This window comes from Pinus tabuliformis, chromosome 7 (assembly GCF_031772625.1).
Source record: "Pinus tabuliformis cultivar Carrire ecotype Pingquan chromosome 7, CPIR1, whole genome shotgun sequence".
NCBI lineage: Eukaryota > Viridiplantae > Streptophyta > Pinopsida > Pinales > Pinaceae > Pinus > Pinus tabuliformis.
The window spans coordinates 1,727,724,084-1,728,012,441 of record NC_142293.1 but is presented as its reverse complement, the minus strand read 5'-3'; the positions used below and the strand labels follow the sequence as shown (position 1 = coordinate 1,728,012,441).

Below are 288,358 nucleotides of genomic sequence, written 5' to 3'. Positions count from 1 at the left end.
CATTCTTCACATCTTCCCACCAGATGTTTGCTTTACCTTTAAGACTGAAAGTAGCCACTCTAGCTTTCATGTTCTCTGAATAATCATGCAACCTGAATAATTTCCTCATGCCAAGCAACCATGCCTCTACATCATGTGATCTCTTTATCTCTCCATCAAAATTAGGTGGCTTTGCCTTCTTAAATTCCTCCGGAAAATAGCCCCTATCACTCCTCCTGTAAGGTCATGTAAGGATGATACTGATGATGATCATAGTGCCTATCTGAATCATAACTAGAATCATACCTATGTCTATCCCTTCTCCTCTCCAGAGTTTCCAACAATATGCCATCCCAGACTGCGTCCTCTCTATCTGATCGGTGATCGCCATGTGATTTGCTGCCATATGCCCCATTAGTTTTATCTTCCTTCTCATGATTGATCCGTAGTGGTCCTTGTCACTGCAAATCCAACAAGCTCTGAAGTATTACTGCATTCACCTCTGCTAACTTTTCCTGTGACTGTATGATTCTATCATTATCTGCCTTACAACTCCTTATCTCCTCCTTTAAACTTCTCAATGTAACTGCCAAGTCAGAGGGGTTCCCAACACCATACTGTTCTTTAGATTTGTAGGGAGAGTCTCTATAGTCAACCATCTTGCTAGCCATTTGATATTTCTTCCTACAAGGCATAATATGTCAGATAAACCAAATCACAATAAACCAACGTACCTTAGTATAGCTCGGGGAGGATACTTGTCTGCAAGATTACCAAATCAGTGTGATACATGTATAACATAATCATAACAACATATCGACATATGCAAGTAAATGTATCAACTCATAAACATCACTCTAACTAGGGTCTAGTCACCAATGCAAGGCCATATCAACAATGCATGCTATGACCTCATGCATGACAACACCATTGCTCCATCGTACACATTTCCACATGCAACCAACAATATGCATAAGCAATGCCAAACCAACTATCAATACACATAAATACATGTAGTCGAACATAATCGATCAGTTCTTGTAATCAACCTACAAGACTGATGCATGTAATTGTGAAAATTCTATCACTGCAGCAGCTGATTTATTTTTCCTACTTATTTCATCATAAGTTAATCATGAAATTACTTCAACAAACATTAAAATAAATATTGCTGCAGATATCACACCGTAATACAGAAACAAACATATGCACACATTGACACAGTTATTTTGGACTAATGTCCCCGGAAAAAACCCAATGTGGGAAAACCGGTGCAGCAAGGGAGGATTTTATTATTCGACAATTTTGTTGTACAATAGGGTGCCAAACTGGCTTACCCACAGATAGACAAACTTCCAACACTTTTCTAAACCTAGTGTAGGCCCTACTGACCTATGCTATAGCCTGAAACCCTCTACGTCAACTTGAAACCCTCTGCTTCAGCCTACTGAGGCTCTATGCAGCCTCTCTGGGCTTCTGCATCACTCTTATAGCCTCTGCGTGGATGACGCAGACCCTTCTAGATCTGCGCAGCCTCTGTTGCCTCTGCGTGGCTTCCTCTGGCTCTACGTTTGCCTCTTCTGCGCTGATCTCCAGTTTCTCTGTTTCGTACTTGCTGCCTCTTGACTACTCTCCAGACCACTGGTTCAATTTATTAGCAAACCCCACTCCAAAAATTGAACTGACTGGTCTCCCTCAGTGTGTTCTCCAAGTGCCTCTCAAGCCTCCTCCTATACTTTTTCTGTTGACATCTCAACGACTGATATTAAGTCCCTAATCAACGACTAAGATTAGATCTGGCTTGATCCATGTCTTTTGGATCATTCTAACACATATTCATATTAATACACATTAATATTTTATTTTCCCTAAGTTTAGACTTAGGGACTCCACTAAAAATATTGATTATTTTAATATCTCCTGATCTGTTTAGAATCTGCCTAAACCCTTTCTGGGTATTGGAGATCTTATGTTCCCCAACCTCTCCACCAAATTTAGTGGCTAGAGCACATCTGATGCTACCCCAAATCAACACTCCCTCTTAGCGAGGACTATGCTCTAGCAATACTCCTTACTGAGTGTTACTCTAATCATTCGGCATCGATACCTATGCTGATGCTAGGCCTTCCTGCCCAACATCCTCTGCACTGCTGCCTCCTGTACTGTTGCCCATGACTCTGCTACTGCCACTGCTACATCTATACGACAACTCCCTCTGCATCTGTGCTGTTGCTAGTCCTTTCTCCCAACACTGCATCCGTGCTACTGCTGGTCCTTTCTCCCAACACTGCATCTGCACTGCAACTCCCTCTTCATTCGTGTTGCTAACACACTACTTCTAAAAGGGGTTCTTTACCATCCCCATCTTTTCCCTGAAGTAGTCAAATTTTGACTTTCCAAGGGCCTTGGTGAGGATATCTGCCAGTTGTTCCCTTGTAGGAGTGTAGCTCAACTGTACAACTCCTCATTGGATACAATCTCTGACAAAGTGACACCGGATATCAATATGATTTGACCAATCATGAAATACTGGATTCTCAGAGAGTTTGATGCAACTCTAATTATCACACATGATCCTGGTTGCCTCCATATTTCTTTTGAATAGGTTTACCAACAGTTTTCTAATCCATATGGCCTCACACGAAGCTGTGCTTGCTGCCATATATTCTGCCTCAGATGAGCTCAGAGCCACAAACTTTTGTTTCCTACTGCACCAGGAGGTTATTCCCGATCCAATGTTGAAACAGTACCCAGAGGTACTTTTTTGATCCACTGAACTTCTTGTCCAATCTGCATTAGTAAATCCACTCAACCTGATATCCTTCCCCTTGTTGTACAAGAGCCCATAACCAATTGTTCCCTGTAAATACCTGAAAATGTGCTTCGCTGCTGCCCAGTGAGCCCTCTTTGGTTCCACCATGAATTGACTGAGGGTGTTGACAGTGTAGCAAATATCTGGCCTAATATTGACTAGATACATCAGGGACCCTATGAGTTGTCGGTATAGGGTGGGATCAACATCCTTGTCTTCTGATGCATCAATCTTCTTTCAATTGGTGATCATTGGCGTAGCCATAGGTCTACAGTCTCCCATCCCGAACCTTTTCAAGATTTCTGTAGCATACCTTCCTTGCCTAAGGAAGATTTCTCCTTTCTGCTGGCAAACTTCCAACCCTAGGAAATAGTGCATTTGTCCCAGATCCTTCATATCAAACTCTGTGGCTAGATTTTTCTTGCAGTCTTCAATGAGTCTGGATGATCCTGTCAGGAAGAGATCATCCACATATAATACTAAGATAAGTGGCTCGCTCTCTACGACCAGATAGTAGAGATTCAGATTTGCGTCACTCTTGACAAACCCCATCTTCTGCAAGTAGCCATCTATTCGACCATACCACACTCTTGGTGCCTGATTCAACCCATACAAGGCTTTCTTCAGTCTGCATACATGAGACTTATTCTCATGAGTTTCAAATCCCTCTGGTTGTTCAATGTATACTTCTTCTTCTATTACCCCATTCAGAAATGTCGTCTTGACATCCATCTGATGGATCTCCCATTCCATCTGGGCTACAAGAGATATCACGGTCCTAATAGATGTATACCTGGCTACCAGGGCGAAGGTTTCCTCATAGTCAATCTCTTCCTTTGAGCATACCCCTTAGCCACAAACCTGGCCTTGTATTTTTCAATACTGCCATCGGCAGCATATTTGATCTTGCAGATCCATTTGAACCTACCATAGATCTGTCTTGAGGCCTTGACACCACCTCCCAGACATCGTTTACCATTATGGAGTTATACTCCTCCACCATCGCATCTAGCCAGACCTGATGCTGAGCTGCCTCCTTGAAGCTGGCATGCTCTCCATCCTGAGCTACTAACGCCTGATACCTGTCTGGTTGTTTTCGCTCCCTTTTGCTGTTCCTTGGCTTTCTGATGAAGTTTTCTACATCACTCAGAATCTGACGAAGTTCCCTGCTGGTTCTTCCTCTGCCAACAGGTGCTTCTGTTCACTCCTCTTCCTCATCCTGAGAATCTTCCTGATTTGAGGAAGGATTCTTCACTTCCGTTGGTTGAAGAGGCATGACCAACGGATCCTCTTTCGACTGCTCCTTGGAAGGCATTTCGCGAGATCTTCTGAAAGCTCTATCGTCCATGAACTTTACATCTCGTCATACTACTACCTTCCTTCTCTCTGGAAGATAGATCCTATATGCTTTAGAGTTCTTGCTATATCCTGCCAGATACCCCTTTTCTGCAGTCTGATCCAACTTCTTCCTCTTTTCTTCGGGTATGCGACAATATGCCAAACTCCCAAATATCTTGAAATGACTGACTTCAGGTGTCTTCCCAGTGAAGACTTTCTTTGGAGTAATCTTTCCCAATGCCTGATGAGGAGTCCTGTTCTGAACGTAGACAACTGTGTTGCATGCTTCTGCCCACAGAAATTTTGGCATACCCTGATCATACAACATGGCCCTAGTTGCTTCTACAATAGTCCTGTTTTTCCTTTCTGTCACCCCATTCTGCTTCGGATTGTAGGGAGCTGTCCACTCTCTTTTGATGCCCTCCTTAGCGCAATAATCAGTGAAGTCCTTATCGACATATTCTCCATCATTATATGAGTGCAAGACTTTTATTTTCTTACCTGTCAGATTCTCCACTAGAGCCTTGAATTCCTTGAATCAACAGAAAACCTCATCCTTGGTTTTCAGAAAATAGATCCAAGTTTTCCTCAAGTGGTCATCAATGGAGGTAAGAAATACTCGACACTGCTGAGTGCTTTGATAGACATAGGTCCGCATATATCTGAGTGTATCAATCCTAGTACACTCTTGGCCCTGTGGTTGCTCCTAGGAAATGCTACCTTGGCATACTTTCCTAGAGTGCATCCCCTGCATACATCATCTTGTTCCGTACTCAAATTCAGAACTCTTGTTACAATGCTCCCAAGAATTATCAGAGCTCCATGGTGCAAGTGACCCATCCTTCTGTGCCATAGTTCGTTCAAGTCTTTGTCCCCATGACTGCTTATTAGTGTCATTGGAGATTCTAGTTGTAATCTGTACAACTGATTACTTTTGATCCCGATCTACACTTTCTTTTTCCAGCTCGGGTGTTTGACGTATACCCTTTCCTTGATGAAGTAGACATCATAGCCCTTGCCTTGTAGTTGTGACACATAAAGTAAGTTCATCCCTAATCTTGGCACATGCAACACATTTGTGGCACGAAACCGCTCTCACGATTCTGTCTGGAAAGCTATGGTACCCTTTCCTACTGGAGTACACTTTGCCTTGTTCCCCATGGTGATCTGAAAGTTCATCTTCTCTTCTTGATATTCTAATAAACACTCCCTGATTCTCGTCATATGCCACGAGGCTCCACTGTCTATATACCATACTTTTGATGATGCAGCACTAGTCATGCATGCCACTTCTTCTTCCAAACTGGAAGCCAACATAGAGAAATCGAAATCTCTCTCTCTTGTGAAATCTTTTGAAATCTGCGTGAGTCCCTTGAGGTGGATGCCTCTGCATGGTGGTCTCGACCCATAACTGGTTTTCCCTTTCTGTCTCTGATTACTTGCTCTGATACCATGTGAAAGTTCTATCACTACAACACCTGATTTATTTTTCCTACTTATTTCATCATAAGTTATTCATGAAATTACTTCAACAAACATTAAAATAAATACTGCTGCAGATATCACACTGTAATACAAAAACAAACATATGCACACATTGACACAGTTATTTTGGACTAATGTCCTCGTAAAAATCCAATGTGGGAAAACCAGTGCAACAAGGGAGGATTTTTTTTATTCAACAATTTTCTTGTACAACAGGGTGTCAAATTTGCTTATCCACAGATAGACAAACTTCCAACACTTTTCTAAACCTACCGTAGGCCCTACTGACCTCTGCTACAGCCTGAAACCCTCTGCGTCAACCTAAAACCCACTGCGTCAGCCTACTGAGGATTTGCGTAGCCTATCTGGGCTTCTGCGTCACTCCTGTAGCCTTTATGTGGATGACGCAGGCCCTTCTGGATCTGCGCAGTCTTTGCTGCCTCTGCGTGGCTTCCTCTGGCTCTGCGTCTGCCTCTTCTGCACTGATCTCCCGTCTCTCTGTTCTGTACTTGCTGCCTCCTGACTGCTCTCTAGACCACTGGTTCAATTTCTCAGCAAACCTCGCTCCAGAAATTGAACTGACTGGTCTCCCTCAGTGTGTTCTCCAAGTGCCCCTCAAGCCTCCTCTTATAATTTTTCTGTTGACATCTCAACGACCGAGATTAAGTCCCTAATCAATGGCTAAGATTAGATTTGGCTTGATCCATGTCTTTTGGACCATTCTAACACAGATTCATATTAATACACATTAATATTTTATTTTACTTAAGTTTAGACTTAGGGACTCCATTAAAAATATTAATTATTTTAATATCTCCTGATCTGTTTAGAATCTGCCCAAACCCTTTCTAGGTATTGGAGATCTTATGTGCCCCAACCTCTCCACCAAATTTCATGGCTAGAGCACATCCGATTCTACCCCAAATCAACAGTAATCAAAATATTAAAAAAATGTAACCTAACATACAAGGATGTAAGTAGGTATCATGAAATCAACATGTAAAATACATATAATCCATACATAGTCAGTCACATACTCACTTCAATTATACTTCATGAAATCAATATCCAATTCTCCATGATAACCATACTACAACCCTAATACATCATCAAGAAAATGCAACAAGTATATAAGTGTAAGAGACACGTGCAACTGACATGCATGCATGACCAACACACATTCAACCCATTCAATTTTAGAGTTGAACCATGCTTTGATACCACTCTGTAACACCCACCTCCCACATCTACCCAAGCAACCGGCCAATCGAGGTAAACATGTGCCGAGAAACCACTATGATAAGATTCAACATCTTTGGTGACTTTAAGGAGATGGAATCGACGGAACATCACACACAATCATCCAACATCATCCACATAACCTTCAGGAGACAAGTCAACCACTTAGACTGCCTGTCCCTAGGTCGTACAAATGTTTGAGAAACTTAGGGTAGGGCAATGCTCCCTAGACATTACCCAGGCGAGTTAGTCTCAAGACTAATGCTCCCTAGACATTGGAAAGGCACGTTATAACGCTTCCCAGACATTGCCCAGGCGAGCTAGTCTCTAAACTAACACTTTGTTTTGCTAGCATTCCGGGATTTGAGCCACCTTTTTTGGCCCAGAGCCCAGGACACTGCCCAGAATGGAATGATCACTTAGAATTGGAAATGATGCAAGGACACAAGTATGCAAAAGCAATAAGATTTACAAGATCATAACCAGACCCCTACTAGCCATGACAGACATTTCGTCAAACATATCATCAACATGTAACCTACAGGTGTAAATAACAGAATTAATTGTAGGGATCTCATACTTTTCCGAGAATCACTATGAACCACTGTTCCCTCGTGCCATTTGCTGCATTATCCTCCATTAAGTCATAAACACATTATCCATTCATATACAAGTAGAAAACATGCTAAGAGCCATACATAGCTGCTGTCATAAAATGTGCATATAACCAACATAATAGGAACATAAATACAATAAACATATTAGCCATAAAATCCATAAATAAATCAGTACCTTTACACATGAAAATCAAGGGAATTGATTTATCATTAATGAATGCAATGAACCAACCGGAGATGGGACTACCACATTCCACCCGACCGTAGAATGGCTGAGCCAAATATCTCTTCAGCCATTCACCCCCGTGCCATATTCCAAGCATGAATGTGGGATCTCATAGAACACATCAATCAAAACTCATCCAGGGTTTCCAGAGGCCATCCAACTCAACCCATCAAACAATGATTCCACCTCACGGTTGGACATCACCAAAAACCATCATCAGATTGGTCTCCATCCAAGCCTTCTAGGGCTTCCAGAGCATTTGTCCAACCACTTCCAAAACTAGTAACTCAAGCCACAACTTATACAGGGCTTCCAGAGCGTTTGTCTAACCAAGGCTTCCAGGACTAGTAACTCAACTCACCAAGGGCTTCCAGAGCATTTGTCCAACCAGGGCTTCCAGGACTAGTAACTCAACCAAAATTGTTACAGGGCTTCCAGAGTGTTTGTTCAACCAGGGCTTCCAGGACTAATAACTCAACCCAAGCTAAGGAAACATGAGAACCAACAAAAAAAAGCAATGAAAGTAAAACCACAATCACCATAGCTATCCAGGAAACGGCAAGGCTAGGCAATCCATTGTCAATCCTCGCCATCCTCCATGCCAATGACAGATCATAATCAAGAAATCACATGCATGTGCCATGCATGCCAAAACTAGTGAAGAAATCATACATTCAACTCAGTACTTGCAAGAAAATCTGATGTAGTTGTTGATGTCGATGCCCTCTTGCGCTTTCCTGCTCTTCCTTTGCCTTCTTGCTCCAAGAATCCAAGTATATCACACCCTCCAAGAGTGCTCCCAGAAAGCTCTAAGTAACAAAGAGTATGAAAGAGAGAGAGAGGATAATGAGAGAGCTCCAAAACTGAACTGACAAAAGGTTACCAACTGATCCTTAGAATCATTTTTATAAATGAGACCTATATTTTCTTCATTTTCCATTATTTCTTTTCATTTTCCTCACATGCAACCTGTGACCTTTCACCTCATTTTTCTTCTAATTTCCATTATTTTCATAAACAAATGTGCCAAAATTCCATTTTAATGCCTTAGTCATTGCCTTTGCCAATTTCCTTAGCCATAAACAATCAATTGAACACCCCCTAAGATGTCTTGCCCAACATTCAACTTGGAATAAGTGTCCCAGTCATCTGTTGTTATTTTTTTTAAATGTTTACTACATGGAATTTCACTAGGGCTGTTACACAAACCAACATGACAACTATAATGAAATGACACCCATACTGCTTATTGGAACTTTATAACATAGCTCATGGTGGTATTTACATCCATATACACATGTAAATATATCAAAACATCACCCAAACATATGCTAAAACATATACCAAACATCATACCAAAACTACTTTGCCTCAACTAATGAACAATGAAGGATACATAGCCTGCATCTGATCTGCCATCTCCCATGTAGCTTCATCGGGCCCAAATTGCTTCCACTACACTTTAACTTGCTCGATTGCTCAGTTCTGAAGCATGAGCACCTTTCTCTGCAATATACACTGAGGCTCCGATTGGAATTCTCCATCTGGCTCCACTTGCAATACAGACCAATCAATCACATGATCAACATCTTTAACATACTTCTTAAGCAATGACACATGGAAACATCATTGAAATTTATTGTCATAGGCAGTGCAAGTCAATAGGCTACTGGTCCAGTACTCTAAATAATCCTGAAAGGTCCACAAAACCGTGGTGCCAGCTTGGAACATGATCCAATCCATAAGGAGCTCTTCTTCGATTTGATGCACAAGTACACTTATTCCCAAACCTAGAACTCCTTAAGAAACCTATTCTGATCTGCATACCTCTTCTTCTTAACTATGCTACTTTCAAATTCTTCTTTATTACCTACATTTCCCACTCCATGTCTTCCAACATGTCTGATCCAATCAACACCTTATTCATCAGATCACTCCAACTAATGGGAGTATTGCAATTCTACCCATACAATGCCTCAAACAAACTCATCCTCACGGATTCCTGATACCCATTGTTATAAGTGAACTCTACAAGTGGAAGATACTCTTCCCACTTTTGCTGCTGATGCATCATGTACATTCTCAACATGCCCTCCAATATTCGGTTGTCCTTCTCAGTTTGTCCATCTATCTGTGGATGATAAGTTGTACTAACGGCCAACTCTATGCCCAAACCTTCAAACAACTTCTTCCAAAACTTGGAAGTGAACTTCGCATCCCTATCTGACACAATTTTTTTTGGAACACTGTGCAATCTAACCACATCTGTAATGAATACCTGTGCTACATCACTAGCTAAGAATGTAGACTTCACTGGAATGAAGTGTGCAACCTTTGTCAACCTGTCCACCACAACCATGATGGAATCATGCTGTCTCACTAACCTCGACAAACCTGTGATAAAGTCCATGGAGATGACCTCCCATTTCCACTCTGGAATCGGAAACGCCTGTAGCATTCCACCTGGATGCCTACACTATGATATTACCTGTTAACAATCCAAACATCTAGCCACAAACCCCGCTGCATCCTTCTTTAGATTCGGCCAATAATAGAACTTCTTCACTGCGGTCAATGTCTTCTGATAGCCTAGGTGACCTAAATATGGTTTCACATGAAACTCCCTCAAGATCACCTTCTTGAGCTCATTGTTGTCTGGCACATATATCATGTCTCTAAACTTGACCACTCCATCTGCTATAAGATAATAGTCCACATCCTGTGCACCTATCCCTGTATTTGTACCTATACTCGTACTCTACTGCAACCTGTGCACAATCTCCATATACCTGACATCCCGATGACCTGTTTTTAAGATCCTATCTTGTATATTTGTCCCATAGGAACTCATAGTTGCTATATGATTTACTTATATCTTCTTGTTAAGAGCACCTGCAACCTTATTCTCCTTTCCTTTGATGTATCTGATCTCAAAATCAAACTCACTAATCATGGCCAACCATCTAGCTTGCTTGGAGTTTAGATTCGATTGGTCAAACAAGTATCTCAACCCATTATTATCACTCATCAATACAAACCTCTTACCAAAAAGATAGTGCCTCCACATCTTCAATGCATGTATGATCGCTGTTAACTCAAGATCATGCGTCAGGTAGTTCTGCTCGTACTCCTTCAGTTTCTGTGACTCATAACATCCTACACGTCCTTCCTGCATAAGGACCCCACCAAGTCCTCTCTTGCAAGCATTTGTACATACTACAAATTATTTGTCTAGATCTACGATCTTTAACACTGGTGCATGTGTCAACAACTGCTTGAGCTGCTCCAAACTAGCCCCACACTCTTTTGTCCATTTAAACTTCTTACCTTTCCTCTGCAACGATGTAATAGGATACGTAATCTGTGAGAAGTTCCTGATGAACCTCCTGTAATAACGTGTCAATCCCATGAAAGATCTCACCTCATCTACATTCCTAGGAGCTGCCCACTCCATGATATCTCTTATCTTCTATGGATCCACTGCTATTCCCTCCTTGGAGACAACATGTCCCAAGTAATGTACCTCAGTGTAAAAGAAACTACACTTGTTGATCTTAGCATACAACTATTGCTCTCTCAACAACCTCAATACTACTGCCAATGCTTGACATGCTCTTCCTCATTTTTAGAATATACCAATATGTCATCAATGAACACAATAACAAACTTGTCCAAATAAGGACACAACACACCATTCATCAAACACATAAAGGTAGATGGATCATTAGTTAAACTGAATTGAACTACAACAAACTCATAATGCCCATACTTGGTCCAAAAAGTTGTCTTGTAAATGTCTTCTTCCTTGATGCGTACTTGATGGTATCCTAGTCTCAAGTCGATCTTTGAGAACATTGTTGCTCCCTTCAATCAATCAAACAAGTCATTTGTAACAACCCTTGTTAAAAATACACGTAAAAATATATAAGACCATGGTTTATGGGACACTTATTCCAAGCTGAATGTCGGGAAAGACATCTTAGTGTGGGTGTTCATTGGTTTATTATGGTTAAGGAAATTGGCAAAGGCAATGGCTAAGGCCTTGGAAAGGAAAAATGGAATTTTGTGCACATTTATTCATGAAAATAATGGAAATTAGGAGAAAAGGAAGGTGAAAGGTCACAGGTTGCATGTGAGGAGGAAAATGAAGGAAAATAATGGAAAATGAAGAAAATAGAGGCCTCATTAATAAAAAGGCTTCTAAGGATCAGTTGGTAGCCTTTTTGTCAGTTCAGTTTTGGAGGTCTCTCATTATTCTCTCTCTTTCTCTCTCAGTCTTGGACACTTAGAGAGTTTTCATGGAGCATTTTGGCATTGGATCAAGAAAGGAAAAGAAGGCAATAGAAAGAAAATATCAAATAGGAAAATGTAGGATCAAGCAACTACAACATGATTCTTTCTAGGTATCGATTTGCATGTGTTTTTTCCTTGCCAGATTTGGCATGCATGGTATTGCATGTGGTTCTTTTGCTATTATGGCCTGGGTTTTGCCAGGTGTAACAATGTTTTCAGCCTAGCCTTTCCATTTCCAGATAGCCATGGTGTGATGGGGTTCTCATGTTTTAGTTGAGCTGGATTGCTGGATGGATTCGAAGCTGAGTGAGGTGAATCTCCAAATGATAGAGCATATGGCCTAGTGGTACCTGAATTAGACTATGGATCATAGTAAAGCCACTGGTCTAGTGACCCTTGAGCTAGAATGTGGGTTGCGGTAAAGCCAAGATTGTGTAGTCTTCGTAGGCCTAAGAATCCTTGCCTTTGAATGAAAGGATATACTGTAAAGCCAAGAGGTGGTTTGCTCTCTGTTGGGCCTAGTAATCATGGGTTGGGATATGCATTAAAGCCTGGAGAGTGGGTCTCGGTTTAGGGCCTAGTGATTTAGGTTTGGATTACGGTAAAACTTGAGAGACTAGAAGAGAGGAAAACTCCTCATGGTGTAGGTGGAGAAATCTGGTGGCATCCATGCTTGTTTGGCCTAGTAATCGGGTAGAGATCATGGTAAAGCCTATTATGACATGTTTATTGTGTTGGCCTAGTGATCCAGGATGGATCACGGTAAAGCCTGGTTTCTATTGATGAGGGTGAGGTGGTTTAGCCTCAGGATGCCCTGGTTGGTTCTTTGGTTTGAGTCCCACATTCATGTTTGTAATATGGCACGCGGGTGAATGGCTAAAGAGATATTTGACTCAACCATTCTATGGTTGGGTGGAATGTGGTAGTCCCATCCTGGGTTTGGATTTTGCATCATCAATATGAGGTTATTTCTCCTTGTATTTCTATGAGTATTATACTGGTTTATATGTGGATCATATGGCTGTGATTTCATTGGTATTTCTACTGCTATTATGTTGGTTATATATGTGTTTTATGACAGTGGCTATGTATGGCTCTCATCATGTTTTTACTTGTAAATGAATGGAAAATGTATCTATGACCTAATAGATGATAATGCAACAAATGATATGAGGGAACAATGGTTCTTAGCGATTCTTAGATAAATATGAGATCCCTATGCTTAAATATGTCGTTTACACCTAGAGATTACATATTTGTGATATGTTTGAATAAATTCTTGTCATGGCTAGTAGGGGTTTGGTTAAGGGCTTGTTCAAGTATTTGCTTTAGCATTACAGTTTCCTTGTTATTTTACTGTTCTGAATATGTCATTCAATTCTGGGCAGTGACCTCGGCTCTGGGCCTGAAAAAGGGGCTTAAATCTCGGGGACGCTGGCACAGAACTGGACAAAATAGTCTCTGGACGTTGACATGCCTACAACATGAGAGTGTCAAGAGCCTCCTAGACGCTGGCAAGCCTATATCATGAGAGTGTCCAGAGGTCAAGTGGTCAAATACTTCAGTGGGACCCAGGGGCAAGTTGCTTGAAGTGTTGGGATGGTTCTCAGGGGTCCTATAGCTGATGTGGAAGGTCTATATGTTATGTTTACATCGATTCCACTTCCTTAAGGTCACATAAGTGTTTGAATCCAAACATAGTAGCATCTTGTCACATATTTACCCTGGTTGACCGGATACTTAGGTAGATGTGGGACGAGGGTGTTACATCATCAATCCTCGGCAATGGATACTTGTTCTTGATGGTCACTTTGTTCAACTGCCTGTAGTCAATGCATAATCTGAGAGTACCATCCTTCTTCTTCACAAATAATACCGATGCACCCCATGGGATAAACTTGGCCTGATGTATCCCTTTTTAGGCATCTCCTTTAACTACAACTTCAACTCTACCAACTATGGAGTGCTCATATTGTATGGTGCTTTTGATGCTGGTGCTGCCCCTATTACCAACTCAATAAAAAATTCTACTTCCCTGTGAGGTGGCAACTCTGAAATATTTGTGGGAAACACATTGTGAAACTGTTGTAGCACTGGTTACTTTCTCAAAACATCGGCATCCTTAACTTCCTTACCTTTGTCACTAGAAATATGCATTGTAAATAACACACCCTTTTCTGTGATTGCGCTTTGCCTGCATGGTTGTCACCATCCTAACTGATGTGGCTTTCTTCTTTCCCTGTAAGATTCTTGGTTCCCCATTATCATCCAAGCACCCAATGGCTTTGTCATAACAATCCACCTTGGTCCTGTGAAGGTATATCCAGTCCATTCCTAAAAGCATACTATATGACCCTAACGATAATACATTCAAAAGTGCTATTGTAGGCATACCATTTAGTTCAAATGCACAAGCTCTGACCCAATGATAAACTATTTTCTTTGTACTTGTAGCCAACTGCACTAACAAAAATTCTGCGTGAACTTATTTATTCAAACCACACTTATCCACCAAGATAGGACTAACATAACTATAATTAGATCCAGAGTCAATCAAAATAGAAACAACTTTCTCACAAAGCTTACCGTCCATCTCAATGATACATGCCTGATGGTCTGCCTATTTGTTGTCCAGTGTTGCATAGATACGAGGAACACTCTAACCAACATCCCCAAGAATCTGCGCCTCCTGTGCACTATAGATATGAGGCCTACCACCTTGATTATGTGGAAAATCTCTCTTAAGGTGTTCCTTACCGCATGTCCAACACTCCAACCGTCCAGTACCATCACCTCTATGCTGCTGCTGTGATCCATGTCCCTGTCTAGCTACATTGAACTTCTTTTGTGGTGCCACATTTTCTTTATCTTTTGCATTCTGAGGCCTTGTTCTTTTCAGCTGCCATTTACCCTTACCTTTATCCTTATCCTTCCCTTTCCATCTTTGTCGAGATTCATTATTACAATTTCACTGTTCATAACAATGCTTTAGTTTCCCAATAACTTCCTCAAGTGACCGAGGCTCATCATACTCAATTCGATCTCCAAACGCTAATGGAAAACCACTGACAAATTGATGAAATTTAGCCTTCTCATCTTTAAGATACAGTACATACCTCAATAGCTCCAGGAACTTAGTCGTGTATTTTTCATTTGTCATTGATCCCATCTTTAGCTCATAGAATTCTTTGGCCTGACTATCGTAGTACCTTTCTGACAAATACTTCTTCCTGGAAATCCTCTTGAACTCATGCCAACTCAAATCCTTTGTCCTGATGTCTTTGACCCGCTTCACATTTTCCCACCAGATACCTTCTTCACCTTTCAGGCTGAAGATAACAATTTTGGCCTTCATGTTTTCTGTGTACTCATGCAACTCAAAGAACTTGTTCATCCCAAGTATCCAAGCCCTTGCATCTTCTGGTTTCTTCAAGTCTCCATAAGAAGTAGGTGGTTTTTATTTCTTAAACTCATCTGACAAGTATCCCCTATCACTCCTCTTATAAGAGTGATAACGATGACGATCATGATGCCTGTAAAAACCAGAACTATAATAATACCTGTATCCATCACCTCTCCTATTCGGAGTATCCATCAATCTGCCATCTCTAACTGTGTCATCTCTATCTGACCTGTGACCAGCGTGATACCTATATGCCCCATTAGTTTTGACCTCCTACCCATGGTTGATCTAAATTGGCCATTGTCGCTGCAATTTTGACAAACTTAGAAGGAGTATTGCATTAACCTCTGCTTGTTTCTCTTGTGCCTGCATGATTTTGTAATTGTCCGCCTTACAACTCCTTATTTCTGCCTTCAAGCTTCTCAATGTGTCTACTAAATCAGAAGAGTGCTCAACACCACACTGTTCATTTCATTCATAGGGAGAATCTTTGTAGTCTACCATCTTTCTAGTCATTTTGATCTCTTTCCTTCAAGGCATACTATGTTAGCTAAACCAAATCACAATAAAGCAAGACACCTTAGTGAAATTCAAGGAGGATATCTTATCTGCAAGATCAACCAATCAACATAGTACATGTATAACATAATCATGACAACATATATACATTTAATACATAAGCATATAACCATGTAACCATCATTCTAGCTAGATTCAAGTCATCAATGCATGACCATATCAACTACACATACCATGACCTCATGCATGACAACAACAACCATACCAATGTATGTTGACAATACGCAAACATAAAAGAAATGTAACCACTTTCACATGGTCGAATGATTATTTTTATTAGAAAGAGTTATTAATATATACGTTATAGAGAGAGTGTTAAAATTGGAAACTAGGGCCAAATTCCACTTTTGAAAACTGTTAGGTCCCTATAATATTAGCGTATTCCCTTATTATTATTGTCATTGTAGCCCCTTATTTTTATTGTTGTGCCCCATAGAAGCCCACTATTGTTATTGTTGTGCCCTTACATTATTATTGTTATGTTAGTTTTGACTATATTGTGATCCCTTAGACTCCTATATATAGAAATGAGGTCTTGTCATTTGTATTATCCAAGAATTGTTCATTTGTGTAATGTAAAGGAGGTTTCCCCCTCGAAGAGGCTGATTTTGAAGTCGTTTCTCTATTTTTTTTTTTCTATTTTGTGAGTTGGTTGCATAACAATTGGTATCAGAGTTTTGGATTCTAGGGTTTTGCTGCTTCAAACAAGCCATCGTGGAATTTTCACTATAACTTTTTTTATACGACGTTTCCGGAGCTAAAATTAAAACCCATTTGAGCCGAAATCTTGATGAACCTCGGGTCTAAATTTCAGATCTTGTATCACTATATTTTCGGAGATATGATCCAAGGAAGTTAGGGTTTTGCAAGCTCCCCAATTATATCTCGAATAGGTGACCTGCCGAAAATCATCATAACTTTCTCTGTCAGCATCAGATTGAAATTTCGTAAAAGGTTACAGAAAGAGGACAAACTATAGTTTTCTATGTATCAGTTTCAGGTCTGAAGGTGGAAAAAGTGACACGTGGAACTTCATACAATTTCTCTCTACTGAACTAGTCTATAATCAGGTCATCGTGGGAGATTTGGAATAACTCTTTCTTGGAGAACTCAATCGTGACCAGATTTGTGGGGTTGGAACGAGGAATTAGAGCGCTACCACAGGATACAATTTTAGACCTTGGAGATCTGAAACTACAGAGATACAATAGATTCAATATCAAGATCCTACAAAGCCAAAACAGGTGTGTAGTTTTTTAAAAATTTTGCATGAGTTTGGTTTGAAAAATTAGTTTGAAGGAATTCAAAGGACATAGTGAAGCATAATTATCATTAATTGATGTTCAAAAGAAAGAAAATGGAAACACCTAGTAAGCAACCTGGAATTTCTAGCATAACTCATGAAGAAGCGGAAGAAATGCAACATGATATATCAAAATTACGAGACCAAGTGCAACAAATTTCACTCTCACAAAAAGTAACATAAGCTAAGATGGATGGTTTAAAGCATGGCGTGGAATCTAAGATGGATGGTATGGAAGCTAAGATGGATGGTTTAGAAGTAAACATTGAATATTTTAAGAAAGACATGGAAGGTTTAAAAAGAGGTTTGGCAAAGTTGCTACAATAAATGCTTCCTAATGGCGAAAAGGTAGTAGAGGAAACTCATGATGAGAACAAAAGAAATGTTAGCCATGATTTCATAGACTCTAAAGTTGGATTGAATAACCACCATGTTCCAAAGATCGATATGAGGAAGTTTGATGGCAAGGATCTCGTAACATGGATACTACAAATGGAGCAATATTTCGATCTCCATAATGTGAAAAACACACAAAAAGTGCACATTGAGACTTTATATTTGGAACCCAATCAGTTTGTATGGTATTGATGACTTTGCTCTCGTAAACAAGTTGTCACTTGGGCAATATTTACAGAAGAAATGATAACACATTATGAGGATACAAAAAGCAACACCTTTTTTAGCCAATTGATAAATCTCAAACAAAAAGGTTCAATGGTGGAGCACATTGAGGATTTCCAAATATTGAATAAAAGGGTAAAATATATTCCAGAGGAGCATAGGATTGATGTGTTCATAGGGACATTAAAGGATAACATCCAACATGAGGTTTGCCTTTGGGAACCTGATTCATTGGAGAAGGAATTCAGGTTGGCAAGAAAAAATGAAAGCAAAATTAGGGCAACAAGGAAACCTACCAATAACAACTATAAAGATGTACGTGTTGTTGCTCCTAGCCTTCCACAACTACAAGGTTGAAACCACAACAATTGGAAGAAAAAAGAGCAAAAGGGCTTTGTTACAGTTGTGATAGAAAATACACTAAAGGTCATAAGTGTGTTGAGAAGAAATTATTTTACATAGATTGTGCAGATGAAGAAGAAAAGGAACAAGAAACATCAAAAGAAGATGATACACACAAGGAAAAAAGCCTAAAGAAAGAAGAAATGAATCTGACCATTTATTGTAATGCATTGGCTGGAATAACCACTCCTCAAACTATCAAGATAGAAGGAGATATCAAGAAGAAAAAGGTAATAGTGTTGATTGATTCGGGCAGTACCCATTATTTTATTCATTGTAAGATAATGAAGGAATTGAATTGCTTCCTATATCTAGCACTAGAGTGTCAAGTGATGGTTGCAAATGGAAGAACCATAAATTTCTCTTGAAATTGCCATAATATCAAGCTATCCATGGGAGAATATGTGTTGAATAATCCAATGCTTTCCATTCCAATGAGTGGTGTTGATTTTGCACTAGGAGTCCAATGGCTACAATTTTTGGGTACGATAGATTTTAATTTTCAATAAATTTTCTTGAATTATTTATTTATTTATTTATTTCAGAAGGAAAGGAAGTTGAATTAAGGGGTATCATAGGGAAACCGGGAAAGATAATTAGATCTAATGGCATGACAAAACTTCTAAAGAAAGAACAACGTGGCGTAATTTCACAATTATGTTCACTAGAGGTTCCCACATCGAAATCATCTATTTCTCCAAATCTCCAAAAAGTCTTGGACAATCATTCCAAGGTATTTGAGACTCCCAAAGGCCTCCCAACTATTCGTGATCATGATCATGATATTCATTTGATTCCAGGAAGTGTTCCTCCAAACATCAGACCTTATAGATATTTCTATGCCGAAAAGAGTGAAATTGAACGTATGATTACAAAAATGCTAGAGGCTAGTATAATTCAACCTAGTCAAAGTTCTTTCTTTGCTCCAGTAGTATTGGTGCACAAGAATGATGGATGATGGTGCATGTGTCTGGATTATGGAGAGCCCAACACGCTTACTATTAAAGATAATTTCCCATTCCTGTCATTGATGAATTATTGGATGAATTACATGGAGAAATTTACTTCACCAAGTTGGACCTTCGTTCAAGATATCATCAAATCAGAATGAAGACTGAAGACATTTTGAAAACAACATTTAGAAATCATGAGGGTCATTATGAATTTTTGGTGATGCCTTTTTGCCTTACCAATGCACCTTCTACATTTCAAGGTTTGATGAATTCCATTTTCAAACCCTTCCTTAGAAAATTTGTGCTAGTATTTTTTGATGATATACTAATCTACAACAAGCCTTGGAAGGATCATGTTCAACATGTTGATAGAGTGCTCAAACTATTGGAGGAGAAACAATTATATGAAAAAACCTCCAAATGTTTCTTTGGAGTACAAGAAGTGGAATATTTGGGTCATATTGTATCTCATGAAGGTGTTAAGGTAGACCCTAGCAAAAGTAAAGCCATTAAGGTATGGAAAATCCCCACATCCATAAAGCATCTGCGAGGATTTCTCGGGTTGACAAGGTATTATCGCAAGTTTGTTAAGAATTATGGGAGAATAGAAGCACCTCTAACAAATTTACTAAAGAAAGATGCATTTTCTTGGACTCCAGAAGCAACGAAAGCCTTTGAACATCTTAAAGAGGCAACGTGCCAAGCACCGGTCTTAGCTACGCCGGACTTTAGAAAAACTTTTATTGTGGAATGAGATGCCTAAGGAAATGGAATTGGTGTTGTTTTAATGCAAGAAGAAAGACCCATTGCTTTCGAAAGTCGCCCAATCAAAGGAAAGTATTTACACAAATCTATTTATGAGAAGGAAATGTTGGCAATACTACATGCGCTTAAGAAATGGCGACCAAACCTAATGGGAAGACACTTCAAGGTAAAAAAAGATCATGATAGTTTTAAATAATTTTTAGAACAAAGATTATCTTCAGAAGAGCAACAAAAATGGGTCACAAATATGTTGGGTTATGATAGGTTATGACTTCGAAATCATCTACAAAAAAGGGAAGCAAAATGTTGTTGCAGATGCACTCTCAAGAAAGGATGAGGATGTGGAAGCATTGCTTAGTGCCATTTCTATTATCCAACCAGATTGGATAAACGAAGCAAGGGATGAATGGAAGAATGACGAAGAAGTGTGGGCACTCATTCAAAAGTTACAACAAGACCCCAATACATCTGATACATTTAGCTGGAAAAATGATTCGTTATGGTACAAAGATCGCTTATACCTCTGTAAGAATTCCCAACTCAAACAAAATATTCTTATGGAATTGCACACCTCTCCCTTAGGAAGGCAGTCAGGATTTTTAAAAACTTACCACAAGGTTAAGAAAGGAATTTTTTTGGGATGGCCTTAAATCTGATATTCAAAAGTTTGTGGTAAAATGTTTGGTTTGCCAACAAAATAAAGTTGAAACAATTAAGACCACAGGTCTATTACAACCTTTATCCATTCCAAGTCAACGTTGGGAGGAGGTTTCAATGGATTTTATCACAGGTTTACCCAAGTCTGAAGGAAAGAGTGTCATCATGGTGGTAGTTGATAGACTTACCAAGTATGCACACTTTTGTGCATTATCTCATCCCTTTAAAGCTAGTACAGTTGCTACTGCATTTATGGAAACAATTCAAAAACTACATGGAAACCCAAAGATTATTGTAAGCGACAGAGATCCCATTTTCACTGGAAATTTTTGGACATAATTATTTTCTTGTTTGGGTACTCAGTTAGCTCATAACTCATCTTATCATCCTCAATCTGATGGGAAAATTGAGATAGTGAAAAAATGTTTGGAAGGATATCTTCGTTGCTTTGTATCTGATAAACAGACACAATGAGTTAAATGGTTGCCTTTGGCTGAATGGTGGTATAACACTTCCTTCCATATTGCAGCAAAAATGACCCCATTTATGGCACTTTATGGATATCATCCAAAATCCATCACATCATATTTAAGAGAAAATTCTAAGGCAAGCAGTGGAAGATCACATCTAGCATCAAAAACAAGTTCACCAACTATTAAAGGATAACCTCACTTTGGCACATAATAGATTGAAACAACAAGCAGATCAACATCACAGTGAAATAAGTTTTGATGTAGGTCACTGTGTATTTCTATGGCTACAACCGTACAAACAAATGTCCCTCAAGCAAGGTAAGAAGGATAATAAATTATCACCAAAGTATTATGGTCCATACAAGGTGTTGCAAAAGATTGGTACTATGGCATACAAATTGGAGCTTCCTGTAGCTTCTCGAGTGCACCAAGTTTTCCATGTTTCATGCCTAAAGAAGGTTATAGGTGAGAAGCTCCCAGTTCAAAAAATATTTCCAGTACTTGAGGAGGAAGGAAAAATCATATTGGAACCTGAAGCAATCACAGAAACAAGAACTCGATAACTACGAAATCGATTAATTTCAAAGTATCTCATCAAGTGGAAGAACTTACCCTCTGAATATTCCACATGGGAGGATGAGAATTTTATACAGAAGCATCCAAAACTACTTGAGCGTTGAGGACAACACTTTTCTGAAGGACAGGGGCATGTTAGGTCCCTGTAATACTAGTGTGTTCCCTTATTGTTATTGTCATTGTAGCCCCTTATTGTTATTGTTGTGCCCATGTTGCCCCCATATTGTTATTATTGTGCCCCATAGAAGCCCACTATTGTTATTGTTGCGCCCTTACATTATTATTATTATGTCAGCTTTGACTATATTGTGACTCCTTAGACTCCTATATATAGAAAGGAGGTCTTGTTATTTGTATCATCCAAGAATTGTTCATTTGTGTAATGTAAAGGAGGTTTCCCCCTCGAAGAGGCTAATTTTGAAGTCATTTCTCTATCTTTTCTTCTATTTTGTGAGCTGGTTGCATAACAAAAACTCATTTGATGGAGATAATTATTGCACTGAATCCCTCTTTTCGAGAGGACCAAAATCGACCTAAAGATCACTTAATTTGGACAACGCGAAATGTTTTTTTTGAAGTGAATCCCACACATGTGCAAATTGTCAAGGTCGGCTACACCATCATGTAGGATCATGAAGCCCAAGAGACATATCTTTTCACCCACATGGATTCATATAAATAAGAGTGACCTCCAATCTCATTTGGAACCTCATCAATTAAATTCATTCTTCTCTCTCCTTATATGATTGGTTCGTACATCTTATTGGGCAACTCTTCTTCTCACACATGTGGTTGAAAGAGGACGAATTTTAGGAGGTTGAATTTCAGATCTGATGTAGGGTTTGACCAATTTTGACCAAGAGCTATTTGATTGATTTTGACTGCAATTTTTGTGGGAAACTTTCTGTTTGGGCAGGTTGCTTTCATTGGCACAAATACCTATATTTTTTGGGATTTTTGACATGCGTTGATCGTAGGGTTTACTTTTATTTCACTGGGTTTGAACACTCCAAAGTTAATTATTTTGGGTTGACTTTGACTGGCTAAGGAGGCCGAGTTGGATGCACTTTGATCGAGATGCTAAAGGGTTTTTTTGACCCTTGATTGTTGACTGGTATGTGTCAGACGTAATTAAAAACCTAACATTTAGTTGTCAATTCAAGACTTCGTAAACTTTGTGGTGCAACACTAGAGATGCCAGAGAGAGCCCCTAACAACTTACAAATTGAATTCTAGTCTAACTTGCACATTAATTTCTTTATAGATTCCTTCAAATGATAATTAATTTTAATCCTCCACTCAAAGGTAACTTTAGAAAACATAAACACCAATCATGAGAGCGGAAAGCAAACCTTAATCTAACATTTGGAAAGAAAAAGACAAACCTGCATTACTAGCAATTGCAAAAGAAACCCTAACAATTGGCAAACAGAAGGCACAACCTTAATTAATCAACAAACAAATTATGGAAAGAGAGCGACCCTAATTATAGGAAAAAAGAGGGGTAAACCTTAGCTATTGTTTAACTCGAAACCAAGCAATGCCTAACAATTCAAACTGAGCAGCATAAAAAAAAGGCAAGCTTTCTTACTGAGTAAATGTTTTAAGGAATTAAAATTTAGGACCAATTCAAACCATTCTTCATGCAAAGCAAATTAATAAAGAGGAAAAAAAACTCTCATAACAAATCTGCACTACTTCTACCTAACCTGTCACTGAAAATCTTAGAACTAGATTGGTCGAAAGTTGCATCAAGCTTCATCAAATGTATTTACTATGCACACAAGAGTGGGACCAATATGAATTACATATTCTATCTCTCTCACACTGCTGTCTTGAATGAATATATATAACTATCTTTTGAAATGAATAACATTTGGAAGAAATTGATAGTTATGGAACTGAATACAAAGAGAAAGCAAAACATCACACAAGCTTCCATTCATTGACAGATGCTCATGTTATTTTAGGCATCATAATCATAATCGACCATTAAAAAGAGTATGTGAGTGTATATAGAAAAACATAAATATGCAGCAACTTCACAGGTGGTTCAATACGCTCTGGAATCGATGCAAGCATTAAGAATTTGAACAACTTTGATAGATTGAAATCACACCTAAATCTATATACCTTGAATTTGCATAGCTTGTGCACCATAATGCGATTATTAAAAGGAAATGGATCGATCAAAGGGTATTTAGCGTGAATGCATAGGGTTCATAACATGAGGGTGCAAGATTAAGACCAAGTGATTGAAACAGAGTCTTAAGAAAACAAAATGTCGACTAGCATAATTGACACAATCCGTGAGGGATAAATACCCTATCTATCTATGCTAGTCTTGAAAGAAATGACATGTAACCAATATAACACACATTGTAATAATTTATTCCTTTCATAATAGAAATCTTCCCAGCGCCACATTTAAAGCAGTCAAAAGAACATGACATCCAAAAAAGATTGATAAGAAAATGTTTTCGAGAGAAGGCATTCTCATCTAATCATACGCACACCATTCACACCGTGATGGGAAGATTCAACGGATTCTCTCAAAAAATCACAATTTACCCTAATCTTAAACAACTTAGAGTGGTGTCGAGCTGGTCTGGTGGCCAACCCAGCCACCTTGCACCCTTTGTCAACGATCTGGATCACAACAAAATTATAAACATAATATGTATGACAAAAATAGACAAAACCTGGCATGAAGTGCTTCGATTAATCTTGAAAGATCAGTCTTACACGGTACAGGGAAGATCATACTCCAACAAACAAGGAGGGGTGATCCCCAAATCAACTATACTAGAATGGTGTTACATTGGAACCAACCTCCTCATGCACAGGGCCATTGTTCCATTTATATAAGTTTGATTACAACACTATGTTATAACAACTTGAACAAACATCGAAAATTTCAGTATGGATCACAATAGTTCGATTTGGTAAAATTACAAATAATTTCCTGGAGATCTAGTACAAGGGAATTTTAGAGAACAATTCCTTCTTTTGCAACTATAAGTTGATTGTAAAATATCGGTTTGAATAGAGCAATCAGATCTCCTTTGACTTGTCAGTTGGACACCTTAATCACAATCCTATGAATAAAATTTCCAGCTAGGTAAAGTCCTTTTGACATAACCAACAATCTTTTGATTAGTGCAAGCAGTCTACAACTTATAATGAAGTGGTGCAGGAACATGTCATTAATTGATGCACTTTGGAAATAAATTATTAAATAATGTATATCTTGACCAAGTTTTAGACCTCCAATAGCAACAATCTTGACCAGTGCAGGTAGCCTATAACTTATAATGAATTGGTGTAGGAATGCCATAGCGTGCAAGAACTTTATGTGTGGTGCAAGAACCTAATGCATAGTATAGGGAGGTGTGTGCAGGATCAAGTTCTGTTGAGATATACATAAGAAGACAATTGACCATGTTTTTGAACATGCAAACACACAAACTATCATTATTGATAATTTTAATGTTAAATCTTGTTAAAACAAGGGAAGCATGCCAAATAATAAATATTTACATTATAATACCCAAAATTCACAAAACAACGATAGTAACAAAAAAAATCATGAGGGGTTTCAGGGTAAGAAATGGTAAAAATCCATGTAAGTGAATGAATTGTTGTATTGTTGCTCCCTTGCAAAAAAACAAGATTAGAACATCTATGAATGACCTTTCACTTGTAATAATGTACCTGCAACTTTGTTAAACAAAGATTCCTCTACTAGATATGGTTTTTTAGAAATGGCGATGCATGTTGGTTCACTTTTGCACTGGATTATTTATTTACTAAGATTGATTTCAAGAAATTCTAATACCAGGGCTGCCATAAAAGTGCTACAATGTTGTCACTGGAGAAATAGTGTTACCATGAAATAACTAACCATCAAAATTTCCATAAGCATCTCAAGAGTAGTCCAAATCAGAAGGTCTTCACTTTCAATAGCCTCATTAGTATAAATAGAAGTGACATGATTTGAAAGCGATGGTGTTAAGAAAAGTTGATAGAATAATACCTTCCCACAGTGACCATCTTACCATTATCCAAGCATATAGCTAAATCTTCTCTTGTTCGAGAAAAGTGAATCACCTGCACTAAGGGTACCACATCCATAAAACCTTCATATTCCTGAAAGATACAACTCTAAAACACATTAGTGAAAGGATATTAAAGCCATTCTCAAAGAGATACGATAATGAGTTTAGGGAAAGACAAAAACAACCAAGTAAATCATAGTGTAGAATTAACTCTGATACCACATGCATGGCCCTACTGCCAGCATGCGTTTATAGCCTCAATAGGGATGCCTTTTAACCCCACGAAATACCTATGTCCCATCTACTAAATATAGATTCAGAGTAATTTAAAAGTATTTACTTTGGTTTAGGATTTAGTTGAAGGTCGTTGTCCTGGCTTGGTAACTAGCTAACAACAACGCCATTCACTAGAGCTAACAAGAATGAACAAGCCGACTCGTGATGATACCTCTTATCTTCCAACTTTTCAACTGAAATCCATTACCATGGCTTGGTGACCAGTAGTGGTAATGTCATTCTCGTTAGGGCCCATGATCATGGTAGGTCAACTCGTAATGAGATCTCCTATCCCTCAATTAATCATTTTTAGAATAAAATATGATTATGCTTAACCTCAGATAGGTTACTTAATAGGCGGGGAGGAAAACTTTCTCTTTAAGAGCATGGGATTGCATGGATAGTTTTTAATGACTAATATTTACTGGTTGTCTTTCTACCTTAAAGACTCATTTTAAAGAAGGGGGTTAGGGCACCCCTCCAAGATAGCAGCCCTTAAGGAATTAATCAAAAGTGAAAAGCCTGAAATTATCCTCATTCAGGAGACAAAGCAAGATCAATCCGCATCCAACAACATTATCAATCAGCAAAAGCAATACAATGGCTGTGCCAGTGAAGCAAGAGGAGCTTCGGGCGGCATCCTAACAATGTGGGACAATAGCAAATGGAGTTGCAACTTTGTCAAAACACATCAGAACTGGATCAGTGTCAAACTAGAAAGCAAGGAAAATGGAACAACTGTTAAAATATACAATATCTATTCACCAAATCAATACAGGGAAAAAGAAGTGTGCTGGACCACCTTGGAAACAAATATAGCAGAAGACCAAGACAACAACCTCATTCTCGCAGGGGATCTAAATCTGGTTTTGCATGCAAATGAGAAGAGAGGGGGCATCTTCAGCCCAGACCCATTCAGAAACAGACTTGAGCACATTATGCAGGAGCAAGACTTGGTTGATATAAAACCCAAGAATCGCAGGTACACATGGAGCAATAGGCGACTAGGAGCAGGTAATATCATGGAGAGGCTTGACCGGTTCCTCATCAATATCGCATTCCTGTCCTCCTTCTCCACCGGCCAGTCAAACATCCTCAACACTTCCGCCTCGGATCATTATCCAATCACGCTCACCTTGCACAGTCATTGCCAGCTCGGACCCCTTCCTTTCAAATATAGCCCCTTATGGAATCGATCTCCTGCAGCTAGAGACGTGGTGGGGCAGGCTTGGTCCCAGCATGTGGAAGGTTCCCCGATTTTCATCTGGGAATCAAAATTAAAGCAAACTAGACAGGCACTCAAAGCCTGGGCAAAGAATAGTTACCGGGAGCCCGAGCTGATTAAAAAGGATATCAAGAAAAATCTTGAGGAAGTGCAGCAACATATCGAAGTTGTTGGTCTCTCCCAACAAGCCAAAGAAAACGAGATACGACTGTACTCCCAGCTGAGCCAAACAATAAGGGACGAAGAGATCAAATGGAGACTAAAGTCAAGACAGTTATGGCTGCGCGAGGGAGATAAAAATACATCTTATTTCCATAAGCAGGCAACAATTAGAAAAACCAGGAACACTGTGAGCACAATTAGAGATAGTGAAGGCAACAACTACGACACCCAGGACTCCATAAAAGAAGCAGCCACCAATCATTTCAAAAATCTCCTTACAGAGGACAAAAGTGAGGAGGACTACTCCAGTATACTTCAATACATGACTGCTGAAGTCACTCAAGAAACGAACAGCAAGCTCACTCAAGATATAGAAGAGGAAGAAGTTCAAAAAGCAATCTGGAGTCTTCACCCAGACAAAGCCCCAGGACCAGATGGGTTTCCAATTAGCTTTTACAGAGAGTACTGGCAGCTGATCAAAAAAGACCTCCTAAAGATGATACGCTGGGCTCTTCGGAAAGGCAAACTGGGGGGATACACCAACTCAACCCATCTAGCATTAATTCCTAAAGAAAACAGGCCCTCCACCTTCTCAAGGTTTCGACCCATATCCTTATGCAATTCAGCATACAAAATAATCACCAAAATTCTGTCAGCAAGACTCAAGCCCCTTCTCTCCTCTTTGATCTCAGAAAATCAAGGAGGCTTTCTGCCTAATAGACACATCTCTGATTCCATCCTTCTTGTGCAAGAGGCCATTCATTCAAGCATTAGCCGAAAAGAGAAGGGATTTGTCCTAAAACTAGATCTTGCCAACGCCTTTGATAGGGTTAGACACTCCTTCCTGTTTGCAGTGCTTCATAAAATGGGATTCAATTCCTCCTTCATTAATATGATCAAAGCCTGCATTTCGAATCCTTGGATCTCCCCTCTGATCAATGGTCGCCCTTGTGTTGCCTTTCAATCCTCTCGTGGCCTAAGACAAGGCTGTCCCTTGTCCCCCTACTTATTCATTCTGATGGCTGAGTCTCTTAGCAAAGCCTTGGATTACAACCGAAGAATTGGCCTAATCACTGGCATCCAGTTTGAGCAAGGTACAAAGAACATCAATCACTCCCAATTTGCAGATGATACCCTCTTGATGGGAGGAGCGTCAATAATCATAGCAAAGCGCTTCAAAAAGATTCTAGATCAATTCATGAACTATTCAGGAGGGAAAGTTAATCAGGTAAAGAGTTGCATTTATGGATGGAACGCAACTGCTCAAACCATCCACAACATTGCAAACACTCTAGGAGTCTCATACAAGCTAAATTGGAGCCATTTCACTTACCTAGGAATGCCGGTAAGTATGGGACCTATGAAAGCTGATGTATGGAATGAAATCCTTGACAAAATAAAGAGAAAGATCCAACAATGGGGATCTATCTGGCTGAATCCAGCAGGTCGCCTTGTTCTTCTAAAATCTGGTTTGTCCTCTCTGCCCATCTATCGTTTTTCTCTGTACCAAGCTCCAATGGCTTTCCACCAAAAAATGGAAAGAGCCCTTAGACACTTTCTCTGGCAAGGAGGGAAAACGGAAAGGAAAAAGTTCAATTTGGTTAGCTGGAAGAATGTCATTCAGCCTCATGAGAGAGGAGGGCTTGGAATAAGATCCCCAAAACTGTTGAACCTAGCTCTTGGAGCTAAAATAATTTGGAGACTGATCTCAGGGGCCTCAGCTTGGTGGAAAACGGTCCTAGAGGCCAAGTATCTGAACAGCACAAGGCATCAACTCTTGGACACCAATATCCCCAATAGAGACAGCACAAAAATCTGGAAGCTCTGCAAGAAAGTCATACCATTTATGTCCCAAAACATATCAAAGGTCCCAGGAGGGGGGAGCAGCATTAATTTTTCTACTGATAGAATATTAGGACAGCAATCCATGGGATCCAACATAGAAGCAACCCCTGCCATTAGTTGGCTTAATGACAGAGGTATATGGAGCTTAGCTCAAATAACGCAATGGGGAAACCATTCTCAAACTTGGGCTGGTTGGAATCTCCCGGATTATCCTAGAGAGTTAGAAACAAGCGTTGTAGCTTTTAAGAACCTTCTGCAAAGTAAAGCTCCGGTCCAAAGAGGAAAGCAAGATGGCTACCGCTGGGACCCCACGGGAACTCAATACACAGCCAAGGCAGGGTACCAACATCTTTGCAACAGCGCCTTCCCACAGGCCATATGGAATCAATGGAAACTGGTATGGAGAGCTGAAGCCCCCCCTAAAGTCAAATTCTTTTTTTGGCTCCTCCTGAAAGGGAAGATTCTAACAGCAGAAAATTTAAATAAAAGGGGCATTCTGGGTCCGTCCAGGTGCCCAAACTGCTGTCAAGCTGAAGAAACAATGCAACACCTGTTCATAGACTGCCAAGTAGCTGATGATTGCTGGAGACAGATGGCCTCAATCGGGGAAGTCACATGGGAACCAAAGGCAACCATTGCAGAATCTGTCTACACCTGGAGGAGAAATTGTCCTTGGAAAGGAAAAAAGAGCAGATTAACGCAAAGGATATGGCATACTATACCCTTAACCCTTGTTTGGCGCATCTGGCTGGCAAGAAACAGGAAGGTTTTTCAAGACAAAGGATGCAATACTAGAGTTATGTGTCAAAAAGCTAAGAATTTAGCGGTGGAAACAATTATAGTCCACACTCATGAAAAGATTGAGACCACCAATTATAGTGTTGAAGAGAGAAATTTGATTAACTGTGTACAAGGAAACAACAACAGCTTCCAGGCACCAAGGCAAGGAAATCCACGATTGACGGAGGCAAGCAGCGTTTGGAAATTGAGGCTCAAGGAAGAGGAATTTGCACTCTGGCTGAGCAATTGCAATAGGTTCTATATGTTCTTTGACGGCGCCTCAAAATCAAATCCCGGCCTAGCAGGTGCTGGGGGTCTTATATGCAACGCCAATGGTGAGACTATTCTTCAGTTTGAATGGGGGTTGGGTGAGCTATCCAATAACAGGGCTGAGGGACTGGCTCTGTTCCAAGGGCTCACCCAACTGCTCAAAATAGGAATTAAGAAAGTAATTATCTTCGGGGATTCAGCAATTATCATCAGGCTCATGGTGCAAAAGCGGAGCACGCCAAACACCCTTCTGCAGCAAATCAACTGTAGGAACCAAATCCTTCATGAATTGTTGGAGGAGGTCCGATATTATCATATACTACGTGGACTAAATAAAGATGCTGACAAGAATGCCAACAAGGCCTGTGATCGCTCCAAAGGCATCCTCAGCTGTAATAACGTCACATCCCTCCAACCGTTACCATGAGGAATCCGCAGCCAGTCAAAGCTAGGAGAATCGTAGTCAAAAGAATCCACTACTACAGGCAAATCCACAGTGCAGGGGATAGTGTAGATAAGGCAGAAAGGACTCGCATCAGAAACCAGATAAGGAAATCAATTCGAAGCATGGGAATTAGACATCCTGCAGACGGAAATCGTCCTAAACATCAGGTCCTTGATATTGGTCAGGATATGCGTTGGAAGGTGCGGTGGACCATTGGGAAGGCTTTATATACCCCTGGAGAAGTTCTCATTCACAGTTTCAAGAGCGGAATCGCCGCTGCTCCTCTCCAAGCAATCTGTGTTAATCTCTTCAAGATTGAGGCTCTATCCTCAAGAGGCTGCTACTCTTACCAGAGAGGTGCCGCCACCGAGCGAAAGGAGACTTACCCCAGCTGTAAGGAAAGTCATCAGAGGCACTGTGAGAAGAATCCGATCAGCACCTACAACCTTTTTCCAGACCCAATGGAGCGCCCAGAACAGTGTTTTCATTGCAGGGACTTACAAGCTGAGTTCGATGAGGATCAGGTTCGCAGTTTGGAAACAAGGCTTGAAGACCAATGCAGAATTCTCCATGACAAATACAGGGCTGAGATGAACCTCTTCCTGCATAGAGTTCACACCCTGCATGAACAATTCAGTGATTTGAGTAACAGATGCGTCCATGCTGAAGAAAAGATATCCATCCTCAAGTATATGATGGATAAAAAATTCAAAGATACTTCATCCTCTTCTAGTGCAAAGCCAAACGAGCCAGACATGGACCCAGAAGGATCTACCGCAAGGAAGATAAGTCGTATAGATATAGATTAGTCATGGGTTGCAGATGTAAATTTTGGGGCTCACAGTTTGTAAGAATCTACAGCAGTATAAGTAGTCTTAGGGGCAGTAAAACAAAAGTTAGAATCAAGGAAAGTAAATTTTTTGTAATTCCTTGGATTCAGAATGCTCAGGAAGCATCTTATGTATGGCAATCTGCCTTCTTTTTTTTCAGTTTAATACAATAGCAACCGACCCTTGTCTAAAAAAAAAAGACTCATTTTAAAGAAAGCATCTCAGATAATGACCAAAATATTCCTCGAGTCAATCATCATATGGTTCTCATGAAAGCTCATTAGGGTTTTATAGAAGTGGCCCACCATAGAAGGATTTTCATCAATACCTTCAAAGAAAAACTTGAAAAGGTTTCTTGGATGACAGTTTGTTAGAATGAATAGGCCAGAAGTAGTTTTTTAAGCTTATGAATGGAAAGTGTTAAACATAACTATAACAATACCCCTAACTTACCCAATGAATAATATCGGTCGATAATCAAAGTCACTTTATCAAATATGAGGGATTAAGAATGAATTACTTCCGACAAGTCTTACCACAAGAGTGCATAATGACAAAAATTTCAATATTCGTGCCTTGGGAATTGTAGTTAAGAGTGCTTCTATACAATTTTATTTTAGATGGCATTTGTATTTATTGCTCTTATACTACCCTACCCTAATTTAAAGAGAGGAAGATCTCATTCAAGTGTAAGAGTACTTCGAATGTAGCCATGTGCGTAATAGAATGCTAAATATACTCACACTCAGTTTTAAAGAAAAAACTTCAACACATATCAGAGTATGAGAAACCAATTGCTTTATTAGATATGGTACCAAGAGTTTCTGAATGATGACGAAATGAGGTGTGTTGTTGATTGTTTGAAACCAATATTCAATGGGATCCACATACTTATGATTCTCCAAATCATACAAATATTCCATGGCTTGATAATCACTCTCTTGTAGGCATAAGGGATCTGGTGAAAGACAAAATAAAAATCCCTCAAGTTCGGGCTCTAATACCTTCATTTCAGATTGACAAGAATGATTAAAGGAAATTCTAGGGTTTTTCTCTTGATGAGCTTCAACAACAATTTCAGAACAGGTTCCAATAAAAAATTTCTCCTCCAATGGTCTTTGAATTAGATCTTCCCGGGGTGAATGTTTTGGAGTGATAGGATATGTTTCCAAACTCACCCCTTCCCCCAAGCTCAAAGACATAACAATTCATTTGTAGGAGAACCAACGGGAAGAACATGAGTTTTAGATTGTTGTGCAACCTATTTGTTTGGATTAGGGTTTGGGATATGGTTTAGACTAGGATTTGGTCTAGGGTTTGAATTAGGGTATGGAATAAGGTTAGGTTTGGATAAGTGATAGGTTTAGGGTTTGGGTAAGAGCTAGGTTTAGGGTTTGTATTAGGGTGAGGGTATGGATTAGGATACGGGTTAGGGTATGGATTAGGGCTAGGGATTGGATTAGGGTTAGAGTTAAAGTAAGGTTGCATAAGTAACTAGGACCATGAAGGATGATAACTTGATGGTGCATTAAGTGGAAATTGTGGTTGATGTTGTTGATTTTGCATGAAAGACTTCCCTAGGGAAGAGGATCCAAACCATTCTTGAGGCCACAGGGATGTCTAAATCGAAAAAAAGGTCCAAGGAGAGGGCCATTTTGGCCATGAAGTAGGATATTCAATTGGAGGAGGATTAAAATTTTTCCATGGAACTCCAGGATTATAAACATGCTGAGGAACCCACTGAGGAGAATAAGCATTAATCCATGTATTGAAGGATGATAAGTTTCGAGTTATACCTTCCTTATTTGATTTCCTGAGTATTAATCCATGTATTGAACAAGGGAAGCATGCCAAATAATGAATATTTACATTATAATACCCAAAATTCACAAAACACTGATAGTAACCAAACAAAATCATGAGGTATTTCAAGGTAAGAAATGGTAAAAATCCAGACAAAACGGAGGCCTGAAATTTAGGACACACACTATTGTTGACTTGGGACAAAATTGCAGATTTTACTGGGCTATTTCTAGTAGTGATTTGACAAGTCATTTTTACTTTGACTTTGTATAAATGTACTCTCTCTCTCTCTCTCTCTCTCTCTGTTGAACATTTGATATAATAATAAGAAGAATTGATCAAACGGTTTTCCCCATCTTGGGGTTTTTCCCTGGAATTCGCCAAATACTGGTGTTCTCTTGGCGTGGCATGTCTTATGCTACAATTGCTATCAATTTGGTTAATGGTTAATGTGATTTTTATTGGAAATTAAATTGGAAATTGTCATTGAGTTAACTAAAGGATATCAAAGTAATTGTTGCAAGCATAGAATAGAATAGAAATCATTAAGAGATATGTTGGACAAAATTATTGGATACCATTGTTATCTAAAATTATTCAATACCATTGTTATCTAAAATTAACATGGTATTAGAGCCTAGGTGAAGACAAAGCCCAAGCAAGAGAGAAAATAAATCATTAAGAGATATGTTGGACAAAATTATTGGATAAGTCTCAATGGCTTCTACATACTACTTCAAGACCGAGGAAAAGTGCAATGACAAATATGACTATCATGCATGGAAGATGACTTTGGAACTGACTTTGGAGGAGCATGAAGTATTGGACTATGTGCAGGGAAAAGTGGTGGAGCCTCCTTCAAATGCACTGGTTGTTGTTAAGAAAAAGTATAGAAAAGGTAAGGTTAAAGCAAAGAAAATTTTTATTGACTCTATTCAAAAGCATCTGTTTGCCTATAATTCAGATTTTGGAACTTCTAAGGAAATATATGATAAATTGTTGGGATGTTCAAAGTGAACAATGCAAGTCAAATCCTCTTTCTCAAGAAAAAGTTGAAGGATATCAAGACAGATAAAATAACTAAAATAAAAAAATGACTTTTTATCTATTGGAGAAGTTATTGCTAACATGGAGCTCACTCTCATTTCACTTGGAGGTCTTTCAAGACCATGGGATGTATTTACCACCACCATTCTCAACAACGAAAGGATACTTGGCTTTGATGAATTATTGGCTAGATGCACTTGAGAGGAGACACATATGATGGAGAGATATAAGTCCTCCAATGGGAATGAACCTATTGCCTTCTCCACTCATGCAAAAATGAAGAATAATGTTGGTCCAAGGAGACAGGGTTAAGGATCCAAGAAGGGATTCAAAGAAGGAAGAAAAGGAAGGTGCTATAATTGCAACAGATTCAGTGACTATGCTTGAGAGTGTCCTCACAATAAGAATCCTCCAAGGGATGAAGACAACAACAACGAAAATTTCAAAGGAAATGGTAATCAAAGGAACAACAGGTTCAACAACAAAGGAAAGAGGAATGCTCTTGCTACTTGAAATGCTCTCAAAAGGACAAGAAATGCCAGCTATCATGAAAGTAATGTTGTAGAAATATAAGATGAGTTTTATCTTATTTCTGATCTATCTACTACCTTTCCTCCGTATACATTGCATAATTGGTTGATTAAGAGTGGAGCCTCAAGGCACCTCACTGGATACAAAGAGGCCCTCTCAAATTTGGTTGAGAAGAAGACTAATTTAGAAATCACTATGAAAGGGATAAGTATTGTCACTCTTCACTTGAAGCAAGGTCAAACCATTCATCTACAAGATTTGTTGTATGTGCTTGATTTGAAGAAGAACTGGGTATCTATTTTTGCAATGGAAGACAAAGGCTTCAAGGTAGCATTCATTGATGGAAAGGTATGTATTTGAAAAAGAAACCCTAAAGATGCATTTACACTTGGATTTAGGATTGATGGTCTTTATCAAGTTGGTGGAAGTCCTTTGGGAGCTTTGGAAAGTAATACTTCTCTTCAATTTGAGCTATGGCACCAGAGATTTTCCCACTTACATTACAAAGCATTACCTAGGGTAAGGAAGATGGTCACTAGGATGACCAAATTTAATATGAACCATGAAAGAGTTAGTCAGGGTTTTGCACCTGGGAAACATACAAAGGGAATGCTCCCTTCTAGTGGAAGCAAGACAACTGATATTATTCAATTGGTCCATTATGACCTATCTAGTGCCCTACCTGTAACCTCATTGGGAGGATACATATACTATGCAATATTTTTGGATGACCTCTCATGCAAAATATGGATCTATTTATCGAAAAGGAAGGATGAAGTTTTCAAATGGTTATGTTCTTTCAATTTGTTGGTGGAAAATCAAATAGGGAATAAGATCAAGACGTCAAGGACCGATAAAGGAACCGAATAGGAATCAAATGAATTCAATGACTTTTGCAGAGAGGTTTCCATTAAGACAAAGACAATTGTTCCATACGCTCCTGAGAAGAATGGTGTTGCTGAAAGGAAGAATTGAACGATTATGGAAGCCACTCGTGACATGATCTATGATCAATGCCTACCGAATTTCTTATGGGGAGAAGCTACCAACACTACCATATATGTTCAAAATAGGAGCCCACATCAAGTTTTGGATTTCAGGGCACCTGAGAAAGTCTTCACTGGTAAGAAGCCCAATGTTTTTCATTTTATAATATTTGGTTGTCTGGCATACTTTCATGTGCCTAAAGAGAAAAGGAATAAATCAAAAACTTTTGGGAAGAAAGGTATATTCGTTGGATAAAGTGAAAATTCAAAAGAATATAGAATCTATGTATCTGGTCAAAGAGATGTAGAATTAAGTCATGATGTCACCTTTGATGAAGATATTGCCCTTGGGAAAGCCAAAGATCTCCCCATCTCAAGAAAGGATCATAATGATGTTGTGGAAAATCAAGATGAACCTTTGACAGATGAGCCTATGCCTGATGTTGATGGCTAGATGGATCATATTGATCCACCACCTAGTGATCCCTCTACCTCAAGGAAATGACCATTATGGCTCAAATATACTCTCGAAGAGTCCAAGAGGGACATTTCGTGAAGGTAAGAATCCAAACATGTATCAAGGGTACTTGGCTTCCATGAGTATTATTGTTCAAGCTTAACCTTGCACATTTGAAGAAGTCGTAGAGCATCAAGTATGGAAAGATACGTGTTGGGTGTGGAGCATGATTATCTTTTGTATTCAAAGGTATCGCCGCATTGGACCCTAACTGTAGGGGGGGTCCAGGGGGGGCGACTGTGACCTTTGGGAGCCCCCCCTAGCGAGGGGATCAGGGGCAGCGCCCCCGAAGCTAAAAATAGATGTAAAATTGCCTTGTAAAATGTTGTAATTTCGTAGTCAATTTGGGCCGTTCATTAGGCGGAGATCTGACGGTAGAAGTTATGTTTAATTTAGGGTTTTTTGCCCTAGAAGGCAACCCCTCGCTATATATGAGGGAATTGTATTGCGTCTATGTAGATCTGTATTCTGAGTGAGGAAGAGAGAGGAGATTGAGAGCGAAGAGGGAATTACAGTGGATCTGCTGTAGGTTGTATCTCTTCAGTTTGCTGGATAATATAAAAGGAAGGATTGATTGTTTCTCCGTGGATGTAGCCCAAACCAGGTGAACCACGTATATCTATGTCTCTCGTGTTTTATGCGTTTTCTGTGTTTATATTTCTGCAATATTTTATGTATTCCATTGCTCTGTAATATATAATTTTCTAACAATATGATGAATAAGGAATATGAAACGATCATGAAGAATGATGTCTGGGACGTGGTGCCTAGACCTAGGGACAAGTTTGTGGTCACCTCTAAATGGTTTTACAAAATTAAACATGGATATGATGGGAGTGCTAAAAAATATAAGGCCAGGTTCGTTGTTCGTGACTTCTCCCAAAAGGAAGGAGTGGACTATGACGAAATATTTGCACTGGTTGCTTGATATACCACTATCTGATCTAGTATTGCTCTTGTTGTCAATCAATGATGGAGGCTACATCAAATGGACGTCAAAACTACTTTCTTGCATGGCTTGCTTAAGGAGGAAGTCTACTTGGAACAACCTCAAGGGTTTGAAGTTCAAGATAGAAGGACACATGTTTATCAGCTGAAGAAAGCCCTCTATGGTTGAAGCAAGCCCCTGGGGCTTGGTAAGAAATAATTGACAATTATCTTATGAAGTTGGGATTTACAAGGAGCCATGATGATCCTAACCTATACTTCAAGGCTAAAAAGGACATGCCTCTTATTTTGGTCCTTTATGTTGATGATCTCTTTCTAACAATTGAAAACCCTCTCATTTACTAATGCAAGAGGGAGTTGATTTCCGAGTTCGATATGAAGGGTCTAAGTCTCATGCATTACTTCCTAGACTTGGAGGTTTGGAAAAAGCCAAGTTATATTTTCCTTTCTAAAGGAAAATACATTGTGAAGCTGCTATAAAGATGTGGGATGGTGGAATGCAAGTTTGTTTCTACTCTGATGGAAGTCAACTTCAAGAAGATATGTGGAAGTGTTGTTGGGCCTGAATTGGCAAACCCTTTCGAGTATAGACAACGTGTGGGGGGCTTGATGTTCTTGGTAAACTCTCGTCCAGACATATGCTTCACTGTAAATAATTTATGGTTGAGCCTCATCACATACATTGGATTACTACTAAGAATCTCTTGAGATATCTCCATGGCACAATCAACTATGGGTTGAGGTACAATATCAGGAATTTGAGGCTACATGGATATTCTGATGCTGACTGAGTTGGAAGTGTGGTGGATAGAAAGAGAACATCAAGATGTTGCTTATCATTGGGGTCTGCTTCAATTTCATGGATGAGAAGGAAGATAAAATTGGTTTCTCTAAGCATTGCTCAGGCTAAATACATTGCAACTATTATGGCCTATTGTGAAGTCGTTTGGTTGAGGAAGCTCTTCAGTGAGCTATTTGAGCACATATTGGATGCCATCATGATCTATTGTGACAACCAGAGTGGAATTCTCCTTTTAGAGAATCCCATGTTCCATGATCACTCCAAGCATATTGATATGAAGTACCTCTTTATCTGAGATACGGTATAATGGGGAGAAATAAGGCTCCAACACATTAGGATTGATGAGAAGGTTAATGACATCCTCATGAAGTGCTTAAAGTTCAAATTCTTAACCTTCCAAGAGAGGCTTGGAGTCGTGGAAGGACCCACCCATGAGGGTCCCACTTGAGTTAGACATTGAACTTTGGGAGCTCCTGGGGGCTTGGGGTACTTCTTGGAGCTATGAGTGACCATAGGGTGAGTGGTTCAGCTTCCCCTATAGGTACATTGTGTACAGGGTGAGTGGTTCACCTTCCCTTATATTACCCCATGATGATATATGAGAGCATAGGGTGAGTGGTTCACCCTCCCCTACAGTTGATGATATATCCATAGGATGAGTGGTTCAGCTTGTCCTGTGGATGCCCCAACATACATCCTAGTCATGTAGTCTGGGAATCATGGGAAGTACCTCTCATAGACTGACCAATGAGTTGGGAAAAGTGGATAGAGACCATAGCACTATAGATGGACGCATCGTGTACTTTAGTAATCTCTACGTCTAGGATACATGGTGTTCAACAACCTCATTTGGGATCAAGTTTGATTGGGGTTCTACCTCTGGTTATGTGGACTGAATTTTATTAGTGGAGGGTGGCAAGGTCTTGTGACTCACTCTCGATCGATTCTTCTTCATTATCTATATCAATATTCAGCAGAGTTGATATGAAATGCAGAGATGGTACATGATGACAAGATGGCATGATGATCGATGGTCAGACTAATCCAGGTGGCTTTAGAAATAGAAGTGGCGTTGAAAAAGCTCAAAAATAAAAGTCATCAGATGGAAGTGAAACCAGGACCAAATCATAGTTCTCGTTGCCTTGATTCGAACGATGCAAATAGAACTCAAATTCGAGTTCGTATGCTCAAGATATAGCCGGTCAAATTTTTGGTCAAACTAGGCCAAGTGGCAATGACTAACGAGGCAAAAATTTGGCGAAAGGATGGTGCATGGAAAACGACGGTCGAAAACGGTGAATTTTTCGCCTCCTTAATTCATCTAGTAACTCTTAAAATCCACCCCCCAACGGACCCAATGAAATTCATTGAAAAAAATATGGTGGGCGGCCCGACGAACCCACTCCACTTGCTAATAACACGATGCCATGTATGGAGGAGCCGGCAGGGTTTGAACCTACCCGTCCTAGGTGGGTCAACCAACCAATAGGCAGCTCCACATTTAAACCATTTCAAAAATCGTCACACTATTTAAAAAAAGCAATGGACCATTATACAACGACCACACGCCATATATATATATATATATATAATGTTGCACCAAAAATGGCTCTGTGGGGTTCGACCCTGGAACCTCCTACCAACGTGCACCTTAACATAGTACCACCAACCAACAGGCCGCTGGCCCCATGTTGGTACATTCGCCACACGAAACAATACTTAAACCTCAAGCAAATGCTTGTTCGATTGGTGGTGAGCTGAGTAGGGTCCAGGGTAGAACCACGAGCGGTCCAGCGGGTAGAACCCTGAACAGGGTATCTTTGTTGATGTTGAGAAGATTCCTTTGGGGTCCAGAAGTGCTAGTGTCAGAACATGACAAATTTATAGTAATTTTTATACGATTCTGCACCACGAATCCAATGGGGATGTCTGTTTTTGCATCTAAACTCTGCATTTTTCATCCATGACTGAGATTGGAGGTATAAGGGTCATTTATGTAAAGTTTATTGTAATTAATTTCTTTGCTACGATTTAATGAAAGAAGGCCTCCCCACTTTGAGCAGGGCCCAGAGACATAGCCCACATTGGGTGAACTCCGTAATCAAATCGTTTGTGTGCCTTTTATCTCATGGTTGCTTTATTTCTTCTGATTCTTTTCATGTGTTTAAGTTACTTGGTTACATGATCTTTTATATGCAATTTTGTATGCATCCTTGAAGTTAAAATATCTGGATCAAGTTTGGTATCAAAGAAGGTATTCTTGATGCGAGTTGCATGAGTGAATGCTAACCAGGAACAAACTCCAAAGAGGAGAAGGAAAACTCAAATCCTTTGATCCCGAAGCAGGGTGTGCACCACGAAGACAGAACATGGCATATGAGGAAGCTTGAATGGAGGAAGAGCGAAATTATCGCAAGATCTTCTTCACCATGGTAGAGAAAGTTGACAAGTTGTTTGCAGAGTATGAGAAGACAATCAATCTCGACAAGAAAGAACCAGAGGACCATGCATTAGTAAATCATGAAGGTGGAAGAGGAGAGCCTCCAGAACCACCCTATCGATCCTCTAGTGACAATTCTTCTTCTTCTTCTTCTCGTCACTCTAACAGGCATCATAATAATACCTTTAAGAAGCCATTTTTAAAGCTAGATGTAAAGTTTGATTTGCCCACATATAATGGAGAATGTAATGCAGAGAAACTAAATAATTGGATTAGAAAAATCGAGGTTTATTGTCGGATTCAACAGATCGAGGAAGATGAGGCCAAGATCCAATTAGCATCTCTTCAGCTGAGTGGCACCGTTGTTGTTTGGTGGGAGAGAAAATTACAGGAAGGCAACAAAAACTTGGATAATCTCCTTTTTTCTTGGTCCAAATTTTTTATGCATTAAAAGATCAGTTTTATCGTTTGGATTATTGACAAAATGCTTTAATGGAATGACAATATTTTAGACAAGGAAAGGGTCAAAATGTACAAAGCTTCACATAAGAGTTTAGAAAACAAGCATTGAATTTGGTATTTCACGTGATTTACCTAAAACTGTAACAAAGTATATTGGTGCTTTACATAGTTACATCAACCATTCTTTGTTGTTATTTGAGCCTACTACTATTGATGCTTCCAGTGTGAAGGCCATTCACCTTCAAAGCAGGGGCAAGAATGATAAAAAAGAGCAACCAAATAAATCATCTTTCAAACCTCATAATGGAAAGTTCAAGGGAAAAGGAAAGGGAAAGGAAAAGAAGGTAGCTACAACCAAGGAGGAAGGAGCAAGGCCATCTTGCACATATTGTAAGAAGGAAGGCCATGATGATGAACACTGTTGGAAGTTGCATCCAGAGTTGAAACCAAAGATATTTGGTGGGAAGAACAAGAAAACGACGATGGCAACTACACAACAGGACCTTGGATATGATTTCGGTGATGAGACACTGATCATAGCAGTGGGCACACAAGGTACTCTTTCTCTTTGTGCTATTGAAAATTATGAATTGCATGCAAGTACACGTTCTTTAGATGAGTCTCTTGTTAATGAACAAAAGAGGACTAAATTGTTCCACATTAGAGTCATAATGAAACATACTAAAGTGGAAACCTTGTTTGATCCGGGCTCACAAGCAAATTTGATTTCAGAATCCTTGGTTAAGAAGTTAGGATTAGAGACCAAGCCTCATCTGAAACCCTACCCTCTTGGTTGGGTGTGTGATAAAGCAAAATTACATGTAACCAAGCAATGTAGAGCTAGATTTGTGATTGCATCCAAACTAGTAGATGAGGTTGATCTTGATGTTGTACCCTTGGATATTTGTGGTATTGTATTGGGGAGTCCATATTTGTATGACAAGAAAGAAGTTTTCTTTCACCATGAAAACAAGTATCATCTCACGAAAAATGAGGTGGAATACATTGTTAGAGCTCGCTGCGCAAAAATCAATCCCAGTCTTGTAAGTGCAAGTCAGACGAGGAGATTGATCAATTCCAGCAAAGGATGCATGCTCATGGTTGTGAAAGAAAAAGATGTCGAGACATATGAATCTTTCCAAAGTTATGATCCCACTCATAAAAAAGAATTGTATGAAATTGTTTCTAACTATGATGGGATTTTTCAGGAACCAAGTGAGTTGCCTCCAAAGTGTGAGATCCAACATGAGATTCACTTGTAGAAGGATGCTCCTTTACCCAATATTGGTATGTACAAGTTGCCAGCCATTGAGATGGAGGAGATAAAGAAGCAGACACAGGAATTGTCGAACCAAGGGGTCATAAGGCAAAGTTCTTCTCCATGTGGCTCACCCATTATGTTGGTGGCAAAGAAGGATGGCACGTGGAGGATGTGCATGGACTACAGACCACTCAATAAAATAACGATGAATAATTGGTACCCTCTCCCTCGCATTGATGATTTATTATATCAATTGAAAAATGTTTTCTATTTCACAACACTGGACTTGCATAATGGCTATCATCAGGTCAGGATTGCAGAACAGGATGTATGGAACCCTGAATTCAAGATGAAACAAGGGTTGTTTGAATGGCTAGTGATGTCATTCAGACTACGCAATGCTCCGGCCACATTCATGAGGGTGATGAATGATACTTTCAGACCTTTTCTTGATGATTTTGTACTTGTGTATCTTGATGACATTCTTGTTTTCAGTAGGACATGGGATGATCATGTGAGTCATGTTAAAAAGGTGCTTGATGTTCTGCAAAAAGAAAAATTGTATGTCAAAATGTCTAAGTGTGAATTTGGTAAGACATCTTTGGTTTAGTTTGGTCACATTATCAGAGGTGGATAGTTAAAAATAGATCCTTCTAAAATTGATGTGATTGTAAAGTGGCTTAAACCCACAAATACTGAAGAAGGTTCATTGCCAACTTGTCTATCATTGCAACCCATTTACATGCATTGACGAGTGTGAAGCAAACCTTTCAGTGGCAAGGAAAGTAGCAGAGAGCCTTTGATACTCTAAAATCGAAGATCAGTACCACACCAATTTTGGCCTTACCTGACCTCCAAAAACCTTTTGAGATTGACACAGATGTCAGTGGATACCCCATGGGAGCAGTATTGATGCGGCAGAGGAAAACTGTATGTTACCATTCAGAGACATTCTCCCAAGTTGTTTTGAATTATCCCATATATGACAAGGAGTTGTATGCCTCAGTTCAAAATGTGAAGAAGTGGAAGCATTATTTGATCGATAACGAGACCATGATTCAAACAGATCACTAGGCCTTGTAGTAACTCTAGTCACAAACCAAGCTTCAACAAGCATGCCATTTAAGGTGGATGGGATTCCTCCAGCAGTTTCATCTAGTAATAAAATACAAGAAGGGCACCGACAACAAAGTGGTAGATATGCTTTCTCACCCTCCTATTTTTGCATCTAGAGTTTTGCAAAATGCTTCTTTATCTTTTGAAATTTATGTTGAACAATGTGTTGATGATGACGATTTTAAGGAGATTTATGCAAAGTTGACTCATGGATCAAAGATGGATAATTACCATTTGCAAAGAAATTTTTTGTACCACCTTGGCAAACTTCATATCCCCACTAATGAAAGAATAGATGTAATCAGAGAGGCACATATCTCTCTTGTGTCAGCTCATTTTGGTGTAGGGGAAACTTTTTGTCATTTGCAGAGGTTGTGTTATTGGCCTCACATGAAAAATGTTGTGACTCGATATGTAAAGGGATGTGTGTTTTGTTTAGTTAGAAAGCCCACTAATAGAAAATTGGGGCTCTACACACCACTCCCTGTCTCAATTCGTCCATGGAAAACTGCGTCAATGGATTTTGTAGGCGATTTTCCTTTGTCTAGGAGAGGTCATGACTATTTGTATGTCATTGTGGATCGATTTAGAAAAATGTGTGTCATAATGCCTTGTAAAAATCAGGTCACTACAGAGCAAACTGCTCATCTCTTATTCCAATTTGTATTTGTTCACTTTGGGCTACCCACATCCATTGTGTATGACCGAGACTCTTGCTTTCTTGGAGAGATTTGGAAAAGTTTGTGGAGAATGATGGACACGAAGATGATGAGGAGCATGACATTTCATCCGCAGACCGACAAACAAATAGAGGTTTTCAACTGCACAATGATACACTGAGTCTATTGTGGAAATCATCTCAAGGTCTGGGATAAGCATTTTCCCTATGTACAACATGCATACAATCGGGCAATGCATTCATCCACTCAAAGCTTCCTGTTCGAGACATGATTTGGATATTTTCCAAAGGATCCCTTCGACATGGTCTTTGGGAGAGATGACTATTCCAGTGGGAAAGATGATAGGGACAAAGTGTGGAAGTTCATTAAGCGAATTCAGATGATTCACCAAGCAGTGCAGGCATAGTTGGAGAAAAGTCAAGTTCAATACAAAGCTCGGCATGACAAGCACTGAGCCAATCACCAATTCCAGGTTGGAGAAAAAGTGTGGCTCCACATCAACAAATACAGAATGAAAGGGGAATGAAAGAAGTTGAGACCAATCTGATATGGCCCATTCACTATATTACATAAGATTGGAGACAATGTTTTTCGTCTTGATTTTCCAGCATACATGCAAATATACTCAGTGGTGAACATTGAAAACTTGAAGTTGTATGAGCCTTCGTTGATCATGGAAATCGAAGAGGTTGGAAAGGTTCCTACAGTGCATGATTTTGCACCCGAATACTTGGACAAGCTACCCAAGGATGTCATTCTTGATAGGAAGATCAGGACTTCACGATGGAGAGACGTGGAGTACCTTCATATTGGTTTGAAGGGAATGCATCCAAGTAAGGTCTGATGGATTGAAAAGGAAAAAGTGAGGGACCAATTCCTTCACTTTCATATAGAGTAATAAATATTTTGGCAGTCCAAAACCTCATTAGTGGGGAGGAATGACCTAGGTGGCTCCAAAAATAGAAGTGGCCTTGAAAAAACTCAAAATCCAAAGTCATCAGATGGAAGTGAAACTAAGACCAAATCCTAGTGCTTGTCGCCCTCATTCCAACAGTGTGAACAACGCTCAAATCTAAGTTCGTATGTTCAAGATATAGTCGGTCAAAGTTCTAGTCAAACTAAGCCAAGTGGCAGTCATTAACAAGGCAACAATTTGGCGAAGGGATGGCGCACCGAAAACGGTGGTCGAAAAGGGTGAATTTTTCGCCTCCTTAATTCATCCAGTAACCCTTAATATATGGCATAATTTTTTTAACCATTGTTATATATATATATATATATATATATATCGGGGTGTCGGGCTACCACCCCGCCACCCCCAATGGTCCCAACGACATTCATTGAATAAAATACGGTGGGCAGGCCACCTACTGGTGGACCCGCTCCACCCGTTAATAACACGGTGCCACATATAGAGGAGTCGACGGTGTTCGAACTTGCCCAACCCAAGTGGGCGAGCTCGCCAACATGCGGCTCCACATTTAAACCATTTCAAAAACCGTCGCACTATTTAAAAAAACAATGGTTGTGCCATATATATATAACGTTGCACAACAAATGGTTCTATGGGGTTCGACCCCATAACCTCCTACTAAAGTGCGCCTTAACATAGTACCGCCAACATATAAGTTGTTAGCCCCACATTTGTACATCTACCACATGAAACACTACTTAAACCTCAAGAAAATGCTCATTCGACCGACAGAGAGCGGAGCGAGGTCTGTGGCAGAACCATGAGTGATCCGGGGGCAGAACCTTGAACATGATATCTTTGTTGATGTTTAAAAGATTCCTTTGGGGTCCAGAAGTGCCAGTGTCAGAACATGACAAATATTATAGTCATTTTATATGATTTCGTGCCATGAATCAAATGGTGATGTCCATTTTTGCATCTAACCTCTGCATTTTTTGTCCATGGCCGATATTGGAGGTATAAGGGTCATTTATGTAAAGTTGATTATAATTCATTTCTTTGTTGTCATTTAATGAAAGAATGCCTCCCCACTTTGAGTAGGGCCCAGAGACGTCGCCCACATTGTGTGAACTCCATAATCAAATCGTTTGTGTGCCTTTAATCTCATGATTTCTTTATGATTTCGGCTTGTTTTAATGTGTTTAAGTTAATTGGTTACATGCTCTTTTATATGCAATTATGTATGCATCCTTGAAGTTTAAAGATTTGGATCACAGACTTTGGCAGGTGGAATTTTCCCTAGTTGAGAGGGAGTGTTAAAATTTGCAACTAGGGACAAATTCCACTTTGGACAACTCATTTGATGGAGATAATTATTGCATTGAATCCCTATTTTCGAGAGGACCAAAATCGACCTAAATATCACTTAATTTGTACAAGGAGAAATGTGTTTTTGAAGTGAAGCCCACACATGTGAAAATTTTCAAGGTTTGATACACCACCTTGTAGGCTCATGAAGCCCAAGAGACATGTCTTTTCACCCACATGGATTCATATAAATAAGAGTGACCTCCAATCTCATTCAGCACATCATCAACTCAACTCATTCTTCTCTCTTCTTATCTGATTGGTTCGTATAGATTATTGGGTAGCTCTTCTTCTCACACATGTGGCTGAAAGGGGACGAATATCAGGAGGCCAAATTTTAGATCTGATGCAGGGTTTGACCAACATTGACCAAGGGTTGTTTAACTAATTTTGACTATGATTTTTGTGTGAAACTTTTTGTTTGGGAAGATTGCATTCATTGGCACAAATACCGAGATTTTCTAAGTTGTTTGACCTGCGTTGACCGCAAGAATGTTTGACCACAGGGTTGAGTTTTATTTGAATAGGTTTGACTGCTCCATATTTCATTGTTTTAGGATGAATTTGACCATCTAAGGAAGCCGAGTTGGATGCACTTTGACCGAGATGCTAAAGGGGGGGTTTTGACCCTTGACTGGTTAGGGCACACATTGTTGTTGACCAGGGACATAATTACAGATTTGATTGGGATATTTTTAGACAATGATTTGGCAAGTCATTTTGACTTTGTATTATTGTACTCTCTCTCTCTTTGCTGAACATTTGATATAATACTATGAAGAATTGATCAAGGGGTTTTCCCCATCTTGGCGTTTTTCCTTGGAATTCACCAAATACCGGTGTTCTTTTGGATTGGCTTGTCTCTGAATTTATTGTTTATGTTCTATCTACAGTGACTATCAATGTGGTTAACGGTTAATGTGATTACTATTGGAAATTATCATTGGGTTAACTAAAGGACATTGAAGTAATTGTTGCAAGCATAGAACACACCATTGTTATCTAAAATTAATAGGGAGACTCTTGGAATCCATATTCCAATGTCTCTCTACCACATTTTGATTTTTACAATGTTTACAATGTTTTCCTAATCCATAAGGATTAGGTGTCAACATTTCCCCCCTTAATCTGCAGGGGTGGTGGTCAGTCCAAGCATCATTATGAATCTTTCAAACGTTTCTCTTCCAAGAACTTTGGTGAAGATGTTTGCAATCTGCTCATTTGTGGAATAATGGCGTAGGTGAATAGTATCAGCCTCAACATGATGTTGAATCAAATGATACTTTATATTTATATGCTTGGTTTGATCATGGAACTTTAGGTTATTGGCCAATTTTATTGTAGAAGTATTGTTAATCAAAAGAGTAGAATGCACGTGTTTCTCCTGTAAATTTGTTGGGTGTGTGTTATATTCTTTCCATGACTAGTCGCACATGCAGGGGGGGGGGGGGATCCCCACCCCCCTGTTGGGGGGTTTAAAAGGGGGTGATATCCCCCCTGCACAGGGTCTGGGGCAGCACCCGAGGAAAAAAAAGGACCCTATAATAGGTGGGCGAACCTACCTATGGTTTTGTGCATGGGTTTTGCACATGGTTTTGGGCATGTTGGTTTCTGCCCATGGTATTTTGTAGATTTGGTCAAGGGAACTACGATTATGTTCTAACTCAGGGTTAATGGATTGGGGTTTATGAATGTTTCGACATGTATATATATGTATTATAACATTGAAAGGAATATAATGAAAAATCAATCTGACAGTCCCGGTTTTGGGATCCAGGGGAAAATATCTATGTATTTTTTTATGTTCTCGCCCTTGTTATGTTTTAAGAATTCGTTTGCAAGTAATTGTTGTACAGGGTTAAAACTAACAAAATCTTCAAGAATTTTCTTGAGCCACACAATTTCCTTCGTTGTTTTTTCATTTGCCACATATTATGCTTCTATTGTGGAATCTACTGGAACTTATTGTTTGTGTGACCTCTAGGAGAGAACTCCTACTCCAAGACTCATAACATAACTTGAAGTAGATACTCCATGTTCTTTATCTCCATCAAAGTTTGAATCAGAGTATCCATTCAAGCTAAAGTCATCCACCTGTGTATACTTGAGTCCAAAGTATTGAGTTCCCTCGAAGTGCCTTACAACTCTTTTTGCAACAGACCAATGACCCTCACAAAGCTTTTGCATAAACTTGGAGAGGATTCCAACCAATGAAATGTCTGGAATGGTAGTAGTTAGGTAGTTGAGACTTCTTACGAGTTGTTTGTACTTTTTTGCATCCTCAAATTCATTTCCTTCTTTGGATGTGCACTTTAAATTTTGTTCCATTAGAGTGGTCAAAGGATTGCACTCATCCACGCCAAATTTATTCAACAAATCTCCAATGTAATTCTTTTGAGAGAGGAATATAAACTTCTGATTTTGGTTTACTTCAATAGCTAGATAGTAGTGAACATATCCCAAATATGTCATCTCAAAACCTTTCGTCAATTCTTTCTTTATGGATGCAATATAATTTTCGTTGTTCCCTATCATCGGTAGATCATCTACATACACCACAAGATATACAAAAATTTTGCCAACTTTCTTGACAGATAAAGTTGCATCATCAAGATCATAGTGTTTAAAATTTAGTTTCAAAAGATGCTCAGTCAATTTCTCATACCAAGCTCGCAGTGCTTGTCCGAGGCCATACAAGGACTTGATAAGCTTACATACTTTGTGCTCTTGTCCCGTCATAGCAAATCCTTCTGGTCGAGACATAAAAACATACTCTTTCAAATCTCCATTCAAGAAAACATTTTTTACATCCATTTGATAGACTTTCTATCCATTCTGAGTTTCCAAGGCAAAGAGAGTCTGGATGGTATCCCATTTCATTGAGGAGGAAATTTCTCCTCATAATCGACCCCTTCTTTCTGTGAAAAACCTTTTTCCACAGCCTTTTTTTATTCTTGTCAAGTGAGTTCCCTGCTTTATTCTTGTTCTTGAAGACCCACTTGCATCCAATTGGTTTGGTTCCCAATGGACGGTCCACCAACTTCCACGTTCCATTATTTATTAGAGCATCATACTCTTTCTGCATGTACTTATTTCCATTCGTCATGAGAAGCAACTTATTTAAAGGAAGCTGGTTTGGAATTTGTAGACAAATTTAATACACGATCATGAGAAACATCCATATCAACAACGCTTGAATCAAAATCGTCTACATCACCTCCATTATGTCTAGTAGAACTTATCCTTCTTGTCTTTCCAACCTCATCAAGGTGAACACTTTCAAGTGTCTTAGTGAGCCAATATGGAGGACCGTTCTGAGATGGCCCAGGTTGTTCAGTTGACTGAGATGGCACTGAATCAAAATTTAGCCTTCCAATTATCTCAATCACATCACTCAAAGTGTCTTCTTGATCAATGGCTAGAGCTTCATGAGGGGGAGAAAGTGCTTCAGAAGGAGATTCCACAGATTGATATAGGATAGGGATCCCCCCTTCAATATGTGGAATATCATTCTAATATTCCTGAAAAATTTTGCATGCCCGAACCTATCCAAGTGGTCAAGTTGGCACTCGACAACATTATCAGTCTTGGAAAATTTAAGAAAAATCACATCTCTAGACAATATAAACTTCTTATTTTCTTCATCATAAAGACGATATGCTTTGGAGGTATTCGAGTACCCCAAGAAGATACATTTTTGATTCCTTAAACCAAGTTTGTTTCTCTACTCCTTAGGTATCAATGCATAACAAAAGGAACCAAAAACCTTGAGATGCCTCACTGAACGAATATGACCATACCACATTTCATAGGGAGTCTTGTTTCTGAGAGCATGAGATGGACATTTGTTCTTAATATACTGTACACATAGAACTGCATCATCCTAGAACATCAACTTTACATTTTTATTAAACATCATTGAACGTACCATATTTAAGATGGTCTTGTTCATTCTTGCAACTACACCATTCTATTGGGGATTATAAGGCATTGTTGTTTGATGTTGAATTCCATGTTGGCAAAGATAGTTTTCAAATTCATTTGAAGTATATTATTTTCCGTTATCAGTACGAATAGAGCCAATGTGAGATTGTGTATTGTTTTCAATCCATGCATGAAAGTTTTTTAAAGTTTCAAAATATTCATATTTGTTCTTCAATAGATATAACCAACACATTATGGTGTAGTCAACAATAAAAGTCATCATGTATTTATTTCAGAAGGAACAGTCATAGGGCCACACTAATCAAAATGAATTAGCTCAGTTTTCTATGTGCTCTAGAATGATAATCATGAAATGATTGCCTGTTGTATTTTCCTAAGATATAAGCATAACATTGCTTAAGTTTCCTAGGAATGGTGGGAAAACCAGTAACACCATTTCTCTTTAATAAATGAAGATTGTCATAGTTCACATGTCCAAATCTAGAATGCTTTAAGAGATCAGATGGTAGTGTACTTTCATCATATTGAAAACTGTATGCAAAGTTTTGTGCACAAGCAGAGGTTCCTTGCAACTTCAAGAGTCTTTCTTCTTTTATCCTAGTCATGACAAATGAGTTGTCTAATGCTTTTCTCACCTCAAACTTGCCATAAAAAATGTGAATGGAGTGTCCTTGGTGGCAGATGTGAACCAAGGAAAACAAGTTTCTTCACAACTCTGAGAGGTAGAGAACATCATGTAGAAGAAAGTTAGGGACACCAAGTTGTTTGAGCCTGATGGTGCCAAGTCTGAATGGTTTGACTTTTGATTTTTCTACAAAGTAGACTGCTCCATTTACATTGTCACTTAATTCTTCAAAGAAGTCCTTTCGAAATTTCATGTGGTTAGTTTCTCCTCAATCAACCAACCATGCATCTTTCCACGAAGAAAGTGAAGCATTAAATAAGTCTTTAGTTACTCCAATATTACAATGTGCTACAATATAATGAGCGAATTCAAGTGCTTTACCTTTCCCTAGATCTAGTGATTTTCGTTTCTCTTCATTTCTTTCTTGTTTGATTTTGTCCGAAGAGATTTTTCATTTGGAAGCATCATGTCCATTTCTGTTGGAACGTATATAATGAAGATCAAGTCTTCCTCCTTGGTAATGTTTGTCCCCCTACCTCAGTTATTCTTCTTTCCATGTCCTCTTCTGCCACCTCTTCCTCTAAAAGAATCCTATGCTTGATTCTTCTCTTTTTGTGCAAGGAATACTTCTTCTTCAGAAGACTGAGAAATTTTCTTCCTCTTCCTAAAATTTTTCTCTCCTTCTGCAAACTTTTCCACAAGAGAGTCAAAGGTAATCTCATTAAGTTTTCCACTAGTTTGTAATGATTCAATATAATGTGAATATGTGAGATATAATGCCTTAACGAAAGTTGTGAGAGGAACATCCATCTTAACATCAATGGCTTCTACATTAACATCAATGGCTTCTACATCATGCATAATAGCTATGATTTCAAAGGCTAGGGCAAGGGGATCATCATATTTCAATTCTAGATTAAGAGTTTGATCATTAATTGAACTACTTCAAGCTCTGAGTGTGAGTCATATAAGTCTTTCAGCTTCTTTCAAGAACTTCAAGCATTTGTAAATGGTGCAATGTGACGACTCACCTTTCATTCATAGATGCATCAATCAAGGTATATGCCTTATTGTTTTTATTCTCCCAAATGGAAAGCTCTTGCCAATGTGGGATTTTCAAATGGATTGCCATTGTCTCCTAGATAAACAAATTTCCAAAGTTCATTGAAAATGAGGGTATGTTTTATCTTTATGGACCATTCATGGTAGTTTTCTTTGCTAGAGAAAACTACTCCAACTATGGAGAAGAGTGAATGCATTCTGAAATTCTAAATTATGCTTTGATTAGTAAAAAATTTAATATATGTCTATTGCAAGCAAATAGCATACTGACATACAACTTTGTCTTAAAAAAAACATCAAACAATGATGCAAACAACGATGAAGGCTCTCAACACATATATACCAACACATGGCTTGAGTGTGAACCAATCCCATACCATTATACATGCACCATCCAACGTATACCATCATAGACCAACATACATAAACCATCCAATGTATATGACATCAAAAAGCATAACATCAACCAGCCAACGCATATGGAGATTCTGAACCAGCGTAAAACAAATGTATGTCTCAACATATATAATATATACCATCATATATAACCCAACATATAAATGAAATTCGTTGTTCAACGCAAACAAGAGTTTCGATCAACACACATACCAAAATAAAATGAATCAACACATTTAAGAGAATAATTATGGAGTTGTATGCATAAAAACTAGTCGGCGCACGAACCAAACATTCACTCTTTGAACGAATGCTTCACCGCACAAAAAAAAATCTCTTTGAAACTCAATGTTGGCTTTGGCATGATATCTCAAACTAATACACATACCAATGCCTCTGACAGATTTATTATATAAATAACGCAACAACACATACCATCATACTAGCATATAGTAACCAACGCATACCACGACCATCAAAACTCAACGCACAGAGATGCATCGACACACCTACCACAAGTAGTGAAGAGCTCGAACCAACGTTCAATCAACCCACAAAGAACCGACCTTCAATGAATTGGAAAAACACCAGGAGTTACGCACAGACTCGAGGCTTAACACACAAAGGTGCTTGACATTCAATATAGTGCACACAAGGATCAATGGAGAGAGCAATACATTGGACACTCCAACAACACAACACAGAGAATAGAGAATAAAGTGATCACGTTGCATTCAAGAGCTTAAAGGAATCAAGACATAATGCAGATTTTTTATCAAGGGAGAGCGGAGGAGTCACTGAGTAGGAAAAGGCTAAATTGGGACTTTGTGAACCTGCGCATTGATACCATGTCAGGCCATACATTGACTCCACTAATGATTATTTCTATTAGGAAGAGTTATTAATATATACATTGGAGAGGGAGACACTTAGAATTCATATTCCAATGTTTCTTCACCTTCTCACTTTCATATTTACAATATTTACAATGTTTTCCTAACCCCTAAGAATTAAGTGTCAAAAATGGCCTTGGTAAGATGTTACAAAGGATTGAAACTATTAATTACAAATTGGAGTTGTCTCCATCTTTACGTGTACAACAAAATTTCCATGTTTCTTGCTTAAAGAAGATAATCTCTAACAAGATCCCAATCCAAATTATTTTACTAGAGATTAATGAAGGGTATATCGTACTAGAACTAGAAACAATACTCCAAACAAGGATTGAACCAATGTTAAATCGAGCATATCATCGAATGGAAGAACCTACCAATGAAAGAAGTGACATGGGAAAATGAGTGATTCATTTAGAAACAACATTTAGTGAAAAGTTGAGGATAATATTTGTTTGAAGGGGAAGTGCATGCTAAATAAAAAAAACTTCTTACTAAGCTCTAGATATTGAGTTATTACATTTATAGGACTATATTAGTAGCTCAATTATAGTCAATTAGGGTTACCTCTGGTGGTTGGGTGTAATGACTATTAGCTTCCCCACCCAGGTTCAAATCTCTACTAGTGATATGATGAACTATAATGCCTTGATAAATATTGTTGTATTTGCTTCAAGCCTTGTGAACTCTTAAGTGAGTATACTTGAGGGCTGCTCTGGTACCAACAAACTCACTATAGCCCTTGGGTTGAGAGGGAGGTTGATTTCTTTCCTCGAACTAAAATAAATAAACAAATAAAATAAAATAAAATCAGTAAGTCAACTATAAACTTTTATTATATTTGTACCTTTTGTCTCACACACAAACACACATGCACCAAGGAGACTTAGTCTTAGAAGGATTTCATCTTGTCTTATGTATTGAATTCATTGTAAAAGGACATTCCCCCTCAAAGTGGATTGTATTCATAACTTATACTTTTAAGGTACATGCATCATAACCCTTTAGTTAGAGGGGTGAGAGAGGATGGTCTTTATAGGTTACTTATTGATCTAGTAACTATGTACATTACAATGAAAGGTTGGATGAGTTTCCTAGTCTTCAAGATGCTATGGAGCATGTAGGAGTGCCCAAATATTCGATGAGGGTGAGTACACCTCTAAGGAGATATGATTGTAATGTTGCATTGATTTATTCCAATTATTGGCCTTTTAGTTGTTTGTTAGAGGAGAGTAGAGATACTTTGATGGAGGATGATGCTAAAAGTAGTCCAAGCTTACAATTGATGGGGTTATTGTAGAGTACATAAACATGGTTGCTCATAGATTCTCTCATATAAAAGGGCTTCCCATGACCGTACTCTTGTTTTAGGATTCTCTCAAGATGAGGGACTTGATATCATTCAAGTTGTTTAAGGTGCTAGAGGATTTGAGGCATTGGAAGGATGCTCATGTTGACAAGTTGTTAGTGGCCTTTCTTAAGGTGTTACCTATACTACAAGCTTGGTATTCTAGGATCCATGAGTTGAATTGTGCATATTTCTATATTTGTCCACTTGTATTGACCTTGTGTGGAGATATGATTATATTTATAAGATGTTATGGGAAACTCATGATGTATTAATCACTAATGCTGACTAGTGATGTTGATTTTGAGGATTTGGAGTTTGGCAAGGTATTTTTGTTCCAAGATTATGTTCCTTCATATTCACAAGTTTCTTTAGAAAATTGAGATGTTGTGATAGCATGGGTGACAATGCCTTTACAATAGATGGTGGATGTGTCTACTACTTTAAAAAGTACATATTTTTAGATAGCATGTTTAGTGGAGTTGTAAAGGGAGTTGACAAGTGTCAGCGCATACACTTTCCTTGTAAAGAAAGAGTGTTAAATTTAAGGGTTATTTCAAAAGTGTGTACATTTTTTGGTACAAGGTATATGTTCAACCCCTACATGGTTTGAAATAGGTTAACACATGGGAGATGGTTCATGATAGATTTGGTCAATGGAGATAGTTTGTTGAATGATTGCTTGACCTTAGTTGAATACTAGCTTGGAATTATTCCCTAGGGTGTTGGAGTCTCTTGATAGATTGGTGGGCATTCTTCATGATGGTCACATGGAGAGGTTCACGTACATTGAGAATACCTACTTGGAAGGAGGAGCATTGTGCATCTTGAATGAGGGCATCAAGCCCTCAACAACATAGGGTTGCTTGGATTCTTCGATGGAGGCTTCGAGTTGGTTCAAGAATTGCTAGGCTATGATAATGTTCTAACGAGAGAAATTGACCTAGAGGGGTACATGGTTTGGGAAGAGTTCAAGTGGTCTTGCGATGGAGATTTGTGGATACACCTTGAGTTGTTACACCATGTTGGAACTAGTATTGTGTATGCCATCCCCTTGGATTATGGCAAGTATACTTTTGGAGTGGAGCCCTTCACTCTTATTGGCCTACATGTGTTTATTGTAGGTTACTCGTAAGAGAATTGGCCCACATTGTATTGTTAGCACATTTTCCCTCCCATTTATATGAAGGAAGAAGAATCCTTTCATTATCATTATCATCGTATTCTTCTCATTACACATCTTCTTGGAATGATGTCTTATTGAAGATTTCTCTTGTGACTAAGGTTTGCTCCTTGCGAAACAAAGGCATTGGAGACGATCATATCACTTGTGTTGGTCATTCTTATTCACTTATGTAGAAATGTGACCTAAAAATGAGTTCACTAGTCTTTTATCTTTATTGATCTTCATTTGTACTTTACTTCTTTCTCTCTCTCCCAGACACTCTCTCCCTTGTCACTAGGGTTTATTTATCTTCTTGGAGTATCTTGGCACATCTTAAAAGTCTAAAGTTAGGGTTTGTCCCTTCGAGGCTAGAGATTATGGTTTTGTGATGAAAACCCTATCATATACCTTGTGAAGAAGAAAAAGGTCATCTTGTCTTGGAAAACTTGTTGGAGTGATTTTTGCATGTTGGGGCTCGTTGGTTGACTTAGGAATTTCATTATTTCTCTAGCTAGGGCTTTGGAGAGTAGTTGGTTTGTATTAGGATTGAGAGCATGCTATCATATGCACATGAATTTCATTTTGAGAATATTAATGAAGTTTTCCATTATCTAAAACTTGTGCAATTCTAGATTAATTTCCAACCATCTACATTCCCCATGCACTATTATTTACAACTATATATGTCTCGATGATTTGACATAAGTAGAAGGGAATTTTTATTGAATAATTTGACATCATCATTAAAGAACTTATGGAAAGTTTTCTTGCTTCCATATCTGTTGTTTAACTATTGTTATAAATATTGTAAAAGTAGATTTTCAAGTATGGTTGTGTGATAAGTTGACCTAAAGAGTTGGAATCTTATCTAGATAACTTGGTATATTTTCTCCTTGGATTGCCTCTAAGATTGGCCTATTTAAAAATGAAATATTGTTCTCTTTCTATTATTGCTTTATTCTCTATTTCATACTAGTAATAAAATTGAAATTCAGAAGGCAAAAATTTCGAAAACCTCTAGGTTTGGAGGTGAAATTTTTTGTTTTACATTAAATCCCTAACTCAAAAAAGATTTAAATATATTATATAAATTTCCCCGCCGCCTCCATTTAGCTTTCCAAAAAACCATACCGCATCCCTTGACCTAGGTTAAAGTTTGAGACAAGTATTTAGCCTACTAAATAATGTTACAATAACGGCCTTTGGAGTATACATTTTAATGTTCTTTGAAATAGAAGTTAACACTGCCGACATGCACCATGCAAGCCAACATATGTACACAATGTTTTGCAAACAGATTTGTTAAAAATAAATTCTATCCACGCTTAAATTTGTTTTACCACGAAATACATATCCCAACAAAATCTACCAAGCACTAATCGTACTTGAGATGAACCAAATTCTTCAGAGCTCAAAACCACCATGATGATATAGTCATCAAGAGCTCAACATGTCACTTGAACCGATCCCAAATAGAAAAGATAACATCTTCTCTACCTTCCAAATTAGATCAAGATTAACATTATATCCAGTCTTTAATTATAACACTTAAAGCTATATTCTGATTCGGTACATAACCAGAAGTGATAATTCAAACATGTAAAACTTTGATCAATCAATTATATTAAATAAATCCATAATGAGAAATTTCAATCTGCCATATTCACTGATTAAATTTCTAATTACATGGAAATCGAACACCGGAGAAAGCATATTCCTACAAAATAGCTCAAATTATCTTATATGTCATATTGTTTTATAAGTATGTAAATAAAAAGATTCAGCTTCATGACAGGGATTGAACAAGTAATTCAAAGTCAAACAGACAAGCCTTTAATTTAAGGATCTATGTAATTTATTAAAATGCAATTTATTCGTCTTCAAAAATTTATAGTGACAAATCTATGTAAGAGTCAATTTGAATGTCTCCATCCAATATTGATTAATCAAGCTTTATATCCATGTGGGGGAGAAGCTAACTATGTTTTTGAGAGCCAATTCGACAATTATAGTTGTTTAAGTAAATTGCCTATCATATAATAACAAACTTAAATGACCATAATCTAATCATTATATGTTTTGGTCTTTTCTGTCCAATTCTAAAGATATAATTGTTGACAAGTGTTATGAATAAATTATATATCCAAGTAGTAAAAATAATATAAATAATAGTAAGACATAAATAATGATTAATTAACTAATAATTAGTAGGAAGAGGCACAACTCTTCGTGAAAGGGTATTTCTAATTAACTAATTATTAGTAAGTCTTCTGAAATATTTAACGTGAAAAAAGAACTTTGTTCGCTTCATTTGGTATCAGAGCAATTCGATCCTTTGGTCGCTTCACCGTTGCATAGAGCTCATTCTCCAATTCAAGTCTTTGGCCATCAAAATTCGTCAATTTCGTTGTCATTGAAGCATTTCGCTACAAGATTTTGGAGGGTCTCCAATTCGTCAGTTGGCCTTTAGCTGTTAAAAAAAACATTATATTAAAAAATATAACAAATACACAGTTTAAAAAATATATATAGTGAAAAAATAACATACATAAAAAAAGAAAGTATATATCTATCTATATATATATTTGAAAAAAATATATTTAAAAAAACAATATTTAATAAATAAAAAACAAATAAAACTTACCTACAGCTAATCCAAAGTACAACTAACTGACGACCTTGCCTCATTAAACAAGCCCATCGAGGTATCCACTATCTGCAGTAGTCACCACCCCGCTGGAGCAATTGTCACGACAAGAGCCATCACCACTGCTGCAATTTGTTATGGCGAATCACACAGTTGCCACCTTTGCAGCCGACGGGCATGGGAGAAACCATTCATCTAACCCTCTATCCTCCTTAGTTCTATCGTTACTGAGTCAACCACCACCAATCCTAACCCCGCTGGAGCAGCCGCCACGACAAGAGCCATCACCACCGTTGCAATTTGTTCTGACGAATCACACAATTGCCACCTTTGCAACCGACGGGTCTGGGAGAAACCATTCGTCTGAACCTCTATCCTCAGTTTTATCATCACTGCTTCAACTACCACCAATAATCCAAAGCTATTCTAGCAGGAACTGCAACCAGAGAAGAAGCAAATTGAAAATAATATTACAGCCAATCAATGGTTTGATTATGCAAGGCAACTCTATGAGAAAGAATCTGAGGCGAAGTCCCCCCCCTAGGATCAACACAAATTCAAAGCTCTTCACATTACAGGAGGTGGAAAATGGAATTAAGAAGCTGAAAACAAGAAAGGCAAAGGACTTGGTTGAACTTCAAGTAGAGTATCTAAAATGGGGAATGAACGCTCTTGCACCGCACATCATGAAAATATTCAACAACATCATTCAGCAAGGATTCCCAAGAGACTGGACAACTAGCCTAGCATTACCCCTTTTTAAAAGTGGAGACATTAATAATCCATCCAACTACAGAACAATTATGATAAATCCTTTGTTTGGCGGCATCATGGTAGAAGACATAATTAGCAAGTGGGCTGAAGTAAAAGAAAAGAGGGCAAGAGGACAAGCGGATTTTAGGCCGAAACATTCTACAGTGGATCATGGTATCACGTTGAGACACATTGTTGAAAAGGTTTGGGAGGACAAAGAAGTATTTTGCTGCTTTGTTGACTTCAAAAAAGCATTTGACATAGTCCCTAGGGATAAGTTGTGGCGTAGAATGGAAGAACTTGAAATTCCTGTGCATTATAGAGCTGTTGTCCATAGACTTTATGAAGAAGTGAAAGTCAAAATTAGAACCTCAACAGGTATTTCAAAAAGCTTTAGAAGTGACATTGGAGTCAAGCAAGGTTGCCCTTTATCCCCCACTCTTTTTGGTCTATATATTGATAACTTGGAAGAGTGGCTAAATCTACAAGGTGGAGATGGTGTTCGGTTGGGGGAGTTTGTGATAAAGCTTCTTTTATATGCTGACGATATTGTATTGATTTCTAAATCGACCCATGGATTGCAAATGCACTTATATGCCCTTGAGCATTTTTGTAGAGCAGTGGGGATGCAAGTCAATACTAGCAAGACCAAAATAATGATTTTTTCTAATAAAAGGAAGCATAGCCAGCGTACTTTCTTCTTTGAAGACAACATTCTTGAAGAAGTAAAGGAGTACAAGTACCTTGGGATTGATTTCAACAACAAACTCAATTGGGAGGACTGCAGAAAGAAGAGAATTTTAGGAGGGTGAAAAGCATTATATGCTCTTCAAAACAGAGGTAGAGAGGCATAATTATGGGATTGGAAAATGATTAAAGTGCTTTTTGGACTCCCAGTTTGTCCAGTGATGCTATATGGATGTGAATTGTGGGCTAGCAGCACTCCCGTCTCAAAATGGAAACAAATTGAGAAAATCCAAACACGCTTGATCATGAGCAAGTTCAAAATAAAAAGTTCGGTACCTTATGAGATAATGTTGAGTGAAACAGGAGCAACTTCCATTGCATCAATCGCTATGGTGCGACTCATAAGATACCTAAAACGAATTGAACAAATGAGAGTAGTGTGATGGATCACAAGAGCACTTTAGGTGTTGTTTCTCTTTGGGTTCTGCTTCGATATCCTGGATAAGTAGGAAGCAGAAGTTGGTTGCTCTGAGCACCGCTGAAGCCAAGTACATAGTTGCGAGTATGGCCTCTTGAGAAGCTATCTGGTTGAGGAAGCTCTTTGGTGAGTTGTTTGCACATGTGCTGGATACCACCATGATCCTTTGCAACAACCAGAGTGGGATCCGATTATCAGAGAATCATGTATTTCATGATCGCTCCAAGCACAGTCATCAAGTACCACTTTATCCGGGATATGGTACAACAAGGAGCAATAGGGCTCCAACACATTGGGACTGATGAGCAAGTCGTCGATATTCTAACGAAGGCCCTGGGAAAGGTCAAATTCTTGATTTTCCAAGAACGACAAGAGTCGTGGAGAGACCCTCTCCTAAGGGTCCTGTATGATATGGATATTGAGCTCTGGGAGCTCCCAGGAGCTTGGGGTACTTCTTGGAGCAATGAGCAACCGTAGGGTGAGTGGTTCAGCGTTCCCCTAGTGGTTTGCTATGTAGACATGATGAATGGTTCATCCTTCTCCTGGTGATACATCTTACCCATGTAGCGTGGGACTCATGGGAAATACCTCTCATCTAGCTAATGAGTAGGGAAATGAGGATAGTGTCCATAGTACTACTAATGGACGCATCGTGTACTACCGTACTCCCTATGTTAGAATGATATTGACCTGGGATCAATTCGAATTAACTTCGGGTCAGTAAGAGTAATATGGCACAATCTCTTTATTAGCATTGACTTTGGGTCACTAAGAGTGGTATGACACACTCTCTTTATTGGAACTGACTTCGGGTCAGTAAGAGTGGTATGAGACACTCGCTTTTATCTGGGACTGACTTCAGGTCAGTAGAGAATGGTATGATACATTCTCAATCATTTCTTCTTCTTCATAGTTTAGCAAATCAGAGCAGAGCCGAGCAGTGCATTGATGGCAGAGATAGTACCGACTGACAGATGGATTAGTAGATGGAGTTCTCCCTAGTTGAGAGGGAGTGTTAAAATTGGCAACTAGGGCCAAACTCCATGTGGATCACCTTATTTATGGTAGCTGATATTTTTTTTTGTATTCCTCTCTTCGAGAGGTGTAGGATTGATCTAAAGATCATCCGATTCCAACATTTATTTATGGAGATATGAATTTATTTATATTATTTGACAATTTGTCAAGGTCAGCCAGCAACCAAATTACCCCTAGCTCAATCTCAACGTTGCATTTAAATAGAGGAGAACACAAGTCATTTGAGGAGCACATCACTCTTGATTTCTCTCTACACTCGTTTGGGATTGTCCTCTCACAAAGAGGACATGGTGGAAAGAAAGGTCAAGAGGGAGACCTAGTTGTAGTCTTAAAGGAGACAGCGCTGTAGTCATAAAGGTGCCCTAGCCACAGTCAAGGAAGAGGCCTAATCAACGGTGAAGCGCAAGCCCTATACGCAATCAAAAAGGAAACCTAAACGCAGTCAAAAGGGAGAGCCCTAACCGTAGTCAAAAGGAGGCTTAACCACAGCAAAGAGAGGCCCTTATCCGCAATTAAGAAGAAGCCCTTAATTCGCAGACAAGCAAGGCTCTTATCCATAGTCAATACGCAGCAAAAGAAGGCCTCAATCCGCAGTCAAAGGAGAGACCCTAGCCACAACAAAGGGAGCCCTAACGCAACAAGAAGAAGAAGCTTGTTGACAGCATGGAAGAAGCATGAGAATTTCAGGTGTGTTGTAGGTGACAATGAAGTCATTTAAGGGTTGTTTCAGGGGTCCGTTTACAGGACAAAACCGCTGATTCGAGGGCAGAGTCCTTTTTCTTGGAGGTCGAGGCTAGGAGGTATGCTTGAGGACTTGCTGGAGGGTGGACTGTCCTAAAAAGTTGTCGCAAACCTAGTCAAGGTCCTGTTTAGTGCTGCAACTGAGTTAGGGAGACTAGTCCTTGCGTTGGGCTTGAAACTGCCCTAAAGGAGCAGCATGGAGGGCAACATTCCATTGGAGGATAACTGCAATCAATAGGAGTTATTCTGGGCCAGTTTGATGGGTTGTTAGGGATTGTGGTTAGTGCCCTAACCAGTCCTAGATTTGCGATATTGCAACAAGTTCATGAGCAATGTTTGGGCTGATACATCTTGTTGTTGGAGGCTGAGTTGACTAAGATTTGACTAAGCTTGATTGGAGGTCAAATCTGACCTGTTTGACTCGTGTTGTCCCTGCTGGTTAGGGTTTGTTGTTGCTGTCATAAAATATCAGTTTTGTATATTTGTACTATCTCTCTCTATTGAACTATTGAAAAATATAAGAAGAATTTATCAAGGGTTTCCCCACATTGGGGTTTGTCCCTGTCTGGTGCTACATCTTGTATCCTCTTGTCTTGGCTTGTCTTCTACTGTTTATGTTTATGTTCTATCTGCGTTTTACTATCATGCTAATGTGATTGCTAAACTAGATATTGATATTGGGCTAATAAGAAAATTGAAATAAATTGCTCTTAAGAATATAGAACATACCTAACTTTAACAAAAATCAAATCACTAGAATTCTTTATCGACATTTGAATCATGAGAGTAGACAACTCAACCAAGCTACGTATTTAGAACAGAAACAACAAACAGATGTTCCAAAGAATACCAATGTTAGTGCAATCCGCTAATGTGATAACAATTCATCACAAGTTTCTAGTCACCGCAAGATTCCACAGAAGATTAATCTAGGATGGTCTGATCCCTTCTCAGTGTGACAATTTTGTTTGTCACTTAGAGGATCATATCAACTTGTATCGACAAAGATGACTGCCCGAGATGAGACGACATTCGTCGCAGAATAAGAGATCAAGCCTTTTCATCAACAAGCTTTGAGGACAGCTTTTTGAGGAGGAAGGCAATGTTATGAATAAATTATATATATAAATAAAAATAATATATATAATAGGAAGACATAAACAGCAATTAATTAACTAATAATTAGTAGGAAGAGGCACGTCTCTATAGACATGACTCTTCGTGAAAGGGTACTTCTTGACTATATATATAAGACCCTCTCTCCCAATTGTATCATCATTCTCATTCATACATTTAATTTATATTCTTGTATCTCAATGGAGATCTACATATTCCAAGTCTTCTGGAATATTTAATGTGAAAAACAAACTTTGTTCGCTTCAACAAGTTTAATTTTCTATTGTTTAAATTACATTTTTGAATGCATAAATGGATTCAGCGTCTTGAAAAGCCTTTAGGACACTCAGATTGTGTAAACTACACAGCTCAAACATGCAATTCCAACAATCCCTACTAAATTTTGGGCAAAATTGACTGGAAAAAATCAAAATATAGAATAGTTAAACTCTAGTGTTTCAATCTGATACTCTAGTGACTTCTAACACCACCTTCATACTATACAAAACGAGAAAAATTCCGGCAGGAAATTTATTTAAGAATCAGTTTGCCTCCATAATCCGCTATTGATTAGGCACAAATGGTTTTGTATCCATGTGTTGAGAAGCTCACTACGTTTCCTGAGAACCGATTGGACAGTCACAGATATCTATGTAAATTGCCTACGACTTGATTAAAGATCGAGACTCTGATGACCCCCGACATGTAACGCCTGCATACTACAGGGACTCTTTACTTTTGTTGGATGATTAAGACTTTATTTGTTTAAAAGTCTATATATTATTGGTTGATTGATATTTGTCAAACATTTTATAATTGATTAAATTCTTCATGTTTGGAACAATATAATGATTTTGAATGAAAAACACTAGGACTGATTTTCGTGCCAGCATAAGATTTATATGCTATATTTACATTGCACATATTCTAGCATTTCCTTGATTAAATTCTTCATGTTTGGAACAATATAATGATTTTGAATGAAAAACACTGGGACTGATTTTCGTGCAAGCATAAGATTTATATGCTATATTTACATTGCACATATTCTAGCATTTCCTCCGCTCCAATCGTCCTGTCCTCCACCTGAGGTTGAGCTCTCCCTCTCTCTCGTTAATTCTCTTTCATCCACCTCAAGTTACTCCGCGTGTTGAATTTTGACTTTTGTAACTATGGTTGGCCTTCATAATTATTTTTGTACTTTTGTATTTGCAAAAACATGTTCTTCATGCTTCGGTCAAAAGAAAAATTATATAGCATGTTCATGCTCAAAAGAAAAATTTTGAATTTTAAAAAAATAGAATTTTGGCTCCAAAGGGAGCCAAGCCGGCCTCCTAGTCAAGTCAGCACCTCCTTCAAGTGTTCAAGTCAACCCATAGTCAGGTCAGCACCTCCTTCGAGTGTTCAAGTCAGCCCAACTTATAGAGACACCTATTCAGCCTCCCAAGACACTATATATTGACACAATTTCGCCCTTCTCCAGGCACAGAAACTCGCAGCATCTGAGGCAGAGAAGTCTGAGACACACGAATGACTGAGGCAGCAAAGGAAGACCTGAGGTTAAGAATGAACACAAATCTGTGGCAGTTCGTTCGACAAGTCTGTGGCAACTTGTTGAACTAATCTGAAATTGAGAGAGACTATTATTTTGGGCCTAACTGAATTAGATATAAGGAAGGATATAATCTCTGTGACAAGATCAAATCTTCTGAGGCAGCAACAGACCTTATCAGATCATGTTCAGTGGGCAGAATAACATGGGCAGAATTATGACTTGACTAGGAGGATGAACCAGGTTTGACCTAGTGTTTGACTTGAATGATCTCTGTTGAAGTAAATAATTTCTCTAAGGAAAAGGTTGCTGGGTTTTTCCCAAATTAAACTCTTGTATTCTTGTGTGGCTGTCTCTTTATGATCCTTCTGGCATATTGTTTTTATTGTTGAAGTTCTCCGTGTAATTGTTTTATGATGGGCAATAAATGTAAGTAAAGTTCAATCTCAGAAAGAATCATAAAAAACAATTATCAGATTAGAGGACTTATCTAGGCCATCATGCATGATCGCTCTTCTCGGGCATAATCTTCTAGTATACTGTTCTTCATCAAACAGTTGGTAAATACAGCTAGATTTCAAAGATTCCTCCCAAATATTGCAAGTATTGCAAACATGATCTAGAGCAAACATTCTTCCATGTGAAATTGCAGATGAAGAAAGGAGCAAACATGTTTTTGTAAATCAATATTACGCACAAACTAATGTTAAGACTATAAGTTGAAAGATAATATTTGGTCACCCAAAAGAACCAAACAGTTTGAGCAACACCATCTTGACAAAGGTAAATGACGTAGACCACTCAAAAGGATACGGATGACGATAATATCAAATCTGGATGGAGGATAATTACCCGTTTGTATAAAGAAATAACATCGTGTTTTTCAACAGAATCACAGTATGTTTCTCTGTTCAATATAATATTCTAAAAGCAAAGTGTAAATATTATTGCCATTTAAGTATGCAGTTCTGATGTTGGTGGAACCTTGATGGACATGCTTAAATATGCATGGTACATATTTAACTGCCCTGCATAAAAAATCTATGCTCTTATTCGACCACCTTAATATCCAGAGAAATACACTGCCTACAAATCAAATTACAGGATCATTTATCTGTAAATAATAATGTCCCAAACAAACTGTTTATGCATGAGTGAAATAGGCATCCAATTTTATGGGGGAGAGGCAATTGCGTTAGACCTTCACAAAGAAATGGTACGTAAATTTCAGAACGATATGAAATTAAACATAAGGCTTGATCTCTTGTTTGGATTATTTATTTGCACGCTGATATTGTCACATTAGAATATACAATCTACAAAGAATTAAAGAATGAAAGAATGCAATTCAAGTGTAATTGCCCCATTGCCTCCTACCATCTTCTTGAATCCCACTATGATATTTTAACACGAGAGAAGTCTAGATTACATTGCCTAGAGTGATGTGCAATCAATCTGAATCATAGAAGTCACTGGGACAAGGAGTCATAATTTCAGATTCAAGAACTTGCACCACCCTGTGCATTGTAGGTCGATGTTCAGGATTTGCAGAAACACACTGAATTGCAACATTAAGTAGTGCCTCAAAGCTCTCCATTTGTACTCCCTCGCATTGGGGATCAATAATATCCCTTGGTCTGTTCTCCTTGACCAATAGGTTTAACTGTTTCACACGCAGTGGTAACAAACAAATATAAATGTGGCAACAAACAAATATAAGCATCTGTGTTTCTATACCGAATGCTTTTAAGTACAACGTAAAATATATTATCAGGCACTAAGTGACAGAGTACTCAGTGAGCAAGGGGCCAACAAACATTTACTGAAGAATCAGCCAGGAAACAAAAATATCTACCTCACTGTGAAATAAACAAGGAAAGAAAATATACTAAAAATAAAAAACAATCAATAGGGCTAGAAGTTATGACGTGCAATATAGCAAAGGGGTGCACACAGAATGTCCAATAACTGAAATCAGGAGGAGGATTAAATAAATGACGCAAATCAAAGTAAATCTAGAATAATGAAAAAGAAATGGACAAATGAGAGACCTGTCCTTTGTCATCAACCACTAGTAATTTCATTAAAAAGATTATGTTGGGTTCCCTTGTGATGTTTCAAGTTACAAGCTTTTCCCAAAAAGAAAATGCATTGAAGGAAGACCACGAACATATAGATTGCTTTAGACCGAGAGTTGGTCAGTAAAGGGCAACAAAATCACCAACAAGTTGCATTATATTGCCGGCAAACTCTCAGATTTGGATGAATACTACATCATCAATATTGATGAACCACGTAGACACAAAGGAGCAAGACTTATCAAAGCCAGTGTTTTAAAAACCGGCCAGGTTGAACTGGTAACTAATCAAACATACTGGTTCACTAGCTCTCTGGGTCAAACCAGCAGAACAGCCCGGTTTGACCCCTCATTTTGCCAAAAAAAGGAAAAATCTAATTTTAACCGGCCGGTTAGCTGCCAAGGCCCCGGAGGACCCACGCAACGTGGTTTTCCAAGGTTGTAGGGTGTTTTGGAGGAAAAATAAGGGTTCTTTCCCTTTCATTTGTATCACACATCTCATTTGGAGTATTTGTGAGTTTGATTGGGATCTTGGAGAGTGTTGAGTTTTTGCTGGAGTACTCATCTTAGAGGCTTGGAGTTGGAGTTGGAGTTGGAGCTATTTTGGAGATAGTTTGGAGCTGTTAGTGGAATTGGCATTTTCAAGAGGAGGCTAAGGAAACTAGTTTGCATTTCCAGGTAAGGTTTTTCACTTGAAAATTCCTCATTTGATTGTTGTCCATGTATTAAATTTTTTTGTGTTCTAAGTTTCTAACTTCTATCATCTATGCTATCAAATCTTTAGTTCTATGCTATCAAATTTTGTAGGCTACACATGCATTTCTTTAAATAGCAGATTTCTTTGCAAATTTTAATTATTTCAAAACAACATGGCTCCAAAAGCCAAGGACAGTGCATGGAATCATTGTGATTTGATTGATGGAAAAATGATATGCAAATTATGCCATAAACCTATTGGAGGTGGGGGTATTCTCAGATTGAAACAACACTTGGCTGGGGTAAGAGGCCAAGTAAAGCCATGTGAAGCACCAAACTGCCTTTCCAAGCTTGAAAAGTTTCATGAGGATAAGGCTAGGGAGAAGGCCATCCAAGATGACATTGCAAGGAAGAGGGAATTATTAGAAGCCATGAAAAAGAGCGGGAATGATGATTATGAGATTCAAGACTCCTCTTCTATCCCTTCCACCAATGACCCCTTTCACTATGTTCATCCTTCTTTTGCCCAAATATCAAAAGGAACAAAGAAAACAAACATCCAGAGTTATTTCTCATCTTCTACCAACATTGTCTCTTCTAATCCCACTTCCTCCCATCCAAGTCGTCAATCCAATTTGGAACAACATTGGAAAAAACAATGCAAAGAAACTTCTTATCAATACATTGCTAGATGGTGGTATGATGCAGATATCCCATTTAATGTTGCTTGCTGCTCACCTTATTACCAAGCCATGTGGGACTCTGTTATAGCTGTAGGAAAGGGCTTCAAAGGGCCCAGTATGCATGACTTAACAGGAGCTCTTTTGCAAAAAGAGATTTCTTTCATCGATGAGTATTTCACTGAGTATAAAGATTCATGGCTCAAAACAGGTTGTTCCATCATGTCAGATGGATGGATTGATGGAAAGAACCACACTATCATTAATTTCCTTATTTCTTGCCCTCAAGGAACCATGTTTTTGAGATCAGTTGATGCATCTGATAAGGTGAAGGATGAAACCCTTCTATTTGAGCTTTTGGATGACATTATTTAGGAAGTAGGGGAGCAGAATGTTGTGCAGGTCATCACCAATAATGCCTCAAACTATGTTCTTGCTGGAAAGATGCTTGAGTCCAAATATAGGACCATATTTTGGACTCCCTGTGCTGCACATTGCATAGACCTCATGCTTGAGGACATAGGCAAAGTGGAGTGGGTAAAAAACATTGTAGAGTATGCCGAGTGCATTACAAAATATATTTATAACCACTCATGGGTATTGAGACTAATGAGGAAAAACTTTGGGGGCAGAGAGCTTGTTAGGCCTGCAATTACAAGATTTGCAACTCACTTCCTCACGTTGCAATGTCTCAATGCTCAACATAAAAACTTGCAGAAAAATGATTTCTTCTAATGATTAGAGTGAATCTCGGTGGGCTTGTAAGTGCATTACAAAATACATTTACAACCACTCATGGGTATTGAGCCTAATGAGGAAAAACAATGGGGGCAGAGAGCTTGTTAGGCCTGCAATTATGAGATTTGCAACTCACTTCCTCACGTTGCAATGTCTCAATGCTCAACATAAAAACCTGCAGAAAATGTTTTCTTTTGATGATTGGACTGAATCTCGTTGGGCTCGTAGACAAGATGACAAAGACACCAAAAAGAAAGTGTTTGACCATTATTTTTGGAAAATGTTTGCAGAGCTTGTAAAAATTACTGAGCCTCTTATTAAGGTGCTAAGGATGGGAAAAATTGGCCATGGGCTACATTTATGAGGCTATGGATCAGGCAAAGGAGCAGATACAAGATAAAGGTTAGCTAAATATGGCCATATATGGGAGATCATTGATAACAAATGGAACAATCAACTCCATCGTCCTATACATGCAGCTTGGTATTTTTGAACCCGAAGTACCATTATAATGCTCGGTTAGGAGATCTGCAGGATGGGGAGGTCAGAGCTAGATTGATTGATTGCATGGGCACATGGTCCCTAACCAAGCAGACCAGTTGGAAATACATATAAAACTTATTATTTTCAGTATGGCAGTTGGTACCTTTGGCAAAAACTTCGCAAAGATGGCAAGGGATGTGGATCAACCAGGTAAGCAATTCCAATTTCCAATTTGTTTTTCTTTTCAAGTTAAATTGTTTACAAATTTAGAATTCAAATTATCTATAAATACTTGTAATTTGTAAATAAGTAATGAAATGCATTGAGTTACTAATTAATGTCTTTTTCTTTGCAACATATTGGTGGGAGTCATTTGGCAGCTAGTGCCCTCAATTGCAAAAGTTTGCAATTAGAGCCCTCAGCTAAACTTGTAGTGCTTCAGGTTGTGAGCGCAATTGGTCTGTTTTTGAGCACATACACACGAAGAAGAGAAACCGTTTGGAACAAAAACGGTTAAATGATCTTATCTTCGTGCAATACAACCTTCGACTATGGCGGAACCAAATGATGAACAATACCCTTGATCTAGATCCTATTGTGTTGGACGATATTGATCCAACATCAGAATGGGTGGAGGAGACTGAAGATACCATGTTTGATGTTGATTTTGATATTGACATGGCATTAGCGAGGGATGAAGCAGATTCAGTGGCGCCATCAGAACCAAGATCAATAGTCGCATCGAGGAAAGGTAAACAACCAATGGATGGCACTAGTCGTGCAACTCGACCAATTCGTGCTTCCATTAGGTCCACTTCTATTATTATTGGTGGCAGTGCTACTGAGGTTGCAGATGAGGCTGAGGCATCCTCAGACTCTGATCCAGATGATGTCTATGTAGCTCTTGCTAATGATGATGATCATGTGTCTAGTAGCGGTGACGAATTTGATGATTGATCATATGTAGACTCTAGAGTCTAGAGTCTAGACTTGTAGTCTTGTAGTAGGCCAATGGCCTCATAGCTTGTATCATTTTCTTTGGAACTTATAGACCATTTAGAGCCTCATTGCTTATGTATTTTGTCGATGATATGTTTGGAACTTGGTGCCATTTTGATATATTCACCTTTACATGGTATATAAATGAGAAAACTTTGCATATTTTGTCTCTATTGAATTGGAATCATGGTTTTAAATCTTAAAAATAGTTTTTTTCATTAAAAACTAATTATTTAATGTAATTTTTTAAAATCGGTTCGTTTAGACCTGACTAGTCCCAGTTCGACTGGTTCTGGTTCGAAACTCAATTCATTAGGTGGACCGATCCAGTCACCAGTTCCGGTTTTTAAAACTATGATCAAGGCCAACAATAGGGTCATCTTCACGTATCTTAGGGCTCAGCGTGGGGCTAATTATCTGACATATGAGTAAACGTAGTTAACTACATGGATTTATTTGACCTTTTCGAGCATTTCTCTTAAAAAATGATCTAGAGAGGTCAGTTAACAAAATTTTACTCTCATTTTCATGTCCATCACATAATCTTTGTAAAGGGAATCAAAGAGGTTATAGACCCAGTTGGGACACTATCTAATAATGTTCTGCAAGTTTGAAGTTTTGTCAACAACTATGCACTTATGGTTTTAAGATGTTACATTCTCAAATGATATGGCACTCAATTATCTCCAGAGAGTGAGTGATCCTCCAACAGAAAAATGGGGTTTCATGTAAGTTTTTTTAGGTTTAGGGTTTTATTTCTTAATATTTCTATTTGTCAAGTAAAGTTGGGCCTTTTTCAGGCCCATGTTTGGTTAATGACTATTCACTGAAATTGACTTTTTTTCAGGCATGTTTTAGCACAGAAGATGGGCCTAAGGTTGTGCAGGAATTTCTGGAAGTCGTTGAGCATCTGGAAGCTTCATGGCACTTTGGTAATGTCTAGGCATCCCATTTTGGAGGGTCCAAATGATCCTCAACATGCTAGAATGTCTAAGGGACATTCCTAAAAAGGGCACAAATATGGACAGGAACAATGGGAATGTTCCTAATATTGTTGATGGCATTCCCACCAAATTTGAAACGTTTTGATCATCCCTGGAACAAGGAAACCCCGGATAGAGGTTCCACAGGGGCCAGGAGTAGTTCCCATGCTATATTGTTTACAACAAAGAAGTTCAAATATTTACAAGAATATGCTTATATGCGTCATCATGCATAACATGTTCAAAATGTTGTTGATGACGAAGATCCCAATATAGGAAAATATTTTGATGATTTTTTTATCCCAATATTGTAGCATGATTTTTTTTTATGCTAGAGGCCATCTAGGGCCTGTCTGTTGATGTATTTTTGTTTCAGAGATGGATTGCACTCGGTGTTATTTTGGTTATGTGCACCATTTCATGCTATATAAATGAGAACTTTTGCTTTTTGGTTTGGAATTTGGATTCATATGGATGCACATGAATATATATGTTTTTCTTTAAAAATTGAATATTTCGTGTTTTTTGTTGACTGGTTTTTTTGTTTGGTTTGTTTACCGATTCCGATCTAGTTCTGCCCAGTTCCTGATCTAGGTTATGGAACTAGCACTTATTTTATGTACCTTGATGTTAGTGGAATTTATTGTTGAATTCCTATATTATGATCCTACTAAAAATGTACCCATGACTCAAAAAAAGGCCTTGAATTCACATTCTAAGCATTTTCTATCTTATTTTAATGCTTAATGGGTGATATTGATGACAAAGATCCAATATAGGCAAAGATTTCGATGATGTGTAGGTATTTGTTATAGCATGATTTGTTTAGAATGCTAGGGGGCATCTAAGGCTTGTTTGTTGATGTATTTTCAATTCAGAGATGGATTGCACTCAATGTTATTTTGGTTATGAACTTTTGCTTTCTAGTTTGGATTCATATGGATGCACATTAATATATATGTTTTTCTTTAAAGGCACATACCCAATCCCGATGCTCATCGAGTATGCCTTTGTAGGACTATTCTTGTTTTGGATTTCCAATCATAAATCCTCAAAGAATAGTGATCCTCTTCGATTACTCTTATCTTGGATGCCCTACCTCGTCCTCAAAAAGTATCGGTCAACAACTTTTTCCTAGATTCTCTAATCCGTAGGTTCCAATCTTTAGATGCTTATCTAATCTAGTGCTTGACCCATAAAGACAAGAACTATTCAAAATCACTCAAGAGATATCCACCAAACCAAGCTTACCTCTCAAGTACTCAAGCTTTTTGTTTGATAATGTTTTAGTCAAAAAATCTGATACCTGTTCATTTGTAGGTAGATAGTGCAGCTCCACGACCCCATCTCATACCAAGGTTCTGCCGTAGTGGTACTGGTTGTTTATATGCTTCATCCTAGCATGGAACACAAAGTCTTCTGTCAATATTATACAACTTTCATAGTCACAGGGTATATGCGTAGGGTTAACTGGTCCTTCAAACAAATCTGATAATAATAAATTCCTGAAAGACTTCACTTACAACAACATACTTTGCTTCAACAATACTCAAAGCAACTATATCCTGCTTTCTGCTCATCCATGAGACCATGGAAGACCCTAGGCTGAAGCATCCATTGCTGTGCTTCTTCCATCTGTATCATTGCCACCCCAATCTAAATATGTATATCCCATGAGTTGGATTTTATTGCCAGTATACTGGAGGCATTGATGTATGGTTCCATGCAAATATCTTAGGATATGCCTGGTTGCAATCCAATGATTAGGTTTTGGCTCCATCTAAAACTGACTAAGGGCATTCACTGCAACACAAATGTTTGGTCTTGTATTTACAAGATACATCAAGGACCCACTCAACTGTTTGTAGCAAGTAGGATCCACAAGACTAGACTTTGAACTCCTCAACTTCTTTAGATTGGTAATCATAGGAGTTATCATAGGCTTGCAATCCATCATGTCAAACTTCAAAAGTATCTCGATCACATATTTTCCTTGACCAAGATACATCTCACTGGGCTTCTGCCATACTTCTAGTCCCAAGTAATAATGCGTAATCCCAAGATCCTTCATATCAAACTCGACTGCTAACTGTTGAAAAATGTATAACTATGCTCGGTCTTCATAAATATGAAATGTACCTTTGATTCTTGTATTTTGTAAAATGAAAGAAAAAGTATTATTGTTATTTTTGGAGCATGGGTTTAATGCTCAAAGTCTTTTATTTTAGAGGTCAAACACCCATTGAGTGCTTCTAGGGTTTATCCTACGTCAAGAAGTCAAAAGAGTCATTGTCATAAGTCGAAGACCCCATCGGGCACATTGTAACTTGTAAAGAAAATTATTTTCGTCTTTAAAAGTGTCAAAATGCCCTTCAAGACCAAGACGGCCTGGAATCTAAGAAGTCAGCCTAATTTGAGGAGACACGTCCACCTTGAGAAGCCTATATAAAGGAGGCAACTCAAACTTCTTTGGATACATTCATTTCTCATCTCATCTAAGCGAAAGAAAAGCACAAGAAGGCTAGCGAAGAAGGAGGACGAAGAAAAGAAGTTTATGGGCTAACTCCCTCTCATACGTGCAAAGAAGGAAAGCTAGGGTTTGATGCTTCAATGTCGAAATTCTCTATCTGCTAGAAGAGGATCAAAATTGTTGGAAGAAGGACCTAAAAGGTCACCTAATAGCCTTGGACAAGGAAGCAAGTCAAGCGAAGTTGTTGGGACTCTTGGGAGGCCTTGGAAGGCTAATTTTGTTCACATGCGTAGGATGCAGTAGCAGTTGCAGGGGGGGCAAAAATTTCAAACATGTAGTAGAGGCCGAAACTCTTAAGCTGGGGGTTGAAGTTGTCAATCATCAAGAATGGAAAGATGCCATGAATGAAGAATATCAATCAATAATGAAGAATGGGGTTTGGGAGATTGTACCTAGGCCTAAGGACAAGTTTGTGGTGACTTCCAAATGGCTTTACAAGATTAAACATGTGGCAAATGGAAGTATTGTAGAGTATAAGGCAAATTTTGTGGCTATGGACTTCTCTCAGCAAGAAGGCATCGATTAGGAAGAGACATTTGGTCCAATATGCTCATTAGTCTTTTTGGCAGCATTGATGGGATGGAATATTCATCAAATGGATGTCAAGACTGCATTCCTGAATGGCACAATCGATGAAGAAATCTATATAGAGAAATCGTTGGGATTTGAAGTCAAAGATAGAGAGGCTTATGTTCGCAGGTTGAAGAAGGCATTATATGGCCTCAAGAAAGCACCAAGGGCATGGTATGCAAGGATGGATGCATACCTACAAAGATTGGGCTTCACTAAGAGTTTTGTTGATTTGAATCTCTATATGAAGGCTAAGGAGTTATGAATCGAGCCCAGTGGATCCGACCAGGTATAAACAATTGATAGTGTACTTGGTGAAGACTCGACCATGTTGAAGAATCTAGGGCAATTAGAGTTAATGAGATTCTTCTAGTCATGATAACTATTTGTGAGATGTTTTTAACTTTTCTTCTTATTCCAATCTTCACTTGTTATTATTAGAGTGTATCTTCTTTTAGTTCATCAAATAGCTACCAAAACAAAGGGACAAGAACACAAGATGTTGGCTTTCTGCCAGGGCCAAGACCTCTCACTCCTTGAGAGGAAAGCCCACACAAAATTCTTCTTATAGACATTCCAATTGATGAATACCAAGACCATGACCCTTGACCTATTAGGCCACTCCAAGATCAAGACACCAATCCTCTTATTTGCCACTGTTGAGGTTATCTTCATCATTGTTGCTTCACCGTGGTGATCATTGTTGTATTACAGTTGTACCATTGCTGCACCTTCACCTAGATGATTGTTGCACTCTTCCTGAGATCATCACTCTATCAATGGGGTCTCTATATGTATGAGAGTTGCATCAAGAACTACCTTGTCACTATGTCCTCATCATGATTATCATTATGACGAGATCATGAGAGCGTTGAGAATGGATGCCTAGACAGAGCGTGTTACTATTGGATCATCACAACTATGTCAAGACTGTGTTTTTCTTCCTGCACTGAGGTCTACTTCATCATAGGTATGCCAAGACTATTATTGTATTTTCTCCATCATTGATTATGTCGAGAGTGTACTACTTGAGAGAGTTGTACATATGCCAAGACTAGGACTACTTTATTAAGACTGTGAGACATCACCGAAAACATAGAGATCCTTCTTCCTTCGTAACACTTAACTATTGCACTCATTCGATATTTCTGAGCCACTGTACTTCCTGTAACTCATCCGAAATTTCAAAGACACTGTACTACCTGTAACTCATCCGAAATTTTTGCACCCTGTGACAGACCTCCGAAAATCTCAGACAAATCTGAGTTTTGCACTTTTGTTTTACGGATACCCTAGCTGGGTATTTACAATAGTTAGTCTCCCATATTTAGCCGACGTGTCGTTGTGAATTGTTGTCTATTTCTTTGAGCCTACATGACTGTTCTTAATTCATTTTTGTTGGCCAACATAAGATGAGGATTCCATCAGAGAACCTTGAGGATCTTGCATATCCCCATCTCGCAAATGTTTCCTTCCTGATGTATGATGAGCCTTGTCTTGGATGACTTCTTCCTCTCCTATAATGTCCAATGAGGTTCCCAAGAGCTATATCCTTCAAGTTTGATTGCAATGGATTTTGCCCTTCATGATTCCCATGGTGATGTCACAAGCTCTTGTTCCTAATGCTTCCATGATGCGGCGATGCATCTTATTATCAAGGTCATATCTATAACACAAGATTTAGGAGCTTAAGATAGGACCCTTTTTTGAGGGATACTATCTCAAGCATTGTACTCACTCTTTCCTTGGCCCTTTTTTTCAGCTTCCTCCATATTTCTGGTGATATGAGTTTCTTTTCATCATCTTTCCGTAGCATTGAATCTTAGCTATTCAATATTGTCTTGTTTAAGGACCAACATTCCCTTCAATGCTTTTGCCATCAACTTATCTTTCTCTATCTAGCATAAAGACCACAAATTGTCGAATGAGGTAACCTTCCTTGTCTATGGGCATTTGTTACCTCGCTTATGATGATCATCTTCTTATCATCTCTCCCAGGTCTCCCAATTGAGATCTTATGAAAATATTCCTACATCGTTTGATACCTTCAATCAGGTCTAAGTGATATGATCTTCTTAACTTCATTTCAGAGAGTATGTCTTCTAGCATTTCATATATCTCTTTTATGTCTCCTTTCTTGCTACATAGGGATGACAGGTCTTTAATAGTTCCCTCCCAAGAATTCAAAGGAGACTTGTTCACTGATTTCTCTCATCTATAAGGATTGTGACATCCTCCTTATTCCATGCAAGGACCTTTGATGATCCATTCAACCCATAGATCTCCTTGCAGCCATGAAGTCATTTAACCAAACTTGATTATAAAAATGAAATATACTTATTTGACAAGTGAAGATGAACTCTTCTACTTGATCACTTTGATGTTGGTTGGAGAAGATGTATTGGAGTTTCCTCATGGATGATCTTCTCTTCGATGGAAAGCATTTCTTCAAGGGAAAAGGTTGCTCCCGTTTTATGAGGATGATCTGTTGCTTCCTTTGGATGATCTTCTTCTAGGGCCAGGAGATGATCCTTTGAAGATGTCCATGCCTTATTGCCTTCAATTGTAGTTTAGATCAAGACTGCTTCTAGGACTTCGAGATGATGTAGTCTTCGATTTTGAGGTCCTTTGAGCTTTTGTAGACATCTTGATGCGAGTCTTGGTGGCCTTTTGATGATGACTGTGGAGACAAAAGATCTTGTTGTTGTAGATTGTCTCCTTGATTGCATAGACAAAAACCCTTGTTATTGTATACTGTTGTTGTAGACTGATCTTTCAATTCCTTCAACTAACTTTGATGTCCTTTTTGAAGCTTGATCATTGAATGTCTCTTTGTTGCCCTTCCTTTGACTTCAACACCTATGCTCTGATTTTATGTTGAAGAATCTAGGGCAATTAGAGTTAATGAGATTCTTCTAGTCATGATAACTATTTGTGAGGTGTTTTCAACTTTTCTTCTTATTCCAATCTTCACTTGTTATTATTAGAGCGTGTCTTCTTTTAGTTCATCAAATAGCTACCAAAACAAAGAGACAAGAACACAAGATGTTGGCTTTCTACCAGGGCCAAAACCTCTAACTCCTTGAGAGGAAACCCACACAAAATTCTTCTTATAGAGGTTCTAATTGGCGAATACCAAGACCATGACCCTTAACCTATTAGGCCACTCCAAGACCAAGAAACCAATCCTCTTCTCTATCACTGTTGAGATTATCATCATCACTGTTGCTTCACCGTGGTCATCATTATTGTATTACAATCGTACCATTGTTGCACCTTCACCTAGATGATTGTTGCACTCTTCCTGAGATCATCACTCTATCAACGAGGTCTCTATATGTATGAGAGTTGCACTGAGAACTACCCTGTCACTATGTCCTCATCATGATTATCATTGTGCAAGACCATGAGAGTGTTTAGAATGGATGCCTAGACAGAGCGTGTTACTATGGGATCATCACAACTATGTCAAGACTATGTTTTTCTTCCTGCACCGAGGTCTTCTTCATCATAGGTATGTTGAGACTGTTATTGTATTTTCTCCATCATTGATTATGCCGAGAGTGTACTACTTGAGAGAGTTGTACATATGCCGAGACTGGGATTGCTTTATTAAGACTTTGAGACATCACCGAAAACACAGAGATCCTTCTTCCTTCGTAACACTTAACTACTACACTCATCTGATATTTCTGAGCCACTGTACTTCCTGTAACTCATCCAAAATTTTAGAGACACTGTACTTCCTGTAACTCATCCAAAATTTTTGCACCCTATGACAGACCTCCGAAAATCTCAGACAAATCTGAGTTCTGCACTTCTGTTTTGCAGATACCCTAGCTGGGTATTTATAGTAGTTAGTCTCCCATATTTAGCCGACATGTCATTGTGAACTATTGTGTCTATTTCTTTGAGCCAACATGACTGTTCTTAATTCATTTTTGTTGGTTGAAATAAGAAGAGGATTGTGCTTGTCATTTGGAGAGCTACTTGACATTATTTATGACACAAGTATATTTTTTTCGTGCTCAAGAAGAGTTGCTTCATACATGACTTGACTCTTTGACATTATGACAAATCCTAAAGGCACTTCTTACTCATGAAACCCAGGCAACAAGGCATACAAAAAAAATAATTTTATTCTCTTTTATTACATCATTTACATTAGTCATAATTACATGTCATTATGAAGACCGAACCTAGTTACATTTTCTTCAATAGACTAGACATATGTTTGAAAGTGAATGTTCTCAGTCAGTTCCAAGTTGAGCTGAAGCATGATCATTGGATAGTAGCCAAGCACATTCTGAGATATCTGCAAGGAACAATCCACTAATGCCTGAAATATGATAGGAGGAATGATGTCCACTTGATTGGATATACAAATTTTGACTGGGGAGGCAGTAAGCAGGATGGAAGGAGCACTACAAGAGGATGTTTTAGTTTGGGATCCTCCATGGTCTCATGGATGAGCAGAAAGCAAGAATCGGTTGCTTTGAGTAGTGTTGAGGTTGAATATATTGCAATCTGTGAAGTAAGAAAAGAAGTTGTCTGGTTGAGGAAGTTGTTGTCTAACTTGTTTGAAGGACCAATGGACCCTATAGTGATACATTGTGATAACACCAATTCTATAAGATTGTACGAAGACCCAGTGTTTCATGGAAAGCCAAAGCATATAAACAACAAGTATCACTACATTTACAAGCTAGTACAGGATAGTGTGTTGCAGCTATGGTTTATCTCCACCGATGAGTAGGTAGCTGAAATATTGACAAAATCTCTTATTAATAAGAGGCTTGTGTATTTGAGAGACAGCTTGGTCTGGTTGATATATCCTCCCTAGTTGAGAGGGAGAGATAGCCACATCATTCTTGTCTTCATTTGGGAAGAAAGAACGGAGGATTGGGTAGACATCTAGCATCCGATACTCTTTGAGGATGAGTTAGGGCGTCCTATATTCTTTGAGCACTAGCTATCCAAGATAGGAATAGTCCAAGAAGGACATACTCGGTGAACACTCGAGTGGGGTATGTACCTTGAGAGACAATGATGATGGTGTCTATAAATCATTAGTCTCGCCAACATTGTGCTCTGATTTTATAGAGAGATAAGAGCTGTTAGTCAAGGCCTTGCTATGTGACAATGTTAGTTGTTATGATGCTAATCAGATGGGCTACCAATCTGACTCTTCTTATGAGATCTCTTCAAATTGCGAATGTCCATGTACCATTTATGAATACCTCCCTAGTTAATAGGCAATGTTGAAAATGTGTAAATAGGATCGGCCTTCATAAATATAAAATGTATCTTTGATTCTTGTATTTTGTAAAATGAAGGAAAAAGTATTATTGTTATTTTTGGAGCATGGTTTTCATGCTAAAAGTCTTTTATTTTAGAGGTCAAGCACCCATTGAGTGCTTCTAGGGTTTGTCCTCGGTCAAGAAGTCAAAAGAGTCATTGTCATAAGTTCAAGACCCCATCAGTCACATTGTAACTTGTAAAGAAAAATATTTTTGTATTTAAAAGTGTCAAAATCCCCTTCAAGACCAAGTCGACCTGGCAGCTAAAAAGTCGACCTATTTTGAGGAGCCACATCCACGTTGAGAAGCCTATATAAAGGAGGGAACTTGACCTCCTTTGGATACATTCAATCCTCATCTCATCTACAAGAAAGAGAAGCGCAAGAAGGCCAACAAAGAAGGAGGACGAAGAAAATAAGCTTTTGGGCTAACTCCCTCTCACAAGTGCGAAGAAGGAAAGCTATGGTCTGTTGCTTCAAGGTAGAACTTCTCTATCTGCTAGAAGAGGATCAAAATTGTTGGAATGATGGCGTAATAGGTCACCTAATAGCCCTAGACAAGGAAGCAGGTCAAGCGAAGTTGTTGGGAGCATAGTTTTCAAAACCGGCCCTGCTAACCGGTTAGCAAGCCCACCGGTCGAAACCGGCCAAAAAGCCCGGTCAGAGGGGTCACTTTGCCTTTTTTTTGCAACTAACCGGTCCTAACCGGCCGGTTTCATCCTAAACCAGTCGGTTAGGAGGCATGCCCACCGTGAGCTCAAAAAGCAACTTTCTGACTGTGTTTTAGGGGGTTTGGGGGGAAACTAAGGGTGCTTTCCCTCAAAAAATACCCTCTCCAAGCCTTTAAGAGGCCCCTCTCACTCTAATTTGTCTCACACATCTGATTTGGAGTGTTTGTGAGTTTGTTTGTGAGCTTGGAGAGTGTTGAGTTTTTGCTGAAGTAGTCATCTTGGAGTTGGAGTTGGAGTTATTTTGGAGATAGTGTGTAACTGTCAGTGGAGTTGCCATCTTCAAGAGGAGGCTAAGGAAGCTAGTTTGCATTTCCAGGTGTGAGTTGGTTGGAACTTGGCAGTCAATGTCCTCAATTGCAAAAGTTTGCATTTAGAGTTCATTGAATCCAGTTTGATCTGGTTCTGGTTTGATCAATGGTCGGTTCAAAGCCCGGTTCCAATTTTTAAAAGTATGGTACAGAATAATATGCCAGTATTGACAAACAGAAATGAAACTAGATATATTACATGTTTTGAAATAATGTTAAGAACTTAAGATATATGTCAATCAGATTCCACTAGCATTTCAAACAAAATGAATCTCTTTGAAATCATGCACCACTAGCCAAACAGCATAGTGACAAAAAACTTGCAGTGGAAAGTCAACAAAGAGAGAGAAAGGGATATTTACCCATCCAACAACATTCAGTCCTTTCTCGATGAATGCTGAATCAGTTGGCCGCTTTCCACTCAAAAGTTCAAGCAGAAGAACTCCAAAACTATATACATCAGCCTTTTCTGTTGCTCTGCCACTGTGCATGTATTCTGTCACAAAGGCCATACAGTCAAGCATAAGGAGGATCAGGATTTGACCACTTCCATTAAATTTTTGTGAATGCAGAAAATGTCCAGGACTATGCCTGAAAAGTGACATGAATCAGTATACGAACAAAATTGTTACAGCTATCCATTTTGTTCCACTTCTTAAACAATATGAGGCACGATTTTACTGTAGATTCTCTGCAACCTTTAAGAGATTTTTGCAGAGTATGTCCTATGTATAGCAAGGACAATCAGAGAGGATAGAAACTTTGAATGGTAAGTTGTGCTTAGGAAGCCCATGAGCCCATAAGAAGTTCCCCCCAGGGCACCTTGTGTCCATAGAAAGTTTCTTAAGAACACATTCAGTTTTAACGGTAAGTGCATAAAGGATTTTACAATCATTAAGGATTTGGTGATATTATGATAGATATTACAAGGCAGAAAAGTTTATCTAGGTTTAACAGGCCAAGAAAATTTTGATTACACTGCTACTTAGTCAAGCCACAGTAATGTGAAATCTTTCCATACTACTTCAATGAAATACAGAAATAAATAAATAAGATTTTCTTGTGCAACTGCACACATATTCCTCACTAAAAATGATAAATCTAATTAAAAAATTCAAATTGTTTATGCCACAAATTAATTAAAAGAGAAGTAATTGTCAACTCCACCTAGGAGTATTCCAAGCAAATGCCTGCCATGATTTAGGTACAAACAAAATTAGCCGATGTTCACAGGGTGCATGTGTGAGTCACCTTAAAATGGTTGAGCTAGAATAACGTTAGAGCATGAGTGACTTCGTAGACAATATAAGCACAAAAGTAGTTATACTCTACAAATTTTAAAACACTTCACTAGCTCGAACTGACACATCACATACTCTATCAAGTAGCAACAAAGAGAAATCTCAAAAAAATAGGGGTATGGAAAAAAAAAGTTGCCACAAAAGAAACATGCAATTTATCAACCCTCAACAATCAGATGAAAATTCCAATGAAGAACCAAAAATCCAAGAACTGTCATGTGGTGTAAATCTCAGTCAAGCATCAGACAGATCAAACAAGTACCTAATTGAGGAAGAAAATAAAAAATTAGCAGTAAAATGCCACAAGGTGTAACTTCTAGGGACCACTTAAAGTAACAGCTTCAATTCCCAATCTTAATTAGAACACAAACTAGAAACCAAGTTTTAGTACAGGAAAGCTGCAATACTTAATTGGAGGCAGCTTGGAAGCAAGCTATCATTACTCAATGTTTTTACTACAGATGTTTATTCAATAAATCGAGAGATGAACTTTTTCCTAAGTTGAGAGACCTATGGAAGATCCATAACAAATCTGCAAGAATGTCCTGGGCTTATGAGTATAATGAAAGACCAAACTGCAGTCAGCATAGAAAGAACATATTCAATTGCACTCAAATAAGTGCACACCCTCCATAAACCAGCATGTTTTTTTATATGATATTATTCTGTTCCATTTGAAATGTCATGCACTGAGTTTTTAGAGTAACAAGCTAATTTCCAAAATAGGCTTGGCCAATCAATCCAACTCAACCTCAGCAAATGAGAACACATAGAACATACCTGGAGCCAGATAGCCAAATGTTCCAGCAACAATGGTTGTGATGTGTGACTCTTGGTCCTCCAACAGCTTGGCAAGCCCAAAATCAGCTACATGGGATTCCAAGTTCCTGTCAAGCAATATGTTGCTGGATTTGATATCACGATGTATGATACGAGGGGAGCAGTCATGGTGCAAGTATGCCAGACCCTTTGCTGCTCCAATGGCAATTTTGACCCGAGCGTCCCAATCAAGAGGTCGATCATGAGTTCCTGTCATATTATCGAAGTAATGACACATTAGCACTAAATAAATAAATACAATGAATGTAATACAGGTGAGAATGTATGTGAACCTAACCAGAACACATGCATGTTGCCTGCATGTGTATGCTTGCAACCCTTATGTGCCGGTGCATGTTTTGTGGGGAGAAAAAATTAAGTGGTAGGTGCACAAGCAATTTCATGTATGCCATCACACAATTGCACTGGTAGGATAGGATGAGCTATAGTTTATAGTTGTAAGCAATGTTGTAAGACTCAGTCTCTGCAAAGATTCAGCCAGCTTGGAGCTCGGCAAAACATCTATCCGGTAAAACTCAACTACTCGGTGGCCTAAGTCACCTGACACGGGGATTCAGGACACGTAGGATTCGAGATTCATGGTGTCGGATTCGGACACGCTGACCCCTGGAACAGGACACGTTAGGACACGTTATATATTATTTTATTAAATATATATATATATATATATATAAAATACACATATATACTAAAAATTAGATATTATCATATTTGTTACACAAATTTTAATTAATGATACAAATTTATTGATTTCAAACATAGATCTTCATCTATAGCTATTAGCATGCATAGTACATACAAAATTCAAATAAATGTCAGTGGTACTGGTCACATAAATGATAAATCTATTAAAAATTTAAATCATGATTCATAATTCATAACTGAAAGACAACTTACAACTACAAGATAGTAAGATAAACACACTGACAACTGTAGTTTTCTCATTAAGTCATCAAATCAAAATGTGTTACATACGTAGTGTTGGTGCAATGCCAATGGCAAATAGAAATAGAAAATATAAAACAACTACAGGTATACAAGCCTCAAGGCATCAATCAGCATCAGAATCAACATCATTGTCCCCATCATCATGGTCCCCACTGCTCTCCTAGGCATCAATTTCATGTATGCCATCACACAATTGCACTGGTAGGATAGGATGAGCTATAGCTTATAGTTGTAAGCAATGTTGTAAGACTCAGTCTCTGCAAAGATTCAGCCAGCTTGGAGCTCGGCAAAACATCTATCCGGTAAAACTCAACTACTCGGTGGCCTAAGTCACCTGACACGGGGATTCAGGACACGTAGGATTCGAGATTCATTGTGTCGGATTCCGACACGCTGACCCCTGGAACAGGACACGTTAGGACACGTTATATATTATTTTATTAAAATATATATATATATATATATATACATATATAAAATATACATATATACTAAAAATTAGATATTATCATATTTGTTACACAAATTTTAATTAATGATACAAATTTATTGATTTCAAACATAGATCTTCATCTATAGCTATTAGCATGCATAGTACATACAAAATTCAAATAAATGTCAGTGGTACTGGTCACATAAATGATAAATCTATTAAAAATTTAAATCATGATTCATAATTCATAACTGAAAGACAACTTACAACTACAAGATAGTAAGATAAACACACTGACAACTGTAGTTTTCTCATTAAGTCATCAAATCAAAATGTGTTACATACGTAGTGTTGGTGCAATGCCAATGGCAAATAGAAATAGAAAATATAAAACAACTACAGATATACAAGCCTCAAGGCATCAATCAGCATCAGAATCAACATCATTGTCCCCATCATCATGGTCCCCACTGCTCTCCTCTACATCCTCCTACTCCGCTGTATCCATAGTCGCCTCTGCATCTGCTGGTATGGAGGTTGACCCCTCTAAGTCATCAAATCTAACAGGCTCTAGCACTGGATCATTGAGATCCATGTTGGCCAATGCCAACTCAACAGTGGTGTCCAGACCCATATCATCAGGAACAGTGTTACTTGGGAGCGGGAGCGACATATTCAGAAGCTCTTGGTTTGGTGCTCTTGATTAAATACGAGTTCCATACCCTAATACATGACAAAATTCAATGGAAACATTGCAATCCCCCAATCCTAAAATCCTGAAAAACTGATAAGTCTGCTGGATTTTGAATGAAATCTAAAATTCTACTTTCTCCATATGAAATCCAATGAGGCCGGAACCACTCTCAAACATCCCGAGTCATTTCATGGTAATGTTAAAAATTTAAGTAAAAGGATGAAAATGAAGATTAAGGAGAATGTCACTTTTACTTTAAGAATTTAACATTACCATGAATAGCATATCAATACTAGGGCCTAGACTTGATCATGAAGCTGCCAAAATGCTTTACTCCTTGCTCCAATTGCACAAATCACTTGCCAACATCACAAATCACTTGCCAAATGACAATTTTAATGAGCAAACACGCCCTTTTCATTCCCGCGCTGAGCTTAGCGAGTCCTGGAAACCGGACACATGTCTTAAAATCGCGACACGCCCTCGGACACAACGTGTCCTATGATTTGGACACGAATCCGAACCGAATCATGTCGGATTCGCCGGATTCGGGATTCGCAGGGGGTTTAGGACGAATCCGGTGACTTAGTCGGTGGCAAATAGTAAATAGAAGAAAAAAGTAAACTCAAGATAAAGGATATTTTCTCCAGAAAAAATAATGAAGGTTCCGATCCATAAAATCAATAAAACAACAATTTATACACCAATCCATCTCACTGAATGTGACAATATACAATTTGACTTAATATTTTTATCAAAAACAAAAGCACAAGTTAAATAGATTGCAGTCCATCAAATAGCAACAGGGTCGATGTTGCAACTACACAAATCATGACTTGAACATAAGTTCAAAAATAATGAATGTCTCCAATCTTGACTCTCAAGTCTCACCTACCAAGACACCTTGTATATGCCCTCAAAGAGCTAGGCACTATAGAACCATTCATTCCTAGTCCTACTATTTCATGCCGACATTGTGATGTTGGTGTGTCAGGTGCTGCAAATACCAATGTATTAGGGAGATCATCAACCTCCGTATCAAGCCAGCTCAAATCTTCTAGAGATTCATCGTGTGCAATTTAATCAGATTCTCGATCAATCTTATGATTCTTACACATTAAAATGAAACCATACCTTTTGGTCTCAATAATTTTGTGAGCAGGGAAAGGTTGTAGTAAATGTAGACCAGATTGTCCAGCAACTCATGTTCCAACCTGTTGTGCTTTTTGGTATGGATGTACTTAAATACTTAACAACTATGCTCCCAACACAGAGCATTACAATGCTAACTCAAAATCTAAAGGAAAATTCTTGTATCTCCAATATTGCAAAGCCACAATCTACGCACTAATGAGTTGTTATGAAAAAAGAAATGTTACAATTTCTGCAATGCAACACTTGAAAAAAAAAAATAGAAAATTATAATTAGCAATTTGCAAATTGAATCTTACCTGGCAATTTCTTGTCCCTGAACTAAATCCAAAGATACCCAATGATTCCAATGTATTAGGGAGATCATCAACCTCCGTATCAAGCCAGCTCAAATCTTCTAGAGATTCATCGTGTGCAATTTAATCAGATTCTCGATCAATCTTATGATTCTTACACATTAAAATGAAACCATACCTTTTGGTCTCAATAATTTTGTGAGCAGGGAAAGGTTGTAGTAAATGTAGACCAGATTGTCCAGCAACTCATGTTCCAACCTGTTGTGCTTTTTGGTATGGATGTACTTAAATACTTAACAACTATGCTCCCAACACAGAGCATTACAATGCTAACTCAAAATCTAAAGGAAAATTCTTGTATCTCCAATATTGCAAAGCCACAATCTACGCACTAATGAGTTGTTATGAAAAAAGAAATGTTACAATTTCTGCAATGCAACACTTGAAAAAAAAAAATAGAAAATTATAATTAGCAATTTGCAAATTGAATCTTACCTGGCAATTTCTTGTCCCTGAACTAAATCCAAAGATACCCAATGATTCTTTGCACAAATCCCATTGCATATTGATCTTGTCTTCAATTGTGTCTTCCCAAAACATCTTCTCAATGAAAGCCATCAAACTTTTGATCACCTCACGATCTTTTAAAAAAATTTACCCCCATTATATAATATATTGGCAATGAGATATGCTCCTAGTACATGCAATACTGCACGTAGTTTCTATCCCACCTAGAATCCACATGGAGATATATTTGGCTCCGTACAGTGGTAAAATATCTCATTGGGCCTTTTTGTCCATCCATGACCTTCAACACCTCCACGAGAGGTTCAATGATGCTAACAACCTCATGTACTTAAATTTACATTACATAATAAAGCTAATATCAATCATTACAACTCAAGGCTGACCATCAGCATGCCCCCGGTCAATATTTAAATAAACCTCACATGCCCACTGTATCAAATCATCAGTCATTCCTATTATAATTAATATTTTATCGCTGTCATATTTATTTTCGATTTTGAATACTTCCAATTCATGAAGCAGCTCGTTCATAACATTGGTGTCAGAACGTCTCTAATCTCAATCTTTGGCCACACATATTTCAGAGTTCACCTCATGTCACTATGATCTCATTGTTTGGCCACTTACATTTTAGTGCCAATTCAAACATGGCTTTTGGCCATACACTTCTACTCCTTGATTCCCCACACATTCCACTACCAAGCACACTCCATTGCACCCTTTTTCATCTCATTTGCTCCATTCAACTTAACTATCCTTGGAGCCATCGATCTGTCCTGACATTTGGGTGTCAACAAATCGTGGTGTGAAACTATAGTAAATAAATTGTTTGTGTATAATCATTGAAGAAAGATACAGGCAAAAGTTATCCTAGCTAAAGTAGGACCTTGGGTAGATAAGCTATGTTGAAGAAAGTGTAACTAGGTTCAGTCTTCATAATGACATGATCTTTGTAAATGATGTAATGAATTATTATTGTAAATCTTGCCTCATGGGTTTCATGAGCAAGAAGTGTAAATTAGGTCAAAGACTTCTTCTTGATGTCTTTAGGTTTTTATGTAATTGTCAAAGAGTCATGTCATGTATTGAAGAGCTCTTTAAGAGCCTACGTACAATGTATTCTAGCCTACAAGTTGTGTAGCAGCCCTCCAAAGACCAAGCGAAATCCTCCAAGAAGTATGCAAGCGAAAACAAGGAAGAATTCCTCATGTCGGCTCCAAATAAATGAATTAAATAAATACATGTCATGTCGGCTTGAAGCAATGGTCATGTCGGTTCATAAGGTAACGTCGGCTCAATTATAGTGCACAAACCACTATAAATACCCACGAAGGGTCAGCAAAGAGAAGACAAGAAATCTCGCAATCTGTCTCTGAAATTTCGGGTGATGAAGGAGCAGAAGATCTGCATTACAGTGGGCTAGGGTATCCGCAAACAACAGGCAAGTATCTCGCATTCTTTTGTGTGGGTATAGGAGCAGATCCGCACTACAGGAAGGAGGGTACAGACCTCAGATAGGTGCAGGATCTAGCTGCTATCATATTGTTTGGATGCAGGCAGACCAGATCTCGTATGGCATAGTAAAGCCCACGCATCTCTGTAGTCTCGACATAATGGGAAGGAACACTAAACGTAGTCACCTGTTGATCACTTGATGAATGAGGACGCAGCATATAGATGCAAGGATCTCGGATAGAGGTATATTCTCGGCATACCTGTAGGTGCTAGATCTTAGTTGATATAGCAGAGAAGATCTTGGATGAGGTGGCATGAAGTCTGGACAATCTCGGCATAACAAGGAGCAGTCTTGGCATCAAGATCTCGATGGCACTCCTGTAGCAGACTAGTCATTGGACAACAGTGATAGATCTACTCTCTCAACTCAATGAAGATAATGTCAAATGATGTCTCTTCTATATATATTACAGTCTTGCCATGACCTGATGATGAAACAAGGGTTCGGTGAAGAGATCCTCGGCATACATATAGAAGGAGACTATGTCATCACAGTATTCAGATCTAGTATGAGGCAGTCTCAACATACTTCGATGAATAGTAATAAGGATCATAGTCTTGATCCTGACTTAATTGTTATGTTACCGGATCCGGCAAAGGCAGGAGGAGTATTGCTGGATCCATGGATCTGAACCGGATTCGAATTCGGATCCGCCAAAAACACCTCTAAAATACGTATTTTTTACCTTTTGGCTTTTTAGAAATTGCCAACTTTCCGAGGAAACGAATCCCGATGGTGATTGCCAGAAACACCGAAATGGTTGCCAAAAAAGTCAGAAAAGCGGATTTTTTTTTTAGGTTTCCATTTTATATATAATGTGGTCCATGCTCCCCTTTGTCGGCTCTCAACAATTAACATCAAACACTTGCTTCCTTTGTCCGCATTCACCCCAGGCTCAACATCGACCCCCCTGCACACAGCCATTTGTTCAGGGCTCACCGTCGGCCCCCCTGCACATAGCACACAACACACAGCCGCTCTCTCTATTCACGCCGACACACAATGACTCTCACAGTCACACAGCGCACAGTCACACTCACAGTCACGCAGCACACAACAACGCACAGAACAAGGAAACTTAGAAAGCAATGCAACATTGAGGTTTACTGTTTACGGTGTATTTGGTTGTCTGCCGCCTTGAAGACTTCAACCACCGGAGGAATCGGGCTCCAGCAAGGTAATTAATATTCACTTCTTATGTAGTGTAGTGTTATAAGTAAATTATAATATTAATTCTATGCATCTTTGCAAATACAAATTCTATAATGAATATTCTATACAAATACAAATTTAATTCATTATAATATTTACAATATTTAGTAATTTACTGTAGTGTCACTGTTTAGGTAATAATATTACGGTATTGTTTAAATTTTTAATATTTTTTACTGTAGTGTTTAATATTAATAATATATGATATTAGCTTAATACTAGTGGTAATAGTAAATACTAATTTAAAATTTTTAATTTTTTAGTGGTAATTTTAAATTACTAATTTAACTTAGGGAGTGATATGGTGTTAATACTTGGGCTTTTGTGGACAATGTTTGAGCTCTATTTAAATTTTAATGTATTTAATTTTATGTATTTACTATTTAATTTTGTATTTTAATTTTTAATTATTTATTGATAATATATTATGGAACCATCACAGCATGAGCATAGCGAAGGGGAAATCATAAAAAACAAACCCAAAATCTCCTCCATGACAGTATGTGGAGATTATTGGAAAAAATCTCGAAGGTGATTTCATTTAAATGGAAGTGCAATGAATGCGAAGATATAAAAAATGGCTCATATACTAGAGTGAAGGCCCATCTCACTGGTCAAACTAACACAGGAAGCAAGTATGCACCGGGCCAAAAGATGCAAATGGCAAACCTGGCAAACCTGGGAAAAATGAAATTCTATGCATCTTTGCAATACGCTGCTGATAGGAAGCTTGCTAAGGGAAAACACCCTGTGCAAAGCTCTACAACTAGGCCTCCATTGCCATCTAAGCCTGCTCCCACATCTAATAAAAGACCCACTCTAGGCCCTCTTGAAGTGTGTTTCAATAATCAAGGAAGAGACATAGCTGATGAACATGTAGCTCGTTGCATCTATGCAAATAGGCTAGCGCATTCAATTTGGTGTGTTCCCCTTATTAGCAACAAATGATTAAAGCAGTTAATGAAGCGCCAAAATGGTACAAAAGCCCTGGATATGAAAAGGTTTGCACTACTTTGTTGGCATTAGAGAGACAATCCGTGGATAGACAGCGACAGGCAATCCGGGAGACATGGGCAGAAACAGGGTTGTCCATCATTTCTGATGCATGAAGAGACCAAAGAAACTGCCCATTAATTAATGTTGTTACAGTATGCCCCCAAGGGGTAATGTTTTTGAAAGCTGTTGATTGCAGTGGAATAGAGAAAAATGCATCTTTCATATCCACAATTCTTATTGATGCAATAGAAAGTGTGGGGCCACATAATGTTGTCCAAGTCATTACGGAAAACGCACAGGTTTGTAACGCTGCAGGTTTGATTATGGAGGGTCGATATGATCACATCTTTTGGACTCCATGTGCAGTACATTCATTGAAACTTATGCTTGCCAAGATTGGTGAGATTGAATGGATCAATGAAATATATGTAGCATCACAAGAAATCCAAATGTTCATAACAAATCATTCAATGTCCCAAGCCAATTATTGAGGTTTTGCAAATTTGGAACTACTAAAGGTACTTTTTTAAATCAATATTATTTGTATTGGAAATTCTTATTTTTAATTACAAATTTATATATGGTTTCTCATTTGAAGTTTGACTTTTTGAAACTTGTAGGTTGCTGAAACTCGTTTTGCCTCCCACACTCTTGTCATAAAGAGACTTGTGGAGATGAGGCAAGCATTACAAGCAATGGTCATTGACCCTTTTTGGGAATCACAGAGAACTTCCACTTCTGATAGAGAGAAAAAAAAATCAAGTCCATCATTCTTGATGATGCATGGTGGGACAAGGTCCAATACCTTCTATGGTTCACTGAACCAATCTTGACCTTGATTAGGGCATTTGATACAGATACACCTTGCTTGGGGAAAGTTTATGAAAACATTGATAGTATGTTGGAGAGGATAAGGGAAATTATTAGGGCAAATGAAAATGGCCCTTATGAAACATTCTATTATTTAGTGAAGGACATAGTTACAGAAAGGTGGAACAAAATGACCACACCATTACACCTTTTGGCATATGCATTGCACCCTAAATACTATCATTCTAAAATTTTGTCTTTACTTGGTAGAACAACACCAAACAAAGATTCTAAAGTGGTACAAGGATACAAGACAACTTTGAGGAAAATATGGGAGTTGCAATGGAAGTCCGCCAAGAATTTGGAGGGTTTGTACAATCTACTGGTAGTTTTTCAGATCCAGTAGCTATGGATGATCGAGGGCATCTTGATCCTACTGCTTGGTGGGGCTTCCATGGTGGAGATAGCATTCATCTCTCTACTCTAGCCACCAAGTTGTTATCACAGGTTGCTAGTTCCTCATCAGCTGAGAGGAATTGGAGTACATATGGCTTCATCCATTCAGTGAAGCGAAATAGGCTAGGAGCGGCAAAGGCTGAGGATCTTGTTTATGTTCATTCCAACCTCCATCTTCTATCACATGTTCAACCAGAGAATAAAAAAGGCTTGAGCAGGAAGTGGGATGTGGAGCCTAAGATCTCTGACGTGAACATGACACTGAATGCCATGACTCACCTCAACCTACTTGAGGATATTGTTCCACCACCAATCTAGCCTACTGATGCAACTTCCTACATTCGAGGACCCCCATCGTCTATTCATGATGTAGAGTTGCAATATGCAGAAGATATAGATCCATTTGAGGATATGTAAATGTATTTACTATTATCATTTATGATATTATGATCCTTTTTGTTACTTTGTATGAGGGAGGATGCATCATTTCAGTGTTTCAATCTTCATATTTATCATTCAGTGTTCTAAAAATGTTTGATGGTTTCATGGAGTATTTGATTTTTTAGCTCTAAAGTGTTTTTTTAAATTTTAAAAATATTATATATATATATATATATATATATATATATATATATATATATATATATATATTACGTGACGTATCCTTGCAGTATCGGGATATTGTATTTTCAAAAAACTAGCGGATCCAGATCTGGATCCGTATCCATATCCGTATCCGAATCCTGGTTACATAGCTTAATTGTAATCACAGTAATTATAAATCATGATCATACATATATGTGATCTCATTGTCTCAGAGGAACTCAGTGCAGCAAGTGATCCTGGTGATACTACTATAAAGGCCTCTATGTTGCAGCAGTGATGAAGATCATGGTGTTGCCGCAGTGATGAAGATCATGGTATTGCAGCAACGATAAAGAACACGATGGTGATCTTAGCATTGACATGAAGAGGATTGATGGCTTGGTCTTGGAGAGGCAGATTGTGTCAAGGGTCATGGTCTTGGTATTCATCAATGGAATCTCTATAAGAAGAATTTACGCATGGGTTTTCCTCTCCAAGAGGGAGAGGTTTTGGCCCTGGCAGAAAGCCAATCACTTGTGTTCTTGTCTCTTGTTTTTTATAGCAATTTTGATGAAGTTAACAAACACATGCTAATAATGAAGTAATGATAAATTGTTTCAATACTTCACAAATTGTTATCATCTAACGAAGAATAACCTTGATATGCATGCCCTAAGATTCTTCAACAAACTACACTCGTTGTGGTATATAAACCAATGTTATTAGAACCGAACCAGTCATTAAACCAGTGAACCCCCCGAACCAGGATCCAATCCAGAACTGGACCGGAACCAAAAGAAACCAAACCAAAAAACCAGTCAAGCAAAAAATACATAAATTTAAAAATTAAAAAAACATATATATTCATGTGCATCCATGTGAATCCGAACCACCTATACACAAATATACAAAAGTTTTCATCTATATAGCAAGAGTGCATATAACCAAAGTAACACTTAGTTTAATACATCTTTGAACCAAAAATGTGTCAACAAAGAGGCTCTAGATGGCTTTTGGCGTCACAAAAAAAGAAATCATGCTATAACAAATACCTACATATTACCAAAATCACTGTCTATAATGGGATCCTCATCATCAATATCATCCTCTAAGCATTAAAATAAGATAGTAAAGGCTTAACAAGTCAAATTGAGATTTTGCTTGAGTGATGGGTACATTTTTACTAGGGTTGTGATAGAGAAGTTTGACAATCAATGCCACTAACATCAAGGTACACAAAGAGTCCGGTGCTCTTGATTAAATGCTAGTTTCATACCCAATCCAATGGAAATGTTGCAATCCACCCAATCATGACATCCTACAAAATGTTAAGTCTACCAGAGTTTGAGTGGGATCTAAAATTCTACTTTCTCCATTTGAAGGATGAAGATCCTTTATCTTTCATTTTCATCCTTTTGCTTTAAGAATTTAGCATTACCATTAAGTAAATAGTATTAGTAGGGCCCTGAGGTTATATATTAAGTTGGGCCATTCATAAATTATTGTTCTTTTTAATTTGTGTTTGGGGGGTTCTTGGTTGCATTGTACAAAACCGATCGATTTGGTGAAAAAGGGACGGGTCAATATTAAACTAACTTTTTCCAGTTTTGTGCCATTGGTAGAACTAGTTTAGGCATCCTAATGGTCGGACCGACAAATTCCACCAATTTTGATCAGGTTCCAATAACACTAATATAAACTATAACATCAAAATGACTAGCACAAGTTCATAAATAAAAGGTGGAATGAGATGAGGAAAACATAATTACATTAAAATAAATTATTGCATGAGTTTCCATATTTCAGTGGGGTAAAAACTTTGTTGGATATGTGAAAAATTTTTGAATCTCATTGCATCAATGTAGAGTTGCCACATGATGTCTCAAATTACTATGAATAGATATTTCCAAGTTGCCGCAACCATAGCAAGAAAATTAAAATCATTGCAACTTACTATAAAGGATTCATTTGTTTTGGCAAATGCATTTTGGTTGTTCACCAAAGGAGGCATCACTAGGAGACAACTCATTACAAACATGACAATCTAATTTATTAATCCACCAACATTTGGCAAAAAATAAGGCATCCAAGGAAAATATCATAAGAGTCATGGATTCAAGCGTTTAAAAAACAAGATATTTGTTGTACATGGTTTCGAATTGAAGTATTAAATGAATGGAAATATTAAAGCATTATATTAAGCTATATATAATATGTAATAAACATAAATGTTCTCTAGTAGGGCTAATGTTGGCTAGATTAATCTTTAGTTATTGTTGTAAGCTTAGTGCACACATAGATCGATTGTAAAGTGCCCCATGATTTGTATTAATAGCATGTATTGATTGTACACTTCTTAGCTTAGTCCACAAGATTGAATCTGGCACATGATCAAGGAGTTTCCACAACCATACTGCCTTACAGCTAACCATACTAGCTGCAAAATACTCTGCAGCAACTGTACAAAACTATGCTTCTTGCTCATCTAGGAAATCATGGTTGTCTCCAAGCTAAAGCAGCATCCCAATCACATAATCATCAACAACCGGCTCAACAGCAAAAAAGTACACATGGTGGACTTCAACACTTTATCAAGCATTCTAGCAAACAACAATATCCAGCTATTCATTCAGCTTCAGTTGGAGTTTCTCACAAAAGCAAACAATCCAACAAATAACAAGTGGCTTCTCACAGAAGCAACCATAGTTGAATCCAGCAAACAATAAAGGCTTCTTAGAGAAGCAAACATCAACAACCAACTTCACAAGTCAGATACTTTTCCAGCTTCAATCGTGCTACATGCAGCTGGACCATCCATGTCATTTAGACCAATACAACACCCAAAATACATCTAATTCAAATAGAGTCAATAATGTCAATCAGAGGGATACATCAGCAATAGAGTTTCGCAACTTCTTCAAATTTTCATCAAGCAAGTGTCCATGGACTAACAGTCCATTAGGCCTCAGCCTTAGAAATTTCACCAGGCGTGTGCCATACTTTCAATTTTTCAATTCTACCATCAACTCCCTCTTACACTAGACGATGAGGACCTCGGTCCTTGTTAGAAAAAGTCACGGACTCTTCTTCTGTTGGATACGGTTGTTATTGATGTCAATATGTTTTCAAACCGTAGCATTATTGAAGCAAGCCCTAGAAGTATACGTTGATGGTGATGAAACCCTAGGTGCGTGAAAGAGCCCTAGAAATTAGTGGCATGATCATAATAAGGTTGCCATGGTGAAAATGGCAAAGGTATCTATGCTATGATCAAAGATGAAGCTTTTGGGCTAATCAACCTGTATGTTGAGCCAGATTTGTTTCATCACACCAAATACAACAAAGAAAATTTGGTATACCTTCAAAACACACCTTGGACTTGTGGTTTGACACACATCCCATGCATTTATAGTTCATTAGATCCTCTATAAAGGGTGTTTCATTATTGCAAAGAAAGGGAAAACTGAGGGAAATTAGAGGATACAAATTGGAAATGACTTTATAATCTGAAGATGAAACCAAGTCAGGTGAACATGACATTGTGATGATTATTTTCAAGTTAAAATGCCTTTGTTGTCTATGAAGATGTGACTAGCTTTATTACCCATTGGTTGTTGAGTGATGTCAATTTCACTGGTATCACCATTGTTGTTGTCAGGCCAGGAGTAACTCCGAATGAAATTGTTGTATTTGCATTAAGATAGAACATGGATATATACAAGAAGAGGGATACTATTGGGTTTCATCTCCCAATGTCTCTCCGTCTTCTAACTTTCTTTATTATTGTTATTTACAATATTTACATAAGTTTTCCTAATCCCAAAGATTAGGTGTCAACATTCCCTCCCCCCTCCTTTAATCTGAAGGGATGTTGGTGAGTCCAAGCATCATTTTGCATCTTTCAAACTTTTGCTTTCCATGCGCTTTGGTGAAGATGTTTGCAATCTGCTCATTTGTGGAACAATGTCGTAGGTGGATTGTTTTGGCCTCAACATGATGTCAAATTAGATGGTATTTTGTATTGATGTGCTTCGTTCGATCATGGAACTCTGGGACTTTGGCCAAATTTATTTTATTAGTGTTGTCAATCAAAAGAGGAGTTGAATGAACTTGTTTCTCCAACAAATCTTCCAGAATTTTCCTCAGCGACACAATTTCCTTTGTTGCTTCAACTGCTACCACATATTCTGCCTCAGTTGTGGAATCTACCGGAACTAATTGTTTGCGTGACCTCCAGAAGACAGCTCTTGATCCAAGATTCATAACATCATAACCTGAAGTCGATGCTCTAGTTTCTTTATCTCCATCGAAATCTGAATTAGAGTATCCAATAAAACTGAAGTCACCCACTTGTGAATACTTGAGTCCAAAGTCTTGAGTTCCCTTCAAGTATTTTAGAACTCTTTTTGCAACAGACCAATTACCCTCACAAGGATTTTGCATAAACTCAGAGAGGATTCCAACATCAAATGAAATGCGCAGTCTAGTAGTTGTCTGCACTTTGTTGCATCCTCAAATTCTTTTCCTTTAATGGATGTGAGTTTTAAGTTATGTTCCATTGGAGTAGTCAAAGGATTGCACTCATCCATGCCAAACTTGTTCAACAAATCTCCAATGTACTTCTTCTGAGAGAGGAATATAAACATCGGATGTTCCATTATTTCAATACCAAGATAGTAGTGAACATAGCCCAAATCAGTGATTTCAAAACCTTTCCTCGATTCTTTCTTATGGATGCAATGTAATTCTCATTTTTCCCCATCATCAAAAGATCATCTACATACACCACAAGATATACCACTGTTTTGCCAAATTTCTTGACAAACAAAGTTGCATCATCAAGATCATAATGTTTGAAATTGAGTTTCAGAAGATGCTCAGTCAATTTCTCATACCAAGCTTACGGTGCTTGCTTGAGGCCATACAAGGATTTTACAAGCTTGCATACTTTGTGTTCCTGGCCCTTCACAACAAATCCTTCTGGTTGGGACATAAAAACATTCTCTTTCATATCTCCATTCAAGAAAGCAGTTTTTACATCCATTTGATGGACTTTCCAACCGTTTTGAATTGCTAAGGAAAAGAGTGTCTGAATGGTGGCCCATTTTACTATGCGGGCAAAAGTCTCCCCATAATCGACCCCTTCCTTCTGTGCAAAACCTTTTGCCACAAGCCTGGCTTTGTGCTTGTCAAGTGAGCCATCTGCTTTATATTTGTTTTTGAAGACCCACGTACATCCAATTGGTTTGGTTCCCAATGGAGGATCAACTAACTTACATGTGGAAGCATCATGTCCAGTGCTATTACATCGTATGTAATGAAGATCAAACCTTTCTCCTTGGAAATGGCTACCCCTCCTACCTCTAAAATTCTTCCTTCCTCTTCCTCTTCAGCCACTTCTTCCTGTGGAAGAATTGTGCACGATTCTTCTCTTTTTGTGCAAGGCGCACAGCTTGTTCAGAAGAATGAGGAGTTATCTTTTTCCAAAAAGCCTTCTCTCTTTCAACAAACTTATTTTCAAAGGAGTCAAAGGAAATCTCCTTAAGTTTGCCACTTGCTTGCAATGACTTGAGATAATGTGAATAAGTGGGATATATTGCCTTGATATAGCTTGCGAGAGGAACATCTATTTCAACTCCAATGAGTTTTATGTCATGCATATTGGATCTTATTTTTGATGCTAAGGCAAGAGAGTCACCATTTTCAACTCAAGATTAAACAATTTGATCATCAGTTGAACCACTTCAAGCTCAGAGTGTGAGTCATATAATTCCTTCAACTTCATTAAGGCTTCAAAGGCATTTGAAAATGGTGAAATATGACGACTCACCTCTTCATTTACTGATGTTGCAATCAAATCATAGGCCTTGTTGTTCTTATTTTCCCAAATGGCAAGTTCCTTGTCTGAAGTGGATTTTTCAAGTGCATTGTCTCCTCCTCTTTCACAAATTCCTTTCCAAAATTCAATGAAAATGAGGGAGTGTTTTCCCAAAGAGAACTACTCCCACAATGGAGATGAGTTAATGCATCATAAAATCTGAATTGGACACAAAATACTTGCAATAAAAATATATGTCTTTGCGATAAAACTAATTGGTTGTCTTCAAAAAAATCTTCAACTAAAAATATAAGCTCTCAAATATACCTGCAAACAATTTCATTAATATATAAAAGGGATTGAAAGGCACATCCCATACTAGAAGCACTTCATAAACATTATGAGTCCAACATATAAAAAATTATGATTAATATAAATTCATCATAATTAACTCAACATACTCACTTTCCATATATCCCATCACAACATACGCACTTCATATTATACCATGTGCACTTTACACCATATCACTTTATACCATATGTACTTTATATGATCCAATGTTATAAAAACTTCTATGGAGGTATTCAAAAGGCATTCAACGGATACCATATATAGTCAATAAATAACTCGACCACCTAATCATCGCACTTCAAATTACACGGTGTTCAGAAAATACTCAGGGCAGCAAGGAATCACGGTCATTGCAGCATAAAAGGCCAATGCACATGTATATACCTCAGCCAGGTCAGAAGTTCCTTACAGCACAGGATAAAACTCAGTCATGACAGACCCACCGCACATGGAATTCAACACACCATTCAACCAGGTTTTGTCCAACACCCAAAGCAAACATTCATGCACATCATTCAGTCAATACAGCGGAGCATACATACATGTTCAACGCTCACGCAATGTTCAGGCATGAAACATGTCAATGTCGGGCAGCGTTCAGGCACGAACCCACGACCATATACAGTCAGGATGCATTCAGTCCAGCGTTCACGTCACTGTATCGGGTTCACCGCAAATGCAACCCAATGTACAGTGCATGCAATCTCATTGAGTTTATCGAGGGTCGAAATAGGATTCGCATCCTCTTTTGGCCGCCCAAAAAAGTTTGTTGAACATCATGCAAATTTCTTATTCCTGGTGGGAGATTCACACCGCACCACAAATAGTAAAAAAAACTGGATACACAAGTCGACACTTCAAATTCGGCACAGGGACAGAGAATAATGGCAGGGAAAAAAATGAGGACAATGGCAGGAGTTACAGCAGAACAGCTAATTTTGGGAGCTGGCTCTGATACCACGTCAGGCCTCCGAATGAAATTGCTGTATTTGCATTAAGATCGAACATGGATATATACAAGGAGAGGGAGACTATTAGGTTTCATCTCCCAATGTCTTGTTGTCTTGTAACTTCCTTTATTTTTGCTATTTAGAATATTTACATAAGTTTTCCTAATCCCAAAGATTAGGTGTCAACAGTGGCCGTCTTGAGCAATGTTGTTTGAAGAATAAGAAAGGGAATTCAACGACAAGTCTTCATATGACTCAAATGATGAAGGACTATTCCATGTACCCTATTTCATCAAGTAGGTGGTTTAAAATAATATTTTGAAGCAAAACCTGATCCTGAGCCACCAATGGGGTGAAAAAGTCGAGAACAAGGAAATTTTACAGAGACAACTCATCTGAGGCAATTTTAAGCAAACTCACCAATCTAATTCAATATCAGAGGAAATCGTGTATTGCTACAAACAAGCCAGGTTACAATTACTTTGACAAGTTGAGATCCCGTTTCAAGATTTCTTCAGGGCAAAGACTCGTCTGGAGACCTTTCATAAATTGACCAAAGATTGCAAGCATGATCTGTTGTCTTTTTAATTATTAAAAAAATTAATAAACCTGTTAAGGTCGGCTCAAATGGTCATATCAACCCCTTAACCCAAACAACATGTCTTTTCATAATAATAAAACAAGTATAAATATAAAATCAGATTCCTCCAATCATTCATCAACTCGATCAAACACATAAAAATTCGAATCTGAGGTGCTAAAGGAGTCAAGGGAGACGAAGATTGTTTGGAATTTTTCTGTAGGAAAAATCTGGTTTTGTTTCTTGGCATTTTCAGTGGATTGGATCTTGGTTGTACCCCTGTTCTGTAAAGAATTACTTGGCCTCATTTCCAGACCTATTTTACTCCATAAGACTCAGATTTAGTGCTCTCCTAGCAGCCCAGAACTGTGGAAAAATCTTTGGACCTGAGATAGTATCTCGGACATGTGGTTTAGTTCAGATTTGTTGCAGCGATATTGCGAACTTGTCACCAGTTACTGTGTTCGGACCTGTGGACAGAAACTCTTGGACGTGTGTGCTCGGATCTATGGACAGAAATTCTCAGACCTGTGACATCAGTTGGAAAACCTCGAACCTGTGGACAAAGAAATCTTGGGCTTGTGGTATAATTCCTCTAGTCTTGTGAAAAGGTAGAAGTTTCGAACCAGTGACATATCTTGGCTAAACTGTGGATTATTCTTGGACATAATTGAAGACTTGTGTTTAGAACTTTTCAAGGCTTAGTAGAATACGTGTTGAGTCATTGTTTGATGAACCACTTGAAACAGCACTATTGAAGTGACTAAGGAAACCTTGCAATCTTTGTACAGATTTGATGATAACCGTTGAAGCAGCTGTGTTGAAGCTTGGAGCAGCCCTTGAGAAGTACTTAAAAACTTCTTTGGAAAAGACATACTATGCACCTTTTGAAAGATCAGTTGTTGAAGCTTGGAGGAGCACTTGAAAAGTACTTGAAGGCTTGTTTGGAAAAGCCATTGTGCAAGTTTGAAGCAGTTGTGTTGAAGCACCATCAAAGAAAAACCTGAAGAACTCCTCTATGAAGAATGAGCATTGTTGAACCCCTGATGAATTAGCTTTAAAGAAGACTGTTTGTGGAGATATGAGGAGCCTTGGAGGCACATACTAGGCTTGTTGAAGATGGGCTTGGTGAACTAGCCCCTGAAGTGTTTTGTAAACAATTTGAGGCATTTGTTGAAGCTAATCTTGGAGTTCTTTTCAGGAATTGTTGAAGAAGATATTCGAAGTCCTGAAGCAGCACTAAAACCATCTTGAAGCAGGGGGTTGGAACCCTAGAGGATTGGAATCCTCACACAAGGTCGGAGCCTTGTGGAATACCAGTTCGGAGTTGTTAGTGTTACCACTCAAACCAGCACGGGGCCTAAAAGGGGTTCCTAAGAGGGAAACTGCTAGGTTAAGGGAAACGGTGGAGGCTTAGTCCATTGTCACCATAGCTAAGTCTCCTTGCTCTTTATGGGCTTTCACCGATGGGAGGAGTCCCGATAGTGTGGGGATCACTTGTAAAGTATATGTCAATGGACAAGTGAGAAGTGACCCTGGAAAACCGTTCCCAAGGATGGAATGAAGAATGGAACTTGCTTGCTCTTTAAGCAAGGGACTTGGTCCACAGGGGCTAAGGGTGAGGATTGGAGGGTTGGCAGAGAAGGAATATGCTTACAAGCGAGGTTCTCGATCCCTATAATCCTTGGGGAAACTTGGATTCCCAAATGATCCTTGACAAATAATCTTTGTTGAGAAGTGGGACCACACAAGGCCAAGTAGTCCTAGTACACGTTTGGGGATGGAATGTAGCAACCAATGATGTTCTTATCCTGGACAAGGTGAAAGGAAAGGACCAAACAACACTATTTACTTCAAAAGGTTGAAATGATCATGTTGAGGTCTAGCCTTGGGGATGCCTAGGCAAAATTCGATCCTACAGCTAGGGCTTGGGAACCCTAGATATTCCACGGTTAGAATTGCCTCAAATTTGGAGGAGAGGGAGGGGACCCACCAACACAGTAACCTATAGGAGATCGAAGTTTTTCCTTGGGTCAATTCCCAGGAAATTGATGCCCTAGGTGACCTAATGGGGCTAGACCTAGGGAAAAGGGGGAAAATGGTAAAAATAGGGTTAAAATGATCACCCCTTTTAAGGGACCAGTGCCTAATTCACTTGGGGATATGGAGTCAAGGACGGTGATGAGTAAGAACTTGGTTTCTTGATCAAGGAGGCCAAGAAAGTCAGCTTCATTCAATGTTGAGACAAAGAAAAGAAAAGTGACCTGCGAGCATTTATACTTCAAAGCAAACGATGCAAGCTTATCGAAACAGATAATCTCTAGGACATTTCATTCATATAACATTGGCCCATACAGTATATTAGCTAAAACATGCTCAATTCCACATTTCGATTATGCAACAACTAACCCTAATTTTAGCAGTATGCAGCAACAAGAATAATAACATCAAAATTTACTTACAACGTTATAGAGTATATCCAACCAGCATTTGTTCACAAGACAAACTCCAAGACAAGATAAATAGCCCAAATCCATCTGTCAAAATGCATCCATCTCCAAAAAATATCCTCCAAGGAAAAAATGTGAAGTTCTCTATGATTGGAGAGATCCCCAGCCAAGAGATGATCCAAATGAATGTATCTAACATCAATATATAGCCTCCTAAGTGTTGAAGAAAGTGTAACTAGGTTCGGTCTTCATAAATACGAAATGTACTTTTGCTTCTTGTATTTTGTAAAAGAAAAAAAAATGATTATTATTATTATTATTAAGCTTTAGTTTCTTGCCCAAAAAAATTGTTTTATAGGTCAAGCACTAATTGAAAGTACTTCTAGGGTTGTCCTAGGTCAAGAAGTCAAATAGGGGCATTGTCATAATATGAAGACCCCATCGAGCATCTTCTAAGTTGTAAAAAGAGTTATTTTTGTATTTTACTAAACCTTCCAAGACCAAGTCGGCCTACCAATCTATCAAGTCGGCCTAGAAGCTGGAACTCGTACCCCTAGGAGGCCTATATATAGGAGGCAATTCGACCTCATTAGGAGAAATCATTCCTCTCTCTAAAGCGAAGGAAGAAGCGGAAAAGGATAGCGAAGAAGGCAGAAGAAGAAGAAGAAGTGCTTTTGGGTCTCTCTCTCTCTCTCCTCCTCTCCACACGTGCGAAGAAGAAGGCTGAAATCCTACAACTTTTCGCTAGTGTTCCTGCAGTCTGGCTAGTGTTTCCTTGTGAGGGTTTGATTTGATGAAAAAGGGCTAAAAGATGGGCCAACAAAGTCCCCTTCTAGATCCAAAAGTCAAATTAGGTCAAGAGAGGCAGAAGCAGTTCTTGTGCACACGTGCGAAGTAGCAGTTGTCGTCGGGGGGCCGAAGTTGCAGATCTACATTTAGGGCCGAAAATTTGTGGCTGGAGGTTGAAGAATTGTTGCCAGAAGAGATCTTGTTGGATTTGGAAAGCAGTAAAGCAAGCACATTATTGAGAAGTTGATCTTGGTCTTGGAAGGGCTTCAGTGTTGGTCAAAGGTTTTGGTATTCATCAATAAAGAATCTATAAGTAGAGATTGAAGGGTTTTCCTTTCAATAGGAGAGGTTTTTCCCTAGCTTGGAGCCTACATCTTGTGTACTTGTATCTTGTTGATCTTCTTGTTTTGGTAGTTGTTTGATGATTGAAGAACACACTATAATAATAAGAAGAAGAAATTAATCCTAATAAGTAAAAAGACATCACAAGCAGTTATCATATTTAGAAGAATCATTAATGTTATCTTGCCCTAGATTCTTCAACATGGTATCAAAGTTATGGTTCGCACAGGGCATGAAGAAGGTTAGCCCTATTAAGAAGAGGCTTGAATAGAAGTGTTCATCATTAGCAAGTCTCATCAAGAAAAGTTTCAAGGCAGTATAGAATAGTCTCTTCTCTTCCAAAGATCTCAAATCTTCAAAGAGTGAAGGATTGTTCTCAGCCCTCACCGAAACATTTCAAGATGAAAGTATATGAGTGATAGATAGTGGAGCTTCAAGGCATGTGATTGGATATCACAAGCAACTCAAAACCGTATCCAAAGGGAAGTCCTCATACTCTATGGAGCTTGGTGACAACAAGAGCTATCCGGTAAAAGGCATTGGATCTACATCAATTGAGCTGGAAGGAGGAGGTAACATTCATCTCAACAACATTCTATATGTTCCAGGTTTGTGCAAAAAGCAAAAAGGAGATAGAGTTGCTTTTATAGATGGTAAAGTAGTGGTTTGAGCTAAAGATTCAAGCATTGAAAAAGCTAGAACCAATGGAGTTCAAGAAGGAAGACTCTACAGACTCTCATCTCCTCTGAGTCAAGCACTTGTCCACATTGAGAAAAGTCCGTGTGAACTTTGGCATAGAAGATTGCGCCATCATCATTACAAGATCTTACCAACTCTAAACTCCATTGTAAATGGGATACCAAATCTCAAAGAAGACTATGAAGGAGTCAGCAAAGGTTGTGCCCTGGGAAAGAATGCAAAGAAACCATTTCCACATAGTACATCTAGAGCTCAAGAGATTCTAGATCTCATCCACTCTAATGTATGTGGTCCCATGTCTAAATCACTTGGAGGCCATCTATATTATGTTACTTTCATTAACGATCATTCAAGGAAAACTTGGGTTTATCTACTTAGATACAAGGACAAAGTGTTCATTAAATTTCAAGAATTCAAGGCAGAGGCAGAAAATCTTACAGAAAGAAAGATAAAGATTCTAAGGTCAGATAATGGAGGCGAGTATACTTCAAAAGAACTCATTTCTTTCTGTAAGCACGCTGGGATAGAGAGGGAGCTTATAGTTCCATACAATCCCGAGCAGAATGGAATAGTTGAACGAAAGAATAGAGCTATAGAAGAAAGTGTCAAGGCTATGCTCCATGATCAAGATCTACCGAAACTTTTATGGGGAGAAGCAACGAAGACTGCAGTATACATCCAAAATAGAAGTCCTCACAGGTCACTTGGCAATATAACTCCAAAAGAGGTCTTCACTAGGAAGAAACAAAATATTGATCATCTCTGGATATTTGGGTGTCTTGTATATACTATATATTCACATTCCCAAGGACAAAAGACAGAAGCTAGATCCCGCAAGCAAGAAAGGAATATTCATTGGATATAGCAACTCTTCCAAGGCTTACAGGATCTACATAAAGGAAGGACATCAAATTGAAGTAAGCAGAGATGTAATTTTTGATGAGAGCATTGCCTTCAAGAAATCCAAAGATCTCCAGTCTGATTCTAGTGAGGAGGATCTTCCTATGTTTGAGGAAGAAGTTGCTAACGAAGAAGAAGTCTCTCATCATGAAGAAGAAGGTCCCAGTGAACCAATCTCTCTCCCCGAAAGAAGAAAGAGGCCTAACTAGTTAACTTCTACACTTCAAGAAGCAGAAGGTCACACCGCAAGAGGAAGATTCAGGGAGAGCGAGAAACTGAAAAGACACTTGGGATATGCAGCATACATGTCAAAGCTCATTGAAGATGAACCTTCCACTTTCAAAGAAGCAGCGAAACACCAAGAACGGAAGAATGCAATGAATGAGGAATACCAATCTATTACAAAGAATGGAGTTTGGGAAATTGTCCCAAGACAGGAAAAAAAAACAGTGGTAACCTCCAAGTGGTTGTATAAGATCAAGCATGTTGCAGATGGAAGCGTAGATAAATTCAAGGCTAGAGTCGTGGCTCGAGGCTTCTCTCAAGAAGAAGGCATTGACTATGAAGAGACCTTTCCTCCCACAGCAAGGTATACCACAATCCAGTCTCTAATATCTCTGGCAGCATCAATGGGATGGAAGGTACATCAAATGGATGTCAAAACAACATTCTTGAATGGTACCATAAATGAAGAAGTCTACATAGAACAACCATTGGGATTCGAAGTAAAGGATAGAGAAACTCATGTTTGCAGATTGAAGAAGGCATTTTATGGCCTCACGCAAACTCCTAGGGCATGGTATGCTAGATGGGATGCATACTTGCAAAGGTTAGGTTTCAGGAAAAGTACAACATATCCCAATCTCTACATCAAAGTAGAGAATGATGAACCTGTCATCATTCTTCTATATGTAGATGATCTTCTAATAATTGGTGATGAAGAAAGAATTCAAGAATGTAAGAAATTGTTGGCAGGTGAACTCGATATGAAGGATCTAGCACTGATGCATTATTATCTGGGAAAGGAAGTCTGCCAGGAACCAAATGAAATCTACCTGGGACAAGGAAAGTATGTGATCGAACTATTGAAAAAGTTTGATATGATGGAATGCAAACCCATGACAATTCCAATGATCACAAACTTGAAAATGTTAAGGAATTATGAATCCAATCCAGTGGATCCAACTAAGTAGAGACAACCATTGTTTTAAAAAACAGCTGAGTCGACTCCAACTCGACCAAGTCAGACCGAGCCAATGCCTGGACGAGTCGGCTCGGTGGCCAAAACGGAACAGTTGGCCGAGTTGTTACCGAGCCAGTCATTGACTCGGTCGACTCAATAACAACTCGGCCGACTTGGTAATGACTCGTCGGCTCAGTAACAACTCGATCGGCTGGGCTCTTTGACAAAAATCCTGAAGCACATTTGTCAAAAGTTGTTCTGCCTCCTACATATCAATGGTTGGGTTGTTGTTTATTGCATATTTATAGCCCTAAAGTAATCTATCACGGTGAGAAAGTTTTGAAAATTACAAGGCCGAAGTATGGTTATCCTAGTGGCATGAATTAGAAAAATGAAACAATGCAATGAGCCGTACAATGTTTTTAAAACGGCAAACGTTCTGGAGCTTGACCAAAATTAAATCAAGGGTTTTGAGACTTCATTAGGGGCAGAGAATTGGTATTATTATTGTTTTAGTCTAGTGATTGTCCTTAGGCTAAGGCAAAAAAGAATCCTAGCATTGGTGGCTAAGTATGAACCTTGTATTGGACAGTGCACTGGGTGTCGTTTTGATATAATGGATATATTCATGAGCCTACTTGATCATATGTTGTCTTCTCTCTATATTCTAAAGCTTTGTGTTTGGAAACATGAATGAAAATCTTTAAAATTATGTTTTTTATAAAAAATATATATATTTAATGTATTTTTTACAACAACCGAGTCATCGAAATCAAACCAGCCGAGTCGGAGTCGGAGTTGGAAGTCGACCCTTGGCCGTTTCCGAGTCGGAGTAGGAGTTGGAAGTCGACCCTCGGCCTTTTCCGAGTCGGAGTCGAAGTTTTAAAACATTGCAAACCACTAATTGGCTCCTTGATGTATCTGGTGAATACTAGGCCAGACATATGTTTTGCAGTGAATGTTCTCAGTCAATTTCAAATGGAGCCTAGACATGATCATTGGATAGCTGCCAAGCAGATACTGAGATATTTGCAGGGAACCGTCCACTATTGCCTGAAGTATGAAAAAGGAAAAGATGTTCATCTAAAAGGTTTTACTATTTCTGATTGGGCAGGCAACGAGAAGGATGGAAGAAGCACTACAAGAGGATGTTTTAGCCTGGGATCCTCCATGGTCTCTTGGATGAGCAGAAAGCGAGAGACAATGGCTTTGAGTAGTGTTGAGGCCGAGTGCATTGCAGCCTATGAAGTAAGCAAAGAAACAGTTTGGTTAAGGAAGATGTTATCTAAACTATTTGCAAGACCATTGGACACTACCATAATACATTGTGATAATACCAATTGTATAAGACTATCCTGGTATTTCATGGAAAAACGAAGCACATAAACAACAAGTACCACTACAATCAAAAGCTGGTATAAGATGGTGTGCTGAAACTGGAGTATATCCCCACCAATGATCAAACTGTTGATATTTTGACAAAATCTCTTCCCAATAAGAAGCTTGTGTATTTTAGAAACAAGCTTGGATTGGTTGACATATCTTCCCTAGTTGAGAGGGAGAGATAGACACATCATTCCTGTCTTCATTTTGGAAGAGAGAAAGGAGGATTGAGTAATCATCTGGCATTCTATACTCTTCAAGGATGTGGTAGCGCATCCAAGATAAGAGTAGGCAAGAGGATCGATATTCTTTGAGAGTATGGGACCTAAGATAAGAATAGTCCTAGAAGGTCATACTTGGTGAACACCCGAGTGGGTATGTACCTTGAGAGACAATGATGAAGGTGTCTATAATCATTGGTATCACCAACATTATGCTGTGATCTATTAAAAGATAGAGTTGTTAATCAAGGCCTTGCTATGTGACAATGTTGGTTATAATGATGCTATACAAATGGATTACTAGTCCGACACTCCTTATGAGATCTCCTCAGTATTGAGAATAGCCATGTACCATTTATGAATACCTCCTTAGTTAAGAGGGATTGTTGAAGAAGTGTAACTAGGTTTGGTCTTCATAAATATGAAATGTACTTTCAATTCTTGTATTTTGTAAAAGAAAGAAAAATGATTATTATTATCAATAAGCTTGGGTGTCTTGCCGAAGAAGTTTGTTTTATAGGTCAAGTACTAATTGAAAGTGCTTCTAGGGTTGTCCTAGGGAAAGAAGTCAAGTAGGGACATTGTCATAATATGAAGACCGCATCGGGCATCTTGTAAATTGTAAAAAGAATTATTTTTGTATTTTATTGAGCCTTCCAAGACCAAGATGGCCTGCTAGCCTGTCAAGTTGGGCTAGAAGCTGGAACTCGTACCTCTGAGAGGCCTATATATAGGAGACAATTCAACCTCATTTGGAGACAATCATTCTTCTCTCTCTAAAGTGTAGGAAGAAGCAGAAAAGGATAGCGAAGAAGGCAGAAGAAGAAGAAGAAGAAGTGTTTTTGGGTCTCTCTATCTCCTCTCCACACGTGCAAAGAAGAAGGTTGAAATCCTGCAGCGTTTCGCTAAGGCTCCTGCAGTTTGGCTAGTGTTTCCTTGAGAGGGTTTGATCTAATGAAAAAGGGCTGAAAGAAGGGCCAACAAAGTCCCCTTCTAGATCCTCAAATTAGGTCAAGCGAGGTAGTTGGAGGCAAAGAAGAAGCAGTTCTTGTCCACATGTGTGAAGTAGCAACTGTTGCCGAGGGCCGAAGATGCAGATCTACAGTTAGGGCTGAAAATCTGTGGCTGGAGGTCAAAGAAGTGTTGTCGAAAGAGATTCTGTTGGGTTTGGAAAGCAATAAAGCAAGCACATTACTGAGAAGTTGATGTTGGTCTTGGAAGGGCTTCAATGTTGGTCAAAGGTCTTCGTATTTGTCAATAAAGAATCTATGACAAGAGATTGAAGGGATTTCCTCTCAAGAGCAGAGGTTTTGCCCTACTTGTAGCCTACATCTTGTGTACTTGTATCGTGTTGATCTTCTTGTCTTGATAGTCATTTGATGATTGAAGAACACACTATAATAATAAGAAGAAGTTAATCCTATTAAGTAAAAAGACATCACAAGCAGTAAACATAGTTAGAGGAATCATTAATGTTATCTTGCGCTAGATTCTTCAACACTAAGGTGTTCGAATTAGCTTATGGGCCTACATTAGCCCCTAATGATAAAATAATGTGCAAATAAAACCCCTATCTATGACAAGCCAACCAAACTAGCTCACAAGTGTAAAAATAAGCCTCACAAGGGGCTAAAAAATAATATGTACATGTCGTAGATCCCTCCAAAAGCATAATAATATCCAAAAGCGCCATATTGAGGAATAAATTCCTCGGAATATGATGGACAAGGGGGTGGGCCCCTTGTTCTCCAAGAGGTAGACCTGTGGTGCTCCCAATGGGTCTGAGGGCACATAAATGACCCCATGGGTCTCCATATGAATCGACGATGCTTGTAGATCCTCTGTCAGGGTCCAAGTGGTGGAATGAATGTTGCCATGACATCGTACAAGTCCTGGGACACCTGCCAAGAGTGTAGGGTTCTTGTGGGGGCCTACTGGTCATAATGTACCAAGCATATCACCATCATCCCAAAAGTGGATTGCTAGAAATCTCTGAGCATCCATGAAGATCTGTGGAGTGTCGTATGTTGTTGTGGAGGCCAATGGCTCTCTATGCACACCCTACATGTGCCAATGTAGATCTCTGGGGTTAGGATCCTATATAGGGAGACCAAACCCAAATGGAAACCACTTGTAATCCTGCATAATATCCAATTCATCCCCTAGGTTTCCAGTACAACCAGTCATTAAAATAATCGAGTAAAAGAGCTTACAAATCATGGATAACAACGTGCGCACTTCATAATGGAATGCCCTTTCGTAGTGGGCTTTGGCATGTGCTAGTGTCTCCAAGCTCCAAAGGGGGTTAGCCAAGTACCTTATTAGGTGGTTTCAGCCCTTCAAGGGGATAGTATGTCCATGGTACAACCCTCTAATGGGGGTGGCGAGTCACAAATAAGTGGAATGGAATAGGGAATGAGAGGGCGCAATCCTGGGCCACATAGTGGGGCCTATGGGTAGAGCTAGATAAGGGGGAGCCCACACCTGGGTATATAATATGTAGAAGGGAGCAATCGTGGTACATGAGGTGCCTCGACCTTGGTTTTCCACCCTTCTTTATATGCCTCTTGCCTTTTATTGCCCCGACCTTGATTTTTCCACCCTTCTTTATATGCTTTTTGCCTTTTATTGCCCCGACCTTGATTTTTCCACCCTTTTTTATATGTCTTTTGGCTTTTATGAATTTCTTTAATTAATTGCTCGGGACTCAAAGGACAAGAGCATGATATATGTAAGATATAACAATGATTACCCCCTTTTAGGTAGGGGCGGTTCATTGCCCTCCAAGGGTTGGGATAGTCATGGGTTCCAAAATGACAAAGGAGGCTCATCATGGGCCTATGGAACCAGGGTGATGGTTATGGATTGGGGTAGAGCTCATGCATTGGCTTTTTGCCCACGTGCTGATTATTTAGTCTCGACCATCTTTTTCATTTTGTGGCACAATTTCCTGTTAAATGTGGCCAATTATGCTTTTTCTTTTTCTTTTAATTGCTTCAACCTTCAGGGCATCATCTAGGCCTGACCCAAGGTGGGGGGCAAGGGCATAGCGAGGCTAGCCCTATGTGGACCCAGAATGGGAATGTGGACCCAAGTGGGAGAAATGATGAATGGGGTATAGTGAGTGGAAAAGGAGTAACATGTGCGGGTAAAGGAATGAGACCATGCACCCGAAGTCGAGGTTTCCCAAGTAGTACCACCCTAGAATCAAATGGTCAATAAAGGAGATCCCACAGCACTAAGATCAAAGAGTAATAATCAAAAGAGATCAAGGGGACAAGAGCACAAACTAAGCCCACTCTTTCCGCCAAATCCCCCCATCAATTCATAACTAGAAGTATCCATGATAAGTAGACCCAAACTCAATTACCAAATGACAAAACATACCTTTAGATTCGGGAGGCCCACCTTCAAGCATACAATCAATACAGGTGGGTGAGGGAACACATGGTTGGCTCAGGTGGCAGAGAAATGGCACAAGGAGCTAGAAGGAAGCATCAAGGGGTTGTTGGCTGTTGGTTGAGGCTCATCATGGAGAAAATATTCTCCTAGGATATCACCCACAAAGTGGTGGGTAACATTTGGCTCCAACTAGGACGTGATATCTCGAAAAAGTGGTTGAGGCTGCTCGAACGGGAGGTCACGAGAACTCCAGCAATCTCTTGGTCACCGTAGACCTGTTATCTGCACATGTCAAAGATCAAAGCCACGGGGCAGCATGTTTTTCACAGTGTCTGATGACCACCCATGCTTAATGTTAGATCATAAACCAATATAATATGAAAAAAAAAATTATTTTATTTTTTGCAATCTATTCTATCATGAGAAACGGCATATGCAGTTAGTTCTAATGCAAAAAATCATCATGCAATGCATCCCACCCCAACATGCATATAGTACAACATCAAGTATCAAGGAAAGGAGTGATGTGACTTATTTTGACCGTTTAAGGCCAAAGTTCGTCGTTGAGTTTGGCCATATAGAAATAGTTATCCCCAACTTTCCCATCAATCCTTATGGTTACTAACTCTATCCACCAAGACCAATTCCCCTATTTTGTATTCTTTCTTTGGTTCCCACCTCTTGCCTAGCTTGTGATTTGGTCTTTTAAGGATATGAACCTCTTTTGAAGGGAGAATGGGGGAAGGCTTCTCAGTGTTATGTGCTTCATAATAGGGACCAAGCTCAATTACATGAGATAGGTAGGTAGGTTCTCTGTGAAGGATGAAGGGGGTCCCATCGGATTGAGGGATGGTAGCATATGATAGATCCATTTGAACGTGACCCCCAACAGTGGCTCCCCATTTCCTAGATAACAACATCCCCCATACATCAGGAATATCGATGACAAAAATGTCCATGAGGAGAGATATGTCGGGGTTCCTAGCCAGAGAAACCTTAAGATCTTTAATGAGACCCTCCACTTCCACAGGTTTGGAGTTAAATCCACACACCTTCTTGTATGGTCGGGTGATGTTGAGACCCAATTGCTTCATAACAGTTAAAGGCATGATGTTTGCAGAAGCCCCTAAGTCGAGCATACAATTATGGAGGTAAAGGTCATTGACAACCAAAGTGAGCAAAAAAAAGGTTCGTGTCCAGGGTTATGATCGGGAATGTGAATGTTTTGCAAGTCTTCAGGTAATTCTTCCTCTTCAAAACCCAAGGACTTCTTAATTTGTTGTTCTTGCTAAGGAAGTTTAGCAATTTCCTTTAGAGGAATAGATACAGTCATCTTTCCAATACCAGCATCCATGTCAATGTTACGCCTAGCATGTTTTCCCTATTCTTTCCTTTCAGTGTTTTCTCCCTTTTGAGGGCCCTTTTTTAGTTCAACTTTTGTTTGGGAATCCTTCTTCGAAGGATTCTTTGAAAGGGTTTTCTCTTTCGGAGGCTCTTTAGAGATTGTGGGGTCTTTGTTATTGCCTTTTCAGGAATATTGGACCCCTTTGAATCTTCCACTACATTCATCACTATTTACAATAGCCTCCTCTTGATCATCTTTGGTTGTGACTTCGCCGATGGGAGGATGAGTGTATGAACCTCCAAATAAAATGTTGAATACATTGGATTCTACAAGGTTAGTTTGCTCGTTTGTTTCATCATCGTCACTCTCATCACTCTCACTAGGCTCATCTTCAGAGGATGAATCTTGGTCTACTATATTGGTTGGAGCCAAGGTATTAGGGACTTGAGATGAACTAGACTTATCTTCCTCAACTTGCTTTCTTGGAAAAAGATTTCCCCTCGGAAAAAAAATTGAATTGGTCTTTCTCCAAAGCGATGATCTTGTTCATAACAATTTGATCTCATGAATGGACTTCCCTCAGTAAGTTTGTCCATTTTCTTGAGGATAGCCCTAAGGGTTTCTTCATGTTGATCCTTTGACTTCTCCTTCTTAGTCTCAATTCTGGCTTTAGGGAGGTCATCAACATTCATTTTTGAGATACGAAGGTTTTCTTGAACCTGTATTGCCATTTCTTTAGACTTATCAAGGATATGTTTGCATCATAAGGCTTTAGGTGATCAGGGATATCCTGTACAAACCTATCAAACTTTTGAATCAATTCTCGAAGGTCTTCCCTTCCCTTCGATATCTGATAAAAATTCTCGATGTTGAAGGTTCCCTAAGCATTGCAAGACCACCTTTTCATGAATAAGTCTTCAAATTCATCGGAGTCAACAATGCATCCAAGAGGAAGACTAAGGTACCATTCTCTAGCCTGTCTCTGGCTGATTCTTTCTTCATCGAAGGTCAACCTAGGGGACAATTGCCAACAAAAGTCTTCAACAAAGTCATGGGCACTCATGGTGGCATCTCCCTTAAACCTCGATAACCATCGGTTGTATTTTTTAGGTAATGACTTGGAATCATTAGTGAGCTTCATGGAGAAAATACACAAACCAAATGTCTCTGACTTTTGGTCATCTTGTTGTTGCTAGTGCCACAAGTATTTGTCATTTTTGGAGTGGAGTCACTAAATTTTTCAAATTCAGGAAGGAGAGTTGTGCCACAAGGTGACGGTTTACAGTTCCTTCTTGCAGCAACCCTAGTTAAAGGAGGAATGTCGTCTCCTTAGGGGTTTTGACAATGAGTGGAGTCGCCAAATGAATAATGAGAATGTCGTTAATGAATCAATTCCTCAATGATTCACTAGGGAGGTAGACATGATTCCTCCCCAGCAACAGCACCAAAAATGTTACCACTCAAACTAGCAAGGGGCCTACAAGGGGTTCCTAAGAGGGCAACTGCTAGGTTAAGGGCAACAACGGAAGCTTAGCCCACTGTCACCACAGCTAAGTCTCCCTGCTCTTTACGAACTTTCACCGATGGGAGGAGTCCCAGACTCCAGTAGTGTGGGGATCACTTGTAAACTACATGTCAATGGATAGGTGAGAAGTGACCCTGTAAACCCTTTCCCAAGTATGGAATGAAGAATGGAACTTTCTTGTGCTTTAGGCAAGGGACTTGGTCCACCAGGGGTAAGGGTGAGGATTGGAGGGTTGAGGGAGAAGGAATAGGCTCATAGGCAGGGTTCTCGATCCTTATAATCATTGGGCAAACTTGGATTCCCAAATGATCCTTGACATATAATCTTTATTGAGAAGTGGGACAACACAGGGCCAAGTGGACCCAGTCTATGTTCGGGGATGGAGTGTAGCAACTAATGATGTTCCTATCTTGAACAAGGTGAAAGGAAAGGACCAAACAAGAATATTTACTTCGAAAGGTTGAAAATTATACTGTTGAGGTCTAGCCTTGGGCATGCCTAGGCAAAATTCGATCCTATAGCTAAGGTTTGGGATTCCTGGAGATTCCATCGTTAGAAATGACTCAAATTTGGAGGAGAGGGAGGGGACCCACCAACACAATAACCTGTAGGAGATCGAAGTTTTTCCTTGGGTCAATTCCCGAGAAATCGATGCCTTAGGTGACCTAATGGAGCTAAACCTGGGAAAATGGTAAGAAGAGGGTTAAAATGATCACCCCCTTTAAGGGACCAGTACCTAATTCACTTGGGGATATGGAGTCAAGGACGGTGATGGGTAAGAACTTGGTTTCTTGATCAAGGAGGCCCGGAAAGTCGGCTTCATCCAATGTTGAGACAAAGAAAAGAAAAGTGACCTTCAAGCATTTATACTTCAAAGCAAATGATGCAAGCTTATCAAGACAGATAATCTCTAGAACATTTTATTCATATAACATTGGCCCATACATTAAATTAGCTAAAACATGCTCAATTCCACATTTCGATTATGCAGCAACTAGCCCTAATTTTAGCAGTATGCAGCAACAAGAAAAATAACATCAAAATTTACTCACAAGGTTACAAAGTATATCCAACCAGCATTTCCAAATCCATACGTCAAAATTCAACCATCTCCAAAAAATATCCTCCAAAGATAAAATGTGAAGTTCTTTATGATTAGAGAGATCCCCAGTCAAGTGATGATCCAAATGAATGTATCTAACATCAATATATTCCCTCCTAAGGAGTTTGAATTAGCCTATGGGCCTACATTAGCCACTAATGATAAAATAATATCCAAATAAAACCCTTATTGGTGACAAGCCCACCAAACTACCTCACAAGTAATAAGCCTCACAAGGGGCCAAATAATAATATGTACATGTCATAGGGCCCTCCTAAGGCATAATAATATCCAGAAGTGCCATATTGAGGAATAAATTTCTTAGAATATGATGGACAAGGGGGTGGCCCCTTGTTCTCCAAGTAGTAGACCTGTGGTGCTCCCAATGGGTCTGAAGGCACATAAATGACCCCATGGGTCTCCATGTCAATCGGAGATGCATGTATATCCTCTGCCAAGGTCCAAGTGGTGGAATGAATGTTGCCATGACATCGTACAAGTCCTAGGACACATGTCAAGAGTGTGTGGCTCCTATGGTGGCCTGTTGGGTATAATGTAACAAGCATATCACCATCATCCCAAAAGTTGATCGCTAGTAATCTCTGAGCATCCATGAAGATCTGTGGAGTGTTGTCTGCTGTTGTGGAGGCCAATGGCTCTCTATGCACACCCTACATGTGCCAATGTACACCTTTGGTGGTTAAGATCCCATATAGGGAGACCAAACCCAAATGGAAACCACCTGTAATCCTGCATAAGATCCAATGCGTCCCCTAGGTTTCCAGTACAACCAGTCATTAAAATAATCGAGTAAAAGAGCTTACAAATCATGGATACAACGTGGGCACTTCATAATGGCATGTTGTTCCGTAGTGGGCTTTGGCATGTGCTAGTGTCTCCAAGCTCCAAAGGGGGGTTAGCCAAGTACCTTATTAGGTGGTTTCCGCCCTTAAAGGAGATAGTATGTCCAAGGAAAATCCCTCTAATGGGGGTGGCACGTGGCAAAGAAGTGGAAAGGAATAGGGAATGAGAGGGGGCAATCTTGGGTCACATAATGGGGCATAGGGGTAGCTAGATAAGGGGAAGCCCACACATGGGTATGTAATGTGTACGAGGGAGAAATCGTGGTACATGAGGTGCCCCAACCTTGATTTTTCCACCCTTCTTTATATGCCTTTTGCCTTTTATGAATTTTGTTAATTAACTGCTCAGGGCTCAAAGGACAAGAGCATGATATATAAGATATAACAGTGATTACCCCCTTTTAGCTAAGGCGGTTCATTGCCCACCAGGGTGTTGTCACTCACTGCAAAATGTGTTTTTTTGCCGTCCAAAGAGTAAATGAGTAAAGAAGTTTGCAGTTTTTTTCCAAGCAGCAGAAGGACTCAAAGCCTAAATCGAACCCTCTCCACTGGAAAGTGCTCTGAACAAGCTTTCCAATGATATGTAGAAGTCCAACAATGGACTCCTAGATCAAAAGAAGTGGTCTGTTGAAGTTCAAGGATTGAAGCCTTAGGAAGGAATATCAAAGTTCTGATATATCAAAGATCGCATATCGGAGGTCCAGAGATATCGGCGATTGCCACATCAAAGCATCAGCCATATCGTTGATCGCAACATCAGAGCATCAAGCATATCGATGCATTCATATCAAAGGTCCAGAGATATCAATGCATCGCAACATCGCAGTCAGGCATATCGGCGATCGGAGAATCAGAACTTTTGAACATGAGAACCTTTTAAAAATTTGCGATATGGGTAAAGCACCGAAAGTGTTAAAAATCGTCGAGAATGTCGATAAAAGGTTAACAAAGGATTTCATTGCAAAACCAAAGGTGGGCAGGCCCTTTTCTCTCTCTTCTAGCAAGACACGTGGTGGCATATGATAGGTCCCAATAAGCTATCGTGGCATCTGACGTGAGCATAACGTAGTGGTATGGAAGGACATGTGGCAAGCAGTTTTGGCGGTTTGAGGGGGCGGGGCGTAAGGGGAAAAATCTCGCTGACACGTGTCACCACTCATGAGGTGCCACATGGAACGATGACGTCATATCAGAGGTAGAGGATGTCGGCACTTTGTAACACTTGAAAAAGTTCCAATAAGGGGGCTCTGATATTGTGTTGGCACCACAGTCGCAAAGACTCAAAGAACCAAGGGTGCTAAGCACTTAACAAAGGAAAAATAGCCCCTCGGCAAGAACAAAAATGCTCTAGCAACTCAGGGCTAAGCGAAAGGAGCTCATCATCTTAGAGGTCGGCAATCGGAAGATTAGAATACTGCACCATTGTGAAGATGTGAAATGGAATTTCTCCGATAAGCACGGTACAGAGAGCTAAAGGCATATGGGTCGGCAGTTGAAAGGTTGAATGCAAGAACAGAGGAGTTCGTCTTAGGAGTAAGGACCATGATCCACAAGAAAGAGTGTTGGTTCTTCCTTGAAGTGATACAAGCCATATTTGTGCTCTAACGCACGTCTTCAGTGAGATAAACAAAGGTATGGGACTCAGGAAGTAGTCTGCAAGTCACCTAAGAATTAATTTCTCGACATGGAGCTCCACATAGTCAGACAATGAAGGACTGCCAGGTCAATCTCTGTTACTGCTCTATGACAAGCAACAAACAGTTGATTGCTCCTAGCCCCAGAGAGTGGGGAATTCAAGCAATTAAGGCGAAAGCAACAAGTGAACCAACCGAGCAACTAAAGAGGAACATCATGGCAAAGACATGGCTTGATCGGAGGCCATCACAGGAATGGCAGGGAGATATTTTCCTTAACCATCATTCAGTTTTCTTTATGTCTATTATTCTGTAAATTTTGCATTTTCAAAAACAAAATAAAATCTGATTGTAATAATTTTGGGCAGCAAAAGCTTCACACGTTGAGATAGCTAGTCGATTAGACAGCTGGAGCTCAGTTAAGCTATTTTGTAATTGTTGTTCAAAGCTCCCCCTCTCCTTATAAATAGAGGGAAGAAAAACTTAAGAGAGGTTCCCAAATTCTGCATTCTAAAGGTTCGAATTCTGCTTTTGCAAGTTCTGAGCTCTGTTTGCAAAGAGAGTAGTTCCACCTTGGTTCAAATTGCTTGTTCATGAGATGCTCGGGCATATACAATTGTTAAATGTGATGGATTGGTGATTTGGACTCCATCTTCAAAGATTAATGAAGCAGTTTTGTTGATTCTAATCGAAGCAAAGCGCAATATGTTTTCCCCTTTGTATATCATTTCATGTATGTCTTTCCTCTTCTAAAATTGTATAATGAAGTTGTCGGTTTCACTCTCTCATGGTTGTATGTATGCTGCTAAGTAGTGAGAAGTACTTGTGTAAACACAGATTTACTTGTGTTATTTGATAGCCTGCAGTACCTGTGTAATCATGGATTTACTTGTGTTATTTGATAGCCTACAGTACCTGTATGTAAGCACAGATTTACTTATGCTAATTGGTGACAAATGTATTCATGAGGCATAGAGCTTGAGACCTTAATTTGCACTCCACTTTTTCTGCATTTTCACCTCCTCACTCTTCCATATTTCTGCTGGAGATTGTTGCTTAGGATTTTGTGTTATGTCCAACCCTCTGCATCATTTCCCTCCTTTCCTTCCTCTTGTTCACCTATACTACAATAATAATGTTCAATTGTGTATTGTTATGTGTCAGCCACCACAACCAACGCATTTCTCTTTGAGATTAGCCATATCTATCAATGTGTATTTCGATCTGTGTGTTTGCTTGAGTTTACCTTGGCGAAGGGCTATTGAACCAAGCTCTGAATTATCCCTTTCCAAATTACGTGACATATGGAGTGCAACAGAAATCCTTTAGATAATCTTCAAAAGCACTCCTCTTGAATGCCCTAGGCACTGGTCTCCTATCAACCAAGAGGTTGTCTCTAAATCAATTGTGTGACAGGAGATAGAAAAAGCTACAACACAGGGGTTGGGACAATCATGGGTTCCTGAATGATAAAGTAGGCTCATCTCGGGCCTATGGAACCAGGGTGATGGCCATGGATTTGGGTAGAGCTCGTGCATTGGCTTTTGCCCACGTGTTGATTATTTTGTCCCAACTATCTTTCGCATTTTGTGGTACAATTTCCTGTTAAATGTGGTCAATTATGCTTTTTATTTTTCTTTCATTGCTTCAACCTTTGGGGCATCATTCTAGCCCTGACCCAAGGTGGGGGCAAGGGGATAGGGAGGCTAGCCCTATGTGGACCCAGAATGGGAATGTGGGCCCAAGTGGAAGAACTGATGAATAAAAGGAGTAACATGTGCGAGTAAAGGAAATGTGGGCCCAAGTAGTACCACCCTAGAACCAAATGGTCAATAAAGGAGATCCCACTGGACTAAGATCCAAGAGTAACAACCAAAAGAGATCAAGGGGACGGGAGCACAAACTAAGCCCACTCTATCCGCCAAATCCCCCCATCAATCCATACCCATAAGTATCCATGATAAGTAGACCCAATACTCAATTACCAAATGACAAGACATGCCTTTAGATTTGGGAGGCCCACCTTCAAACATACGATCAATACAGATGGGTGAGGGACCACATGGTTGGCTCAGGCAGTAAAGAAATGGCACAACGAGCTAGTAGGAGGCACCAAGGCACTGTTGGCTACTAGTTAAGGCTCATCATGGAGCAAAATTTATTTTGGGGATATCATCCACAAAGTGGTGGTTAACAAGAACCTAAATTGTTGGAGAGGATTCGAGTCCTCAAGTAGATCAAGTTGGAGCTTGGTGTAGTACAGGTTGGAGCCTGGATTGAAATCGAAGATTCCTTCATCTAGGGTTGGAGCCCTGAAGGAATTCTAAGTGTTATAGTACAAATTGGAACTTGGATTGTTGTAAAAGAGGATTAGAGTCCCCGTCATTCTTCTTAATAAAATTATTCTTATGTTCTGGTTTTATTAAGTGATCTTAATTGGTATAAATAACAATTGTAAAAGGAAATATTAATTCACCTCCCCTCTTAGTATTTCCAACATCTTCAGCGTATTTGGATCAGCTTGCTTTAATTAGACTAATCTTGATTCTTAACTGCTCCCGCTGAGTCCAAAAGCTCATCCAATCACAAGTCTTCTTCTCTCTTGGTCTTCCATCTTTCTTCATCTACTACCTTCATTTATTATTTCTCAAGGAAGACATTGTAGGTTTTAACCCCATACAGAAATTACCTGCATATGAATTCTAAAACACAGAAAATAAACAATGCGAGAGCATAACACATAAAACACATATACACAGAGATTTTCCCCTAGATCCCAAAACCGAGACTACCAGCGACATTATGTACCTGCAATCCTGACTATGAGGCAATGGAAGAACAAATCCATCCAATAAAGACAAGATACTAACAATAATTAAAAGAACAATATCAAAAATATTCAAGAAGGTACTTATCTCTCGAGTGTATGTCAGCTCCCTCTTGATCTTAGATCGCTTAGATCCAATCAACCTCATCCGCATCTTCAGCAAGGAGTTCAAGTCCACATCATTAAGGGTTTATAATCAAGGGGACCATATCACCAAGGAGTCAATGTCCTCATCAAGAAGTCTACATTATCAAGAAATCCACATCATCCATATAATCTATAATAGATCCATATCATCATGGAGTATATATCAACTACTTCATCAAGGAGTCCCTATCAACATCATATCATCAAGGAGTTTACATCAAGGAGTCTGTTATCACTGAAAAAGATTTCAAAAGAAAAGGGTAAGGTAAGGAAGAATTGGTCTTGGTCATTCTCATGCTCCTTTCACGTGTAAGAAGCACTTGGCAAATTCAGGGTCAGCATACATTAGAGTTCTTTGAAGGCTCAAGCAAGGCAAGTAAGGTAATCGTAAATTTTGATATAGACTACCTTTTGAAGTTTACCTTAAAGAATGGTGTCAAGTTATTTAGTTTTGAACAGCCTCATGTCATATGGAAGACTCATTATAAGATAAAGAAGCTCAAGACAGTCAAATTTTGGCATTAGAAACCGCTGTAGCTGCATATTTTGAGGAAGATTGACCAATTTTGAGGGACATAAGGGAAACCTTTTTGAAAATGAGTTTTTGAAGAAAGATCATTTACACAATACAAGCAATCCAGCAAGGGCAAACGAGCAAAGGAAAAGCATATATGAATCATAAACCATTTGTTATAAAAGTGATCACAGCTAGTATTGTTCATTATCCTTCAGGCAGCATTAAAGAGGTTTTATCTTCACACGGGTGCATGGACAAGGTCTACAGCACATGAAGAACATGGCACTTCAATACATTTTTGTGTAATCAAAGAAGAACAGCAGAGATAATTAATTTCGAAGATCCTTGTGGAGACCAAAAGCAAAAAAGGAGGAACTTTCTCTCCTTGTTTTTACCAGTCAATTTCTAGAAGCGTTTCTGAGCAGTTAAAAACTCATCTCTGAAAAGTGAAAGAGGTTTTCATTCTTAAGATACTGAAGTACAAAAACCTCTTCCACTTTCTTCAAATCCATTATGATTTGAGAGAAATGAATGATCAAACTTGCGCTACGAAACTGCTGTAGGTGCAGTTTTTCACAAGCATATTTTTACACCTGTTTTTCAAAGACTCATTCTGGGTGGTAGGAAAGATGTTTCAAAAAACCAAGAGAGGTTTTTGTTCAGCATGGATTGGTTCACAAAAGCCTCCTTCAGTTTTTCCAAATACATTTTTTATGAGAAGTTATGAGCTCTGTCCCAAGACCTATTTTTCAGCCAGAACAGAGCAAGGGACAGTCTCCTAGTTTCTAGGAACAGCAAAAGGATGAGTCATCAAGGGCCAGCTGGAAGGTTATGAGCACCATCAAATTCGACTTCATGGAGTTATAGGTGTCAAAGAATGCTTTAAATGTTTAGATAAGGTTGTTGTAATCATAATAAGGAGTTACACTCCTAGTTGTATTAGGTCTCTAGGACTCCTAGTTAGCTGTCTTTTGTATTAAATAGTTAGTTTTAAGTGTCAATAGGTGTCAAATTAGGAGGAATTCGAATTCCCCTCATGCTGGAGGAAGGAATCTACATGAACTCTATATATGGGAGAAGAACTAATGTATTAGGGGTTGGAAATTTATTGAGAAAAGCTCTGATATTTGGCTTTATGTAAAAGACTCTGTTTCTTAGTAATACAGTATTGGCTTTGCTTCTCAGGAATCAAAAGGAATTCGATGTGATGAATGTCTTGTGTTGTCTTTTCCTATTATCTACAGTGTTATGAATGTGTGATTACTTAGAAATCACTAACAGTGCTCTAATTTCCTTCATATATTTGTAAACTGTGTTGGCCTTCTATGTGTTTGGTGTGTTCTACATATGTTGGATTCTGAATGCCCTGACTTCTATGCAAAGCTAACCTTACTGTCACTATTGAAGCATATCTGATTCCATAAGCCCAATGGATACTTTCTAATTGTGTTTCAACCTCTTATGCTTGTTCATTTTGTTTCATAGAGTTAGCCATCTCATTCATTATCCAAATCTTTAATCTTGTGAAAGAGCCCTCTCAAGTTGAGGAGGCTAATCCTCAACCTAAAGTAGGTTTGAAAGAGTTACTTAAAGTCTACCTGATCAACAGCCTGTCAGGGTCTGGTTTTGAGATAACAGAGTCCATATCACAGACCTTGTCCATATCAACATCATGGAGCTAGGGTTTCTTCCTTCAGTGGAAGTAGTATTAGGGTTTGTTCATAAGCTCTAGTTGCATATATGTCTTTCAACAAAACACAATAACATTTTATCCTCATTTGGCTAGAAGCATCAACAATATGTTAGTACATTCACCAAACCCAATAACAACACCATCAACTGCAAATTATGTCCTCATACATTAACACCAACAACTATATAGGGAATTAATTCTTATAACCCTAGCAAGAAGATAGTCATATGTAATTTTTACTCAGTAATCAAGACCTCTCAGTGCTATATGACAACAATACAAAACATCTTGCTTCTCGATCCGCAACATAGCATGACCTTTGTTTCCAGAGCAATGACCTACATATATGCAATTACTTATGCACAGGTATCTAAGGAATTTACTAATATGTGAAACTAGCTATTTGGAGGGCTAGGATCACTTAACATGTGTGCACAAGAGAGGCATTCCACTAGGAGAGATAGACCACGATATCTCAAAAACATTCCATATGACAGAATACCCTAATCAGGCTAGGATGCTCACACCATGGGACTCAAACCATGCTAAACCCTACCATGAGGAAATGGTTATATATATATATATCTATATATATATATATATATGCAAGCCATTTATCAAGATGTAATCCATAGATGAAATAAGACTCAAATCACTAGGGTGCTTAAAGCCATATCTCACCATTTAATACCAATGCAACTACTCAAAGCCATATCCTTAGACGTTGCTTCATATTACATTGATTTTGCAATCATGTCGAAACTTTTAGAAAGTAAACAAGTAACATTTATCTCAAACCTATAGTACAAGAAATTTCAAAGCAGAGTCTTGACGCTCTTTTGCAGATTTGCAATTTGAAACATTGAGCCTTCCATCATTGTTGACTGGTCAAAACCCTAGACAAGAAAAACTTAAAGGGAGATCATTAGTAAAACATCAATATACTAGAGGAGAATGGCCTTCACAAAAAAAAAAAAAAATATATATATATATATATATATGAGACATGTCGACTTCTAGGTCAGCCTTATTAAGAGAAATGACATCCTTTATGTATAGAATAGGGTGACCTCTCAGACTACTCAAATTTTCTATCACACCTTATACACGAGGAAGATCTCTTTCAACACTGTTTTGAATAGGCCTCAACTTGTTATAATCTCTACAAAGGATTTATCTCAGAGATAGGACAAGGCTCCAAAGAAAAACTTCACATCATTTCATTGTGCCATAGAAAAGCATTGAGTCACAGATTATAGGGAACGTGGCTTGAGCATTGCATTTCTTCCAAAGTCTATGGACAATTGACCTTCAGACTTTTGCATATAAAGAAAAGGAGTTGTAAGTCCTTAGATCTTGATACAAAACTTCAGAGAGAATTCTACTTTTAAGTTAGCTCTACCCGAATCATCCTGTACATTTGACTAAGCTTGCATAGAGGAGAAGAAATGTCTGAAACAAACTTCGACATTATACTAGCAATAGGTTTCAAAACCTCGCATCCATTCTGAAGGTTGCCCTTATATTGAACTAGAATTACATCATAGTCTTTTATAGAGCTCATATATCCGATTGTATTGAAACCTAATCGATTTAATCATTTCTTCAATATTGAGATCCCATTCCAATTTCCTAATGCCTGCTTACATAAGGTCAGCCTCAACCCAATGCAATTCGACTAGGTCTCTTATACACACACATATATAGGAGGGAGACTAACAATCATGAAATTCTTAAATAAATTTTTAGGTTTTGTTCTTTAGAATAACAACAATTTTGAATTTTCATCATAGTATCCACAAGAATTGAGAAAATATCTTCTCGGATCTTACCACATATATATTACTAGGATCACTAGATTTGTAGCACATACCTCAAACTTTGAACCTATTGAAGAATGTAACTAGGTTCGGTCTTCATAATTGTATAATGTAATTTATTTGTCAAAAGAAATTTTATAGTGATTTATTAAAGCATGGGTTTCATGCTTGGGTCATCATGTTTATAGGTCAAAGCCTCCAATGTAGGCTTCTAGGTTTTATATTGAGGCAATAAAGTCATTATAAATTTTATTGGAACCTTCTTGGGCTTTTGTGTCATGTAAAAGGAATTATTTTTTAGTCAAATAGGTCATTTGACACCTCCACACCAAGTCGGCCCTATGATGATGAAGTGGGCCCACATTAGGGCAATTCGACCCACGTGTGAGGCTATATATTGATATAGATAGTTTGATCCTTTTGCTCACTCACTCAACAAGTTCGATACGCAATAAAGAAAGGGAGAAAAAGGCGAGAAATTCCAAGAGAAGGAAGAAGATTGAAGAAGACAAAATCGGAGTTTTGGGTCATCATTCTCTCACACATGCGAAGTTACTGGGCTATTTTCTGGGCCGAAATTCTGAACTCTATTGCAAGTCAAAGTTTTCTTGTTGGGGCCGAAATTCTGCTGCTGGGGAGGCCGAAATTTTGTTGCTGCCAGGTCGAAATTCTAGGTCGAAGTTGCTACTAGAGAATATCACTTGAAGAATAAGGAAGGGTTGACTTGGTGATTGGAGGAAGTCTATGTCTAGGTCAAAAGAGTCTTGGACTATCTCATCTTGTCTTTGAATCTACTGAAGGAAGAGTTATGACTAGGTTTTCCCCTTAAAGGGGTTTTGACCTAGGTATCTGCCTATATCTTGCGTCTCTTGTTCTTGTGATCTTCATATACACATAAATTGGTAATTGCTTGATGAAACATAATATAATAAAGAAGTAATAGAAGCCATCATAATTCACAAGTAGTTATCAAAGAAGAGGAATCAAACCCTAATTACTATTAACATTGATTTCTCAACACTCTAAGTAAGGTAATCTATTATTAACTTACCCACGAGTATTTGCATATCTAACACACCAAAAAAAACTTCTTTATCGTCTAAATCCTTCATTCTCTAGACGTGCCTAAAAATGTCACATTTGAAACTCTTGTTACAAAACAACTTGTAATAAGATCGCTAGAGTACTTTTAAATCCATGGAGAGCAAACCAATGGCAAGGGGGGTGGAGCTATAGTTGAAACCCAACTCTTTGAACGAGATTTGTTGTTCAAGAAAATAGTCATCCTTCTTATCCTCTTCAGCAAAAATGGAGGGAGGAGCATCTCTCATCAATCGATGAATGAGTGCCAATATCTTCACAATGACCATATCGTCATTTGTCCAACTTAGATGACCTTCCACCGCACATTTTATACGTTGTTAGCATTGAGACAACCCTGTTGCGGCCAAGATGGCGACGACATGTTCTTCACTGAGAGGGATGTTGTTGTGCTCAATGGCTATGTCAATGAAACTCATCATTTTGCTCAACTTTGCAAACCCTATCAACGCATTGTCCTTAACCACCTCTACTATTTTTTACCACCAAGAATCCATCTCCAGTCCTTTCAACTTATCGCTATCTTTGTGTGAATCGCCGCTAAACATATCTCAACTCACATTTTCCTGGCTTGGAATATTTGTTATTGTGTCCTTCTCCCATGAGTGAGTATCCAAATCTATTCCATTCCTTTATTCTGCTTTCGCCTTTTATATACCATATTATTATACTTATAGCTTGATGATTCATTCACACAAAATTGATTTAGCTATTGTATTCTCTTTTCTTTAATATCAATTGTAACAGGGACCCAATGAACCCCACTATCATATATGGGCACACATATCTTGTCACAGTCAACTAACCTATACACTAGTTTTTTGGTCTTTCTCATGATGGATTCTAGGTCTCTTGTGCTAAAAACTCGTGGAAAGATGAATTGAAAAAGTATCATCTTAAGAACTTCTTAGGGCTATTCCATTCCCTTTCCTTTAGAAATTGGAGGTATTCGTCCACTAAATCACTAGTGAATCAGAGTCCAACTTAGATGACCTTCCACCTCACATTTTATACGTTGTCAGTATTGAGACAAACCTGTTGTGGCCAAGATGGCGACAACATGTTCTCCCTAGGAGGGATGTTGTTGTGATGAATGCTTATGTTAATGAAATTCATCGTGTTGCTCAACTTTGCAAGCCCCTATCAACGCATTGTCCTTAACCATCGTGAATCCATCTCTAGTCCTTTCAACCTATCACTATCTCTATGTGAATCGCCATTGAATATATCTCAACTCACATTTTCTTGGCTTGGAATATTTGTTGGAGTGTCTTCTACCTTTATATACCAGGTTATTATACTTATAGCTTGATGATTCATTCCACACAAAATTGAATTCAGCTATCGTACATTCTTTTGTTTAATATCGATTGTAATAGCAACCCAATGAGACCCACTATCATACATGGGCACACATATCTTGTCACAGTCAACTAACCGATACACTAATTTTTCGGTCTTTCTCATGATGGATTATAGATCTATTGTGCTAAAAACTCATGGAAAGATGAATTGAAAAAGTGTCATTTTAAGTACTTCTTGGGTTTATTCCATTCCCTTTCCTTCAGCGATTGGAGGTATACATCCACTAGATCACTATTAAGCTGGAGTTCAACTTAGACGACCTTCCATCGCACATTTTATATGTTGTCAACATTGAGACGACCCTGTTGCGACAAGATGGAGATGACATGTTCTTCCCTGGGAGGGATGTTGTTGTGCTCAATGGCTATATCAATGAAACTCGTCGTGTTGCTCAGCTTTGCAAACCCTATCGACGGATTGTCCTTAACCACCCCTAATACTTTTGACCACTGAGAATCCATATCTAGTCCTTTCTAACTTATTGCTATCTCTGTGTGAATCGTCGCTGAATATATCTCAACTCACATTTTCTTGGCTTGGAATATATGTTGGAGTGTCCTTCAACCATCAGTCAATATCCAAATCTATTCCACTCCTTTGTTTTGCTTCTGCCATTATCTACCATGTTATTATACTTATAGCCTAATGAATCATTCCACACAAAATTGAATTCAGCTATTGTATTCTCTTTTGATTAATATCGATTGTATTAGCAACCCAATGAGCCCCACTATCATATATGGGCACGCATATCTTGTCACAGTCAACTCACTGATACACTAGTTTTTTGGTCTTTCTCGTGATGGATTCTAGCTCTTTTGTGCTAAAAACCCATGGAAATATGAATTGAAAAACTGTCATTTTAAGAACCTCTTGAGGTTATTCCATTCCCTTTCCTTTGGCAATTGGAGGTATACATCCACTAGATCACTAGTAAGCTAGACTTCAGGTTTGACGCATTCCAAGAGTCTTCGAGTAATATCTTTGTCGATGTGGGTGTGTTCTACTAGTACCTTATTACTATATTCTTTCTTGAGAGCCAATTTAACTATAAATTCCTCCTCATCAATCAGTGGATCAAGATTGCCAAATTCATTTAAGGGAACATTCTGCATAGCTTCATTTGTTTCAAGGTCATCTTCATCATTATCATCATCATCTTCTTTTTCTATCGATTCAAATTTTTGTTGTTTCGGATCTTTAACGGAGAATGGTATTTCAAGAGTACAAGTCTTCTGGCAACTAATCATAGATTTTGTGTCATTTGGTCTCCCATCTCTCAATTTTTGATGGCCGATTTCAAAGTATTTGCTTGTCATTATTCCATCATTGTTGAATTCTTCTATGCGCTCTTTATAAATTGCCTGGTTGTTGTTTATTTGATTAGTCCCTGGAGTCTGATCTCTATCACCTCGATCAGTTACTAATTCAACCTGTTCAACATCCTTGTCCAGGTTAGAACATTCTTCACTATTAGTCTCTTTCATGTCAATGTAAACTTCAGCTGTAGGTGTTGAATCCAGTGTTTCAATATTCTCCAATGATTTTCTAATTGTTTTTCTAATTTCCTGTATCAATTCTATAATCTCACTTAATTTGTTGAAATATGTGTCCATGATTTCAAGATCTAAAGCATGTAGTGGTAGCCAACGTGGCTCTGATGCAAAGATTGAATAGCCACAAGGTCGAACAACCATGATACCACTGTAACAAACAATCAGTCATTGTTTGTACTTTAAATGTCTTTGTACACAATGTATTGTAAAGTAATATATGTTGATAAACTATAGAATGAATTTTTTGAATGTTACAATGAGGGGCCCCATTATAAATAATAGGTGAGGTACCCTTTCGTATGAAAATTTGTGTCTCTTTGATAGGACGCACCTTTACACCTTTTCATTAATTATTATTCATGTTTGTTACAATAAGGTAACCAGAGCCAACAAGGGAGCTCAAACAACAACCCAAGTTATGGGCACAGTAACTAAGCAAAGGAGGATTATGTTGCAGGAAGAATGTTGCATTGGGCTTCATCAAATAACTGTGGGATGCAGTGGACAACATGGAGTTAATGGGCAAGGGATCTACCGCAACAGGCTGTGAGTAGAGATGTTGGCAAGGCTCGGTCGACTAAGCATGGTACAAAGGAAAATACCTTCAGAGCTTGCCAACAAGATTAGCTGAGGTCAACCCTGAGGGGAAGGGAGGGAAATTGTACCAGTCGAGGGATTGGAAACATATTTCAATGGGTGTCTCAAAGGAACAGGATAGACCCATAAGGAAGATCTTTGCGGATCTATAAACCAGTGGTTTTTGTGTCGCTACTAGAAGGACTTAGCACATGAGTCACGGGAAGAAGCAAAGCAGTCGTGCGAGGACTTAACACAGAGCAATGCCAAGAAGCATTACAATGACAAAGAACAAGGAGCAGGAGGCTCCAAACGTTGAGCAACTCAAAGGGAGTCAGCCATCAAGTTCAGCTAGGGAGGAGCAACTGGTAGATTCCTCTGTAATGAACAAAGTTCATTTACTTTAGCGGTATGCTCTGATACCAATGTAACAAACAAAGTTCATTTACTTTAGCAATATGCTCTAATACCAACGTAACGAACAAGGTTCGTTATAGCAGGTTAAGAAGATCTCTTAGTGCGAGATGACCTTATAGGATGTTTAGGAGCAGGAGGCTTGTAAGAAGAAGATCACAAGGAGCGGGTCTTCAAGGATCATCGCAAAGAGGTATTCTAGTTCAGAGGAAGCAACCATAGCAGTGGATATAGGTCTAGAATCTTAAAAGTTACAGGGGGCAAAAGTGCCTCCCACACTAAAAGGGAGTGTTGATGTTTATAGCTTGGGCAAGTACTTTTGCATAGGCCTAAGTGTTTAGGCATATAGAATTCACCCATAAGATCTCCCTATGATACTTGCTCTAGGTTAAGCAAGTTGCTTTGTAACTTATGTTGGCTCATTGCGCTAAGGTAAACTTGGGAAAGGTAAAGTAATTTACTTTAGCAATTTTGTTTTAATCTCAACCATTGATCTCAAGTGAGGCGAGATCTAATCTCGACTGCCAATCACTTTGGAGATTAGGGTTAGGGACTTAGCTCAACATAACGTTATAAAAGCAAGGGTAGAGGGAGGGCGAAGACACACCATACAGTGGTACTGACCTTAGGAGGAGGAGTGTGATACTCTAGAGTGTCAGGTCCAAGGAAGTTCAGGAAGGAGACAGGAGGAGGAGTGTGATACTCCAGAGTGTCAGGTCTAAGGAAGTATGGGAGGGAACCTAGAGATCCAGATCTGCCAAGGAGATCGAGCACCAATCTAGGGCAGATCTGCTGGATCAGATCTGTCCCATTTGCATTTTTGTATTTTCTCAATTGGGCCATTTCCCAAGACGGTAGCCCAAGTAACCTCTAAGATTATTTTAATGAACTGTGATTGGGCAGAAATCTGTGTCATTGTCATTGAGATTGGTTGTGCTTCCGCTTAAGTTTTAGTGTGTTAACGAACCTAACTGTACATTTAATCAGTAGATTTGTTAACTCTGCTAGGAATTAAGTGTCGGGTGTTAGGTTTGCACGAAATTTAACAGGGGCAAACTGGGATTTCAAGTCCTTATGACTGACTGAACATGTTACCCCATATCTTGCGAAAGGGCACCCATTGTCTGCCAGTTAAATTACTAATTACAAATTTGGAATGGTTGCTTGGGCAGGATCATCCTGTTGTATCATTGCCACCATGCAAGGTTTCATGTATATATAGGCTTAAAACTGCAGACTCCAACGAAATATCTGTATTTTTGTAATCTAGGATAGTCAATGTCTGCTAGTTTATAGGCAATGTCAAGGATTTAGGGCCCCATGCTTAACCTTTTTCTAATGCTCTTTCTTTTATTTTCTTTTAAAATAAGTTTTCTTGGACAATCCACTAGCTTGACATTTTTAGCAAGAAAGAAACAGATCTCGAGCATATACTACAGCAATTTCAAACTAGACATATACCCCGTGAGGATTGAGATCCAGTTCTATGCAAACACAGATCCTGGATCCTCCATAGCTGGATCTAGTAACTACAGCACTAACCAATATGATGTGGTCAGTATACCAGGAGGAAAAATTCACGCCTGTTTTTTGGGCATGAGTTTCTTTGAATGCCTCTCAGATGGAATGAAGCAACCTTAGGAGATTTACAGCTGGTCAAATGACAAGCAAGGGACATGTGTACTACCATCTGGCTAACAGGGATAAACTGATTTGGTGGCGGAGGTGCAAGACAAGCTTTTATGATTAGATTAGATAAGATTATAAATAATTTTAATGATTTCCACGAGACCCAATGGTCTAAGGGACCCAAACTCCACATCAGACAAGACATCACACTTTAAAGTTTCCCTTTAGAACAGCCCTTTTGCTGTGAATTTTGATCAAGAAATTCGCAGTTTTGTGAAGCCTTGCTTCCTCAAACAACATGCTCAAACTGTCCACCTTTAGACCACTTTCAAACTGATTACGAATGTCCTCATAAGCCGGACATTCCAAGATGAAGTGCCACTCGGTTTCAACCTCTCCTGTCCTGCAAAAGATACAAATTCTTGCTTCCCACTCTTCCTTGGGGATTATCCATCTACCTGCTTTGCACCTAAGATGGTGATGAATCAGTCACTGTTGCAAAGTTTACTGCATTTAAAGCTGATAAAGCCACAGAAATGAATGCCGGAATGAAATTATTAATAAGATATAGATTCTCCTGTGTTTGGTTCTACGGTGGACATGTGGTTTTGCTTGACTATGCTAGGAGAGGGAGACACTTTGTCTCCTACCAAATTAGTTATGATCACTCTGATGAAATCATTTTTTCCTAATCCAACATACGATGCATGCTTTAGCAAAAAAAATTAATTAATTATGCCAGTTTATGTACGATCAACCAACTCAAAAATGTTTGATAGAAAAGTACTTACCATGAAGCATTTCATCCAAGTTCCCCCCAGCTAGAAAGTCATATATTAGAAGATTTGCCGAAGGACCATTACAATAGCCCCGCAAATTCACAAGATGGCGATGTTTGACACTTCCAAGAATTTCAAGTTCCCTCTCAAAAACCCGATCAGAACCTACAGACGTTTTCTCAATTCTCTTCAAGGCAAAGGCATTACCATCATCCATCACTAGCTTGTAAACTGTTCCAAAACCACCAGAACCTAATATACTTTCTTCGTCCAGAATTTCTATTTTTCTTATAATGTCTTTTGAAGAGTAAGGCAAATCCCCATGAAATATAACCACAGAAGTACCTGCCACCATGCAGATTAATGTAAGATAGAATTGCCCAACTTTACCAAACTAATGAAATCATTTCAGTATTTTAGTTTAAGGCATAAAAATGCAAAACATTAAATCCGCACTTTGATATTCAAGCCCATAAATTGCAAATTCTCACTAAATTGATTTGAGATTTATTTTGATATCATGACATTGGATTTCAGATATATTTTACTACACTATGCATATAATATGTACCTTCATTAACATCCAATGCTGGTCTCTTCTGAGCTTTATTAATCTTGCGATAAAGAAAGCAACCCCAAAAACACATTAGAGCTACAAGAATTGAAACTCCCACTGTTACAAGAGCGCTTATAAGGAGCCCCATTGAGTATCGCCTACTCCGCTTCTTTGAACCAGGCAATATCACTGCAAAAAGGTTTCTACAAGAATAAGGGCACAGCAGAAGAATAAAGTGCCACAAAAGAAAAGAAAAAAGGAAAGTGTTTTAAAGTGTTGATATCATAAACAAATAAAAAGCTGCATTGCATCCCAAACTTTAAGAATAAATAAATAAATATCTTACAGCAAAAGCAACTATAGATGACAAAATTATTTTTAAAAAAAGTGTATTTCTAATTCTATACAGTTAACAACATTTCCAAGAACATAGAATGAATACAACCAAAGATAAGTGAATTTTCTTAAATAATAGTCATTTAAAACTAACATCAAAAACATTTGACCTAACTGAATCTAGAGTCCACATGGAAGATTCAGCTTTAAAATAGAAAACTTAATTTCTAGCAGAGAACTGGATGAGTTAAAACATGTCAATAAGTAATGGATGATTAAAAGCTGTGATTATTAAAGTGAAGATCAATGTTCTTAAAATGTCTTTGGTGGTGCATTATTTTTGTTGGAAAGGTGACACAACCATCATTCATATGGTCAGATACCATGGCTTATACTTTTTAAAAGTACATATTTTCTGATGGATCAGTTCAATGTAAAAATTAGTTATACAAAAATCGCAACCCCGCACATCCCCCAACTCCACCCCCCAACCCCAACCACAACTTCACCAAAAATTAAAAAAATATATTCAAAAAAAATAATAATGATAAGATGCCTTGTCTTCAATGCATGGCCTGAATTGTATTTGTGCCCGGAAGGACTAATTTTCTAATGAACCTTCTTCAACATGCAAATGTCTTCACTTTGTTAAGCAATCAGTTGTTTGTCTTCATAACTCTGAATTTATTCAAATTTCTAAAGCTCTTTCGCATTGTCATACCATACATCCTTTTTCCTCGGGAAATGCCAACATTATTGAAATTTTTACCGTATAATGTCTGCCCAATTTCTGTTCTAAGAAGTCCTATAGAGCGTTAAGGCTAGTCTTTTATTGTTACCAGTTGTCTTCAAGAATTTCTTTTCTAGATTGATATAGGTCCACTTGCTGCTTCATTCAGTTCTTACCGCTCTTTCAGTATTTGGAAGAACCTTTTAGACTGCTCTATATGATCTTTCATTGCTGAACCTTGACATCAGTATTTGGATGATCCTTTTATACTGCAACAAGTTGGGTTTCCTTCCCACTATCTTCACCCTTAAATGCTATGAAAGACCTTGTTTCAGCTCCTCTTCAGCCTCAACTTTGATTTCACCCTCACCTCACTTACATTTGGCAGAAAAAGAGAGTGGTGTGTCTGCCCACCAACATAGTTTAGTTACTCGAGTCAACTATCTGAGCACTGGACCATGTTCCACCTCACAAACAACAATACAAGATTTTGCCTATTTTGATCATTTTATAAGATTGGAATTTCCTCATGTAGTTTTTTCTTCTTGATGTTTCAAATTTCTGAAGGTTCATCTTCAGGAGATATTCTCAGATAAAATCAGAAGTCATTTTCCAGTTTCCAATTTGCCGACAACTGTCTCCAAACTCTATGGGCCAAAATGAACACATTTTCCCTTCCTAATAGATTCTAGTTGGATGGCATCCTTACTCGCCTCCATGTTGAGGAGCTTGAGAAGGAGTTTGTGCAGGTTGTGTCTGCTAGGGGGGAAGAGATGTTTCAAATAAGCAATTGATCTCCTTTTTTTGTTCTAATCACAACCTCAAGTAATAAGTGCATGTTGTATAGTATTTCCAAGAGCCACTTCAAAGATTGGAATTTCCTCATGTAGTTTTTTCTTCTTGATGTTTCAAATTTCTGAAGGTTCATCTTCAGGAGATATTCTCAGATAAAATCAGAAGTCATTTTCCAGTTTCCAATTTGCCGACAACTGTCTCCAAACTCTATGGGCCAAAATGAACACATTTTCCCTTCCTAATAGATTCTAGTTGGATGGCATCCTTACTCGCCTCCATGTTGAGGAGCTTGAGAAGGAGTTTGTGCAGGTTGTGTCTGCTAGGGTGGGAAGAGATGTTTCAAATAAGCAATTGATCTCCTTTTTTTGTTCTAATCACAACCTCAAGTAATAAGTGCATGTTGTAGAGTATTTCCAAGAGCCACTTCAAAGAGTTGAGAATACCCATAGACTTCCAAATACAACACCACCTTGCCCAAAGCATGATTCTTCAGACTAGTGATGGATTCCAACTCCACATAGTCGTTTGTGCAAGCACCCGAGGCAATACTAAACTATGACTTTGCATGTATCAGACGAGATCAGGACCCCATCCTAGTGGACCCCTTATCAAGTCTTCCCATACAACCTTTATTGAGAAAGGTAGAAAATTATAGGAGTATGTAGCCCAACCCAGTTTTCATGTTTTGCATGGTTTAATGCCCAAACCCATCATAAAACACGTGACTGATATTTTATATCAGATTAGCATTTACATGAAATCAAACAGCTACTCTACCATTTCTTTTAAACAACTGATACAAGAAAAAACTGCAAACACACACACAAGTTTGACACACTTGTTTTGGTCGAATTGACCATGGAAAAACCCCACAGTGCGGAAAACCAGTGCTGGAGAAGGATTTTATTTTGCTTGTTTACAAATTTTCTTACAAAAATAAAATACATAAGAGATTCTACTTATCTCTCCCTTGAAGAAGCTTTTTCTGAAGTCCCTTTTACACTGAAGTTTTTGGGCTGATATTTTCCTTCACACAGTCCTCTCCTTCCAGCGAAAAACTCGGCCTCTAGGCTGCTCCTTCAGCAGAGAGAATCGAACCACTGAACTGTCTCCCTTTACCCTTAAACTCGGGCTTGCATCACAGCATTTACACAGGCTTTTTATTGGCAGACTTCTCCCAGAATCTGAGCTCATACACACTGAAAAATACGCTGAAAATTGCCTCTGGTTACCTCTCCAAACAGACCCGAGAATCTTGACCCGAGAATCTCGCTGGCAGCTCTTGAAATACGAGCAGGCTGTCATAACTAAAAATGCAGCCTCTATAACTCAGGCTCGCCCTGAGAAGTAAATAAATGGCTCACCAATCTTTGACCTGTGTGCAGACAGTAGTCACTACTTAGGAATTTGAGCCCCTCCAAGGACATTAACTCAGCCTCAAAAAGAATTCGAACTGCTGTAGCTTCCTTGTCTCTGCTGTAAGATTTCTCCAAGCTCTCCTCCTTTCTCCTTGCTCCTCTCCTCAATAGCTCTCATGAGAATAATGAGCTCTATCTTCCTTTTTTCTCCTTTTGTCTTTTCAATAAGATGAGAACCCTAACCCTTAGATCTAATGGTTGAGATTAAATCTCAGCTCATTAGATCAAGGGTGGAGATCATTTCCTCTTGACCCCCTTTTTAATGTGGTCCCCCTTTCTATTAATGAGCCTCCCTAGTACTTTTTAATGTTTTAGTACCATGGTCACTTTTTCCTCATAAAGTAACTTTTAGAATATAAAAGTCACTTTAATAATATAAAATGTACTTTAGTACTTTACACATAAAGTCACTTTTAAAACACATGTGACTTTAATAACTTAAAATAGCTAGTATATCTCCACATAAAAAGTACTTTAGCCCCTTGACATTAATTAAACTCATACTGTCACTTAGACAAAAGGTGATTAATGTGTCGCCCTAGGCCAAAGGGAGAAATGCCTAGGAAACACCTCCTTGGTACCATTTTCAACCAGACAAAAACCACAAGTATATCTGCAACAAAAGGATCTATCAAACAAGTTTTACCTGATGCCTTCTTCAATCCAGAAAACATATTGGATTTTACAATAAGTCGTGTATGGAGAACACCCACTCCCTTCTTCACTCCAGAAAACATATTGGATTCTACAATAAGTCGTGTATGGAGAACGCCCACTCCCTTTGAACATTGACTCATTCTTGGTAATACATATTGCTGAAACAAAAAGAAGAGGTGGTGACAATAGAACGCCGCCTCTTATGTTCTAAAACCCATAGTAGCATAATTTGGCCAAATTGAGCCCTTCATGACAGAAATTCAACCAAAAATTTTATTCGGCCAAATTCCCCTCGAATTTAGATTCGATTCATGCAAAAACCAGATGATCAAAACAATAACCTTTAACTTTAAAATGTAAATTTAATTCAAAGAAGAAATAAATAAATAACTACAATTCAGCTGGGTCTATGACAGAGAAACCTCAAAATAACGAGTCACTGAAAATCAATAAGCCACATATGAGGTTTCCCTTATATAGCAACCAATTTTAGGTATGTTCACCAAGAGATGTATACTTTGTAATTGATGGTATCTATATTTCCAAATTATTTTTGAACTAAATTTACCGAACGCAATTTTTTCCAAACCATATCAAATCGAAATCTAACATTGCATATGGTAACTATGATCAAAACACAATTTTAAATTACTATCAAAAGAATCACCCACCCAATCTACAGATTCCTAGATTATTCTATTAATATATGCCCATACTATCCTAGAGAAGTGACAGTGCACAAACAAATGATTGACAATTTCAATTTGTTTCTGGCATAAATTACAGTTGCACAAAGGTATCCACCAACTCTTTTGAAATTTGACTCAGCTTAGGATGTTTTATTCTAAAGCCAACCAAGAAAAGGCGAGAGTTTTCCTCACAACCACCTAGATACTATAAGTTCATTCATAAGAAGCGTAGTCTTGTAACCACAATGGACCATGTACTCTTCATTTTCGGGGTTAGCTCCCCATTACAGTATGCCTATTCATCCACCTTGTCCACTAGAACACATGCTTTGTTTAGTTGTCACCCAAAAACTTCCCATTCATATAGAAAAAACACTCCAAACCAACGATATCATAATAAGGCAGGTGATCTAACCAACTACCCACAAAATCGGGATCAAGACCAAAAGTGGAAAAAAGCTGGTCAACCAATAAATACATAAAATATTCAAATTTTGAACAAAAACATATATATTCATGTGCATCCATATGCATCCAAACAATTTATACCAATGTTGCACGACTAGTACTCGTATAAGATCATCTCGCTATTGACTCGTCGACTCGTATAAGACTTGGGAACGAACCGTATAAGTCAAAATACAAAAGAACGTTAAAACTTGGTAAATTTTAAGCACAAAAAAGAAACTAATGATAGTTCCAATCATTATAAGTTATAAAAACCACAACATATGCAATGATTCATAACATCATCTCATATCTATAAGAGTACAACATAACATATTCAATTTTTGTAAGCAACACATTTAGATACTGAATAAGAAAAGGACTCGTGATTCCATAATTAAAATAAAAAATGTCAGCAAGTTCAAAATTCAAATATGTATGTCATAAACGATAAAAGATTGTCTCATAACAATCTTGAGCCTCATCACTCATGGACGACTACGCCTAGAATAAGCCCTCATTGAGATAGTGCTAACATCGGAAGGATAAGGCAACTGTGAGGATGGTGCATTTGGAGTCTCCATTTGAGATGGCAAGCTAGAGAGATCCTCAGTCTCTTTATCAAGCAAACTCAAATCAGGGGACTCCTCCTCCACAACCCAATCAGACTCTAAATCAATAGTATCCAATAAAATTGGATCTGTATCCTTTGGTTTCACTTGTTTTGTGAGCATTCGAAGGTTGTAGTAGATAAAAACCAACCAACCTCTCATGCTCCAACTTGTTTCTCTTTTTGTTGTGGATGTGCTCAACACTGACCCATTGCGTTCACAAGAAGAAGCACTACAGGCTTGACTCGAAACTCTGATGGAGAATTCTTATAATTGTGGTGCCTCAATGGCACAATCTATCCACCAATGAGTTGTAAAAAAATAACAACAAAGATTATCAGTTTGCAATGCCAAACATATAAAGGAGAACTAGCAAAATTAAAAGCTAAGTTCTAACAATTTGCACTTAAAAGGCATTTTCTTGTCCTTGAGACGTTGGCTTGAGCTGAATCCAAACATGCCAGATGCTTCCTTGTACATATCTCGTCGTATGTTTCTTGAATATCTTGATTTGGGAACATCTTTTCAATGCATATCATGACACCTCTCATCACCTCAAGATCTCTTTGAATGCTAGACCCCTCATTATAGAATAAGCTCGGATTGCGATATGCTCCTTTTGCATGCAATGGTGAACGTAGTTTCCTGTCCCACCTGGAATCAATACTTTGCCATATAGGGAGATATTTAGATTCATTTCCCTTATAGAAAGTCTTGATGGCCTCTTTGGCCCTGTCCATGCCCTCATAAATATATCCCATTGCAGGTTTCTCTCCATCCACCAATCTCAAGACTTTCACAAGGGGCTCAGTGAAGCCAACAATCTCGATGACTTTGTCCCACAAACTATCACCAAAGACAGATGCTTTCACAAACAATGCTTTTGGTTTTGTGCTATCTTTCCAAAATACCCATTACTGGCTACAAAACATTCTTCTCAACGTTTGGTACTCATACAAAAGGCTTTGGAGGGAAAGAAAGTTTGGAGCAAACCATGTGACAATTGGGAGACTAAGCTCTTCCTGTGTGGATTCCCTAATAAGGTTCAACACCCAAGCATGATTATAAATATACTTGGTAATTTGCTTGCATTCTTGCACAACATATAATTTGCTTGCATTCTTGCACAACATATTGCACACACTCCAACTTCCAAATGTTCCATAGTATCAAGTCTATGCAATGGGCAGCGCATGGAGTCCAAAAAATGGTGGGATATTTGGCACAAAGCAGCCTTCCAGTTGCCACATAATTTGTTGCATTGTCTGTGATTACTTGGACAACATTTGCAACCCCAACTTCCTCCACCACATCAACCAACAATGTAAAAATCAAATGTGCATCTTTTACATTTGTGGATGCATCAATGGATTTTAGGAAGCTACAACAAAATTTATTATTGTTCTACCCCTCTGATTTGTCCACCCATCAGACATAATTGTACAACCTGTAAATTTCCATGAGCTTTTAATGCTCTCCAATTGTTCCTTGACACACTCAAGCTCTTCATTTGGCTCTTTCCCTCTAAGTGCATTATAAGATGGGGCTTTGTATCTAGGGCCAACACTTGCAATGCCATAATCCATGGGTTCATAAAAATAAGACTTTGCATAGTTGAATGAAAGATTGTTATGGTACCAAAACCTCCTCACTACCGTATCTACCTCGTTGATCTTCTTTTCATTAAAACTATCCAAGGTTGGTTGAGATCCTGGAGTTGTACAACACTGAAGAAAGAAGAGGTTATACCCCTGTTTGCCACAACACTTGAAGATAAGTTGCCAATACCTGGATTTCCAATCTATGTTTGACTCTGAGATGAAGATCTACCTATCCCAACAATCTCATCCTTCCTTTTTGCCCTCTTAGAACTTTCTTCTTTAATGGCTTCCAAAGTAGTGGCCATTTCAATAGTGACTTCATCAGGGCAATTTTGACAACATCCCACACCATTCCCAGGAATTCTAGCTAGGTCGTATTTTACCCTGTTTATGTTTGCATGCATTGTGGCATTGCAATAATTGCACTTGACATGGTGGTCATTACCGGCAATGATTCGTTGACCATGTGCCCATGCCAAATCATGAGACATTTTAGAACCCTTTGGTGGCATGTTGATAGAATCTGGAAGAAAATAAATAAATTTATAAAATTTATTTGATACTTTTTTGGTTTAAAATTTTTTTTTGGTTTTTAAATTTTTTTTAGTTTGCGATTTTTTTTGGGCTTGTGGTTGAGTTTCTCAGCCACATAGGGCTTGTGTGTGGCTGAAAAACTCAGCCACAGGGCCTGCAGGCTAAGGAGGACTGCCCTCCTCAGCCACAGGGCCTACGGACTAAGGAGGCAATCCTCCTCAGCTCATCGACCCTGTGGATGAGTTTCTCAGCCACACATGGGCCCTGTGTGGCTGAGAAACTCAACCTCAGGCCCAAAAAAAATTTGCAAACTAAAAAAAAAAAATAAAAACCAAAAAAAATGAATACAGAAAATTTAAAAAAAAATTACATGGAAAACATTCAAACAAGGTTCATGAAGCCTACTTGAAGCTGGGTCTGATCTGATGAAGCCTCCTTTAGCCTCCTTCAAGAGCTCCTTCACTATGCAATGGAGTCACTCAACACTCATAGAAATTAGCCAAACACTCAAATGACAAGTGAATGACAAATGGAAGGGAGAGAGGTGCTTATAATGCATTTTTTTGCCTCCAATTTCCCTTTCCCTCTACCTCATTTTCAAAAAAGAAAAGAAAACAAAAAAAAAAGAGAAATCCAAAAATAATTGCCTTCTGAGGGTCGACGGGTCTTATAAGGGTCCGATGCAGGTCTTATGGCAAACCTGCGAGTATTTTACAGGTAGTCAAGGTTAATAAAATACTCACCAAGTCTGGGTCTTAAGCGCGGGTTCTATGCACCTGACTCGCTATCGAACCCGTCAAGACCTGTGGGTACTCGCGGGTCTTATGCAGGTGGTGCTTCACCCATTTATACACAAATATGCAGATGTTATCATAGAACCAAAACAGCAAGAGTGCATATAACCAAAATAGCATTTAGTGCAATCCATCTTTGTAGTCTGGACTCTGAACCAAAATAGATCAAAAAGTAGGCTCTAAATGGTCCAAGGAGTCCAAAAATAAGAATAGCACTTTGAACACTTGAATAACGTCATTACCGACTGGGTTTTATCATGAGTCTTCAAGCCTGAACTCTCTTGAAGTTGATTCGAAGATCTGAACAAGATTATAGTTCAAATTTCTATTGGGCAGTTGTTGAAAGTGTGCGGTCTCTCTCTTACTCACTAAACAAGCTCGTAGTTCTGTAGCAAGAGCATTTTGGCATCCAAATTCTTTAAGGACAAAAGTGCTACAACTGTTGGTCACAATACCTACAATCAAGGCATATTTGAGTCAAGGTTATTGTTGATCCTGAAGCAATCCTTGTCAGTATTTTGAAGCCCTAATATGAAAATTTTGTGTATTGAGAAAGGAATTTGATGGCGCTCCAAGAGGCACATGCTATAGTTTTATTGGTGTCTTATTACTACAAGGTTTACACTAAAGTTTACAATCTGAATCCATCATAACATCATCATACTCTGGGTACTTGTGTCTGAAGTGTGAGAACTAGAACAGAGACAAAGATAGAGTTTGAAGAATTGAAATTGACCAGTTTTAACTGATCTGCTTGATGAATCTTAAAGAAAATTTATGTTAAGAACTATATCTTAAGGACTATATCATTGAAGTACGCTGGCAGCAGGGGTCTCATTACTTGAATTATAAAGGTTTCATTGTACAAGGTCTTTATTATCAGCAGTTAGGGTTTTTATCTTGAAGTAGTTCTTTTGCAGTGTGTTGTCATCTCAGAAAAGAAATAGCATCCAGTTGAGAAGTGGCCTAATCTTGCAGCAGAATTATGACAGTAAAAGCCTGATGATGTGTTAACAAGAGTTGATTGGGCAGTGTGCAAGCGGATATGCATAGGGAATTACTTTCAACAGATAATGTGTTGTTGTTAAACTGAAATGCTGAGCAGTGAATTGGTTGTGATAGCAAAGGTTTAATGTACAGTCAAGAAGAAGCAGAGTTGACTGTGTGATATAACAAGAGCAGTGATAGTGGCAGTATATGAACAGGGATGTGTGGCAACCCATTGACAACTAAGACAAAGTTCCTGTTACACTAATGTTATTCCTGTGACAGCAGTACTATTCTTGTTCCAACAATATTATTCTTGTGATGTGGTTGACTTGCCATTTCTTGTGAAAGATTGTTGTTGATGATTTCAGAGGCAATGAATAGATGAAGCAGCGACAGTGACAGTGAGGTTGCCATGGTTTGATAGTGATATACAGAAGCAGCAGAAATCATATCAAAGTTCTTTTGTATTGATTCAGAGCACAAGTGGATCCAATCTGTAAATTGTGAAACGTGGTTTGCTGGTTGATTAGGGTGGCAGGGTGGTGCAAGGCAGGAGAGTGGAGTATCCTTTAGGTTGGAGCATAAGAACACTTCAGGGTGGTGGGGTGGTGCTAGGGCAAATTGTAGCTTGCACAGGGCGTTGAAGCGTCCATCCAATGGTCACTGGTTCACTAAGTGTTGGAGCACCTTCAGGTTGGAACTTGTAAACCAGGGCGTTGGAGCGTCCTCCAACTTGTAGTTGGTAAACAAGGCATTGGGCATCCTACAGGTTGGAGCCTGTAAACCAGGGGGGTGTAGCCTCCTTCAGTTGGAGCTGAAAATTTGATGTAAATCCTTTTGAATACAAATATTAAGAAGCGTTCGGTGGTTTTGTCCCGGAAGGGTTTCCACCTAAAAGTCTTTGTGTCTACTATCTCTATTATTATACATCGTTGAATGGCGTTGATGAATGTTTATGTTTATCTGATGCTAATAACAATTAATGCTATGTGAAATTAAAAATATACTAATTGATAAGAAATATTGATTCACCGCCCTCTCAGTGTTTCCAACATTCTAATCATGGGTTTGTTGAATTGATATTTGCATAAAACACTTCAGATTTATAATAGCAGTGATCATGAGTAAATCATACAATCACTAATCCAACCAAGTAAAACAATTCAAAACTATAATTGCATTGATCAGAGTAAATAATAGCAATAGGAAAGTGTGCATGCACGTGTGCATGAGAGAGAGAGCGCTAATGAACAATAAAGATACGGTGCCCCTAGGCTAGATAATCAGTCACCAGATGAATAAATATGATGATACAAAGAGGGATGAGTAGTCTATTTTATAAAAACTCGTGGAAAGGGGCTTCTCCCTCCATAAGGGGATTACGGGCCCACATAAATGCTTAGTCATAATACAGGAAAAGATTGAGGACTTGACGACAAAATATGATGATAACCCCTCAAGTGATCTGCTTGTGGAAACAGGCCTATGTTTTCTTGTGCAATTATATCAAAACACAATATGATGAACCTCTTCCATCAAAGCCTAAAGATGAGTTAAGAGGACGACCATCCTTCTCCTTCCCGTGACCCAACTTCGCATAGCATTTTTAAAATAAGAAGACAAGTATGATCTAACGTCCTCTATGAATCGAGGACGAATGGAATGAAATAGCCTATCCATCCCCACACGCTATAGTCCTCTACAAAGGGGAAAAACCCCAAAACACCCACTGTTGAGGCAAGTTTTGGGGCAGCTTGGCAAAGAAACCCAAAAATGGGGTTTGGAGTAAAGATTAATTAAACATTTAAGAAGAGGAGACCCCTCTCGGAAATCATCAAGTGTGGATCAATTCATTTGTTTTATTGAGCTTAGCTCTGAGGATTTTAAGACCCCTTTTGTCCAATCAATTTCGGCGGTGCAAGATTCCACCCTAATTAATAAATCTCTCTACATTTTTCTATCTGTCTGTTTGTTCTAGCATAGGTTTTCGCTTCATTGGAGAAGCAAAGTCTTTTCTTCTTCGTGAAGTTGGTCAAGTTCCTTTCTGATCTTAAATTTTGGACACTTCATTAGATCTTTGTGAAGCAAGCAATGGTTCCTAAGTTAGATGGCCAACCGGTTTTCTCTCTCCGAGGTCGGACTCTCGTTAGTTTGGAGTCAAGTTAAAGTAGAATTGTGGATAGGATCGGGCCTTCAAGAACCTTACAAAACCACTATGTGTCTTACCTTGAAATAGACTGCATATTCTTGAGCATTCGTGTAGTCTGACAAATATCCAAATTTATGCATTTGTAGTGTCAAAGTGTAGTCCAGGCAGCCTTCTTGCAGCTAGCAAGATGAGAAGTATTTCCATGAAGCAGAAGCATAGGGCTTTTTGGAGCATCGTTCCACAGGTCTGAAGTGTTAAATGGGCGGAGACCCGAAGATAGTGTCGGAGCACTAAACTAAGTCAACTCAGTGTGATTCTTGAGGCAGTAGCGTAACATTTTGGAGCATCATTCCACAAACAAAGCCTTCGTATAAGTGTTGTTCGTTAAGTCATAGTGGAACCCTAGATAGAACCCAAGCACAAAGATAAGTCAAAATAGGTATTAAGCAACTAGGGTGTGAATTAATTATTAGTTTGCATATAGACTAAAGTTTCTAATTTGGGTATTTTATAAACATTGTTTAATTGCAAATATGGACTCTGTTGGTTGAAGGATTGTTGATTTATACTATTGGTGATTATTTATAATGAGGGCAATATTGTTATTGGGTTATACTCTTGTATTTTGAAAACTTGTTGTTTAAAGGAAAAGTTGGAAGGAAACCCTAATAGTTGAAGAAGAAACTTGGGCTTAAAAAAAAATTCCCTTGTAACACTACAATGCTATCAGAGCACAAACATCTTGCCAATTGTGAACATATGAGCCTTGTATGCTTCCTGCAGATAAAAGCAACGCCACATTAAGATGAAGGATGAATACCCATCGTTTAGCCATGGGAAATAGAGCGGGACAAGGAGAATATGACCCTGGCATTTTGCTACATGAATTAATCTAAGGACAATAGCAGATGCATTAGCAGTTACAACAACAAGGGCAACAAATGATTCAATGGCAACAAGAACTAGCACATGTGTTGGTTCAAGGAGAGCAACAACTCACTCAATTGATCATTCATCTCACAGGGCAATAAATGTTGTTGTCAACAACAAAGCCACCACAGAAGAAGTCATTGACCATTACTTCCACAATTCACAAATAATCAAGCAATGGTAGCCCAAGCAGCAATTGGGCCAAATCAACTTCTTAATGAATATGTTCGAGATTACGCAAGATTGGAGGAAAACACTTGAGCAACCATGTCCTTCAATGAATACAACAATTTTAGATACAGCAATAGACCTAGGGGACAATCAAAACCTGAATTGGCACCCAAGGTGAGTAAACTTCCCCTACCCTTAGTTTATGGGCAAGAGCTTGGGTGCAAAAACTGGACACCTACTTCAGGCTCAATCCTATGGCTAAAGCAGATGTGATCCAATTTGCCACATTACATCTAGAAGGGGAAGCGCATGAATGGTGGTATCATGGTCTAGTAACATTGGGGCATGCCAACATCACTTCTTACATAGATTTTATGCAAAGGTTGATAGAAAGATTTGATTGGAAGAACCCAAACATCCACTTCAAAGAATTGGCATTGCTGAAACAGACAGGTTCAAATGAAGAGTTTATTGCAAAATTTGGACAAATCATTGTCATGGTGATAGATTAATCTGAAGAAAGTTTAGTCATGATTTTTACTGAGGCCTTATCTGAACCTCTACAAGGTTAGGTTAAAGCATTCAGACCCACAACCCTTCAAGAGGTTATCAAGAAGACTCGTGATATGGGAAATGCAGCAGCCAAATCTAAAGCCCCTCCAAAACCTTTCATTCCCCCAAAGGATAAGGAGAAGAATTCCTTTAAACGTGATTGGCCCCGAAAAGACAGGTTAGTTGAGGAAACATGAAGTGAACTCCAACAAAAGAAGCTATGCCTCAATTGCAAGGAGCCATGGGAACCAGGAGATCATTGTTTGGGTAAGGGGGAAATTCACTACATCCAAGTAGTCTCTGATAATGAGGAAGAAGGGCAAGAGCCCACTTCAAATGTTGAAGAAGAAACACCACAGAAGGAAGCAAAAGGAGAAGAAAAGTCTAGCATCTTCAAGGAGGGACCACCACAAGAAGAAGCAAAGGGAGAGGAAAGGCCCAGCGAAGAGAAGAAGACACGACCACAGGTTAAGATTACAATTCTTTCAGGCACGCCCAAGTATTACACCTTCAGGATCAGTGGAGCCGTCGAAGGGCAACGCATCACAATATTAATTGATGGAGGGGCTACAAAAAAGTTACAACTTCATTGATGTAGCATTAGTAGCAAGGAGAGGACTTCCCACCAAAGCATTTGAGAACCTTGACGTGATAGTAGCAAATGGATACAACTTGGACTGCACATAGATAATTCCAGGATTGAGTGAGACACATAGATGGATACTTTCACTAGTGACTTTTACATAATAGATCTTGCAGATATTAATATGGTATTGGGAATCCAATGGTTATATTTGTTGGGGAAGCACACTAACGACTACCAAGCATTGGAAACGGAATTTAAAGCCCCTAATGGCAGTAAGGTAGTTTTGAGAGGTATGACCAATGGGGGGCCCACAAGTCGTATCTGCCAGAAGAATGGAGGCCATATTTAGACATGAAGATGTAGCATATGCAGCAGAATGTGGGATTACAAGCCAAAAGACTCTGGGCAGTAAAAAATTGCAGTATGGAGAAGACATTCAACAAGTGTTGGACAAGCATATTCAGGTATTCAATGATATTCCCCCGAGATTAAAAGAGGATTTGAGCATTCTATAGAACTAGAGGAAGTGGCCAAGCCCGTTATCACCACACCATAACGACATCCAAAGAAATTCAAAGACAAGATAGAGAAGACCATCCAAGAATTATTAGCAATGGGCCATATTAGACCGGGCTCAAGTTTGTTCGCCTCATCCATGGTTTTGGTGAAGAAGAAGGATGGAACATGGAGGATGTGTATTAATTTTCGAGCTCTCAACAAGAAAACCATCAAGAACAGGTATCCTATATGCAAGATCGATGAGTTACTAGATGAACTTCATGGAGCAATATATTCTTCAAATATTGACTTACGATCAGGGTATCATCAAATCCGAGTTCGAGCGCAAGACGTACCAAAAACAACATTCTAGTGCCACTACGGACACTTTGAGTTTTTGGTCATGTTGTTTGGATTAACCAACGCTCCCGCCACTTTCCAATATTGAATGCACAACAACTTCAACAAGCATCTAAGGAAGATTTTATTAGTATTCTTTAACGACCTTCTCATTTATAGGAAGACATGGGATGATCATTTGGAACCCTTGCATAAGATCTTGAGCATCGTGGCGGAACAATCACTTTATGCCAACGCATCAATTTGTGAGTTTGGAACAACAGAGATTCTTTACTTGGAACACATAAAAAGTACAAAGGGAGTACAAGTTCATCAAGAGAAGATTCAGAGAATATTGGATTGGCCTACAACCAAGAGCCTAACAGAGTTACAGTGATTTTTCAGGCTTTGCAACTATTACTGAGGATTTGTCAAAGGTTTATCTTAGCTAAGCGCACCCTTGATAGATTTAACCAAAAAGGGGGCATTCAGGTGGACAGAAGAATCCGACAAGATGTTCAACAAACTCGAAGAAGTGATGAGCTCATGTCCTGTATTGGCCATCCCAAACTTTAGACAACCATTTATATTGGAGTGCAATGCGTTAGGAGAAGGCATCGCGGCCGTCTTAATGAAAAAGGCCATCCTATTGCATCTGAAAGTCGAAAGCTTCAATACTTGGAGAAGCTTTATTCCATATACGACAAGGAGATGTTGGTTATCATGCATGCATTGGCAAAGTTCAGACAATATTTAGTGGGAAGTTGGTTTGTAGTCAGGACTAACCACAACAGCTTGCGTCGTTTCTTGGGACAAAGGTACCTGAACGAGCAGCACTAGAAATGGGTAAGCAATATCCAAGCTTATGATTTTTATTTTGGGTATGTGAAGGGAAAGAAGAATGTTGTGGCCGATGCACTTTCCAGGAAACCAGCAACATGTGCCTTCATAGAGCTTACAAAAGATTGGAAGGATCACCTCTCAGTAGAGTATGCCAAGAACTAGTTTGCCTATGCAATTATCGACCAAATCATCCAAGACGACAAGTACAAACTAGCTGACATGGTTATTTATTATAAGAACAGAATATACTTGGTTCATGAGTCCACACTCAAGGAGAAGATTTTGAAGATCACTCATGATGTTCCATTGGTTGGACATCAAGGCTTTGTCAAGACGTACCAATAGATTCGAGAATGGATTTTGTGTAAGGGTCTAAGGAAAATGTGATGAAATATGTCAAGGAATGCATGACATGCCAACAGAATAAGGTTGAGCATACACATCCTACACGTCTTCTCCAACCTCTACCTATTCCTGAACAGAAATGGGAAAGCATCTCACGGGACTTCATCACAAGGTTGCCCAAAGCGCAAGGTAAGCATTGCATTTACACCATGGTGAACAAGTTGACCAAATTCACACATTTCTTTGCAATCTCATCTAATTGTTCAGGAAAACAAGTAGCAGTGTTGTTTTCCCAAGAAGCCTTCAGACTGCATGGACTACCAAAGAATATAGTTAGTGATCACAACAACAGTTTTATGTGTGCTTTTTGGCAAGAGCTCTTCAGGCTAATGGGACCGAATTAACCCCTAGCACTAGCTATCATCCACAAACAGATGGTTAGACAGAAATTGTGAATAAGTGGATTGAAGGGTACCTATGCAACTATGTGAATGGTCAGCAGAAAGCATAGATCAAGTGGTTGTACCTTGGGGAGCATTGCTACAACACCACCTACCACTTATCCATTGGGATGACACCATTCAGGGCTCTATATGGGTATGATGCACCATCCTTTATTGACAGGGTTTTTGGAGACAGCAAGGCACCTATTGCTAAGGATTGGATACAGGAAAGTCAGAACATCCTCAAAGTACTCAAGGAAAACATGCAGGTTGCTCTAAATTGGGAGAAGTCGTATGCGGATCAGCATCGAACAGAATGTTGCTTTGAGGTAGGAGAGCTCATCTTCTTGAGGTTGCAGCCCAATAAGCAATCTACTCTTAAGAAAAGCGATGTTGAAAAGTTGAAGCCTAAGTTCTATGGGTCATACAAATTCCTCTAAAAGGTTGGCAAAGTGGTGTATGAGTTAGAACTACCGAGAGACAACAAAATCCATAATTCATTTCATGTGTTGTGCCTCAAGAAGGCCATGGGGCAACAAGTCACCACCTCTATCGAATTCTCGCCCTTAGACAAAGAATGACAAATAGAATTGGTTCTAGAGGCGATCATGGTTGTGCGGGAAAATAAGTTAAGAGGGAGAAAAATTCCAGAATACCTTATCAGGTGGAAGGATTTGCCGAAAGAGGACGCAACATGGGTAGAAGAACATATTCTGCAAACGCCTGAATTTGCAATTGCTTGAGGGCAAGCAATTTCAAGCAAGGGGGACTGTAACGTCCTCTACGAATTGAGGATGGATGGGACAAAATAGCCTATCCATCCCCGTAGGCTATAGAAGGGGAAAATTCCCAAAACACTTACCTATTGTTGGGGCAAGTTTTGGGGCAGTTGGGCTAAGAAACCCAAATTTGGGTTTTGGAATAAGGATTAATTAATCATTTAAGAAGAGGAGACCCCTCTAGGAAATCTATAAATAGAGGGGGATTGAAGTCATTTTGAACAATCAAGTGTGAATCAATCCATCTATTTTATTGAGCTTAGCTCTGACAAGACCCGTTTTATCCAATACATTTCGACAGTGCAAGATTCCGCCCAAATTGATAAATCTCTTTACATTTTCCTATCTATCTATTTGTTCTAGCACATGTTTTCGCTTCATTGGAGCAGTAAAGTCTTTTCTTCTTCTTGAATTTGGTTGAGTTCCTTTCTGATCTTAAAGTCTGGAAGGTTCATTGGATCTCTGTGAAGCAAGCAGCAACTCCTAAGTTAGATGGACAACCTGTTTTCTCTCTCTGAGGTCGGACTCGTTAGTCTACCTGTGGGAATTGTTTGAAGTCAAGCTATAGCAGAATTGTGGACAGGATTGAACCTTGAAGAACCTTACAAAACCACTTTGTGTATTACCCTGAAGTAGACCACATATTCTGGAATAGTTGCTTAGTCTAAAGTATATCCAATTTTATGGATCTGTTGTAGTAGATCTAACTTGCAGATATATTAAAACAAAAAATATGCCCAAGAAATATCAAGATCGATCCAAGAATATAAAATAGAACTACTTTTTTATTAATATCCAAACCCTTGAGGTAGGGCAACACCATATAAAATACTCCTTAAGGAAGGACACTCCACAAGCCATATGTTTGTCACTACAATAATCCTTGACATCTCTCAATGGGGAGTCTCTAGCCTCTATATAGGCTTCATACATATAATACCATGGGTCTCTCAATACCATATATCCATTATAATGGGCTTATCACATTAATACATTATTCCCTTGGGTACCTCCCTTTGTACCCCATATTATCCCCCCTAGGTATACTACATTCCACCCCCTTTAAACATGTTTCGTCCCCGAAACATGAGAAGAACACAAATAATAAGATCTACTCAAAAGAGTAGTCCATTGGTACCATGTACGTGCATCCAGCCATCCCAAAGAAAGGTGAACACTCGATCTGGCAGTGCCTCTCGCACTTGAGATGAAAGTTGGTTCTTGTGGTTCCTCTATGTTGATATGTTGTGGGTACATCGTCGCACTTCTATGTGTGCCTTCGTGGTGTTATTGTGCTTGTTGCTAATTCTTTGCCACCTTGTTGTTTGTTGTATTACTAAGTGGTGCGGGTGGTGATATGCTGAAGCGTTAATTGATGGTGTAGCTTCCTTCAAGTCCCCACCTAATGGAGCCCAAGTGGTATCAGGTGCCTTTTGTGGCACCTGCTTTTGATTCTTGACTTCCATTATTACTTCCACCACGGACTCCTCACCGGATGTGTCAGTACCTGTAGAGTTTTATGCTTGGGCCTCCTTGGACTCTATCCGTTTACTAATGGAAATATCCTTCAATGTAATTTTCTTCTTTTTTTACCAAAGTTTCAAGAATTTTTTCTGCACATTAATATTGACAGTACCAACAGATTCCATTTGAGGATATCCCAAAACAACATCCACATTATCCATATCTAAACCATGAAAATCAAAAAGCAACACATACTTATCCATAAAAACCTTCAAAACTTTATAAATTTGAACAACCTCAGTATCAATCTGTGTGTTTTCAATGTGTTTTGCTGGAACTTGCAATTTTTTTGCCAAATAACATTGATAAAACCATGTTGGCAACTAGGATTGATAGACACAATGATCTTCTCTTTCTGAATATATCCATGAACTTGTAATAAGGAGATACCAATAGAAAATAACCCCTTGTGTTTCTCATTATTTTGTTTTCTAGCATGAGACCATTTGTCCAAAAAGACTGTCAAATTCTTCATCAAGAAAGCTTACCAACTTCTTTCTGTCAAGTGAGTCCCACCATATGGTCGTCTCATCTCTAAACTTAAGCCATGCTAGATGTTTCCAACTCTCGGCCATGCTGACTTTTCACTTTTTAGGAATTCTTCAATAGTAGGGCCATTATCTTTTCATGTAAAATACATTTTGCTAGAACCCTTGAAAACAGAGTAAGGGTTTTGAAGAAAATCACTTACTTTGGCAAAATTTAAAATGGACATAACTCGGTCAATATAACAATCCTTATTATAACATATTTTTGGAAATGGAATGACCATTTTACATCTTCCCATGTGATTGAAATCCTGATCTAGGCACTCTAGAAATTCAGATTCGCGCTGCAACTATCCCACCGTCACAAAAAATTCTGAAAAAAAAAAAAGAGTTGATTTTAAATCAGCAATATCTCCCTATCCAAACAACAATTCGAGCGATTTCTTTTTTAAATTGGGTTATTTTTGAAGAGGAAATCAAATCTATAATCCTTTTTTGAAAATTTTGCACAAAAACAACAATAATTTATAGGAGAGTCATCGCCAACGAATTGTCATCTTAAAAATTTATGGAACACTGTGGATTTTAAATCAGCGATATCTCCCTCATCCAAACTCCGATTCAGCCGATTTGTTTTTTGAATTTGGGTATTTTTTTTGCAAGGAATTTGGATCAGCTATTTATTTTTGCAAATTTTGCACCAAAACTTTTAGATCTAATCTGCAAACTCACTGCCCAAAAAATTCCTGCAAAAATCAACAAACAAACAAAAATCCTCCCCCTTTTTGCCCAAGAAAGTGATCTGATACCACTTTATTTATTAGATATGGCCCATTATTACATCACATTATTACATTATTCTCTTGGGTACCTAACTCTGTACCCCATATTATCCCCCCTAGGTATATTACATTGGTAGTGCCAAAGTGTAGTTCTGGCAAGATTAGACTCAACTTTGAGAAGCAAAAGCATAGGTTTTTTGGACCATTGTTACACCAGGCCAAAGCAATAAACGAGCAAGTAAGGTGGTTTAAAATCATAGCAGAACCCGAAGATAAAGTCGGAGCACTAAACTAAGTGTGATTCTTAAGGGAGTAGCATAAAGTTTTGGAGCATTGTTCCAAAGGCAGAGCCTCCATATAAGTGTCGTGTGTTAAGTCATAGTGGGGCCCGAGATAGAGCCTAAGCACAAAGCTATGTCAACTCGAGTATTAAGCAACTAGGGTGTGAATTAATTCTTAGTTTGCAGATAGACTAGGGTTTCTAATTTAGGTATTTTATAAACATTTTTAATTGCAAATTTGAACTATGTTGGCTAATGGATTGTTGAATTATACTATTGGTGATTATTTATATTAAAGGCTATATTGTTATTGGGTTATGCTCTTGTATTTTGAAAATTTATTGTTTAAAGGAAAAGTTGAATGGAAACCTTAGTAGTTGAAGAAGAAACAAGGGCTTAAAAATAAAATCGTTGTAACACTACATATGATGATTCCTTTCAAGATCTAGATTCACCCCACAAAAAGAAAACATTGACGAAGAATCTTCTCATGCTTCCATTTTTTTCATATCAAGAACCACCTTATGATTCAATTCAAGATTAAATGTATGAGCATAACTTTATAGAGACCTTGATGATTAGAGCATCTAATCATCAATCTCCCCTCCACTCAAAAACAAGGGATTGGTGAGTTACACTCCTTTCCAATTTATGAGGCTTGTGATACATCCTTTGGTCAATTCAAAAAGGACGATATTGTAGAAAAACCCTATTTGAAGAAGAAAATTAAAACTTTGATAATGAAAACGTGGATTTTTTTTCCCATATTCAAAAGCATAAATGGAATTGAAGTTGCTTTCATTTCGATGGTAATCCTATTTATGACAAGGATGATGATAATTCTAAGGTTAAAATTGCAAGTTTTTATCTTATGAACAACCTAACACAATTAAGTAGTATAAAACTTATAGCATTATACATGAACAGTCATGTTATTTCACACCTAATTTGAAAGTGCATAAAGGGGCTTTTCAAGTCCAAAGAATATTGGATATTTTTCAGCTGTGGATGTCCCCATCTCATGCCCTTCTTATGCTTCAAAATCCTTCTGACAATAGTGTTTTCAAGGCTACAATATGTTGTAAACAACATGTTCAATCTTGAGCATATTGCAAGGATACTTAGCCTTCTATGCAAGGAAACAATCCCTAGATCATGAAATGTACTTTTCACATCTAAATGGTATTCTTATGTTTCTTGCAAATATTTATTGGAGCCACCTCAGAGGCTTGTCCTGCTTGACGGATTTGCAAGTAACTTGTATCAAGGAAGATCATTACATTATCCCCGTCCACTTTTGGACAGAAGTAGCTCGTAGTAATAAATGTCTACATTAGCAAGCCTTTGTTCTTCTCTACATGATACTATTTCCATTTTTGGCCACGTAGTGATGGAGATGATCCTACTTGCTACTTGATGTTTCCTTGTCTTGGTTTCTAATCAAGCACAAGGATAGACTTTGTGGTTATGACAAACTCATCAAATGGTTACATTGGATTTATGATTTTACTTAACATGTTTATCTTCCAATGTTAACATAGGAAGAACAATTCTATGAATTAAATATTCATAAATAAGATATACATAGGTTTTTAATAATAATATTAATAATTTAATAATTTATAAATAACTTAACATTAAGCTAGTTAATTAAGTTAGTGAAGGGGCATGAGTCAAAAAGACACATCTCTTAATTGGCATGGCTAGTGAACTCCTATATATGGAGAACCACCATGGCCACGTAAATCATCTTTCATTCTTCTAATAAATAAAAATTTTACATTTCAACAGAAATTGTAAATTACAGTCTCAGCATATAGTTTTCTCTCTTTATACTCCAGTGGTAGCAAAGCTAAACTCTTTTGGCGACACCCCCATGCTACCCTGCTGGCTGTCAGACCCTGTGGGCCTCCCATACCTCCCACTGCTCTACACACCCTCGAATCCTACCATTCGACCCTGCTCTCCACTATCCCACTGTCCTGTCCCTGTTGTTTTGTGCTCTGCGTAGACCCCTTCCACGTACTACAAACACATATTCCACAGCGTATGCAATTTGACCGTTGCCTTGTCTACTGTGCCAAACCCGCCGTTGTACCGCTATCCCGGTTCTCGTCGACTCACCGCATCCCTGTCTGTGTTTGTTACTTCCGCTACTCACCTACATCCTGGTCTGTGTCGACTCACCGCCTACTCACTTGTTGTCACTGCGGCATTTGACACTCGATCAATGGGCGTGGCCAGCATTGTCACCGCGACATTTGACACCTGGTCAACGGGCGTGGCCAGCATTGTCACCGCGACATTTGACACCCGATCAACAGGCGTGACCAGCCAGCTAACAGGCGTTGCCCAATTAACGTCAACCAGCGTATGGGTCAAGCGAGCCACCTTCCCGATACGTCGTGACCGTAGACGTTGACCACTGAGAGCTATGAAGTTAATCAAATTTTTAAACTATAACTTCAATTAGTTTTGATATTTATTAAAATATAAACTATATTATAATTTATATACTATAGTTATATAAACCAATATATATATATATATATATATATATATATATATATATATAAAATAATAATAATAATAATAATAATTGGGTCTTCAAGGAAAAAATGAAACAAAATGGCAAGCAACAATAGTGACAATATGAAAAAAATTCAAGAGGACATCAACATGTTAAATAAACGCCTTGATAACGTCGTGAAGTCAATTAGTAAGCAAGACCAAATGGCCAATGATATCTCTTTTTTTTTAAATTTGATGAGCAAGCATTTCGGAAGGGCTGATCCACGCTCAACTACACAGAGTCCCAAGAGTTCAGAAGGTGAGAATTCTCTAGAGCATGAGTCCCTGATGCATGAGAAATCGCGAATACCGCAAATTCACTTCGAAGGAAGCCAGTGTTATACCAAATCTTCTGAAAGAAATAATCTTAAAATTAAAAACGAATTACCTAAGTATGATGGTAAGAACCATAAAGGTATGATGGTATGATGGTAAATAAGATGGACGCCATCATTTTAGCAAACCCTCCACTCGGCGAGCAAAAAAGGGTCATGACTGCATCCAACTACCTAGAAGCAGAAGTGTACGATTGGTTTCTGTGGTGGTCGTCTAAATGTACATGTTGCTCGTTCAATTGGCAAAACTTCAAAAACGCCCTGCTCAAAAGGTTTCATGACGAGAAAGAGGGTGATGTCAAAGAGAGATTCATTCACCTGAAACAAAAAGGATTAGTGAGTGAATACACTCACGAATGGGAAATATTAGCAGTAAGGCAGAGAGGGTTCTCATATGAAGTGTTATTAAAAATGTATCATTGTGGCCTTAAAGATTACATTCGAGAGGAATTAAAATTACATAAACCCAAAACCATTGAGGATACCAGACACGCAGCTTTAATTATCGAACAGAAATATAAACTCCACAAGGCGCCATATGCCAGTAACAAGAAAACAAGTAGCTACTCCAAGGGGAAGTCATGAAAACCGTCGTCGGAGAACAGTAACAAATATGTTCCACCACCAATGCACAATGAGGGGAAACAACAATCTAATGTTGAAAGAAAAAAGGATGGCAAATGTTGGAAATGCGGAGACAAGTATTATGCAGGACACAAATGCACAACGCAAAAACTTTACAACCGCGAAGCAGAACAAGAAGACTAATCTTCAGAAGACAGCTCTGACGAAGAGAACAATTAAGAAAATGAAAACCCTAATCTAGAATCAGAAGAGGATATGCCACAAATTTCTCTCGCGGGCATCACAAGGATCGCTCAACCGCAAACACTAAAGCTTAAAGGCCACACCAAGAAGCAAAACGTTATCGTTCTAATAGACTCAGGGAGTAGGCACAACTCCGTAGAAGTCAATGTTGTGAAAAGGCTTAACATTTTTGCCTACCCCGTAGCAAATTTAAAAGTTATGGTAGCAGATGGGAAACAAATAGATGGAGTAGGCAAATGCCATAAAGTTAAATTGCAACTAAGCGAATACGAAATGGAGTCCAATTTTTATACAGTCCCCCTAGGAGGAGTAGACGTCGTTTTAGGGATACAATGGTTACAAACACTAGGCACGTATTCAGCTAATCACCAAAAGCAGTTCATTAAATTCAAATGGGATGGAAGGAAGTATAAGTTGTTTGGGTTCCAAGCTCCACCCACTCAAGTCATCTCTGCTCAACAGATGAAAAAACTTATCCGCAAGGGAGCCCCAACATTTGTTGCACAATGTCAGCAATTGGAGTTATTATCGGTAGAAGGGACTCACCAGCCATCAAAAATTTCATCCTTGATCCAGAAATATGAGAAGGTTTTTCAAGATCTACCAATGAAATTACCCCGTGAAAGGCAAATTGAACACATCATCAAAGCCAAACCAGACTCGACACCAGGAAACGTTAAACCATATCGTTATCCCCGCCACCACAAGACAGAAATAGAACGATTAGTACAAGACACGTTGAAGCATGGAATCATTACGAAAAATAGAAGTCCTTACTCTGCACCCATAGTATTGGTCAGGAAGAAGGATGGGTCCTTCTATTTGTGTATAGATTATAGAGGGTTAAAAAAAATCACTATCAAACATAAGTTTTTGCTTTCGTTCATTGATGAAATGAAAGATGAACTACATGGTGCAGAATACTTCTCAAAATTAGATCTAAGATCAGGGTACTACCAAATACGGTTAAGATTAGGAGACGTCGAAAAGACAGCATTCAGAACTCACGAAGGGCATTATGAGTTTAAAGCCATGCCATTTGGGTTAACAAATGCGCTAGCCATATTCCAAGCAACCATGAATGAACTTTTTCACCCATATTTGCGGAAGTTTGTATTAGTTTTCTTTGATGATATTCTTATCTACAGTAAAAAATGGAAAGAACATCTCAAGCATCTGGAAGAAGTATTACATGTATTGTAGAAGAATAAGTTCTACGCCAAGTTATCAAAGTGTACCTTTGGGCAAAAGGAAGTTGAATACCTCGCACATGTTATATCTAGGGAAGGAGTCAAAGTGAATCCCAACAAAATCAAGGCAATCAAAGAATGGCTCAAACCCAAGAACATATAAAAGCTAAGAGGATTCTAGGGCTGACTGAGTATTACAGAAGATTTATAAAAAACTATGCACGTCTGACAGCACCCCTTACCAATTTGTTAAAGAAGAATGCTTTTCAGTGGAACGACCAAGTAGACAAATGTTTCAAGAATTTAAAGGGAGTAATGTCAACCACACCAGTGCTAGCGACTCCTAACTTCTCCAAACTAGTTGTAGTCGAATGTGATGCTTCGAGATTTGGAATTGGAGCCATGTTAATGCAGGACAACCACCCTATAGCATTTGAAAGCAGGAAACTTAATAAATGAGAAAGATTGAAATCAACATACCAAAAGGAGATGCTCGCCATCATACATGCTTTAACAAAGTGGCACCAATACTTGCTTGGGAGTAAATTTTCAATCCGAGCCGACCACAATAGCATTCAATACTTACTTCAACAAAAGACATTATCAACAGAACAACAAAAGTGGATGGAGAAGTTGTCAGCTTTCGACTTAGAAATATTGCATATTTCTATTGCATAAGAAAGGAAAGGAGAATGTCGTAGCCAATGCACTCTCATGTAAGGATGACGACAATACAACTTGTGCCGCCATAATAATTGTTTTGGAATGGTTGCACGAAATACGAGCCGAGTATGCCAAGGATGAGGATTGTGACTCCATGATTAAGAATATAAGTCAATTTACCAATTTCGAGTGGAAGAATGACATAATGTGGTACAAAGGTAGAATTTACCTAACACCAGCAACCAAATTTAAGTTGAAAATTCTAAAAGAATCTCACAATTCACCTGCAGTGGGACATGTTAGGTTCTACAAGACTTACTACAACATTCGACAGTCATCAAGACTTACTACAACATTCGACAGTCATTCTATTGGAAAGGCATGAGCAAGGAAATTCAAAAATACGTTGCAAAGTGTGATATTTGTCAAAGGAATAAGAGTAAAAATATCCCAACCCCGGGTTTGTTACACCCGCTACACATTCCTTACCAGAAATGAGAAGATATTTCGATGGCTTCATAGAAGAGCTACCTATGTCTAACGATAAGGACAAGATATTTGTTGTAGTTGATAGACTCACTAAATATGCCCATTTTATGGCCATCAAAAAAACTGACACAATTAAGCAAATTGCGGATATGTTTTGTAAAAACATCTACAAACTGCATGGGTTTCCCAAAGTCATAGTAAGTGATAGAGACGCAAGGTTCAAGGGTAATTTTGGAAGGAATTCTGCCACCAGACAGGAATATCCCTCAACATGAGTTCAACTTATCATCCCCAGACAGATGGTCAAACTGAGGTCGTGAATAAATGCTTGGAAACATATCTTCATTGCTTCGTCACTGATAAAAAAAATAAGTGGACTTAGTGGCTACACCTAGCGGAGTGGTGGTATAACACCACCTACCATACGTCGGCTAAAATGACACCTTTCCAAGCTCTCTATGGTTATGAACCACCCAGATGGAAGGATTTTGCACTACTCGATTCTAGGGTTCCAGCAGTCAAAAACCACTTAGAAGAAAACCAAAGGATCATTAACTTATTAAAAGAGAATCTAACAATGGCACGTAATAGAATGAAACAACAAGTCGATAAACATCACACTAAAAGGGAGTTTGAAGAAGGAGATTGGGTCTTTGTTAGACTTCAAACCTATAAGCAGTTGTCATTGAAACAATAAGGCAAGAATAAACTATCACCTAAATATTATGGTCCATATCAAATAATCAAAAAAATAAGTAGTGAGGCTTACGGATTGAAGTTACCCGACAACTATCGAATCCATAACACCTTTCATGTATCCAATCTGAAGAGATTTCTAGGGAAAAACAAAGTAGCTCAAACAAAAATACCAGAGACCGATGAAGAAGGAAGGATAGTCCTAGAACCAGAAGGTATACTCGCTACCCGAGAGGAGGTAGTACGGTCCAAGAGAATAAAGGAGTACCTCATCAAATGGAAGAAATTTACCAAAAGAAGATTTGCCTTGGGAATCAAAACGTTTCCTTCAACAACACCCGGTGTTACCCATGCTTTGAGGACAAAGCATTTTTAAGGGGAAGGAAATGTTATGAATTAAATATTCATAAATAAGATATACATAGGTTTTTAATAAAATATTAAAATATTAATAATTTATAAATAACTTAACATTAAGCTATTTAATTAAGTTAGTGAAGGGGCATGAGTCAAAAAGACACGTCTCTTAATTGGCATGGCCAGTCAACTCCTATATATGGAGAACCGCCATGGCCATGTAAATCATCATTCATTCTTTTAATAAATAAAAATATTACATTTCAAAAGAAATTATAAATTACAGTCTCAGCGTACATTTTTCTCTCTTTATACTGCATGAAAATGTGGATTTTTTTCCCATATTGAAAAGCATAAATGGAATTGAAATTGCTTTCATTTCGATGGTAATCGTATTTATGACAAGGATGATGATAATTCTAAGGTTAAAATTGAAACTTTTTGATCTTATGAACAACCGAACACAGTTAAGTAGTATAAAACTTATAGCATTATACATGGACAGTCATGTTATCTCACACCTAATTAGAAAGTTCATAAAAGGGCTTTTCAAGTCCAATGAATATTGGATATTTTTCAGCCATGGATGTCCCCATCTCATGCCCTTCTTATGCATCAAAATCCTTCTGAAAATAGTGTTTTCAAGGCTACAATATGTTGTAAACAACAACATGTTCAATCTTGAGTATATTGCAGGGATACTTAGCCTTCTATGCAAGGGAAACAAGCCCTAGGTCATGAAATGTATTTTTCAGATCTAAATGGTATTCTTATGTTTCTTGCAAATATTTATTGGATCCACCTTGAAGGCTCATCCTACTTGATGGTTTAACAAGTAACTTGTATCAAGGAAGATCATTACATTATCCCCTCCCACTTTTGGATAGAAGTAGCTCGTAGCAATAAATGTCTACCTTAGCAAGCCTTTGTTCTTCTCTACATTATACTACTTCCCTTTTTGGCCATATAGTGATGGAGATGATCCTACTTGATGCTTCATGTTTCCTTATCTTGATTTCTAACCAAGCACAAGGATAGACTCTGTGGTGTTGACAAACTCATCAAATGGTTACATTGGATTTATGATTTTACTTAACATGTTTATCTTCCAATGTTAACATAGAAAGAATAAGCTCCATAGCATAAGCATTGTATTTATCATGTATGCTTTTTTGCTTTGTACATTCGAATTATATTTTCATAAAGTAGTTAATGCTCACATCGTTGATGTTATTAGCTTAAACAGGTGCTTTTGCTTAGGCTCAATGTCTTGCATGCAGAAGATGTCAGACTACCTCATTAGATACTTGCTTGAGAGAAGTAAGTGATTATTATGATTTCTTCCCTAAGTTTCAATTAGCAAAAGTACATTGGTTATTTAATTGTTAATGTTGACTATTAAGCCAAGTTTCTTTGGATAAATAATTAAATTATCTAAGTGACTTAGATCTAATCTCTACCATTGATTTCAAGTGAGGTTTAGGTCATAATCCTAACCACTGATCACTTAGGAGATTGGAGTTAGGGATTTGACTTAACGGAATTATAACATCAAATTACAAGGGAGAGGTGAAAGACACACTGTGATTGAGAGCATGATTTATGTCAAGGAGTGGGAAACTCAAGGACCGAAGACAAGAAAAAGGTGTGCAGGAAGGAGCTTTTGAGAGTGAAATTCATGAAGGTTGAATTTGTTCATAGAGAGGTTGAGATTTGGGGGAGAGATAGGTCAAATTTTTGGAGTAGGCCAAAGTTGTGGGGAGAGGCAGAGTTTCCAGTCAGGTTTGCACAAAAGAAGAGACGCTAAGCTTCCCAATGTGTAGGGGTCGTACAAGTGGAGGCCAATTTTTACAGGTGCAACCGAGATTTGCCTAAGTAGAGTATTTTCCAGGTAGGCTGAATTTCCAGAGGTTAAATTCTCCAATGGGTTGAAAACCAAGTTCAAAGTGTGTTGTATTTTTTGTGCATTCCCTATGGGTTAAGACCCTAATTTTTCCAGATTTAATAAAGTGAAGAATATTTGTTTCAATGTAAATTTATGTTGTTCTTGTGGTTAATTTTCCTATTTTCTTTCCATTACAATTTATTTCTAAAGTAAAAAATACCAGTGTCTTTATTTTTAAGATGCTTTGAAAATTTTATTGAGCATATATCTTTCTAATGTTGACGTAAAATAAATCAATCCTAGTATTAAAAGTTAACACGCATTCTATGAATTCATGATCTCTCTAACCAGTGTCCATCTATTTTACTACTTTATTTTATTGCCACATGTGAAGGGAGAAAACATGTGTGTCCTCATCCCTCTTTAGGAACTAGTCCCCATTTAGTGAGAATGTTTTTTATGAATATGTTTTCTAGATTCTAGGCTTCTCATGCACTCTCACATAGAACACATGTCCCCTAGTTGGAACTAACAATTACCCTCATTTTCACATTAGGATCACTATATTTTCATGTCAAAAACTATTGCTTCATGATCAATTATGCCTTCACGAGGATAGGTATTATGTATCATGACGAGCCAAAAGTTGTGACAGTATGACCTATGTATTTTCAATCGACCATGCGTAGGGATCTATGTCAAGTGAAATTTTCACTTAGGTGGTTACTCTAGACCCTTGTGGTTTCTCATGGCATGACATCTTAGTTCTGAGTTCAAACCTAATCCTACCCTTATGGCTCATTCCAACCATCTCTTAGAGGTCATTTATGGCCGAGCTAGGTGCATTGGGGTCTTGGAAAGGATCTATCAAGACACATGATTTAGATTTCCCCTAGGTTTTAAAAGATTACCACTATCAAAAAGTAATGTTGTATTATAATGGTTGTCATACGTAGAGGCATGCTGCCCCTTTAGCCTAAGGCATGGATATATGTATGTATGTCACACTTTGGCCTAGGTGATTGTCTCCCTAGCACTTAATATCACGTAAAGACTTCCACAAGGGGCCTCTAGATAGTTTCATGCATTTGGAGCTTGTAGGGCCCCTCCTTTCTTCAATAGCTTGAAGCTTTTGAGATGGGTTTTAATGCATAAAGGCTTGTTAATTGACAACACAACATATCATATGGAGTGCCTCACCTTCTATCACATATTTGAAAGCATATCATTGATGAGTCATCCATTTTATTGAACTTGACACAACATTTTTTGGACCATTAAAGCATTTCTTGGATCGTGGGAGTAGTTTGAACCTTTCGTGGCTTGAAGAAGGATGTGAGAATGGATCATGGAATTTTTTACGCCTTGGAGAACTCACCAATATGATCATTGGATTAATTCTAAAAGAGTCATCCAACTTCAAGAGCCCCCACATGCCACACATGTGGCCTAGAGCACAAGCTTTTGCTAATCATTTTGCTCATTTGAGGGTCAACCTAATTCTAAGGAGCTTGTTAAGGTAATTACCTTGCATAAAGGAGGAAAGTTGGACCTTTATTTTGATGGAAGTGGTTGTAATTGATGTTCCAGATTCCTAGTGAATCTTGTTTTCTAGAAAATTAGTTGTCAGTTTTGGTGGTAGTTTGAAAATGGATTTATCTTATGCAACCATTCCAATTTCTAAAGGTACTTTCTCACTTTGTACCAAGAACAACCCAAAATATTCCATGTAGAAGACCCAAATGAGCCCATGAATGAGTTCATCTATCCAATGACAATTTGGGAAACTACATAGACCTCTCACATTTCTTAGCCCCAGTTATCAAAAAGGAGGGGCAAAAGGGCCAAGTGATGAGATTTGGAAAATGAATTTTGTCGAGGCATAGTCTCGAACAAGTTCTAGTGTAGGTATCATCTTCATTTCTCCAAAGGCTAGCATGATGTGTTTTGCCTACAAAGGGAGTTTGAGTGACCACGAATAATGCTGTTAAATACGAGGCCTTACTTCTAGCCCTCAAATTTACCTAGAAATGGGACAAAAGGTGTTGCAATTTATTGGGGACTCTAATCTAGTAGTGTTGCAAGTGAGGGATTAAAATGTAGCAAAGAACTACAACTTAAGGATATATAGATGTGTGGTGTGGATTTCATTAAATGATTTGAAGCCTTTCAATCAAGGTTGCCCCACGAGACCAAAATGCCCAAGGTCATATTTCAGTGGTAGTTGTGACCAATGTTGCATGAGTCCAAAAAATGGTGGGATATTTTGCACAACGCAACCTTCCAACTGCCACATAATCTGTTGCATTGTCTGTGATTACTTGGACAACATTTGCAACCCCAACTTCCTCCACCACATCAGCCAACAATGAAAAAATCAAACGTGCATCTTTTACATTTGCAGATGCATCAACGGATTTTAGGAACATGGTTCCTTTAGGGCAAGCTACAACAAAATTTATTATTGCTCTACCCCTCTGATCTGTCCACCCATCACACATAAGTGTACAACCCGTAATTTTCCATGAGCTTTTAATGCTCTCCAATTGTTCCTTGACACACTCAAGCTCTTCATCTAGCTCGTTCCCCCTAAGTGCATTATAAGTTGGGTCTTTGTATCTAGGGCCAGCACATGCAATGGCATCCACCATGGGCTGATAAAAATAAGACTTTGCATGGTTGAATGAAAGACTGTTATGGTACCAAAACCTCTTCACTGCCATATCTGCCTCCTTCCTCTTCTTATCATTGAAATTGTCCAAGGTTGGTTGAGAACCTGGAGTTGTACGAGGACTGAAGAAAGAAGAGGTGATACTCATGTTTGGCATAGCAGTTGAAGAGGAGTTACCAATACCTAGACTTTGAAATTGTGTTCCAAAGCAGCTACCATTTCAGTAGTGACTTCATCAGGGCAACTTTGACAAGCACCCACACCATGATGCCCAGGAATTTTGGCTAGGTGGTATTTCAGCATGTTTATGCCTACATACATTGTGGCATTGCAATAATTGCACTTGATATTGTGGTCATTACCGGGAATTTGTTGTTGACCATGTGCCCATGCCGAATCACGAGACTATCTGAAACCCTCTGGTGGCATGGTAACAAAATCTAGAAGAAAAACAAAATAAATTTAAATTTTTTTTCGATTTTTAATTTATTTTTTTTGGTTTTGATTTTTTTTTTTTTATTTGAAATTTTTTTGGTTGTGTGGCTGAGAAAATCAGCCACAAGTGGCTGATTTTCTCGGCCACAAAGCAGCCCTGTGTGGCTGAGTTTCTCACCCACAGGCATTCCCAATCAAAAAAAAATTGCAAACATAAAAAAATAAAAATAAAAATAAATACATTGAAAACATGAAGCCTACCTGAAGGTTAGTTTGATCCGGTGAAGCCTCCTTTAGCCTCCTCCAACAGTGCCTTCACGCTCCTTTAGCTTCACTCTCACCCACAAATTAGCCAAACACTCAAATGACAAGTGAATGACAAATAGAAGGGAGTTTTTCCCCTCCAATTTCCCTTTTCCTTCACCTCATCTCCAAAAAGAAAAACAAAAATTAAAAAAATCGAATTTTTGGACAGTTTAAACATTTTGCTGCCCGAAGGGTCTTATAGGGGTCCAATAGGGGTCTTGTATTAAACCCGTGGGTCTTATAAGGGTAAGAGGGTCTAGTACTAAACCCGAGGGGTAAGGGTAAAGATCGAGGATTTGATGAAGTTTACCCGTCCGCCCTTATGACCTGTTCTTGCCCACGGGTTTTATAGGGGGGGTGCTTCACTGGTTGTGACCACTTCCTAACCATGTGAGATCCATATTTAAAGGAAAGATAAGATGGATATCATCTTTCATCCTTCTATCCCGGAAAAATTTGAGCATTGGCAAGCGTTCCAAGATAATTCTAAGGTGATAAGGTTCATAAACAACCTAGAGGAATTGCCAATAGTATGGAGGATTGGCAAAGCCAAGACGAGAAGGATGGTGAATTTAAAGAGGTTGAGTTATTGGATGCCAACAGGATCCCTAATGCCTTAGTACCACTAGGAATAATCATCGACAAATGTGAAAGGGGCAAAAATAAGAAGTTAACATCTATAGAGCTTAACATTTGATTCGAAACCAATTACTAAAATGATGAAAATTGGAAAGAACCATTGTTTAAAAACCATAAGGGGTTTTGAACCAGCCACCTTTCTAATTGGGTTTCGAACCAGAAAGAGATCAACTCGAATCGAATCAGATTCAATGAACCAAATTTGAAAAAATATATACAAAATAATTATTTTTTAATGAAAAAGTTATTTTTAACATTTCAAACCATGATTCCAAACCATTAGGGACAAAATACGCAAGTTTTGCTCCTTTATATACCATGTAAGGGTGAATATATCAAAATGGCATGGAGTGCAATACATATGCACAAAAAATTACATAATCAATGAGGCTCTAAGTAGCCTCTAGAGTCCAAAAACAATGTTATAGTTATTGGGCCACTAGCCTACTACAAATCATTGATCAACATGATCATTCATCTAACTCATCACTAATTCACCACTACTAGAAATGGTATCATCGACAAGAGTTATATAAACATCAGCTAGCTCAAAGTCTTCAGACTTGGACTCTTCGACCTTATAATATGGTAGAAATTGAAAAAACTTAACATCCCTAACCAATGATTTTGGTTTGAGTGAAGGATTCATATCCTCAACCTTATAATATGGTAGAAAAAACTTAGCATGCCTAACCAATTATTTTGCTTTGACTTAAGGGTACACTCTTGTTAAGGCTGTGGTAGAGGAGTTCAACAATTAATACCACCAACATAAACAGAGTTCAACAATCAATATCACCAACATCAAGGTACATAAAGAGCTTCATGTTCTTGAACAAATGCCAATCCCATATCCTCACACATGACAGAATCAAATGAAAACATTGTAATCACCCAAATCTTAGAATTCTGAAAATTGATAAGTTTGTTGCATTTTTAGTGAGATCTAAACATCAAGTTTCTCCACATGAAATCCAATGAGGTTGGAACCACTCTCAAACATCCTGAAACAATTAATGGTAATGTTAGAATATAAAGAAAAAGAATGAAAATGAAAATCCTCTTACTACATGAATTTAACATTACCATTGATTGCTAGCATTGTTAGGGTTCAATTAGGTTTTTTGTTTAGGATTAGGGTTTAGGAGAGGGAGGGGTTGGTTTTATGGCCAAGAGGGGTTATTTTGGGAGGAAAACAACCACTGATTTCCTTCAAACCAACTGGAAAAACGCTACAGCGGGTTTCGGGCTCCCATGCATGTGAGACCTAATCAAGCCATTTAGGGTTGGAATCGGCCAGTTACGGCCTATTTGTACCAGTAAGTTACCACACCAGCCCTCCAACTGGGTTTTCTTACCAGTTTGTTACCTAGCCCTATCTGACTGCCAGTTTAACCAATTTCCAGTTTAGATCGGCCAGTTTTTAATACTATGGAAAGAACACAATAGTTGAGGAAAGAAGACAAATAGAGAAATGGATCTGAGAGTATTGTGATGTATTTGCATGGTCTTATGATGCTTTAAAATGGCATATCAAGCGAATCACTAATGGTTTATTGCCACTGCCAAGAATCATTGACAAGTGTGATAGGGAAAAACATAAGAAGTTAACGTCTATAGAACTTAACATTAGATATGAAGTTACTCCTAAAATGACCAAAATTGGAAGGAACATAACAGCGGAGGAAAGACAATAGATAGAGAAATTACTCTGGGAATATTGTGATCTATTCACATAGTATTATGATGATCTAAACACATATCTAGTGGATATCATTCAGCATACCATCCATTTCGAGGAAGATGCAAAACCATTCAGAAAGAGGATAAGAAGGATCAATTTGAAACTCCTTCCTCTTATCAAAAAGGAAATGGAGAAAATGCTTTAGGCAAAAATCATTGTTCCTACCCAAAAATTTTCATGCGCTGCCAATCTGGTAATGGTAATAAAGAAATTTTGTGAGATCAAATTGTGTGTACATTTCCTAAACCTACAAATTGTGTGTACAACCTCTGAAAAATCAGTGGCCAAAGGCCAAACTCAGCTTGTGAATATAAACAAAAGTGCTCTAAAGCAACTCTGATACCAACATAATGAACAATAAATCATTTACAGGAAAATATTTGACATAAGAAGGATAACATAAAAGAATCCATATGGGCAAATTAAAATATGAAAATAAATGTTTGTCGCACAATGAGCCGCATGCAAGCATACATTATAAGCATTAATTTAGTCATGAAAGTGAAAATTTGTGTCCTTTAGTTTATTTAATTAGCGTCATTATTATCATTATCTTATTATTTTTGGGTGGAATAATTATTACCCTCCCACCCAAATTCAATTTGCACAAGTGATATATTGACATCTTAACAAGTATATCAGTGTAATGGCTTTGAGCCTTCTTGTTCACGAGCCTTGTGGAGAGAAGATTCTAGGGTTTACCCCGGTTACCATGAATTGTATTTTAATCGAATTGTAGGAAAAATCATTGTTCCTACACAAAATTTGTCATGGGCTGCCAATCTGGTAGTGGTAAGAAAGAAATTTTGTGAGATCAAATTGTGTGTACATTTCCTAAACCTAAAAATTGAGTGTACAAGCTCTGAAAAACCGGTGGCCAAAGGCTAAAATCAGCTTGTGAATATAAACAAAAGTGCTCTAAAGCAACTTTAATACCAACAAAATGAACAATAAATCATTTACAGGAAAATATTTGACATAAGAAGGATAACATAAAAGAATCCATATGAACAAATCAAAATACAATAATAAATGTGTGTTGCACAATGAGCCTCATGCAAGCATACATTATAAGCATCAATTTAGTCATGAAAGTGAAAAGTTGCCCTTTAGTTTATTTAATTAGCGTCATTATTATCATTTTCCTATTGTTTTTGGGTGGAATAATTATTACCCTCCCACCCAAATTCAATTCCTGCAAGTGACATGTTGACCTCTTAACAAGTATATCAGTATAATGGCTTTGAGCCTTCTTGTTGACCAGCCTTGTGGAGTGAAGATTCTAGGTTAACCCTGGTTACCATGAATTGTATTTTAATCAAATTAATTTTTGATAAAAATAGGACATTTTAAATCCTTTCCAACAGCTAATTGTCTTATAACTTTGTAAAGCAAAGGAAAACTGTGGACACAAACCAAGATATAGTTCTAGATATGAAATCAAATATATAAAGTACTTCTAAGGCACTGATACCTTACCTTCATTTGGAGCACCAGATACTCCTTGAACAGGAGGTTCAGAACTTGAAACAGGCCCCTCAAGTTCACTTCTGCATATTGCATTTACTTGTTTACCACATAAGCCAAGATTACCAACAAATCTGCAAAAAGATTGTACCATGACCTACTTAGAGGGGATCCAAATCTCCAAGTCAAATTCAAATCTAACTATTGCAGAATAGGTGTAACTGATTCATAATGGGCATACACTAGCACAGAATATAAGAGACTCACTTCCCCCTGCCATGCAGTTAGGCTAATGAAACATACTACAATTAACAAAAATCTGTTTCCAGAACCCAGATCTGCCTATGGACGATCCAGGAGAGATGCTTTTGCAGATCCAGATCCCACAATAACATTCTGGGATCTGTTTGGGGGCCTAACTCACTAACCTTTGGCTATAAAAATAACTTTTTCCTTATTCTAAAACATGCAATCTAAGATTTTCATTGTAATCTGAATTTCTGGCTGTATAAGCATGATTTGGAGAAAATATATTTCGAGGAAATATATTTCGAGAATTAAATTTTATATGTTTATGGTTTACAGAATTTTATCAAATTTATTGCACCCTTTCGATATTTTTTCTGCAAAATATTGTTTTGCTCAAAAATATTATATTTATCGCAAAATATGCAATGAGTTGCAGATACACGAAACATAGGTATTAACAATCTATCAATATTTACAAGCGATAATTATCTGTAATAACACATGACGTAAGCGTGTGTGAGAAATGTATGGCTGCAGCATTAATCATAAAGACATTCTTTATTTTCTCTCTATGAATATACACTCCTACATTTTTAATGTTTAAGATGGTGGATCCAACAATCTACCCATATTAAAAAGAAAACCATAAACCTTAAATAGGTAAATCCCAAAAAACAAAAAAGATTCAACCAAAAATGAAAAAAACCACAGCCTACAACTTCCTTTCCTTCACAACAAACTGAGAATCACAAAATTCTCTTTTGTATTTCTTCAGTATCATCATCCATAGGTTTTTTGTGGACCAAGATGCTTTCCTAAGTTTGCCGAACATATTGTATGTGTGCAAATTATCACTCCTGTGGGAAAATTTATGGGTGACAAGAGAGCCCACACTTCTTTTTAAAATATTTGTCATCAAGAGCTATTAGTTTTATTCGAAATGCTGTATATATAACTTCAAAGATCAAATTAATGCATCATGGAACATAAAAATTACAACACAAAAAAAGCAAGGGTCCTGGGAAAATCCTAGCCCTGAATAGCCAATAAAGAAAGCATATGACCATGGGCCCCAAGAGAGTGGGAACTCAACATCATGATGGAAAAGATAAAGTTTGACTCTCACAATCAGAGCCAACTTCTGCTTAAAGCTCCTCTAATTCTCTAAGTGGAAAGGAGAGGACTCCTATTCAAAAGTAACTTTACATCCATGCTTCCACTGAAAACAAATAGCAATCAACCCAACTGAATGCAACAGGAGTTTGTAACTGTCTGGAACCTTCATTTCACCCAGAAAAGGACCTTTCAAGTGCTAGTATTCTGATGGTTGAAATTCTATTCAATACCAACTTACAACTTCTGAGCAGAGAGAATCCAAGAGTCTCAAGTCGGTGAAAGCAACCTCTCCAATAGAGGGATCACCTAACTCTGCAAAGAATTGAGAGGTGGACATTGTGAATCAAGATGCAACAATTACAATAAAGTTTGCCAAGGGTCATATGAGACTGTCATCCCATATTTTGCAGGACAGTGAACAAAGAGATGATAAATTTATTCTTCCAAAATTTATTTGGAAAAGACCAAATACAAGCCAATATTTTCAAGTTGTCAACAAGTGATGGATAATCTAAACCACCAATCCCTTTGCTAAATGATTTCATCTCACATCAATTTTCATTTTCTAGAACCCCTGACAGCAGAAGCTCCTTTAAATCATATTTTCTACAAGGAGATTAGTATTTGCTATAAGAATCTACCAATATAGCATAACATACGATAATTTTATTAATATCCAATAAATGACTACAAAAGCAGGTCAATGGGACTGAACAAGAGTACAAGCAGTACGAATAAAATGTGGGAGTGCAAGTGCAGCTCCTAGAACTGTTCATTAGTATTAAGATCATAAATTTTACAATATTGTAGCTCCCAAGCATTTTATGAAAGCAAGAAACCCTTATGACAATCAAGTTCACAAATATCATAGTAATTTTCTGCCAAGAAACCTTTCGGAGAATACAATTTGCAAGATTTCCTATAATACTTCACAGGTGACAGAACAATCTAATCCAACAATCCAAAAGAAGCAAAATGATTGCTAGACAACAGCCAAAACAAAAAAAAATGCACATGCATGCTGATAAATCAACTTATAGAGCTACTTACGATTCTCCAGAGAATCTGTTGAGAGCACCACCAGCTGGTATTGGGCCAGTCAGAAAATTGGTCGAAACATTGCTTCAAGAATTCATAAACAATAAAACCATTATCAAATAAAAGAAAACGATTAAGGCCAAAAAAAATACACTTAATTCATTTTCCTACTACATGACAATATTAAAGCATAGGACAAGGAACTAAAGGAATATATCTAATTACAGCGTCAACAAACTTACAACATTGAAAGTTTTGTCAGTTTTCCAAGTGATGCGGGAATCACACCACTAAGCGAATTACTAGAGATGTCTCTGCACATGAAAATAGGATACGATAAAAATGCATATGCCATTAAGTTATACATGAGTTATGTCTTAAAAAATCAAAAATTCATTTTGATGTCCCTACTCCACCAAAACCAAAATTTACTCTAGACATGCCTACTGCCATAGAGGGATAAACAATATCTGTATAATTGAAGACCTGGAAATAACTGACTACAATGAGCTTGGATATCTAACGTAATGTTTAATTATAAACAGAAACAGCATTTGCTCTATTCTTCCGAAACTCTACGACAGCTACTATCAAGGAACACATGGCAAGAAGAATGAAGAGTGCATAAAGCCATACAATCATTCGAATATGGAGTTACATGTGAAAAAAAAGAAAAAAAAACCTAAAAAGTGTATAATATAACTGTTAATTGCATGCGAGCAGATAACCTTTAACAGTTTCTGTGAAAGGAAAAGGCAGAGAAAACTATTTAAACATATATAATGAAAGGCAGGAACTTCAGCTCAAATACAGAACACAGCTCAAGTCAATCCAGTAATGAAGAGCTAAACAAAACAATTTATAAGAGGCTAGGAGGAGCCATCTTGTATTAAAAAAATTACAGGACCAAGGAGGAGCATAATATTAGTTAAAAATAGAGGAAAAAAGTCATATAGGCAAGATATAATTGTAAATCTCTAGTCTTTTGGAGATGCCCATTCCATCCTTGTATAAAAAAAATTATATAGCTAACCAACAAAATCAAATATTAAATTTATTCCCGTGCAGCCTAATTCTCATTCATTCACTGTAGGAGCATCTAGAGCCAAAACATCAGGTCTGGCCCTATCCTTAAACAGAACTGAACTAGAACTCCCAAAACAAAAAACCAGACTGGAACCAGCCAGAAAACTGGACTGCCAAACCAGTCACTAAAAATTACATAAAATGCACACGTACCCACACATGTTATTGTACATCAATATAAATCCAAACTCTAGACCCCAAATATGCAAAGTATGCTAATATATGTATCATGTAAGGGTGAATAGAGCAAAATGGCACAGAGAAACATACATATCCGAAACAAAATACATGCACAGCAAGTTTTTGAGTTGCCTCTGTAGAACAAAAAGAATAATTCCACAGCAAATTAATTCGTATCACTGAAATCATACAATCAAAATCATCACCATCCTCTATCTGAACCGTTACTACTAGGACCATCACATGGAGGAAGTGGTTCCCATTCCATCCAATGCAAGTCAGCATCTACAAATGTCGATCGCTGACTCTCCACTATCCACTTCGAGGAGGAATCAATATTCTCGATCTACATCAGCAGGTTTTTTTAACATTTGTTTGCACCTCAACCAGAACTTGAATTGCACAAAGACTAAATAACTCAACTGTTGCTCCAAAAAGGATTATTTTCTGTGTGGATACACTAAAATACACACATTGAGCTCATGCCCAAAGCACTACATGTTTGTCTGGAGATTTCAAAACCTAGACAAGGAAGGGGAACAGATCAAAATAAGAGTTTCCACTTAGAGGTATCAAATTGATCCTATGAGGTACTAGCCTATGGAACTAGGGCAAAGTTTGATGTCAGAGCTAGGCCTTGGGATATCTCACAATCCCACAATCGGAATTTCTTAAAATTTGGAGGAGACCTTGAGGACACACCAACACAATAGAGACTAGGAGATCGAACTTTTCTATGGCTACTTTGTTGGGAAAATGGTGCTCTAGGTGGCCCAGCGTGGCTAGACCTAGAATGAAGAGGGAAAAGTGAAGAAAAATGGTTCTTTGAGTGACCACCTATTTGTAGACCAGTGCCTAATCCCTTGGGGAGAATGGAGTCTAGAAGAATGATGAGAAAGGACTTCGTTTCTCGGTCAAGGAGGCCTCAAGGTCTACTTTGCTTGGCCTTTAAAGCTTTATACCTTGCTTTGCAAAAAGAGATGGCTGATCAAGATAAATTCAATGATAGAGTTATCCCTAGAGATTTCCTTCAACATACATTGCCCATACATTGAGAGATGCTATATAGGAACAATAATTCCGCAATTATGCAATGCAGCAATTAGCCCTAGTATAGCGAAAATCCCATTCCAATGCATATGACAAAGTAAAACAAGAATAGCATTAAATGTGTCTACTTACATGTAACAGAACATATCCAACCATCAACGCAATTGCCAAAAGAAGCTCCAAGATAAGAAATCCCAATCCAAACATCAAAATTCATCCATGCTCCAATTCGTCCTCCAAGAAAGAAATGTGAAATTCTCAAGAGAGAGAATGATCTAATCCAAGTGATGATACAAAATGAATTCATGTCTCTCCTATTTATACACTCATTACGAGTTTGAATTACCTAATTTGAGCTTACATTAGCCCATCTACTAAAATAATGTGCAAATAACTATCTTATGCTTTCAAGCCCACCAAACTAGCTCATAAACAAAATAATAAGCCTCCCAAGAGGTCGAATAATCAATAATGCATGTCGTTGGGCTCTCTAAGAGAGCCTGATGAAGTCCATAAGTGTCAAAATGATGAATTGGACTTCCAAAAGTAATGGACAAGGGTTGGCCCCTTATTCTCCACATAATAAATCTGTGGTGCTCTCAATGGCTGTGAGGGCACACAAGTGACCTCATGGGCCTCCAAGTGAGTCGAAGATGCCTGTAGACCATCTATAAGGGCTCAAATGATGGTGTAAGTGATGCCATATCAGCATACAAGTCTTGGGCCATGGTACAACTTCCTCGTCCAATATGTGAATCTCGAGCAATCTCCGAACATCTCTGGGGATCCATGGAGTGTTGCCTACTGCTATGGAGGCCCATGGCTCTCAACACACGCTCTACATATGCCAATGTAACCCTCTGGAGGGTTAGGACCCCATACAGGGAGACAAAACCCAAGATGGAGACCACCTACAATCCTGCATAAGATCTAATGCGCCCCCTAGCCTTCCGGTACAAGTCATCAAGGAAATCGAGTAAAAGAGCTTACAAACCATGGACAACAAGTGGGGACTTCATAATTGCATGCCCTTCCCTAATGGGCTTTGGCATGTGCTAATATCTCCAAGCTCCAAATGGGGTTAACCAAGTATCCCATTAGGTGGTTTCGTCTTCTAAAGGAGATAATATGTCCAAGGTACATCCTTTTAAAGGTGATGGCATGTGATAAAGAGATGAATGGTGTAGGGAATAAAAAGGGGCAGCCTTGGGCAACATGTTGGGGTACAAGGCTAGCTAGTAAAAGGGAAGCCCACACTTGGGTATATAATGTATAGGACAGAGAAATCATGGTAAATGAGGTACCTCGGCCTTGATTTTTCCACCCCTCTTTATATGTCTTTTGCCTTTTTATGATTTTTCTTTAATTAACTGCTCAGGGCTCAAGGAGTAAGAGCATGATGTGTGAGATATGGCAGTGGATACCCCCTTTAAGGTAGGTGATTCATTTCCCACCAGGGATTGGGGCAATCATGGGTTCCTAAATGCTAAAGGAAGCTCATCTAGGGCTTGTAGGAACCAGGGTGATGACGATGATGATAGGGTAGAGCTTATGTATTGGCTTTTGCCCACGTGCTAAATGTGTTTGTCCCAACCATCTTTTGCATTTTGTGGTACATTTTCCTGTCAAATGTGGCCAATTATGCTTTTACTTTTCTTTTTACTGCATCAACCTCCGGGGCATCATTCCAAGCTCAACCCAAGATGTGGGCAAGGGGAAGGGCAAAGTTATCCCTATGTGGACCCAGTGGACGGATGTGGAAGCAGGTCGGAAAAATGATGAATGCGGTTATAATGAGTGGAAAGGGGGCAATATACATGGATGAGGGAGCAGGACCACACAACCAAAATCAGGGTTTACCATGAAATACCATCCCTAAAGCCAAATTGATCCTATGAGGTATCAAATTGATCCTATGAGGTATCAAATTTCATAACTACTTTGAATGATACAATTTGACTTTTAGAACATTTCAATCATTAAGCAGTTATACATGAAAATTTCAACTATTGACATTAAGATCCATAGAGCAATAAAGATCACAATAAAATAATAAACAAGAGACACCATAAATTACCCTGGGAAAACCCCACTCCAAGGGGAATAACCCAACAACCTTTTCTTATGACAGAATGTCCAATTCAATCCAATTGTGTACATCAAAATAGCATATCTTTGACAAGATTACATAGGCAAATACTGACCATCAACGTGACCTCTCACAAGTGCCAAAGTCAACCCATCCAATATCCAACACAAAAATCCCTTGAATTCTTCACTTAAGCCATAGAAGATAGTGCCATAGAACTTCACATATTCACAGAGATATAATGTCTGAGGTTTGCATGGTTCCACAGAAATACAATGCCTCAGGTCTACATGGTTCCACAGAAATACAACGCCTCAGGTTTGCATTGTTCCACAAGGCTAATATGCCTCAAAAACTAATTGTTCCACACAGCGAAATGAGAGATGTGAAGTGTGTCTTCGACGGGAGAGAATAGGCTCTATTTATAATGATTCGTTCATACGAATAGGTGGGTCTTTTGGGCGAGCCGACTTGCTCTTGGAGGGGCCGACTCTAGCACTTGTCGGGTAAATAAATTCAATTTTTCATTCTTGATTTTATTTATGAAAATATCGACCGAAGCTACCAATTTAAGGATAGGGAATGGGAGGAGATGGAGAGAGGTTTCCAAGAAGGTTAAAGAAGAAAAAAGGCATATATATATATATATATATATATATATAGGATTGGGCAACTAAATAAAGAGCAATGTAAAGCTAACATACACAAAGCTTAATCCAAGGGCAATATTACCCACCAATAGTGGGTAACCCGTACAAGAATTTTTTTCTCCACTTTGTTCATCCATCCAACCAGCTAGCAGCCTTATGATGATCCATAAATAGATTTACTTCAAAACTCTCCACCTTTCCTTCAATCAATGCTCTCTCCCATCTAGCATACTTCTTGAAGAAAAGTGAGTTATATATCAACGATACACAAACCATTTTTGTAATCATGTGATTTGATTTAATGTTAAAGACATACTAATATCAATCACAGGTCAGGCTAGTTGATTAACCACTCTTGGTTGTATCCTCCTCCCCACACTTCACCTAGTAGATTATACTTGTCGGGTAAATAAATTCAATTTTTCTTTTTTGATTTTATTTATGAAAATATCGACCGAAGCTACCAATTTAAAGATAGGGAATGGGAGGAGATGGAAGGAGGTTTCCAAGAGGGTTAAAGAAGAAAAAAGGCATATATATATATATATATATATAGATAGTTATATATAGGATTGGCCAACTAAATATTAAACAATGTAACGCTGACATACACAAAGCTTAATCCAAGGGCAGTATTACCCACCAATAGTGGGTAACCCCTACAAGAATTTTTTTCTCCCCTTCGTTCATCCATCCAACCAGTTAGCAGCCTTATGAAGATCCATAAATAGCTTTACTTCAAAACTCTCCACCTTTGCTCCAATCAATGCTCTCTGCCATCTAGCATACTTCTTGAAGAAAGGTGGGTTATATATCAACGATACACAAACCATTTTTGTAATCATGTGATTTGATTTAATGTTAAAGACATACTAATAATCAATCACAGGTCAAGCTAGTTGATTGACCACTCTTGGTTGTATCCTCCTCCCCACCCTTCACCTAGTAGATTATACTTGTCAGGTAAATAAATTCAATTTTTCTTTTTTGATTTTATTTATGAAAATATCAACCGAAGCTACCAATTTAAGGATAAGGAATGGGAGGAGATGGAGAGAGGTTTCCAAGAGAGTTAAAGAAGAAAAAAGGCATATATATATATATATATATATATATATAGGATTGGCCAACTAAAAAAAGAACAATGTAAAGCTAACATACACAAAGCTTAATCCAAGGGCAATATTACCCACCAATAGTGGGTAACCCATACAAGAATTTTTTTCTCCACTTTGTTCATCCATCCAACCAGCTAGCAGCCTTATGATGATCCATAAATAGCTTTACTTCAAAACTCTCCACCTTTGCTCCAATCAATGCTCTCTCCCATCTAGCATACTTCTTGAAGAAAGGTGGGTTATATATCAACAATACACAAACCATTTTTGTAATCATGTGATTTGATTTAATGTTAAAGACATACTAATATCAATCACATCTCAGGCTGGTTGATTGACCACTCTTGGTTGTATCCTCCTCCCCACACTTCACCTAGTAGATTATACTTGTCGGGTAAATAAATTCAATTTTTCTTTTTTGATTTTATTTATGAAAATATCGACCGAAGCTACCAATTTAAGGATATGGAATGGGAGGAGATGGAGAGAGGTTTCCAAGAGGGTTAAAGAAGGAAAAAGGCATATATATATATATATATATATATATATATATATATATAGGATGGGCCAACTACATAATGAACAATGTAAAGCTAGCATACACAAAGCTTAATCCATGGGCAGTATTACCCACCAATAGTGGGTAACCCCTAAGAGAATTTTCTTCTCCCCTTTGTTCATCCATCCAACCAGCTAGCAGCCTTATGATGATCCATAAATAGCTTTACTTCAAAACTCTCCACCTTTGCTCCAACCAATGCTCTCTCCCATCTAGCATACTTCTTGAAGAAAGGTGGGTTATATATCAACGATACACAAACCATTTTTGTAATCATGTGATTTTATTTAATGTTAAAGACATACTAATATCAATCACAGGTCAAGTTGGTTGATTGACTGATTTTATTTAATGTTAAAGACATACTAATATCAATCACAGGTCAAGTTGGTTGATTGACCAATCTTGGTTGTATCCTCCTCCCCACACTTCACCTAGTAGATTATCCTTTGCCCCTAGTCCACTATGACCTCCCCTGAGGCCATTTTCTTCCATTGCTTAGGAGGTGCACAAATAGGAGGTATTGATTGATATAGCATGCCCAAAGTAATCCATACTTACCACTTTCCATTTCCCCCTTATATTCACTTCCATTATTTCAGGTGATTGTCATTGGTCATTGGGACTAGCACCATATACCCACATATCAGAGTCAAGGCTTGGAAACTTTTCCCTAAGAGGTTGATGTAGCTAAAATAAAGATAAAAGCATATGAAGCCGCACAGGAAAGAAAATAAAAATGCAAAAGATAGATCCATGAGCTCCACCCCCATCAATAGCCATCTCCCATTTCTTAAGCATTTCATGCTCTATCTAAATAAAGGAACTTGTGATTGTTGCAACCCCAATGAGCGATAACCTGCTACATTTTTAAGGGGAGTTGGAAAGGCATAAAGCAAACTAGTTACCCAAGCTACGCAAAAAAGAAAAGAAAACCATTTAAGTAAAAGGCACACAACACTAAAGAGGTGCAAAAAGCAAGTCGTGTAAAGGGGTAACTCAAGCCTCCACAATTGCTCCCTCTGATCATCATTATACTCAAGATGTTGGACCTCCTTCAACTAGTACCATCGCTATGAAATCTTCCCTGGAGTCTTTCCCATTACATAACTGCATTAATCACATGCATCTATGGATTGATGGGCCTACCTAGGAAATGTCCATCGCCTTGGGAGTTATAATCACCCAATAGGCTAATTGCATAATCATCCCTAACACAAGTGTGATAACTTGCTTACAAATCATCAGCCAGAAAGACATTTGAAGGTAAGGTTTGTGTTAAGTATTTTTGTGCCCCTAACCTTGACTATGGTCCACTATGATATTTTAATGGTTTGCTTGCCTAATGACGTTGATCTCACCTGTGTTGAATGGTGTTGTCATTGATGCCAACATCGATCATTGAACACTCTTAATATTCATCTAGTTTGCATTGATTAGAAGCTCCAAAGGACAAGAAGCCTTGGAAAGCTCTAGAAGCCCCACACTTGTTGAAGATTCTGAGGATGTTGATCAATGAATTTGCCTTGGAGACCATCATCACTTGACACTCCTCGTCATGTTGATTCAAATGGTATGTGGCACGCCACAAGGCTCCTCACGGTTGAGGAGATACGTTGTATTAAAGTTAGGAACCCCAAGCGTGCTACAAGCAATATTTGAAAATTAAATTAAAAAGGATGACATCAATATTAAGGATGTTGTTGATACTTTTTATGGGTCCTAAATGCCACTAATCAGTCTTCTTTAAACAATAAAAACCCTCCTTAAGTTGGCCCTAATGTCCATAGGGTTTATGGTTCCAACTGTTTTAAATCGAAATTCAAACTTTTGAATTTTGAGGGTCAACTACCCTCCTTTTTACAGGTCAGCTTGACACCCCTTCATGTCCCTTCGGCCTCTATAAAAAGAAACCCATTTGGCAACAATGTGTGCAAGCAAAAACATGAATTATCTCTGAAAATTTGTCTTCAGCCTATGGAGTCATGCCTAGCTTAATACAAGGTCAGGTTTGAAGAAGTTTTTGGGATATATTTTTCATATTTCGGTCATGGTTCTTCATTGATCTAAGCTCGTGGATGTAACTTCTATGGATGAATTTTGCATGAGATCTGAAGGAGTCTTGTCTTATTTTCTTACTATGTTCTGACATTGGCTAATCTGCACTTTTATGAGACCTGCTTGGCTCTTTTATAAAGGACGTCAGCATCATTTGAGAAAGGACCATTCGCACAAGATCTAGGACAAGTTTGTAAAAAATCCATGAAATTCTGCAATTGGAAATATGAACAATTTGAAAACTAGTTTCTTTTCATATAGGCACAAAATTTCTCTACTCAATTTGCAGCAGAATAGGAACAGAAATAACACAGTCACACAATATCAAAAACACATTTTCTCTAAGGAACCCAACTCAGAAAACCCTGTGCTTGATTGAGAATTTTATTGATAGAGACTAAGCAACAGATCTCTTGCAATACAACTTTGTTTCACTGGAAACCAATATGGCTTTCTTGGGTTGTCCTAATCTTGAAACACCTACAAGACCTCTAATCTACTCCCCTCAATATGTGCACATAGGCTGCTATTATTTAACTAGGAAACACCTCCTGATTGCTAGTGCAATTCCCAAGGGAAAAATAGCCTCTACCAATCTATGCACAAGCTCCTCTTGCACACTCTTCCTCTCACAAGCTCACACACACAAACTTGTACTCTCTATTTCTGTCTCACCAACTTGTGTTCACAAAACAATGAATAATTATGTGCCTTTGTCCTCATAATTTTTTCGAATAGGCTAAATTTGGCAAGTTCTATTTTTGGAACTCAAACTAGTGATTGATGAGTTAACTAACTCATGCAACTCATCTTGACTCAATTTAGAACTTGAGGTTCACTCGTTTGTCTTTTCCCAAATATAACTCGCACTAGAAGACAATAAACCAAGCCTTCCACTTCTACATATCAGTCAAACCGTTTCATGAACTGTCCTAACTTATAGGAATTTGCCCTGGTTTTTAGGAATTAATCCTAAATTTTAGGAACTCGTCCTAATTTTTAGGAATTAGCACCTAACTTATAGGGATTGGTTCCTAACTTATAGGAACGAGTGCATGCTAAGGAAAACTGCTTCTTGGTCTCTTTGACTAAGGCACAAGTCAAAGAAGGACCTTTCTCGCCACTATTTTCAACAAAGATCTGGTTTGTTCATTGTCAATTTGGCCCTCGATGTAAAGCATCATGCACCTGTACTTAGAACTAGATCAAGAATGGTTGAGGTCTTGTTGTGCACATGTCAAGTCTCTATATGAATTCTCTGTAGTCAAGGTGAGTCTGAAATATTTCAGCGGTCTAAAGACTAACAAAGAAATTTTGCAGACCTAGTTCATGGACACTTGTAGTTCAGATAGTGGTCAATTTTTCAAGAGTATATCTGAATGATCTATTACGTTACTGTGGACTGTTCTGGTTAGAGTAAATCTGAAAGAGAGACAAAAGTTAAGAAGCAAAGACATGCGTTTGATCTATCTTATAGACAGACTGGTTATTGCTTGAGGATTAATTGAACAGACAAGTGTCACATCTCTTGAAGCTCTCCAATACGATCGTATTACAGTGCATGGTTATCTACGGCTCTCCTTGTTACTAAAACATTGCATGAATAGGATGTGATATTGACCTGCCTGGAAGATTCATTCGGTCATCCAAAATATATGTTTCAGATCTATATGTTTCTTGCTGTCTTTTACTCAGAAAATAAGTGCACTGTTTCTGAAATTGGTGCATCAATGAAGTTACTTGAGGATTTGATCACTTAAATACTGTAGTTTGCGAGAGCCTTTGTCAGAGCTAAATAAGGGTTTTATCTCTTTTGATTCATTGGGGCTCTGCCTTCTAAGGCACATCTATAGCATTCAAGTCTTGGTACCCATGCCCTAACCTGTACACTAATTTTGGAGAACTTATCGTAGTGTATCTGTCAACTGGCTTGAATTTCATAGGGTTATGTTTGGCTTCAGTCACGGTATCCAAGGATTGAGATCCATCAATTTCAAGAGCTTACTTGACAGAATTTTAGCATGGATATTTCCACAGTCAACACAGTCAATAAAGTGTTGTTGATGAGGACTTCTGGAGAACTGTGTTACAATCATTATTATGCCCAATGCTTCAGGTGAACCCTTCACCTCCCTTCAGGGACTAGAAGCTAATTGATGATGTGAAGAGTGCTGGACCTCTGTAAATAGAGGATTGTGATGGAATATAACAGTTAGAAGAAAAATAGCCGTTATAGGAGGCGAATAATAACGGACAGGAAATTATTCGATTAAAACAAAAGAATTAGATAAATAAAGATTAAATAGTTGGTAAGATAGAAAATACTAATATTTTATTCTTAATTAAAATAATTTTATTAATAATAATAATAATAATTAATTACTAAAAAGAATAGAAAAAAATTTGGTCAAAAAGAAGCATTGGTAAACAATTAAGAGAATAAGATTGGAAAATTTTGATTAAAAAGAATTAAAAGAATGATTTTTAAGGAATTAAAGAATTGATTTAAGGTCAAAAGAATTGTTATAACTAATAATATTTAAAGGAAAATTTTGGTCAAAGGGAATTAATGAAGCTTTGAAAAATATTTAGGAATAATGGATTATAATAATCATTAAAAATGTAATAATCAATAAATTAAGATTGGTAAAATTAGATTAATAAAGGAATTTAAAAGAATTGTATTATATTGTAAGTTTTTAAAAACTATTAAGAGAAGGAAATTACAAAGATAACTGAATTAAATAATTATTATTATTAATAACTAACATTAAATTAAATAAGTCCGCCTGGGGTACCTCAAATGGCAATGGTCGTGGAAATGAAGTCTCACCGAACCGAGAATCGTCGTGGAAATGAAGTCTCAACCGACCGGAAGTCTTGGATTCAAATCTTGGGCTACCCTCCCCCCATAGTGGGTGACTAATGGACATGTAAACACGAAAATTGGAGAGTCCTACCAAGCTTACAAAAAAAAAAAACTAAATAATATTAATTATTAATAACTAAAATAAAAAGCTCAAGTCCCATTAGCACAAACGTTGAGGATGGGCCTCGTTAGCAAGGCGACCCAGGGTCAAACCTCATGGAGGTTGTTACGCCCGTTCTAGGGGGAGGAGACATGCTAAAACCCAGTCAGCTTAAGGGTGGTGTGGCCCAGGCCAAGTGCGATCCCCGGGTGACTTTAACGACTTAGATGCCCCTTGGTCGCGGTTTCTCAAGCCATAGGTCAAGCCTGGAAGAACACAGACAACTTGACAAACAAACAAAAAAATAACTAAAATAAAAAGGAAAACTAAGTTAATTTATTATTAGTATTATTATTATTATTATTAATTAAATTAAAAATTAAAATTAAAGAAATTAAAATAAATGAAACAAGAGATACAAAGAGTGGGCGAGGGTTAAGAGGGGTTAGAACTTGAAACAAGGGGATGGGGTTTAGAGGACAATAAATGAATCGTGGACTTCCAGGATTGGCTTAAATGATACCCATCATCCAGATTAAAGTTGTTAGGGTGTTTTTCAATTTCAAGTGCTTCCCTAATGACACAATTGGTATGGAAGGGCGCAAATGTTAAGAATTTGGCTTTATCAAAACAAATAAGAAGCTTGGTATTATGGGAGTAGTTGGCGATGGCGGATTTAGCAATGCAATTATGGTAGGTGTCAGTGATATGTTCTTTCAGTCGAGCTTTAAAGGATCTACCCGTTTATCCTATGTAAGAGATTTTGTTTGTACTTGACAGAACTTGTCTTCATGTTTTAATGTTCTTGAATTAAAAGCCTGCAGAGACAAAACGTTGGCTTTGTTCACCTAATAATGCACTGATACCAATGTTTTAAAAACCGGAACCAGTGATCAGACCGGTCCACCTAATGAACCGGGTTTCGAACCGAAACTGGTCGAACCCACACTGGTCAAGTCTAAACGAACCGGTTTAAAAAAATACATTAAATAATTAATTTTTAATGAAAAAAAACTATTTTTAAGATTTAAAACCATGATTCCAAGCCAATAGAAACAAAATATGCAAGGTTTGCTCATATATATACCATGTAAAGGTGAATATATCAAAAAGGCATTGAGTGCAATACATATCCACAACAAAATACATAATCAATGAGGCTCTAGAAGGCCTCTAGAGTCCGAAAACAATGCTCTAAGCTATGGGGTCACTGAACTACTACAAGTCTACATATCAGTGATCAACAACATGATCATTCCTCATCATGATCAAACTCATCACCACTACTAGACAAGAGATCATCAACATGAGCTACATAAATAATATGCCTCCGAGTTTGAGGACTCGTAAAACTCCTCTACAACTTTAGTAGTTGTAGCAAAAATAGACATCAAAACTACAAGTCACTGATTAACATGGTCAATCATGAAACTCATCATTGATTCAACGCTACTAGAAATACATAAACATCATCAACAAGAGATACATGAACATCATCTAGCTCAAAGTCTTCAGACTTGGATTGCTCAACCTTATAACATGATAGAAATTGAAAAGGTTTAACATGCCTAACCAATGATTTTGGTTAGAGTGAAGGGTTCATCTCCTCAACCTTGTAATGTGGTAGAAAAAGATTAGCATGCCTAACCAGTCGTTTTCCTTTGAGTGAGGGGTGCATTCTTGTTAAGGCCATGGTAGAGGAGTTCAAAAATCAGTACCACCAACATCAACAAAGTTCAACAATCAATGCCACCACCATCAAGGTTCCTAAAGGGCTTCATGCTCTTGATCAAATGCCAATCTCATACCCTCACGCATGATAGAATCAAATGGAAACATTGCAAACCCCCAAACCATGAAATCCTGAAAACCATTAAGTCTGTTGAATTTTGAGTGAAATCTAAAATTCTAGTTTCTCCATATGAAATCCAGTGAGGTTGAAACCACTCTCAAACATCCTGAGTCATTTCATAGTAATGTTAAAAATTTAAGTAAAAGGATGAAAATGAAAATTAAAGGAAATGTCACTTTTACTTTAAGAATTTAACATTACCATTAATTTCCAGCATTGTTAGGGTTGAGATGTGTCAGGAAAATGAGAGGGTAGGCATGCTTTTCTTGGAGGGACTATTTTTGGAGGAAAACAACCCCAAATTTCCCTCAAAACAGCTTCAAAACTCACAAAAATGCATTTTGTGGGGGTTATAGTTGTCCTGGCAATAAATCGGCCAGTTTAGGACAAAATCAGTGGGTTCTGTCCTAAATCGGCCGGTTAGGGCACAAAAAGGCGAAATGAGGAGGGTAAACAGGGTTTTTAAGCCAGTTTGACCCAGTGGGCTTGCTAATCTGCCGGTTTGACTGGTTACCGGTTCAAATCAACCGATTTTTAAAACACTGATTGATACGTGCTTTACGCAGAAATGATTGTTGAAAGAAGTATTTGGTTGTAAGTGCAACAACTTCCAAAGATTGAAACCACAAGACAAAGAGAGTTTTACACTTAATTAAAAGTGCATATGACAATTTTGGGACACTTGCTTATGAATTAGAACGAAGAAATTGTGATGCTTGGTTGTACTAGACAGAGTTTTTGATAACAGTGTTGACACTTTATGTTTGCAAGTGCCTATGAAGATCATTGTTGTCGGTATTATACAAAGATATGATGGAGATGTGATTGCATTGTTGTTTGTTTGAGGGCTTGATGAGATTGCTACTAGATCTGACTTGTCACTGTATTGGATTGATGAGCTAGCGTTGATTTGATGCATCCTAGGCTTTGACAAAGTCTGACTATTGAAGATAGTGAAGGGTTTAGCACTCTGTTGATGCTCATGTTGTGGTAGAAGGTTATTGAATTTTTTTTGTTAATTGAGCAGAGAATAAAGTGTGGTTGTTCAAAGTTTGGATGTTAAATGCATTGGGCAAGAGCTTGCAGCTATTGTTGATAAATATTGCTAGGGTTTGTTGTTCATGTATTGTTGAACCAGGGTTATATGATTGAATATCGATGACAGGCAAATATGATTTGAGCAGGGCATAGAAGCATATTTGTTTAAGCAGTGACTTATGGGCAGGGAAGCAAAGTGGATCCAATGGTTGACAGTATTGATTTGAGGCTTGTATTTCAAAGAAGTGTTTGGTTTGACTCTATTGATATGCAGATAAGTGTTTTTGATGCAGCTAGGGCTTCATCTTTGAGCAAAAGAAGTTGTGGTTGTTGTTGATGACCTTACGCCAGTGTTCCTAAATGACAAAGTCAACAACATATTTTAAGCACAAGTGGATCCAGTCTGAAAATTGTGAAATGTGGTCTGTCGGTTGATCAGGGTGGCATGCAAGTGCGAGGCAAGAGATTAGAGTCTCCTTCAGGTTGGACCCTGAGAACATTTCAAGGTGGCAAGGTGGTGCTAAGGGAGGTTGGAGCTTGCACAGGGCATTGAAGCGTACTTCCAATTGGAGCTGTAAACCAGGGGATTGGAGCGATCTTCAGGTTGGAGGTTGCAAACCCGGAGGTTGGAACCTCTTTCAGTCAGAGCTGAAAAATCTTGGAAGTTGGAGCTTCCTAATTGATGTAAACTATTGAAGACAAATATTAAACAACGTTTAGTGGTTTTTCTCCCGTAAGGGTTTCTTCCTAAAACTCTCGCGTCTATTGTCTCTAATATTGTGCATTGTTGAATGGTGTCGTTGATTCATGTTTCTGTCTAATGCTAATGTTAATTAATGCTCTGTGAAGATTAAAAGAATTAACTAATTGAAATGAAATATTGATTAACCCCCCTCTCAATATTTCCAACAACTTGATCACAAGGGTATGTTCCATGTGGTTCCATACAAATACGTTAAATGTCCCTTGAGAAATGGCTTGCCACCTTTCCAGCACATTGAGAGCAATGTATAGCCCTACTATGAGAGCACTTGTGACTCTACAGCACCAGCATTACCCCTCCAATGATCAACATTGGGCCTTGATGAGCCCCACATGGATGTATGACCCCCTTTCGCAACCTGAGATGCGGAAACGCTCAACCAAGAAACCAAAATGTTAGTTTGATGGATGAAGTGACCCGAAGGACCCAAGACACCCCTAAGTTGACCTTATACCTGTTTGATGGGCATTGCTTTGTTACAAAGCCTAGGTGTGGATAAAGATCACATGAGATACTTAGGGAGAGCTAGCACACTCCCTTCTAAGGCTAACATTGTGCCTTGGGGCTTCCAGGTCACCCTTGCATGCCCTATAAGGATGACCTAGGGCTTCTTGATGATGACATCTTGGATGAGGTGTTACTTGGAGATGCAACTAGTCATTTTGATGATGTCCATTAGAGTGAGAAGCACTATTGGACCCACTTTGTCACTTTGCTTGATGGAGATGCCCATTTATGGAAGATGATGTCACAGTGGAGAGCTTTTCCACCCACACTTGTGGAGGATTTATGACATTTTATTAGGATTTATCTATTTGTAAAGCAATCAGCTTGTTATCTATTAGCCTTCTTGAGCACTTTAAGCAAACTTTTAGGGCGTTTTTAGTATAAATTAAATAAAAATGACTTGGTTGCCCTCACATAAATAGAGCAAAATCATTTTCTTCATATCATCATCACAAACACTCATTTCTCTTCTATTGAGAGACTGCATACTATTGTTTCTTCTTTTCCTCTTGGATGTAATGGCTAAGCAGAGTATGAATTGTCTTGGAGACTATATTTATTGCATGGTTAGGCTATCTTATGGATTGATAAAGTGATTATTGCTTGAATGGTGTAAGTTTAATGACATTTTCTTCCATTTTGCATGTAATTTCTGAAATTAGGGCTTATCTTGTGTTATATTAAAAAGTGCTCCTATGCTAACCTCGACCTAATTGAGTCATTTCCCAATTGAATGAAAGCACTAGTCTTGTTGTGTAGATCAACTTAAATCTCCTTTTCCTCATTTCAATGTTGCCAAGTTTAGGGTTTGGTCTAAATATGCATTTAATAGCATTTTTATACCTATATCTTATTGCCATTTATGTAGGTATTGCATTTATTAATGTCTAAATAGCAAAATATATCATTTATTACACGTTTTACCATCAAATTTAGGGTTGATGACTAGGTTATATGTTGTTGTTTTGTGCATTTTCAACCATTAAAATCTTCTTGTTGGCGTATCCCTTGCATATCTCTTTAATAGGCTTCAAGTCTTTATTGATCTTATCCTTTTTAGGCTATTTATTGGCTGTTACATGATTTTGCATGTTGTAAATCTGGCCATCATGAAAACTGTGATTTATAACAGAATTTTTTTAGATCATTGCAGTTGGTTGAAAGTGTACTTGAACACTTATAAATCATATCTTGGCCTCCAAGGCTTTGCCGATACTTTCTTCCATAACCATTAAGCTCTTATCACCCTTGAGCCTTCCTTAATTAAAGATCTTTCTAGGTGATATTGTTAGCACGATCCATAGAGAATCATGTGTCTTGGTAACCCTAGGTCATCTATCCTTTTAAGCCTTGCCAAGGAAACCTCTCCTGTGGGGATATCATCCGACCACAAAACACGGGAGAGAAGCCACTGAGGTGACAGTTATGGCTGACCAATTGTTGCCATAAGACTAGCTTGCTAGATTTTGCAGTAACATGTAGCACAACAAAGAATAAGGATGATGATGCATTCAATCCTTGTAATATGTTGTTGAAGCTTTCAGTTAACACGCTAATTGGCATATTTCCCCATCATGTAGACATTGTTAACCTCACTTTTGGCCTACGAGATTTAAAGAGCAAAGTGTTGTGATTTCCTTTGCTTATAGTAATCTAAAATGACCTATCATCTCAAGTACCCTACTTATATTGTAAGAAACACGCTAATTGGCATATTTCCCCATCATGTAGACATTGTTAACCTCACTTTTGGCCTACGAGATTTAAAGAGCAAAGTGTTGTGATTTCCTTTGCTTATAGTAATCTAAAATGACCTATCATCTCAAGTACCCTACTTATATTATAAGACCTTCATTCAAAAAAAATTGATGTCCTCCTAAAAAAAGGGACCCCATCACCTAGATTACACCTAAGACTCATAAGGCTATTATTTCTTTTTCAAATGTAATTGAAAATACTATATGAAGAAATTTGTGCCTGGGAGTGTGTTAGCACTAATTTCTACACCATTTGTGAATAAGAATGTCTTCAACAATCAACAGTAGAAATCAGTGAACAAATAGGAAACTCTGACCTAATTGTCACTAGCAGATCTCCCTCTCTATTTGGGCTAGTACTCTCCAACCTGGTGGGGATGTCCCTAGTCTTTGTACTTGTTGTTCTAAGCAGTAAATCTGTAATATATCATAAAAAAATAGCAAAATAATGGTTGTTTGACTACCAAGTGAGTAAAAATTCGGAAATATAATGTGTAGTATGGTCCTTTGTAAATCAGCCTTTAATATGGAAAAATAGAGTAAATAGAAAGCATATTTCAGTGATAAATTACCAAAAACAATAGTTGGAATAACTTTTAATATATTGCACAAAATACGATTGAATCAAACAAACCAGAGAGAGTGGATCAAAACTGAATTTTATTCCACAAGAGACAAAAGTATGGTTGCACCAAAATGACTATCATAGAACTTGAACACCATGAAATATTGACTCAAAACAATAATAGCTAGAAGAGAGAAAAAAGAATGATGAGGAGAAGATAGAAGGCCGTTTGCTTTGCTCAAGACAATTTGAACTGGAAGGTCGTAGTCCCCTGTATTTATAACCATTTTCCCTTTAATTTGTACCAAGAGGAAGAGGAGGTTGGATTCCCTATTATTGGTCATCAACGCACATGGTGGGTCGAACTAAGCTTTAACCATAGCAGAAAACTCAGTTAAGTGGCCCTTGTTTGAGTTAGACTAAAGTATCAGGAGATAAAAATATCTGAGCATAAAAATACCTATTCTAAATTGGGTAGTTGTTCCTTGATAAAAATATCCGAAGGCATTTTTAGCAATTTCAAATTAGCACAATTTTCTCGTGATAAAAATATCCCAAGGGATTTTTCACAGTTTCACCTTGGCAAAACTTTCCTCCAAGTAATTTGACTTGGCTAAGTTTCCTCTCTAACCATCTTTAGAAATTCATCTTTGTCAATTTTAGGAAGTCGAGTTGGTATAATTCTTTACTGAGAGAAAAAAGGAGTCAAATAAGGAGGAAAATTAGGAAAAGGGGAGAGAAAAATGAAGAGGAGTCGTCGGAATAGGAGATAAAAGAGGAGTTCAAGTAGGAGAGAAAAGAGGGAGAGAATACAAGAGAGGAAAATAAAATTGCCTTAATTGCCATGTCAACTCCTTCGCTCTGCCACCTCACTGATGACTCATCTGAACTCCTGCCACCTGTCCACTTACATGCTACCACATGTTAACCCATCAAAGTACCACACGATCCTACCATAAATAGACATGCTAAAATTAGAAATCCTGTTAATTTTCCAAGTCCCAATTTCATATTTAATGTCTCATGTTGTTATTTGACCCCTCAGAAATTATTTTACCCACTAAATGATTTTGTTTTATTTTACTCACAATAAATAATATCTGAAAACTGCAGATAGAAACTAGTTGGCACTTCAACTTGGCAAATAGCACCAGAAAACTATTTCAAGAAATAAACCAAAAAAATTAGATGACAACAACAGAAGATAACTCTCCAACTTCTCATCATTAATTCCTACGAGAAATCATGGGTCCCTAACTAAGAAAAATGGCCCTTGGAATTTACAAGGAAATTACAGCAAAACCTGAGATAAATTCTTCCAGCAAAATCAACAACCCACTTAGTCTCTTCTACCGCCTGCACATCCACAACAAATTGCGTGTGGTCCCTACTAATTTATTCAGCTACAAAAAATTATCCTATTGTGTTTTTCCTTCATGCTCAACCACTCTGAATCTCTCACAAAATATCTACAATATTACTCTTGCAAATTATTTAGAAAACCTCTTTATGAATTCTCTCGTTTGTGTTGTGTTGTCATCCTCTCCCTTAGGCTACTTTTATAACTCTCCATATGCCAAATCCCTAATCTCCAAATTGATTGAGGGTTAAAATCAAATTCACTTAAAAAGTTAATTATTTATCCTTAGAAAAAAAAACATTGGCCCAAAGTCTACATTAATCAATGTACTTTTCCTATCTTAAAACTTAGGAAGGAAACCATATTACTTATTCCTCTCAAACAACCACCTAAAGAGGACTTCACTTCCACATGCTAAGATACCAAGTCTATTCCGAAGCTACAAAATCAACTAGTCCTCCTCCCTACCCCCACCGACAACCCCCCCCCCCCCAACCAAAAAAAAGAAATAACAGAAAATGCCTAAAACAGATAGGGGAGCCCTTCCACATATAGCACGCCTAAAAATACGCACTGCTAAAAATATAAATATGTCCACATGTCCATAATATTAAACTCATTAGATTTAGAAACTAATGTGGAGAACCAAAATATGTTGTAAGCGCTCCCATGATTTGACTTAAAAAATGGAAGTGATCAAATTCTAATGAAATCACCACCATTTGACTCAGAACTGAGTAGAGAGTCTGAAAATGTAATCATTTTTGCCATGTGATCACTATTAGAAATAGAAAGTCCTCAGAGAAACCATACTGATTGGATTCGTCTTACAACAAGGACTGCAAATCCACGATCAAAAATGACTTGCAAGTACTGCTATAAATAGAAGGTGCTCACATGTTGCCTGTAAGTAGTTCATTGAATTTAAAATCTCACAAGGATTCTAAATATACCATTATCTCTAACATGTGAGGCTCCAAACCAAACCTGCTAAAAATAGAAAGTACCATGTATGTCACCCAAAGCAACCTCACTAGAATACTGAGTTCATAAGGACTCTGAATGTGTGACCAACAATGTGTACCATCCCTAGATATCTACCTCCTACAAAGGAGGAGACCTGCTAAAAATAGTAACTCTCTCGAATTTGTACAAAAATGTGTCTGACTCATCATTGAATCAATCCCATAACTAGTCTCCTTGGGAACCAATCCTCGGCCTGTATTTATACCTATCATCGAACCTCCAACCTAATGTGTTGGTCTTTAACCCTCTAAATTTTCAAGGATTAACACAGCGCAACGTCACATTAGAGATACAGAGTACAAAATTTCATAGCTCGATGCTAATAACAATACTTCCATACTATAGATCCTAGTAGTGTAAATTCTCCAATACAACCCTTGTACCAAACAAAATTTAACTTCCAGACAGTGTTAAGTCTAAGTATATTGGTATTCTTCTGCATGTAGATTCACTGGCTCCATTGAAGGAGTTCTCCACATATACACAAATGTCACTTCCCCGATAGGTTGCCAATTCCAAAACACACCTCCACATGTCATGATATTATGAAATTCAAAGGTGACTCACCCTCTCGTTTACAAGAAGGGTGCCAATTTCTAATGATGCCGCCTTGATTGCTAATTGGCCCACTATAGAGTTGTTAATTCTGCAAGAACATGGACAATTATGAACTCATTCAAAGTTATCAAATAGGATTGAATCCTTTTAAATAGGATGTTGACGCTGAAGTTTATTGGAGAGGAACGAATATGAAGGTGTCATATTACAATCTTGGAGTCCCCTCATATGATCAAATTATGGAGACTAAACAAGATAGATTGGAGCAACCACTGAAATAGAGCAAAAGCCATTATTTGGTTGTTGGTGGCCTACCCAAGACTCCATAAAAAGGACAGTTTTCTCCATCGAGACGCATTAGCACACACCTACCCCTCGGCACCTGCCAATTCTAGGCATCATAAGGGTGTTCTAGTCAAAGCAAATGGCATGGATAATCTTTGAGAATTAATGAACTCATGGGCAAAGTACATCCTCTACTTTTAATGTGTTAAGGGCTTGTTATTATGGTTGCATAGTTCCATCATATTGGCGTTATTTCACATTTGCATCATGTAGCTTATCACACTTATGGCCTCATACTATTGGTTTTATTGAGCAATGTTTGATATAACTTACAGTTATTGCTCCTTTACTTCCCACTTAAACATTTAGTTTGGAGTGATATGGGCATCCTTGGTTTAAAAAAAACAAAAAACAAAAAACATAGCCCTAGATATATGTGTATAGGGACCTTGTTATACAACATTGCAATGAATTTTGCATGGTAACAATCTCTATTGAATATTGTTAGCACAATTGCAAATGCCTAACATTGCAATGTTATTTGAATCATAAAACAACAATTGGCACATTTATGGATCAACACTTGTCAATTTGCTTAAGTTATTATAGCTTGAGATTGGTGTTTAAGGTGATATATATTATATGGTTCATCTAGCTCATCAGCATTGCATGTTATATAGTTTGAATTGCCACACATGCATTACATTATACATTCACTCTACATTTTAAGTTGATATATGGTATGTACTTTGTACTAGGCATTGGCATACGGAAACAAATGGAAACCAACCGTGCATTTAAGGTAGAAGGCATAGCATTAAACCCTCCTACATTCTCATTCTATCTAAAATTTTAATGAGCTATTTAAAAATGAACCTGAGCATGCTCTCACTCATTTCAAATCTTTGGCAATTACTTGTTTCTACTCTAGCAATTCACTATTGAGCCAGGCATGCAAGCATTCTATAACAAACCTACTCTTCTCTATTATTGTGAAACTATTTGAAGGGAAATTGGTGGTGTTTTGTGCATTGATTTCTTCTGCATGCAACATTCATATGTAATTCAAAAGACATTTTTGAGTTGTTTGTTGGCTTGATAATGAAGTAGATTCTTTGCTTGGAAGAGTGTGAAGTTTGCAGCTAGTTTTTCTTGTCACTTTGCCATCATCATTGCCATCAACCTTGCCTAGGTCACTAAACCTCCAATTTAGATTTTGCTTTGAGTTTATGCATAAATAGATGTGATATACCCTACCTTTGTTTATTGTGTTAAGTTGTCTCAGCCTCATCTTCTGAATTATGGGTCAAAGTTTGGTTAGTGGGATGACTACCTCACCTACGGTTTTCAATCTCTTCCTATTTGTAAACAATGGGCTGAACCCTTTCGCCCTAGCTCTATTATCCAAAGCCATTGATCATTTATGGGTTTTTGCTCAATTTTGTTTATATAGACACAGCTTCAACCTGAGCTTCATGGTCAAAGATATGGCTCGAGATGAGAATGTTCATGCCTTCACTAGCTCCAAGCAATTCTTTGAGTTATGTTTTGTCACCTACAAAATGAATAGCCCAAGTGCAGCTCACATCCATCCTCCAATTTTGAAAGTTGTTTGATATTGCCATTGCATGCTAGCTCAACCTTGCATATCTTGTGTTTGCTTAACCACTAAATTCATTTTGGTCTACCTCACCTTCATTTGGATAGCTCAACTCTTGCCTTTTGTTCTAACTATGATTTTGTGGCGATGTGGTTTTCATTCTTGTCATGTTGTGAACTATATTATCATTGTCCCTTTCCTTGACTCTATTTGCATTTGTATTGGGCCTCATGGCCTCAAACCTATTGCCTTTACTAGCTATTGTTATGATCATTGGTAATTTTGTTCAAATGGCTCTTGTTAATGGTTATGTGCATGACCAATTTGGCATGTTTAAAGTCTTCAACTACCCGAATGTTACAAGGTTCAACCCATGATTTTACCCACCTCATTGAACTAGCTTCAAATGTAAATATATGCTTGAGCTTGAGAAAGTTATTATGGGTTTGTTTTGGCATTCCCAATCCTTGTTTTCATTCCATAAATAACAACATAAGTAAATTTCATGATTTTTGTTTCCATGCATGTCATACATTGGATATTCTTGCTACTGTCAGCAGCATACTTCATTTTGTTTACTCCCGCAAATAATATAAAGTTGGACCCATCCCTCATATATTACACAATCGATTGGAAATACAAAGGACTTGCTGTATTTTTTAGAGCTTAATTGTAATCTGACACATGTATAGAGTTTTGATTGTTCTTTGCCACAATGATAAAATCCCTGTGCATATTATTAGTAATTGTAATTTTCAATGCAAATGGTCTGGAACTCATGCTCAAGTTATCGTGTGTTTTGTATCTATAATTAATACAAATTTGTCATCCCGACCAATGCTTCATTGCTAACCCATTGTGTCTCCTTTGATTGCCAACAGGACTTTCCTTTTTCACTCATTCCCTAAAAATATCAATGAATGGGTTACCAACTTGTAAACATTAGATAGATGCAATGTTTAGCCTCCAGGATGATTCTTTGAATGAGTTGTCTAAAAATGATGGAGTTATAAGGCTGATTTATGGATTGCATCAATACCTTTCATTGATTTCTTAAATGTGTTTCTGGAGCCGAGGAGCTCAAGGTCCTAGGAGGGGACAAACCAATAGCGCTAGGGATGTGGGGAGCGTACTCCTAAGTAACCAAAATGATTGTTGTATTATTGTGTTTTTTATGTGGACTGACTTGGACTCGTGGTATATATTTATATTCAGTAATTCGTAGTATGAGCAATTTTGCTCCTGATAATGCTATGGGCAGATTGCATTATTATTTCTTCAAATATGGTTTTCATACATGTATTGGGTTAATTATATTATGGCATATGTGCTTTTAACTTTATATCTTCTAATAAAGTGACAAGGGAAATAACTATGTTCCACCAAGTTTCTATGATGCATGAGAGTGAGAGCAGGGAAATGCACATGGGTGATATGAGGGAGCCATCCAAAGATTTTAGGGCAATTCATGGGGGACAAGGGGATTCTGGGATCCCTAGCATTGGGATCCTCATCGCTAAAATTATAACAAAAATAATAATGATAATGATAAAAACCCGACAACAACAATCCATCACATGCAAATTCATCAATGCCTAAAGTAAATACCATATAGTAAAATATTAAATTCAAATTTGTAAACGATATAGGTGCAATTCAGATTCAGATTCAGAAATGAAATGCATTGATTCATAAATGAAATATTGTATACATTAATTTAGATGTGAAATGATTCAGATTCATATTCAGAAATGAAATGCATTGATTCATAAATGAAATAAAGTATACATTAATTTAGATATGAAAAAGACATAGATTTAGTTTATAACAGGTTTAATTTTTATTTTATTTTCTTTCTGTTTTCTCCTTTTTTGTCCTTCAGGGATAAAACATCTGGTTTGGCAGCGGAAGTCTGAGTACCAGTTTTCTTTACTATAACTTGTTCCATCGTTTACATTGCTTTGCATATGGTGGAAAAACTAAAACTGAACATTGCATTACGCTCATATCTCATGGCATCCTTTCTTTATCTTGTTTGCAAAAGGAAATACACTAAAGGAAAAAAAATGTCAACAAATGTTTTCTGAAACTGTCATACTGTACAATAGATGATATAGAAAGTATTCACCCCATTGGTCAAAGAACTCAACGAAAAAGTTTACTCACAGAATCTTCAGCTCTGAAAGCTTTCCAAACTCAGAAGGAATTATGCCGCTCAAAAAATTATCCTGAAGATATCTGCAAAGTTTATTGAAGTACTAGGTGAGCAAGGCTTGAACAAAAACTCAGAAAGGATAAACAATCACCCACATTTATGATTCTCAAAATCATAAGACCCCATTATTCCTGTATTTGAAGGGTATACGCCAACACAAGCAAAGTAGTGACTGAAAATTCTAGAAAAGAGCTACAGCAATTAACTACATTCATGAGAATTTTCTTATTTTAAACAGATTATGTACATACATTGTACAGAGATATTTTACTGATCATAGACAATGATAACTGGTAACTCAAAGTGCATGAGATGGTCATTTTCCATATTTGCAATCTGTTTCATCGTGCATTGAAACAATAAAAATGAACAGTACAGAACTTGAGTATGTATAATTGCAATTTATTAAACACTTTAGACCCCACTAACACCGTGCACAGCATCTACTGCTTGAATAATCCCTCAGAGAACATGTGAAAGACATTGAAATTGTAACGATATTTATATTGACAAGGAGGATAATGAAAACATAACTCCACAAAGCATGAACACCAATCAAGATACTATAACATTGCAAAATTGCCCTGCACATTAACAGGGAAAATTTATATACCATACTAGGAGCATAAATGACAACAATCTAACTCATCTAATCCAAAGTATCTAATTGGATTTTTGCACAATCTAACTATAGCCTATGAGGTTGGATAGGCTACTTCGTCCTCCCTTGGCCAATTAATTGGAAGAGGACATTACAATTCCCCTTTCCCGAAATTGCTTTCCCTCAAGCAATTGCAAATTCGGGTACTGCAAAATTTGTTCTCCTTCCAGTAATTTTCGAGTGCAATAGATACAAGCACAATATTTCTGAAAATTGATAATTAGTTCTAATGATGTTGATCTCCTTTTAATTTTCCCAGTATATCATTAAGCAATTACATTTCATAAATTCAACCATATAAAAATAGTGGAACAATAAAGATTACAATGCACAAAGAGAGCACAAGATTTACCTTAGGAAAACCCACTTGGGGAAAAAACCCAGCAACCTCTTCAATAGAGAAATTCTTCTTTTCAACAAGAGACACACCTAGACTTCTAGTCAACAACTAGGTCAAACTTGACCTTCAACAAATCTCTAGTCAAACCTGGAGAAGAGAGATCTTCCACACGTGCAAGCTAAATAGAGAGAGAGAGATAAACTCGTCCTTTGTTTTCGTCCTCCTTGTCCTTTGCTTGGATGCCTAGATGATTCTTGCTTGAGAGAGATCAAATTGCAGCCTTGAGGAGGACATTGAATTGTCTTTATATAGAAATCTATTGTGTCAAATGGATGTCTCTTCTGCCTGGGCCAATTTGACTCGGAGGGAGGCCAGCCAACTTCACTAGTTTTGGAGCAAAAAAATTCGATTTCGAAATTTCAATTTTTTCTCTTTTAAAAGTACTCAAGGGCATGACTCAAAAATAAAATAAAAATTTGACTCTAGCATGAAGAACACACTTTACATTGATCAATATAAATACATCAAGGGCCAAAAATATACATTATGATCACCAACCATAGTTACAAAACTCAACACTCCCTCTTAACTAGGGAGGTATTCATAATGATTGTCTTAGATGTTCTCAAGTTGACAAATTTCTCTATGAAAAGGTTACAACAAATCATCATCAACCTTGTCAACATCTCTGACATAAGGTAAATCATCAGTATCTATTAGTTGCCACAACTAGTCGGTACTATTGACCCATAGCATAACATTTAGCACTTCAACTAGTCATCATAACTTGATCGGTACCACTAACCTATAATCTTGGTCGATACTCCTAACCTAGACTAATCTAGGTCCACCATCCTGGTCAAACTCTTTGACTCGTGGCTCAACTCCAAAGGCCACACTCTACATGAACAACTAGGCCTAATGTTGAATGAGCTACTCATCCTATCCAGTGTTTTAAAAACCGTTTTCAAAAACCGGTTACCGATCAAACCGGCCGGTTAGCAAGCTGGCCGGTCCGAACTGGCCAAAAAACCCGGTTTGGAAGCCAGTTTCTCCAATTTTTGGCCCTAACCGGTGAAAACCGGCCGGTTTAGGACGGAACTGGCCAGTTTGTATCAAACCGGTCGGTTCCGTCCTAAACCGGCCGGTTTTAGGCATGCCCACCATAACTTGCAAAAAGCGGATTTCTAACTGTGGTTTTAGGGTTTTGGGGGGGAACTAAGGGTGTTTTCCCTCCAAAAACACCCTCTCCAAGCTATAAGAGGCCCCTCTCACTCTCATTTGTCTCACACATCTGATTTGGAGTGTTTGTGAGTTTGTTTGTGAGCTTGGAGAGTGTTGAGTTTTTGCTGAAGTAGTCATCTTGGAGTTGGAGTTGGAGCTATTTTGGAGATAGTGTGTAGCTGTTAGTGGAGTTGCCATCTTCAAGAGGAGGCTAAGGAAGCTAGTTTGCATTTCCAGGTAAGGATTTGCACTTGAAAATTCCTTATTTGACTGTTGTCCATGAATTGATTTTTTTATGTGTTATAAACTTCTCACTCCTATGATCTACCATCCAGGGAGTCATCATGCCTCCAAAAGCCAGAGATACTGCATGGGCTCATTGTGATATGATTGATGGCAAAATGATCTACAAATATTGCCAAAAATCCATTCAAGGAGGGGGTATTAACAGGTTCAAGCAACACTTGGCTGGGATAGGAGGCCATGTAAAGCCATGTGGAGCACCAAATGAAATAATAGGGCATATTAGGGCAGAATACCTTCAGAAGTTTGAGACTCAAGTCACTGAACCAATAGAGAAGTTTGCGACTGCAAAGTTTGGGAGTCGAGACTCAACCAACTGAGTTTGATCATGATGACTGAGACTCATGAGAAGTTTCAACTTCAAGTGATAATGTTGATCACTATTATAGTATTTACTATTATCATATATGTAGAGTCTAGACTGAAGTCTTGTAGTAGGCCATTGGCCCCATAGTTTGTAGGCTTTGTTTTTGCACTCTAGAGGCCATTTAGAGCCTCATTGCTTATGTATTTTGTCGATGATATGTATTGCACTCGGTGCCATTTTGATATATTCACCTTTACATGGTATATAAATGAGCAATCTTTGCATATTTTGTCTCTATTGGCTTGGAATCATGGTTTTAAATCTTAAAAATAGTTTTTTTCATTAAAAAATAATTATTTAATGTATTTTTCTGAAACCGGTTCGTTTAGACCAAACCAGTCCCGGTTAGACCGGTTCCGGTCGGTAAACCGGTTCATTAGGTGGACCGGTCCGGTCACCGGTTCCGGTTTTAAAAACATTGATCCTATCTGGAGAGACTGAGCCAAATGTTGAAAGCCACACACTCAACTGAGTGATTCTGGGCTTCTAGGACCATTCTCCCCAACTGGTCAACATGTTTGACACAGGGACAATGACTATCCATGATGCTATCATATCGTTGAGAGCGGAAATCTCCACAAGCCCAATCTTGTCCCTCAAGTATATGAACTTCATTCTAGACAGAGGCTTCGTCAAAATATCCATTGTCTGCTCTTCAATGGAGATGCACTCGAGCCTTATTGCTCCCTTCTGCACCATTGTCACGAATGTAGTGGTAATTGATTTCCATTTGCTTCAACCTGTCATGGAACACGAGGTTCTCTAAAAGCTTTACGCAGTTTTGATTGTCACAATATATCACAGTCGGTTCCAACTTCTAGTCAAACAATCCTGCAAACAACTTTCGAAGCCATACTACTTCAGTACAAGTTTCAAAGGCTCCAATATACTTTGCTTTTGCAATGTTGAGTGCGACAGATCTTTGCTTCCTGCTCATCTAAGAAATCATAGCAGAACCCAAACTGAAGCATCCTCCCAAAGTACTCTTCCTGTCATCCACACTCCCTGCCTAGTCAGAATCTATATATCCTTGCAATTTTACATCATTGTTTGAGACATATCTCAAACCATAATTTACAATACCACATAGATATCTCAATATGTGCTTTGCTACAATCCAATGCTCATGTCTTGGTTCCACTTGAAACTTGCTCAATGTGTTTATTGCAAAGTAAATGTCCAGCCTAGTATTAACCAAATACATCAACTGCCACTACATGGATGGATCTACTAGATTAGATTTAGAGTCTCTCGACTTCTTCAAATTAGTCACCATGGGAGTTGCCATGGATTAACAGCCCATCATGCCAAACTTTTGAAAGATCTCAATAACATACTTTCCTTGAACAAGGAAGATTTCACCAGGCTTCTGGCATACTTCCAGTCCCAAATAATAATGCATCAAGCCAAGATACTTCATGTCAAACTCAGAGGCCAACTCCCTCTTTCAAAGAATAATGAGAGGCTCAACGCCTGTCAAAAATAAATCATCAACATATAGCAATAAAATCACAAGTGCATTCTTCACAACCTTGAAATAGAGGTTTGGATCAGCATCACTCTTAGAGAAATCCAAGTCTCGTCAGGTAGCTATCAATTCAAGCATACCAAGCTCTTGGAGCTTGCTTGAGTCCATACAAGGCTTTCTTCAACCTGCAAACATGAGACTCCTTCCCATGCACCTCAAAACCTTGAGGTCGCTCAATGTATAGCTCTTCCTCAATTACACCATTGAGGAAAGCAGTCTTTATATCCATCTGGTGTAAACTCCAACCTAAAGAAGCAACAAGATAAATAATAGATCTAATAGAAGTGTACCTCGCAACTAGAGAAACCCTCTAGCCACAAATTGTGTTAGAGGTCTCATCATAGTCCTCTCCTTCTTTTTGAGAGAACCCTCTACTCACAAATTGTCCTTGTATTTGTGAATACTTCCATCTACTGCATGCTTGATCTTATATATCCATTTCGAACACCACCTACTTCCCTTCATGATGGATTGGTATTCTTCAATCATAACATCCTTCCACACTTGTTGGTTAGTTGCTTCTTCATAAGTGGAAGGTTCTGCATCAATGAGATTAGTCATAAGAGTTGCATAACTAGAAAACCTTTTAGGTCTCTTACTTTCTTTAGATATGCCATGTGGAGTTGCATGCCCTTCTGCTTCTTGCAAGGTAGATCGAAGCCATGTTGGTGTTTTCCTAATGCCAGGAAAAATAATGGTTCACAAGATCACTTTGGCTCTTCAGGATGTTTTGTAGGACTTGAACCTTCTTCCTTAGAAGCTTCATGTTCTTCTTCATCACTGGAGTCCATGGAAACTTCTTTAGACTCTTCCAATATCCAACCTTCTAATCAAAGGTAACGTCCCAGATGACCTTAACATGTCGATGCTCTAGAATGTAGATTCTATAAGCCTTTGATGATTCACTATACCCAGCAAATATTCCTTGTTATCCTGAAGGTTCTAGCTTCTTCCTCTTATATTCGGGAACATGAATGTAAATTGGGCAGCGAAAGAATCTCAAATGCCCAACCTTTGGCTTTTTTCCATTGAATGCTTATTTAGGAGTCATATCTTCTAGAATTCGATGAAGACTTTTATTTTGGATGTATACAATTGTTAAGGATGCTTCTCCCCATAAGAACATAGGCAAATCTTGATCATGAATCATAGCCTTAACAGATCTTCAATGGACCTTTTCTTTCTTTCTGCCACTCCATTTTGTTGAGGATTATAAGGAGCAATCAACTCCCTCTTAATCCCAGTTTCTTTACAGAAGGCAACAAGTTCTTTTGAATTGTATTCTCCTCCATTGTCAAATCTTAAAATCTTGATCTTCTTTCCTGTCAAGTTCTCTATTTCAACCTTGAATTCTTGAAACTTGGTGAAGACTTCATCTTTGGTCTTCATGAGATAGATCCACATCGTACGAGCGAAGTCACTAATAAAAGTTACATAGTATAAAGAACCTCCAAGTGATTTCACTGACATAGGACCACATACATCAGAATGAATCAGATCCAAAATTTCTTTGGATCTACTATAACTGCTTGGAAATGACCTTTCGACATTCTTTCCAAGTGCACAACCTTTACATGTGCCTTCATGTTCTATTTGCAATTCAGGAACACCTAAAACTATTTGACTTAAAGCAAGCAAGGTACTATAACGAAGGTAGTTCACATGGATTGATTTCATCATGTACCAAAGCTTGAGTCGGTTGACCCAAGAGTTTATACAATCTTCCTTCACGAATTCCAGTAACCCTAGCATCATTTACACTAGAGCCCTTGGGCCATACAAGTACTTTGCCATCAACAAATGCTACTCTAACTCCTTTATCTTCCAAACATGAAATAAAGACTAAATTATTTTTCTAACCTGGCACGCATAGAACATTGTTGAGATGAGCATTGTAACCGAATTCCAGCTCAATAAGTGTCTTCCCAATTCCTTTGACTACATAGTTGTGGTTGTCTCCAAGCTCTACCCTTTGAGATAATATTCTTTCCATCATGCAAGTGAGATTCTGACGATCTCCCGTCATATGTCTTGAAGCACCACTATCCACCAGCCAAATATCATCGTCATCTGCAATAGAACCCATTAGAGCAGAAAAATAAAATAAATCTTTCTCACCTTTGGATTTCTTTAAATGTTCATCAATGTTTTTTGTTGAAGCATGTTGTTTTCCCTTCCTCTTTCTATCATTCCCTCCTTTAGGACATTGGCTCATATAGTTACCAAATTTGTGACAACAGACATATCTTTCTTTCCTCATGTAGCAGGTCTTCCTTTTGGTTTTATATTTTGGAAACCAAACTTCCTCTTTCCTCCATTCTTCTTCTTGAAACAAGTTGCAAATGCTTTAGAATCTTCCTTTCTATCTCTTGATATAAGCCTTGATTCTTCTTGAGCACAAGAGGTCCATAGTTCTTCAAAAGAAGGAACTTCCTTCCTGTTATTTTTACCAGTTGCAAATGCATCCCAGGATCTAGGTAGTCCATTAAGTGTTGTAGTCACAAGTTACTTTTTAGAGCTAACTTCATCAATCTTGAAGTTGGTCTCTTAGTTGAGAGATCTTATGAAATATGAGGCCACAGTATCATCATTTGTCATCCTTACATCACAAAGCTCATTCTTCAAACTCATGACTTGACCAATGTTGTTGATTATAAATAGATTAGTTAGGGCATCATACATCTTTCAAGTTTCAAGCTCTGAGATATAAGGGATCAAATTATCTCTAATGGAATCCAAAATAAGGCTCATCCTTGAACTTTTATTTTCCTGCATTATCTGTTGGTTCTACAATCTTGCCCTTCACAATATCCAAAACTTTGTTCTTTGCAAGAATAAGATCAATCCTAGTTTTCCAAGCTCTGAAATTTGAAGCCCCTTCTAACTTGTTCTCAAGTTTCATAGAGGAAGCCATGGATGTAGATCAACAATCAAGGTGGTCTAAACAATAGTGATCTCAAAGAACATTTCTTCAAGAATGATCTCAATGTCCCTTACTTCACCAAAAGCTCTAAAGACTAATACCATGTTGATTTTTCAAGTCCAATTGATACAAGCACAATATTTCTGAAAACTAATAATTACTTCTAATGATGTTGATCTTCTTTTAATTTTCCCAATATATCATTAAGCAATTACACTTCAGAAATTCGACCATATACAAACAGTGGAACAGCAGAGATCACAATGCACAAAGAGAGCACAAGATTTACCTCAGGAAAACCCACCTGGAGGAAAAACCCAACAACCTTTTCAATAGAGAAATTCTTCTTTTTAACAAGAGACACACCTAGACTTCTAGTCAACAACTAGGTCAAACTTGGGTCAAACCTAGTCAACACCCTCCAAAGTCAAGCCTCCAATCTAATCCAGCAATTCGGCCTTCTTGTTCTTCCCTAGGCCGAATTTCGACCTCCCCGCCACTGCCCAAAAACCCAAAATTTTGGCCCTGCAACTACAACTGCCCAGAAACTTATGCGATCTAGAGAGAGAGATGTTCCACTCATATGAGCTAGATAGAGAGAGAGAGAGAGATAAATTCGTCCTTTTTCGTCCTCCTTGTCCTTCCCTTGGGATGCCCAGAAGATTCTTGCCTGAGAGAGGTCGAATTGTTGCCTTGAGAAGGAGGCCGAACTGTCTTTATATAGTGATTTGCTGGGTCGAATGGGTGTCTCTTCTGCTTGGGCTCACTTGACTGGTTTTGGAGCCAAAAATTCATTTTTTTCTCATTCAAAAGTCTGTAAGGACATGACTCAAAAATAAATTTTTCTTTTGGATCTAGCACAAAGAACATGCTTTACATTTGATCAATATAAATACATCAAGGGCCAAAAATATACATTATGAAGACAGTCCAAAGTTACAAGATTCAACACTTCCCATGTTGTGTCTTCTTCAGGTAGGTCTTTCCATCTAATAAGGTATTATGAGATCATTCTTCCCCCCAATCTTTTTCCTCGAACTATCATGATTGCTTCCAAAATTAATCTTTGTTCCCCTTTTTCGTCCAAATGGGGTAGTTCGATGCAATGTCACATGGTTCGAGTTCGAATTCAAGTTCGACAACGATTAAGTTCAATTCGAATTCGAATTTTCCGATCAGGTTCAAATGAGGTTCGGCATTAGGTTCAACTACACATATTTTTCAATATATATATATCTATATATGACAAAATAATAGAAAATTCAAAATCGATCCATAAACACATGAATACAAATTCTTATTAGTAAACATACATGAATAATGTAATCATTCTAACATCTAGTTAAATGTAAACATACACAATAGTAGTTTACAAAAAGAAATGACATAATTTTCAGTCTTCAAAATTTAAATGAATGTCAAATACTAGTAATCTTTTAAAAAATCACATCGTTTTAATGTTTAAATACTAACAGAAACCTGAAACCAAAACAGTACGTTCTGAAGACCATTTGTATGTGTTGGAAATTTGGTGGTTGAAAACTTATAGCAGCAAGTTTCTTTTTTGACTCTTTTTCGTTAGATTTGACATTTAACACTGTGGAGAAGCATTCCTAGTTTGGATTTTACCATTCTCGAGGGCAAAAATTTGTGATAGTTGTGGATTTTGGCAATTTCTACCTAGAATGGTGGTTGGATACCTATAACAACAGTGATTTGTTTTGATTTCACACAAAAATACCCTGCGCAATGTTGGAAAGGTCGTCTGTCAAGCTAATGTGGTGATGTTGCTTTCAAAATTGATAAATTTGAATGCAGTAGTTTAATGAGGTCATTTTTTGGCTCCTTTCCAGCTAGATTTTTTGGTCAATTTTGGCATTTGCGACATAGATATAAAACATAGGCCAAATTGGCCCATGAGGTATGACAAAAGACTGTTAGCAAATACACAGCTTTCCAGCCTGCTCAATACAAACGCTCACTCAATACTCCCAACAGCTTGTGCCAAAACGTTAGAGAGCCATCATTCATAAAGAAATATTTGGCAGGAAGCGTTGCAGAAAAGCGGTATGCGGCCCTTGGTTTTTTTCGTAAACAGCCAAATAAAACCGTCAAAAAAACCGGCAAACCCTAAATCGAACCTTAAAAAATTTTTATTAAATTCGCGTTCAGGTTCATTAAGGTTCGAAGAGGTTCATTCAAGTTTGAGTTCGATTAGGTTCGAATTTCAGGTTCGGCGAACCTGAACGAATTTCAAAATTTTTTTGAGGTTCGCCGAATTTCGAACCTGAACCTTCAAGTTCGGCGAACCCTGTGACATAGGTTCAATGGAAGTAGTGATTTTGTTTTCCAATGGCCTTCTTGAGACATGATACATGGCAGACGTTGTGAATTTTGATTTCTTTGGCAACTCTAGCTCATAGGCTACCTTGGCAATTCATCAGAGCACTTTGTAAGGTCCATAAAATCTTGGCTTCAGTGTTTCTACACCACTTTTCTTGAGTGTAGAATGTCTATAGCGTTGCAATCAAAAGAAAACAAGGTCTCCTACCTCAAAACTATGTTTTGTTCAGTGTTGGTCTGCATACATCTTTTGTTGGTTTTGGGCAGCCTACAAGTTTTCCTTTAGTTCCTTGAGAATGTCCTTTCATGTATCCAATCTTTAGCTTTTTTGGCCCTGCTATCTCTGAAGGTCAAATCCATAAAAGATGGAGCGTCATAGCCGTATAGTGCTCTGAATGGGGTCATCCCAATAGACAAACAATAAGTGGTGTTGTAACAATGTTCCTCGAGATGCAATCACTTGTCGAGGCCTTGTGTTGACCTATCACGTAGTTACATAAGTATCCCTTAATCCATTTATTCACGATCTTTATCTGACCATCTGTCTGAGGGTGGTAGCTAGTATTATAGGGGTCAATTTTGTTCCCACTAGCCTAAAAAACTCCTGCTAGAATGCACTCATAAATCTGGTATCCCTATTACTAACTATATTTTTAGGTATTCTGAGGACTTTGAATACCTTTCTGATGAACGGTTCTACTACCCATCTGGTCATATAATCAGTTAGAATTGGGAAGAAATGAGCAAATTTCATCAATTCGTCAACCACTAGATAGATGAAATTATTTCCTAGTACTTTGGGTAGTCCCGTAATAAAATCCATTGAGATGCTTTCTCATTTTTGTTCTGAAATTGGCAAGGGTTGGAGTAGACATGCGCAGGGCTGCTAGGGAGCAGGAGCAAAAGCAGGCGCAAGAGCAGGAAGCGAAAGTGGGAAGCGGGAGTGAGGATCAATATTTTCAAAAGCTCCTGGGTCGGGAGCGAATTTTTATATAATATATATTTTTATATATTTTGATGCATATATGTCAACAAAAGCATGTAGAATGATGAATTAGATATAAAAAGCATAAAAACATGGATTAAACCATATAACATCAATCATCTGGAAGTTATTTTCTTCATCAACCACGTCCACAAGTTAGTAACATACAACGTATCGAGTCTCAAGATTGAAGATTCATCAATCTTAAAGTTTCAAGCTTTCAAAATTCAATATTTAACATTTTTCATCATTGATCACTACATTTGTACTTGTAACCATTACCATTACCAAGTAACCAAATTATAAAAAAAATATCTAACATGAAATGAAATGTTTCAACTTTCTACTTTCACGAAGCATCATATTCATAATTCATTACCAATGAGTTATAATTGCCAACTTCAAAGTTCAAACTTCAAACTTAAGTGGTTATATATTGTTTACAAAAATATCATAATAAATATGAAAGAGTCAACAATTATAAAAACTACTAGCAACTAGAAAATACAAGTAAATCTATTGCCCACTGCTTGGGACTCTTGCCACAAGAAATGTCTAATTTATGAGAAGCTCGTGGTCTACAAAGGGTCTCCTCCCACATACTCAGATCACCATGTCCAAAACTAGAACCAAAAGGCACATGACCTCCATGTGAAGATGTAGATGGAGGTGGCAGCAACAAAGGTTGTGGAATTGGAGCACTACTACTGGATGATGGGGGTGGCATGGCTACTATGTTGTTGCACTTGCTTCATCATTATCTTTCAAAAGTTTTGTTTCCAATTCTTCTAGATGTATATATCAGCACGAGACCACTCACAATAATGTGTCAACAACCTCAAGTTATAATGCACAAAAACCAAGCTTTCTGCCCGGTTTTCATCGAGGTCGTTTTTTCTCACATTATGGATGAAGTTATAGGTGCTCCAACACCTCTCTACAGAAGAAGTATTTACAACCTATGAAAGCACCTTTTTTGCCAATTTTGCCAGAAGTCCCAGGCCGCCATACATGTCCCACCATGTGACAACATCCAATCTATCCATATCTTCCATTGCATGTAAAGAACCAAACACTCCAATGCTAGTGAAGTATTTGTCTAATTCTCCACACAATTTAGCACACTCCTTGTCAGGGACTAGCTTGTCTAATGTTGTCATATAATCATTTTATACCTCTGGATATGTATGGGGTTTGGTACTAACCCCACCCCCAGATGTAGGTTTTCCCAACCAAGATGGAGAGTATTGTTTTGGCATAAGGATATATGCCAAGGCATGTAGTGGAACATTAAGTTTATCCCACTGTGCACACAATAAATTGTAAATTAGATCATACAAATTGGAATCCTTTGGCTAAACAATATCTTTTATTTGCCCCAACATGTTATCCATTTGCTCATACACCTCCCCAATCACTGATGCTTATGTATCTGCAAAACAAATCATGCAATAAATGTGCTTGGTGTATTGCAAAACCTCTGTCACACTTGCCCAAAACTGGCCATCAAGAGCAGTCGCTTCCACGTCATCAAAAACTTCCCTATCAGTCGCAGTTGGAGCCCTATCCTTTAATACCCGTCAATGTGTACTTGATACCATGCTAGCCAATGACTCTCTTACCTTCAAAAGGCGCCTGAAGGTGAGGTAATAGCTAGCAAATCTAGTCTTTCCAAGATTCAATAGCTCCAAGCTTGAGTGACTGTGGAAAAACCCATGGGTATTGTTATGGCCGGTAATAAATCTTATCATTCTTGTTGCCTCTCTTGTACAAGTCACCAATCCATCTATACTAAGGTTCCTTGATCTTAATAATGTCATGCACCAAAAGGTTCATTGTGTGAACCAAACACCCAGACCAAAAAAAGTCGGCGTATCTATCCTGATTGCTCCCGCTACCCTTACAATTAGAAGCATTATCAGTGATGACTTGGATGACGTTGTATGGACCAATACTTTCAATTCTTTGAATCAACAGTTCTGCAATGTTGATGGTGGTCTGGAACTTGTCTAAGTAATCATGTGATGAAAGGAACACTTATCAATGGCTTGCCTTTGACATTTGTCCAGCCATTAGATACAATGGATACCCCATAGTCATTCCAACTATTTGTGAATTTACCCAAAGCATGTGTTAATTTGGCTTTTTCACGATCAAGTCCATTAGTTCTAGCTTTATCATACCCAAGGCTCTTGTATCCTTTAGGGGCATCATTGATGGCAAAGACCATTTCATGCCAATAAGATGAACGAAGAACATTGAATGGTATCCCACATGCATAGATTAACCATAAAAATTTTACATCCACATGATCCCTACACACTTGATCAAGCATTTTTTATATGGTTCTACGCCTTAAAGCGATGTTTGTGCCACTTCCTATGCCTCAATATCCACTACCATGTGTAGGACGCTGATGAAGTTCTTAGTCTATGTGATTTTGGGTTAATGGTGTCATGTTCAAAGTCACCCTTTGATCTTTTACTTTTGCATTGGGCTTCCTCTTCTTCCCTTACGTACTTGGCTCTTTGAGCTTGTGACACACTTACACAAGTTTTGATTCCTATTTGTTTATCTTTGTCCCGTATGAACCTATGTAAGTGTTTTTGCAATGGAGGCATGTAAATTTAGTGGTTCCACCCCCTTTGGCCTACTTTGGTTTTTTCCCCTCATCACCTCCACTCCCGTTATTCTCCTCTTCCTCATCCTCTTGGTACTCTTCCTCTCCAGGGTTTTCATATCCACCACTACACACTTCTTCATCCTCTTCATCAGCCCTTGTTCTTCTGCTCCCCGACACCATCATAACAAAAAAAGGAATCGACATCAAGAGATTGCCTGCAATAAAATGAAGTATGAATGGGAATAGATTTCATTCAACAATGGACATGTAAGAAACACAAATGCTATTGCTACATGGATTCATGGAAAAATAAAAAGAATGAGATTAAAGTATAGACCCTACCTCTTTGGCTCTCCAATGGTGCCTTCAATCCCAAACTCCATTCTCCCTTTCAAACTCCTCAAGCTCCTCAAGCAACCCTCTCACTCACCAACTTGCTCCTTTCAATCTTCCTCTCAAGCCTTCTCTTGCACTCTCTTGCTCTCAACACAAAGTAAATGGTGAATTTGTGGGAGGGGAGGAGGGGCTTTTATATCTTTTGGACCCTCCTCCCCTCCCTCCAAAAAAATTTGTGATCGTGCAATCGGCACTAATGGGAGTGACTTTTTAAAGTCGGGGGCAATCACTCCCGACTAAAAAAAGTCTCTCCAGGAGCGACCACTCCTCAACCGCTTTGGCATCCACTCCCGAAAAACCAAGGAGCAATTTTTTTTAAGGGAGCGCACTCCCGAAATTCACTACCGAAGGGAGAAAATTCCACGAGCGTACTCTCGAGGTCACTTTGGATCCGCTCCCAAGTAGAGCACGCTTCGGGAGCAGATTCAAGGGTGGGTTTGGGAGGGGGGGGGGGGGGTGCTACCCCACAGCCCTAGACCCAACACAAAGTAAATGGTGAATTTGTGGGAGGGGAGGAGGGGATTTTATTTCATTTGAACCCTCCTAAAATAAAAAGAATGAGATTAAAGTACAGACCCTACCTCTTGTACAAGTCACCCATCCATCTATATTGAGGTTCCTTGATCTTAAATAATGTCATGCACCCCACAGCCCTAGACCCAACACAAAGTAAATGGTGAATTTGTGGGAGGGGAGGAGGGGCTTTTATTTCATTTGATCCAAAAAAATTTGTGATCGTGCGATCGACACTAATGGGATTGACTTTTTAAAGTCGGGATTCAAGGGTGGGTTGGGGGGGGGGGGGGGTTGCTACCCCACAGCCCTAGACCCAACACAAAGTAAATGGTGAATTTGTGGGAGGGGAGGAGGGGCTTTTATTTCATTTGAACCCTCCTAAAATAAAAAGAATGAGATTAAAGTATAGACCCTACCTCTTGTACAAGTCACCAATCCATCTATATTGAGGTTCCTTGATCTTAATAATGTCATGCACCAAAAGGTTCATTGTGTGAACCAAACACCCAGACCAAAAAAAGTTGGCATATCTATCCTGATTGCTTCCGCTACCCTTACAATTAGAAGCATTATCAGTGATGACTTGGATGACGTTGTATGGGCCAATTCTTTCAATTCTTTGAATCAAAAGCGGTTGAGGAGTGGTCGCTCCCGACTAAAAAAAGTCTCTCCAGGAGCGACCACTCCTCAACCGCTTTGGCATCCGCTCCCGAAAAACCAAGGAGCAATTTTTTTTAAGGGAGCGCACTCCCGAAATTCACTACCGAAGGGAGCAAATTCCACGAGCATGCTCTCGAGGTCACTTTGGATCCGCTCCCAAGTAGAGCGCGCTTCGGGAGCAGATTCAAGGGTGGGTTGGGGGGGTTGGCGGGGGGGTCCTACCCCACAGCCCTAGACCCAACACAAAGTAAATGGTGAATTTGTGGGAGGGGAGGAGGGGCTTTTATTTCATTTGATCCAAAAAAAATTGTGATCGTGCGATCGACACTAATGGGATTGACTTTTTAAAGTAGGGAACGAAAAAAAGTCTCTCCAGGAGCGACCACTCCTCAACCACTTTGGCATCCACTCCCGAAAAACCAAGGAGAAATTTATTTTAAGGGAGCGAATTCCACGAGCGTGCTCTCGAGGTCACTCTAGATCTACTCCCAAGTAGAGCGCGCTTTGGGAGCGGATTCAAGGGTGGGTTGGTGGGGGGCGCGGTGTGCTACCCCACAGCCCTAGACCTGCAACATGTCTGTGCTTGACCTTATTTTGTTGGCATGTTACGCAAACCTTGACGTATTTTAATACATCATCTTTGAGACATTTCCATGAAAACCTCTCCCTGATTTGTGGTTAAGTTTTGAAGAAACCTTGGTGTCCTACTAATGGTGTGTCATGTGTAGCCCTCAAGATATTCTCCTTAAGCATGGATTTAGGGACCAAATATATCCTACCTTGTAGAAAATAATGTCATCAATTATCTCGTAACTATCATCTTAGATGAGGTAGTCCATTAGGGCAGAGGAAAAACTTGTTTTTAGAGCCTTCCAATCTTTTGTGATCTTTATGAGGCAACATGTTGTTGGTTTCCTAGAAAGCACATTGGCCACAACATTCTTTTTACCCTTTTATGTACTCGATGTCAAAATCATAGACTTGGATCTTACTTGCCCACTAATGTTGTCCTTCGTTTAGGTTCTTCTGCTCCAAGAAATGACGTACACTGTTGTGATCTGTTTTGACTATGAACCCACTGCCTACCAGATATTGTTTGAATTTCGTCAAAGGGTTCATAATGGCTAGCATTTCTTCGTCATATATGGAGTAGAATCTCTTTGAATCTTGGAGTTTTCGACCTTAGAACGCAATGGAGTGTTCCTTTTGTGGGAAATACTAAGAGGGGGGTGAATCAGTGTTTCACTTTACAATTAGTTAATTATAAAAAATTTACTGCATGAACAGTAGAGCAATAATCAACAATACATCACAAGAGCGGTACACAACAAATTTTTAGGTGGAAACCCTTCAGGGAGAAAAACCATCAAACGCTTCTGTAATATTTTGTGAGTACAATAATGCTTCAGCGCCAACTGAAAGGGAAGCCCCAACTCCCTAGTACTCTAGAAAAGCATTCAGTAGTTCCAACACCTGAAAGGATGCTCCTACACCCTGGTTTTACTAGCTCCAACTAGGACACTCCAACGCCCTGGCTTTATTAGCTACAACTGATAGGATGCTCCAACACCCTGCAAGCTTCAACTTGCCATAATACCACCTTGAAGTGTTTTCAGGCTGCAACCTGAGGGAGACTTCACTCTCCTGCCTTGCACCACCCAACCATCCTAAGCAAGAGAATGGAGAATTAACTGTAGTATCCTGTAGCAGGGATAATGGTCCACTTACAAGAAAAACTCAACCAACTCTTCCTTTAATCTTTTGTCGCTGCTTGGAGTCTCTGAATACTTTAGCCAAGTAATACTTTTGTCTTTGGTTTCCATTGTTCCTTGACCATGACTTGATGTGCCTTCAAGCATTCCTATAGAATCACAATGGTTGTCTGAAACCTTTTAAGACACTGATGCATAGATATCTCCTGTGGGTCCTTGAGTGTATCTGCCCCTAACCAGTCATGTGTTGTATCACTGAAGTCTTTCTTCTCTGCTACAATACAATCAAGGATACATACTACAGGGAAACTTTGTCTCAATTCTCATACAGAAATGAAGTTACACTTGAGCAACTGTATCAGAAATTACTTCAACATATTTTCAATGAATATATAATGAGCTTCAAAACCCAAATCTTGTCAGTGAAAGATTCATCAAAAAATCGTTGCTACAGTAACCCTTATCACAGTCCTCAGTCAATCTCGGAATAAAATATCAGAGGCGCTCACAAGTCACAAATAAGGTTGTTTCCAGAGTATTCTTTGTATAAATTTCTGAAGTGAAGTTATGGCAGTTTAAGCCCTATTTGTGACACATGTTGTGCAACATCTATTAGTCATGCTAAATCTGAAAGGTCAGTCACATTAACAAAAAAGCAAGCAGATCCTCACAAGGAAGCAGGACTGCGCATCCATCAGCAGACTTGAGAACAGAGCAATTTGAAATAGAGGTGTAAAGCTTGTTAAGTACTTCAGCATCAAGTATTGGAACAGAAGTATGATTTGATTAAAATGAAATATCTTGGACTTTCTATTATCTAAAGCAGAAGTGAGGTTTGTGTGGATTTGTTGATAAAAGGCATCCGTGATCAAGGTATGATCTGTCTATACTATATTATGATTTGAAAACTATCCTTCACAAGGATTCTGTACAAGAAACATTAAGAGGTGGTTCAAAAATTTTGAAGATTGGTAAATTTTGGCTTTACATTGCATATCTGGAACATGCATCTGCAGAAGAGGTTGTTCACAGTTTCACTATTACATACAGCAAGGTGAGGTAGACAGTCATCAGCAGAAGAGGTTTTTCACAGTTTCACCATTACATAGAGCAATGTGAGGTAGACAGTTAATAACTAATTTGTGAGTTTGCATACTAACACATGGGAGAGCAAGAATTGTCGAGTTCGGGTTGATGCACTGTTAAGAGTATCTTGAACTGTGGGCAATCAAAATATTTGTGATAGAGACAACCATTGTAAAGCGAACATATGTTGCCTCAAGTATGCACTGTTCCTGGACGCATTCTTTATAATAAAGGCTAGTGAATTGATGAGCTTGGTTTTTCACAGTATTGATAATATCGCCGATATATCACTGATATTTGAAAATATCGTGATATTTTTCGTTTTGAAAATATCGGCTAAATATCGCGATATTTTGAAAATCTCTGCTAAATATCGCAATATTTTGAAAATCTCGGCTAAATATCAGTATTGTTTTATATGTTTAAAAATCTAAAAAAAAAAATGAATTTTTATGTTTGCCGATATTTTCCAATATTTTGCCAATATTTTCGTCGATATTGCCGATAAGATGTTTTCAGGACCCTTGCCAATATTTTCAACACTGGTTTTTCATGTATCAACCTTGTGCAAGAGTATTGAACAGTATGTTGTTAATCTAAGATGGTTTGGTAGAATGATTTGATTTTATTGATGAACAAAGGTTTACTGTTATTGACCATATTGTCTTCTTTACTCGTTATCATTGTTTGTTGAATAGAGGTAGCATTGCAGTTTGATGTTGTTTATTGAGAAAAGGTGGATCCAATCTGAAAATTGTGATATGTGGTCCATTGTGGCCTGTTGAGCAAGGTGACGGGGTGGTGCAAGGTGAAGAGTGGAGTCTCATTCAGGTTAGAGCCTTTGAACACTTCAGGGCCGCGGGGTGGTGCTAGGGCAGGTTGGAGCATGTGTAGGGCGTTGGACCATCCTTTCAGCCGTAGTTGATAAAGCCAAGGAGTTGGATCTCCCTTCCAATTGGAGCTAGTAAACCAAGGCGTTGGAGCATCCTTTTAGTCAAAGCTGATAAAGCCATGGCATTGGAACATCCTTCCAGTTGCAGCTGGTAAACCAAAGTGTTGGAGCATCCGTTGAGTTGAAGTCTCCTTCTAGTTGTTGTCGGAAAATCTCAGAAGTTCGAGCTCCCCATTGATGTAATCTTGAAAATACCTATATTAAGAAGTCAACATTGGTTTTTTAACATTGGTTTTTCATGTATCAACCTTGTGCAAGAGTATTGAACAGTGTGTTGTTAATCTAAGATGGTTTGGTAGAATGGTTTGATAAACAGCGTATTTTTTATTGATGAACAGAGGTTTAGTATTATTGATCATATTCTCTTGTTTACATGTTATTATTGTTTGTTGAATAGAGATGGCATTGCAGTTTTATGTTATTTATTCAGCAAAGGTGGATCTAGTCTGAAAATTGTGGAGTTGTCCACTGTGGCAAATTGAAGGTCAGAGCCTTCAGGGCAAGTGGTGGCTTGCTGAGCAGGGTGGCAGGGTGTTGCAAGGTGAAGAGTGGAATCTCCTTCAGGTTAGAGCCTCTAAAAATTTCAGGGCGGCGGGGTGGTGCTAGGGCAGGTTGGAGCCTATGTAGGGTGTTGGAGCATCCATTTAGTCAGAGTTGATAAAGCTAGGGAGTTGGGAGTTGGAGCGTCCTCTCAATTGGAGCTGGTAAACCAAGGCGTTGGAGCATCCTTTCAGTCGAAGCTGATAAAGCCATGGCATTAGAATGTCCTTCCAATTGGAGTTGGTAAACCAAGATGTTGGAGTGTCTGTTCAATTGGAGCCTCCTTCCAGTTATTGTTGGAAAATCTCAAAAGTTGGAACCCCATTGATGTAAACTTGAAAAGACCTATATTACGAAGTTTTCAGTGGATTTTCTCCTGAAAGCATTTCCACCTAAAATCCCGTGTACTTTCTTTGATGTTGTACATTGTTGAATGTTGTTGTGATGTTGGTTTATGTTTGATTTCATGCTAATGTTAATTAATAATCTGAATATTAAAAATTAACTTATTGAAGTGAAATATTGATTCACTCGCCCTCTCAATATTTCCAACAGTTGCTTCCCTATAGGGTTTTCCTAAAGCCTTATCTTACATGTTCGCAAGTGAGAACTGTCAAAAAATCCAAAGAACAAGTAACAACAACATGAAAAGCAAGGAAATGGGCAATGATTAGAGATATTGGAGCAGTGAGTCGAGATTGCCCCTTCTACTATGTAACTAGCTCAAATTGATTAAGTGATGTCCACGTCATAGCATTTGTGTCATTTAGGGGACTACATTAGGAAATGAAATTGTGCACTCAAACCCTGTGATATTTCTTTGTGAATAAGAGTCATTTAAGTCTCATTCGAGTCATACCAAATTACCCAAGCTATCATTATTTTTAATTTGCAAACAAGAGACCTAGTATTTGTGAAAGGTAAGGGGCTTTGGAGACATTTCTTGTTATATTCAAGATTCTCTCCAAAGTAGAGTCACACAATGGTTGTTAACTTCTCAATGCCAAGTCTGATCTATTTCACACAACAATTATTTTATACCTATAAATTCATTCAACCACTAAATTTAATTCTCTGCATTACTGAAAAATGACACTAGTATTTTAACTTTTCACAATTAATTTGTAGCGGAAAAAATACTCAAAAAAATGAGTCACAAACAACACAAATCCACCCAATCAAATCTCCCTTCACTTTTATTGCTCAAGAAAATTAGGACCTTGACCCACAAAGAAATACACAGAAATTACAGCATTTGTTTGAAGTTGGAAATGACCCATTGGTAATTTGGCCTAGAGGAAATTCAAGCTCTGAGAATAGGCTACTCTGGAAAATAAATCAGCGCTAGAAAATCTCAGCCTCGACATACAATAATTTGGCCTTCAGTTATACACTTACGCTCTGGAAAAATCTCGGCCCTCTAAGTGAAGCTCAACCTCTTCCTTTACTCTATGTGGCCTACACTGGAAATCTCGGCTTTCACCTCATTGTCTCGACTTGCTCAAAATTTTTGCCTCTCCCCTTCAAGTTTCAGCATCTCTCTCCTTTCCCTTCCGAAAAAACCCTTGTTGCACACCTTCTTCTCTTCAATCATTGAACCTCTCTCTCCTTGAGAAAATCGCTTCCTCAATCACCATGTTGTGTCTTCATCCTCTCCCTTAGGTTCCCTTTATAATTTCACATTGAGCCAAATCCCTAATCTCCAAAGTGATAGAAGGGTAGGATTAAATCCTAACCCACTTAGATCAACAATGGAGATTAGATATAAGTCACTTAAATAATTAAAGTATTTATCATTAGAAACTTTAGCTCAATAGCCAACATTAATCAATAAATTAATTTATGTGTTTTTCCTAAGTTAAAACTTAAGAAAGGAATCAAAGTATTTGCTCCTCTCGAACAAGCACCTAAAGAAGACTCTCTTGCATGTTAGACAATTAGCCTATGGAAAATAACTTCCGATGCTACAAACATCAACAATAGTCACTTCCTATAACGACCCAGGTCATGTGGTAAACATGTACATATTGTGTTAAGGGTCCCAGTGATGGCACATTGAAGCATATAATGTAACAATTACCTTAGTCACCTCACTTCAGTATCATATTGTAAACTATGTCACATGGTTCGGGTTCAAATTCGAATTTTTCGATGAGGTTCGTATGAGGTTCAGCATTAAGTTTGACTATATATATAAATATGACATAAAATAATAAAAAATCAAAATCAATCAATACAACTATATAAGTAGCAGTGAGCACCCACGAGCCACAAATCACGACCACTGTTAACTTCACGCTCCAGGCGGCGAGGACAAGCAACGTCTAGAAATTGAATTCAGGAAATTGCAGAGAATACAACATGCAGCGGCAACACTGAGCACAATAGATCGAGTACACTTAGACTGAAGTTGGATTGTAAAAATCTATTGACAACCATGGTAAATAAAGCCAAACCAGTGTCCACCACGAGAAACTAATTGGTTGGAAGCGGAACAAGAGAAAACCATGTGTTGCTGATGGTTTTTCTCATAAACCTTAAAACAACTGACAAAAATTGCCCGAAATCTAACCTCGAACCCCAACAAAAAATTAAAAAATTAAAAAATTGGGCTTCAGGTTCGCCTTTAGGTTCGAATTTGAAGTTCGACTATCAAGTTCGAATTCATTGAGGTTTGAATTCGTTGAGGTTCGAATTTGAGGTTCACCGAATTTCGAACCTCAAGGTTCAAATTCAGTGAACCTTTGATATAGATTGTAAATATTTTGTTACATTCGGAAATACATGTTGAAATTGCATTCGCTTGGTTATGGACCATGGTAAACACCTTCTTAGTTATCCTTGTACACATATTGGAGATAATATATACACTATGTCTATGAATAAACTAATAAATGGAATCTAAATAAGACCTTAACCACTAACATAGTTGTCTTTCCTTAGGGGGCCACACAACTCTAAATACATTGGGTGGGACCTCAACAAAAATAACATAAACTTGAACTATACTAAGTAATCAAGGTTGGAATACACATAATTCTTGGTATGTATATTGCACAATTATAAGGTATAATGAATTTTGGTCATGGAGACCGGAATTGAACACCGAGACCTAGTAAACCAGGGGAGGCTCACAGGAGAAATCTACACGCAGCTAAGGACTCCTCAAGCACTTCCAGCTGGAGATTTTTACAGGTTTTTGGCAGATGGTGGAAGGAATTCTCGGGACACCTTGCCAATTCTAGAACAACCCCTGGGGAGAGGTCAATTGGTAGGAAAAGAGAGAAAAGGGAGGCCAAATGGTAGAAAACAGGGTGGCCAACAAAAACTGTTTGCCAACAACAATTCAGGAGGGACAAGAGGTCATCTGGGGTTGGGCATGAAGGGCATCACCTAACTAACTAGAAGGATGGTTCGAGCAGTAGAAAAGAGGGAATGAGAGAAAGCGGGCATAGGAAGTGTGGTAAGACGGGAAGAAGGAGAAGAAGCCAAACGCACTTTAGTAAGGGAATTGTTGCAAGCGAAGAGGAGACAAGAGTTCAGCGTTGTGTGGTCGGCGCCATAAGGGCAACAAGGGGACTTGTAGCACAAAAGGTTAGCTACAATGAACTCGCAAAAGCTTAGGATTATAGTTTTGTTACTTCGTTGGTTGTTTTTGTTGGGCAGACCGTGTTTGTCAAACAAAAACTAAGTCAGCTAGGTTGTGTGTATGGACGTTAGAAGAATGCACCATGTTAATGACTTAGTCCCCTACTGAGGTATTCAGCCCTGATGGCCTCGTCACTTAGTCCCCACTTACTACACCATGTTAATGATTACTTGAATTTCCACGACCTTGGATCTAGGTTAGAGTCTTAAAATCACTAATGCTACCAAACCAAGAATCTCAACCATAAACTACTTTGCATAGCGGAAATATAAAGCAATAAATCACATATGCATAAATACATACAACTTTTTAATTTTTCAACTCCAACTAATATAATACAACAGTCTTGAGCTCCTGTACCAGGGATAATGACCCTCATACATCCACTAGTACAAGATACAAAACTAGGGCTTGGTGTCAATACATCGACGACCAATTTACCATCGACAAGATACTCTGACCATATGGCTGATGTAGCGCGCTCTCTCAGCTCCTCTCGATCGTACCTTGTACTTGCCCGATCCTTTGGCTCCCAATCTATAGCTCCTACCTCTATCAATGCTCCAAGTCCATCTTGCCACTGAATCTCGGCTATCAATCTGCTCTCTAGTTGTCCCTTCATCCACAAAAGGCACAACACATCGAGACCCATGTCGAGTTGTTCACAACTCCACTTGTCAACAACTCACAATCTGCCCACTGCTACTCCTCAGCTACTCAGGGACTTCCGCCCACTATGGTCTTCCTACTCTGCTCCGATGAAGACCAACATAGGGCACGAAGGGCTACCACCTATCACTACAAGATGTCCATCTCCTACAATGAACACAAGCTAGGAGGATTGCCCATCTTCTGTAGATGTCCTTCTCCACAAACAAGTCTCAAGCTCCACAAACCTACTCCTGATTGATCAGACCCTTGAGCTCATCAATTGTTGCTCTCGCAACCACCTTTGTCCATCAAGGTGTTGCTCACTGGACTCCAACTTAGACACTATCACGTTGTCCTCTAGCAAACCATAAGTGAAAAATCTCATCCACACTTGGTCTTCTCTCACACTACCCTCCAACAGTCCACGAGAGACCAAGTCCACGCTGTAGCATCTGCTCCTAGTTAGGGCATCCCCACACCTAGGAGACCCTTACACATGGCTACCCACAGACTCCACCAATCTGCCCTTTTCTCTACAATAGAGGAGCTATTGCACAAATCTGGCACATCAATATGTCCTCACCTAGGACATCATCAAGCCATCATCCAAGGGAACATCTGCAACTCTCCTTGTTGTTGTCCTCTTGCCTCTCATCTGATGTGCATGTTGTCACCTTGGCTGCTTGGTAGGCTTCCCAACAATCCACGTGGGCTCCTCCAAACAGCTCCTAAGGTCTCCTACAACTGCCCATCAAACTGATCCTAAACTAGGATCCAACACCTCAACAACACATCTCTAGCTCACTGTTTGAGGTCCACTCCTACGTTGCCACCTAGGCCTGGTTAGGGCATCATTACAGTCCCAAATCCAGCCTTCAAATCTGCCTAGATTAGTTGTATAGTTGTGTGGCTTTCCCTTTATTAGGTGGCTAACCCTCTCTGTTGTATGTTTGGGTAGTCTCTCCCTTACCAACACCTCGGCCTGCCCTAAATTGCCTGCAACTTGCTACAGAAAGGCATTACAGGGTAGTGGAAGCCTAGTATGGGGTCTGCCTCCCCTCAACTCAGCGCTCAAACAGTCTCCCTACCCTCATCCATCAAGAACAGGCTTGTGGCCTTCCAAACAGAAATATGACCTCCTAAAATAGGCTTTAGATAGCCCTATTCCTCCATGCCGATCTACTATTCTCCTTTGTTGCGGCTAGGGCAGAGAAATTCTCCTCTCCAACGAGTTGCTCACGTGTAAGTGTTGCACCAAATGGATGATCTAAATAACATGCCATCACCCTCTTTTTATAGCCTAAAGAGGGGCTCCAACGAATAGACGAAGAGACACGTCTATTGGATTAATTCAAATCAAGCCTACATGACTTGAAAACCAATAATTAATTGTCAACTTCAAAAATTCATTTCTCCACTTCTATATCTCGGAATTCGACGATTCTCGAAGTGTTGGATTCTCCTTTCTACCCTCTATCGCCTCATGCCATCACATGTAGAAATGTGCTTCCGGATTTGCCCCAAAGGCGATTCGGTTCAAAACCCTTGGCTTGGGTTCTATGCCCACAAGCCCACTTGTGGCACTTTGACCTCCAACCCTCAAACACTAGGGCTTGGAGTACCTGCCAAGCTACACACAAATCAAAACTGGGGTTGAGCCAGAAGGGCAACACCTAACTAACTAGAAGGATGGTTCGAGCAGTAGAAAAGAGGGAAAGGATGAGAGAAAGTGGGCAGGGGAAGTGTGGTAAGACGGGAAGAAGGAGAAGAAGCGGAGGAAGGAAGAACTAGTAATCATCGGACGCACTTTAGTTAGGGAATTGTTGCAAGTGAAGAGGAGACACGAGTTCAGCATTACAAGGTCGGCACCATAAGGGCAACAAAGGGACCTATAGCACAAAAGGTTAGTTACAATGAACTCGCAAAAGCTTAGGGTTATAGTTTTGTTACTTCGTTGGTTGTTTTTGTTGGGTAGACCATGTTTGTTAAACAAAAACTAAGTCAGATAGGTTGCGTGTATAGACGTTAGAAGAATGCACCATGTTAATGACTTAGTCCCCTACTGAGGTGTTCAGCCCTGATGGCCTCATCACTTAGTCCCCTACTTACTGCACCATGTTAATGACTTAGTCCCCTACTTACTGCACCATGTTAATGACTTAGTCCCCTACTTACTGCACATAAAAAAGGATTCAGAATGCTCCGTAATTGATTAAATGGTCTTTGCCTTTAGGAGGGGAAAACACTGTGGTGATATTCTTCTTATATATGCAAACTAATGGTAGTGTTTCTGCCATATTGGCCTAATTACTTCCCAGCTGGTTAATGGGAGAACACCTGGGTCATCTTTTATGCCTGATACCACTACTTGTAGCTGTAAAGCCTTAGTTCTGAAAGATTAAAACCTTAGATCTGACTGAGAAATTATTAAGGGGATATGACTGAAGGTGGAGATTTTATATCTGGAGCCCATTACTGGCTAAAGGGAGGAGGCCTCTGGCTACCCTAGGCATAAACTCTTGCTGAATGATCGGAATAAGAATACTTTGGATTCCCAACAACGGGTGGAATTGCTGAGCAGTCTTAGTGTGAAGGCAAATCCCTGGACTCCCTAGAATAAGCTAGGGTGGGGATTTTTGCCTCTAGAGTCCCTCGGTGGCTAAGTGGTGGAGGAGAAATTCCCTCTGGGTTCCCCGTAACTGAGTGCCTATGTGCAGGGTGGAGGCAGAACAACCCTCTGGAATCCCTGGTCTGAACGATGGTACAGATCTTCATGTGCAGGGTGGAGGCAAAACAGACCTCTGGAATCCCTGGTCTGAATGATGGTACGGGTCTTCATGTGCAGGATGGAGGCAGAACAACCTTCTGGAAACCCTGGTTTGGATGTTGGGGCAGGTTTCATAGGCTAGGGGGTGGCAGCTGCATTATGGACAGTTGCCAATGGTTGGGAGGAAAATTATGAACATTGTCCCAATGTCCATTGTGGGGTATTCTAGTGATGATGATGCCCAGAATTATCTAAACCACCCACCACATGTCATGTGCACGTTAAGTCAAGCTATAGTCATGGGCAGTGCTGAATATTCATTTAGGCTTATGCCAAATTGGATAGAAATGTTAATATTAGGGAGAAGTAAACGTGAGGCAAGGTCTAGACCCCCCTAACACTGAGGTGCAGACACCAGAATCTGACACTTGGAACAGACCTTATGAAAGCTTGGGAGGAAATGGGTGAAACTTGAGGATGGAGCAGAGAGAGAACCGTTAGCTTATCCTCAGGCTCTTATAAAGTTTTGTTATTTTCTTATGGATACTTTGAGAGAAAAAAGTGCAAAAGTGAACCTATGATATGTGCATCTTTTTATTCCTGGCACCAAAATAGTTTTAGTGGCTGGTATGGCCAACAGGCCCAAGCTTGGAGCTCAGCATGCCAATCGGTTGGGGCTTGCCTCCCGCGCTGTAACACAGGAGCTTGGTGTTAATTACACGCATGATGCATCTGACTCATCTTGGGTCAGACTGAATGTGACTGATTAATTCTTTCATGTCGAGAATCTCAGAGAAATTATATCTTCCAAGTATAAGTAGTTGTATCATTGTTTACAGGACACTGAAGCAAGATCAGTGTTCTTATCTGGTACTAATATTTACAAAATGAAATAGCCTTGCTTCATTCACTTCTTCAGGTGCATATCCTTTTCTAATAGTTTCAAGGTCTGATTGGTGTTGCCAGAACCACTTATCTTAGCATACAGCCAGCTATAAGATTTCTAGCATTTAGGAATTTAAATTCATCTCTTTGTGATATTTTAGATGAATTTGTCAAGGTTATTATCTATTGCATAGGCTCTAATCGAATGGCTCTTCTTTCCCCTATTATTCTTGGTTTTGTTTGCCATTACCTTGTTGCATGCTCCATTTTTTAAATATTGAACAACTTGTGTTCCTTTTGCATTGGCATGCAGCCTGTGTAGTGTCCCAAGGACCTTTGGGGATAATGATGTGACTTAACACTCAAATTAGGTATGAAATTTGTAGCTGGTGGGCATTGTTCACATATGTCGGCACTTCCTTGTACTCATTTGTATCTGCCCTCTTCAATGACCATGTGAATTTCTCATATATGTGTACATAGCAGGGAATAGAAGCTCATGTTGCATGAATTGCTGTAACTCCGTTGAATTTTGACTCACTAGAGAAATTCGCATATGTATTATGTTTATGGGTTCTATTTCCAATGATAAACCCTAACTGTAACTGTCTAAAGTTTGAGTATGTATATATAGGAATAGGACTATAAACCAATCATACTTGAGTTGGACCCAATGTGGGTGTATCTGGCATGGTAATGAAGGTTATAATACACAGGTCACATGATCCCTCTGTATTTCTGGGGGTGGAGTAGCATTATAATTTAATTAATAAACCTTGCAGACCATCAGTGGCCCTCAACCTAATGAGGTGGATTCTTCGTAGGCTAAGTATGGCCTTGACTTGCAATTCCTAACTGTATTGTTGCAAGTCATACACACAACCTGTTGCCATCAACTACCTAACATGCATATGGCCTAGGAGGGGGCAAAATCTAAGTTGTATTGCAACTTCTGCCTTATATAAGAAGGTTGATTGCTCTGAGCTTGTCCCCTGCAAACCCCTATCACAAGGAGTAAAACATCATAACAACAGTATAGTTGTTAGGTTAATACAAGTATTGATACCACCACTTGTATTAATGCACCCAGTGGTCTACGTAACTATTGTTATGAGGCTGAGCTTATATCACTAGCTGGGGTCTGTGCAAAGGATAGAAGTTCATTAGTTTAACAGGTTGCTAGCACCAGAAAATGGTCAGATACTCAGCCAAACATACTCTAGATTAGAAGCATATTCAAGTATGCTAAAGTAGCCTGAAATCTGCCTAAATCAACTTGAAATCTTCTCGTTGCCCATCACACAATGTCTTTGGATATCTTAGGTTTTGTGTTACAACATCTTTCACCTGGAATATGCACTATTCGTGATGTATTAATTGCTCATGTTGATAGTACTATGCTTGAACAATGATGAGCTCTAGTTATTTGCTTAATAACTATGTAAAACAAAGAAAATTCCTATGTTGCACAAGTTTCCAGTATGTGAGTACTTCGTGTACAGGGGAACAAGTATCCGGCACGGCTAGAAGCTTTGCCCAAATTTACAAGAAACGTCAAGTTGGGAGCGGCAATAATATAATATATTAAAATTTAATATATATTAAAAATAAAAATAAAATAATTTATTTATTTCCATCCAAAACTTGCCAATCAAATTCCATCCCGCAGATTCCATCATGCTTCATGTAAAAGATTGAACTTTGAAACACTGCCAGAAAAAATCAAAATATCAATCCATCAACAATTTGCCATTGAAATTCCTTGCCAGCAAAGAAACATGCGGAACTCCCAAGCCGAAAAAAGGCTATTATTACTTGATTATTATGTGATTTCATGCAACAATATATTATATTCAACTTCAAAATTCAGGTTTGGAAAATTATAAAATGAAACTGACTAACACGCTGCTCGTTCTCTTTCTGGCCATCACTGTAATTTGTTGACTCTTAACATTAAAGCCTCAAGATAGACTTCAAGAAAGTAGACTTGTTTGAAATTGTTGAACTTCAAGATTTGCAACAGAAGCTGCCAAGGAATGACTGGCAACTGTCTATATTTTGTTGAAACCTTTGCTACATCTCCACGTCTCTGTTGCTTTACAGAGCCCATGCAGTCCATCCCCCTGACCTGACATGTATCACTTAGAAAATAAACAAATGGTACCTTCTCTGCTCAAAATAGGTACCCGAAAATTGAAAATCTGTTCAAAATAAGTACCTGAAACGTCAAAATCTGTTGTAGTGAAGCTCCCGAAAAGTTCCAAAGTACCCTTTGAAGCTCCCTGCAATTTTGGAACATATCCTACGAGTTCCCAAGCTCCCGGGAGCGCGGGAGCATGGGGTATGTGCTCTCCAATGCCTGGGAGTGGTACCCGTGTTACTATGGAAAATTCCCTTGCAGGTTGTTGGATAGGTTCAATTCATGTTATCCATCCATCATGACTTACAGCCATCCCTTGGGACTAGCTGTGGTGCATGTTGTGAATCTTACTTAACAAAACAGTGAGCCTATATTAAGCAGCCTTGAATTAGTTTACGCTAGGCTTTTGTTGTCAATTAGTTCAACATTTTAACTACTAACTACATGCATCCAATTCACCAATAAACCTTGTCAATGATGTGCAGTCAAGGGTCCTATTTGATTGAGTGGGAGTGTTGAGTTCCTTCCCGTTTTTTCCTTATGCCAAATAAAAGCATACTAGGGTGCTCCACATATCCTGTTCATGCTCATAAGCATGGGAAATCGTGTTTGCTTTGGATCCAAGAATATATATATAATCTCACCTTAAGAGTGGGATGACATAGTAACCGCCTCTAGTCAATAAGGGGGTGTGTTACACCACCCATGATGTTGCTTCTTTCATGTGGGTCTATGTCAATGACATGTCCCCACTTCCTCAAGATATCTTCATTATTGTTTGTTACACAACCCCACCCCTGCCCCCAACTTCGTCAAATTACAATCTCCAATGGGATTTAAACAAGACCCCTACCTAAACGTATATGTTGATATCGTCCAATAGATGACACAAGGCAATGTCATCTTTTTTGAAGTCTTCAATTCACATACTAGAGATCTATATTTTTTTCTCCACAATGGATCCTCATACAGCATTAGACGACATGATTGGACCCCTTTCATATTGCTAGCTCCTCTTACACTTGAGTGAGTCTCATAATTTTTCGATTCTCAATGACCTACCCTACTTCCCAAAGTCCAACAAATTTACATGTTTTCCTCACAAAAAAAAGAGGGAGCAAACATCGTTAATTCGGTCCTATCCAACCAGGGTTTGTTCCTATATACCCACTGATTCTCACTCTCTCAAATTTGTTTAGTAAACATCGCCACTAGATGTGTGCACTCAAAGATTCCTCTCAACTTGTTCTGAGTGGGTTCACATCAACTTCAGGTAGACAAAGGCAGCAAGAGGAGGTAGAGAGCAACTTCGTCTTAGTTCCCAGATCTGACCTCCTATTTCTACCTATGAGACTCTTAAGGTGTCGTGTTCAACCCCGAGACAAAAATTCCCTTCACAGTGAATATTTTTCTTCCTCTAAAAGTCTTAGCCAAAGGCAACCTCTTCCCAGTAGCATGATGCACCATAGACACACACTTTTAAACCTTACAACTATTAGAATATTTAAACACTTAGGAGTTAGTTAAGTTCAACTTTCTCTAATCTGTCTTTAGGTTTAGTATGTTTCTTTGATGTGCTTTTGTAACTAACTAATCCAACAATGATGATCGTGTTCTTCTCAATATTAGTGGCACTTGGACCAAAACCTAACATCCGATCACACATGATATTTATTTAAAAGAGAATGAAGGTACATTTGCCAATGATTAGTTGTCGAGAGATGGTCATATAATCTATTTTATTTTTGCATTAATATATTGACTCAAGTAGTCCAGGGCTAGGGTTGTGGACTACTTCCCTCCTTGAGAGTTCTAACCATGTAAACACTAACGAATTGATCTTTGATTTCCATGTGAGTGGTTTTTTTCAGGTGTTCAACCTATGTTTGATATACCCTAGTTTTTTAACACCATCTTTGGTTCATATATAGAGTGTTCCATCAAGTATTTCTTTGTTTCAGCACAAGATGGTAGGAGAGATCACTTACAGAGACCTGCATTCTCCCTAGATATCTTCAGTTTAGACATTCTTCCAAGCTCTTGAGCTATCAAGAGGGACTCTTTCTTCTTTCTATCTCCTTACTGGGTGATAGACTTTAGTTAGTTCCTAGGTCTTAGATCTCACATATTAGATCTAATTTCATAGGAGTTATATTTGTACTCCCACTAGTGTATTGACTATGAGGTACCTAGCAATCCCTTATCTTAACATATCTTACCTTATCCGTCTCCAGTTCACTTCCATTTAATACAAGGTAGCGCACAACACTCATCATTATTTCAAGTACTTTTCTTCATTATTCAAGGAAACTAGTTAGAGAGACTCTCACCACATGTTTCAGTGCTTTTGGGCTCACATCTTCAATTAATTTGTGCACATCACTCATCCAAAAAGTCAAAGACACCTACACTCAATGTGTATGTGGGCAAATGTATGTGAAGGATTTGCCTACACATTAGATATAGGTGAGTACCTAAAATTGGATTTTTGCACAAACTGACCAAAATATGTATCTGATGATGCCAAGTCTGGTTCAACAAGCCAATGTCTAAAAACCGCTGTCCATGTCTACAAATGTACCGCAAACGGAAAAATTTAGGTGTAACTGATGCCAAAGGTCATCATGTGATGTTGCATGATGTGACATTAGGTATGAAAAAGAATAGGCAGATTAATCAAGAACCAAAGAACATGATCACATGCACCACATCTTGTATATAAATTTTGCCAGGACTTAGCGACTTGAGCTACAAAAGTTGGTGTTTTGTTTCCTTTCCCTTCCAACAGACTCCAGAGTCTATTTCAGCATCAAATCAAATGCAATAAATATTGCTGGAATAGATCACATTTTTTAAAAGTGCAAACAAGTAATCACTAACCAACAAAAGACAGATTGATGTCATAATATTTGAAAAAAATCCAATTTCTAGCTGCGAACTTAATTCTTTTATAAATATATTCATGGATGCAAGAGGAGGATAATATCTTAATGGATAATTTTACCCTTTGGAAAACACAATTAGGATTGAAAGTTACGCAAAATAAGAGGAAAAGGGGGTAAGCCTCATCAAATATCATAATTGTATAATAATTCCAATAGCATAACAGGCTGAAAATTTAGTGAGGATACTCACAAAGCTCTCAGCTGTGTGCAATTTCCCAAGTCTTGAGGAATGGTGCCATAAAGATTGTTGTCATGTAGCACTCTGAAAAATATAACAAATGAATTACAAAAACATATTAACTAGTCATCAATATATAAAAATAAAACTTGTCCAAATAAAAACAGCTAAAACCCACAATATAATTTAAACATCAAGCGGTCTAGAATCCAACGATAGATGAATCAGTGAGAAGTAAGGCCAAAAAGAAAACAATAAGAAACTTAGATTAAACAACAAATGAAATAGATGACAGAAATGTAAAAGACTAAAGTGGCCAGACAGTCATGCAGTTGGAAGTAGATCCAAAATAAAACTATACAGAGACTAGGATAGGGCATACAATCTTTCCAAGTGACTCAGCTTTCCCATTTCAGGTGATATAGAACCACGAAGTTTGTGATAAGGAAGAGTCCTGAAAATACAGTAGAACAAAAGCAGTGAATATACAGTAAAACAAAAGCAGAGAATTCATCAATGTTCTCATGTCACTGTTAAAGAAAATAAAATATATGTAACACAAGAACAGAATCAAAAAACAACAGTAACAAGAATAAGGTGTGGTAATCCAATAGATAATCTCACAAGTAAATAACCCGTTTCAGCACATTATCACAAGTAACACCCTTCCAACCACAGGGATCTGGATCCTCTTTTTTCCATCGATTAAGAATACCATCAGAATCAATGATTTGTGACTTGAAAGCAAGTAGCACTTCACCTGAAAATTTTAAACAAGTTATCCTGGGCGCAAATAAACAATATCAAGAACAAAATTATAATTCAATGGGCCCAAATAAGAACCCACTTACCATCAGGATTCAATGCATTGCTAGGGTCATTCAGAGTCAAACAAAATAGGACAGAGACAATGATCGATAGTCTAGCTGTCATTGGCACAGAAGCCCATTGATGATATGCATCTGCTATGTTAAAAATCTCATCTCTTCGCCCAAAGCAGTCCTTTCTCAGTTCATACATTGGATATCCACATACCTACATGAACAGTTTGAGTAATATATGTTAAGAAATTTTCAAAAAAGACCACTAGATAAGAACAGAAGGCCATAACTTACCACCACTTTCGCACAAAAAGGGAATGCACAGATATAAATAGAATAGCAACATTTCCAGTCACCAAATTGTCAGCACCCTTGAATTTCAGCCAAGTATGCACAATAAGGAACATTTTGAGACAAATATGTTACAGAACCTAATAAATTACTACCAGCTGCTGCCTAATGCTGTTACTAGAGATGCAGAATACACTCAACTCTTTGCAGAACACACTAGGCTAGGTTCTAGAATCAAACTATTATAGAGAAGCAGAATACACTCAACTTTTGAAAGGCCCTAAGATCAACAATAAGGGGTTGTGTATCATCCTCCAGTAAGAAAACAGCATAGTTCTTAACAAATTTGCTTCATCTAATGTAACCACCTTTTGATGCTTTCAATAAACAAATTAAAAACGTTGATTTAGTCAAGGGTTGAGAGTGATTAAGCGTAGAAATCACTCCAAGAAATATCATGAACACAAAAGAAGAGGCCCTTAACAGCAAAGAAGAAATGATCATATATCATCCTGCAGTAAGAAACAGCACATATATTAATTAGTTTAGAAAACAAAAGAAGAGGCAGCACTAAAAGCAAACAAGAACCTTTTGATGCTTTCGATAAACAAATTAAAAACATTGATTTAGTCAAGAGTTGAGAGTGATGAAGCATAGAAATCACTCCAAGAAATATCATGAACACAAAAGAAGAGGCCCTAACAGCAAACAAGAAAGCATCATATATCATCCCGCATTAACTAGTTTTGAACACAAAAGAAGAGGAGGTGCTAAAAGCAAACAAGAAGGGATCATATATCACCCTGCAGTAAGAAACAGCACATTTATTAATTAGCTTGCTTCATCTAATGTCAGCAATCTATAATGCCTTTCAATAAACAAATTAAACAGATTGACTTTGTCAGGGGTCAGAAGTAATTACACCTAGATATCACCCCCAAAACTATCGTGACTGAAGGTAGTGCTAGCAAAATTTACTACCAAACAGGGAAGTTGGAAACCCTCTCCCAGAAAAATATCCTTCCTTCTGTACATAGTCCCCAAAACCCATCTAGAATGTAGATACAGATATTATTTAACATCCGTTCACAAGATCTTCAGTACTTGCTATTATGCATATTCCTCATAGCATTATTATCAGCAAGCATTTCTCACCATTCTGCTCCATCATTGTTCCCTGCACTGCGAGCAATCTCAACAATGGTTACGGGATGCTAATGTAAGTGTATTTTGAGTGGGTCTTACAAAGATTGTAAGCATCACGAAGAGCTCACTAGGATATGGAAGGGATACCTGCAATGAGATTCATTTGCTCGAAAAACTAAGGATAAGACTTCAACAATGAACACTGTGGATCAATCTCCATACAGGGAAGATGGAAACCCTCTCTCCAAAAAATATCTTTCCTTCTGTACAGTCTCCAGAACCCATCTAGAAAATAGATACAGGTATTCTTTAAAACCCACTTACAAGATCTTCAGTACTTGCCATTGTGCATATTGCTCTTAGCATTATTACCAGCAAGCATTTCTCATCATCCTGCTCCATCATTGTTCGCTGCAATGCGAGCAATCTCACCAGGGATTACTGGAGGCCTATGAAACAGGATTCGTCCAAAACCCTGGACGAATCGCGAATCGGACACGATTCTATCCTAACACGTGTCATGATGGCAGGACTCGTCGTGTCCTCTTGTGGCACGTCGTGTCCAGGGGCGTGTTCTAAATTCGAAAGCGTGTCACGATTTTCCTGTCGAGTCCTGGTTTGCGGATTCGTTTTCGGATCTGCTGCTAGGTTAAAAGTTAAAACTTAAAAGGGGCGTGTTACTGTTACTTCCAGAAGTCTTAATTGCCATCAACTTATGAAACCATTTGATCTTATTTCCTCAGTTCACGAGTTGTGAACCATATGTATCTTTTGCGTTAAAATTCGATGAGGAATGAATCATCCGGAGCTTATATTTATAGTCATTTTGATTGAATATGAAGGGACACATCGAGTTAGATAAAACCGACTTGAGGGCAGACTTGCAAACAAATCATGATCAGTGAGCACTTGAACGTGATCAAGATGTTCGACGTTTCTGTGAAACCCGCACTCGTTGTTGCACGTCTGATGGACGAATGATCGTGTGGGTATTTGGGACCACAAATGACATGGTGACCACTGAGGAGTGGGATCATCGTGGATGTATTGACGTGGATAGGTAGGGACATGGATGAGCGTTGACATGGGTGTGTGGGGACCGTTGGGTTAATTATATATATGCTCAATATATGTTAATGTCCAATATATATGGTAAATTTGAGAGTGAGGACTACACATTTTTAATTTATTGTCGATTTATGTTATATATTTTATATCATATAAATATAACATATAATATATTTATATTTGATATAAATATATGTATATATATGTCTACTAAATTAAAATTTGTGTAAGAAATATGATAATATCTAATTTTTAATATATATATATATATATATTTTTAAATATTATATATATATATATATATTTTAATAAAATAATATATAACATGTCCTGTTCCGGGGGGTCAGCGTGTCCCGAATCCGACACCACGAATCCCGAATCCTACGTGTCCCGAATCCCTGTGTCAGGTGACTTAGCTGGAGGCTAATGTAAGAGTAATTCAAGTAGGTCTTATAAAGATTGGAAGCATCACGAAGAGCTCGCTAGGATATGGAAGGGATACCTGGAATGAGATTCATTTGCTCGAAAGAAACTAAGGATAAGACCACAACAATGAACACTGTGGATCACTCTCCAGTTTTGCAATCTACGAAACCCAACCACAAAAATCTACAAACATTGATTGCTACCCTGTACAGAAGGGATACCTGGAATGAGATTCGTTTGCTCGAAAAACTAACGGTAAGACCACATGAAGAAGAAACAAGATGAAGAAACAGATCCAGCTTAGCAGGTTAAATAGACAGAGCAAAGCCTCCAACGGCTAAAAAGATAACAGCGACTTTTGACTAGGTCCAGGGATCAAAAACCCTATTATTAACCTGGGGGGCTAGACCATTAAATAAAATAATAATATGATGAAAAATATTAATAAATAATCAAAATAATTAAACAGTTATGTACGATTAGTACCTAAAAATAATTCCTAATAATAGTTTAGTTAAAGATAAATAATAAAAATTATATCTTAGGAAAAATAAATAAATAAATAAAAATTAATCTAGAGAGGGACCAGTCCCTTAAAAATAATGTTATGATAATAGTTAAATACCAATATTAATGAATAATTAAAATTTTAATAAATAATTAAAAAGCAAATAGGTCCCATCAGTAACTAAAATTAATTCAGAATTAAAATTCTATTCAATTATTAAATATAATTAAAATTATATAAAGTTATATTAAAATTAAAATTATATTTAAAATAATATTTATATTAAAATTATATTATCCTAGGGGGACCAACCCCTAAAATGATTTAAAGATAATATTAATAAAAATAATAATAATAATATTAATAATAAAATTTATAAGTTAAAAAAAAAATAATAATAATAATAATAAAATAATAAAATAAAATAAATAAATAAATAAAAATAAATAAATAAATAAATAGATAGATAAATAAAAATAAAATAGATAAAAATAAATAAATAAAATAATACTAATGACCCAGGAATCTACAATAACCATTCTCAACAAAGACATCAAGGAGATGGGATTTCTCCTTTTCCAAACTCTCCTTATCCGAGATCCTTAGGGCCCGCGTAGCTAGGGTATTGAGAACACCCATCTTTTGAGCCAGGAAATGATGGGAACTGGCATGAAGACACTGCTCAATATCTTCAATATACTGTGAATATATATATAAATAGTAAAAATAATATAAATAATAATTGACATAAACAATGATTAATTAACTAATAATTAGTAGGGAAGAGGCATGTCCCTACAAACATGACCGTTCGTGAAAGGGTACTTACCTGGTTATATATACAGGACCCTCACTCTCAATTGTATCATCATTCTCATTCATACTTTTAATATATGTTCTTGTATCCTAAAGTCTTCTGGAGTATTTAACTTGAAGAACGAACTTTCTCATTCCATCATACCCCGTAGGAAAGGGATACCTGGAATGAGATTCGTTTGCAAGAAAAACTAAGGATAAGACTGCAACAATGAATGCTGGCAATCACTCTCTAGTTCTGCATTCTACAAAATCCAACCACAGAAATCTACAAACAGTGATTACTACCCTATACAAAAGGGACACCTTTAAAGAGATTCAATTGCACGAAAAACTAAGGATAAGACTGCAACAATGAACAATGGAGCAACCCTCAAACTTACAGTCTAGCAACATGAAGACCTCTCACCCTCTGAGATCTGGAACAAGATCTGGAAACAAAAATTATGGCTGAAGATATTCCTGTTCCAACTGCTTTTGGCTCACGACAAAACTCTTACCTAGAAGAAACTTCAAAAGCGAGGCATTCATGGGTCCTCTTTTTGTTACTTACACTTCCAAAAATTTGAAAAAGATGAAGCATCTGATAAACTCCTACCCCTTTGCCTCAGATCAATGGGACTACAAGGCTGCCATTTTCCACCAATCCGAGAGAAACAGGGATAGCACGATAGCCACCATAACAGACTAGAGATCTACAATCATCAATTGTGATTGGAAATTATTTCCAGGATTCCTTCTATAGGAGACTTAGAAGGAGAAAATTTGATGAATATTCAAAGGAATAAAAGCCACTGAAGAGTATGTATTGGAAGATGGATCAAATAAAGAAAGCAAACAAGGAATCTATCCTTGAACCTCCATGGTCCACTAGAGACTGATAAAGTTGTTGGAAAATACAAAGTAACAGATGTTCTTTAGTTAGATCTTTTCATCAAACAAATATTAAGAACGAAACAGCAACAACAGAGGACACAGAAATTAGGCTCTCAGCTAGGGCAAAACCCGGGAAAACTCTTCTCTTCTTATAGAATTTGCTTCAATTGAGACACAAAGACCTAAACCCCAGACCAAGTCCTTCTCCAAGTACCAAGTCAGCCCTCCATGAAGTCTTTCCTTGATTCAGCACCAACCAGCTTCAATACTACAACTTCAACCTGCCAGCTTCAATACTCCAACCCATCCTACAACTTCAACCTTTCAATTTCGGCCTTGCAACTTCCCAGAGACCCTAATTTTGCTTCCTCTCGAGACCTTCCTAGAGCAATATAGCTCCTCCCAAGGTCAACGAGGTCAAGATAGGGTATTCTCTTTTCCAACTACAAGATTCTACACTTCGTCTTACTACAACCTGCAACTTCGGCCTCCTTCTGCAGCACCGGAAACCCTAGAATTTCACATCTGTGAGAGAGATAGAGCCCAAAAACAAGATGTTTCATCTTTCTTTCTTCTCCTAGACCTTCGCTCTTCCTTTCTACTTCACCCAACTTCAAATTGAACTCTTTCTTGATAGATCGAACTTGTGAAGGGAGTGAGTGCTAAATGAGGTCGTACTACTTCTTTATATAAGCCTTTCCCAAGGCGTCAAATTCCCTACCGACATGTAACTGTCAGTGCTGACTTGTACTTTTGGAGATTCCTGGACTTTCTAGACTCAAAAATAATTCTTTTTACAATTACATTTTGCTCGGAAGGGTCTTGCAAACCAAAAGGGGGTAGAGTATGTATGCCTTCGTAGACTTAACAATCAAATCGATGCGCAGAGGTGGGTCCTTTGTCCTACAAACAAAGGGGTCTCATACACCAATTTGGTGTCTAGCTTGGTGGTGACCTTAAAATTGGATAATAATAATAATAATAATAAACATGATTTTGACTCCTTTGACTCGTGACAATAAATCCTAAGAGCTAACAAATCCTAGAAGCACAAAAAACATGCTTTTACCTAGAAGACCATCAATAAATAGCATGAAAACCCATGCTTTAATAATAACTTCTTCTTCTCTTTTTTGTTACATAGGATACATATTAAAATGAGTATAACAATTATGAAGACGGAAACTAGTTACATATTCAACGGAAGCAACAATTTTGAATCCTCTATTTTTATATCCTTGGACTTATCCCCTCCCTTCAACACCCATATGTTAAATTCCAATCCCTCTCCCCCCAGCATTCCCATCTCATGGAGCTCCCCCCCTCTAGCTTTGTAAAGTTAAATTTCAATAGCACCTTCAAGTGTAACCCAGGACCCACCAATTTTGGAGGTGTTTTCAGGAACAATTCAGGTCACATACTCCACATATATGCGGCTCTCTAGGATTGGAAAGCAATAACACAGCAAAGTTGTACGCTCTAGAATATGGTCTATAGGTTCCCATATAAGGAAGGTGTACCAACCTCATAATGGAAGGAGACTCGTAATTTATAATGTAAATGATCAGAAGACTTCAACATCGCTCTCCATGTTCAAGGATCTCTGGTAGTTGGAAACTTGAAGGGGGTTTGGAATGCATTTGCGTACTACTTTCTTAGCGTCCAACGATCATAACTTCACACATTTGGTGCTCTAGGAACAAATTGGCTGACATATTAGCCAATGAAGGTCTTAACCATGATACCTCCCCACTTGATCTTCGTTGATAGAATCGCATCCTCAATTCTCTAAGGAAGCAGAGTCTCCAGATTGCTCTTGCACCCTCCTATCCCCATGGAGGGTGCCTAAGACGGACACCACACGCAAGGACCCTCATCTCCATGCAACCACCCCCATCATTGCTCGTGAGAACCAAACATGTTATGATAGAAGGACCGCATGATAGCTTGACTAAGGGTGTAGTTATGGGCAGCTAAGGGTGTAAGTTTGGTTGGTCACCTCATTTGCTTCCTTTATTCTATGTAGATCACCCTCATCCTGGACTATTATTGTGACCCATCCAAAGAACACTCCATAGCTAGGATGTTCGTCACTTCAGATATATGGCACAATAGCTTTATTAACACTGAGATTTTGGAAAGAGAACCACTTCTCCGACTAATTTTGGTAAGTTACTCAGGGTTTCCATGGCTTTTCTATTGTATACCTATTAGCACAGATTTCTAAATTGCTTCTGAATAAAAATATCTTTTAAAATCTGCAACAGAAATCAACAAAAATCTAGGAAAATCTGCCCTTAGTGTCACTAGCAAATCTCCCTCTCCCTTCAAGTTGGTGCCTGCCAACCTCAAAGGGGTGTCCTAGCTTAGCAATTGTTGCTTTCACCTATAAATCTACAATATAGCATGTAAAACAGAGCAAAGTAATGGCTGTTTGAGCAGCAAGTTAGTAGCCAAACAAGTTTGTAAAATACTTAGCTTTTTAATAAGTAGAATGATTTCTAGCAATCAGCTTTTAATATGAAAAATAAATAAGTAGAAAGCATAATTAAGTGGCAGATTTAACCATTTAAAGTAGCTCAAAAAAATACCAAATTGCATAAGATACAATCATACAATTGAAGCATCGAATAAACCTTACGAGATAGAGTAGATCATAACGAGGTTTTATTCTGCAAAGGCCACAAGGCTGGCTGCAACAAGATGACTATTACAAAATTGATAACAACAATATTCAGACACATCAAAGCGGAAGCTAGATAAGAGAAGAGAGAAAGAATATGGAGACAAGAAAGTAATGTTGCTGCTTGCTGAAGACAGTTTGATTTGTGAGCTTGGCCCCCACATGTATTTATAACCCCTTCCCACTTCTAATTCCTCCAATTCTCACAGGCAAAGTTGGAGGTCGAACTACCCAAAAATGGAAATCAATGTGCAGTAAGAAAAAGCATGTAGAGTTAACTTGTCATCCACTAAATTGGACTGGAAATGAAAAACTAAGTGAAATGACACATGTTCAGCTTTAGCTGAAGTGTTTCTAAATTGTCGTGAGATAAAAATATCGTGGAGTATAATTTTGGATAATTCCACTAGGTTTTCTGATTTCTGCGTTGACCAGTTGCGGCAGGTTTGACCAGCATTGACAGGGCCGCTTTTGACCTTGTTTGACTGCAATTTTTGTCGGAATATTTCTGTTTGGGAAGGCCGCATTCATTGGCACAGAAACTGAGATTTTCTATGTTGTTTGACGAGCGTTGACCGCAGCAAGTTTGACCACAGCTTTGACTGTGTGTTGACCAAGTTTGACCGATTTCTTCAGGACTGTTTTGGGCTGATTTGGACTATTGTTGGAGGCCGAGTTGACTGGGTTTGACCGAGCTGATATGGAGGAAGATTTCTGCTGATTTGACCAGCGTTGACTTTCTGGTTAGGGCATCTTGTTGACTGCAGTTTGACTGGCCAGATTTGACTGTGTTTAGGCAAGTGAATTTTGTATATTTTGTACCCTCTCTCTATGCTAAACTTTTGAAGAATAATAAGAAGACTTGATTAAAGGGTTTCCCCACATTGGGGTTTTTTCCTGGCATCCGCTAGATATTGTGTCCTCTTGTCTTGGCTTGTCTTCTGCTTTTTATTTATGTTTTATCTGCATTTACTATCATGTTAATGTGATTGCTAATCTGGAAATTGATATTGGGTTAATAAAAAAAATTGACGTAAACTGCTCTTAAGCATAGAACATACCATTGTTATCTAAAATTATCATAGTATCATAGTTGAGGTGAAGACAAAGCCCAAGCAAGAGTGAAAAGAGCAATCAATGAGATTTGTTGGAGAAAGACAAGATTCGATGGCCTCCGCATCTTACTTCAAACTTGATAACAAGCTCAATGATAACTCTGATTATCATGCGTGGAAGATGTCTCTTGATTTGACTTTGGAAGAGCAGGACGTATGGACTTTGTGCAAAAAAAGATTACTAACCTCGTTCAGCTGCACCGACTGCCGCTAAGACAAAGTACAAGAAAGGGGAAGTCAAAGCTAATAAGATCATCAGGGATCCTATTAACAAGAATTTGGTTGCATACATCTCTAATTTGAACACATCTAAAGAGATGTATGATAGGCTAGTTGGCATGTTCAAAGTTAGCAATGCAAACCATGTCCTCTTTCTCAAAACCAAGTTGAAGTAAATAAAGAAGGGAAGAGGTGATGATTTCCAATCCTACTTCATGAGGATTACTGAGATCAAAAAATGATCTTCTTTCAATTGGGGAAGTTATTGCTGATAGGGAGCTCACTCTCCTTGCCCTTGGAGGTCTCCCTCGTGAATGGCATGTATTCAAAACTACTATCCTCAACAATCACAGCATTCCAGGTTTTACTGAATTGTTAACTAGATGTACTCAAGAAACAAGGATGATGGAGAGAGACATGCCTTGAAATAGGAACAAACCTATTGCATTCTCCACCCATGCTAAAAAGAAGAACAATGCAGGGTCAAAGAAGCAATGTCAAGGAAGATCAAGATTCAAAGATGGAAGGAAGGGAAGATGCTTCATTTGTAACAAGTTTGGCCACTACGCTAGGGAGTGTCCTAATAGAAGGGATACACCTCAGGATGATGACAACAACAACCACAACAATTTCAGGGACAACAACAACTAAAGGAATGGCAGATTCAACAACAAAGGAAAAAGGAATGCTCCCGCTACTCAACATGGAAATGGTCGACCTCCCAAAAGATAAAGAAACTCCAAGTATGATGAATCTAATGTTGTAGATAACAAGCAAAAAGAATTTTATCTTATATCTACCCTCTCTACTGCCTCTCCACCGGATACCTTGGGAAAATGGTTGATTGATAGTGGTGCCTCAAGGCACTTCACTGGGTATAAGGAAGCTCTTTCAAATCTAGTATAAAAATATACAAATTTGGAAATAATTCTTGGAGACAATGCCACCTATCCTGTGAAAGGAGTTGGAAATGTTACTCTTCAATTGAATCAAGGTAACACCATTCATCTACAAGAAGTACTCTATGTACCCGATCTAAAGAAGAATCTGGTATCCATCTCGGCAATGGAGGACAAAGGATACAAGGTAGCATTCATCGATGGAAATGTACGTTTTTGGAAAAGAAATTTCAAAGAAGCATTTACTTTTGGATTCAGGGTTCATAGCCTATATCAAGTTGAAGGAAGCCCATTGGGAGCTATGTCTTGCAACACCTCTTCAATCCGAATTATGGCAGCAGAGGTTTGCTTATCTACATTATAAGGCTCTACCCGATGTGAGGAAGATGGTGACAGGTATGCCCGAATTTAAAGTAGAACATGAAGGTGTTTGTCAAGGATGTGCCGAAGCAAAACATACAAGGGGAACATTCCCCTCAAGTGATAGAAAGACTACTGACATTTTGCAATTGGTTCATTCTGATCTATCTGGTATACTTATATTATGCTATCTTTGTGGATGATTTCTCTCGTAAAACTTGGATTTATTTCTTGAAGAAGAAGGACGAAGTGTTCACATGGTTCCGTTCTTTCAAAGCCTTGTTCGAAAATCAAACAGGGAAGAAGATAAAAATATTGAGGACTGATAATGGAACTGAATATGAATCAAATGAATTCAATGACTATTGTAGAGAAGTTGGCATTAAGAGGGAGACTACTACCGCGCATATACTCCTGAGCAAAATGGTTTTGCTGAAAGGAAGAATAGTTCTATTATAGAAGCCACTCGTGCCATGCTTCATGATCAAAGCCTTCTAAAGTTCTTATGGGCAAAAGTTGCCAACACTGTTGTATATGTTAAAAATAGATGCCCTCATCAAGCTTTGGACTCCAAAACTCCCAAAGAAGTTTTCACTGGTAAGAAACCTAATGTTTCTCACTTTAGAATTTTTGGTAGCCCTGTGTATTTTCATGTGCCAAAAGAAAAGAGAAGCAAATTAGATGCATCTGGGAAGAACGGAACATTTGTCACCTACAGTGAAACTTCTAAGGCATATAAAATCTATGTGCCTGGTCAAAGAGAAGTGAAGATAAGTCATATGTCACCTTCGATGAAGATACTGCCCTTGGGAAGATTAGTAATCTTCCTATTCCAAGGAAGGACGAAGAAGTTGATATATGAAAGCAGGGAGAACTATAGGATGAGTTGATGCCTGATGTTGAAGGACCAATGGATCCCATTGATCCACCTCCTCATGAGCCCTCCTCCTCAAAAAGGAGACCCTCATGGCTTAGGGAAACTCTCGAAGATGCTGAGAGACATATTGCACCAAGGGGGAGATTCATGAAAGTAAGAAGCCGAATAGGTACCAAGGGTACTTAGCTGCCATGAGCACCATCGTTCAAACTAAGCTTGCACATTCGAAGAAGTTGTGAAGCACCAAGTATGGAAGGATGCTATGAACAAAGAGTATGAGTCGATTATAAAGAATGATGTCTGGGATGTGGTCCCCGATGTTGAAGGACCAATGGATCCCATTGATCCACCTCCTCATGAGCCCTCCTCCTCAAAAAGGAGACCCCCATGGCTTAGGGAAACTCTCGAAGATGCCAAGAGACATATTGCACCAAGGGCGAGATTCGTGAAAGTAAGAAGCCGAATAGGTACCAAGGGTACTTAGCTGCCATGAGCACCATCGTTCAAACTAAGCCTTGCACATTCGAAGAAGTTGTGAAGCACCCAATATGGAAGGATGCTATGAACGAAGAGTATGAGTCGATTATGAAGAATGATGTCTAGAATGTGGTCCCTAGACCCATGGACAAATCTATTGTCTCCTCGAAATCGCTCTACAAGATCAAACTTGGAGTTGATGGAAGTACTGAAAAGTTCAAGGCCAGGTTTGTTGCTCAAGGCTTCTCTCAAAAGGAAGATTTGGTCTATGATGAGTTATTTGCACCAGTTGCCTGATATACCACCATCCATTCGATTACAGCCCTCGCTGCCTCGTAAGGATGGAACCTACACCAAATGGATGCCAAAACCGCCTTCTTGCATGGTTCAATTAAAGAGGAAGTCTATGTAGAACAACCCGAGGGGTTCGAAGTTCAAGAAAGCCCTCTATGGGTTGAAGAAAGCTCCTCGGGCTTGGTATGAGAGGATCGGCAGCTATCTGATGAAGTTGGGTTTTACAAGAAGTGAAGTTGATCCGAACCTTTACTTTAAGGTTGAGAATGATAGACCTTTCATCTTGGTACTTTATGTGGACGATCTCTTTCTCATAGGTGCAGACCATTTCATTCATTAATGCAAGAGGGAGTTGGCTTCCGAGTTCGAGATGAAGGACCTGGGACTGATGCATTATTTCCTAGGATTGGAGGTCTGGCAAAAGCCAAGTGAGATTTTGCTACCTCGTAAGGATGGATCCTACACCAAATGGATGTCAAAACCACCTTCTTACAGGGTTCAATTAACGAGGAAGTCTATGTAGAACAACCCGAGGGGTTCGAAGTTCAAGAAAGCCCTCTATGGGTTGAAGCAAGCTCCCCGGGCTTGGTATGAGAGGATCGGCAGCTATCTGATGAAGTTGGGTTTTACAAGAAGTGAAGTTGATCCGAACCTTTACTTTAAGGTTGAGAATGATAGACCTTTCATCTTGGTACTTTATGTGGACGATCTCTTTCTCACAAGTGCAGACCATCTCATTCATCAATGCAAGAGGGAGTTGGCTTCCGAGTTCAAGATGAAGGACCTAGGACTGATGCATTATTTCCTAGGATTGGAGGTCTGGCAAAAGCCAGGAGAGATCTTCCTTTCTCAAGGAAAATACATTGTGAAGCTACTTGAAAGATTTGGGATGGTGGATTGCAAGTCCGTGACTACTCTGATGGAACCTAACTTCAAGAAGTTATGCGGAAGTGCTACTGGGCCCGATTTGGGAAATCCTTTTGAGTATGGTCAACTCGTGGGGGGCTTGATGTTCTTGGTGAACTCTCATCTGGACATATGCTTTGCAGTGAATACATTGAGTCAGTTTATGGTCGAGCCTCATCACATACATTGGATTGCTGCCAAGAATCCTCTGAGATATCTTTGGGGCACAATCACCTATGGACTGAGATACATTGTCGGGAATGTGAGGCTCCATGGTTATTTTGATGTTGACTAGGCTGGAAGCGTGGTGGATCATAAGAGCACATCTGGATGTTGCTTCTCACTAGGTTCTGCTTTGATATCCTAGATGAGCAAGAAGCAGAAATCAGTTGCCTTGAGCACCACTGAGGCTAAATATATTGTTGCTAGTATGGCCTCCTGTGAAGCTGTTTGGTTGAGGAAGCTCTTTAGTGAGTTGTTTGGACATGTGTTGGATACCACCGTGATCTTCTGCGACAACCAAAGTGGGATTCATCTTTCTGAGAATCCTGTGTTTCATGACCACTCCAAGCATATTGATATCAGTTACCACTTTATCCGAGATATGGTACAATAGGGAGCAATAAGGCTCCATCACATTGGGACTGATGATCAAGTCGCAGATATTCTTACGAAGCCCCTAGGAAGGTCAAATTCTTAACCTTCCGTGAACGACTTGGAGTCGTGGAGAGACCCTCTTATGAGGGTCCCGTTTGAGTTGGATATTGAGCTTTGGGAGCTCCGAGGGGCTTGGGGTACTTCTTGGAGCGATGAGCAACCATAGGGTGAGTGGTTCACCTTCCCCTAGTGGTGCGTTGCGTACAGAGTGAGTAGTTCACCTTCCCTTGTGATACCCCATGATGGTTGAGATATGCATAGAATGAGTGGTTCACCTTCTCCTATGGCATATGAGCAGCATGAGTGGTTCACCTTCTCCTATGGCATATGAGCAAGATGAGTGGTTCACCTTCTCCTGTCGATACATTTTACCCATGTAGTCCGGGACTAATGGGAAGTACCTCTCATCTAGCCAATGAGTTGGGAAAAGAGGATAGGGACCATAGTACTACCAATGGACACATCGTGTACTACCATACTCCCTATGCTAGGGTGTTTGATATTGATCTGGGATCAATGGACACCGACTTCGGGTCAATGGAGAGTGGTATGATACACTCTCGATCATTTCTTCTTCATTATTTCTTCATAGTTCAACAGAGCATAACAGAGCAGGGATGATAGGGATGGTACAGATTGACAGATGATTTGGCAGGTGGAGTTCTCCCTAGCTGAGAGGGAGTGTTAAATTTGGAAACTAGGGCCAAACTCCACCTTGCTCATATGATGGAGATGATATTTTTGTTGGATTCCTCTTTTTGAGAGGTGTAGGATTGATCTAAAGATCATCTCATTCTGACATGTATAAATGGAATTATGAATTTATTTCTTCTATGGACAAATTGTCAAGGTCGGCCAGCAATCTAATGTAGGCTCAGAAGCCCAAAAGTCACGTCTCTTCACCCTCAACGTTGCATATAAATAGAAGGAGCATCTACCTCATTTGGACATTCATCATCTCACACATATCTCTCTCTCTCCTCATCTGATTGGGTCGTACAAACTTTAGGCAGCCTTCTTCTCCTCCACACGTGCGAAAGTTTGACTAGGGTTTTCTGATTTTTGTGTTGACCAAGTTGCAACAGGTTTGACCAGCGTTGACCAGGCAGCGTTTGACCTTGTTTGACTGTGATTTTTGTGGGAATATTTATGTTTGGGCAGGCTACATTCTTTGGCATAGAAACCGAGATTTTCTATGTTGTTTGACCAGCGTTGATCGTAGCAAGTTTGACCGCAACTTTGATTGTGAGTTGACCAAGTTTGACTGATTTCTTCAAGACTGTTTTGGGCTAATTTGGACTATTGTTGGAGGTCGAGTTGACTAGGTTTGACGGAGCTGTTATGGAGGAAGATTTCTGCTGATTTGACCAGCGTTGACTTTCTGGTTAGGGCATATTGTTGACTGCAATTTGACTGGACAAATTTCATTGTGTTTGGACAAGTGAATTTTGTATATTGTACTCTCTCTCTTTCTGCTGAACTTTTGAAAAATAATAAGAAGACTTGATCAAAGGGTTTCCCCACATTGGGATTTTTCCCTAACATCCGCCAAATATTGTATCTTCTTCACTTGGCTTGTCTTCTGCTTTTTATTTATATTCTATCTGCATTTACCCTCATGTTAATGTGATTGCTAATTTGGAAATTGATATTGAGCTAATAAGAAAAATTGAAGTAAATTGCTCTTAAGCATACATAGAACATACCATTGTTATCTAAAATTAACAAAATCTCAAGGCAAATGAAAATCCCAAGATGGCAATGTGAGTTCCAAAGATGGCATGCATAGCTCTTACAGGGATATGTAGGCTCTATGAGGGAGTGAACTTGTATGAAGAGGGAGTTAAGAGTAGACTCATACTAACTCCCTCAACTAATCCTTCAACTTCACTCAACTCGACCTTCAATTAATGGTACAACCCAGCCTGCAACTCCACCTTGACTCGGCCCAACTCGACCCTTAAGTGAGATCAACTCAACCTCTAAGGGGTGAGCTAACTCAACCTCCCGTTAAGCCTCTTAACTCGACCTCTCTAATGACTAACTAATTCTTGAGTGCTTACTCACTCCTCTCAAGTGATTGAGAGCCTCAGCTTAACTAGAGACATGTTTTTGGCATGTTTGATTTTTATGTCTTTTTCCTCACTTTTTTTGAGTAAAAGTGTTTTTCACAAGGAAAAATTAATACTTCCCACCCAAAAGTGGGCACTAAGGTAATGTTTGCACTGTGAGCATGAAAAACGAGTAACTACATGTCATACAAAACTTCCTAGTACCACTTTTTTATTTGTTACATAAAATTTAATTAAAAAATCCTCGTTCCACATGAAATTTTAATTAAAAATTTCTCATTCTACAGGGAATTCTTAATTATTTAAAAAAATTGTATAAAAACCTAATGCAATTTCACGAGACAAGGCTAGCATGCTTAGTGAATTGCAAACACTACATGACTATTGATGTGATAATTTTTACTAAATACCCATATTTGTGCTACTAGTCTAGTTTCCTAAGTGGCAAACCAATAGCTATAGACATGTAAAGGTTTGCTTAAAGTAATACAATATTGCCATAATTAACGAAAGGAATTAAAACAATTAAGGTTTCTCAAACTTCATGTTGAATTTGATGTCAAATGTTATTTATGTTTTGTAAGCTACGGAATCTATTTATTATGAAGATTGAATTTTATTTAAAATTTCTAGTATTGTTGGCTTGCCACTTGGGAAACCAAACTAACAGCACTTGAATAAGTCATTTGTCCAGACTCCAAAATTCGTGCTATGTTCATCATAACAAAAAAACTATGTCTGCAAACCAATGTTTTAAAACTCCGACTCCGACTCTGACTCGATATCGACTCGGCCAGCTCGATTTCAATAACTCGATCGTTGTAAAAAATACATTAAATATTTATTTTTTATAAAAACACATAGTTTTAAAGATTTTCATTCATGTTTCCAAACACACAGCATTAGAATATAGATAGAAGACAACATATGATCAAAGTAGGCTCATGAATATATCCATTATATCAAAATGGCACCTAGTGCACTGTCCAATACATACACGATGATGATATAGAGATCAAAACAAAAACACATAACCAAGGAGGCTAGAAATGGCCTCTACAACAAAAGTTTGTGACCAGTACTACTGGCTACTGCTAGAGTTGCCAACATCATCTAGCTCAATGTTACTTGGGAGCGGGAGCCAAAGTGGGAAGCGGGAGCGAAAACGGGAGCGGGAGAGACATTTTCAGAAGCTCCCGGTTTGGGAGTGAATCCGAGAGGAGTTCGACAACCAATGTCACTAACATCAAGGTACATAGAGGGATTGGTGCTCTTTTGATTAAATACGAGCTCCATACCCTAATACATGACAAAATTCAATGGAAACATTGCAATCCCCTAATCCTGAAATCCTGAAAAACTGATGAGTCTGCTGGATTTTGAATGAAATCTAAAATTCTACTTTCTCCATATGAAATCCAATGAGGCCAGAACCACTCTCAAACATCCTGAGTCATTTCATGGTAATGTTAAAAAATTAAGTAAAAGGATGACGTTCTCCTTAATCTTCATTTTCATCCTTTTACTTTAAGAATTTAACATTACCATGAATAGCATATCAATACTAGGGATCAGAGTCAGACAGGGAAACCCATGAGCAGATAGGGAAGCCCAAGGAGTCCCCAAAAATGAAATTTCAAAAAGAAATGTCGCTGAAGTGACTTGACCGGCCGCTGTTACCGAACCGGCCGAGTTGGCTCGGTCTCGGCCAAGCTAGCCGAGTTGTTACCGAGTCGGCCAAGTCGTTAGCCAACTTGGCCGGCTCGGTAACAACCCGGCCGACCGATCTAGTTCAAAGGCCGAGTCAACCCAATTGGGCTATGACTTGGACCAACTCGACCGAATCGGAGTCAAAACGACCGGTTTTTAAAACAGTGTGCAAACAAACAAAAAAACATATGATAGCCCATGAGCTGCGTTTTGAGGTGGTTCTTGAGGAAACCGGGGGTTATTTCCCTCCCGAACTCGTGCTTCTACTATGTAGAAAATCCAAAAAATTCTGATCTACTAATTCAAACAATCTAAAATATAATTTTTTTCATATAAACACAAAATTTCGCTACCAAATTTTGCAGCGGAATAGGAACAAAAATAAACACAATCACACAATAAAAAACACATTACTTTTCTAAGGAACCCAACTGGAAAAACCCCAACTAGAAACTGAGCAATAGATCTCTTACAAATACAACTTGTTTTAATCTAGGTCAGGGGTCAAATCACATTGAGTATATTATCCTGCTATGGTGTGCAGCTCAAGGAGTAGACTCCCCTTATCCGTGAGTCTCGGCTCTTGCCAAAATCATAAGAAATTAGTATATTTGCTTGCAGGTTGTTGGATGTACTCTTGGTGTTATAGTGGCAGCTACGAGAATTGATCCTGGGTCTTCCTTAGATTAGGTCTGGCAATTACTGATTCACCCTGTGCCTAAAAAAAAAAAAAAAACTAGTTTTCTTGCCTTGAACCAAGCTTGAAACCCTTGCTAGATTGCTAATCCCTAATTTTCTCTCTATCAAACTCGCAAAAGCCTCAACACACAAGCACCAACCCATGCTCTCTACTGCCTTGTCTCACCAACTCATGCTCACAAGACATTGATCAAATTGTGCCTTCATTCCTACATTTAAAGTAATTTGAATGGCTAAGTTTAGAGAGTTTCTAATTAAGGAGTTTGCTTTTGTGATTGATTGAGTTAGCATGAGTTAACTACTCATGCAACTTGTCCTATCTCAAATCAAGGACTTGAGACTCAAACACACGCTCTTTTCCTTAATTAACTCGCACTAGAAGACTAATAACTCGGCCTTCCACTTTAACACATTAGTTAACTGCTTCTAAACTCGTCTTGATTTTTAGGAACAATTCCTAACTTTTAGGAAATTGTCCTAAATTATAGGAAACCTGAACATGCCAAGGAGTAACTCATTGTGGTTCCTTTGATTAAGGCACAAATCAAGGAACCCTTTCTCGATTATTTTCAACATACTAGACATAGTATTGCTACTACTACTACTACTATTATTTAGGTTGCAGACATCCTTGAGGAGTCTATTGAGTCCTCATACTCTAAGCCAAATGATGTTTATGTACCTCCTATTGATGATCCCATGTCTAGTAGTGGTGACGAGTTTCATGAGTGATCGTGTTGATCAGTGATTTGTAGTAGATTAGTGGCTTAACAGCGTGTAGCAATGTTTTTGGACAATAGAGGCCATTTAGACCCTCACTCATTATGTATTTTTTCATTGATATGTGTTGCACTCAATGCCATTTTTTATATTTTCACCCTTTAATGGTATATAGACAAGCAAACTTTCCATATTCTACCTCTAATGATTGGGAATCATGGTTTGAAATCTTAAAAATAACTTTTCATTAAAAACTAACTATTTTGTGTATTTTTTTCAAATCAGGTTCAATATGAAGCCCGGTTAGATAGGTGGTTGTTTGAAAGCCTTGTTGTTGTTTTTAAAACTATGACCTATATATCATAAACAAAATAATTATAAGCGTAGACATAAAAGAAACTAGTGTATAATGTGAATAGCAACACCCTATGGAGGGGTTGAACAATACAAAATTGAAGCCTTGAAGCAAAACTTGGAGGTGTTGGCCTCATCACGATCTATCATCAATATCCCTATAAGCATTTTGAGGTGCTAGTACAAATCAACCATCTTCCAAAATTTTGTGTCACAATCCCTTGAACTCCCTATGTCAGGGTTCTAGTTGCCAAACGAGCCTCACAATATCCCAATCATGAATGGTACATTGTTCCTGTCCTATTTTAGTCTCCAATGATTATAATTCCTCACGAATGTGGGGAGGAAATGGCTCCCAAAAAACATTGACCACCTCAAAAGCCTAGAGAGCTTGGAGTTGAACGCGAGAGGTGGAAGAATGTTAAGCCCCATGTTAACCCAAAAACCCCTTATTAAGCCCTAAATATTGAGTGATTACATTTCTATTGTTATATTGTAATGTAGGCTAAAACCAGTAATGGTCCCATTTTATTAAAATTGTACCCTTTGTCTCCTATATATACACTAAGGAGACGTAGTCTTAGGATCACCAAATATTTGTCTTATACATTGTATTCATTGTTAACAGAGGAAACCACTCGAAGAGGACTGTAATTATTGGTTTTTTACCATTTTTAAGGCACTAAGATCATAACATTTGGTATCAAAGCTCATGATCCTACGTTTTGTTGTTTCAAACAAGTCATTGTGACAATTTTGGTATAACTTTTTCTCTAGGAGGTTTCAGAAAATAAAACTTGGAGAATAATGAGAAGACATCTCGGGCAATATCTTGTTCAAATTTTAGATCTTGGTTCGCTATATTTTCGGAGATATGTTCCAAGAAAGTTAGGGTTTCCAAATGTTCCAAAAATTTGTCTCAAACAAGTCGGTTCGACATTTTAGAAATAACTTTTTCTGTAAGGCTTCAAACTGTGAAATTTTGACCACGTTAAGACGAAATCTTAGGGAACATTTGGTTCAAATCTCATATCTTGTTTCGCTATAATTTTAGATATATGCTCTAAGGAAGTCCAAGTTCTTGTATGCTCCTAAAATCAGCATCCAACAAGTCAATTTGGCATTTTAGCAATACAATATTTTTGTGATGTTTCAGACAATGAAACTTAGACCATATAAAAATGAAATCTCGGGGAACTTCTGGTTAAATTTTTAAAATTTGGTTCATGATACTTTCAAATTTATACCCTATGGAAGTTAGGGTTTGTGAACAAACCTAGAATAAATTTTATAAACAAGTCGACATGGTGTTTTTGCTACATCTTCCTATCTAGGACTTTTCAGACCATGAAATCTTTAGTTATTTTAGGAGACATATAGAAGTACCTCAAGTACAAATTTCATAATTAGATTAGAAGAATTGGACACATGGCATGCTATACAAGTTTGTTCATGGTAACAGGCCAAAAATAAGTAAGTTTTGAAAAAGTTACCATAATTTTCACTTGGCACATCAATTTGAGTTCACACCTATGGAATTGCAGAAAAGACATATTAGAGTATTACAACACTCTTACAAAACAAATAAACAAAAATATCTAGATCTAGAAAGTGTTAGTTTTCCTTTGAACCCAGCACTTAGTATTTAATTCCAAGCAAAAATTATTGGTCAACAAATATATCTAGGTTCCTAACAAAAAAATATTTTGCAGAAGCAAATAACAAACAGAATCACAACAATACATAGATTTTTGCCCAACAAAATAGTTCTTCATTAATAAAAGAATTCAAAACCTACTTGGGCTCCCATGCTAGGATAATAGCCCAACTAAGCAAATACAAATACAATAACTTGGATCTGGTCCAACAGATCTACCTTACATCATTACCCGATCTCTCATGCAAATCTAGACCTCCAGCCCTTCTGCACTCCCTCGGACCCAGCACACACTAACCTAGATCCGATCCAACAAATCTGCCTTAGAACGTTACTCGATCTCTCATGCAAATCTAGATATCCAACCCTTTTGCACTCCCTCAGACCCAACACACACTAAGATGTCACTCTCAATATTGTGTTATTGTTGTGTGTCTATCTCCTCTCCTCTATACCTTCCTTTTATAACTTTACATTGAGCCAAAACCCTAATCTTAACCCTAATCTCACAGTGATTGACTGTTGATATTAGATGTCGACTCACTTAAGATCAATGGCTAAGATTAAAACTTACTAAAGTAAATTACTTTACTTTTCTTAAGTTTTATTAGCTCAATAACCCCACAAATTTATTGAAATTTCCTTGCACCCTAGGTTTGGTCTATGACTTAGCAAAGCAAATAATCACACTAGCAATGCTCAACAATAAACAACTCTGCACAGGGGAATATATCAATAGTGAAATCAACAATAGTACAGAAGATTTATTAGCCTAATCACCTTTCTTATTAGTCCATCAACAAGAAAATCATAGGGATCCCATACAAGGGATCATGGCCCTTTAGGAACCTTGATAAAATGCTAATATACAATACAAAATACAAGTTTGTCCTTTGACTTTTACAACTAGGGCTAAGGCCTAATCCTTCAGGTCCTCATCTGCCCATAAAACAGAGACAAAACAACTTGACTTGTTGTTTGACCCTCCTTAGCAATCATCCCTTTCAGTCCTCTTTGTCCACAAAAGTCTACTCCTTTAGACCTTTGTCTGCTTGTTGTAGTTGTCCTTTCATTGATGCTATAGGCTCCTTTTCACCTTGATGTCAACTCCTTTTCTTTGCATAACAGACTCCCCTTTTGAACCCTTGATCATCCCTCTTCTTCGTGTCTACACAAACTCATCCTATTACCGCTACTTGCGGCCTCCTTTCTGCAACCTTGGACCTCCTGCCTAAGGCCCTAACTGTGGCCCAACCCAGGTAACCTCGGCAGCTCCACAAATTACCTCGACCAAGTTTGTTATTCACTGTCCAACTTCAGTCAAGCCACTAACAATCCTTTGTTGGCCCTCTTCTTGTTGCGCCTAGACTAGGGCATAGTCCAACCCTGCAGCCCTCACAAACAAACCTATATGAAGCCTTGACCAGCCCTTTTTACCATGAACAAAACCCCAGCCAGCCTTCTATTCTTGCATCCAACACATAGAACCCTCGGCCTCCTTCTCTTGAACAAAACTCCAACTTAAATTCCTTCAAGCACAAAACAAACCACTCTTAAACTCGTCCTCCTTCTAGGTTGTGGCTCCCTAGGGCAAATCTCTCTTTTACAAGATTAGTCCTCCCACTTGTGTCTTGGCCACTACTTTGGCCTCTTATTTATATCTTTTCTGTGAGTGCCATGGGAGACCTCTTAATCCTTCACGAAACCCTGTTTCATCAATCAACAACAAATTAGATTATAACAATAATATCCTTAGGTTCCAAGCTCACGACTTGGGTCCAAAACCCAAACTTTGGTACTTTGCCCAAAAACATGTATTTTTGTGGATCCTCACAAACCTAGCACAAGGTTTGTAGGAGTACCTCCCAATCTACCCAATCTTCAACAATATTATATGTGCTTTTTCCTAACTTAAACTTAGGCTAAGTTACATTCGCAACTTGCTCAACCTAGAGCAAGTGTTCTAAGGAGATGTGGGCGACTTTTGCACACCTAAACACCAAGGTTGTGCAGAAGTATCTGCTTGAGCTACAAACTTTAACAGAAGGGCTCAAATCTTAGAGATATATCAATATCTCTTCAACCATTCTAACATTCTCCAAATTAAGGTATGTAACTCACTAATGACCTCACTGTTGATTAGAACATCTTTTTTTGTGATTGAACATTGTAATAAAGAGGAGTGCTATTATTATTTTCCTAAATGCCTCCAAAGAATGTTACTACACCAATTAAATCCACTTAAGGTTCATCCTTGACTCACAAAGAAACTGAAGACTTAGAATTTCGGTTATCTCAATTAGAGAAGAAAGTTAATGAAATGGATGGTAGTATGTTGAAAAAAGTGTATTTCCCAAATTCTCAAGAAAGGCTTAAAAAAGAATGGAAAAGAAGATGAATGAAAATAAAGACAGAATAAAAAGAAGATGAATGTAAATACGGAAGAAATACAAAATCCATGATTGCCATGGAAAAACCTCTCTTGGAGAGGATTCCTAAAAGTGATGTGGCAATCCAAGGAAATCATGAACATAAAGAGAAGCATGTAGTTGAGAATCAATCTCACGTGGGGAGTATGCTATCACGATTGGAGAGCACAAATTTGAATTGCATAACCATAATCATGAATTTTCAATCCAAAATCCACATTCCAAAGATCGATGTGAGGAAATTTAATGGTAGTGATCCTACAACATGGATATTATCATATTTCAGATGAAGCAATACATTGATCTACACCAAGTGGCATCCTAACAAAAGGTAAATATTGCATCCATGTTTTTAGGACAATACCAACATGTATGGTATCAATGGCTTTGTGAAAAAAAAGGATTTTGTTATATCTTGCTCCATTTTTACAGAGGAATTGATAGCACATTATGGGGACATTAATAGCAACACATTCTTCAATCAATTAGTAAATTATCAATAAAAAGGTCCAGTTACAGAGCACATTCAACAATTCCAAAATTGAGTCTCAAAATAAAGAATATTTTAGAGGATAATTTGTTAGACCTATTTATGGAAACTTTAAGAGAAAGCATCAAATATGAGGTGCGCCTCTTTGAACCTAAATCTCTAGAGCATGCTTTTGGTATGGCAAGGAAAGTTGAAAGTAAAAATATGGCCACTAGAAAATCGGTCACTAATAACTGTAGAGAAAATCATGCTCCCTTTCCTAAACCAACAAGGTTGACTCCTTAACAAATGAATGAAAGAAGAGCAAAGGGACTATGGACTATGTTTCCACTGTGATAGCAAGTATAGCAAAGGACATAAATGCAGTGAGTAGAAATTACTCTACATAGACTATAATGATGAAGAAGATCAAGAAGTGGAAACTTCACAAGATCTAGAGCTAGAAGAGACTACTCCAACAATCCCATGTCATGCAATGGTCAGCATCAATACTCCACAAGCCCTCAAGAAAGAAGGAAATATCAAAGAGCAAAAAGTAACAATATTGATTAATTCATGTAGCACCCATAACTTCATCAATTACAAATTGGCAAAACTTCTTAATTGCTTTGTATATCTAGCACCAGAATTTCAAGTGATGATTATAAATGGAGGTGCCATAAAATGTTCAGGGAAGTAGAATAATATTAAGTTGAATATGGGGGAGTATTTATTGCCAAGTCCCGTGATTGCAATCCAAATGGGTGGCATTGAAGTTGTAGTCAAGGCCCAATGGTTACAATCATTGGGAACAGTGACCCTTAAATTTCAAGATATTTTCAGAAGATTTTTCTCTTAAGGAAAGGAAATTGAACTTAGACGTAGGTATCCAAAAGAAACCCAATAAAGTGATAAGCTCTAATAGCATGACAAAATTGCTAAAAAAGGGACACCAAGGTGTAGTTGCACAATTGTGTTCATTAGATGTTCAAACATCTATATCCTCTACTCTAATGGATCTTCAAAAAGTTATCAACAATCATGCTAAGGTATTTGGAGAAATGCCTAAGGGTCTTCCACCTGTTTGAGATCATGACCATGCTATTTATTTGCAACCTGGAAGTGTACCACCTAAAATTAGGCCTTACAAATATCCACATGCACAAAAGAGTGAGATTGAGCATATGGTTCAAGAAATGTTAGAGGCGAGCATCATTCAACCTAGCTAGAGTGCTTTCTTTTCATTAGTGATGATGGTTATCAAAAAGTATATTCCGTGACGTATGTGTCTAGATTACAAACAGCTCAACAAAATGATAATCAAAGATATGTTTCCTATTCTTGTCATTGATGAATTATTAGATGAATTGCATGGAGCAATTTTCTTTGCTAAGTTGGATCTTCATTCTAGATATCATCAAATCAAAATGAGGCAAAAAGAACTTCCCAAAACAGCCTTTAGAACACATGAAAGTCACTATGAGTTTTTGGTTATGTCGTTTGGAACAACATTTCAAAGCTTGATGAATTCTATTTTCAAACCCACCCTTAGAAAATCTGTGCTAGTAATTCTTGATGATACAACAAATCTTGGGAAAAGTATGTACAACATGTTGGCAAGGCCTTGACACTATTAGAAGAGCAACAACTATATGCAAAGCCTTCCAAGGGTGCCTTCGGGGTTCAGGAAGTAGAATATTTGGGTCGTATTGTATCACATGATGGTGTCAAGGCGGATCCTAACAAAATCAAAGCTATGGGGGAATGGTCAATCCCCCAATACCCTAAAGAAACTCAAAGGATTCTTAGGATTGAAAGCATATTACAGCAAGTTTGTCAATAATTATGGTCAAATAGCAGCACCTCTTAACAAAATCGCTGAAGAAGGATGCATTTCCATGGAATATAGAAGCAACCAAAGCTTTTGAAGAACTTAAAGAGGCTATGTGTACAACTCCTGTCTTGGGGACACCTACAAGACCCCAATGCAGTAGAAAAAATTTACATGGAAAAATGATTTGTTATTGTATCACACTTCTCTTATACTTAATGTAAGAATTTTCAACTCAAAAAAAGGTCATTTGGAATTACAAACTTCTCTTGTAGGAGGACATTTAGGGTTCTTGAAGACATACCATAAGATCAAGAAAGATTTTTTTGGGGAAGGTCTTAAAGCAAATGTGCAAAATTTTGTGGCGAAATGTGTGGTATGACAACAGAATAAAGGCGACACTATCAAAACCCCAAGGACTCCTTCAGCCATTAGCCATACCAAGACAATGTTAAGAAGATGTTTCAATGGATTTTAATACAGGTTTATCGAAAGCTAAAGGAAAGAGTGTCATTATGGTATGCCAACAAAATAAAGGCGACACTATCAAAACCCCAAGGGCTCCTTCAGCCATTAGCCATACCCAGCCAATGTTAGGTAGACGTTTCAATGGATTTTAATACAGGTTTATCGAAAGCTAAAGGAAAGAGTGTCATTATGGTAGGAGTAGATCAAAATGACAATGTATGACCACATTTGCTCTCTTTCTCATCCTTTTAAAGCAAGTAATGTGGTAGCAGCATTCATGGAAACAGTCCAAAAACTACATCGAATACCAAAGATTATTGTAAGTGACGGAGATCCAATTTTCACTAGAAATTTTTAGACTGAATTATTTTCTTGTTTGGGTACTCAATTGGCTCACAACTCATCTTACCATCCTCAATTTGATGGGCAAACTAAGATTGTGAATAAATGTTTAAAACAATATTTATGCTGCTTTGCATCAGATAAACAGACAAAACGGGTCAAATGTTTGCCCTTGGTAGAATAATGGTACAACACATCCTTCCATACTTCATCAAAAATGTCACCATCTATGGCACTCACTTTGAAAGGGACTATAAAGGCTCAAGCAGTAGAGGACCACATACAGCACCACCAAGAGGTTCTCAAACTATTGAAAGACAACTTCATTATGGCAAAAAATAGGATGAAAAAACAATCAAATCAACATTGCAATGAAAAGGAATTTAAAAGGGGGGTTGGGTGTTTGTGAGACCACAACCATATAAACAAATGTCCCTCAAGCAACAAAATAAGGACCATAAATTAGCTCCAATTTATTATGGCTCCTATAAGGTGTTGCGGAGGATAAGAAGTATGGCTTACAAATTGGAGTTGCATCTAGTCTTCCATGTTTCTTGCTTAAAGAAGGTAATCGATGACAAGATCTCAGTCTAAACTATTATACCATAGATTAATGAAGAAAGGAAAATAATACTGGAAGAAGAAACAATTTTCGAAACAAGGACTATGCAACTGAGAAATCGAGCAATTACTAAGTACCTCATCAAACGGAAGAACCTACCAATGGAAGAAGCTACATGGGAAGATGAGTTGTCCATGCAAAAACACATACATATAGTCAAATGTTGAGGACAAAACTTCTTTGGAGGGGAGGGGCATGTTAACCCAAAAACCCCTTATAAGCCCTAGGTATAGAGTGATTACATTTTTATTGTTATATTGTTATGTAGGCTAGAACCCCTCATGGTCCCATTTTATTATAAATGTACCCTTTGTCTCCTATATATACACTAAGGAGACCTCAACTTAAGATCATCAAATATTTGTCTTATACATTGTATTCATTATAAAATGAGGTTTCCCCCTAGAAGAGAACTGTAATTATTGGTTTGTTATCATTTTTATGGTGTAAGGTTCATAAAAAAGAACTTTGCTAGGCTCCACGATTATTGAGAGCCAAGCCTACACCAACAACCCAAATGTGCATGGCAACACAAACAAAGATCCGGAACCACAACAAAGACACCACAAACAATAGACTGAAAGAAGTGCATATAAAAAATGTGCATGGCAACACAAACAAAGATCCGGAACCACAAACAATAGACTGAAAGAAGTGCATATAAACAAAGCCAACAGGTATTGTGTGGTGGAATGCAACCATTCTCCAAGAAGAAAAACCCTTTGACTTCATGGAAAACCCACAAACTAAAATGAACCAATTAATACATACTCTGCATTATGAAAACCAAATCCTGCAATGAGCACCCACTCATCCATTCCATGCAGTCAAATGATGGTGTGAACTACTTCAGAAAATCAATCTTGTATTGGGATAGCCTGGCAGTGGATATAACTGGGTGTTGTTTCCATAAATTCCTTGAACTCAACCTGTGGCAATCATGTCAAGCCATGTCATGGTGCTTGCATGCAGTAATGAGGTTCCAATTGTCGCATCATGAGCTCAACAAGTGGGTTGTGGCAGTCATATCCAGATTCACTCGTCCCTTTCCCACCCCATCTAGAAGGGTGAAATTTTATGCCAAATTTTACTACCAAAAATTGCATTATTGGAATTTTGCCAAACTTCAAGCTGGCCTCTGTGTTGCCTTATCCTGGAAAGGTTCCATCTTCCAACTTAGATTTTCCATGGACACCCTATTTTAAAGTTCCTAGACTAGCAGCAACTAATTTTTTCTCAGACACTGTTAAGACTGCAATATGTTTTACTTGAAACTTGAAAGCATGTTAACCTAACCAGGTTTATTGAATCATAAATTTGTTAGGTTATACAAATCGTTAACTTCATTATTGTTGTTGTGGTGGTGGGTCAAGTTGGTCAAAATTTACCCTTTAGAATAACATTAATAAGATTAACCAACCTAAGCATACAAACTGAAATATTAAAGCTCCAAACATATATGATGCATTAGAGATGAGGTATGTGTTGAAACTTTTGAAATTATGTGCCTTCCAAACTGTCTTGGCATGGATGATATCCCAGTTGATATGTAGTATGCTTTCCAACCAGAATGCAATAAAATTGCTAGAAAGTACTGAATATCTATGTCCTCTTACATACTTAAACCAATTCCCCAAAATATTCAGATGAAGACAAGTTGTCTAAAGTCGTCCCTAGTGCATACAAAAGGCTAGGAAATCTTGACCAGACTTTACTTGAAGCATACAATTTTTGGATGTCTAGAACAGTATGTTAAAATTTCACTACATGGCAAACAGACCTGCAAACTTAAGGAACTCTCAAAACTACTTCTGTGTGCTAGATCTGAAATCTCAAATGCTAACTGAAAACTGACAGCAAAACAAAACAATTTACAGCATTCAGAAAATCATCTCTATTTGTCTTTATTAGCTTGGGAAAGGAAAAACAGTGCACACACTCTCTGGTAAACTAAATGAATAACAAAAACAGCAGGGACACCTTAACTAGTGCATCCTAATCAAACCCTAATTCTACTCTAGGGAAGTGTACCCAGGCTACATGCACCAGATGCTTATAATATATCACCTCACCTGTGGAATAGTGTGCCCTAGCTAAGCCTGATCCACATGGCATTCTAATTTTAGAACTCTGGTAAACTAAATGAATAACAAAAGCAGCAGGACACCTTAACTAGTGCATCCTAATCAAACCCTAATTCTACTCTAGGGAAGTGTACACAGGCTACATGCAGCAGATGCTTATAATAGATCACCTCACCTGTGGAATAGTGTGCCCTAGCTAAGTCTGATCCACATGGCATTCTAATTTTTGAACTGAACTGGACAGAAAAAACACATCTAAGGCTGGCACATGCATTTTTAACACTAAACTGAAGATGGCTCCCTCTTTGCAGGGAAAGTGTTCTCAAGCCTCTCCCACAACATCTCAAACAATCTCTTAGCAAGGGCTTTGTCAAAATATCAGCAACCTGAGAATCTTACTCTAGGATAACTGCACCCTTCTCAACTCTGTCCCTGATAAAATGGTACAAGATATCAATGTGCTTGGAACAATCATGAAACACTGGATTCTCAGTGAGCTTGATGCAGCTTTTATTATCACAGTAAATCACGGTGGGCGAGATCTGATTGATCAACTCTATTGTCAACTTGTGAAGCCAGATGACCTCACAACTAGCAGAACTGGCTTCAATATACTCTGCCTTTGCCAAATTAAGTGCCACTGCCACCTGCTTCCTGCCTAACAAAGATATTATATCTGAACCCAAGCTGAAACAAAACCATGAATCACTCTTCCTGCCACCTGCATCTCTGGCCCAGTCAAAATCCACTAAAGCATGCAGCAGCTCAAAGCACTGTGAAGCACTGTGCCAGTGTGCCCTTTAAGTACCTCACATACCTCAGACCATGGAGCAGATTTGCAGCAACCTCAGCTCAACCATATATTAGCAGCCAAGATGGACACTAAATTGGTGTCTGAGCCCCCCTTGTTTGTGAGACAAGGGATCTCATCCACACAGCAATTTGACTGCTAAAGTCTACCAGACATGTTAGGGAACCTATCTACTTTTTGTACACTGACGAATCAACCAAATCTGAATCTGAATCTACTGATAACTTCAAAATATGTATCATAAAAGTAGCCTAGGGTTTATTGTCCATTATCCGAAACTTCTTCAGAATCTCAATTGCTTACTTACCCCTGTTCGAGGACCAGCTCACCTCAACTCAGCCAAACCTCCAAGACCAAGAAATAACGCATGAGGTTGATGTCCTTCATGTCAACTTCACTTGCCAGTTTCTTCTTGCACCATGCGATAGAGTTTTTTAAACTAACTGTTAGGACCAGGTCATCTACATACAACACAAATATAAGCATATCAAATTTATCATAATCAAACAAATAATACAAGTTAGGACCTGCAACGGTCTTAGTGATGCCCATAATCTGTAAGTACTCATCAATCCATGAGTACCAAGCACATGGAGGCTACTTTAGCCCAGAAAGGGCCTTCTTCAACTTGCACACATGGGTATCCCATCCATGCAACTCAAAACATCCTGGCTGATTAATGCATACTTCTTCCTCAATGACTTTAAAGAAAATATGTTTTACACACATCTAATATAAAGGGCAATCAAATACCAAAGCTAACAACATGATTGTATCTATCATGGCATCCCACCATACCTTCTCACCTGTTGTCTCCTCATAACTGGAAGACTCTACAACAAAAATGGAATACATCAGTGCAACATAATTAGGAAACTTCTTACAACAATGATGCACCTGGAAAGAAGTCTTAGGCTCTCCTACTTCCTCATGTGCCCCCTGTGTTGTCTGGGTAAGCCACCTGGACCTCCTCGCTGAACTGGAAGGGCAAATTGTCTCTATACCTACATTGGAATCTAACAGTGATCTAACTCTCATTTATTTGGAATCAGCAGATCAACATTTGAAAAAAATAAGCTTCTCAACCTCCTCAATCTCTGCTAGAGGCTCTTGAGACTTAAAAGGACCCTATATCGTCATCGAACTTGACATCCCAGCTTACAACTATAATCCACTAGGATGGAATGTAGATTCTATAAGCCTTAGAAGTCTCATTGTATTCCCCAAAAATAGCCTTCAAACTAGAGGGTTCAAAGTTCCAACTTAATTCATCTCCCCTTAGAAATATGAATATATTCAAGACAACCAAAACATGAAAATGTGAAACCTGTGGTTTCTCAGCAGTAAAAGCTGCTTCTCATGTATTGTCCTTTGATAAACATATTATGCTAGATATGCCATAGAAAAGAGACAAAGCATAGGAGGACTTTATATCTAGATGACCTTATTACTATACAATACATGACCAATTCCACTACTTGTTTAGACTCCCATAACTCCCTCTCAATCGTTTTCTAATATCCAAACCAGTGGTGCCTAGCATTATACTTGGGAGAGGCCCTCAGCCTTAGAGCCCACGTCCTTTGGCCCCCTACTCAACCAGACACTACTCAGCAGATCATCCTTCTTCTCGGTGCTTCCTATGGATAGGGGCTCAAAGAGAAAGGCTTAGAGCAACACCATTCCACCTCCAAGACCTGTTAGACAGCAGAAGGCACTGCAACCCTCAGTAATGAGACCACCCACAGAAAAAAGTCGTACAAGGGTTCAAGACACTGTACACATAACTAGTGGGAAGCCCCCCTCCACCAAATCCAAACAATGGTTCACCTCTTGTAGACAAAGGAGCACTTCCTGAGTTCAATCTAGCTCCTTCAACCAAATTTCTAAACAAAGATTCTTTCCTTCAATCTTGGATAGTAGGAGAGACTCACAGTTGACTTCAAAGATTGACCTTATCTCTCTCTGGCCCACAACAGGCTCTTGGAGAACTAAGGCTCTTTCCTACGAGCTCAAGTCAAGGGCATGGTACTTCCTTTCTGCATTATGGATCATGGCATCATCCAAAGGAAGCAAAAACATTATGTGTGGACATGTGACAACCACTTATAGATGTGTTGGAGCACTTGCCTTACAAAATATTGCATGCATGCATTTCAGTCTAATAATTACCAACTCATAACTTGTAAGTCTAGTAGTTGCAACTTACTTAAAGGAGGGGTTTGCCATGTTCAATCACCACCTTTAAATATAATTCTATCATTATTGCACTCTCATGCCTACCTCATGCATGGATCGTATTTTAGAAAGATAATCCCTTAGAGAATTTGCCCATTGCCTTGAACCTACTTCGTAGGCATGTAGAATTGTTATTCTTAAAGAAATCTGGCTTGGGGTCTTTGCTCATGCATTCACACTAACCACTGCAAGCAATTATGAGTGGGTGGGCTATGATAAAAGATTTCCAGTAGATTTGTGTGGGTAAGATAGGAAGACCAGTCATATATTGGGAAGAGTGCCCTCAAAATGAAGCTGGTTTAGATTTTTCATGGTGGATATAATTAATAAGGGGGAAAAAACAAACAAACAAAAACAAAACAAGCATATGCAGTGCATGTTCGTTGAGGTTGTTTATAGCCTCTTTCCCATGATCATTACAGAAGACAGTTGTATTGAGTTTATTTTCCAGCCTATTCAAGTTGGAGGTGACTTCAGCATGTTTTCATGCAAATAAGATGTGCATGCTGATCAGAAAAGCAAACAAGTTTTGTGAGGAAGGTGCACTCTAGGGAGCATATTTTCCAGCAGACTTTGTTGCCATTCTTAGAGAACATAATCCTTCCAGAAGTAGGAGCACTTAAATCAGTCATTGCTAGCAGATTGTTGTTACTCCTCATATTATATGAGGTCTTACACTCATGATTTACATCATCATAATTGTGATTTTCATCACAACCTGGTTCTGTTTGTGATTTTCATCGGACATTCCTTGAGGCATTCAGATGATATTGATGGAGCATTGGATTGACAAAGGAGCATTATGATTCGTCCACACACTATACTCTACACTTCCCTTGTGACATTTTTGACCACCGCCAATGGTGGGGGCTAAGGTGTCTCAGAGGAAGTTGTTTTCAAATTTATTCACCTGTTGCCCCTATAGCATATCACCAGGAAGAGATCTGGTCCATGGATTAATATGGAACACCTTGGTATGATGATGTTTATTTTCTTCATTGGTGGCTTACTCGTCATCGTTCATGGTTATTTCAGTTTAGCACTACATGTATACACTCTTTATTGTGGTGGTATAGCCTAGTCGAGGTTATGGTGATACACTTATTCAAGACATATTGTTAATTGGTGTGGGGACGCCCTAGGTGACATTAGTAGTTTGGCATTAGCATGGCATCATTTGGATGATTATTGATGTGATTGAATAAACCACCTCCTTCACAATGATTTTTTTCACACAATGGGAATATTCTATATGGCACTTATTCCCCCTTCTTGCATGAGTTTCTATGACAAGTTGGGTAACACCCTTGGATATATAGACTATTCCAGCATTTAAAAGGCATGTGGCATGCTTATTTATTATTTGCATGAAGCGCACCTCTCCTTGGCACATATTCTCATGGTATCTAAGCCTCCTAACATCTAATTGGGGTATAATTTTTTCCTCAATTTCATCGAGAGTGGTGCATCCTAGCTTATATGCTTATTTTGAGCCTTGGGATAGCCTCTTTGACTTGGTTGACTTGATATTCCATGGAGCACTCCATTTGTTCGTAGTGGATGTCACATAATTTGAGGTTTTGTTGTACATATGCCAGATTTTTTTATCAGTCATCTCCTTCTCTTTTGGCCTTTGACTTGGTTTTAACAAACTTTGCACATAGATCTATGCTCACTTTGCATTCCTGCACTTTCCTAGTGAGGCATCCTATTATTATATTAATTTTGCATACATATCGAGGCAATGGTTGTTATATTCATCTTAAACCCTAGCTTTTTTCCCTATTTAGGATGAATTGTTATGGTGCCAGGAGGCTGCACCTGTTGGGGCTTTTCTAGCTGCATGTTGAGCAACTTGACATGGTCATGTTACTAATTATAGAGGAGGTGTCCCTTCTTGAGGATATGTTTTCTTTGGAGATAGAGACATGTGCGATTGCGTTTGCTGTTGATCATTATTTACTATTTGTTGGATTTGTTTGCCAGGGATAGGTTAGAATGTATATTTTGTTCATACATTTCCCCAGAAAGATCACAACCTAGCTAAGGATATTATTATTTTATTATGAGGAGGTTCTGAGCTTGTTATCTATATAGGAGAAGTTCCTCCTATTGTAATGGTTGTTGGAAGATTATAGAGACATTTGAGACTATAGCTTATAAGATTTTGAAAGTTTATTGGAGCTTGAGATTTATGCATTTGGATCTATATTGCTGAAGATGATGCTGCAATTTTGGATTCTTCAAACATGCTATGAGGGCTTTTAATCACGCAAAGCTGTTCCTTACTTATGAGAGTTCATTTGTGGCACATTTGCATTTAAATTCTTTATGTTTCCTGCTGGAAAATGTTGAAGGAATGTCATATTTCTTAGTTTGACTGCAATTTACATCTCATTGTAGCAATCATACCCTCTTGATGTATTTGATAATTTTCATTAATTAGGGCTTTGAAACCCTTTTCTGCATTTTTGAACAGCCATATAAGGATGCAGTAATTTGTTCATTTCAATTTCAGTTTGCCCTTATTTCATGAGAAAGAGTGCATTAAATCATTACCTCATAGACCCCATTTTCCCAATAATAGTATTGGGTGCTAATCTCAATTCTCAACCGCCTAAAAATACTATACAATCAACCTCTTTCTTTGCTGTTCTACAAATCTGAAAATTTATAAAGTAAAATCAGATTTCAGATTTGTTCTCCGAAGACTCATCTTTCATTCCCTGTGATCAGTATTTAGTTGTCTTAGGATTTCTTAGGAATTTTCCCTCTTGTGCCGGAGGCGAGCCAGCCAAAAGCATGTGAAGAGCTACAGTGGTGACATTGGTTAGCCCCCTAGGGTCTTACTTGAGCTTTAACCCTTTCATCTCAAAAAGAGCTTGGGTGGTAACATTTTCAAGGATGAAGTCAATTTCCCAGATTTATAAGTCTATGCTTCAACAAATTGACAAGTTGTAAAATTAAGGCTTTTGCTATACAAAACTCATCTAATGACTCCATGAGACAAGAACACATCTCGAAGTTACTCAACAAAGAGTTAATCTCAAAGGTTAGCCCAAAGGTTTAGCTGGAGAAACATTACCACAACTTACAAGAGAATAAAAAGGGCAGCTCAAGCTTCTCAAAGTAACAATCTTGAATTTCTTGAAGATATAAAAGGATTTTTCAGTGATTAACAGTGCAGCCAAATCACAGAAGAATCATGTCCTCATGGAAGAGTGATCCATACAAGGCCTTGGATATAACATGTCAGATGAGTATCATAAATAGTTCCCTAAGTTTGTTGATAATATTGTTATAATTGCCTAATGAACACATCACAATATTTTGAAGATACAACCAGTGAATGTGGTATTCCAAATAATAATGACAACTATGGTTTACGAATTGTGATGATTTCAATGGTTTATTTTTGAAACAATGCGACAAAAAGAAAGGTGGAAGATTGTTGATTAATGCACTCCACGAGATAAAATAGAAAGGAAATGAAACAGTGAGGGAGATTAATCTAAAGTTCCAAAAGCTATTGGACAATATAACTCAAGACTCAAGAGATTAATCCCAAAGGCAAAACTATCCTCTTGTATTATACAAATGCCTTTGAGGGCAATTTCGGTTTTTATTTTATAGACAAGGCCTCAAAGGATTTAAGTCAGCCAACAGTTGGAAGGTTATATAGATGCAAATTTTACTGCTTTTGATAAAATAGATCTATATGGTTCCTCCAGGGCACCAACATCAAAGGCTGAAACCAAACCTACAGCCTTAAATTCTACAGATCTGGCTCTTGATGCCATGACATCTTTCACTGAGACTCTTAAAGAACTTACTAGCAATCTTACTTGGCAACAAACAATTCCTCATGCTTTTTCTAGCTATTTGAATTTTGTGGTTGTTTCCTAAGAGACATCATGCAACGGGGATCGTGTTGCTAATTTTATGCACTAGTTTTTAATTGTTCTTTCACTCGAGGCACATATTCTCTCCCTGTGCATTTGTTTTGAATTGTTCTTTCACTCAAGGCAAATATCCTCTCCCTGTGCATTTGTTTTGAATTGTTCTTTCACTCGAGGCACATATTCTCTTCTTGTATTTGTCTCGAATTGTTTCAATTTGCTTTGCAGGAGAAAACCTAATTAAAGAAACTAATACCACCTTATGCAATTTTATTTACAGTCATTGAGTGCTTTCAGGTGCTTAGATGGTAGCTTAAGTGCGCTGATCTAAATTGATTTTATATCATATCTTAGTCATTAGAAAACTGTATACACAAACCCTAGGGCACTCCCCTGACACTGTAAAAGCACCAATACAAGTGGAGAGAAATATAGAGGTGACAGAGCTAGGTCACCTATAATTATTACTGGGGTGTATTCTTTCTTCCAGATGCAGACTTGTGTGATAACAGATTTGTCTGACTTCTACAACACAGCATAAATATAACACCTTCCAAGTCATCTATTGATCTGAAAGGACAAACCAAATAACAAGTAAAAATGTCTTAAACAATAAAACGTAACTCGGCTTATCAGTTTGTGGGGGGTGTAAACCTGCCTTTATTGAATCCATGACAGTTCAATTTAATCAGCAGCCCAAAACAAACCACACTTACTACCTAGTAATCATTTATAAAATGCGGTGATTTACTAACTCCCATACCTAGACTTCAACACAATGCCACACACCCAGCCAACTTACCTGGCCTGCGGGAAGTGGTCCCTAATTTTGTAGTATGTTAAACTGGTCTATGTAGTTCATTTAATGATCTACGAGGTAAGTTTTTCAAATCTAGAATCTGGCCCTGGGTACAAATCATTGGGTTGATGCAATAGCATCCTCCCTCACTCCAGTATCCTCCCTAGTGAACGTTGTCTCTGTGATGCTTTTTTAATTGCAAGTTCATTAAAAATCAAATTGGCATATTCCTTGTTGAGGATTTCGTTCCACATTAATGACTATCCGAGGACAAAACAGAATATCATATGTAATCTTTAATATGATATTCTATATTGAAGCTAAAATTATTCTAGCAACACATGATCCCAGTTTGAATATAACATTACATTTTAACAGAATTCAGCATGACACTTTATTCAGTGTCATGCCATAACAATACGCATCTGATTTATCGGCCTATGTGAACTGAAAAGTGGGGTGCTGTGCTTACCCTAGCCAATGCCACAGTTCTACGAGATCCTCAGCCTCAAATCAGCTGCCTTTGCTGCTACATAATTGTCAGCCATTCATGAAGTGCTTTTATCTGTTTAATCATTAGTCTGCGATAATCCGTGTTTATTTCTCTACTTGACCCACCACAGCTTAATTGATTCTGATTTGATTTTCAGCAAGCAAAGCTCAGGGCTCAGATTTAACTCTGTGTTTAAGAGGCAACTGCGTTCTCACCGTGACTTGGGAAGTCTACACCGGCTGCTTGAATCATCGGCATGTAGCAAGCTGTCTATACTCCCGTCAACCATCCACCTGCGAAAACCATGCTCACTCATTATTGCTAAATGGCATACCAAAATTAGCAGTAGCACAAATAAGCAATGAAGCAAAATTGAATTTATAGCGTCAACTATTGGGGAATTCATGCTGCACCACACACTCAGCCAAACTAAGTGTCCTAATTAATCATTGTTAAATGGCACACCACAATTAGCATTAGCACGAATAACCAATGGAACAAAATTGAATTACTAGCTTCAACTATTGGGGAACTCGTGCTACACCACTCACTCAGCCAAACTAAGTGTCCTTTTATAGCTTGTGCTGTTCTGGTCTTTTGCATAGTTGTTGTCATTACCCTAATTAACCGGTGGCCTTTGGCAGGTTGTCATTGCCCTAGTAAAGCTGTCTCACCTCTAAACAATGACTACTAGAACTCTTTACCTACTTTGCTACTTACTAAAGAACTTAGCAATGTATCGCTCTACTACTAGATAACGTATGAACTTAATAAATTCTTCTCTCACATCTTGCAACCACAAATCATCTACTACACAGACTATTACTTCTAACCTAAAATGCTTAAGTGTAATACGCACAGTAATCTTAATTTATTCAGCTCGCTGCCAAGTTACAGAACACCTAATTGCGCGGATGGCAGTAAAATTCAGACCGTCCTGCACGAGAGGCTAACGTCCACCAACCTGAATCCACCTAGAGAATTTGAAAATTCTAAAATCTCCACACAAGACGCATTTGAGGGTTTCCTGTACCGGAACCTAAAGGCTCTACAATGTGCGTGCCATCTTCAACAAACATTCAAGTTTCAATGGGAAATCGACCATTAGATCTCCCACAAAACGCCAAGCCTTGAAACCCTAGGTTCCCGGACTCATTAAATAACCACCAATTCGACGTAATCAGAAACATTGATAAGATCGTGAGTAAAGACAAGAGCAGAGCACTCACCGAGCACGTACTCGAACCCACGGCAATTGGACGAGCTCCAGATATTCACCGGACTCGAACCCGGACCTCCCAGGGTAAAGTAACGGCCAAATCGGAGGACTGTTGACAGAGCATGAACAAAAGGGCAAAAAAATGAATAAACGAAGGAACGCAGTGGGCCTTTTTCTTCTTGTTCAAGATAAGCAGCGGCAGCGAGAGGCCCGTTGGATTCCCTGTATTGTGTTCTGCATTTGTGGGGTTGTCAGATAGTGTTGTGTATACTGCATTTGTGTCAGTGTGCATACTGCATTATGTCAGCGTCTGATAGACGGGTGTCTTGTGTGACATTGTGTATATGTTCAGCGGTGTTGGCCGCCTTACTATTTTACTCTTTTTTCAGTCCTTCTCGATCCCGTGCTCTTGTCATGTCCGGATAGTGACAGGATCTTAAGCATTCGGACACAGCCCCTAGAATGTAGGGCTCCGGACCTACGAACTGAAACTAGTTGTTAAAACAGTGTTGGTAGGGGTAATGTTTTATAATTAGATTGATCCTGGTTCTGTTCAGGATAACTCTCACCAGTTACCGATTCTTTAGATTAAAAAAAGAAGGTAATATTTTATAATTTTTATAAATGTTAATAATTATTATGTCTATGGGATTTTATTTTTTTCCAAGAAGTTATCCTGGGCCAACGCCTTGGAAGAGTCAGCTTAATTCAATTATCCCAGTTTAACTCCAGGAAAATTGAATTTACATCTCATGACATTAGGGTTATTTTTTTCCAAGTAATTATGGATGGTCAATGTGTTGAAAAGATCAGCTTAGTTAGCTTATGGAAAATTGAACCTACACCTCATGATACTAGGATTATTTTTTTCCAAATAGTTATGGTAAATCAATGTGTGGAAAAGCTCAACTCAACTCAACTAAGCAAACTCAAGAAAAATTGAACCCACACTTCAAAACAGAATGCCTTAAAAATTATATGTGATTTACAAAGATACTAAAACTTACCAATAAAAGGTTAAAAAAGTAAAGCAATAGTTAAAATTAGAAAGAGTCCATTTATAACGCTTATCAAAGTGCTTTTTAAAAACAACTTTTAGGTTGGTAAAGTGGTTTGGTGTGGGTGACAATGCTAGCATGAAATGGAAGGACTTGTATTTTAAAGTTATTTAAAAACAACTTTTAGGTTGGTAAAGTGGTTTAGTGTGGGTGACAATGCTAGCATGAAATGGAAGGACTTGCATCTTAAAGTTATTTTTGGTGGCGATGGTAATGTTGGTGTAATAATAGGATTTGCATTTTAAAATTATCTTTGGTATAAGTGGTGAGGTTAATGTGACATTAGGGACTTGTATTTTAAAGTTAACTTTTTTGGTGTGGGTGATAATATTAGGTATTTTTTATTTTAAAGGTGATTTTTAAATTGGTAGTCTATTTGGGGTGGGTGGTTATAACTTTTAAATCGATAACATAATTATAATTAGAATTGTTATATGGCATATATCTTAAAAGTCAATATTCATATTTATTTTCTTTTTCTTTTTTAATATTCTCTTATAACGGCACAAGAATGTGCATATTTTTTAATTCATGTGTAATATTTAATGTGAAATCCTTCAAATAAAATGATGTCACAAGGGATTCCACTTCACTAATATCATTCAAGACTTGCACTTATTAGAGTGTGAGTCTCTAGACAGTCACAAAGTCTGAGATCACCTTCTTATGGGTCGCCATCCTTATCTACTTATGAGATGTTGTCATCATCCATTGATGAGTTGTTAGTGAGATCTAGATCCAAAGGTGGTCGAATAAATGTACCACAGATTGAGATCATGATATGAATGTATGTGTTGATATTGGTTTAAGCCTTTTCCACCAAGTTCTTGTATAGTGGTTACTCTATTTCTTAACAACACTTAGTACCGATAGCAAAGATTGTCCCACATATACATGGAAGATAGTGCATGAGGAATGAAAAATGTCTACGTGGGATTTGAACTTTGGTGAGAGAATATCATGATCCTTGTTTAACCCCCAAACTAAGAACGTGTTCATAGATTAGCAGAGCTTATGATAGTGATCGCATTGTTAGTAAAACACTATGGACTTGCACCTTGGAGGTAACGTATGAGTTGGCGATGCTTTTAGAAAGGGTGACAATGTTAGTCATAGATGAAAGACTTGCACATTAAGGTCAATCCCTAACTAGCAAAAATTTTAACATGGATAAGAATGCCATTACTAAATCTAGGACTTGTACCTTAAAGACAGCAACTTAAATTGATAAAGCTTTTACTCTACATGGTATTGCTAGTGTTAAATATGGGACTTGCACCCTCAAGCTAATTTCTAGATTGGCGGGGCTTTTGGGTGGTGATGTGATTACTAAACTAATGACTTCCACCCTAGAGGAAAAATTTGAATTGAGAAAGTTTGTTGTGTAGCGGACAATGTTTGTACTAAACCAAAGACTTACACCTTAAAACCAAATTTTCGAATGGGAAATTTTTTACTATGGGTAGCAATGTTAATATTACACTGAGGATTTGCACCATAAATCCAACCTCTAAAATAAAAAATTTGTAGTGTTGGTGCTGATGTAGTACTAAATTGAGCACTTGCATCATGATACTAAGATTTGGAAAGCATTTTAGTATTAATGGTGACGCCAATACTACAATGGGGTCTTGCACCTTAAAGTCAATGACTAAATTAGTGAAGATTTTGGTTGAAGGGGGATGTTAGTACATGGGTGGGGACTTGCACCTCTAAAGTAAATGACTAGAATGATAAATCTTTTAGTGTAGGTGGCAAAATTAATACAAGATTACAAACTTGATATCAAATTTGTGATGTATATGTAACTTTCACTTCAACGTATCACAACCATTAACATAAAACAATAACTTATTACATCAACCATACAGTCAAAACCCCTAAACACATTATTTATAATAAGAATCAAATTATTGAAAGAAACTTTATCTTTGACATAATCTCAATGTTAAACATGGTCACAAAGTCTTTACAAAGCAACAACATGGTACCAACTTTCACAATAGTGATAGTATTTTTTTTACAATCTCTATGTCCTCATATCAAAGTTTGAACACATTCCTTTCGATTACTTTACGTTAGATGTATTTTACTAATTTGACAATAACAACTTTGATCATTAGTTGAAATGTCCACGATCATTGTCCCATTATACAAGACAATTAATTAACTAGTCAATGACATGAGAGACATAAACAACTTTAATCACTATCCATGAGTCGACTTATAATAAATGTCCATGGTCACCACTAAGTATTATCATAAATATAATGGACTAACTTAGAAAAGTAAACACTTACATGGAATATATACACCCATAGGCACATGAATACCCATGGACTATGTCCAATTCTCTAAAGCTCATACTATAATTGTGCAACCTAAAACCAACCCTTGATTGGGTAAGGACATGCACACCCTAAAGCTTGTTTACTAACTCCATGGGCACTTGCACAACCCAAGACTAACCCTTGTTCATCTAAGGATTAGCACTCCCTAAAGCTTGCTTCTTGACTTTATAGGCACTTGCACAACCTAAGACCAACCCCTAATTCGACAAGGACTTGGACACCCTAAAGCTCACTTCATGACTTTATGGCCATTTGCACACTCCATAGTCAATGTCTTGATTAGTTGGGGATTTGCACACACTATAACCAATTGTATACTTATCAAGAATTTTCACATGAGTGTAGGTAATGCCTCTTAAAGTACATGTGTCTCATAATTTTTATTTACATGCAAAAGCAATTTTGAAATTTAAAAAGTTTAAGGCATACATAGTGCCATATAAACCCTTCTTATTTCAAAATGTTTCTATGCATGAGCTTATTCACAACACATTTCTATTACACACTATAAGGAAGGAGAATGTTAATATGTAACGAAAATCTATTAGGTTCAGGGGATCAGTCTAACTAATTGCTACCAATATTAATAGCATTCGATTAGTTTTATGTTGACAAATATTTTGTTTAAATCACTTCAAATTGTACACATTGATTTATATTCATAAATTTATTAAGAATATTACACACAAATATAAATTCTTTTTATTTTTATTTTTTTAAAATTAAAATAGCAATAATAATAAAATACAACTAGACATGAACCCATATAATAATATTATTTTCAAACCATTTTTTTTTCAATTAAAACAAGGGCTATATAGTAGCTTAATATTATTTTCAAACCATTTTTTTTTCAATTAAAACAAGGGCCATATAGTAGCTAGTACCTACGGCTTAGCTTAAATATAGCTTAATTAAAATAAAAAATAATAAAGACAAAGATTTCATCATAAAAATAATACAACTAATCAAATATTGTATTGTTGAATGCCATCACTCAAAATTAACAAATATGATTAACTAATATTGTTTATATTAACATATATATACTTTAATATATGTGTTTATTTTTTATATATTTATGTGTTTTATTTTATATATATATGTGTGTATGTGTGAGAGATTAAAATATAGATCTGTGACTTATTATGGATCACAAAAGTCTTAGATCTATGATTAAAATATGTTTTCAATATGATAATAAGTCATTTTAAATTAAAAATATGGAAAAAAAAAAACTAGAATTCATGAAGAAGAAAAAAATAAATAAATAAATTAGTAATTAATTGAAATGGAAATTACTAACGACCCATAATAAGCTTTCAACTAATCATCTTACAAATAAATAAATTTAAATAATAATAAAATGAATTCTCAATATTAAACTATAAATAAATAGCATAAATATTTGGTCTAATAAATAATCAAAAACAAAACTAAATGCCTAATACTTTACCTACAACAAATATAATAATAATAATAAAATACAACTCGAAATCAAATCGTATAAAAATATTATTTTCAAGTCCTATAATTTTAAATTTTAAATTAATACTGGAATAGTTGTGGCACGGGAATGGTGGGGCTAAAGCGAAGAGAAATGGTTACCTCAAAAAATTAAATAATGGTTTGGTTTTCAAACCCAAATGATTTTAAAATTGAATATATTTTAAGACGTTGGAATAGTTGAGACGCTCGAACGGTGAGGTGGGGAAAGAGCGCATTTTATTTGACCATTATTACATTTCAAAGTATACATTTTGGACATTGAAATAGTTGTGACATGAGATTGGTGGGGTCGACAGATGAGGACCATGGTCAAGGACATGAGGAGTGAATCTTTTTTTAACTTTTCAAACTTATGATTGACACGTGCTTGGCATTAACTTGGGAAAGGCATCTTTTACTTCACTCAAGTGAAAACGCTGGTGTTAGTGGGAAGAGTAGGTTAAGTATGAGTGATTAAAATAAAATAATGATTTTTTAAGTAAAGGAAAATTTATTATAATTTAGTTGTTAAACTAGTAGTGCGATAGATATTATTGTCAGTTATGTGTTAATGTAAGTTGTTTCATTATTGGTGGTATGTAATGGGTAGGCTTTCACTCCTGTGATGGTTTTGGGTCGTTAACTTGTTTTTTTAGGTCAAAAGAAAATGAGTTCTCAACCAAAAAAAAATAATTTTTTTAGGTCAAAAGAAAATGAGTTCTCAACCAAAAAGAAATAATTTTAGAGCATACGCAAGACCCAGAATAAAATATATATATATATATATATAATTTTGTTTTTATTTGAAATTTAACAAACAAAAAAAAATGATATTATTTAAGTAGTATGAGATTTTTTTTAGTATTATATTGTTGTTGTATAAACCAGAAATTTTTATGTATTATATTTTATATTTATTATTAATAAATAAATAAGATGAATAAATTTTGATTTGAAGCATCGATATTGAAAATAGTATTTTGAGATGATTTTTTTTTAATTGAAAAAAATTGAGGAAAAGTTTTCACTTTAGGGAATTTGATCCCCTCTCTATGCATGGTAAATTTGGAGGGAAGATAAATTTGGGCTAGTGCTAATATCACTTTCAATATTAATGCCCTACACACACAACACATACATTTCAAAGTGTAAATGTGTGTGTATAACTAAAGCATCTGGCCCTCCAATAAGGAAGATTAAGATATTCTATAGGTTGGAGGGAATATTAAGATATTATGTTGTTTAACAACAAGCCTAGATCCATCTAACTTTGGATATATCATGCCCAAGAGTGATCAAATTAGTATTTTCAAATATTAGAACTTTGGTGTGGAAATATTTATGTCTTTAAATATTTTAATAAATCCATGGTATATGCTTTTTCCTTATAAAGATTTGTTTTATAAATATTTAATTAAAAGTAAAAACTTTTGGAGCAAGATTTTCCATATTTTGTATTGAATTACCTTTTTTTCCTTGATTTAAGAAATGGAATTGGCTTTAGTAAAGAGTAAAGATGTTTAAAGTTTTACCAATTTTGGAATTTTAATGTGGTAAAAAAAAATTGTTGAAGGTAAATTTATGATTCATTCAAATTCAACGAATATGGTAAATGAACTATTAAACCCGAGAGTAGAAGGAACTCACTTAATTGTTGTGTTAATCCATTTTTACTTGTTTATTGGTTGTAGAATGTGCCTCTCGACGCAACAAGACTCAAAGTCATTACAACAATATACTCAATATAGTCTCAACATGTCACTTGCAAAAATCGAACATGGGTGGGGAGGATATTATCACACAAGATAAACTCAATTAATTATATGTGTGCACGCACACATAGGGCGAGACTTAGTTGACCTTAGACACCCCTTGTGGTAGTGTAACCCCCGTAGTTGACTATGATCCTAAAACCCTACATTGCACCCCACCCCCTACCTATTCTACAAGACTTGGTCAGCCCTTGATGCCCCTTGGGACAATGTTACCCCATAGTTGATTGTCCCAAGGGGTGAAAAGGGTCGGCCAAGTATTACACAATAGGTGGGGGACAAGGGGCACTGGAGAGATTGAGGCTTGTAGTCAACTATGAGGGTTACATTGTCCCAAGAGGTGTCTAAGGTCAACCAAGTCTTGCATAATCATGGTGACAACATCTCACTATTGGGAAAATCATTATTGCGTCCAACATTAGAGTTGGCTTAGCTTAGGCACAACCTAGTTTGAAATGTGTGTGTGTGTGTTTGGGGGTTAAGGGGCGAAGGGAGGAGGCAGAGGAGGCACTTGTCAACTCCATGATGAGCATTGAAGGAGTTACATATGTCCCTCATATTAAGTAATGCACCATTTAAATGTTTCAACTATATGAAAATTTTTACTTACAATTACTATATAGGTATAGATATAAAGTTGACATAAAATTATTTATGGTCAATATTGGAAAAAAAATGTCAATAATATAAATTTTAAATTCCACATATCAATTTCAAGCTGAGCATAAAAGGAATTAAACATCTCCCTCGTGTTAGGTCGTAGAAAAAGCCTTTTGGCACAATAATAATGTGCCCACTTAAGATCTATTTAAACAAATTCTTTACATGCCTTGTTACGCTAATTTGCATATCATATTGGTATTAAAGTACATTGTTCCTCAATTTTGCAAGGTGAAGGCTCATACTCAATATAAGGATAGTGGTGAGCCATTGTTGTAAGGAATAGAGGGGATCATAAAATCAAAGATGGTGGAGCCTTTGCATGAAGGAAAAGGTGTAGAAAACTCAAAAACCATAATCACTCAATTGGAATGAAACATTGTAACATTGGCTAAATGGCCTTATTATTCATCATTAAATTACAAGAAGGAAGAAAATGAATATTGAGGGAAAGATGTTATTCGTGAAAGGTAAGAATCATATAATCTTGTGTAATGATAACTCTTTTCTTTCATCTTCTAATGTTCCATTCAGGCTTGAAAAAGAAACTTGAAATAGTCTCTTGTGATGGATAAATAGATGTTGATAAACTCGATCGCTGAAGTAACTAGAAGTATATTTTACAATGCATAGAATAATATAGGAATCATGAATTTCTTTTCCAAATTAATTATGTCTCATTATGCTTTGATTTAGTCAAAGAGTTATGCAAATGTTTTTCATCTTCTAACGCTCCATTCGAGCTTGAAAAAGAAACTTGAAATAATCTCTTGTGATGGACAAATAGATGTTGATAAACTCAATAGTTGAAGTAACTACAAGTATATTTTACAATGCATAGAATAATAGATAAACCATGAATTTCTTTTCCAATTTAATTATGTCTCATTATGCTTTAATTTAGTTAAAGAGTTACGCAAATGCTTTACAATTGGGCAAAAAGCCCATGGTAACTAAATAAAAATAATTCTCGGAATTGATCAAAGCATAATTCAATCCCATTAGTTATGAAGCATATCAAATAATGAGGTGTTGTTATTATTCGCAAGAACAAGGATGAAGTGCTCAGTATTACACTTTGAGTTCTAGAAGCTAACAATCATGTTGGATATCTCATTGGAAGAACTCATAGTAATAGTAAAGTACCTTGGATGTCTACATTACCACATCTAACTGCAATTCCAACTCTTTAAGGTTAGAAGTATAGATGAAGCAAAGTTTTTTTTTTGTATATTGAGTTAGGCATGAAAGGGAGCCAACAAAAGAATCAAGAACAAACACTTAAAGGCAAAGGAAAAAATGTCATACCCATTGTCCATTAAGGAAAGGGTCCTAAGAAGCATGACAAACAATTTGATATAGAGGGACATGTTAAGCTCTTAATGAGTTTATTGTTGTATTGGCTTTAAGTTTTAAATAATTTGGTTTACCCAAGGTAACTTCCTTGAAATCAGGGGAAGTGCTTCAAGGGTTTCCCCCATATTTCACAAGGAAGAAAAAATATGCATGTTCAACAATCTAGGTGGGATAACAAAACACATTGAATTAGATGGTCATGAAGCCTTTGTGATGTAATTATTTGGCTCATGTAAATACATAATAATCTTAATGTGATGAATTTGTAATTTCTTATGTATTTGAATCTTTTCCACATAATGCATTTCCTAAGGAAACCCCCTAGGAACTTCCCCTTAATTTTAGGATGGTACCTGAGGTAGTCTAGATTGTACAGAAGCTCAAATATTTATTGTGTCACTTATAAGAATAGAACCTAAGTGGGTTTTATAACACTCCATTATACAACCACTCAGATTAGACCCGGCTAAAGACATACATACTTGTATGTGTGCCTATGTGTATGTAATATCTATGTGTGTGCATAATCTTAGTGGGTTAGCTCGAGCGTTGTGAGTTACAAGAACGAGGTCTCAAGTTCCCAAATTCGTTATCTCTATAATAATATTATAGACCTCACTTAATATCCCCATTAGGTTAGGCACCAAAACTACATTGGTTGGTTTAACCTAGGTACCATACTCGAAATGAGGAGAAGTATGTGGCGGATTTCACAATATCTATATCACAAGGAAATATATATATATATATATATAGAGAGAGAGAGAGAGAGAGTACATACATATATATTATGCTTGTTTCTATATGTGTATGTATGTTCATTTTACAATGCAATGTAAAGTAGATGTGTAATATCATGGTATAATAGGATCATTATAACCTTTAAAGGAAGCCTTATGCATAATAGGACCACCAAAATACCAAGTGAAAACCATAACAACTCTTATTACTTACACATGTGGAACCAACCACTTACAAATTTCTAAAAAAATTATAAAAATAATTCTAAAAAAACATGTTATTCCATCAAAAAGTTTACCTTATCAAACATAAATAATCATAACAAATATAATACAAAAGTAGATATGTTTAATTGTATTTGATAAAGTCTACAAGCAATTGTATAACAAGAGTAGAAAGACAAACATATGGGGAATATGTAAGCCATGCCTTTTTTTTTACACAAATGAGTAGATTTGATATTAAATATGCGCCCAGATGAAACAAAATACCTAGGAAATGTTTACATTTTGATCTAAGATGCAGGTTCTTCAAAGGAGAACAAAAGAGAAGATCCAAAGGTTTCATCTAGGAGACTACCACTTACATACATTTTACCAACCAAACTATAGTTATATGCTCGACAAAACTAACTAGCCAAAAAAACAACTTTACAAAATAAGATCATAAGTCAAGCGGAGGGGCTCAATTGACATCTTATCAGATTAGAAACTGAAAGTGTTTCTTACAATGTTGCATTGTTCATCCTCATTCATCTAGGATTGCAACTTAGCCAATTGATGATGTAAGGCATCAATCTCATCTTCCTGTCAGTTCACTTGAGCTTGAAGCTTTTGCATTTCCTCAACCAGAAAAAGGATAATGTTAGATTGTTGGTGAATCTACCATTGAAGTTACTGGCTCTCGGCTATATAATCGACAGGGGGGTGCGAGTGGTTATTTCATGCACTAGTGCATCTTGTAGAAACTAAAACATATCCACGATTCTCCATAAGGAACGAGTGACAAGAGAGGGAACTAAATTCCAGTAGTGCATAATGACAAATGGGCTAGGAGAATGAGCCTAAAGGGCTAGAAGATAGGTCAGAAGCGACCAGAAGAGATGGAGGATCAAACAAAGAAGGGGAATTTATTCACGAAGGAACGACCAACGCTGACAAAAGGTCGAGATACAAGAGGCCCAAGTAATGCTTTAGACAAAAAGAATTGAAGGAAAAAGCCTAATTGTATGAGTGAAGTAGGGCTAAACAAAAGGCAACTTTGAAATTGGTTTCTAAATAGGTGAAAGGGTGCCTTCATAAACTCGTGAGCCCGACATGGAGTTTCTCACTCGTCAACTTCCATAATTCAGAATTGTCTCTATCCAGAGAAATAGAGGTTGGGAGCACAAATGGTGGCAGAGGAGTCCCAAATTCTTCTGAAAGAATGACTCAACAATCTTGAAGGACCAAAAAATTGATCACTTGTGCTCCTTGAAATATTATTGACATGACATTATAGAAATAATACCAACTTCTTCCAAGCATAAGAGGCAGTCAAAGTCAGAATCGAGCAAGGGAAGCACCAAAGTTATAGATTTGAATTTTCCAAGCTAGACATCAATCATGACATAGAGCAGGAGGATTTTGCTTCTAACAGAATCCACTTCACCGCTAGAGACTACATGAACTTAGAGAATCCCTTAGCCACTAACAAGACTAACACGACTAGAAAAATGAACAATTTTTGGATGATTTAAATGACAAGACCTCCTTGGTATATATAGGAATCTAAAGAGTCAAAATATAATTAGGGCCTACATAACAATAATAATGTAAGGGCTCAACAATAACAATAATGGGTTTCTATGGGGCACAACAATAACAATATGGGGGCTACACTAGTATTATAAGGACCTAACATGCCCCTCTCCTTCAAAAAAGTGTTGTCCTCAATGCTTGAGTAGTTCTGGATGCTTCTATATGAAATACTCATCCTCCCATGTGGAATCTTCAGCAGGTAAGTTCTTCCACTTATGAGATACTCTAAAATTGATCGACTCCGCAACTGTTAGATTCTTATTTGTGTGATTGCTTCAGGCTCCAATATGATTTTTCCTTCCTCGTCAAGTTTTGGAAATATAGTTTGAACTAGGAGCTTTTCACCTATAACCTTATTTAAGCATGAAACATGGAAAACTGGGTGTACTCGCGAAGATACAAGCAACTCCAATTTGTATGCCATAGTACCAATCTTTTGCAACAACTTATAAGGGCCATAGTACTTGGGTGATAATTTATTATCCTTCTTAGCTAACTTGAGGGACATTTGTTCGTATGATTTTAGTCATAAAAATACCCAATCTTCCACATCAAAACTTCTTTCGCTACAATGTTGATCTACATATTGTTTCATTCAATTCTTCGTTAGAGTTAGGTTATCCTTTAAGAATTGGAGAACTTGTTGTTGATGCTCGATGTGATCTTCACTGTTTGAACCTTAAAATTGTCTCTTAAAGACGATATGATGGATGATTAATGATATCCATAAAGCACCATAAATGGGGTCATTTTTGTTGTGATATGGAAGGAAGTGTTATACTACCATTCTACCAAAGGTAACCACTTGAACCATTGTGTTTGTCTATCAGATATAAAGAAATGAATATAACCTTCCAAACATTTGTTCACTATCTTAGTTTGCCCATCAGATTGAGGATGATGAGATGAGCTATGAGCTAAGTGAGTACCAAGACAAGAAAATAATTTTGTCCAAAATTTTCTAGTGAAAAAGGGATATCTGTCACTTACAATAATCTTTGGGTTTCCATGTAGGTTTTGAATTGTTTCCACAAATGCAGTAGCAATTGTACTGACTTTGAAAGGATGAGATAGTGTACAAAAGTGTGCATACTTGGTAGGTTTATCAACTACCATGACACTCTTTCCTTCAGAGTTGGGTAAACCTGTGATAAAATCCATTGAGACCTCCTCCCAACACTGACATAGAATGGTTAATGGTTGTAAAAGACCGAGGGTCTTAATTGTTTCAACTTTATTTTGTTGGCAAACCAAACTTTATATCACAAAATTTTGAATATCAGATTAAAGGCCATCCCAAAAAATTATTTCTTGACTCTATGGTAAGTTTTTAGAAATCATGAGATCCCTCTTATAGGAGAGGTGTGCAATTCCAAAAGAACATTTTGTTTGACTTGGGAGTTCTTACATAGATATAAGTGATCTTTGTGCCACTGTGAATTATTTTTCCAAATAAATGTATCATATGCACTAGGATCTTGTTGCAACTTTTGATTGGGTGCCCACACCTCTTCATCATTCTTCCATTCATCCCTTGCTTCAATTATCCAATCAGGTTGTATAATAAAATGGCATAGAGCAATGCCTCCACATCCTCATTCCTTCTTGAGAGTGCATCCACAACAACATTTTGCTTCCCTTTTCTGTATATGATTTCAAAGGCATAAAAAAACATATTTGTGAACCATTTTTTCTACTCTTCTGAACATAACCTTTGTTCCAAGAAATATTTAAGACTATCATGATCTGTTTTTACCTTGAAGTGTCTTCACATTAGGTAAGAGCACCATTTATTTAGAGCATGTAGTATTGCCAACATTTCCTTCTCATAAATAGGTTTGTGTAAATACTTTCCCTTGATTAGATGACTTTCAAAAGCAACGGGTCTTCCTTCTTACATTAAAACAACACCAATTCCATTTCCTGAGGCATCACATTCCACAATATATATATATATATTATTATTATTATTTTATTTTTTTTAAGTACAGTGTAGCTAAGGCTGGATCTTGACACATTGCCTCTTTAAGATGTTCAAAGACCTTGGTTGCTTCTGGAGTCCAAAAAAATGCATATTCCTTCTGCAAATTGTTAGCGGTGCCACTATTTTCCCATAATTCTTAACAAACTTGCGATAATACCCTGTCAACCCAAGAAATCATGAAGATGCTTTAAGGTTGTGGGGATTTTCCATTCCTTTATGGCTTTAATTTTGTTAGGGTCTACCTTAACACCCTCATGAGATACAATATGACCCAAATATTCCACTTCTTGTACCCCAAAGAAACATTTGGAGGGTTTTGCATACAATTGTTTCTCCTCCAATAGTTTGAGCATCCTGTCAACACGTTGAACCTAATCTTTCCAAGACTTGTTGTAGATTAGTATATCATCAAAAAATACTAACACAAATTTTCTAAGGAAGGGTTTGAAAATGGAATTCATCAAACCTTGAAATGTGGAAGATGCATTAGTAAGGCCAAAAGACATGACAAAAAAATCATAATGACTTTCATGAGTTTTGAATGTTGTTTTCAGAATGTCTTTTGTCTTCATTCTAATTTGATTATATCTTAAGCAAAAATATAGCTTGGTGAAGTAAATTGCTCCATGTAATTCATATAAAAATTCATCAATGATAGGAATGAGAAATTTATCTTTAACAATGAGCTTATTAAGCTCCCTATAATCTGAACACACACGCCATGATCCATCCTTCTTGTGCATTACTACTACCAGAGAAGAGAAAGAAATTTGGCTTGGTTGAATTATACCTGCCTCTAGCATTTTTGCAACCATGTGTTCAACTTCACTCTTTTGAGCATATGGATATCTGTAAGGTCTGATGTTTGGAGGAACACTTCTTGGAATCAAGTGAATAGCATATTCATGATTGCAAATAGGCGGGACATCTTTGGGAGTCTCAAATACCTTGGAATAATTGTCAAGGTCTTTTTGGAGATCTGGAGAAATGGATGACTTAGATGTTTGAACATATAATGAGCATAATTATTCAATTAACCCTCATTGTTCCTTATTCAAAATCTTTTTCATGCCATTAGAACTGATTATCTTCCTAGGTTTCCCTGCGATACCTCTTAAATCAATCTCCTTTCCCTCCCAAAAAAATTTCAAGAAAAAATCTTGAAAATTAAAAGATATCATCCACAAAGGTTGTAAACATTAGGCTCCTAATAGCACATAGTCATCACCCATTGAAATGGAAAGCATTGGACTATTCAATACATATTCCCCCTTGGTTAGATTGATATTATGGTGCTTCCCTGAGCAATTTATAGTTCCTTTGTTTGCAACCATCACTTGACACTCTGGTGCTAGATATAGAAAACAATTCAAATCCTTGGTTATGTTACAATGAATAAAATTATGGGTACTACCTGAATCAATCAACACTATTACCTTTTTCTTCTTGATATATCCTTTTATCTTCCAATTCTTGCCAATGCATTACAAGATATGGTCAGAATCATTTCTTTTCAACCCCTGGGGTTGGTTCTTGGTGTATATATTCTTCTATTGATGTTTCTTGTTCCTCTTCCTCCTCTTCACAATCTATGTAAAAAAAAAAATCTCAGCACACTTATGACCTTTGGTGTATTTGCTATCACAATTGTAACAAAGCCCTTTTGCTTCTTTTTCCTCTAGTTTTTGTGGTGTCAACCTTGTATGTTGTGAGAGGTAAGAGTGACAACACTTCCATATTTATAGTTGTGAGTGGTAGGCCTCATTGTTTCCATAATTTTAATTTCAACTTTTCTTGCCACCCTGAATGCATTCTCCAATGACTTAGGTTCCCAAAGGAAAACTTCATGTTAAATGTTATCCTTTAAAGTCCATAGGAAGACATTAGTCAGATACTCCTATGGAATATCAATTACTTTGATATTCACTCTTTGGAAGTCCTTAATATGCTCCATAAATGAACCCTTTTGTTTGAGATTTATCAATTGGATAAAGAAGGCATCGCTCCTTCTATCCTCATACTGTGATATCAATTCCTCCATAAAAATTGTCTAAGTGACAAGTGATTTACAAGAAAAAAGCCATTGATACCACAAAAATTGATTATGTTCTAAATATACGATGCAATGCATACCTTTTCTGTGTGTTGCACGTCATGTAGATCAAAGAACCGCCCCATCTGAAGAGTCCATGTTACCGAATCCTTCCCATCAAACTCCCTCATATTGATCTTTGGAATATGGTTGGTCTTCAACCCAAAGTTAGAGTCTCTAGAATCTTGATTCATGTTCATTTTGTTCTCATCATGAGTTTCATGGATTACCTTGTCACCACTAGGAAGTCGTTTTTGTAGTATATTTTTGAAACCTTCCATGTTTGTTGTTAAGCCTTCCATTTTTGCTTCTAAACCATCCATATTAATATTCATCGCTCCTAATTCATTTTTGGTTTCTCTTTGTGAGAGCGAAAATTGTTTCATAGGGATCCTGTTAAAAGATGATCAGCCCAGCCAGCATAGGTAGGAAGGGAACGGACCGGTCGCTGCCGGGAGTCTCAGCGGTTTCACCAATATCTATCCGTGCTTGGAGCTCGAGGTAGGGATAGGTTCTAAGGATTAGACTGTTTCAGCGGCTCAATCTCCTCGCCCTCCTCACCGGGGATTGGGGTGGGTGGGTAAATAGTTGTCAGGTGAGCAATTCCTCCTCGCTTGACTATAAGGAGGGCGAGGAGGAACTACTCGCACGAACCGTTACTCCAGCCCGATTGTATCTCTCCTTTCTGTCAGTTATGGCTGCTTCGCAGGATAATCCATACGCTCCTTCATTCCGCCCGCATGTTCGACGTCATTCAAGGAGTGTGTGTCTGCTCGCCTGCCTTCTTTCCCAAAGCGGCTCTTCCGGCTTGCCGGCTTGCTTGTAATAGCTTCCCTTCTTTCTAGCTTTGCCTGCCTTTCGGAGGTCCAAGTCGTGAGACCAACACCTTCCATTCATGCTTCATAGTAGATATTTCTGAGGGCTTGAGAGGTGTAGAATTTTTTTGTTTTTGTTTTGGAGGCATTTTGGAAACAATTAATGATATTTATGCTTCATTATGCCCTTTGAATCACTTCAAATTGATTTTTCAATCAAAAGTTATGCAAATTAAAAAATACACACCTTTTAAGAGCTTGATATTTAGAATTTTGATAAGGTTGACTTGGAAATTGTTGTATCCCTATGATTTTTGCCTCCCAAGGTCTAAAATTTTGTCTTATGGTAGCCGTCTCTTTCTTATTTTCAACCCCACTAGTTAGACTGAGATTGGATTCTTCAAGATGAAGTTATGCCAAATCTCCCACAATAACTTGATTATGGACTGGTTCAGTAGAGCGAACTTGTACAATATGCCACATGTCATTGTTTTAACCTCCAACCGTAAAACTGATACACAAAAAACTACAGTATGTACACTTTCAGTCACTTTCTACAAAATTCAAATCCAATGCATGAGGAGAAAGTTATCATGATTTTCTCTGGAACACCTGTTTGAGACTAAATTATGGACATTCATAAACCCTAACTTCCTTGGACCATATCTTTGGTAATATAGCAAACCAAGATCTAAAATTGTAACCAAATGTTCATCAAGATTTTGCCTTCACGTGGTATCAATTTCGTAGTCTGAAGCTTCACAACAAAAAAAATTAAAGCGAAGAGTCCATGATGACTCATTTGAAACAATAAAACTCTAGAACCAATAGCTCTAACACCAAATGTTAAGTAACCATATCAAAGTAGCACATAAACATAAGCCACTTCGGCGGGGAAACCTCCCTTTACATCACATAAATGAACAAATGACAAGACCTCCTTGGTATATATAGGAGTCTAAAGGGTCAAAATATAAATAGGGCCTACATAACAATAATAATATAAGGGTTCAACAATAACAATAGTAGGTTCCGTCCGCTTGGGGTAGCTCAAGTGGCGATGGCCGTGGAATGAAGTTTCACTGAACTGGAGATCTTGGGTTTGAATCTTGTGCTACCCTCCCTCCGTAGCGAGGTGAATAACAGACATGTAAAACTTGAAAATCGAAGAGTCCTACCAAGCTTACAAAAAAAAACAATAGTAGGTTTCTATGGGGCACAATAATAACAATATGGGGGCTACACTAGTATTATAGGGACCTAACACACATGCAAGGATTGTAAGGGCACATGGAACGCATGCCCTCCACCAACCACCTCAACCATGGTGACAGGCCCACAACACCAAACTAAAAACATATGACTGATAATGTTGGAGGAGTCACGTGGCTTCATGAAGAATGCCTTAGGTACTCCCAAATTATATTTTCCATTATGCACAATCCAAATACACTATTGTTGAGATAAAGAAAATGATCATGAATGAGGATCTTCATGGAATAGCTTTCCATCTTGACATACCATTGATGATGAACTGTCCTACTTCAAGAAGACAAGCCTGACTTGCTTGTGCATGCACATCATTGTTTTGACTTCTTAAAATGTGATAAAAGGCCTTATGAGGAAAGGAATCCATGATACTAAGAATTTTGCTAATAAGGAGGCTTAAATGGTTGTTCTTAGGAAGAAAACCCCTTTCTAAACGTTGAATAGTGATAAGGGAATAACCCAAGATCTATATCTTGGAGAGTCTTCGATCTTTAGCTAATTGGAGACCAAGTAGGAGCCCATACATTTCTACAAGATTGTTCGTCCTCTTGCCAAGTCCCCATGAATACTTTACTTCTTGGTTTCCCTTAGGATTTAAGAGAATCCCTCCCCTTGTGCCACCCCTAACGAGCCATGCTATGAAAAAAGGTGAAGAGAATAAAAAATAATTATTCATATATACATGATCAATATTCTAAATATGAGAACTAAAGCACATTAAATTAAACAACCATAAAGTCATAATTAACATTATTTAAATTGCCATAAAACATTTGCGATATAATTATTTAACTCATAAAAAACACATGATAGTCGTAGTTTTGAAGTGTATGTTTAAGAATTTAATTAATAAAGAAATTCATTTCAATGTTAAGGTTTTTCCTTACTTATGACATTCTGAAAGGAAAATCCATTGCTGTATCTATTTGCTAAAATAATAAAAAAAATATTTTTCAGGAATGTTCATGTTGATTTTCTTTTCACATTTAGTAATCCATAATTGTTATGTAACAAGCTCATAAAATAGAAGAAAAGATAGATCAACGACTTCAAAATCAGCGTCTTCGAGGGAGCAACCTCCTTTACATTACACAAATGAATAATTCTTGGATGATACAAATGACAAAAGCTCCTTTCTATATATAGGAGTCTAAGGGGTCACAATATAATCAAAGCTGACATAACAATAATAATATAATGGCACAACAATAATAATAGTGGGTTTCTATGGGGCACAATAATAACAATATGGGGACAATAGGGGCACAACAATAACAATAAGGGCTACAATGACAATAGTATTGGGGGAATCACTAGTATTATAGGGTCCTAACATAGCCCTCTCCTTCAAAATGGTCTTGTCCTCAACGCTTGAGTAGTTTTGGATGCTTCTGTATAAAATTCTCACCCTCCCACGTGGAATCTTCAGTGGATAAGTTCTTCCACTTGATGAGATACTCCAAAATTGGTCGATTTCATAGCTGTCGAGTTCTTGTTTCTGTCACTGCTTCAGGTTCCAATATTATTTTTCCTTCCTCGTCAAGTTTTGGCAATATTGTTTGAACTGGGAGTTTGTCACCTATAACCTTCTTTAAGCAAGAAACATGGAAAACTGGGTGTAATCGGGAAGCTGCAGGAAGCTCCAATTTATATGC

The 288,358-nt window shown here is 38.1% G+C and overlaps 1 protein-coding gene across 9 annotated transcripts; it reads right to left on the bottom strand.

Annotated features, from left to right (window-relative positions):
* Nucleotides 1-58,031: 58,031 nt before the first annotated feature.
* On the bottom strand, nt 58,032-269,658 carry FEI1 (Leucine-rich repeat protein kinase family protein). 9 transcript variants are annotated; one of them, XM_089460401.1, is made up of 15 exons: nt 269,329-269,658; nt 268,079-268,392; nt 230,815-230,998; nt 230,588-230,723; nt 230,346-230,417; nt 229,976-230,047; nt 197,541-197,612; nt 172,547-172,618; nt 172,317-172,388; nt 169,914-170,035; nt 133,329-133,502; nt 132,770-133,102; nt 83,108-83,356; nt 81,389-81,522; nt 58,032-58,390 (listed from the first exon to the last, which is right to left on the bottom strand). In XM_089460401.1, the coding sequence occupies exons 3-15, from the start codon at nt 230,981-230,983 to the stop codon at nt 58,376-58,378; spliced, it is 1,692 nt and encodes a 563-aa protein (XP_089316527.1). In that variant the 5' UTR covers nt 230,984-230,998; nt 268,079-268,392; nt 269,329-269,658; the 3' UTR covers nt 58,032-58,375. The 9 variants fall into 9 exon arrangements, with proteins under 9 accessions (XP_089316527.1, XP_089316523.1, XP_089316519.1 ...); XM_089460397.1 differs by lacking the exon at nt 58,032-58,390 and adding an exon at nt 66,013-66,595 and having other exon boundaries at nt 268,315-268,392; nt 269,329-269,657; XM_089460393.1 differs by lacking the exon at nt 58,032-58,390 and adding an exon at nt 66,013-66,595 and having other exon boundaries at nt 269,329-269,656.
* Nucleotides 269,659-288,358: the final 18,700 nt, after the last annotated feature.

Coding starts and splice junctions, on each gene's coding strand:
- FEI1 (XM_089460397.1), bottom strand. CDS start 230,983: ATGTATGAACTGAGAAAGGACTGCTTTGGGCGAAGAGATGAGATTTTT. Junction 230,048..230,345: donor CTGAGTCACTTGGAAAGATT/GTATGCCCTATC, acceptor TATATTTTTCAG/AGTGCTACATGACAACAATC. Junction 133,103..133,328: donor AGCATTGGATGTTAATGAAG/GTACATATTATA, acceptor GCATGGTGGCAG/GTACTTCTGTGGTTATATTT.